A 226,806-nucleotide genomic window follows, 5' to 3' on the forward strand; every position below is an offset into this window, starting at 1 on the left:
TGCTTCCCCTCCAGCCTGGTGAGAAAAAAAAAAGATAAGCACAAGCCCCACTTCCCCACCAAAATGATTTCTATTGGGCCTTTTGGAAGATAAGTTGGCTGGCTAGACACAGCTGAGGTCTTAAATAGTGTTCTTTGCAGGCTTACCATGTTTAGGCCATTCACCCACAGGCACACAGTGAGCAGGTGGGGAGGAGCCTAACCCCAGCCAAAGATATTAGGTCTAGTGCTTGTGCCATGGGGCCAGGCTGCGTTATGTCTAAAGCTGTCCGCAATGCATTGTAGTTGCACAGCTTTGAGTCACAACTACTTTGATCCAGTTCTATCGCCCACCTAACTGAGTAGACCCCGCTCAGTCTTCTGTTTTCTTACTGTTCATATTTTTCCAATACAAAATAATAGAAAAAGTACTTTCCACTGGATTGAATAGCATTTCCTCAAAATTCATTTCCAATTATTTGGAAAAAGGGTCATTGTAGTCTTTGTAGATATAATAGTTAAGATGAGGTCATTCAGGATAGGCTGGGACCCCAGTCCAATAACTGATGCTGCTAAGATCTAATGTTGAATGTCGCCCAAATGCCCATGTGTTGAAGGCTGGGTCCCCCGGCTCTGTTGGGAGGGGGTGGAACTTTAGGAGGGGAGGCCATGTGTGTATGTGTACATCACTGGGCTGTGTGCTCAGAAGCCAGTTCTCCTCCCATGATGGTTATAAAGGCCGGAGTCTGGCCCCACCCAGTCTCTCTCTACTCCCTGGCTCACCTTGTGATCCACCTGCTCCAACATCTGCCGGGACCCTTTGCCAGAGCAAAGCTCACCCTGGGCCATGTGAGCTAAATAAACTTTTTCTCTATATAAGTTAGCTACTGTTATAACAGTAAAAAAAAAAAAAAAAAAAAAAAAAAAACCTGATACAGGTGTCCTTACAGGAAGGCCACATAAAGGCATATGGGAAGGAAGGCCATGTGAGCACAGAGGCACACTCGGGGCTGCGGAAGAATTCAGCTGCAGGCCACGCCACGCAGGATTCAGCCAGGAAGAGATGCTCCCCCAGAACCTGCAGAAGGAACCAGCCCTGCCCACACTTGGGCTTCAGACTTCTGGGCGCCTGAACTAAGAACTAAGTTTCTTCTTCTTCTTCTTCTTTTTAAATATTTATTTATTTATTTATTTGAAAGAGTTCCAGAGAGAGAGAGAGAGAGAGATCTTCCAGCCCTGGTTCACTCCCCAGCTGGCTGCAATGGCTGGAGCTAAGCTGATCAAAGCCAGGAGCCAGGAGCTTCTTCTGGGTCTCCTACGTGGGTGCAGGGGCCCAAGGACTTGGGCTATCCTCTGTTGCTTTCCCAGGCCATAGCAGAGCTGGATCGGAAGTGGAGCAGCCAGGACTCTAACCAGCACCCATATGGGATGTCGGCACTATAGGCCAACATCCTACACCACAGCCTTGGCCCTGAACTAAGTTTCTGTTGTTTCCAGCCACACAGGGTTTTGATACTTTGTTCCAGCAGTGCTCAGACATGAGCACACAGGTGAAAGGAAAATTGGAAATTAATAGTAAAAAACAAACCAAACCCACAGGTGATCCCCTTCTCAAGTGCAGCCACCGTTGACAGTTCTGATGTGCCTCCTTCCAGTGAATGCGAGGCAGAGAGAGAGAGAGGTCTTCCATCCGCTGGTTTACTCCCCAATTGGCTGCAAGGGCCGGAGCTGCGCTGATGGGAAGCCAGGAGCCAGGAGCCTCCTCTGGGTCTCCCACGTGGGTGCAGGGACCCAAGCACTTGGGCTGTCTTCTACTGCTTTCCCAGGCCACAACAGAGAGCTGGATCAGAAGTGGAGCAACCAGGACTCGAACCGGTGCCCACAGGGGATGCCTTGCCGCAGGCCAGGGCTTTAACCCGCTGCACCACAGCACCAACCCCGATTGACCTATTTTTTTAAGATTTTTTTTTTACTTTTGAGGTAGCATATTTTTAATTTACATTGCAGTAAAAGGCTTGATGCTGTCTTAAATAAAGAGTTCAACAAATAAAAAGTAAAAAAAAAAACATAGTTTAGCAGGAATATAGGCAAGGACTAGGAACAATAATCATATGAAAAAATGTCAATTTTACTCATACACTAAGTTTTAAAATAATCACAAATCATTAAAGCTGTAGTAGTATAGCATTTGGTTGGTAAAGATCTAAAGCAAAACTTGACTATGTTTTCAGCAAAACTGATACATGCATTCTTTTTTTATTTTTATATTTTTTAGTTTTTATTTTAGCTCCCACATATAAGAGAGAACATGTGGTATTTGTCTTTCCATATCTAGTTCATTTCATTCAACCTGATGTCCTCCAGTTGCAACCATTTTGATGCAAATGATAGAATTTTATTCTTTTGATGGGTGAATAATATTTCATTGCATATATTTTTCCCACATTTTCTTTACCCATTCATCTGACAATGAACACCTTGCTTGACTCCATATTTTGGCTATTGTCATCAGTGCTGCCATAAACATGGGTATAGATCCAGGAGTGGAATAGCTGAATCATATGGCAAGCTTATTTCTCATTTTTAAAGAAATCTACATACTGTGTTCCACAGTGGCTGCACTAATTTACATTCCCACTGACAGTATATGAGTTCCCCTTTCCCCACATCCTCACTGACATTTGTTACTCTGTCTTTTGGGTAACAGCCACTGTGACAGAGGTGAGATCATAGCTCGTGGTTTTGATTTGCATTTCCCTGGTGACTAGGAATGTCGGGCATTTTTTTCGTGTACTTGTTGACCATTTGTATTTCAACTGAGATCCATTGCCCAACGCTTAACTGGGTTGGTTGCTTTTGTCGTTGAGCTTGTTGAGTCGCTGCTATATTCGGGATATTAATACTTTGTCGGATAAGTAGCTTGCAAGTATTTTCTCCCATTCTGTCAGATGTCTCTACAGTCTACTGATTGTTTCCTCTGCAGAAGCTTCTGGGTTTGATATAATTCCATCTGCATAGTTTGGCTTTTGTTGCCTGTGCCTTGGGGGTCTTATCTAGGAAGTCATCACCTACACCAATGTCTTGAAGTATTTCCTCTACATTTTCTTCCAGCAACTTCATAGTCTTAGGTCTTAAATTTATGTCTTTGATCCGTCTTGAGTTGATTTTTGTATATGGTGAGAGGCCGGGATCTGGTATCATTCTTCTACATATATGCATTCCAGTTTTTCCAGCACCATTTATTAATGAGTTATCCTTTCTCCAAAGTATGGTCTGGGCACTTCCATCACTGATCATCTGAGGCGTGTATGTGGGTTATTTTCTGGGCTCTCTACTCCGTTTCATTGATTTAAGTGTCAACAACTGCATTGTTTCCTAATTTTTGTTTAGTGTTATAAGTATTTCTCTAGGGTAGGACATAATTTTTGAAAGCGTAATTTCAATTATATAATGAATCATCAAGAGAACGCAACATATTTTACGCAATGGTAATTCATGAATGTTTTCCTGTGTTTCCAATTATTTAATTGATGTGTAATGACACTGCACACTTACACTGGTGAGTGAAAGATTCCCACAATTGAACACAGTCATAAGAATGTGCCACAGAACAAAAAAATAAATAAATAAAGTCAAAAGGAGGATTTAGTAGTGCTGTGAACAATTTCAGCATTGCTGGACTAATGCTCAGAGAACAACTGTTCAGATAAATAACTACGTTTTTTGAAAGAAAGAAAACATGTATGTTCACTAGTCAGTGAAATAAAATAGTATTAAAAAACAAAACAAAACAAAAACCTGGCACGGTAGAAAAACAAAACAGAATTGTATGCTTTTAACAAGTTATTTTATTTTTAAATACTCATGTCTTTATTTGAAAGGCAGGTGACAGAGAAAGAGGAAGAGACAAGGAGAGAGACAGAGATTTACCATTCACTGGGTCACTCCTCAAATGACCACAAAAGCCACATCTGGGCCAGGCCAAAGCCAGGAACCAGGAATTGCATCCACATCTTCCACAGGGGTGGCAGGGGTCTAAGTTATCCTCCACTGCCTCCCAGGCACGTTAGCAAGAAGCTGGATTGGGAGCAGAGCAGCCAGAACCCAGAGCAGCACTCTGATATGGGGTGGTAGCATTGCAAGCAGTGGCCTAAACTGCTGTGCCACAATGCCAGCTCCGGTTATATTATTTTGAAAACACACCTCAAGTCAGATGCACTGGCAAACATGGAGCCTACAGCTAGGACAGGTTCCGGAATGACAGTTATGAAGGATAGGATTTCATCACCTCCAGCCTCGCCCCAAGGCAAGCTTACTCTGACCATGTGGACTCACGGAAGCAACACCCCTGGGCTGGCACTGTGGCTCACTAGGCTAATCCTCCGCTTGCAGCGCTAGCACTCTGGGTTCTAGTCCCAGTTGGGGAACCGATTCTGTCCTGGTTGCTCCTCTTCCAGGCCAGCTCTCTGCTGTGGCCCAGGAGTGCAGTGGAGGATGGCCCAAGTGCTTGGGCCCTGCACCCGCATGGGAGACCAGGAAGAAGCACCTGGCTCCTGGCTTCGGATCGGCGCAGCACACCGGCTACAGCGGCCATTTGTAGGGTGAACCAACGGAAGGAAGACCTTTCTCCCTGTCTCTCTCTTTCACTGTCTAACTCAGCCTGTCAAAAAAAAAAAAAAAAATGACACCCCTGTATGCTACAGCAAGATTTGCCTTGCGATGTTTATGAAAATAACCACAGTGATCAGACCCATCAATCCTGCTAGTGCTCTCTAGCAGAAATCTAGAAAATCATCAAACAGCCCATGACTATGAAACCAAAAAATGGCATAGTTAGCAGCAGAACACAGGAAACCAAATGACAGGACACATTCACATGTAGGTAGATTCACCAAAACAAATTAGGATTACATGCCAAATATTACTTCAATAATTTATCTATCCCGAGGTAGTCTGAAATTAAAAACTTGTACACTGTCAAAAAACAAAATCACAGCAAATTTAGTTGAAAGATCTTGGGTTCCTTTTGCAGTTCTAGAAATCAGCAACACTTTGTTCCATAAAACAGGAAAAGTGTTCCGATGCACAGAGCAGAAGAGACTCATTTCATAGACAGCAAAGGACTGAAGAAAGCAGAAATCAAGAACAAAATGCAGATTGGTCATTCAAAGTCACTTGCCTTGTAAGGTGGGAGCAGAGAGACCGAGTCATAGAAAAACAACTGTTGAGTCGGGGCTGGTATTTTGTGGTACAGCAAGTTAAACTGCTGCTTGTGATGCCGACATCCCATATCAGAGTTCCAGTTCAAGTCCCAGCTGCCCCCTTCCCATCTAGCTCCCTACTAATGCACCTGAGAAAGCAACCCAGGATGGTCCCAGTGCTTGGGCCCCTGCCACCCACCTGGGAGACCCATATGGAGTTCCTAGCTCCTGGCTTCAACCTGGCCCAGACCTGGCTGCTGTGGCCATTTGAGGAGTAAGCCAGCAGATGGACGATCTCTCCCTCTCTCTCCCTCTCTCTCCCTCTCCCTCCATCTCCCTCCCTCTCTCTCCCTCTCCCTCCCTCTCTCTCCCTCTCCCTCCCTCTCCCTCCCTGTCCCTCCCTCTCCCTCTCTCCCCCTCTTTCTCTCCCTCTCCCTCTCCTTCTCCCTGTCTTTCTCACTGTTACTCCACTTTCAAATAAATAGTAAATGAATAAATCTTTAAAAAGAAAAAGATTAACCTCTCCCAATTTTCTTTTTAAAGATTGATTTCTTTATTTGAAAGGCAGAGTTACAGAGAGAGAGAAAGAGAGAGAGAGAAAGAGATCTTGCATCAGCTGATTCACTCCCCAGATGGCTGCAAATGCCAGGGCTCGGTCATGCAGAAGCCAGGAACCAAGAGCTTCACCTAGGTCTCCCACATGGGTGGCAGAGCCCCAAACACTTGGGCCATCTTCTTCTGCTTTTTCCAGGCCATTAGCAGAGAGCTGGTTTGGAAGTGGAGTAGCCAGGACACAAACTGGTGCCCATATGGGATGCCAGCATCACAGGCTGTGGCCTTACCTGCCACCCCACAGCACACCACACCCTCTCCTGGTTTCTTGGAAAATCAGGCAACAACTTCATTTGAGTTTGGTAACGTGGAATCTTAGCACGAGTGACTTCACTTGGATTTTCCGTCTGCTCCACTGGCATCTGGGGCAGGAGCTTAGCCCCAAATGATGACTCCTGCAGTTTTTTAACTTTTTAATTTTGAACTAACAGTAAATCCACAAGAAGCTGGAGTAGGAGGGGCCTCTAGGGTGGTGCAGTGTATACACTACTCGGAGTAGCATCTTGAATGACTGTGGTACAACACCCAACCCAGGAACGTGACGCTGCTATACTCCTCAGAGTCAAGTCAGCTGCACTCACTTGGTAAGCACACGTCTGTGTGTGTGTGCACGTGTGTGCAGTTCTATACACTCTTATTACAGGTGTCGCTTTGTGTTCCACCAACACAACCAAGAGACGCGGCGTTCACTTGCAGCCTCCCAATCTCATCCATTCCCCTTAGCAATCTCTAATAGGTCATCTATATTTGTAATTTTGTTATTTCAAGAATGTTGTATAGATGGTGTTGGACAGCAGGCAACCTTTAAGATTGGCATATTTTTACTCGGAATGATTTCCTGGAATTCATCCTCGTTTTGTGTATCGTCGTCTCCTTGTTGTTGCACAGTGCAGTTCCATGAGAGACGTACCACACTGTTCACCAAGCCACTTATAGAAGGACATCTGGATTGCTTCCAGTTTGGGGCTATTACACATAAAGCTGCCGCATGAACCTTTGTGCACAGGTTTTGCACGAACTTACGTTTTTTATTTCTTGGAGTTAAATGCCAAAAGTTTTGTTACTGGGTCATATAGTAAGTATATTTTAAAGGAATGATTTTTTTTTTGACAGGCAGAGTTAGACAGTGAAAGAGAGAGACAGAGAGAAAGGTCTTCCTTCCATTGATTCACCCCCCAAATGGCCGCTACGGCTGGAGCTAAGCCAATCCGAAGGCAGGAGCCAGGTGCTTCCTCCTGGCCTCCCATGCGGGTGCAGGGCCCAAGCACTTGGGCCATCCTCCACTGCACTCCTGGGCCACAGCAGAGAACTAGACTGGAATAGGAGCAATCGGTACAGAATCCGGTGCCCCGACCGGGACTAGAACCTGGTGTGCCGGTGCCACAGGCAGAGGATTAGCCTGGTGAACCAAGGCACGGGCCTAAAGGAATGATTTTGAATTCAGAGTTAAATAACATGTCCATGGACGCAAAGACTGCTGTGAGTACTGACCACATCAAATCCCACACATGAAGAAACCAAGATGTAGGAAGGCCATTTCACCCACGTAAGTGGAAAAAGCCAGCATGCAAATCAAGGCATCTTTATAAAATTATTATTAGCATGGATAAAAACTCACAACACAGCACTTACCATCCTAGTCATTTTGAGTGCGTGGTTTAGTAGTGGTAAGTGCGTCTATTCTCACTAAATGGCAACTTCCCCTCTCCCACTTCCCCTGCCTCCTAGTAACCACCATTCAACTTTCTGCCTCTCTAAGCTGTCTGAGTCACTCATATGCATGGACTCACACAATGTCTGTCCTTGTGTGACGGGCTTATTTCACTTATTGCTGCACCCCCACAGTTCCTCCATGTTCCAACATATGGCAGAATTTCCTTCCTTTTCGAGGCTGGACAGCTGTCGTTTGTGTGGATATCCAAATCCAGGTGTCTCTGATCTCAGTGTTGACTATCATGGCACACCGTGCCTTCCAGCACCTTCTGCCCTGAGCATCTGTCCATCATAGACGTGTGATGTTGTGGCTAGAAAGGGCTTTCATACGCTGTCCTTTCAGTGCTAATAAAATACACTCTACAGTGGTCTTATACAAGGAGTCTTCAAAAAGTATATGGAAAAATGTATATTATGAAAAAGCTGTGCATGGATTCCCAAAGTTTTTGCACCAAAACAAACTTATCTTTTCATTCCATTTTCCATGAACTTTTAGAAGCACCCTCGTCTATCTAGCATTTCTCTAGAATTGTTGCTACAATTTTATAAAGTGGGAATTACTACTATCTTTTACATTTTAGAGATGACTTCAATATATGCTCCTACTCCATGCCAGGCCTTGTTCTAGAACAAACGGACAAATGTTATAGAACTTTTTAGAATGCAAATGATGGAGCTGACATTCAAGTTGGGGCATAGACTACAGATAGAGAAATTTTTAAATGGAATGAAGAGTGGTGATAATAACAGTCTTAGTCATATATATGTATGGGGGGGGGGTATTGTTACTATAGGAATTGGCCCACATAATCGTAGAGACGAGGAAGCTCCTCAACGTGCAGTGTGCAAGTGGGGGACAGCCAGGAGAGCCATGGCAGGAGAAGCTGAGTGCTTTGGCTGAACTCCTCCTGTCTCCCTCTTTCTGTTGCACTCAGGCTTTCTGCAGATCCTATGATGCCCCCAGCACTGGGAAGGGCCGGCTGCTTCCCTCCATGCACTGACTCAGATGCACTGACCAGATGCCTGCTTGGGGCCAGCACAGTGGTGTAGCAGGTGAAGCTGCCACCTCCAGTGCTGCCATCCCATATGCACACCAGTTCGAGTTCTGGCTGCTCCACTTCCGATACAGCTCTCTGCTATGGCCTGAGAAAGCTGTGGAAGATGGCAACAAGTCCTTGGGCCCCTGCACCTGCATGCGAGACCCGGAGGAAGCTCCTGGTTCCTGGCTTCAGATTAGCATAGCTTTCACCATTGCAGACAGTTGGGGAGTGAACCAGCGGATGGAAGACCTCTCTGTCTCTGCCTCTCCTTCTCTCTCTGTGTAACTCTGACTTTCAAGTAAAGAAATAAGTCTTTGAAAAAAAAAAAAAGAAATTAATCTGGGTCTCCCACTCAGGTGGCAGGCACTCAAGAACTTGAGCCCTCACCTGCTGTCTCCCGGGGTGCATGTTAGCAGGAAGGTGGACTGGAAGTGGAGCTGGAACTTGAACCAGGCACTGTGGTGTGCAATGTGGGAATCCCAAGCAGTTTCTTCACTTCGATGCCAAACCCCTTCCCACAGTCACGTTTTAAATGCCTAAGGAACACACACTCCTCCAGTAATGGATAAAGTGAGTCATTCTGTAAAACGAAGTGTTCTGATTTATGTGCTTAGTAGCGCCCGTGTTTTGTGTGTTGTGTTTCTCTGAAGGAAAATACAATTGCATTTAGCCAGAAGCTGCTTTCAGTCATCTTCCTGGTGGCGTGACCCTCCAGGGTTCCGTGTGTCCATCCTTCAGTCACGCCATCCATGACTCAGCAGCCACATCTGTCTCCAGTACACTGGAGAAGGCAGCAGAACACACCAAGCTTCCTGCCTGTGGTCACAGCACAGCACCACTTGAGGACTGGGAACAGAGAATCTGTTACTACTCACTGAGATGTTCCTTGAGAACAAACGTGGTGATGCCAGACATCAGAGTTGGTCTTCTAAGGGCTCGAACAAGGTATCTCTACTTTCCTACCGCCCTACACACACACACACACACACACACACACACGGCTGCTGGACTCAGAGGCGCCACATGACAACAGCACCCACCAGGCTGGAGAACAGGTGCACGCACACCAACCTCAGGCTGCTGTGGCTGGTGGGCCTTGAGTGGGGACAAGCCATCATCCTCTTCTCACTGGAGGTGGAGGAGGTCGGGGAGGGCCCTGGGTCTTACGATCATCCCAGGAGTCACCAGACAAAATCAGGTTCAACTGGAGATTCCGAAAGGAATTTCACTATGAGACACCTCTGTGCACGCTTCTGAGAGCAAAGGGCTGAACTGGGTGGAAGTGTAAGAGTGATCGTCTCCATTCACTCCCTTACTGGACGGATGTGTCCTGTGCACCTTGTCATGCCGTGGCTGCTCTGGGCGGTGGGTTTACCATGATAGGTTTGCAGACAGACTAGGCCCCAGATCACAGAAAGAACAGAGCTCATCACAGAAATGCGATATGAGCCACAGGTGTGAGACCCACAGGCGTTTTTATATTTTCTACCATCCATGTTTTAAAAAATAAAATGGGGGAAATTGACTGTAATAGTACAGGAAAATAATCTCTTGTATATATTGGGTAAAAATAAAATTAATGTACAGTTATGTACATTACAGACTGTAAAGATTGGTCCTGGGCTTCCCCTACAGAGAGCACGCTCTGTGACTGCTCAAGCCCCTCGTATAAAGTGGCTTAGTGTTCACATGTAACCCATGCACATGCTCCCTCCTATGCCAAGTCATCTCCAGATGACCTACCATGCCTAGTTCAATTTGTGAATCATTGGTGCACTGTATTGTTCAGGGAATAACACCAAGAAAATAAGTCAGTCCATATTCAATACAGATGTGGGTTTTTTTCCTAAGGGTTTTTGATGCTGAGCTGGTTGGATCCCTGGTGCAGAGCCCACAGACACAGGACCAGCTGTATATTGTATTTAACCCAATATACGCAAAGGATGGTCAATATAGGAATTATTGATGAGATATTTTGCTTTCCTCATCCTGCACTGAGTCTTCAGCATCTGGTTTGTATTTCACACTAACACTTCTCTGTTTGAGCTAGGTATGTCTCAGCGTTCTGTAGCCACATGTGGCTCATGGCTGTGACCTGAGACAGCAGAGCCCCCCAACACCCAGTTCTAGGTGTCACAATTTGCTCTGTATACAAGAGCTGGGCCACCTGCCACTCATGTGAGAGACTGGACAGAGTTCTGGGCTCCTGGCTTTGGCCTGGCCCAGCCCTGGCTCTTGTGGGCATTTAGGGAGTGAACCAGCACATGGAAGATCTCTCTCAGTCTGTCTCTCTCTCTCTCTCCCTTTCCCTCTACCTTTCAAGTGGATGAAAACAAATAAACATTGAAACCGATGGCACCTCCGAGCCGCAGCCCCACATGGAAGGGACAGTGTGTCCAGACATGGTGGAGCAGGCTGAAAGAAGCAGGCTCCCTCCAGCTCTCTGATAAGGGCACCAATCCCATCCACCTCCAAAAGGCCTCATCTCTCAATCCTCTCGCAGTGGGGATTAAATTGCAACCTGCGTTTTGGAGGGACACAAATATTCAAGCCATAGCAACATGTAGATGTTGAGTCCCATCTCCTATGGCCCCGTCCCTTCTTCATTGTGACAACCACACCGCTCTGCTGGCTGCTCTTTTTCTCCATGTTTCTGCCTCAGGAACTTGGCCCTGACTGATCCCTCTGTCTCTGCTATTCTTCCCCAGATGTATGGAAGACCGGCTGCCTCCCTTCTTCCAGCCTGCTCGAATGTCACCCCTTTCCAGAGCCAGTCCCTAATTTGTGGATTTAAAATGCTGCCATGCATGGGGACTGGCGCTGTGGTATGGTGGGTAAAGATGCTGGCTGCAGTGCCGGCATCTCATATGGGTACTGGTTCTAGTCCCGGCTGCTCCACGTCTGATCCAGCTCCCTGCTAATGCACCTGGGAAAGCAGTGGAGGATGGCCCAAGTACTTGGTCCCCTGCACCCACATGGAAGACCCAGAAGAAGCTCCTGGCTCTGCATTGGCCCAGCCTCAACCATTGCAGCTCCATTTGGGGAGTAAATCAGTGGGTGGGTGATATCTCTCTCTCTCTTCCTCTCTCTTTCTTTCTGTAACTCTTTCAAAATAATTAAATAAGTAAAAATGAGGCCACACAAAGTGGGGTGAAGAGTCTAGAGTTGGTCTGTGACTGGTTTGTTACCATTTTGCCATAAATTAAGCTCTGATTTTTTTTAATTTTCAAGTTTTTAACAAATTTACTTGAGGAGTAGGTATTGGGGTGCAGCAGGTTAAGCCGCTGATTGAGAGGCCAGCATCCCACGCTGGAGCATCTGAGAGAGTCCTGCCTCTGCTTCTGAGCCAACTTCCTGCCAACACAGACCCTGGGAGGTAGCAGGTGATGGCTCAAGGTCTGGGGCCCCTGCCACACACATGGGAGATGCAAACGGAGTTCTGGCTCCTGGCTTTGGCCTAGCTCAAGCCTAGCTGTTGTGGACATTTGGGGAGTGAACCAGTGCTTGGAAGATCTCTTTCTCTCTCTATCTCTCTTTCCATTTCTCTCTGTGTCACTCTTTCAGATAAAATAAAATAAATCTTTAAAAAATTTATTTGAGAGGCAGAGACTCAGATAGATATACAGAACTCCCATCTCCTGGTTCACCGCCTGCGATGGCTGAGGCTTGGTCAGGGTTGGAGCCAGGAGCCAGGAACTCAATCCTGGCCTTTGATGGGGGTAGAGGCAGGAACCCAACCACTTCAGCCGTCAGGGCTGCTCTCAGGGTCTGCATTAACAGAGGGCTGGAGTAAGGGGCCAGAGCCAGGGATTGAATGTAGACATCGCTTTGGGTCATGGGCACCTTAACTGCTAGGATAAACCCCCACTCGTGAGCACAGACATTTGGAGGGTACCATTTAGAATGGTGACATTGCGATGTCCAAAAGTATGGACAAGTTTGAGTGTTGGGGGTTCAGGGCATGAGTCACATGGAGCCTCAACATGTTTGAGTCATGCATGCTAGCACCATAACCAGATTGTTATAATTCACTACATTATCATCGTTTTAGGTCTCACTCAAGCCTGGTTTTGAATTTACAGGTTTGGCATCATTGGTTGTAAAGAAAATTTCAGATATCTTTCATTTGCTTGTGGTGAGACAAGCTTCACTGGATTATTTTTGTCAAAAACTATGTGTTTTCCAAGTAACAACAGAAGTTATCCCAAAGACAGCAGGAGCAAGACTGTCTACACCCATCACTGCGCTTGGGTGTGGTTTGTCCCTCAAGGGGTCACGTATTGGAAACTTGGGGAGCTGGACGTGACAGCAGAGCGTAGTGGGTTTCATTAAGTCCTTGAGGGCACTCTCCCTAGAAGGAATTAATGCCATTCTCAGTAGCAGATGGTTTTGGGCAAGATTGGTCCCTCCGTGCCTGACTTCCTTTCCCGCCATGTGCCGCCACTGTGTCACCTTTGGCCATGAGGCCCTCGCCAGAGGCCAGCAGGTGGGGCTGCCTGTTCTTGGCTGTTCAGCCTCCAAAACTGTGAGCTGGACAACCCCCTTTTCTTTATGGAGACATTTGGTTACAGCAACTGGAAACAGACCAAATACACTAATTTTGCTCAGAGATATGATCCCTCATGTATTAATAGTTTTTGTAGCCAACGTTGGTGACAAAAATGCCAAAACAACATATTATTTTCTTAAAGATTTATTTATTTATTGGAAAGGTTGAGTTAAAGAGAGGCAGAGGCAGGAAGAGGGAGAGGGAGGGAGAGAAGGAGAGGGGGAGGGGGAGGGGGAGGGAGAGAGAGACATCTTGCATCCTCTGGTTTACTCCCCAAATGGCTGCAATGGCTGGAGCTGTGCCAATCCGAAGCCAGGAGCCAGGAGCTTCCTCCTGGTCTCCCACCAGGGAGTGCAGGAGCCCAAGGGCTTTGGCCATCTTCCACTGCTTGCCCAGGTCATAGCAGAGAGCTGGATCAGAAGTGGAGCAGCCAGGACTTGAACCGAAACAGGGAGCTTTACCCACTATGCCACAGTGCTGGCCCCACAACATATTATTTAGAGAGCTATATTGCCTAATTAAGCAGCAAAACTTCCAAAACTTAAGCAGCATTTGTACAGAAAGCATGGAAAATTCTAAACTAAAATCATCCTTTCAATGAAAGAGTAACAGATTCGAAAAGTGACAGAAGTAGTTGCTGACTATTTGGTGAACACTGGGACTCTGGGTCACAGAATTAAGAGATTCAACTGCTGACACATTGCTTAGGACTAAATCATGTTTCGGGTGGGTGTTTGGCCCAGGGGTTAAGATGTCACTTGGGATGCCTGCATCCTGTATCAGAGTGCCTAGGTCGGAGGCCTGGCTCCACTCTTGATTCCAGCTTCCTGCTACTTGTGTTCCCTGGGGAGCCGCAGGTGATGGCTCAAGTACTTGGGCCACCTACCCAGAACACCTGGACTGAGTTCCTGATTCCTGGTGGTATGTGGGGAGTGCACAAGCAGAAGGAAGATCCCTCTCTCTCTATCTCTCTGCCTAGAAACCTTTAAAACAATTTTTGACATAAAAATGATGGGTTTTGGAGGGGAGGAGGGGAGAATGACAAGGAAACGAATCTTTGGCTTGGAAAATAACTCAGGTCCTACTTTGCTGTGATGTCCTATTTCAGTGCAGGAACTAATGATATGGAAATCAACAACAGAACAAAACCAGTATTTTCATTGCTATGTGATTCGTGTACTGCTATTACTAATGGCAGTGTTTAACGCAGCATATACTTGTGGTTTGAAGATCATGCTCTCAGTGGAAGAATGACATCTTTCAGCTTCATTGCCTACATAGACACAACTAGCTCTGAGCCCTGTGATGTCCTGAACAGCTACCCTGGCAATTAAGTGTATCTTGGTGTTGCAATTTTCTGTGGGAGTTAAGAGCTGCTAGTGTAGCTACAATGGCAGGAAAGCTTTCTGGAGTCCACACACAGGCTAAGGATTTTACATCAGAATGTCAATCAGCAGACTGCTTTCTTCATCAGGAACTCTTACTGGGGTTGGCGCTGTGGCTCAGCTGCTTAAAGCCCTGGCCTGCAGTGCTAGCATGTCGTGTGGGTGCTGGTTCGAGTACCGGCTGCTCCCCTTCTGATACAGCTCTCTGTTAGTGTGCCTGGGAAAGCAGTGAAGGATGGCCCAAGTGCTTGGGCCCCTGCATCCATGTGGGCAACCCAGAAGAGGCTCCTGGCTCCTGCCTTCAGCCTGGCTCAGTCATGGCTGTTGCCACCATTTGGGGAATGAACCACCATTTGGAAGATCTCTCTATGTGTATCTCTCTGTCTCTGTCTCTACTTTTCTCTCTCTCTAACTCTGCCTTTCAAATAAATAAATAAATCTTTAATAAAATAAATTTACAAAAATCTTACTATGAAAAAAAGTCAGTTGAATAAAACTGTGTGCCTAGTGTCATAGGAAAATGTACGAATATAATAGAAGCTGATGTGTTTAAATTGAGATGATTGTCTTAATGTAATGATAGGAGAGCTGCCCATATATAACTTGCTGCATGTTTATCTAGAGGAGGTGTTTCGTAGATGCTGGAATTATGAAACAAGCTCAGTGACTCCAAAAAGTTAAAAAACAAAGAAAGTCCCCCTATTTTTTTTTAAGTTTGGTTTATTTGTTTATTTGAAAGGCAAAGAGGCAGTGAGAGAGAGGTCTTCCATCTGCTGGTTCACTCCCCAAATGACCACAACAACCAGAGCTGGGCCGATCTGAAGCCAGGAGTTAGCAGCTTCTTCCGGGTATCCCACAGGTGCAGGGTCCCAAGGACTTGGGCCATCTTCTACTGCTTTCCCAGGCCATAGTGGAGAGCTGGATCGCAAGTGGAGCAGCCAGGACTCGAACTGGAGCCCATATGGGATGCCAGCACTGCAGGTAGTGACTTTACCTGCTATGCCACAGCACCGGGTTCCCCTACCTGTGTTTTAAGATGTGAATTTAGGCCAGGCATGTCACACAGCAGTTAAGCTGCTGCTTGGGCCATTCACATCTCATATTGGGGTGTCAGGTTCAACACCCAGCTGCTCCACTTCTGATCCAACTTCATGCTCATGCACACTCTGGGGGGCAGCCAGTGACAACTCGAGTAGTTGGGTCCTTGCCACCCTTTGGGAGATCCAGATGGAGTTCCTGGCTGCTGTCTTCATCCTGCTCCAGCCCCTCTTATTGCAGGCATGTGGGGAGTGAACCAGTGGATGGCCGATCTCTCTCTTTCTCTAAATGATCCTCTGCCTTTCAAATAAAATGAAAATAAATGAGTAGAGTTTTTTTTTTTAAATGTAAATCAAAAGAACAGTGTTTCCTATGTGTCTGTTACCTTCAGCATTTTAAAAATAATCTTAATACTTCCTTGAAAGGGAGAACTTCAACATAGTTTTCAGAAGAATTAGAAGGCAAGGCGGAAGTTAGACACTTGCTAGCAGAGATCCTGCAGACACGGTGATCGTGGGTGATCCCAGTGTGCTCCCCCACCCCCTACCTCTGCCTCTATGTAGCTCTGCCTTCAAATAGATAAAAACATCTTTATCAGGTGAGTCATCATCTTGATATAGCACAGCTGTCAGAGCTAATCTTCTCATTTTGACAAAATGTTTCGAGTTTTATTTTCGATCAAATACAAATAGGAATTTCTTAGATCTAGAATCCACTTCCTTCATCAAAAACCATTTAAATTGACCTAGTATCTTACAGGCTCAGGTGCTAGAAGTGCCCACTGATGAGTGATGAGAATACAGCATTACTGCTTCCTTTCACGTGAAAGTGGAACCCGAATATCCTGAGTGCAATAAAGTTGCTTGAAAACTTCTTCCTCTGTTCCTGTCGCCTGCGTGGGACTGGGCTCTCTCTCATGAATGTTCTTGAAACCAAACAGAAACAGTTTAGAAAGACGCTGTGCTCTGCATGAGTCCTGCTGCACCCCGTACCCCCCAGATTCCTCGTTCCTGCATGTGCAGTGCTGCGACATTGAGTGTACCCACATGGCCGCGCAACCATCACCACCTCCCATCTCCACAAGTCTTTTATCTTCCCAAACCGAATCTCTGCACTCCCTGAACAGTAACTCCTCATTCCCACTTCCCTGGCAACCACCATCCACCTTCCAACGATGAATCTGACCCCCAGGCCCCTCTTGTAAGTGGAATCATCACACAGTCTTTGTCCCTTTGTCACTGCTTTGTTGAACTTAGCGTGATATCCTCAAGGTTCACCTATGTGTTAGCATTTCCCACTTTTTAAAAATTATTTCCAGGCCGGCACCGTGGTTCACTAGGCTAATCCTCCGCCTGTGGCGCCGGCACTCCGGGTTCTAGTCCCAGTTGAGGCGCCAGATTCTGTCCCGGTTGCTCCTCTTCCAGTCCAGCTTCTGCTGTGGCCCGGGAGCGCAGTGGAGGATGGCCCAAGTGCTTGGGCCCTGCACCCACATGGGAGACCAGGAGAAGCACCTGGCTCCTGGCTTCAGATCAGCGCACTGCACCAGCTGCAGCAGCCACTTGGGGGGTGAACCAACGGAAAAAGGAAGACCTTTCTCTCTGTCTCTATCATTGATCTAACTCTGCCTGTCCAAAAAAACAACAACAACAAAAAAAAACAAAAACAACAACAACAACAAAAAACAAACCACTATTTCCATTGTATTTAAAATGGACAGAGAGACATCTTGCATCTGTTGGTTCACTCTCCAAAAGCCCACAAGAGCTGGAACTGGTCCAAGAGCCTAGAACTCAATCCAGATCTCCCAGGTGGGTGGCCGGGAACCAACTGCTTGAGCCATCACCTGCTGCCTCCCAGGTGCACATTAGCAGGAGGCTAGAATCAAAAGTGGAGCCAGGACTCTAACCAGGCACTCCTAAACGGTCGGCACGTGTTTCAAGTGGAGTCTTAACCACACTGCTTCAATCATTGCCCCAGAATTTCCCACTGAAGAGTGTTCCATTATATGCACACACACATTGATGTGGAGTAAAGTAAGGAAACAGACAGGGATCAATGGTTTTGATGACAGAATGACATAGCCAGAGTGCTTTAGGGACAAGAAATCTATTGAGTTGGACAAAGGTCAGTCCTAGTCGGAGCTGTGCTGTGTAACTCGAAGATGACCTACTGCTGGAGGCCCTGCTCAGCGCCCTCTTCCCATGTGACATCAGTTGGGAAATTCCTGGTTTGAAAGAGAATTATTAATGGCATAACTATGTTAGCAAGCTAGCCAGCCACTGTGTGGTCATGACAAAGAACCGAGGAGCTGGACTGGGACCAGAAGGCTGAGGTCACTGATGAGCCTGGCTCGTGTAGTCTCAGGTGACCTGGACGTGACAGAGACTTCAGGTAGAGTCGCCTCAGTGACAACCACGCAGAAACAGCCAAGCCTCTGGGGACAGCTCTGGTAACCTGTTTTTCTTGGTAGAGATACTGCTGCTTAAAAAAAAAAAAAAAAAGAAAAGAAAAGAAAAGAAAAGAAAAGAAAAGAAAAGAAAAGAAAAGAAAAGAAATCCCCCACCTCCTTCAAAGAAAATGAATGTTGAGTTCTTTGCTGGACTAAAATAAAAGGCTGACACCCAAGACTAAAACAATACAAGAAAATTCCAAGGGAAATAGGCTGTTTCCTGTCGGAAATGTGAGAACTTGCTCCAAGCAAGCCAAGAAGATCCCGGAATGACCAGCAGCCGGGAGGTGCTTTTATGAGGCTCAAGTATCGGGAAGCCTTCCCCAGGGGCCAGGCCTGATAGGATCTCCCCAGGATCCCACAGGCCTTGTTTCTTCTTTCCTTGGGGCAGCGACTTGTGTCCCCTTGCTCTTTCTCCCGTGTGAACAAGGGCTTATCTAGCAACTCCTGAATGGAAGAGATTTGTAGTCTGGATTTCAGAAACAGCCTGGTGTTCACAGACAGGTCTCAGAACTCGAATCCAGGGGCCATGTTGTGGTGAAGCCTCTGTGTGCAATGCAGCCTCCCTTACAAGGTCAGGGTCAAGTCCCTGCTGCTCTGCTTCCCACCCAGCTTCCTGCTAATGCACCTGGGAAAGCAGCTGAAGATGCGGCCCTAGTATCTGGGCCCCTGCCAGCCACGTGGGAGACCTGGATGGGGTTCTAGACTCCTGGCTTTGGCCTGGCCCAGACCCAGCATTGCAGCCATTTGGGAGTGAACCAGTGAGTAGAAGATCTCCCTGTCCCTCCCTCTTTCTCTGTAACTGTGCCTTTCAAATAAATCAAACACATTAAAAAAAAAAAAAAAAAAAGCACTGGAGTTTAGCAGCCTCAGAAAGGCTAAGGCAGCCTTGGGCAAGTTTTTAATTTATACCAGTTTCAGGGGTCTCATTGGCAAAAGGAAGCTCTTAATACCATTCGCACAGGGTTATCACAGTGAGGACTGAGATGGTGGTGTTTATAGAAGTGTGCGGTTGAAGGGGACACACTGTCAGGTGAGCATCTGCATCCTCTCTGTGTTTATGGTCCATGCACTCCTAGAAGGCAGAAGGCAAAGACCTGCCCTCCAGGAGCTTACAGCCTGGAGGGGAGGCAGATCTGAATCCAAGAGCCCCAAACGTCCAGAAGGGAACAGGCCACGGTGAGCCTCGGAGAAGAGTGGGTGTGATTTTGTTAGGGCAGCTTTCCTGCGGAAGGGGCTGGCCTGTGCCTTGCAGCGTGAGCAGGCAGGTGATGGGATGTAAGACAGCTGCTGGCAGAGGCTGCAGGATGGCAGCGAAGGTGGCTTGAGAGAGGACGAGGGCAACTGGAGCCGAAAGACGGAGACTGAGAGGGACCCCAGGGAGGGCGGCCACGCGGGCTGTTGCTAACCACGCCAGGTCTTTATTCGGAGACCACGGAAGTCATTTGAAAGGCTTCTTTTTGCAAACAGTGATGATGGCCTTCTTGGGATGGTGGTGATAGAAACAGAAAGACAGATAGGAAGCTTTGAGAGAGAACACCTTCCATGTCATACGACATTCACCCTGCATGCCTTTGTAGAACAAATAGATGAATCAGTGAGATTTTTAAAAATCAATTTTTAACACATGCACTTCAACTGATACATAGTAATTTTGCATATTTATGAGGCACAGTATTTGATATTTCTTTTTTTAAAGATTTATTTATTTATTTGAAAGTCAGAGTTGGAGAGAGAGAGAGAGAAAGAGAGAGAGAGAGAGAGAGATCTTCTATCTGCTAGTTCATATAGCCATAATGGCCATAATGGTCAGGGCTGGGCCAGGCTAAAGTCAGAAGCCAGGAGCTTCTTCTGGGGCTCCCACTTGGGTGGCAGGGGCCCAAACACTTGGGCTATTTTCCACTGCTTTTCCCAGGCCGTTATCAGGGAGCTGGATTGGAAGTGGAGCAGCTGGGACACAAAGAAGCACCCACCTGGTATCATGGGTGGCAGCTTTGGCCACCACACCACAAGGCTGGCCCCTTGATATTTCAATAAATAGACGCAATGTATAATGATCAAATGAGGGCAATTAGCATATCAGTCAGCTTAGACATTTATCACTTATTCATGTTGGGAACATTCAACGGGTAGAGGCTTTTTATAAAACTAGGCTGAGGGGGCCATTGTCATGGTACAGCAGGTGGTGCTGCTTGCAACACTGGCAATCCCATATTGGAGCACTGATTTGAGTCCTACCTGCTTCACTTCCGGTCCTGCTCCCTGCTGATGCACCTGGCGAGGGAGCGGATGATGCCCAAGTGCTCAGACCCCTGACATCCATGTGGGAGACTGGGATAGAGTTACAGGCTCCTGGCTTCACCTTGGTCCACCCTCAGCTGTTATGGCCATCTGGGGAGTGAACCAGTGGATGGGAGATCCTATACTGTTGCATTTCCCATGAACATTTTGAAGCACACTTACAGATGGAAGAAGGTGAGAAAAGGTGGCCATGGTCTTCTGCCCACTGCAAGAAGCATTGAATAGGTACCCCCATCCCTGGTGCCCACATGGGTGTTTCCTAACCTGGAGTCCCTGACCCTGACCCTGACCGCTGACCCTTCCTAGCAGCTGTTCCCGTAGCTTCCAGGACTTCCAGGAATAGAAAAGAGAGGGCATGTTGGCTCTCTACCCACCTCATCACTATCCTCTTCACTCCTGGGATGTTGGGGAGCAGTGACTGAGGGGAGAAGAGGGACTCCTCTCTGCCTCCAGCTCTCCAGTTAGGTGTCACCTTCTCCGAGAAACCTCCCAGGATTTCCAGGAATGAGTTGGGGCCCCTCCTCGGATGTCTGACCTGTCCTTCCCCTCAAGAGCACTTGCCTACCAGGCTGTGACGAATTGTTTCCTCATCGAGTTCTCACGGATCTGTCACTCCTTCAGGGCCGGCCCACAGCTGCCTCTGCAGGTGCATCCGCAGCAGCTCAAACAAAGAAAACAGAGCCGTGTGGGTGGGAGGCGCTGCGGAGTCAGCTACTGCAGGAGCAAGGGCAGATGACTCCGGGCGGCTCCCCTTGGTGTTGCTCAAGCTTTAGGCATCTCTTCTTTCCGAAACACCTCCACGCTCCGCGCGGAGGGGACTGTTCCAACTTCCCGTCTTCTAGCCCACGAGGGAGGAGCAGGAATCCACCCAGGCTGGCGTGAACGTCTTCTTAGTTTTGCTTTTTTCCTTTCCGCCCAGTACTTTCCTGGGGGTATGTTCCAAGACCCCCAGGGGATGCCTGAATCGCAGAAGTTGGTTGTCCTATGTTTGCACTCATACATACGTGCCCAGGACACAGTTTCATTTACAAACCAGGCATGGCTAAGGATGAAGAGCAGGGACTACTAGTACAATCGAATGACGACAATAGGACACTAATTCAAGTCCCGTGAATGCAGCCTCTCTCTCTCGCACTCTCAAGATCTTAATTCCTCATTGCACTCTAGTAACATTTCCCGTCAGCGGCTGGCTGTGGGCAAACCGGAGCTGCAGAGAGCCAACTGCCGACTAATAAGGAACCACTACATGTGGCCTGAATGCCTGGGAATCAGGATGTGCACAAATGTATCCTGGGTAGCTGCCCACCACCTGCCAAAAAAAAAAAATCTATAAAATCTCTGTGTGTGTGATGTATATAGCATGCTCTCTAGGAAAATGGATACTTACTAACCCACTTTCCTTAAGGTTTCACATGTTACAAATGCCCATCGTCTGCTACCAGGAGTCATTTTGCACTAGCAATAGCTAAAAAGCATTTATATTTTCTTAGAACAAATTGTACCTACCTCTACTTTTTTCCCCTCCATTTTTTATTTTAAGAAGTTTCAACAGACAGAGAAACCAGGCATATGTATCTGGTGTGGTGTGATGTTTTGTTACCTGTATACATTGTGGAATATCCAATCAGGGTAAATATATTTATCCTTCCAAGCATTTGGCATTTATTTATGATCAAAGCATCTAAGATCCTATCTCCTAGGTATCTCTACTAAAGGGCACGGTGGCAGCTCCAGGGCCATTGAAACCACCCAGTTTTCTTCCCTCTTCCAATCCTTCCCCTCTGTGCTTCAGTGGCCTTCCACGTAAAATGGGTGGATAGTTGACTTTGAAAAAAAAAAGTGTTTATTTGAAAGGCAAAGCAACAGAGAGAGAGAGAGAGAGAAAGAGAGAGAGAGAGAGAATATTCCATCTACGAGTTCACTCCCCAAAAGGTCACAACAGGCGGGGCCGTGCCAGGCAGAATCCAGGGGCTCCAGGAGATAGGAGCTCCATCCAGATCTCCCACGTGGGTGCGGGGGCCCAAGCACTGCTGCTGCTGCCTCCCAGGCGCACTAGCAGGGAGCTGGATGGGAAGTGGAGCGGCCGGGAACTGGCACGCTGATACAGGATGCCGGCATCACAGTGGTGTCCTAGCCCCTGCGCCACAATGCCAGCTCCTGATGTCCTTTCCCCCTGACAGGGAGAGAGGAGATCCTGGTCATGGTGGGGCGGGGAGCAGTCCCATGAGTCTCCAAGTCCTTGTCCTTGCGGAGGGTGGAAAGGGCAGAGCCTGAGCAGAGGCCTGGGATGTCAGAGGGTGAGGAAGGACAAGTGTGGGAAAAGAAGCTGTTGTAAGAGAAGACAGGATGTGGCCCCAGGGCACTGGGGTCAGAGGTCATCTATTTGCATACCCATCTCATAGAAGATTACACTGAGAAAGACCAGATGGCCCCACTGCCGCTCAGGCCCCAGGAACTCCACCACCTTTGAAGCTGTTTGCTGCGCACGGCTCTGGTTTCTGGGAGAGGGCTGAAGGGGACAGGTGGGAGGGTGTGAGCCTGCAGCCCCCAGCAGGCGTGGACCAGGTCTCCTGGGGCCTGGAGTTTATAGACTGGGGGAGAGGAGAGTTCTTTAAGGGGGAAAAAATTACACAATGAAGAATACAAAATTGGGCACAGGGTGTTGGAGGTCCCTGGCGTTTACCTGTGGTTAAGATCATGGTAAACCAGCCACCGAAGTTCACCATCGCTTTAACCTGGGTCAGCCTTTCCAACCTGTCCTACACACGACTCCCCAGCCTCAAGGTGCTATGGTTTTAAAAACTGAACAAAGCTGAATCCAAGGAAGCCTGCAAAGCACCATTTGCACGTGACTGCTACTCAGCACTGCTTGTGGCTGACACGATCGCCTGCCAACATTTAATTGTCCGCATTTTTTAGGAATTCAATGATTTTCCGTGAGTCATAAGAAATGCATTTGTATGGGGCTTAAGTGCTGAGGCTCAGGGATGCACAGCGACCTTTGACTCACAAGGTGGACGCTGAGTAATCCCTGATCACATGCCCATGGTCAGATGTTACAGAGGTTGACATCTGGAGACAAGTGCATTTTGAAGTTTTTCAGTGACGCACACCTTCAAAAGCCAAGATGTGCGTGTGCGTGTGTGTGTGTGCGTGTTAAATACTGGCATTGACTTCTGTTAGTAAATGCGGGAAGGAGACACAGCTGGAATTCCCAACAGAGGGGAATGTGAGGAACATCTGGGAATGTCTTCACCCCTAGGGAAGAAGGAGGTTGGAGCGACAAGCTTCATGCCTGATCAAACGCCCGATCAGCCACAGGATAAAGCCCATCTGAGTGCAGCTCAGCTCTGCCTGTTAGCTCTCTCATCTTTGAAGGCTGCTCTTGGGTTCTGAAACGGCTGTGCTGCAATTTGGATGTGGTTGGTCCCCAGCAAAACTCCTGTTGGAATGTAACTGCCCAGCAGTGAGGACACCAGTTAAGTCGCACACTCCAATACTGCGATATCCGGGTTGGGTACTTGGTTCAGCGATGGCTCAAATAGTTGGGTTCCTTCCACCCATGTGGGAGACCTGGACTGAGTTTCTGGTTTTGGGTTTCAGTCCAGCCGGGGCTGGGCCATTGTAGACATTTGGGTGGATGGGAATGCGCTCTCTCTCTCTCTCTCTCTCTCTCATAAACTTTTTAAAGAAAATAAATTTCATTGTGAATGTAATGGTACAGAGCGGTGACAGGTACAGAGAGGTATTTGTCATGGGGCTTCCACTGTCATGAAGGGGTTAACATAGTGCCCTTGACGGGATGTGAGTGACCTCCAGCAGGTTGTCACCAAGCCTCCTTCCCCTCTGTCCCCTGCTCCGCTTTGCCCGTGGCTGCTTGCCTTTCTGCTCTCTGCCGTGAGCTGAAACGGCACGAGGCTCTCCCTAGGTGGGGCTGCCCATTCTGGAACTTTCCAGCTTCCAAAACCATAGAGCAAAATAAAGCTTTTGGAATCACCTGCTCTCTGGCGCTCTGTTGGAGCCACAGAAGATGAACTGAGCCGTGCTGTAGGTTATTGGAGTGCACACATCCCTGCTCTGGCCCTGCTGCGGAGGGCAGGGGGCAAGACGGGAGAGAGGTGTTTGCTCTGCACTTCCATCTTCTAGAGCTCACCAAGGCACAGGTTGCCTCCCTCTGGATCTCATGGGAACCGGGGATGGCAGGGTCTGGTAGAAGACGGAGGTCCTTGCCAGAGTCAAGAAAGGGAGGATGCTCCTGGCACATCCGTGGACCTGTCAGTGACAGTCACCAGCTGGTCTCTGGGGACAGTCTGACTCCTCTGCCGAATGCTCAGGAACTCAGCCAGGGAAACACAGGATGGGTGACTTCCAGCCACATCAGATCCAGTTCTACAGGGCTAGCCAAATCCCGCTACAGAGGGCCGGCGCCGCGGCTCACTAGGCTAATCCTCCGCCTAGCGGCGCCGGCACACCGGGTTCTAGTCCCGGTTGGGGCGCCGGATTCTGTCCCGGTTGCCCCTCTTCCAGGCCAGCTCTCTGCTGTGGCCAGGGAGTGCAGTGGAGGATGGCCCAGGTGCTTGGGCCCTGCACCCCATGGGAGACCAGGAAAAGCACCTGGCTCCTGGCTCCTGGCTCCTGCCATCGGATCAGCGCGGTGCGCCGGCTGCAGCGCGCCAGCCGCGGCGGCCATTGAAGGGTGAACCAATGGCAAAAAGGAAGACCTTTCTCTCTGTCTCTCTCTCTCACTGTCCACTCTGCCTGTCAAAAAATAAAAAAAATAAATAAATAAATAAAAAATAAAAATAAAAAACAAATCCCGCTACAGAGACACTGCCAGGCAAAGTGAAGCCCTGTACAACGCAGAGGCAGCCCTGCCTGAGGCCCTTCGGTAGGCAGTTCCTGGTAGTGCTCAGTAGCTTGGGCAGCCCACAAGGTGAATGGGAGGCACCACAGTACCAGCACACGTTAACCAGGCAACAGGTTGCCTCCTGGCAATTGGTACAGCTGAATAAAAGATGGGGAGGTTTTCATTACTCCCATTTGTATTATCTTTAAGAAAAGCGTATAGAGGCCGGCGCCGTGGCTCAATAGGCTAATCCTCCGCCTTGCGGTGCCGGCACACCGGGTTCTAGTTCCGGTTGGGGTGCCGGATTCTGTCCCGGTTGCCCCTCTTCCAGGCCAGCTCTCTGCTATGGCCCGGGAGTGCAGTGGAGGATGGGCCAAGTGCTTGGGCCCTGCACCCCATGGGAGACCAGGAGAAGTACCTGGCTCCTGCCTTTGGATCAGCGCGGTGCACCGGCAGCAGTGGCCATTGGAGGGTGAACCAATGGCAAAAGGAAGACCTTTCTCTCTCTCTCTCTCTCTCACTGTCCACTCTGCCTGTCAAAAAAAAAAAAAAGCATATAGAATGGGGGTGGGCATTTGGCCTAGTGGTTAAGATGCTGGTTAAGGGGACCTCATACCACATCAGAGCACCTGGGTTAGATATCTGGCTCTGGTTTCTGACTCCAGCTTCCTGCTAACGCACACCCTAGGAGGCAGCAGTGATGGCTCGAGTGGTTGGAGCTCAGTCATGTACATGGGCGATCTGGATTGAGTTCCTGGCTCTCAGCTTTGGCCTTTGTGGGCATTCGGCGAGTAAAGCAGTGGATAGGAGTGCGATCTATCTATCTATCTATCTATCTACCTACCTATCTATCTATCTATCTATCTAACTATGATCTATCTCTGCCTCTGAGTAAATAAGTAAGCTTTTTAAAGTGAATACAATGTTTCAATCCTTTTTTATTTTCAAAAAATGTATTTTTATTTTATTCGAAAGGCAGGGAGAGACAGACAGACACCTTCCATCATCTGGTTCACTCCCCAGATGCCTCCAACAGCCAGGGCTGGGAATCTCCAGCAGGTTCTTGGCTCTAGGGCAAATACAGGTGCCTAGAACTCAGTCCAGGTCTTCCACTTGAACGGTAGAGACCCAAGTACTTGAGCCATCCCCATTGTCTCCCAAGGCGTGCTAAGTAGGAAGCTGGATTGGAAGCAAAGAAGCCAGAACTGAACCGCAGGCACTCATGGGATGTTGGTGGCCCGCATGGCATCTTCACTGTTGGGCCATGTGCTTGTACTTCAATTCTTGACACCTGTGACCTTGTCAGGAAAAGAGGGGTCCTGTCCCATGCTCAGTGGAAGGAATACTGCACAGAGAGACCAAGAAGAATCTAACAGGTCTTGCTGGGTTTTTAGTAGTATAAGATCACATTCTTTTTGTCCACTTTTCTTCATGGTTGTTCATGCTTCCATCATGCCTATGCCATGAAATCTCTATAAAACCCAAAAGGACAGGGTTTGGAGAGCATCTGGATGTCCTTGGAGGGGACAATGGAGGAGAGGCAATGGAAGCACTGCACCCCTCCCCCACACATCACACTGTGTAGCCCTTCAGCTGCATCTTCGTAGCATCCTTCATCATCAACCAGTAAACCCACGTGTTGCCCTGAGTTCTGTGGGCCACCTGAGCAAAGTAGTGGTGCCTGAGAACTGTGGGAACCCCCATTTCTCACCAGTCCATCAGAGGAACTGGGACTTGGGACTGGCATCTACAGTAGAGGCAGTCTTGAGGACTGAGCCCTGCTGTGGGACTGATGCTATCTCCAGGCAGATGGCATCAGAATTGTATTAGAGGACACCCAGCAGATGGCCCCTGCAGAACTGACAGCTTGTGTCAGAAGCAATCTGTGCTGTGTGTAGCAGGAGAACTTGAATCTGAGTTTGAGATGCTTTTTCCTTCCATATCTTTAGAGTATGTGACACCAAAGGTAAAGCGAAAAAGAAATCTTTGCCCATTTGATAAGTGAAATAAAAAAGAATTTTTTACTGTCTCACTTTGCATTTAATTTGGTTTTGTTTAATTGGGAGCAAGAACCATTCACACTGGCTGGAAGATTCAGAAAATAAGGAAGACAGTGTTCATATACAGCATCAGCTCCTTTATGGAAGAATTTGAATGTCATTCTTCTTATTGCTGAAATGAAAGTAATTAATCTACTCATGTCCTAGGACTAATAAAAGAAAAACTTTTCTTTTTACATTTTTATTTTCCATTTTTATTTGAAAGGCAGAGGGACAAATGGAGAGCGATCTTCCATCTGCTGGTTCACTCCCCAAACGCCTGCAACAGCCAGGGCTGGGCCAGGCTGAAGCCAAGAGTTTGGAACTCAATCTGGGTCTGAGTGGCAGGAACCAAAGTCCTTGAGCCATCGTCTGCTGTGTGTGGAGTGCACATTAGCAGGAAGCTGGACAGGAGGCCTAGGAGCCAGGATTCCAACCAGGCACTCTGATATGGAACGCAGGCATCCCAAGTAGCAACTTAATTGCTGCGCCAAACATTTCCCTCCAATTTTTTTGTATAGTAGTGGCACCCTGCTTCTAGCATAAAGAGCAGGAAATCACAACCTGCAGAATAATAGGAACCAAAGAGAAACCGGATCTTTAGAAGCCCTTAAAACAGGAATGGGCCATGATTAAAGAGATATTCCTGGAAATAATCTGCAAATGCATAAATATCCAATAAAACAGGTGACTAAAGGAACCACCAGCAAGAGAAAAATATGACTATGAAGAATAATGACTACGCAGACCACTCATTCACTCCACAAGAGTCAGTGAGCACCCCGGGTGCAGAGTAAGTGTGTAGAGGCCAAGAGAGACCAAGAAGAGGAAGACCCAGGGCTCACAGGACGGAGGGCAGTAGAAGCCGCCCTAGAAGTTGGGTGCCAAGTGCTGTGGGTCCTGCTGAGACGGGAGGGGTGGTGAGGTCAGAGATCATCCAGGCGGCGGCTGTGGCGGTCACGGGTGCTCCCCGAATCCCTGGATGGAGCTCAGTGTGCAGATCAGGAGGAGTGAGGGGTGAAGTGGGAAAGGCAGGCGTGTTTTCATGGCACCGTGCAGGTGTAGTGAGCAGAGCAAGGGGTCACACGTGTGGCTCCTGTGAAGACACCCAGAGCCCTGGCTCCTGACTTTAAATCCTCACCGATGCAGTCCCTGGGAAGCAGCAGTGATGGCTCAGGTAACTGGGTTCCTGCCACTCACCTGGGAGACCTGGAGTGCCTTCCCGGCTCCTGGCTTCCGCCCCGATCAGCACTGGCTATTTGGGGGCATTTGGGGAAGGAACTAACAGGTGGGAGCTCTGTCTCTTTCTCTACCCTCTCAATTAAATAAAAAATAATTTTAAAACGGCACCAGTGTTGTGGTCAGTAGCTTAAGCCACCATCTGTGAAACCAGTGAGCCCAAGCTCTACCACTTCCAATCCAGTGTCCCTGCTAATGCACCTAGGGAAGCATCAGAGGACGGCCCAAGTACCCGGGCCCCTGCCACCCTGTGGGAGACAGGATGGAGTTCTGAGCTCCCAGCTTCAGCCTGGCTCAGGCCTGGCTGTTGCGGCCATTTGGGGAATTAATCGGTAGCTGGAAGATCTTTCTTTTTTTGTCTCTCTCCGTCTCTCTGGTGTTCTCTTTTTCAAATAAATAAATACATACATCTTTTTAAAAATTAAAAAACCCAGAGCATGATACAAACTTACAACTACATGAAAACACAGCAATACATACTAACAATGACCACAAGATAATTCGGAAAATTGAGTATTAAATGTATAAACTAATTATACTAATTAAGTTTAACTGGTTTTTACCAGCAACCCAGCCATGTGTTGTTCATTATATTTCCATCTAGATAATAAACAGTTTATTGAAATCTCTTCCTTGTAGGGAAGTAGCACTGTAGACAAACCCCACACTTTTACATACTCACTAGTGTGGGGGAAAGGAAGTAACTTGCAACGGTCCATCCAGGAATAACACCTCCTCTGACGTCTGAAGCACCTGCTACTGGGCGGTGGCCAAAATAACCAAGACACACTTGGTCACATGGTGCTTAATGTTTCTTTTGCATTCCAATCTTTATTCGGTTCTTTATTATTAAAATTGGTCAGAAAAAAAGAAGCCATGCAGTGGTAAGGGAGGCGGAAGCCTGGTAACCTGGGAGGAATTCTGGGGCGGGCATTCGGGGCAGTGGTTGAGACGCTGCTTGGGATGTCCTCCTCCTGTATGGGGGCCTCAGCTCCTCCACTTCAGACCCAGCTCTTGCCTACCCTGGGAGGCAGGGGTGATGGTCCAGGCACTTGGGTCTCTGCCAACAACATGGCAGATTGAGTTCTGAGCACCTGGCTTTGGCCTGGCCAGCCCCAGCTGTTGTGCATTTGGGGAGTGAAACAGTAGATGAAAGATTCTCTCTCAAATCAAATTAAAATGATTACTTTTTAGAAAGTTTAAAAAAAAGAGAGAAATTTGGAAAACTATTTATGCCAGAGGGAACAGAATATAGTTTTAATTTGTTGCTTTAAATACCAATTAAAAGAAAGTGGGGGGCTGCCGCTGTGGCATAATGGGTAAAGCCACTGCCTGTAGTGCCGGCAACCCATATGGACGCTGGTTCGAGTCCCGGCTGCTCCACTTTTGATCCAGCTCTCTGCTATGGCCTGGGAAAGCAGTGGAGGATGGCCCAAGCCCTTGGGCCCCTGCACCCACGTGGGAGACCCGGAGGAGGCTCCTGGCTTTGGATTGGCACAGCTCTGGCCATTGCGGCCATTGGGGAGTGAACCAGCAGATGGAAGACACCCCCCCCCCCGCACCGCCTCTCCTTCTCTCTCTGTGTAACTCTGACTTTCAAGTAAAATAAATCAATCTTTTATAAAAAAGAAAGTGGGTAGATACTTGAAGATTTTGGTGTTAGTTACTACAAACACAGGTTCACATAACAGGTATCTTCTTATCAGGTTTAAAATTCTGGAGCTGGTATAGACAATGGCAATGAAGAATTATCTTCTGGGTTCATCTTGACCAGCAACTTAGGGTTACGACAGTACCTAGAGAGACACAAATACCTTTCCACTGGCATTAAATGACTCCTGGGCTTAGCAAAGAACTGAATACAGGTAGTATCACCTCCCTTGAAATGTATCATTTATCCCTTAGCTTGTAGGAAAAACAGTTCTAGGAAATGAATTCTCAGTAAAAGTGGGCTTGCTTTCCTGACAGTTTTCCCAGCCTTTCTGCCCACATCATGTGAATGTGCAAGGAAAGGCAAAACAAGAAAGAGCTGCAGTGAAGAAAGAACTAGAAAGGCTGAGAAGCCCTCTTGGCTTCTTTTAGAGACAGCTGCTCCGGTGTGATCTCATCGTTCCCCCAGCAGCTTGCGAGGGAAGGTGCAGGTTACTGGGTGGGAGTGGCTTCTCGTGTGTTTATTCACTCCCATCTGGGGAGGCTGAGAAGGAATTGCCCAGGCTGGTGGGATCAGGGCACAGGTGCCATCTCTTAGTGACTCATGCGAGACACATTTCAGTGCCAGTCCTCACTGCACGCAGAGACGCTTTGAATGGTTGGCCTGGGGCACCCTGAGTGTGGTGTGGTTCTTTCAGAGAAGACAAGAGTCAGGACTTCATCAGCAACATCTGCTGACGTGCCCCGAGAGTCCACTTCCAGAGAAGGCTTACGCGTGGGAACCCACTAGGATCAGGTTTGAACACGTAGGGGGACTTCCAGGCAACACAGGTCTCCAAAGGATTGTCTGTGTAGATGAAACACCACCTTCCTGGGCGTCTTTTCCAAATGCAGCTCTTCAAGGAACCTACCCTGGCCACTATTTAACACTGCAACTCACCTTCCTATTCCTAAGCGCTAAGCCCTGCTTGATTTTCATTATTTTTTTAACTATTATTTCAGGATAGCTTTAAATAATTTTTTTGATGTACACACATTAAGTATACAGGTTGATGAAATCTTTTTTTAAAGATTTAATTTATTTATTTGAAAGGGTTACACAGAGAGAGGAGAGGGGGAGAGAGAGAGAGAGAGAGAGAGAGAGAGAGGTCTTCCATCTGATGGTTCACTCCCCAGATGGCCACAACAGCTGGAGCTGTACCTATCCGATGCCAGGAGCCAGGAGCTTCTTCCTGGTCTCCCATGTGGGTGCAGGGGCCCACTTGGGCCATCCTCTACTGCTTTCCCGGGCCATAGCCGAGAGCTGGACAGGAAGTGGAGCAGCCAGGTCTCAAACCGGTGCCCATATGGGATGCTGGCGCTTCAGGCCAGGGCGTTAACCCACTGCGTCACAGCGCAGGCCCCCAGGTTGATGAAATCTTACCTATACATGCACTCTGAGAACCACCACCCAGATCAACATGTAGAACATTCATAGACCTCCCCCGCCCCATGCCACCCCAGAAGCTTCCTTCAGCCCCTATCCTACCCCACAGGAGTCTTTTCTGCTTTCTCCAAGCCTGTGTCACCTTGGAGGACACAATTTGCTTCCTTGGTTCACTGATGCACACAACCAACTAGAACAGTGCCTGATACACAGTGGGTACTCCCTGAATATTTACTGAGTGAATACATCTTTGAATCAATACTCATTGTGCCCAGTGTCCACTCTGCCCCTTCCAAGTGGCCTGCAATAGAAGAAGAGAAACTTTGGTGTCTGCATAGGGTTGTTGAATGCAGCCATTGGAACAGTATTCATCAGATCTGGGTACGGTGTGCCCTGGTGCCATCTTTTCTATGCAGCATTTCCTTGTACAGATTGATCCTTTGGGATCTGCAAGAAGCGGGGGATCCCTCCTGGACCCTGGAGTCCTCTCTAGATCACTAGGTTTGCTACCATTTCTCCTGATAGGGGCTGAGCCCTCCTAACTGATTTTTCTCCTTTCGACTCTGCAATCCCGATCAAGCTGTCACCCTCAGGACCTTGGCTGGTCCTGCATGCTTCTCTCTGCAAATGAGCTGCAGGTTCTGGTCCCTCTGTGCTCTGACCGCTTTTCTCCAAGATGTCCTTTGAATCTCGACCATTTCTGGCGACCTCTTCTGTTGTGGTACTTGCCTCCCAGGCCAGACCTCTGTCTTCTCTCTTCTCTTCTTCCAACCATCCTAATACCTTCCCCAAAACACATCCTTGATCATGTCACTGCTGTGTTCAGAAACGTTCAGTGGTTTGCAAGAACTACCAAGAGAAGTCCAAACTCCCAAGCCTTGCATTCGAGGGCTCTAGCCTCTTAATGCCCTGCGGGAGGCTGGTTTACTGACCACGTTGTCACTAAGCAGGCCCTAGGTTTCCGTGTCTCAGAGGCTTTGCTCTGTCACTAGTTCAGAAGATAACGCTAGAGGGAACCATTGGCGACCATCTAGTCCGCTCTCATGTTTACAGAGGAGGCAACTGAGGCCCGTGCAGATTAAATGCCTGGTCTGCACCACGAAGGTGCCTAAAGAATTGGAAATCCGGGGTACCTGGGATTGGCAGTATCAGTGGGGTTTTTGATAGGCTTGAAGATCGAATCACAAGGCCCCTCTTTGAATTTCTCCTCGAGACAACTCCGATCCTGTAGATGGGGCATCATCCGTCCTCAGCCCCTGCGCAGACTCCTGCATGATGACTCTGCTCTGATCTGCAGGTCGTCGGGCACTTGTCCAGGAGTTCTATGTCCCCTGTTGCATTGTTAGCAAACATGTAGGCCTTTGACTTTGCTCCATTCCGATCCCTGTGACTTGTCCACAACAGGTGAGCCAGAAACGCGCAAAATGTTCAACAGCAGCGCATAGTTCACATGTGGCCCTGGAAGTCCTTTTCTCCCTAAAGCTATAAACACGCACGAGTTTGGGCTCCGCAGAGGATAAAAGTTTCTCGAAGTCTCTGGGTGCTGTTTTTCTCCCTACCCCCCGCGCGGGCAACCACGGCTCGCCTTCTGTGACTGGTCCCGAAACGTGACTTGGCACCGAGAGCGCACAGCTCTCCTTACCAAGGGAGCTCAGGTCCCGGGCGCGCCACGACCCCGCCAGCTTTCCGGCCAGGAGCTGTCTCCGACCCCAGGCTGCGGCCAACCCGGCAGAGGGCGGTGGGAAAGTGACGCCGGGCTGGTGGGGCGGGGTGAAGAGGCAGAGCCGCCGCAGCTGCCTGGTCGCCGGCTGGGCGAGGAGAGACCAGCGCTCGGGACACAGCGCGGGGTGCGCACCTGCCGCCGGGGCGCACCGAGGGCGGGAGGCCGGTCCCGGACCACAGAGGCGGGCCCGCCCTGGGGCTCGCCGTCCAGCCCTTCTCCGCCCCGGGGAGGGACCGGGGGAGGGCAGACGTCCGGGCCCGCCCCCAGCCCCAACCCCTGCCCCATCCACAGCCCCAGCCGCGCTTGGCGGCCGCGGCTGCCGGAGGGAGATGAGAGGCACCTCCCTGTAGCTGAGAAACCAGTTTGGCCGGTCCCGCGGAGCGGAGGGAAAAGGGCGGCCGCAGAGGAAGGGCGCGCGGACGCGAGGCGGGGAAGGCGGGGAGCCATTGGCGTACCGCGGGAGCCGGAGGAGCGGCCGCCAACTGGACACGCTGCCCGGGGCCCCCGGCCAGCCCCCGTGCGCCATGAGGCGCTAGCGCCGCGGCCAACGCTGGGGCCCGGCGGCAGGGAGGCGGCGGAGACGACCAGGTGCACAGCGAGCGCTCGGAGCAGGGCGCACCCGGCAGATGCCCCAGCCGGGGCCCAGCGAACGCCAGGTAAGGAGAGACGCGGCGTCGCGACCCCCAGAAACCTCCACCCCGATAGTCGGGCAGGGTCCAGTGGCCCCCGGACCAGTGGACTCCGGGGATCCGGAGGCAGCAGCTATCCGCGCGCTCCGCCTGCGGAGCCCCCACGGGTGGGATTGGAGTGGGGGTGCCCGGAACCTGCGCCGCTTCGGGGTCGGGAAGTCTCGGATGGCCGGGGCAGCGCTGTTGTGAGTTCGGTGGGAGTATCACCTGCCGGGAGGCGGGACCTCGCGGGAGGTGTTTGCGTGCTTGGTTGGTCTGCTACACGCTTGGCCGGGGTTAAGCCCGGAGGGGCCAAGCTGGGCTGGCGGTTCCCCTGGTCGGGGGGCGGGAGTGCTGCTGGCTTCCTTGCGGCGGCCACTGCCCCTCTGGAAGTCCTCTATGGCCGGGCTCTGCTGGGCCCCCCATTGGCAGCCTGTGCCAACGTGCCGGTAAAAGTCCTTACAGCCGCAGCACCTGACCACGGCCGCACCTGCGAGTAGGGATGGGGTGGGATCGGCCGTCCCCACCGCAGAGCCAGGCGCCGCCAGACACCCGGGCGCTTTAACCCAGGATGCGTGCGGGGAAGCTGGACTGTAGCTCCTGGCCGTCGCTCCCAACGCAGGCCGTCTCCCTCCCTGCCCGGGTTGATGTCCGTCGCTGTCACCTCGCCGTGAGCCTGCTGAGGACAATTTGCTGGGAGGAGGAAGGCTTTAACCCCCACTTCCCCACTTTGCTTCCTTCCCTAAAGCGAAAGGAAAGCCTGGAGCGTCCGCCCAGCTTCTCCGCGGGGGCCCCAGGGCCAGCACCGCTGTCAGTGGGGAGGACGGAGAGCAGCACGCGGCGGCTGGGGCTGGCTCGCAAAAGGACAGGGGACCGAGTCACATATGCTCCTGGGGAGCCCCCCACTCCCCAGCGGTGGTTTCCCTCGGCCTGCGTTCGCCGGCCGAGTCGGGGTCCAAGCGTTTGCTCCCACCTTCCTGGTTGCCTTGCCTTCGAAATTCTACACCCTGCTCACCACCCCCCACCCCCCACCCCAATCTCTGGCGAAGCGAGCCTGGCCACGCTAGTGAAATGCGTGAAGACCACCGGACACAGCATAGGTCCCTGACCAAGGGTCTCGCTTTGGGGAAGGAAACTAAAAATGATGCGTCCTCATAGTAGCTAATCCCAAGGCGGAGGGTTCTGATTCTGCATGGGTTAGGGAGTACTTGTGTGTGTGCCCATTGTGGCAGGCCTGATGAAGCGCTGCTTAAACACACAGACCGGGCGGAGATGAGGACCGCGTCCCAGGTGTTTGCTTTCCGGGGAGAAGTCTCGCCTGCCTGCAGCCTCTGACAGCTTTCTCCCCTGGTGGAGCTCCTTTAGTTTTAATTTTGAGTAGGAAAGCTTTCTCCTGCCTCGTTCATTTGTCGTTTTCCCCAAAGCACTTGGCCACGCTTCAGGAATTCTGAGGGATTCCTGGTATCAGTGATTAAGATACAAACCAGACTCAGGCGGCTCCTTCCTACCTGGTTCCCAGATGCCACCTGCGGGCATCCACCTGCGGCTCCTTTCCAGCTTGCCGTGTGGGTTTGGAGGATGGGAAAAGACGCACGCTGTGTGCCCTTCCCATGACTGCGGCAGGGGGAGCGGTGTGTGTTTTAAATCAGGGTTTTGAAATCATGACTTGGAGAAGCAAGTGGCTTTACAGAAAGAAGTGGTCCAGGGCAAGGCATGTTCAGGCCAGGTTGGGTGGATGTGGGACGTGGTTCTCAGTGTGGGTGTCAGCCCTGATGGAGCCCACCACCTGGCCTGCACGCTGTGTGGGGGGTTTCTTTGCTTTCTTCCATCCCTCCAGCCATTCTGCCTGCTCTTTCTCCTCCTCTTGAAGCCAGGAATAGTGAGAAACATTGGGGCGTGATTCCCACCATTTTCAGTTCTTTTTCTTACTGATTGAATCACCCTAGATGAATTCTCTTTTTTTTTTTTTTGTATGATTTATTCATTTATTTGAAAGGCAGAGTTACAGAGCGGCAGAGACAGAGAGAGAGAGGTCTTCTATCTGCTGGTTCACTTCCCAAATGGCGGCAACAGCCAGAGCTGGGCCGATCTGAAGCCAGGAGCTTCTTCCAGGTCTCCCACGTAAGTGTGGGGGCCCAAGCACTTGGGCCATCTTCCACTGCTGTTCCAGGCCGTAGCAGAGAGCTGGATGGGAAGTGGCACAGCTGAGTCTTGAACCTGTGCCCATATTGGATGCTGGCACAGCAGGCGGCAGCTTTACCTACTACGCCACAGCGCCTGCCCCACCCTGGATGAATTTTTAAAATGTCTGAGGAAGTCTCAGTTTGCTCGTTTGGGGGGACAGAAAGCTATCCTCAACCTCTTTGGATTGTTGAGAGAATTAAGTAAGAACGTCTATGTGTCCCTTCTCTGTAGTAGGTGTTTGAGTGTTGATTTCCTATTTTCTTTCCTAGGCTATTTTTGAAAGTAGTGCGATGTCCAGGTGTCTGGTATAATTTTCATATTCCATTGCCTCCCGAGTCTGAATTCTGCCTGAGTTTGTTGTAAGCCGCACTGGACAGGTTTTAATTTACCTGCTTTCCTTGGCTCCCTAGTTTCAACCATTGCCGATGAAAGCTGTGTGCTTGTGAATGGACAGCGACTTGCTTTTCAAGTACCAGAGCTAGTTTTATTGGGTCCATTCGTGTCCTGTTTCTCCAGAGAGAGGCACCTTTACAGTTAGTTTCTCAAGCACTTCGTTTTGGCATTTACTTCTAGATTGGTCTCCCGTGAAGTTTTTCTTTGTGGTGTTTTTGGGTGACTTGTGACTTTGCAGATCTGTTTGAGTGTTACCACCCAGTTGGATTACTTGTGTTCATGCCTGTAGGCCTTGTGTTACTTATTAAATGGAAATTAATTTGCTGCCAGAAGGGTTTTAATAACACAAAAAAGATGATAACTTATCTTCTTCACTCTGTTAAACAAGTTACTCCTGAATCCCCACTTCTGTGCGCAGATAAAAATAATACCCAATGTAAGACCTTTTGAGATCTCGTGAACCTGAAGAACTGGCGTGATGAAGACGCTAGAAAGCATATACTCATGTGTAGACACACACAAGGGCAGTGCAAAGGCGGGTTTATCTTAGTGCAAAGAATCTTGAACTCCATGTGTAGTTTCTTCGTCATGTGCACTTTCCATGAACTTTGGAAGTACCCCATGCCTATATACTCCCGTGTGTGCATCAGTCTTTGTTTTTCATTTCCATTCTTTGAAAACAGAGAGCTTCAGTCATCTGATCATTTATGAACAGATAAATGTTTTTCCTGATACTACCGAATGCATTGCACTTTTAAGTGTTTCAACTTTTAAGTCTCAGCAGTGGGAACTAGCTTTGGTAGCTGCTTCCATCGGGCAGAGCGGTGAAGTAGAGACTGTTGGCCTTGGAGCAGCTTCCGGCAGAGTTACTTAATCTCTCTGCACCTCAGCTGCAGCTTCCTCTTTTGCAAAGGGGATCCGGATGGCCCCAGCTGCCGAGGCTGTGCGATGGGCACCACAGGAGACAATTGAGACAAGGCCTCCTTAATGTCCTTGATCAGCCCCTCATTGCCCTTCTCCCAGGCTAGTGGAAAGAAGAAACCTCTCTGCATGTGAGTATTCAGCAAACATTGGTGCTCATTTGCAAAAAAAAAAGGGTTCCGCAGAGGTGGGTGAAGTACTCAAACTCCAGGTCCACGTGGGAACCTTGGGGTGTTGGGCGACCTCTGACTTTGCAGGGGGCTGTGCTGGCCCGGCCACAGCCCAGAGGGACCTGGCTGGGCTCCCACCTGGCGGCTACCTCCTCCTCCTCCATGGTGGAGGCCCTTGGGCCTTCCCTTGGGCTTTCCCCTCTCCCCATGCACCTGCTTTTCTGTTTGTTTGTTTTTAAATCACTATCCCATGTTCACAGCTCTGTGGTTTCTGAACCTTGAGGCTTCGTGAAAGTGTCAGTGCCCCCTGTGTGGGTTCCAGGCGGGGAGCCTGGACCAGAGTTGCTAACACAGAGCCTTGCTCCCCTGCGGGGTGTTTGTCTTCTTTGGGAGGAAAGTGGATTGGGTATTGTCCCTCTTCCTGCTGTGGATGCTGTCCCTCTGTGCCTGGCGGGCCACTTGCACCTCTGAAGGTTCCTGCACGTGGTCACTCTCTCCCTGCAGTGAACTTGCCTTGCAGGTGTGAGATGAGTCCGGAAGCTGTGGAGGGTCTGTGTTGGGAGGGCAGGGGAGTCCACTCTCAGGGTAGGGAAGGGAGCTGGCTGCAGGGGTGGGTGCCTCTGATTGCAGGGTCAGCCGGCAGTGGCAGAGACCATGACCAGCCCCACGGGAATGAGCAGCCTGGCACTTCTGTGCTGTGGGGAGCCGACCTTTGCCTGGAGGCTCAGCCCTTTATTTGCAGGGCTCTGTTTTATGGCTTGCTTTCTTTGCCCAGTGGCTTTTGTTCCACCAGAGTCTTGGTTTGTTGACTTAGGACAGGTAGTGTTTGAAATCGGTTTTCCAACCTTTACCCACACGGAGCTGAGCTGGGCAGTCCTGGCTGGACCTCTGCAGGCTCCCCTGGGGGCGGCCTTGCTGCCAGGGGGACCACCCCCACCCCGAGGCTGGCATGGGGCACTGGCTGAGATGCTTCTCCCAGCTCTTTGGGTACAATCTGTGGGTGCGGGAGAAAACTTCACGTTCTCTGCAAGAAAATTGATAACCATTAGGCTCGAGTGGCTTACATATTGAATTGCATGAGGAGATTTGCCAGGTTTCTTTGTTGTTGTTGTTGTTAAGATTTATTTATTTATTTGCAAGGCAGAGGGATAGAGGATCGATGTTCAATTCAGTGGTTCACTTGCCAATGGCTGCAGCAGCCAGGCCTTAGCTAGACCAAAGCCAGGAGCCAAGAACCCCATCTGGGCCACCCACGTGGGTGGCAGGAACACAGTTGTTTAGAGTGTCGTCTGCTACCTTCCAGGCACCTTAGCAGGAAGCAGGATCGGAAGCAGAGTGCCGGGACTTGAACCAGGCAATCTGATGTGGGATGTGGGCATCCCAAGGGACACCTCAACTTGCTGTACCACACCTCTGGCATGGGTCAGGTTTTGTGCACTTTTCCCGGCAAATATCAGCACTGTTTATATGGAAAATAAATGTGCACAACCTTAGGTAAGGCACTAACAGTTGCTGTGTCAACTTCCAGAGCTTTCGTTATGACAGGCAAACCAAGTGTGTGAGGCCAAGTCAGACTGAGAATTAAGTGAAAACCTGGCACCAGAACAACTTTGGGAGGTGGGGAGTTCCTCACAGTCTGTCTTTTTTTAAAAAAGACATCTTGATTTATTTGAAAAACAGAGTTAGAGAGGGAGAGAGAGAGAGAGATGGTCCATCCGCTGGTTCATTCCCCAAATGACAACAATGGGCAGGACTGGACTAGCCCTGTCTGGAGCTCCACCTGGGTCTCCCACATGGGTGCAGGGACCCAGGTTCTTGGGCCATCCTCTTCTGCTTTCCCAGGCACATTAGTAGGAGCTGGCTTGGAAGTGGAGCAGCCAGGACACGGACTGGTGCCCGTATGGGATGCCAGCATTGCAGGCAGCACAACACTAGCCCCATAATCTCACCTTAATGCAGTACATTTTGTGAGAGTTTTTTTTTTTTTTTTCTGGGAACTGTGGTAAAATATATCTAACACAAGCCTACCACTGTAACCCTTTTCAAGCGTGGAGTTGAGTGGCATCCACTTCCACACCTGCAACTCCCTGCCTGCAGCCCTTTCTCATTGATCCACGTGGCACCTCTGGCCCACTGAAACAGCAACCCCATTTCTCCCCATTCCTCCCCATTCCCAGCCCCTGATGAGCTCTGTGGTTTTTTTTTTTTTTTTTTTGACAGATAGAGTTAGACAGTGAGAGAGACAGAGAGAAAGGTCTTCCTTCCATTGGTTCACCCCCTCTCCCCCAAATGGCCACTACAGCAGGAGCGACGCTGATCCAAAGCCAGGAGCCAGGTGCTTCCTCCTGGTCTCCCATATGAGTGCAGAGCCCAAGCACTTGGGCCATCCTCCACTGCCTTCCCGGGCCACAGCAGAGAGCTGGACTGGAAGAGGAGCAACCGGGACTAGAACCAGCACCCATATGGGATGCCGGCGCCACAGGCAGAGGATTAACCAAGTGAGCCACGGCGCTGTTCTGTCTTCATTCTCTATGGATTTGACCTTTCTAAGGTTCCTCGTCCTATGAAGTGGAATCAGATGGTGTTTGTCCTCTTGTGACTTAGCATGATGCCCGCAAGGTGTAGCAGGTGTCACAGATTCACCCGTGTGTAGCATGCAACAGAAGTTCCTTTGAAGGCTGAATAATATTCCATCCCATGCATCCTGCATTTTGTTTGCCTACCCACCTGCTCTGTGGTTGTGTCTGTCTTTGGCTGCCGCTGTGAGCCGAGCCGGGGCTATGAGTATCGGTTCCTGTGAGGTTTTGAGCTGTGTGGCAAAATGTATCTTTGATGAAGGACATGGGTAGGGAGCAGGACTGTTTACTCCTGCGCTCTGTGCAGAATCACTTGGAGATCAGCGCACAGAGCCCTGCCCGGAGGGCAGTCAGTTGGGGGCACTTGGGCAGCAGCACCTGCTTCGTCTCTTCACCTGTACCCTCTCTAAGGAAGCTGGCAGCCATTTGTCATTTCATCACCCAGCTGGCCCAAGGTGTAGTTGACACCCTGCTCTGGGCAGGAGAAGGGTGTCACAGCTCAGAGCCGCGGCCGCACAGTCTGGCAATCTGGTGATCGCAAGCTGGTGCCAGAGGTGACACCGTGGAGAAACGATCCTCACCTTCCTTCCAGCATGACTACGATTGCAGTTTTTTCTTAAATTTGTATTTATTTGAAAGTCACAGAGAGCTTCCTTTTACTGGTTCATGTCCTCAAATTCCTACAACAACCAAAGCCAAAGCCAGGGAACCGGGAACTCAGTCTTGCACATGGGTGGCAGGGACCCGGCTGCATGAGCCACTGTTAACTGCCTCCCAGACTGCACATTAGCAGGAAGTTGGAACTCAAGCCCAGGCCAGTGTGGGATGTGGGCTTCCCAAGTGACAACTTAACTGCTGCAACTAATGTCCACCCTGAAAGATTTTTAAATTGAACGCTTAAATGTCAGAATATTGTACAACTTAGAGTAAAATCCGTAGCTCTTACAATAACTAAGGCAGGGCCTGCATTGTGGCATTGCAGGAAAGCCACTGTCTGTGATGCTGGCATCCCATATGTACTCTGGATCAAGTCCCAGCTGCTCCACTTCCTATCCAGCTCCCTGTCAGTGGCCTGGGAAGGCAGCAAAAGATGGCCTACACGCTTGGACCCCGGCACTCACATGAGAGACCTGGATGCTGCTCCTGGCTTCTAACTTCAGCCTGGTCCAGCCCTGCCCTTTGTGGCTATCTGGGAATAAACTGGTGGATGGAATATATCCATTCATTCTCTCTCTCTCTCTCTTTCAAATAAAATAAATATTAAAAAAAAAATTAAGCTAAGGCAAAAGGTTGGCTGCAGCCCAGCAGAGTCCCCAGTTCTGTGTCGCCCTAAGAATGGCTTACATCTGTAGCAGTGTGAAAGGCAGGAGGGTTTAGTAATGATCAGACATCAGTCAGGTTAAAGACATTTTTCTTCTGTTTGCCAGCAAACAGTAAACTCCATGCAGTGCCCTGAAAGTAAGCCAGATGAGGATTTGCACACATAAAAAGCAGGATTTTCTTTTAAAGTAAAAATCAAAACCAAACCAACAAGCAAAAAATAAGAAATCACATTTCAGCTCTGAATGCCTCCATCCTTGGTGTCCTTCCTCTTCTCTGTCACAAGATGCCAGTCCCAGCCACAGGAGGATTTGGGGGATAACGTGGCCGATCTCAGAGATCTGATAAATGTTCAGCTCAACTGGACTCAGGTTGTTTAGAATTGTTTCATCAGTCGTAGGCGTCCCACCTTCCATAGAGAAAGGCAGTGAATATTTGCATATTTTCCAAGGTCAACTTGAGAACCTCAGGCAGTGCAGGTGATGACATCAGCAGCATCTGACGTGCGAATCCCTGAACCCCAGGCCATTGAGGGGTGACAGCAGCATCTGACCTGCCCTTGATCGTTGGCATCACTTGGGCAGAGACCCCTTCAAGTGGAAGAAACTTTGTTGGGCCTCATAGTCCTAAGTAGGTACTGGCTTCATTTTCTGAGTTCCAGCTCAAATGGCAGGTGGCTTCGCTCTCCTCTCACAGGGAGGAGCCCTCACCAATCTGAACCTCTGACCAAGCCCTCGGTTATGCAGCCGGCTGGCCAGACGTCCAGTGGCTGCTGAGGGAGCACTCCCTCTGTGCCAGATACGTGGCAGGGAATGGAGCCTGTCCTGAGAGAGCCTGCATTCTCAGGAGTGCACACGGGCGGGAGATAGTAATAAATAGGTCCATTGCATCTATGCGCCAGGACAAGGGCTACGAAGGTGGATAGAGGACGGGAGGGCAAGGGAGCACATGACAGTCATAGAGCGGCCACTGGCACCTCCTTGAGAAGGTGCCGTTGGAGCAGGGAGGGTGGCTCGGGCAATCTGGGGAATGAGCGCCCAGGTGCAGGGACAGGTGATCAAGAGCAAGGTCTCTAGGTGCTCGGTTTGATGAGCTGTTTTCAAAGGAATGAGTAGGGGATGGGGAAGGAGGTGGTGAGAGCAGAGACCCTGTAGGGCTCCCCAGGCCACATAGGGATTTTGGCTTTGACCTTGAGGGATTTTGGCTTTGACCTTGTGCGAGGTGGAGTCAGCGTAGGATGTCGCCCCTTGGAGCTGTGCACTCTGACTTGGGTCATTGCAGATGCTGTGTGAAGAGTGGGCCGGGGGAAGGGCCCTTAGTGGAGAGACCAGGTGGGAGGCCGAGCCAGTTTCCTGCAGAGCGGTGGCTGTGTGTGGTGAGGTGTCAGGTTCTGCGTTGAGAGACGGAGGATGGGACTAGACAACAGAGGCTCCGAGGGAACTAAATAAATATTTAAAATATACAATACTTTGGTTGTGAAAGCACGGGATTCCCCAACAGATTAGATGTGGTGTGTGTGTGTCTGTGTCTGTGTGTGTCTGTGTGTGCGAGAGAGAGAGAGAAGCCAAAGATAACTTTCTTGGCAGGACCTGGATTGCAGAAGGAAATCTGAGTTTGAGGATGCTGTAAATTTAATGAGCTGTGTTGAGATCACTTGTAAGATTGTGGAGAGGCTCTTCAAACAGCACACACGGGTCTTGGTTCAGAGAGCTTGGTGTGTGTCCTTGGTGTGCCTTGGTGGGGAAGAGAAAGGAGATGGTGTGAACGAAGCACACACCTTGGCTCCTCCCAGCAGGAAGCTGCCCCATGCTGTCCTTTGCCGAAGTGGGAGGGTGAGCTGTTCCCACCCCCAGACACAGGCAGCCCCAAGTGGCCCCTGTCTACACACACACACACACACACACACACTCTTTCATAGCAAGCAGCTTTATCAAGATACAATTCATGTACCTCGTAATCTGTCCTTTTAAAGAGCGCAGTTCAGTGGTTTCTAAAGAATTTTACAGACTTGTGCAACCATCACCATAATCTATTCTAGAACCTTCCCATCTCACAAGAAAGACATCCTGTGCTCGTTAGCGGGCCCTCTCCCCACAGCCCTGGCAACATCTGCCCTACTTCTGTCTTGATGGGTTCGTCTCTCCTGGACATTTTGTGTATGTGGAATTACACAGCGTGTGGTCTTCTGTATTGACTTTTTGCATTTAGCAAAAAGGGTCTTCCTTTTTTTTTTCCAAGGGTCTTCCGTGTCATAACACTCATCATGGTTAATTTTTTTATATTGATGAATACTCTCATTGCTTTTGCAATGTGTTGCATTCTTAAAAACACACAGCCTATAGAAATGTGTGCTGGTCGCAAACTGATGGGCCTCCCTGTGAAAAAGGGCATTGTTTTTGCCCAGAGAACTAAACACATATATGCACGTGTGCGTTGATCTGTTACCTTCACAATTGTGTACAAAGTCCATAGAGTATGTGGGTCAAAGACTGGTAGCCTAAGGATTGTTTTTTTTTTTTTTTTTCCATTCAATGGTGCAACAATTACTTATTATATAGCTGCTGGATTCCAGGCTGTGTGTCAGATGGTGGTACATACAGTGCTGAACAAAGTAGACACGGTCCTCTCCCTGTGGACTTTGTGGGGTTACTGAGGTGCAGTGAGAGGGGCAGAGATAAAGCAAAACACCAAATGAGATGGAATAAAACAAATTGATATTAGACTTATACTCTGATATGTACCTTAAAGGAAAATAAGATATCACTAAGAGAATAATAAGGGCCTACTATAAACCACAGTGAGGAAAACCCAAATGTCCATTGGCAGATGAATGGGTAGATAAAATGTGGGACCCCCATACAATGGAATACTATTCAGTCCTGAAAAGGAAAGGAAATAATAATACGTGCCATATAGATCGACCTTGAAGACTTTATACTACGTAAAATAAAGCGGACACAAAACTGCGTGATCCCACTTCTATAGCGTTCCCAGAACAGTTCCATTGCGAGACATAAAGCTTAACAGTGTTGACCAGGGGGTGGGAGGGCATGGAGTGGGCCTGTTAGTGGACACAGAGCTTCAGGTTGGGATGAAAAACTTGTAGACATGCATGGCAGTAGTAGTGGTGAGCAGTGTGGATGGACTCACTGTCCCTGAACTGTGCACCTGAGCATGGTTCAAGTGGCAAATGGGGTCTCTGGGGGAGGCTGCGCTTCAGCTGAGCCCTGAGGCATGGGAAGGTAGTGTTAGCCTGGGGGGGAGTGATCGTTCTCTGAGAACGGCAGGTGAAGCCCCTGAGCGGCTGAGAGCTCTGGACTGTGTTCTAAGCACTGGCAGAAGACCTGGAGGGCTGGGGCGAGGGGCTGGGGCTGAGGAGCAGGGCTGAGCTGCCAAGAACCTGACGGAAGCCAGGGCATATCTGTGGGCAGTGGGTGACATGATTTGGTGACTGCAGGGCAGAGAATGGGCTGGGGTTAAGACTGGTGAGGAGGCAGCAGTTGCCTGGACCTGCAGTGTCAGCTAAGGAGGGTTCCACCCCAGGATTCCTGACTCCACAGATGTGCGGGTGGGACCCAGTAGTCGGTGTCTGCTAAACCATCCAGGTGATCCTGAAGCCAACCCTAGGCTGAGGGCCCCTTGGCCTAGAGCTTAGTTTTTCTTTTTTAAACCTGACTCAAACTGGGTTCCTATAGCTTTTAAAAGTTTTTTATTTAAATTTTTCAAAATGTATTTGAAAGGCAGAGAAAGAGAGACAGAAAAAGATCTTCCATCCACGGGTTCACTCCCCAAATGCCTGAGCCAGTTGACTCAGTCTGAGTCTCCCAGGCACTCGAGTCATTACCTGCTGCCTCCCAGGGTCTGCATTAGTAGGAAACTAGAGTTAGGAGTGGAACCAGGACTCGAACCCAGGCCCTCAACTGTGGGCTTTGGTCATCCACATGACGTCTTAACCACTGTGCCAAATGCCTGGCTCCTGGAGCTGTTTGATGAGTGGGGTTCTGAGCTCGCATCTGGCCAAGGCAGGAAGGGGCGGGGCATGTTAGACTCCTGCCGAACCGTGAACTAGCACAGGTGAGAAGCAGCGTGGGTGTGGGCACCCCAATGACATGGTCATTGCTGATCTCCTTGCCTGTGTTTGCACAGGGCTGCCATGCCACCTGGGCAGAAGGACACCGCCCCAAGGGCCCTCACGCCGCAGTGCAGAGCCCGGCCCAGTGTTTCACTTGTAGTAGCTGTGCTATGCTTTTATACGGCACAGTGAAGTCAGAATCACGCCTTTTCCACACTGGCTGTCATGGGCATTAGCTGCCATTGTTACAGGCATGTTTTATGAGCGAGAAGGCATTGGGCAACAACAGTTGTTGGCTGTTTTTGTGGTGATCCTGCAATACCAAAACCCACAGGGGCCTTCTTCAATGCATTTGATGGTTTTGTTCCTTTAATCAGCCGCCAGAGGAGAGTGACTGAGCTGTTAGACCTTACAGCTTAGTAGACAGCTACAAACAAACAAAAATATATTGCGCATCAACTTTGCCAGACTTATGCAAATACCTGGAGATACCAGGGATTTGTTTTTGTTTGTCAGTTAGTACTTACTCCAGAAAAAAGGCAATCTTGTGACATCTTGGTCTGGGTTAGAGGTCTTTTTTGCAAAGGATACTTGGGAACTCTTAGACTGTTCTAGAACTCTGAGCTAAGAAATACTTGCATGCAAGGGAAAAACAGCTACATTCTCACTGTTCTATTTGGGGTTTATATTGCTGAGACAAAGGATACAGAGTTTTCAAGATCTTAACAAGTGTCTAGTTGGTATAATTCCAATTATTTCCTGCTGGATGGAGCAAAGTTGAGCTTATTACTAGGTCAAGTTTTATTGCATCAATTTGTGGTGCTTATCAACAAAGCCAGAACCTGAGCACGTTAAAATGATTTGTAGAACCCTTACTGTGGTTTCGCTGTGAACCGCTGGAGACAGAAGACTGCTTTGTTAATGACTGTTAATGAATCAGCCCCAGATGCTTTTGCCTTCAGGGAATACTTTGGGTTGTCACAATTCAAGGTGGGCCATGGGCATCCAGTGACAGAGGCCAGGGGTGCTGCTAACATCCTTCCGTGGACAGGACAGCCTCACAGCAAAGACTTCAATACCGTTGGACTTGAGAAATTCTGCCCTCCACAGTGGGTAGAAACCCTCTTTAAGAGCTGGGATTCAGTAGGACTCTATCCGAGAGACATTTCTTACTCTATGCATGGGGTCTCCCAGCACCCGGCACCCATCCTGCCAAACGCTCAAATCCCTCCATGGGTTCAGTATATGATTCCTCTCTATCTGGTGCCCAAGCCAGAGACCTGGCCTTGAACCTTGACCCCTTTTTCTTTCAAACTCTACCCAACTTCCATTTCCAATCCATCTCTGGGATCTGCTGCTTCTACCTTGACTCCATCCAGTCACTTCCATCTGCATTGCCACCTGATTTGTTAAAGCCACCATCCTCCCTCTCCCTGGGTACTGCAGTGGCCTGCTAACAATTATACTTCTACCTTGCCCTGCTGCAACCCAGAGCAGCCAACCAGATCCTGGATCTCGTTCACACCCAGCAGCAAATCCCTTTAGTAGCTCACCCTTGCAGTGATAAATCACATCTGTTTCCTTTCTACAGCTCATTGGGCCCAGCCAGCTCTGACCCCGGCCTCCTTCCATGAATTCCATTCTTGTCCTGCTTTACCTTCAGGTTTCTGGAGCGTGACGAGGCCGTTCCTGTCCCAGGACCTTTCCATCTGTTGCTTTCTCAGCCGAAAACTTTTCCTCTGAGAGGCTCCTCCTCTTTTTTTAGCTCAAGTGTCACCTTCTAAGGGTATTCTCTGGCCACTCCACTTGGCTGTTGGAATAAAGGCAGTGCAATTTAGCAGGAGTAGTTGCTGGGTGGGTGGGTGGGTGGGTGAGTGAAATGGAGATGAGCTGACCCGACCTGGGGAGGGAGGGCAGCGTGTTATGCCAGGTTGTAGGGTGTAGAGAAGGGAGCCGCTGACTCAGGTTAGGGCTATTCTGGAAGATTCCCAAGAAGGTTTTGCAGTGGAGGACTATCTTGCAGAATGATTTGTGCGTCCCCAGGCTTGGAAAATAATAAAAAGTTCCAGTTGCAATGGCTGGGCTGAATGCTTGAGGTTATGAATCCTCAGAAAATTCTGCTTATTGACCCCGGTCCACATGTGCATGAGAAGGGGCCACTCAGAAAGCATCAACTCCCCCAGTGTCGACCAGTGGCTTTTAAACACCAAAATGCATGGGAATCTCTTGGGGATCTTGTCAAGATGTGGGTGCTGGATTTGGCTGGTGGTGAAATTCTCCATGTTTAACAAGCAACGTACCTTGCAGGGCCCAGAGCCCTCTTTGAGAAGCAAAGATGCAGAGACCCGGGGAAGACAAGCTCCGTTGTCTCGTAGAGATGGCTTCTGTTGTCTTCCATTCTTATTTTTTTTTTTTAGACGTCTTCATATGGCTTCATTCAAGATAGCATCTTACCAGGCATATTATATATATATATATATATATATATATTTTTTTTTTTTTTTTTTTTACAGGCAGAGTGGACAGTGAGAGAGAGAGACAGAGAGAAAGCTCTTCCTTTTGCCGTTGGTTCACCCTCCAATGGCCGCCACGGCTGGTGTGCTGCGGCCAGCGCACCACGCCGATCCAAAGGCAGGAGCCAGGTGCTTCTCCTGGTCTCCCATGGGGTGCAGGGCCCAAGCACTTGGGCCATCCTCCACTGCACTCCTGGGCCACAGCAGAGAGCTGGCCTGGAAGAGGGGCAACCGGGACAGAATCCGGTGCCCTGACCGGGACTAGAACCTGGTGTGCCGGCGCCGCTAGGCAGAGGATTAGCCTATTGAGCCGCGGCGCCGGCCCATATTTGATATCTTTGAAGTTCTCATTTTCCTTGGGCCTTGTATTATTCAATGAAATGCAGTTAGGAAATAACTCATTTGTTAAGCCATTTGTGTCAACTCTGATGTGTGGGTCACGGCAAGTACACCCGTGTTTCTACTAAACATCAAACCACCTGAATACTATCTTACCCATGATCGCACTCTACCATCCCCCGTATCTGCACGATACATATCTTAGAGTTTCTGGTAGAGCATTTTCATTTATTTGAAAAAGAGACAGACCTTCCATCCGCTGGTTCAATCCCCCAATGCTTGCAACAGCCAGGGCCGGACCAGGCTGAGGTTAGAAGACTGCATTCCCAGTCTCCCATGTGAGTGGCAGGGACCCAGGTATTGAGCTGCTGCTCCCCCTGGGTGCACATTTACAGGAAGCTGGATCAGAAGTGGAGAACTAGAACTTGAACTAGGCACGCTGATACGGGGTGTGGATAACCTAAGCGGTATCTTAACCACGGCACCACAACATCTGCCCTCTTGTAGAGAATTTTAGCCTGAGCGATCATCTCAGTCACCTGTCTTAGTTCTAAGACCCTCTCTGTATGCCACCAGCCGCTGTGTCTTCAGAAAAGAAGAATGACCCCAAGCCAGTTGTCATTTAGAGGGTAAATCAGTTTTCTAAGAGAACCACCACTAAATATAGACTTTACATTATTTGGAGCCTTCTTAAAGGCTCATAAAACCAGAGATGACAGGAGTTTCAGGGGAGGGTGCCATTTGTTGTTGGTCTTTCAATAAATGAGGTTCTCAAGTGTGCACAATCAAACTTATTAACCAACTTGGGGTACCCCTGGGGTGATCCTGCTGCGGAGACAAGACAGAGAAGTGCTTGGAAGGCAGACAGTGTGGGAGTAGACCTTCCATAGGATAGGATGTCTTCCAGTGTATCAAAAATTTCTTGAGTCTGTGGAAACATCTATAATAAACCTATGGGGAAAGTGACGGAATGAGCGAGTGCTGGAACTTAGACGCTGAGTGGGATTCTGTAATGTAGCAGCTCTGGTGGCTGGATGAAGTCATTTGGTAACCCATGTCCATGCGGTGATTTGCTGATGGCAAAACACTACCTCATTTTCTCTAAGAGTACAGGGTACCTTAGCCCCTGCTACCCTTTTGCTCTGTTTTTCATTGTGTAAGATCCTGCTGCAGCATGCTTTGGCCTGATAGGGTGAGCTGCCGTCTGCTGGTTCATTCCCCAGAGGCCTGCAACATCTGGGGCTGGGCCAGGAAGAAGCCAGGAACCAGGAGCCCCATCCAGGTGTCCCACAAGGATGGCAGAGACACCCAGGTACTTGAGCCAACACCTGCTGCCTCATTCACAGGAAGCCGGATCGGAAGTGAAGGAGCTGAAACTTGAACCAGACATTCTGATACTGATATAAACATCCCATGTGGCATCTTAACCACATCAAATGCCTGCTCCACCATGTCTGACCACCTGTCAAAGGTTCTCTTCCTCTGAGATACAGTGGGGGGACCACCACGTCTGCTTTATCTCTAAGGTCCATAGTGTAGTAGGGATTCAATGACGAATTCGTTCACTCAGTCGTTTCCGCCTCGCAGCCAGGAACACAGAGGCCCAGGACACTAGGTAGAGCAGCACCAGTCACTGCTCCTAACTCTTCTGAGCTCTCTCGAGCCTTCTCGTGAAAATAAAGACTTTGCAGATTTTTCTCCAAGAGCCCTGATAGCTCCACACTAGGTGGTTTTGTTTCTATGACTTTAACCACTTTGTCGTGCCGTGACCACTCCACAAAACTCCACAGCGGGGAGATGAAGCAGCCTCAGAATAAGATAGGGCCAGAGCGAGCACCTGTTGGCAAGAGCAGACGTTCACAGCACGCCTTAGCCCAGAGCTGCTGCTGCTCACCCAAATCACAACGAGAGTCGTGGCAAAAGTCAAGCTTCCCAGGTCCTGCCCTGCTCTGTCCAAAGTTCTGAGTGATTCTGAAGCAGACGTGTCGGCATGGAAGGCCTGCTTTTGGGTGCTCTGTCTGATGGGTGTGCGCTCTCAGGTCTGTTTGGATGAACCGTAAGCAGCAGCTGGCCCGTGAGAGCAGCCAGGCACATGTTGCCAAGATGCGGATGGTGACCACATGGTGACAGGCCCGGGGACGTGGCTATGGGGACCGGACTCCTGAGCACTCAGAGGTGGTTTGCCAACTGGTGAGTGGAAGAAGGGCTGTGTGTGCCAGAAGAAGAGAGAAAGAAAGGCCAGGTGCAAAACGCTGTCTTCTGTTAGTCACAGTCGGCAGGGGAAGCTAAGCTTTTTACACACACCATTCTCGATCTTGGGTCCACTGGGCAGCCACTCTTGCTATAGACAAGTAAGCTAAGAGATTCTGTCTGCAAAAACGGAAGGCTGAACCAGCTGCATGTGTTGGCCTTTAAAGGAAATCCCTGTGGCCCTGAGTGGACCTGCCAGGCTCTCGGCATCCTGATGGCCACAGCACTGGGACCCCCTTTCCCCACAGCTTGCTTTTCTCCCCGGTCCCTCCACGGCCTGCGCTGAAGGAGTTGGCAGCCAGCCTTGGAGTTTCAATTGTGAAATTCCCGAAGCTGTTCCCATATGGAACACACGACAGGATGTGACTCACAGCTGTGCCGAAGGACTTGGGAGCCAAGCCCAATGCCTCTTTGTTCAAACTGAACAAATCCTGTAAAATTTTCGGCTATGTTTAGAGTAACCATGAATTTCCGCATTTCCATGTTTAAAGGATTTTAAAAGATGTCATGGTGCGCGGATGTATTCCAGCGAAGGAGAGATGACAGTAACTTTTCCAACTTCAGGTCTGAAAAACTTCCCTCTCTTCTTGATCTCTCCCAAATAACTTTGCATATACAGACAAACTTGTGAATTTTGAAGTTCAAAATAATCAAATACGTCATGACGATTGGGAACCCGGCCTTTAAGGCCAGGAGATTCCCCCAACTTCTGCACTCCAGCATTGATCTGCTGGGTTAATTTATCCCAGGTTTCCCAGAAGGAGAAACACTGTTCCTCTTCCTTCTTTTATTAGGCAAGTTGATATTCATTAATCACACAGGATAAGATAGATGCGCTAGTGCTGTTAACATAAAAACTGAACATCAGATCACAGCCGATGCCAACTTTGGATTGTAAAAGTTCATTTTGCGTTTGGTTTTTGCCACTTCTGGCAGCTTCCCTGTGCTGTCCACGTGCACTTAGGATTCTGTGCTGCGCTTCTGGTTTCCACGTGTACCACTGGACTTCTTACGTTTGTTCCATCGGAGTCTCTTACGTTTGTCCCATCGGAGTCTGTTCACGCTACTTTTGACCAAACTTGGGCTCCAGCTGAAGTGTCTCCGGATTCTTAGTCAAGTGTACTTTGTGGCTGCTTCTATTTCTGGGTGGCTCTGTCCCCTTAAGGGAGAGCTAGGCCTCGGAGGGCCTTCCTGGTGGCTAGAATATGGCCGCAGTGACAGGAGGTCACTTCCGGGGTGGGGGACAGAAGACCCTACTCCTGCCTGCTTGAGCTCTCTCTCTGGCTCTTGTGTGCTCCAAAAGAAGCCAGCTGCGAGGCTCTGAGCTGTCCCGTGGGAAGACGCAGAAGGCAGGAAAATACTGGTGGCCTCCAGCCAGCAGCCTGGAAGTAGGTCCTCCCCAGGCAAGCCTGCAGGTGGCTGCAGCCTGTCTGAGAGGGTCCCTGAGCCATGCCCAGCGTCCTGGGCTCCCAAAACCAATAAATCCTTGTGTCTTTAAACTGCTACTTTCTGGAGTGTTTTGTCAGGCAGAAGTAGATCACTCATGTGAGGACGAAGATTTAGGGGACAACAAAGAAGTGTCCCCTGCCTTTGGGGGGGCTCCTTGGCCTAGTGAGCTCTTCAGTTCTCCAGCATCGCTGGTGCTCCCAGGGGGAGACCCTTAGTGTCGTCATTTCCCCATGAAGGGCTCCAACAAAATGACTTCCCGAGCTTCAGTGCTGGCCCCACATGGGATCGTGGTTTTGAGTCTGTTTGAGTAGGTAGTCCATGCGAACGGTACCGTCTTCCAAAGGCACCAAGGGTATCAAGTGTAAGATGGCACTTCCTGCCTCGTTTTACCCCGGTCCTCTCCCCGGAGGCACCAGCCACTACTTGTTCATGGCTTTGCTTTCTAGAGAAAGTCTTCGCATTTGCAAATGCCTGTGTGCACATTTCTTTTTTCTCCTCAAACCCAGTAACAGTGGAATACTGTCTGTATAGGAGTATGATGGGCACACAACACAACAGACTGAACTTTTTCAAGGTTTTCCTCCATTGGATTCTGCTCCCAGCTTCAGAAATTAATTTGAGGAACCTTCAAGGAGGAGTAAGTTCTAGCATGTTCTAGCGCAGTAGAGTGACTGCCATCCACAACAACGTGGTAGACGCCTCAGGGTAACCACAAGGAGCTGGAGGGTTCCCAGCTCAAATCAATGTTTGCTGCCCTGACTTGATCGCTTGTACCCGTATTGGTAACCACTTTGTATCCCATAAATGGGTACAATTATGTCACATAAAGTCAACAAAACTTACAAATAAAGAAAGGAACTTGAGGAGACAGCTGGAAAACCTTGGAAAGAAACGCCGCGTGGTGAGAGGGCTGGAGCAGGGCTCAGAGCTGCGCTTTGTGTCCTTGTCCCTGGGCGACGGGACTGGAAACCTCCCCAGGCACCGCCCTTCACCTGCTTCCGTGAGGAGGGGGCTGTGGACCTCTGAGAAAGGAGACGTCTGTCTTACAAAAGAGGCCCGGACAGTCGTGCCAGCCTCGTCTTCCAGTCATTTCTAGCCAGTCACTCCCCAAGAACCCCATGCATCGTGAACATGGCTTTGTTTTATTGTGACTGGCTTCCCCTGGTCACTGTTAAGGATCCACAGTGACTCTGGGTTCACCAGGAAAGTAATGTGGAGAGCAAAGCAAAGAGCTTGTGGTTCCCTCCACTTCTCCCACTGTCCAGTGGAGCAGACCCGGACAACTGGCTTGCGGTGTAGGTGGCACCCCAGCTACCAGCAAAAGAGCAGACTCCTTGCCAGGCAGGCCCTGAAGCCTGTGCCACACATCCTAAACCTGTCTCGGTTTTCTTTCTGCAAGTTGAAGGTGATCCTTCCTCCCCCAGTATCGAAAATACCTTTCAAGACTGGAGGATGCCTCATGCGTAGGAGACGCTGAAAAGAATAGACGGCTAGAAGAAAGGTGACTTGGGAGCTGAGGTGCTGTCGTCATTACAATCATTACCTTTAGAATGGCAGGCGTTGTGCCAAGCGAGTCACAATGGAGGTGAAAGAGTAGCCGGGCAGAGCTCCACCAAGCACACATGAGGTTTTGTTTCCTTAGCGCGCAGGATGGGCTCTGCGTGGCGTTGAATCATCAAGTCTGCTCCCCGGTTGGTTGTGCCAGGTAACGAGCTTGGCCGATCCCTGTTATTTATTGTTCCACCTGTAGGGAAAGCGATCTACGGATCATGATGGCGCCTGTTGTGCCAGGACCTACGCTTCCTTCAGTTGGAGGCCAATGCACGCTGTTCACCCTGAGACGGTCTTTTCCACGTTGACTGCGCCAGTGCAGGGATGCATAGGTTACAAGTGAATGTTCCATCGTTTCACTGTTCCCTGGCCGGATCTCTGGTTCTAGGTAGAAAAGCCTCTTAGGGCCAACTCACCTGTGACCCTGCACTTAGGGGGTGAGAGGCCATCCATCCATCATTCTCTCTTTCTGTCTGTCCTTCCTCCCTCCCCATTCTTCCTGCCTTTCTCTCTCTCTCTCTCTCTCTCAACCTCACCCTCACCCCCCTTCCTTCTTTCTCGCTCCCTCTTTCTTTCCTCCCCATTCCCCGCCGCCCGCCCCGTCTATATTTGAGTACTCACTGAGAGCCAGGCACTGACCTAGCTGTTCTGGATACAGCACAGAAGGCGAGACCAAGTCCCCTGCATTGACAGAGCTTGCACGGTCACGTGCAGAGAGAATGAACACGCTCACACAGGGGCTTGTCGTTTGTCATGCATTGGCAATAAATGCTGTAGGGCAGACAACTCAGCAGGAGCTGTAGCAGAGGTGAGGGGCCTATTTAATATGGCGACCTTTCACTCAGCAGATGTCTATGGGATCCTGGGTGCTGGGCTCCGTCTCAAGTGTCGGGGATAAATCTGAGCAGGGGAAACCCATGTTGCTTCCCCCAGGGAGTGTGGTCCTCTAGGAAGAGACACAGTCAACATACCACAGGCTGTTGGGAGATGGGAAGTGCTCGGGAGACACTGGGGAAGAGTGTGGCAGAATCCACAAGGCTGGGGCTGTAGGATTGTAATGTAGGGGTGATGGGGCTGAGCCCTAGGGTTGCTGGGAGAGACTTCCAGGCCCGGGACCTGATGTTGTGTGGCCCCAGGGAGGGGCTGAGGTGGGTGAGGACACAGGACATAAGAGCAGGCAGATTGGGGCTGCCCCATTGAGGGTGCATTGTAAGCTGGGAGCCGAGGAGTCCCGTGAGCTTCATTCACCGCTCAGAGAACCCGGCTGCTTCCCTTCTGGGCTGAATTGGGGAGGGGGGGGGGTGGAGGGGTGAGAGCAGGTGCCAGCTGGTGGGCAGCAGCCGGGTGGGCGGCAGGGGTGGAGATTCTGGGGACGTCAGCAGGTAGAGCTGATCAGGCACGCAGATGGCTGGGGTGCGGGCGAGAGGAAAGAGGACTTCGGAGGGGACTCCAGGTGAGGAAGCCCTGGGTGAATGGGCAGGAGAGGGCAAAGTGAGAGGTTCTGTTTGGGTTGAGTTTGAGTAGCGCCTGAAGTTTGATGTCTCTCCTCAGGGGAGCCACCCACCTCTCCGACAAAATGCTAAGTAAGCACAGAGAATGCTGGGGCCAAAAAGGCAGGGACTGGGGACACCTTTGGTATTCAGCAAGAGCCCCGGTCACTCGAGCTGGACGCCAGGTATCCTCCTCATCTTCTGTCCTGGGGCCCCTGCCCGGGTGAACGGCCATGGAATTCTGTTGCCTGTGCCTCTGGAATGGCTGCCGTCACCCCCTCCTCTCTGCTTGCCCTGCCTGTGAGCTCTGTCTTGACCCTCGCTTGGCCAGGGGAGAGTAAGAACCTTCCGCAGTCCTGTCTGGGCTGTAGCTCGGCACCCTCTCTTCCTGGAGTCAAGGTTCTCAGTTCAGAAGTGCAGATCTGATCGAGACAGCTCCTGCTTGGGTGGCCCCAGGCTCTTTGCACAGACAGTTGCTAGCCCGTTGCTCTCCAAGTCCATCACCTCTGCTGGTGCTCCTGACCTCGTGCACAGCCCATCTGTTCTGTGGCACCTCCCCAGCCTCTCGGCCCTGCTCTGTGTCCTCAGTCTCTTACTTCTGCCTCTTGGTATAAATACTCCAGCGGGCTGGACTCCTGTCTGCCTCCCCCACCAGACTCAAGCTTCAGGGAGCAGGAGCCTTGTTGTTTGTGGGCTGCTAAGGACGTGTCACATTCAGAAGACATTTGTCCCACGCGTAAGAGACAGCGTGCACACCCCAGTGCTCCTAACATGCGTGACCTTCCCAGCCTTGCCCAAGTCCTCTTTCCAGCCTCTCGCAACCATCTTCTTCCTCACCCCTCATCTGCCTGCCCCGGGGTAACTTGGAACTAGTCCTGTGGACTTCGGAGCTACTGAGAATTTTACCAATGGGGTGCCTCTCTTGAAAAGCCTGTCTCGTCTCACTTCCGGTCTCCCAACCAACTGTGTCCTGGCTGAACTCACCACCCCTTCCCCCCGTGCTTCCCTGGCCGTCACAGGCAGGTGACTGCTGTCCTGGACCCTCCAGCCAGCAGCAGGCGTGATGAATTGGACAGCCCCCGTCACAGTGCTGCACAGACTGCAGGCATATGAGGATGGGGCCCCTAGTTCATTTATGCTTGATGCCTGCTGTATACCTTATCTCTTTCTATACTTTGTATCACGCATCGTTTGTTTCTTGCATCAGCTTCTTGGGGGGTAGAAGAGCAAGCAGGAGAATTTCATATTCTCAGAGGCTCGTCCCTTGTGATCCTTCTTAGCTCTTTCAGAAAGCGGTGATGTCATAGAATTACAGATGCCACCTCGGAAAGCTGGAGAGGGTTCTTGTGATTAGCTGTTTTGTCTTTTCTTAGCCTAACTTAAAGGAAGCTAGAAAGCATTGTGTAGGTTAGGGTGAGCCAGTATAAAACACTTTTTCGGAATACAGGTTGAGTACCCTTTATGGGAAATGTGGAATCAGAAATGTTTCAGATTCGGGGTTGTTTTGGACTTTGGAATATTTGTCAAGAACCTGCCAGTTGAGCATTTGCTCAAAAAGTGTTGCACCGATGTTGTGGTGCAGCGGGTCGTGTGGCTGCCTGTGATAGCAGCATCCCACATGAGCACTGGTTCGAGTCTCGGCTGCTCTACTTCTGATCCAGCTCCCTGCTAATGCACCTGGGAAAGCAATGGAAAAGGATTCAAGTGCCTGGACCCCTGCCACCCACATGGGAGACCCTGATGAAGTTCTGGGCTCCTGGCTTCAGCCTGGCCCAGCTCTGCCCACTGTGGTAATTTGGGGAATGAACCAGGGGATAGAAGATCTGTCTCTAACTCTGTCTTTCAAATAAACAAATCTTTTCAAATACGAACGCTCAGATTGAATCAGCGTTGTAGACCTGCTTGCCGAATGAGCCATCTGTTGGTTATTGCTTTCTCTCAGAGCAGTTCTGGTGGGAACTGCCTTGTCTCCCAGCTAAAGGCAGAGCCAGCGAGCTTCCTGCCAGGTGTTTATCATCTGGGCTGCACTCCCTCCTGAATGTGGCATTTCTGGTTTTGCCAACCTCACTGCTGTGCGCGCCCCTTGACGTTACTGGAAAACTAATTTATCTTGTTCGATAGGACTCATATCTTCAGAGACTGATCAGCTCACTGGTTTCCAAGGTCAGGGATTACAGGGATTACAGCGAGGTTCTGAGCGGGACACGGCCGCTGAGCAGAGCCCCTGCCACCCGTGTGACCAAAGTGAGTCACCGGGCGCTGCTCCCTGCTCGCCGCTTATCAGAAGCAAACTCTGCAGTTGGCTCTGGAAGTGAAGATGCCTAAAAATAACTCCCAGGCCTGAAGTTTGAAAGCTTGAGTAAGGGAAAGTTGGCCAACTCGGCTCATGGGGGAATTACCAAGAAGGCGGACTGTGGGATGAGGGAGGACAGGATTGTCTCCTAATAAGGGAGGTGCCACGCCAGTGCACAGAGCGGGAGCCGTGTCATGCTTTATGAAATCAGCCAGATGTGGGAGGGAATCCTCATGGGGAGCTTGTCTCCTCAGGAAATAGCACTGTTCTGGTTTTTGGAAGGAATGGTGGGAAAGAGTTCCATCGTGGTCCTCCGACACGAGTAACCAGCGCTAAGTTCAGGCTTCCTCCTTTTGACGTCCAAGGCGCTCTCCGTAGAAGGGAGCAGTGCCTCAGGGACTCGGGTCAGACTGTCACCGCCTCCTCTTCCCTCCCTCCCGTCAGGGGCAGGTCCAGCGTCTTCAGCTGGAGAAACTGGACTCTTGGTGGGCTGGCTGCAGGGAAGAAAGGAAGCCTGCATCTCACGTTGTGATGTAGCTGAGACGAAGCATGGTGACATCCCATGACTGAGTTTCTGAGGCCATTTAACAAAAACTCATCAGAGAGACAGAGATAAGAGGAGACAGAGAGATCACCCCCCTAGTTCACTCCCCGGATGCCCACAACTGCCAGGGCTAAGACTGGCAGCCGGGAAATTCAACCCACGTGTCTCATAAGGGTGGCTCAATGACTTGAGCCATCACCACTGCCTCCTGGAGTCAGCAGTAGCAGGAAGCCGGAGTCAGGAGCCAGGGCTGAAAATCAAACCCAGGCACTCTGACGTGGGACCAGTGTCTCCACTGTTGGCCCAAACACACCCCCGTGCCTTTGCGCTTAAAATACATTTGTATTTGTCAAGTGTAGTACAAGCTCAATAAATGCTAACTAACTGGTATTATCAGTAATTCACTATTAAATCAGAATTACAGCTAAGTTCTTGGATCATAGATGCTGTTTGCTGGTGTGTCTGCAATGCGTCTGATGAGGTTTTCTTCTCCCTTGCCAGCTCCACTGTCTACTCCAGGGTCCTCTGTGGCTGTCTCCTGTCCTTTGAGATTATCCCCAAGCATTTGAGATAATTAAAATCAATTTAGAGTGGTGCATGTGTGGTTGTGAGTGAGGGCCCAAGCCGGTTGCTTCCTGGATTGGTGCAGTCTGGCTGTTTCCTGCTGTGCCCCAGGTGAGGTGCTCCCAAGGGGCCTTTCACTGCGTTCCTTGCCGGTTGGTCCTGATTCTGACTGAAGCAGGAACTGGTGAATATGTGGTCTCCCATCCCTGGTGGTTTGAGGTGGCTCAGGGCAGACCTGAGAAGGCTCTTGTATTGTAACCCGAGGAAAGTTGATTTCTATCTACAAGGAAGAGAAGGGAGGAGTGAGGAGTGGAGGCGGCCGAGGGTTAAACCTTTCTCCAGGGTGTGTTTCGGGTTACAGCATCACTCACTTCCTCCTTGCATCAGTTTCCATTCCTGTCCTCGGCGTGGGGTTTGGCAAGCCACCACTTTCTGCCTTTTGTAGTCAGAGTAAGGATTAGCAATGCAATATTTTGAATCCTGCATCCTGACTTGGAGGTGAAATACACAATAGAGAAAGCTTTAAAAGCTTGGCTTTTTTGGACACATAAGCAGGAAAAATGGCCTTTCAGTATTTTAATCTGTGGTGTATTTTTCCCTCCCTCAGTTCCCTTGGCCAGGGATTTTTAGGGTTGGAGATGACTTTGGAGAATAAGTATGATTCTGGGATTCTTAGTGGCTTAAAAATGTATTCCTTAGATCCCCTTAGGAAAGTGATATCTAGCACAGTTGTAGCTTGAGTATTTATTGTGAGGAATTCTTAGTTATTTTTCTTTTTTTTAAAAGAATTATTTATTTATTTGAAAGAGTTACACAGAGAAAGAAGAAGAGGCAGAGAGAGAGAGAGAGAGAGAGAGGGAGGGAGGGAGGGAGAGGGGTCTTCTATCCACTGGTTCACTGCCCAATTGGCTGCATTGGCTGGAGCTGTGCTGATCCAAAACCAGGAGCCAGGAGCTTCCTCCGGGTCTCCCATGAGGGTACAGGGGCCCGGGGACTTGGGCCATCTTCCACTGCTTTCCCAGGCCATAGCAGAGAGCTGGATCGGAAGTGGAGCAACAGGGACTTGAACTGGCGCCCAAATGGGATGCTGCCACTGCAGGCAGCAGTCTTACCCGCTATGCCACAGCGCCGGCCATAGTTATGTTTCTACTCTAGATTTTAAAAAATCAATTTAGAGGGACTAGACCAGGCTGCAGCCAGGAGCCAAAAACTCTATCCAGGTTTCCCACATGCATGGCAGGGACTGTACCGATTGCCTCCCAGGGTGCACATTAGCAGGAAGCTGGATTGCAAGTGGAGACTAGACTTGATCCCAGAGACTTACATAAGGGATGCCAGCATCCCAAGCAGAGATTAACCACTGTGCTATAGCACCCACCCCTGCTTGCTGGCTGAAGACAATAAAGTCAAGATTCCTAGCAAGTCTTAGATCCAACCTACCTGCTTCTCTTTCCTGGTCCAGACCTGTCTAGTAGAACTTTCTGTGATGAGGAAAGCAACCTTAAAATTTTTTTCTTTTATTTATTTGGAAGAGCTACATAGAAGGAGAGACAGAGAGGTCTTCTATCTGTTGATTCCCTCCTCAGTGACTGCAATGGCCAGGGCTGAGCCAGGCTGAAGCTAGGAGCCAGGAGTTTCCTCCAGGTCTCCCATGTGGGTGTCAGAGACCCAAGTATCCGGGCTATTCTCTGCTGCTTTTCGCAGGTGCATTAACAGGAAGCTGAATCAGAAGTGGAGCAACTAGTACGTGAACCAGCACCCATATGAGATATCAGCATTGCAGGCAGCAGCTCCACCTGCTACGCCACAGAGCTGATCCCAAAAGCTTCCTGTTTCTAGGTGCTAGCCACACATAGCCATAGAACACTTGAAACGTGGGAAGTGTAACCGAGGTACTGGCTTTTAAGTAAATTTTAGTTAATCACTTTTTTAAAAAAGATTTATTTATTTGAAAGGCAGAGTTACAGAGAGAGGGAGAAACATATATATATAGAGAGATCAATCATCCATCTGCTGGTTTACTCCTCAAATGGCTGCAATGGCTGGGGCTGGGGCAGGAAAAGCCAGGAGCCAGGGGATTTATCAAGGTCCCTCATGTGGGTGCCGGGGCCCAAGTATTTGGGCCATTTTCCACTACTTTGCCAGGTGCATTAGCAGGGAGCTGGATTGGAAGTGGAGCAGCTGGGACACGAACCAGTGCCTATGTGGGATGCTGGCATCACAGGCCACAGATTTGCCCGTTACCCCACAGCGCCAGCCCCAATTCCTTTTAAAATGGCCTCCCAGGCTACTGTATTGACAGCACTGTGGACCTGCACGACTCTGACCTCTGGCTCCTTGGGCAGCAAAAAGCTTTCCAGGGAGCTTGAGCTTTGGTCTGATTGGGTGATCCTAGAATCAGAGGGGCCTCAGCCAGTGCCGCTTTCCCTAACCCCTCGGGCGTGACCCTGCTGGAGCTCAGCCCTCCATGAAGATGGTGGGCTCACCATAGTTCTTGGAGCTTTGATCCTCTAATGCTGCAATGGTGGCTGAGGCTGGCTCCCTGCTCCCTAAGCGTGAACTCTAGGCTTCTTTATGCCTTCCACGATGTACTGTACCTCTCACTCCCTCACTCCCCATCCTCGCCATCATCCTTTGACCTCCTATGATGCAGGACGACTTGCAATGCGAAGAGCAGCTGTGTGCATTCTCGCCTCCAGACCTTTGCAGATACTGCACGCCCCACCTGGAAAGGACCATTCCTGACTCACTCCCCCATGTCCCGGGGGTCTAAGTTTAGATTTCAGTTCCTATTCCACTGCCTGGGAAAGGCTGGGGTTGACCTCTCGCAGCACAGACCAGCGCTCTGGCATATGTCCTAGGTGGATGCTCATGATGGCACCTGCTGCGCTTCATTGAAGTGGCTCCTATTCCTGCACTTCCCGTCTCTGCACTAGGGCTGCTCAAAGAGTTGCCCTGGAATAGCATTACTGGTGTCTCCCACGAGCTTGCCAGGAAGGCAGCTTCCCGGGCCCCAGTCCAGACTTCCAGTCCAGACACCCTGAGGGTGGGGTCAGGCAATTTGTGTTTAGTAAGACCTACAGGAGGTTTCTCTGATGTATTTAATTTCATCTTTATTTGAAATGCAGTAAGACAGAGATAGATCTTCATTGCGCTGGATTTAGTCTCCAAATGCCTGCAACAGTCAGGGCAGGGCCAGGCTGAAGCCAGGAAGAGGAATTCAGTCTGAGTCTCTCCTCTGGGTGGCAGGGACACAAGCCCTTGAGCCATCTTGTGCTATCTCCCAGGAACATGAGCAGGAAGCTGGATTGGAAGCGGAGCAGCCAGGACTCAAACCAGGCCTGTGCTATGGGTTGTGGGCATCCCAAGACCAGCGTCTCCAAGCTGCACCAAGCACCCACCCCCTCCAGAGGGTGCCAATGCCCGCCAAAGTTGGAGAACCATTGGGCTGGACCCTGAGCCTCTTAAGGGTAGGGCCTGTGACTTCCTGTTTGCCAGTGTGTTTCTAGCTCTGAGCACACTGCCTGACCCAGGGGAGGAAACTCTATCATTGGGCAGCTTGTCCAGCCAGGAAACTTTTTAGCTGAAATCAACTTAAATTTCTTCTCCTTTCTCCAGAAAAGATAAACCATGGAGTACGTCTTTTATTATTGTGGTAAATGATAAGTGACATAGAATCTACCACTTTATTGTGGAGTGTAGGGCTCAGTGCCCTTAAGTTCCTTCCCATTGTGGTACAACTGCAAACTTTCTTCAATGTATTCTTTGCTCGGTTAGAACCTATACATGAACTATCTGTTATACGATAAATCATATCAAAATGTGGTACAACTGTCATCGTTCATCCCTGAACAACCTTGTTTTTCTCAAATTGGAAATATACTCATCAACAAACACCTAGTGTTCCCCCTTCTCCCAGCCCCTGGCACCCACCATCCTCATTTCTGTCTAGAAATTTGCCTATTCTAAGTCCTTCCTATTTGTTCTTTTAGGGCTGGCTTATTTCACTTAGCAACATAGTCTCAGCTTTCATCCCTGTTGTAGCGTGCACCAGAATTTCCTTTTTAAGGCTGGGTAATATTGCATTGAATTGAATACCACATTCTATTCAGCAGGACATCAGATAGATGTTTGGGGTATTTCTCCTTTCTGTCTTGAACAGTGAGGCCGTGCACCTTGGTGGACAAGTGCTCACATCGCTGCTTTCAGTGCTATGTGCCTGGAAGTTGAGTTGCTGGATCATAAAGTAACTGCTCAATCCTTTGAGAGACAAACATACTGGTTTCCGCAAAGGCGGACCCACTGTGTCTTTCCAGCAGCAATGCACAAGACTTCTGCATTTTTTATATCCACAACAACCCTTTTTTCCTCTGTTTTGACTACTAGGAAGGGAAAAGGTGGTTCAAGGATAATGCCAGAGAAAGAGAAAAGTCTGCAAACTTTCTTCAATGTATTCTTTGCTCAGTTAGAACCTATACATGAACTGTCTGTTATATGATAAATCATATCAAAATCAATAAAATGTATTTTAATTGGTCCTGTTTGGTTCTAAAAATATTAGAATTTGAAAAAAAAAAAAGGTGTGCGAAAACTTAAATGTTGAAATGGTACTGTTTGCTTCTAATGGAATTTGGGGAAGCAGAACCCTGACTTTGGAGAATAAGTTTTTGACAGTCATTCAGCTCTTAGCATCTGTCCTAAGGAAATCACAGGAAGACTATGTGAGAATGAATGTTCCAAGTGCTTCACCTGCCCCCCCTCTAAGTTTCTCAGTATTTAAATCTCTGACTTTCATAGGGCTTCAGCATCCATTACCTGTGGGTCAGGAGAACATCCAGTAGCCACCTCTTAGATTTAAAACACACACACACACACACACATGCGCGCGCGCGCGTGCGCAAAATTGTTGAAGACTACCAAGTCACAGAACCTGGGACTTTTCCTATTTGGAAAGCACATTACCAGGGAATAGCTGTGGGTTTTGTACTTGAAGTAACAGAGATACACTCCATAAGAAAGATCGCTCAAGTACCAAAAAGCAAAAATATAGATTCACGAGTTTATGACATTTGGCCACAGGCACCATTGTCCCACTGTGTCCTTCGTTTGTCCCAACTTGGTGTTGGTGGATTTAAGTCGGTTTCTACCCACTACCCCACTCCTGAGAGCAAGGCGTGGCCCATGTGTCTTCTTGAACCTAGAAAATGTTTGTGAAACCCTACAGAATGTACCACACAGAGTGAGCCATGGGCTCTGCACAATCATGACTTAGTATCGCCTCATCCATTGTCACAGATGCCCTACTCTAACGCAGTGAGTTGATAATGGGAGACACCAAGGGAGGGAGCCAAGGGAGTGGGTGGGAATTCTCTGTACTTTCTGCCTGAGTTTCTGCCAGTCAAAACAACTCAAGAATAGTCTGCTAATTTGAAAAACAGGAAAGGGAAAAGAAAGTAAAAGTCTCATAGAATTAGGAAGTTGAGTGCCAGAAGGGACCCCAGACATCTGGAGAAGTACAGAACAGGGTACATGGGGCTGGGACTGGGCTCAGCAATCTGATGTTTAAAAAAATAATCCCAGGGGATCCTGATGTGGTCACTTTCCAGAACCACTGGTCTGGTCAGGAACCGTCACTGACAGATGACAGCCTCATCCAGGCGGGGACATGACCTGGGTAAGGCCACCCAGCTAGTGGTGGCCACACCAGGCTCAAGTGAGTCTCTCCCCTCTGCAGAGCGGCCATCGGACTTCAACGTGCAAATCCCTTGAGGCTCTGGTGGCACAGGTCCCCTGGTGTCTTAAAAAAAAAATCCACAGACAATTTAGCCTGCCCTTAAGCTGTACTTGCCCTCTCGCTTCTCTTGTTTTGAGAAAACCCTTTTTAGCAAGCTGCCCATCCGTGAAGGTGAAGATATTTTTATGACTTCTTCCACTTTTAGTAACAAAGGTGCCCAGTGATTACTGGGTCTAGAACACATTGTTCCTGGAATCCGTGCTGAGACAGGCTGATGTCCAGGTGGACCCAGTGCTGTCTCCAGAGCAAGTCCACTAAGCGCAGATGGTGTGTTTGCGGATGGTACCTGATTCTGTTGGGTTTATTTCTGGTTTTAGGAAGTGTTTTGGTCATTTTAAATTTCAATTTTGGGGCCGATGCTGTGGCATAGGGGGTAAAGCCGTTACCTGCGGTGCCGGCATCCCATATGGGCACTCGTGCAAGTCCCAGCTGCTCCCCTTCTGATCCAGCTCTCTACTATGGCCTGGGAAAGTAGTGGAAGATGGCCCAAGTCCTTGGGCCCCTGCACCCATGTGGGAGACCCAGAGGAGGCTTCTGGCTTCAGATTGGCTCGGCTCTGGCTGTTGCGGCCATCTGGAGAGTGAACCGGCTGATGGAAGACCTTTCTCTCACCATCTCTGCCTCTGCATCTCTGTAACTCTGACTTTCAAATAAATAAATAAATCTTTTGAAAAAAAACCTTTAAGTTTCAGTTTCACAACCTAGGACACCTTGCTGAGCAGGGGGAGGAGACAGTGCAGCTATGCCTCCCTGAGAAACCTCATGCAAAGGGCGAGATGTGGTAGGGTTGGAGTTCCGATCTGGGATGGCTATCACTCTTGGTCTCTGAAGCTGCTGGCTTCAGACTCCCTCTAGGAGAGCAGGGATTAGCTTGAGGGAAAGCAGAAGAGAAGTAGAGAAGATGGGGGTAGGCCGGCCTTGGGAAGGAGCCCTCAGACCCCTCTCGGGCTGACATGCCCATCCCAGCTGGTGAGGTCTTAGGATTAGGGCTCTCCCTTGGCCTGTCCTGGGGTGACTCCAAGGACGTCATCCTCCAGGCATTATCCCAGAGTGACTGTTTAGGAAAACTTAGTCCCCTGAGACATTGTTAATTATTCTATTACTGCACTGAAATCATCCGTGGCTTTATTCCATTTCCGTTTCTGGTACTAATTGAAACCACTGTTGAGGCTGATCGTTTTTAGTCATTTTTTTCCCACCGACCTTCACCTATTGGACAGATTGGCCAACTTGGAAAAGTCAGGTAAAGAAGCACCAAACCCCTCCTTGTGGTGCCTTTGAACTTGGGTGCTGGTGACGAAGTGGGAGGATCCCCCAGTAGTTCTCTCTCGTGGTGGGAAGGGTTGGGACAAGGGGCCGTGCCAGTCTGAGACGGTGAGTCTGGAGCTGTGGTTGCCTTGTGAAAGCAGGACGGGGAGTGCTTTTCCCACCGGCGCTGGTGGGTTGTCGTGAGTCATCCCAGTGCCTTCTTTCCCTCTGGCTCCTTTTCTCACCCGCTGGACCTGAGTTGCCAGCTACCCGTCAGGGATGGTGGGTTCTCAGACTGGTCCTTCTGTCTAATTCCTTGTGTGTGAGTATTTACCTACTTGCTGCTGGTGAGACCACCATGTCCGACCGAAATGTTGCCTGGGGAAGGTCCCTGGTAAGTCCTAAGTATCTCACCTGGATGTCAAGAAATTCCTGGTCGTAATATACTGGCCCTGGTTGCGTCCTTAGAGAGAAACTGGACTTTAAGAGCATGGAGGACTAAATGGAAAGGGGGGTGGCACAAAATGGGAAGCAAAATGCATTTGTATTTGTATTTCAAATGAATGTCATAACCACAGCGAAGAGGGCAAAGAAGAAAGAGACCCAGGGATGCAGGTTTCTCTTTGCACGCTCAGACTTCTGCAAGGACAGGTGATGGTGGAGAATTGCGAGAGGAAATTCTAAGCCGTTTTAGTGTGCTTTATGCAGTGACATTAGCAGAGCAATTCTGCAACAGGCTAAGAAGTGTTTTAGCCTTGAGTGAATGGAGATTGTCCGGGGCAGGGGGGCAGGGTTTGCAGTGAGGTGGAAGGAATAGGCATCAAGTGGGAGAGGAGAAGCAAAAACCCCGGGGCTCAAGTGGAATGGGAGGTGGAGGTGGAGCTCCTTTCTGAAATGTGCGCATGCGTGGCACTCCCAGGAGCCTCCGTGTGCTGTGTTTCTACAGCTAGGAGAGACTTCACACGCGTGGCACTCCCGGGAGCCTCCGGGTGCTGTGTTTCTACAGTTAGGAGAGACTTCAGAGGTCCATGGGAAAAATGAATGTTCATTTTGGTGTAAAAATTTTTTGAAATCCTTGCATGATTTTTTTCATAATTCATGCATTTTCCATGATCTTTTAGAAGACCCTCCCAATCCATGTAAGGAAGAATGAGCTAAGGCTAAAGCAAAAGGGATAAAATGCTAGCATCAGGTGACTCTAGGTAAATGGTACACTTAAATATATATATTATATGCATACTATATACATGTGTATATTGCCTCCTAATGCAGAAATGTGGTTGTCCAAATGCCATTTCTTTCCCTCTCATCTTTCTTAGAAGTTACGGCAGTTTGTATTTATGAATGTTGTAATTCAGGACACTATTGATGCACTTCACAAGGTGCCCTCCCTTGTGCAGGTAGAGGTGTGGAAATTGCCCTCCCCTTCCTTCCATGGCTTGTTCCCTTGCCGCAAGGGGACAAAGGATCAGCAGTGTGGTGTGGTTAAGAACACCGATCTTGGAGCCTTGTTGAAATTCCAGCTTGCTGTTTAGTGGTTGGATGACACAGAGGAAGTTACTTAAGCTGCTCTAGGCCTCTGTTTCCTTATCTTTAAAATGGGAATAATAATGGTATTTGCTTGAAGAATCCCAAATTCAAATTCCTGCAAGAGCTGGGGACAGTGACAGCCTGGCTGGGTGGGGATTTTGGCAACTGGGGAGCTCATCACCACCCAAAATGTGTGTGTGTGTGGGGTCTCTACCCAGCACTCCCCAGGGGTACCTGATTTCTCAATTTAAGAAAACTTGGAAATCTGGGTGCTTTTTCTTTGCAAAAACAGATCTTTCTAAAGATTTACTTATTTATTTGAAAGAGTGACAGAAAAGGAGAGACAGAAAGAAAGATCTCTCATCCACTGGTTCACTCCCCAAAGGGTTGCAGTGACCAGGGCTGGGCCTGGCCACAACCAGGAGCCTTGAACTCGATATGGGTCTCTCGTGTGTGTGGCAGGGGCCCAAGTACTTGAGTCATTTTCTGCAGCCTTTTCTGGTGCATTAGCAGGGGGCTGGATTGGAAGTGGAGCAGCCAGGACTGGCTCTCTGATACTGTATTATGGTGTCACAAGCAGTCGTTTAACCAGCTATGCCACAAGGCTAGCCCCAAGAACAGATTTTTTTTTTTTAAATGCAGCGAATTAAAACTTAAACAACAAACTCAATGACCTTTCTTGTCACCAAGATAGACTGTCCTTGATAAAATGTCCTCTGTCTTTGACAATTTCATATCAACTGCCTAATCAGGCTGATTCTTGATTATTCGCTGTTGAAGGCACAGTTGCAGGTTGTGTTCAGCCCCAGGGGCTGACTGCTGCTCCAGCCACAAACAGGTTGGGGAGATAGCTCACATGAGGCAGTGCAGGCGAGGCAGAGCCCCAGGCCTGGGCATGTGGCGATGGGATAGAGTTGAGGTCTCTGCGGAGAATATGAGAAACTGCAGGATTCTCTGTTGTTAAGGTCTGGAAGTGACTAGAACATTGGCCACCTCTGATCGTCTTCCTCTTAAAAAAAAAAAAAAGGATTGATCAATTAATTCATTAATTAGAAAGGCAAAGTGGCAGAGAGAGAGGGAGAGATAGTGACAGAGAGAGAGGGAGAGATAGACACAGACAGAACAAGAGAGGGAGGTGGAGGGGGAGAGATTGATCTCCCATCCACTAGTTAACTCCCCAGAAGCAACAGCCGGGTCTGGGCCAGGCAGAATTCAGGAGCCAGGAGCTCCCTCCTGGTCTCCCTCATCGTTGTCTGCCCACTCGTTAAGCAGCTAAGAGTTAAAACCTCCCTTTGGGAGCTTGCCTGTGTAAACAGGTGAGGCTGAACAGCTGACCAGGGATGGAGGCCGGCCCAGGAGCCACAGATAGTGAATAAATCAATCATTAAACATGCAGCTAATCAAGAATTAGCTTGATTAAGAAGGCAATGTGGAGTTTGTTGAAGCCAGAGAACATTTTATCAGGGATTTTTTATTTTGTTAGGAACAAAATTTGCAGATTCCATCTCTGTTGTTATCTTTTTCTCCCCAAGTGTTGACCTGGTTATGTAATGAGAGAATTTTAGTAGTGGAGTAGTGGGCTGGCATGAAAACAGCTTCCTAAAGCAATTCCCATGGGAGTGCGGTTTGTGAACATACAAATACTTGCTCTGGGTCTCCACTGTACAATCACACATAGTTGATAAACACCCGGAGACTATTTCTGGCTGCCCAGGATAGTATGTCTCTGGTTGGCAAGATTGACGGCGTATATTGTGGCAGAGGTGTCAGATGCAAAGCCACTTTCTCTTTCTGAGAAACCCCACGTTTATTTATTGCACAAGGATCCCCAGCTCTCGGTGGCTGCACGTATATTGTACTTTGCACGCCAGAGTTTAGGGACAGGTTTGAGGAGACCTGGAAAAGGTGGTAATGGATATGCCCCGGGCTCCTTTGTTGTGAGCAGCTGTGAGAGTAAAATATTGAATGTCCCTCTCACGACTAGGGTGACATTCTCCTGCAGGCTAAGCGCAGTGGTTCCGAGCGAGGTATTCCCCTGCCTATCAATGATTCAACAAAGGAAGGTAAATTTGACCCGTAGGCACTTCTCGGCTGATCCTGAAGTGGCGACTCGGTGACGTGCTACTTCTGTTTAATCTTCTTAGGTAAGAATATCAACAGCTAATATTTATTGTGCCTGTTTGGGGTCATGCCCTGTTCCAGGAGCTTTCTGTGTGAGATATCTTCATCCTCACAGGCAACTGTAAAAAGGCAGTCACTATTATTTTACCCATTTTACAGATGGTGAACTGAGGAATAGTCGGTACTTAATAGCCTCATCTGCGGTCACCTGGCTTTCTGGATCCTGCATTCTTTGCCACAGCCCTAGAATGCATGCTGCAGGATGCTGTGTCACAGAACAGTGGAATGACCTTGGCAACTGCAGAATCTGAACTTGGTTCCCATTTCAGCCCTTAGACAAATAGCTGTGTGACCTAGAGCAGTCAATCCCATCGAAGCCTCTGTTTGCTAATCTTTGCAATGGGAGTAATGGCAATATGTTACCTTTTGGAGAGAATTATGTGTACTACAGATTGGGAACAATAGTTGAGCTGAAGCTGTTTTTTTTTTTTTTTAATGTTTATCAGCAGGTGCATGATAGCTACTACAACACAATTCTCATCAACCCTCATGTTAATGTGATATTAATACAAAGAGAACAGACTTGTAGTTTGTAAGATACAATTCTAAGAAAATAGTATTTCTCTCTGTGTCTCTTTTCTTCCTTCCTTTCTTTTTCAGTTTTTGAGATAGTATTTTTATTTATATTATATTCAAAGGCTTAGTACTCCACTAAATGAAGAGTTCAACAAGTAAAAAGACCATAGGTCAGTGGGAATGTAGGCAACAGCTTGAGGATGATCCCTCCCTCTTTAAAAATATTTATGTATTTATTTTAAAGGCAGAGTTACAGAGAGGCAGAGGAAGAGAGAGAGAGAAGTCTTTCATCCACTGGTTCACTCCCCACATGGCCGCAACAGCCAGAGCTGAACCGATCCGAAGCCAGGAGCCAGAAGCTTCTTCCGGGTCTCCCTTGTGGGTGCAGGAGCCCAAGCCCCATCTTGTACTGCTTTCCCAGGCCACAGCAGAGAGCTGGATTGGAAGTGCAGTAGCCAGGACTTGAACTGGCACCTGTATGGGATGCCAGCATGGCAGGTAGTGGCTTTACTTGTTACGCCAAGTGCTGGCCCCGAGGATGATTTTTTTTTTTTTTTTTAATTTTTGACAGGCAGAGTTAGAGGAGTGAGAGAAAGTGAAAGAGAGAAAGGTCTTCCTTCTGTTGGTTCACCTCCCAAATGGCCGCTGCAGCTGGTGCGCTGCGCTGATCCAAAGCCAGGAGCCAGGTGCTTCTTCCTGGTCTCCCCTGCCAGTGCAGGGCCCAAGCACTTGGGCCATCCTCCACTGCCTTCCCGGGCCACAGCAGAGAGCTGGCCTGGAAGAGGAGCAACCGGAACAGAACTGGCGCCCTGACCGGGACTAGAACCCAGTGTGCTGGCGCCGCAGGCGGAGGATTAGCCAAGTGAGCTGTGGCGCCGGCCAAGAATGATTCTTAAAAGAGAAAACTGAGGAGCAGACTTTGTGGTACAGGTGGCTACCAGTGCTGCTTAGGATGCCTGCATCTCACATTAGAGAGATTGGGTTCAAGTCCTGTCTCTGCTTCCCATGCAGTTTCCTGTTAACAAGCACCCTGGGAGGCAGCAGGTGATGGCTGATGTACTTAGCTTCCTGACACCTACGTGGGAGACCCAGATGGAGCTGCAGCCTTGGTTGTTGCAGGCATTTGGGGGAGTGAACCACTGGTGAAGATGTCTCTCTCTCTATCTCTGCCTTTCAAATGAATAAAAAAACCTAAAAAACTGTAGTGCATAAAAAGAAAAAGTAGATGCTAAAAGTTCTTGCTAATCCAAAGTGCAAATCCATTTGTCTCTTCAGATACCATCCGGATCAAGCAGCTCTAACCTCCAGTACTTTCGGTACCATCGCTAATTTGTGAGTGGTCAGGTGTATTTCAGGTTTTAAAAGAATTTCCTTTTAACTGTCCATGAAAAGCTCTATTGGATAGCTGACTTAGTTAATATGCGAGTTCTCACAGTGGTCCCTGGCAGACAAAGCATGGAGTCCTGTCTGGCAGACCTGTGTTAGGGCTTAGTGCATGTGCTGCATAGGTTGGTGACCTCATGTTAACACTGGTTTATTTGAAGGATAGCTTTTGGTTTCCTTCTTTTTTGTAAAAGTATGTTTATTTTTGCAGCCACTTGGATGTGACAGAGCAAGAGTGACAGCAAGAAAGAGGGAGAGAAAGAGTGAGCTTCCATTTGGTGGCTCACTCCCCAGATTCTTGCAACGGACAGGCCTGTGCCAAGCTAGGAGCCAGGAGCTCCATCTGGGTCTCCCATGTGGGTGGTAGGGGCCCAAGCACTTGAGCTATCATCTACCTGGGCGTATTCACAGGAAGCTGGATTGGAAGCAGAGCAGTGGGACTTAAAGCAGCGCTCTAATATGGGATGCCAGCATCCAAGGCATGGCTTAACTAGCTGCTCACAATGTCTGCCCCAGTTGTTGTAATTAAAAAAAAATCACAAACATATATAAAAGGAGAAGCAATAGTATAATGAACCTCCCTTGTTCATGGTCACAACCAATCTTTCCTACTTCTGTTTCCTACCTTCCTCTCCCCTTTATTTCAGAACAAACTCAGCCAATGCATCCTTCCATTTAACTTAGTTTTTAAAAATTTATTTTGTTTCCCTTGTCTATACCATAATAAAGGTTATTTGCTAAGCAGGCATCAAGGAAAGCAAGACTTTGCATTTCAGTAGCTAAGGTTTTGGCTGTGACACAAGCGTTACTTCATGACACTGGAAGGATACTTATTTTTTGATAGTTTTAATGTGGTCTTATTTATTTTTAACATGTTCATTTGGAAGGTACAGGCACAGGAACAGAGATGGAGATATATATATATATATATATATATATATATATATATCAATCTTCCATCTAGTGGTTCACTCCCCAGATACCTGCCAGAGCCAGGAGCTGGGAATTCGGCCTGGGTCTCCCACATGGACGGCAGGGACCCAGCCACTGGAGCCATCACTGCTGCCTCCCGGGGTGTGCATTAACAGGGAGTTGGAATGGGAAGAGGAGCCAGGACTCAAACCCAAACCCAAACCCAGGCACTCTTAATGTCCATATGGGATGCAGGTGTCGCAAGTCAGGTCTTGACTGCTACACCAAATGCCTGACTCTTAATTGAGGTCTTTCAAGTGCTCCGCCCTCCTGTGGTTTTGAAGTCATTTTCATCCAGGAAATAGAGTTCTCAGAAAGAAACCCTGGAGGCGGGAGGCCGTGTGATCAAGGGAAGGGGATTCAGGTGTGAAGATCTGGCTCTGGTTCCTGGACTTACGAGCTCTGCGAACCAGGAGATCCCATTGAATTCTGAGCTTGAGTCTTCATTTGGCGTTCTTTGTTAAAAGGTGTGTTGACTGGAATCTTCACTGTTAGAACAAATATCCACCTCAGTCGGCCGTTTTTGAAGACAACCTGAGCTCCAACAGCCACAGCTGACCGATGGCAGTCTTTTCTTGTGAATCATTGATTCATTTCAGAGTATGTGAAGTGGCATTGAATTCCCTATGTGATTCAAACTTCTTTTCTAATCCCTAGCCTGTTACTAATGTTGAAGACGTAACAAGTATTTGTAACCTTTACATCCTTGTGATACACATAAACTTGGGCAGTTAGCTACAACAGCATTAGAGCAATACTGTTTCTATGTGTAAGGTTTAGACTCCGGAAAATTAAGGTACAAATTCACCTTGGATAGATCTCTAAGATAGAGGAGGAACAGTAGCTACTTGGAGCAGGTGCTTAGCATAGCGGTTAAGACACCAAAGTGCCTGGATTCCGTACCTGGCTCCCCTCCAGATCCCAGCTACCTGCTGACATAGACTCTGGAGGAGCAGTGGGGGCTTAAGTATCTGGGGCTTTGCCACTCACATAGGAGACTGGATTGAGTTCCCGGCTTCACTTCCAGTCCAGCCCAAGATGCTACAGGTATTTGGGGGTGTGAACCCCCTGAATAGGAAGTCTGTCCATCTGTCTTTCTGTCTTCCTGCTTTTCAGGTAAAGAAACGAGTAAATTTGGACTCTGAGTGTGGATTGGTGTGGCAGCCAGCGCTGGGCAGTGCTGCGAGGTGGCCTGGCTGAAACACCAACTCTGAGACTTGAGGGTAGCTCAGCTTTTTGTTGACGGGGAGGCCAAGCGAGCACAGGTGTCTGGAAGCTGAAGCATTTGAAGAGGTGGCATTATGGAAATCCAGAACACAGTCTGCTTGGAATGCTTTTAAAGTGTGTTTGAAAAGATGAGCTGCAAACAGCTAAAGTCAAGTTCAGATCCACGTGTCATGTGAAGGCTTCTTTTTGTTGTTTAACTTGAGCCCGGTGCAGGCATTCTGGATTTATTCTTAACTTTGGTGCTGAGTTGTGGATTACTTAGACACCTCATTTACTCTCAACACTTTTATTGCTATACTAATTCTATTTTTTCTTTCTTTTTAAGAAGACCCCCCACCCCAGGAAGTCAAGAGGATTAATGCACTGAAATATCAAGTTCAGGCCAGTTAGATTCGTTCCTTGTTGGGAATGTATCCCTGGCATTGATTCATTGATGGACAGTTGAGGGTTTACTCAGGAGGGTGGGGTGGAGTGGAAGGTACAGAGCTGCTTCCACCCCAGACCTCCAGGGGACAAACCAGTGAGCCTTGTTTTCTAAGCGAAGGACTGATCTTCCTTACACAACTCGGTTCTATGACATGACTTGACCTCATAACACCTTTATTTGGGCTATGTTTTTTTTTTGCTTCAGTCACTTGTTAACTATTATGAATTTATAATACTGTTAAAAGATAAAAATTATAAATAATAAAGATAATAGGATTAATGGAGTGTTATTTCTTTGATATTTGAGCCCAGTCACATTCAGGAAAATCATTTTCATTGTGTAGGAAATGGATGTCTAGGGAATAAAAAAGAGCAAAAATAGTCAACTATTTTAGTTGATTGCTTTACATTTTATTTCACTTTGGAGCTTAAAATTATTCTCACAGTACTACATATCTTTCTGCAGGGTGGGGGGTGGGGAGGTGGGATGAGTATTGCTACATCAAACTTAAGCCCTCATCACCATATGCTACTTTTCCCAAAAGAAGGTACAATGAGGACACAAATATTGATTGAAAACAGAAAATATCATAGCAGAAAAAAAGTTCTGGAATGAATTGACATTTTTCCTAGGCCATGGTTTTTCAGAGGTGGAGTAGAAAGTTTATTGAATTGGCACTTCTTTAAAAGCACACAACATTTTGAAGGTCTTTTAGTAAATGTTGGGTGCATGTTTATGGGTGTCTGTATTCTCCTAAAATGCAAAGGAGAGGAAATGTTTGTACAAGGCTTGCATTACTCATCCCTGTTGGAGCGCCCTGCCCTTATCTGAATTAAATACCAAGTTGTTGCTTCAGATTATTCCCTACAAATAACTCTTGAAACCGGGTAAACTGCAAAATAACAACATGTTTTACCTTCAGACAATTGAAAGGGAAAACACACTCAGTTAGGTTTTAATTACATCATTGGTTACAACAGCTAGCCACAGCTTTTCCTTTGTTTACACAAAGGCGGGGACTGGGATTAAAGACACAGAGTAACAAGTTTGCAGGATCTGAATGTAGCATCCTCTGTTTGCAGGAAGTAAGGGATTTCAAAGGCCCCTCCAACTGTACAGCCAGGCTGGAAATCCAAGAACAAGGTGTTGGCTGGACAGGGCTCTCTGAAGGTTGCTAGAGAAGGGTCACCTCCAGACATGTCTCCCAGCTTCTGGGGATGCTTGGCCTGGGCAGTTTCACTCCTGTCTTCACGTGATTGCCTCCCTGTGTGTCTGTGACCAAATTTCCACTCTTTATAAGGACATCAGTCATATTGGATTAGGTCCCATGCTAATGATTTCATCTTAACTAACTACGTCTGCAGTGACCCTGTTTCCAAATAAGGTCACACTCTGAGGATGTGAGGCTTGGGACTTCACCGGAGGAATGTGGAGGGATGTAAATCAACCCCTAGCTCGCCTGTGACACGGGGGACGGAGCTAAAGTCTGTGCATTGGAGACCGGCCCATGTGGCGTATCCTGAGTGTCCGACACTCAGTGGATGGCAGCAGTGGTGGGGTGGGTGGGCATAAGGCAAAATTGTTTTCAGTTACCAATCACAAGACGAATGAATAATAATGATCAGAAAAGAAACCCAGGCAGGATTTACAGACCTTGCATTTGTTTGAATTACTTGGAGATATGTAAGAAGTCTCTATATATTTCACTTTTTAAAACTTTGATACCAAAAAAAAAAAAAAAAAAAGAAAAATCTTCAGTGTAGTCATGGGAGGGTGAAAGATTTCAAGTAAACATCCTTTATTTTTTTCAACTGGGTTTTATTTCCCCCTTCTGATTTTCATCTTTATCATTGTTTATTTTGAATCAAGTGTGTAAAATGAAAGCCTATATAATGCTAGGGGCTTGGAGACCCCAGCCACTGGAAGCGGGAGCCCGTGAATCCCGCACTGGCAGGAGCATGTGCCCCAGAACCCATGCTGGGTGCTCTGTGGACCAGCGGTTCTCAGAATCCGCTTCCCAGAGTCCTCTGTGTGTGAAAGATGAGTTTAAGAGTGCATATTTGAAATATGATTTACTAGGGCTGGACAGCAACTGTAGCCAAAGGAGTCTTAGGTGAGTATTTTGTCATGACAGTGCCAATTCCTGTGAGGCTGGCTAATAAAGAGCAGATGGTTTTTATGGCTTTGTTATTGTTTGAATTTTCTACAGACAGTATATTCATTTACTGTCTGCAAATTGCTGACACCCCCCACAACACACACACACCCTGTCCTCTGTAGGACCCTGCCCCCAGTGGCAGCCTGGTCCCTGACTGGTGTGGGGGCTTGGGGGCGTCCCATGACCTCTCATCCTTGGTTCCCTGGGAGGGTGGGCTGGGCCAGCTTCTATCTGCACATGGTACCTCTTCCAGGAGAGATCCTGTGGGTCTCTGCAGTCAGATTTCAGAGTGATGGCACCCAGCCCTCTGGGTCCTCTTGCTCCAGGGGTTCTGCTGAGGAGCATTGCCCGGGGACACTGGGAAACTGCACAGTGGGTGTGGGGCATGGCCAGGGGGGCGCGGGAGGTCTGGTCACTAGAAACTGCAGCAGAAGGCAGGCAGCTGGAGGGTCTCTGCCTCCTATGTACAGAGAGAGGGCAGAGGACGGTTCCTGTTGGCTGGAGACTGGCCTGGGGAAACACGGCGTGCTGCCACTGACCTCTGTTTTGTTTCCTTTCCTCCATCTTCCCTGGAGGTCAACCCAAGTGGAGAGAGGAGAGGAAGTCAGGGTGGAGGGCACCCCATCTGACCCCACTGTGAACTGGACTGTGTGTCTCCTCAGTTGCTCATCGGATAAATTTTATCTTCTCCACTTACCCCCACAGTGAGCTAATTAGGTACAATTAAGGCAGGGAGTGTAGTGATTAAGAGCAGGGACTTTCAAGTGCGAATTTTCTTCCAGTCACTGCCTACATGTCCTTGGGCAACGTACCCAACCTCTCTTCATGTCCGTTGCCACCTCTGTGAAGTGACCCTGGACTGCAATGCATGTCCTGTGCTTAGCTCAGAGTCTGATGTGTGGGAGGTGCCGTGAGCACTCAGAGAACGTTCACCACCCCCATCCCAGGATAACACAGGGAGTCAGAGCCCTATCTTCAAAATGCGAGTTTGCTTCCAAAAGTTCCTGAAAAATGAAATTGAAAGAAGTGTGTCTTGGGGCAATCTTTTTTTTTTTATCTATGCATTGTTTCTTCATAATACATTTCCCGTGAACTTCTAAAAATACTCCCCTCATTATCTAAGTCCTTAAACCTCCGAGATCTGTTGGAGAAGCTTCGACATCCTCCCCTTCGTTGTTCGGAACTTGAAAACAGCCCGTTGTCAGAACTGCTGACTGTCGGTAGGAAGCTAGACTTTTCACGCTGCATGCAGGCATTTCCAAGTGATACATAAATTATTAACTGTGGGGAGCAATCCGGACTGGACTAAGTTACTGAAATTAAGACTTATTCTATGCATCTGCTCTCCCACAATATGGCGCTGGGAGAGGAGAAAACAGCTTCTACACAGCTGCCTCCAGTTCAGCCAATAAACTGTAGGACTTGCTCCTGATTGGAGGAGAGCAGCGTACTCGGCGTGTGGGCAGCCGAGTTGGGATTGGCGGAGGAGGACTATAAAGGAGGAGAGAGACGGCATGCACCAGGAACATCTAAGGGGAACATCTAAGGGGAACACCTGTGCAGCCCCCGAGAGAGCCGGCCGGCGGTGTGCCGCTCCCCTGCGGAAGTGGGGAATGTGGCAGGGGGAACCGCCCTCCCACGGAGGTGGAGGGGATGGTAGCCAACCCGGGAAGGGACAGTAGCCAACCCGGGAAGAACCAGCAGCAAACCTGGGGAGGGCCGAGCAGACGAAAGAACAGCGCAGGGTCCTGTGTCGTTCCTCCACGAAGAGGGGGAGCGACAATTAACCACATGTTTGCAGTGTGATCTGGGGCCAAAACTGAGGGGTGTCTTGGAAGAGTTTGTGACCTGAGGTCTCTAAGCCAACTTTAAACACAGCAGAAGAACAGGGGTTAAAAATCTGGACGTGGCCCATTCAACTGCTGGGATGTGGGATCTGTGAAGGTGTTAACTCTTGGGTGGAAAGAGAGCAAAGCCGTGGCTACTTCTCAGACATGGAGCCCGGCCGTGTGCAACAAGGATGGCAAGTAGGCGATTTAATCAGACTTGATGTGCCAATCATACGTAGCATCCACTTAAACTTTGTATTTGTGTATAAACACTTGAGAAAATCTTTGCAAATGAAAAGGTGTCTGGGGGGATTTTTAGAGGATTTGTTTGTATTTCCGTTGGACCCACAGCTCTGGGTGTGGATCACTAAGGAAGACTACTAACTCATCAAAGTTGCCTTTGTCCTTGGAGTTCCACGCAGGGAACTTAATTCCCATTTCCTTAATGCAGCAAGCCCCATGGTTTAATGCGGGTCCATGGTTTGGAATCTTCACTGGAGCAGGGTATAGACCAGTGGGTGCCCTTGGGGAAAAATGCACTCAAATGAAATTCTATGCAGCTCATGATCTTTGGAGAAAGTCGGCATCCAGTGTTTGCTGATGCACTCACTGCCAGGTACAATGCAAAGGACAAAATGTGGCCGCTTTCATCCGGGCTGCCCTGACATGCATGCCCTGAACCCAGGACGAAAGGAACTCACTTCGTGCTGTCGTCTGGTTCTTGTAGTCATTTGCCAAGAGAGAGCATGACATGAAAGACAGGGTGGTAGGTAAGGGGGTCTCAAAACACATGATGAAAATGTGTGTTAAAAAACAAACTGTGCATGGATCTCAACATTTTTTGTACATCAATTTGACAATTATTGAAATTATCCTTAATTTTTTTAGAAACGATTTATTTATTTGGAAGGCAGAGTTACAGACAGAATAGCAGATATAGATATAGATATAGATATAGATATAGATATAGATATAGATATAGATATAGAGAGAGATTTTCTATCCACCAGTTCATTCCCCAAATGGTTGCAATGGCCAGAGCTTAGCCCATCTGAAGCCAGGAGCTAGGAACTTCTTCCAGGTCTCCCACGCAGGTGCGAGAGCCCAAGCACTTGGCTATCTTCCCAGGGCCTTAGCAGGCCTAGGATCAGAAGTGGAACAGCTGGAACTCCAACCGGTGCCCTTATGGGATGCCGGAGCTGCAGGCCATGGCTTCACCCACTGTGCCACAGTGTTGGCCCTGAAATTATTCTGACTGGAATAGGGTTTTTGTTGACTAAAATACACAAATCTTTTAATTTCATGTTTCCATGAACTTTTCAAATTCCCCTCCAACCACTTTTCTCCCTCTCACAACAGCGATGTGACAAATCTTAAGAGATTTGGGGCATACACACACCTGATTGGATCCTGACCGTCCAGCCCTGGAGAACCCTAACCCACCCCAGCCTGCAAACGTGAGGACAGTCCCTTCCTTTGGGGCGTATTGGGAGGATTTTATGAGCTGTGCCCAGCACAGAAGGGACTGCTCAGCAGTCTGGATAGATAAGTGAGCAGGGATTGTCAATTGCTGGCTGCTTTGGAAAGAAAAACACACAGAGCATCTCAGTGCACATATTCCTTTCCAAAATACACAAACGTACCATTTACAGAGCTGCAGTAATAGGACACACTTCTGGCTTCTGCCTCCTCCCTCTCCCCACCACGCACGCACGCACGCACTTCATGCTAGGCAACATTTCCCACATTTCTCCAGCTGTCATTTTTAATGGCAGCACCAAGATCACAATTCATACAACTGCTACCTTGTTGCTTTTTAGGTAGGTTCCATTTCTGCTTTTCCTTGCTAACAATAATGACAATTGTATAGAGTTTATTTGGTTAAATTATTTCTTTTGGGAAATAAATTCTGGGAATGAAATTATTGGGTCAAATGTACTTAATATCTGTAGTGCTCTTGGTCCATGAAATGTTGCTCTATTGCTTTCCATAAAGAATGGGTTGATTTCACTGCTAACAGCAGACAGAAGCAGAGTAAGAGGGGAGAGGGAAAATGCTTTAGCACAGTCGGCATTAGATGCAGTCATTGAATATTGTTAACTTAGGCATGAAACAGTGTGGTGTTTTCATCAATTTGCCTTTCTCTGATGATTGGTGAGAGTAAGCTCCCCTCTCTGTGTTTCTCATTCTTATTTACTTAGAAAATCTGCACTTTTTACTACTGTTTTGATGATACCAGCTGTTCCTACTAAGTCCAGATGGGGCATATAAACAGACTCTTTGCACATTTCAAGTTGTAGGGCTTGTGTTGAATTCTGGGCGGCTGTGTCAGTGTTCAGGTCTTCCTGGGGTGTCCTCTCTATTTCAACAGCTTGCTGACTCCTGTAACATTAAAACAAGTCAACTCAACAGGCTTATTTTGACCGGGAGCGTTTCCTCCCAGGTGGCTATCAGTTTCAAAGCCCCGATGATTTCATTGTCCCTGAAAATATAATATAATGTAAAACCTAATTATAGCAGCAATGATAATAGAGTAAAACAGAGCCACTGTCCCTAATGAGTCAGGATGAAGCTCGAGTGTAAAGATGACCATGCTTTTCTCCTGATAACTTTCGTTATTTCCTACAAAAGTATGTTGTGGCTGGAAGCTGAACCTCCAAAATAAACCTGTGGGAAACTCTGATATTATTCCCCCATGGGAACAAGTCCCAGCCTTTTGTTTCCTTTCTCTCCTAGTTTTCCAGACAAAGGAATGGTGGCTCCACCCTGTCTTAATTTTAAACACATTTTTCGAGCTACCTCCACCCGCACTCCAGCCTGCGTTCTGTTCCTGCCGCAGCCGCGCCCACGCCCACCCGTAGTTGTGCAGTGTGGCTGCCGCAGACACCACTGGCACAGAGTCACTTGATTTTACAGTGACCCGGAGATGCGGAGCATCCCATGCGCTTCTGAACGGCTGCCCTGCCCGGCTGGCACCTCCCGGCCACCCACAGTGGCGCCTCCATCAGAGGAGGGCCGTGCAGATCACATTTCTGCCCTGGGCAGATGTGTTCCGTGGTTGCTCTCGCTCCGTGGAATGAAGCCTCGTCGGGCTTTGTGGGCTGGGGGGGGGGGGGGGGCAGCTCCAGCCAGCCTTTCCATTTCATCTGGGCGGGTGCCTGGGCTCTCCAGGGCGCTGTCCTGCCTCTGAGTCTGCCTTCTGGCTGCTGGTCACTCCCGAAACTCTCTCTCCATCCACCCTGAGTTCTGTGGCTCCCCCAGCGCCCAGCTCAGAAATACCTAGGAAATAATGGTTGATGGAAGTGGTATAGATTGAGAGGCACTTCACATTGTATAACCCCTTGCTGTATGATGGGTCTCCCTGTGGTCCCCAAGCTTTGATCTGTGTTGCTGGTCAAGTTCATTGCTTGCTTAAGTTTCTCTGGAGACTGCAGTTGTCCCAAGCAAGTATGTGCAAGGAGGGAGACAGCTGCTGTCGGGAGCTGGCTCTGATGCTTCCTGGTCAGAGCTTAAATTCTGGTCTAACTCCAGGTGCACGCACTACACACACCCGTGTAACACAGAGCCCAGGGTGTGGGAGAAGGCCTGAGTTCAACCTGATAGTCCCGGTCTAGCAATGCCCCCCCAGAACTCATGTTGAAACTTAATCCCCAGAGTCATGTGGTGTTTGGAGGAGGGGACGTTGGATTAGAAGAGGCCCTGAGAGAAGCCCCCCCCCCCGCCCCGCCCCACCATTGCATCAGCGGCTTTGTAAGAGCAAGACAGGTGCTCCAGGGAACAAGCTCACTGTGTCTCGCCCTGTGATGTTCTACACTTCCAGGGGACTCTGCAGAGCGTGCCCCCAAAAAGAAGCCTCTCATTGGCTGCAGCCCCTCGACCTTGGCCTTCCCAGCCTCCTGAACTTGTAGGAAGTATGTTTGCTGGTTTTATACATGACCCAGCCTGTGCCGTTCGGTTCTGGCCACAGAAGGCAGACTAAGACGCGCAGTTACAACCTCGGCCAAGCAGCAGCGGGCAGGCTCCTCACCACCTCCGCTTTCTCGTCGGCAGGGCCGGTGCCTGACAGCTCTCAGGAGAGTTCCGTGGCAATTGGTGTGATGATGTCACCAGCGAAGGTCCTGGCTGCCCTGCCCTGTGGCAGGGACATTAGCAACCCCTTTGCTTTTGCTTGATAAGCGTTGATTGGGGAGGAAATAAAAAAAATGTGACCCTGCGTGTGCTAGAGACAGTAATTATGTTTCCATAACGGTATAAAACTTGAATCTCATCTAGATCTAAGGTGTGCATTATTCCTCTTGCTTAATGAGATTCTTCATCTAATTACAAGTGTCATCGGGCTCGTCACAGTACTTTCAAGGATATTGGGCCGGTTCCAAACAGGGTGTGGCGTGCGTCTGGACTAACCGGATAATGGAGATCTCTGCGGCCTGTTAGGAGTGGGGAAAAAGCTTTGTGTGGAACGACCTGGGAATGACGGTGGCTGCTCGCGGTAACTCACCCTGGCAGTACTGTCGTTAATGGCATGTGTGTCAGTTATCTGTTGCCGTGTAACAAATTACCCCGGCACACTCGTGTTATCTCGTGGCTGCCATGGGCCAGGTGTCTGAGCACAGCTCAGCTGGGCCCTGTGCACAGGGGGTCCCATGAGGCTGCAGTGGATCGGTCAGCCGGGGCTGGGGTCTCATCTGAAGGTGTGGCTGAGGAGGGATCTGCTTCTGAGTGACTGTGGTTGGCAGAATCCATCTCCTCAAGGGTATTGGACAGAGGCCCCCGTCCTCACCGGCTGTTGGACAGAGGCCCCCGTCCTTGCTGGCTGTTGGACAGAGGCCCGTGTCCTCGCTGGCTGTTATACAGAGGCCCCCGTCCTTGCTGGCTGTTGGACAGAGGCCCCTTTGATCTCCTCTGTCTGAGCCTCTCTCCCTGGCCGCTGCTCTATCACAGCCAGGAAGGGGAGAGGAGCAGTGGGAGAGAGGGAGGGCGTGGTTTTTGCAACCTAATTTAGGAAGTGGCATCCATTGCCCGTGCCATGTTCTGTTGTTGGAAGCAAGGTTCCATGTCCACCCCACACTCACCAGAAGAGCCTTTTACAGGGGCGTGAAGACCAGGGCTGGGGCTGCTGGCTAGGTTCTACCTGCCGTAGTTCTAGTTGATTCTATTTAGTATGGAACAGATCATTAAAAAACATAGAACATACAGAAATCAGCTCATGCAACTGCATGATGAAAAAAACTATGGATTAAAATTTTTTTTTCTATAAAAATTAAAAAAAACTTATTTATTTGAAAGGCAGAGTTAGAGGAAAAGACAGAGACAGAGACCATCCAGGTGTTAGTTCACTCCCAAAATGGCCACAATGGCTGGGACTGAGCCAGGCCAAAGCCAGGAGCCAAGAACTCCGTGTGGGTCTCTCACTTGGGTACAGAGGCCCAAGCACTTGGGGCCATCTTCCGCTGCTTTCCCAGGTGCATTAGCAGGGAGCTGGAGCAGAGGTGAAGCAGCCAGCACTCAAACCAGTACCCATATGGGATGCTGGCACTGCAGGGAGCTGCTTAACCCAGTATGCCACAACGCCAGCACCAAAATAAGCTTTCTTAATTCTGTTTTTCCAGTAACTTTTTCAAGCCCCCCCCCATGTGGGGATGCATGTTATGTTAAATATTTTACAACATTATCCTTAATAATATTAATAAGCAAATGAAATGAGAAAGCAGATTTTAGAAATAGTCTTTCTTTTTGGGAACTCTAAAAGCCAGTTTAAAAAAAAAAAAAAAAACCAGGGGCAAAGAATGAGCAAATATTGTATCAGAAATCTTCTAAACTGGGCTCTCCCTGGACACAAATCACAAATCATGAATTCTGGCAGAGATGTCACTGATCCCCTGGTCACACCCCACAGGCCACGGGGTCCTCTACCCCACCCTGTAACTGTGCATACAGACGGTGTTCCAGGAGTGGCAAATGCAACTTCTTTTGCTTCATCTGGAAGCTTTGTGACAGCAACAAAAGTATGTGTTGTCCCGGCTTCTGAGTTCAGCCTCTATATTTGCACGGGCGGAAGCATGGCGCTGTGTTTCCTGGGTTCCTTTTTGCTCTCTCCTTGCAACAACTGCTCCCCCACAAAGGGAACAAAAGATCCCACCCATCTTTCCTTCGTGGCTGTTCAGTGGCTGCATTTCCAGAGCTGCCAAGCAATGGGCGTTAGAGGTTCAAGTTTGGAAATCCAGATGCAAAAATCCCAGTGTGGAGCTCTGGTAGAAATGGCACCCCGTGGCTCCTACTCTTTCCGATCCCTACTCTCTTGAGGCTTGGCTCCACTAAGCAGATGGCTCCCTAGTCCTGCGTGTTACAGTAGCATGGCTGGTTCTGGGACCAGAAATAAGGGCTGGAGGGCAGGGCCCTGAGTTCCCTCCCTCGCTTTATGGTAAATTTCGGCTTTTGAGTCCTTGTCTTGAAAATCTTTCTTTTTTTCTATTTTTAAAAAAGATTTATTTGAAAGGCAGAGAGTGTGAGTGTGTGTGTGAGCTCAGGCATCCATCTACTGGTTCACTCTCTAAATAGCTGCAATGGCCAGGGCTAGGTCAGGCCCAAGCCAGGAGCCCAGAACTCCATCCAGGTCTCCCATGTGGATACAAGAGCCCAAGCACTTATCCTCTGCTGCTTTCCTGGGCCCATTAGCAGGGAGCCGGATGGGAAGCGGAGCATCTGGAATTCCAACCAGCGCTCTGATACGGGATGCTGGCATGGCAGGCGGCAGCTTAATCCACATTACCACTGCTCCAGCCCGAGAGTCTTTATCTTAGAAGCAGAGGGAGAAGGTGCTGGAATTTAACACTTCTGTCAATCCACTCTCCAGCAGGAACTGCTAGGGGCTTTCACAACAGTTATGCAAATTAACCCTTAGAACGTTGGAAAAGGAAGCATCCTTCCCTCTTATTTTTTAGCAGATGGGAAAAGTAAGCCATCAAATGTTAAATTATACAGCCATGTGCTAAACTCCTGAAAGCAGAGCCCAGACCAGTAAGTCCTGCTGCCTCTCCACCGGGGCAGGAGGCCACTCTCCCTTGGTGATGGCCAGCGAGGAGCCTGGGCCTGAAGAGGAGCGGAGCTGGCACGGGAGCCCCCCTCGTACTGGTCGCTGGAGCAGGCCGCCCTCAGCTGCGTTTCCCGGTGGCCTTTTGCACATCCAGCCACCTTGAACTGACCCTTCCCGTCTCTGTCTCCTGCTGTCCTATTCTTATTGCATAAAAAACGCATGTCCACCCCCTTCCTAACCATGACTTCGTCCACCCTGTGGTTGACCTTGTGCCTGAGCTATTTTAAGTGCCAGTCCGATAAAGTGACGAATTCTTGCCGTCTCTTCTGGGGTAATAGGGGATGAGGGTGGCTGTGTGTTTCATTGTAATTAAGCTCATTTTTTTGTATTACTTGTCAGGGCGATTGTTTACTTCTTTCAATGTAGAATTAACACATTTGCTTGATAAACTCATAATATTTATTACAACACTGAAGTTAATGTTTCATTTTCAAAAACCAGAGTGTACCTTTTAAGCATGATATGTTTACATGACAATTTGGATCTTACCCCCCAAAAAATGAAACCACTTAGTTGTTCTGGATGTCCAGGCTAATAAGAATAATTTCTAAAGATTATGTGGCTGGGGCCGGTGCTGTGGTGCAGTAGGTTAGGCCCCCGCCTGCAGCACTAGCATATCAAATGGGTGCCAGTTGGTGTCCCGGCTGCTCTGCTTCTAATCCAGCTCCTTGCTGATAGCCTGTGAAAGCAGTGGAAGATGACCCAAGTGCTTGGGCCCCTGCACCCACATGGGAGATCCAGAAGAAGCTCCTGGCTCCTGGCTTCAGAATGGCCCAGCTCCAATTGCAGCCATTTGGGGAGTGAACCAGCAGATGGAAAACCTTTCTCTCCGTCTTTCCACTTCTCTCTCTCTCTCTCTCTCTCTCTCTCTCTCTCTCTCTGACTTTGCTTATCAAATAAAAAAATAAATCTTGGAAAAAAATTTATGTAACCAGAAAATACTTGAATGCTAAGTCACATTGATGATTTTCTTAAAAAAAGATTTATTTATTTACTTGAGAAGGATAGTTACAGACACAGGGAGGGAGAGACAGAGAGAGAGGTCTTCCATCCACTGGTTCATTCCCTACATGGCCACAATGGCTGGAGCTGTGCCGATCTGAAGCCAGGAGCTTCTTCCAGGTCTCCCACATGGGTGCAGGGGCCCAAGCACTTGGGTCATCTTCCACTGCTTTCACAGGCCACAGCAGGGAGCTGGATCAGAAGTGGAACAGCTGCAACTTGAACCTGTGCCCATATGGGATGCCAGTGCTGCAGGCAGATGCTTAACCTACTACACCTCAGTGCCGGCCCCACCTTGATGAACTTTTTACAGAATACTGATCCATCTGTTGCTCACTTGCTATAATGTTTATTCATTTATTTTCAATGCTTTGAGATAAACATGCAGATTGTAGGTATGACGTCATCTTGAAACTGGGCACAGGTGTGTGCTACAAGGTGTATGACCACAGTGTCCTTGTTTGAAGGGGAGGTGCTGGCATGCTGCCCCTTAGGCATTTGGAGCTGTGTGTCTTCCCTAGGAAAGAAGCTATAGGACCGATGGAGGGGCACCACGCCCTAATGAATAGTGCACTTGTCTTCTTGAGGAATATTTCCTCACTACACCTTGTAGCTTATTTCCCATCCCCAGGTCATTTCCAACTCTGTCTGGCTATGTTGACCATTCGTTTTGTTGCTGTCTCTTATTAGCTTTCATTTTAATCCAGAGGTCACGAGGCGTTTTCTGTGAAAGGCCAGACAGTAAATATTTTATGCTTTGCGGCCCCGTGGTTTCTATGGTAATGACTGTATCCAGCCCTGATGTCGAAGCTCAAAAGCACCATAGACAATACAGTAAGAAATGGGCAAGAACGTGTTCCCAATAAAACTTTATTTACAAAAACGTGCCGCGGGCTCAAACTTCACCTCCCGTGTGGCAGACGGAGGCAGGTCCTCACCTTCGGGGCCTTCCCCTAGACTGGTACAGTTTCAACGTGCGTGGTAAACCTTTTTGATGGTTTGGAACGAGTCTGGCTCCCGAAAGGCCCACTTTGATTGACTAAGGATCCCAGTGGTTTCGGTTTTTGCGCTTCTTGCCCGGTAGCTTCTATCCGGTGTGCTGCAGCCGACTCTGCTCCTGGGTGGTGGGCATGAACGGTGCAGAGAGGACAAAGAACCTGGATGTTAGGCAACCCTCCAGGCCCGCGAGCATTTTGCTGAATGTTTGCTTGTTGTCCAGATCTTCAGATGTCAGCCCTGTGTTATGTACCAAGTGTACACAGACCGGCCTGTGCTCCGAAGATCTTGTGGTCTAGTGGGAGGTGGGATGAGCACTTAGTAAATGTGTATTTACAAATCATGCTGAGTGCTGGGAACAAAACAAAAATAGGAGGTCAGTAGTGGTGGAGGAAGAGGAGGGCAGGGGCCTGCTCCACGCCATCCGTGGAAGGGATCATTAAGGCTGAGATCTAAGGAATGAAAAACAGCAATCACGTAAGGAACTGGGAGGAGAGCGTTTCAGGCAGCAGGAAGAGAGCATGTGCAAAGGCCCTGAGGCAGGGAAGGCTTCCCTTGCTTAAGAAACTAACAGCAGGGCCGTGGGGGCACTGAGGAGTGCTGAGCGAGGAGGAGGCTGCAGAGCTGAGTGCTGGGGGAAGACGTGGGGTTCCCTTTATGTTGGGAAGCCATAGCTGCTGGGACAAAGCACCGTGGTTTGGAGACAGCACATCCCCGACTGAGGCGCCAGCAGGGTTGGTTTCTGCTGAGTCCTCTGTCTGGTTCGTGGGCAGCTCCGCCCTCGTCTGTGCTCGCCCACGGCTTTCCCTCTGCATGCACAGAAAGGAAGAGTGAGCCCTTTGCCACTTCCTGTTCTGGAAGGACACCAGGCCGAGGGGTTACGGCCCCTTCCTGATGACCCCATTTAACCTCCATTACCTCCCCAAAGGCCCTGTCTCCAAACACCATCAGGGTGGCAGGCCAGGGCTGCAATGGACAAATGGTGGTGGTGGTGGGGGCGCTGGATAGCCATTCCCTCCCCAGGTCACAGAGAGGGCCCAGGCAGGAGGAGGACCTGACTCCGGTGGTCCTGAGGAAGTGGGTGGCAGGGAGTGGAGGGAGGTCCCTGGAAGGAAGGAACCCACCAGGAGGGGAGGGGCTGGGGGCAGGCAAGACTGGCCTTGCTGTGGCCCCAGGCTGTCTTTTCCTTTGTTTGTTTTAGAGAAAAAAATAAAATCTCTCATCTATTTGTTCATTCGCTAAAGGCCCACGCCACCTGGAGCAGGGCTCAGGCCACAGCGGGGAGCCAGGAACTCAGACAGGTCTCCCGCGTCGGGGCCTGGGACCTGTTTTCTTGAGTCTTCATTGGGACTGCCTTAGCTAAGATCAGGACCCAGAACCCGGCATTGAACTTGGGTACTCCACCATGGCCTCTCAGGGTCTTAACAGGTGGGCTAAACAGCTGCTGCTCCGGGCTGTCCTTGAGAGCTTGCTAATCTGCAGCCCTCCGGAACCTGCAGGTCTCTAAGTGATGGTGCTCTCAGGGCCTGGTGGAGGACGTTGCACCTCCCAGGTGCTTCATGGATGCTGGGTAAATGCACACCTGTCTGCCAGGCATGGGCTGGAGCTCCGCGGGGTCCTGCTGCCCGGGTGGTTACCGTATCTGCCTGCCACTAGGGCCCACGGTTTACACCTGCAAAGCTTCCGGTTCTCAGGGCTACAAATACGTGATTGCTTCCCTTTTGTCTTCGAGTAGTCTAGAATGACAGAGAACTTACTCCTGTGCGTATCTGGATCTCCCTCTCTCTGTCTCTCTCTGTCTCTGTCTCTCTCTCACACACACAAACACACACACACACACACACACACAGCCACCCTAGAAAATCTGGGGCCATTGTCGCTGCTTCCCAACCCAGCTGGGGCAGGCCTGCTGGGTGGTGGGGCCACAGAGCCTTGAAGACCTTGGGTCACATCCATGTAGGCTGTCAGGTCTGTTCCCTTGTGTGTGTTTACCTCTCCTCTCGACCGTGAAAGACTGGATACAGGCTTAGCCTGGGAAACCAACAATATCCAGCCACTTGGCGTTTTGGAAGCAGTGATGAACACGTTTCTAAGGAATGTACTTACTGCCAATGATCCCAACAGGTAACAGTGGTTAAAAGGGTGAAGTTCATGTTAGGTGTATTTTATTGCCATAAGAGCTGTCTCTGTGTGGTGCTTTCAGATTTTTTTTTGTGTGCCCTGTAGTGGAGAGATTGGATCTTTACTGTGCCACTCACAGCTGACCCTGTAAGATGGGATGATAGTGTCTACTTCAGAAGATTGCCCTGTTCAGTACACAGTAGGTGCACAATACATGATTAAAAAAAAAAAAAACAATTATTTTAGTTCTCAAAGTTTTGTCTTTAAGGGTTTGGGAATTTTTTAAGAGAATATACAGGGGCACTTCAAAAAGTTGGTAAAAAGTGGTATAAATGATGTTTATTTTGTTGCAAAAGGTTTTAAAGTTCATCCATATGAGGGGTGTGAGAAAGTGCGTGAGAAAAGCATATTATGAAGTTGTGCGTTTTACTGTCGTAAGTAAAACTGGTCCCAGATCTTCATATAAGTCCTTGGAAGTTTCCCAAGTGGCCATTTGTGGGAATAAAGATTATTTTAGTTGTGCAAGGAGCTAGATTTGGTTCAAAACATGCCATCAGCTAAGTAGGTCCAGTCAGGGAAATTTATGCTCAGTCAAGATAAATAACACAGAGCAGAACCAGAAGATCCCTCCTTAGAAAGCCACTGCTTTTGCTGGAAAATTTTAATTATTGTTGCGCAAGTGACGTCATGTCCTCAAGTTCTGGGCAGATAACAGAGATGGCCCTCGTCAAAGGGGGCAGGGAGACATCAGGGAGCCTTTATGCAGGACTGAATGGGGCCTGGCGTGCAGCTCACACAAAATCAACGTGCCCAGCTGTTACCGATGGTGCCGAGTGTGTGGCCATGCGATGCTGGCGTGAATTACACCAGGCTGTATACCTCTCCTCTCCTAACCCAAAGGTTTGTGTAAATATTTTCCCAATAGAAACAACGAAGGCTGTTCTCATCCCTTGTGTGGAGTCACTTGGTACACCTGGAGCCACACAAGGAAACTCTAGATAGAGAGAGTTGGCAGTGGCAAGAAGACGGACAGTCCAGGGAGTGTTGCCAGGAAGTCATTAGTAACATTGGAGCATCTGAGAGTTTATTTACGATGTCACAGAATAAAGGCTCAGAATATTAGCCTGACCATAAACCAGATTTCCTTAAAAAAATTTTGTTTGTTTGTTTAGAAGGCAGAGTGGCAGAGACAGAGAAATTTTCCATCTACTGGTTTACTCCTCAAATGGCCACAAGGGCCAGGAGCCGGGAGCTCCATCAGGCTTCCCATGTAGGACAGGGGTCTGAGTCGCTGGGGCATCTCCCACTGCCTTGCCAGGCACATTGGCAGGGATCTGGATCAGAAGCAAGGCAGCTGGTGCTTGAACTGGAGCTCCAATCTGGGATGCTGGCATTGCAAGCGGTGGCTAAACTTGCCGCTCCCCAAACTGGCCCCGGAAACCGGATATCTTAAAACACTGCGTTCCAACTTCAGGCCACTTCCAGCTGCAGGCCACAGTTAAGAAAGTCGGTTCTAGTACAACGTACAAGGCAAATAAATGTGTATGGTCAATCTGTTTCGCCAAACAGGACTTAATCTCATGGCGTGTGCCATAATTGGTGGATATTTTATAGTCTCGTTTCATTCCATTTTAATAAGTATCGTTTGTGACTGTCTAAAAGATTCCCCTTGAAATGAAACTCACACTTTGAAATATTACTGTAGTTTGTATACCCTTCCTTTAAAAAAAAAAAAAAAACAGGCCTGGAGCTACATATTTTTTTCCTTACCCAAGCATTAAGTCAGCCGTGAATGTTTTATTCTAGTTTGCATGCTGCATTCAACTTCGGGGTCGTTATTCAGAAACACGGACACGTCGGTCCGATGACGCCGGCCCGCGGCAGGAGCTGTAATGCCCCCTTTCTCGTCCGCCAGGTGCGTGCGCTCCACCGGCAGGATGAGCACAGAAAGGGATTCGGAGACGACATTCGAGGAGGACTCGCAGCCCAACGATGAAGTGGTTCCCTACAGCGACGACGAAACAGAGGATGAGCTGGAGGACCAGGGCCCTGCCCTCGAACCAGAACAGAACCGAGCCAGCAGAGACGCCGAGGAAACCCGGGAGACGCTCAAAAAAGGTAAGGTGTGGGGGCCTGGGGCGGGGGCCGTCTGGTGGGGGCAGGTGCTGGGGGCGTAGTCTAGGAGGGCGGTGGCCTTCTGAGCTTGGAGCTGAGAGAGCAGAGGAAGGGTGGCTGAGATCTGTGGTCATGGTTCGTGTGCATGGAAGAACTGGCTTTTGACTGCACCCGGAAGTTGACAAACCTGTCAATCCATCTTTGCATGTAAATTACTTATGTTATTAGATTGTTGATATGAGTGATAGAAGTGAACACCAGCTTATCTATATATGTGTATGTATTTTACCTACTTCGGAGCCGTGCAGGCTGACTTACTAGTACCCTGACGACACCCGGGGCTCGGTGAGCTCAGTCTGGGTGACTTCTCAGTGGCCCTTTGACGAGTGGTGCTGGACCCGGCCCTGCCAGGACCACACAGTTTGGGGGGACCAGGACACAGCTCCGGGACCCTGAGCCTCTTCACCTTGTTTCCCCTAGCACTCACCTCACTTTGGAGGAGCCCTGGGGCCGTGCTGACTTTGCTCGGTCACTTGTGAGTGCAGAATGGTGTTGGCTGTCCAGCATGTATGGCTTACGTCTCTGCTCACCATGGGGGGGGGCACTGTTCTGTGTCCACCTGTCCCCACCACCACCACTGCACCCCACCCCCAGTTTTCGAGGGAAGGGTCTGGACCAGGGATCTGCAAACCTTTTCCCTGGAGGGCTGGCAGTAAATATATGTGGCTGGGGGCTATTGGGCCTCTGTTGCAAGGACTCCACCCTGCCCTGCACAGTCCTCACTCAGCTGACTTTAACCAGTGTGCTTCCCCCCACCGTGGAGTTTTTCTTCTCATGTCCTGCGGGGTTGCCCATCCTGGTGGCCTGGGAGACAACTGTGGCCCTCTCTTGTAGCTCTTCTGCCCCAGGCAGAAGCTGAGCCTTTTCCGTTCGCACTAGATTTCAGGTTGGAAAGATTTCCTGCATGGTCCCCAGGACCAGTGGAGTGACTGGTGTTTCCCGTTCTCCGCCATCACCGCCAAGCGTTCTGTCTCCTGCTTGTTCCTGTGCCTCCTGGCCGCCTCCATCAGGAGAACCCCAGGTGTTAGCAGGTTTGCCCAGAGTCTCTGCCAGGGACGTTCTAGAAGCCTCTGCTACCCCACGTGCCTCTTCCTGCCCCTTGTTTTTCCTTCTGGGGTTCCGCCTCCTGGTTAAGCTGTTCTGTTGTTTCGTACCTGTGGAAGAGGCAAGAAGCCACAAAGCCCCTTTTTATAGTGAGTCCTCCTGTTGTGGTCAGACTGTGTTCCTCTGACGTTCCTGTGTGGGAGGACCTCGGTCACAGGAGCCCTGGACCTGTGGGCTCCAGGCCTCTGCAGGCTCTAGAACCCAGGGAGGCCATGGACTCTGTGTCCTGGGCCCTCTGGCTTCCCACAGCCAAGGGAGGGGGGTCGCATCAGATCTGAGTATGGGTTGCTGGGTGTGCTTAAGCGACCGAGTATCCTGCCCCAAAGGAGAAAGTATTAAATCAGCATCACTGAGCAAAATTAAAATGGAATCGCAGAGTAGGCATTTAGCCTCGTGGTTAAGACACCTGCATGCCATGTTGGTTGGGTTCAATTCCTGGCTGTGGCTTCTGACCCCAGCCAAGATGGACCCTGGGAGGCGGCAGTGATGGCTCAAGCATTGGTGTCCCTGCTACCTACATGGGAGACCTGGATTGTGTTTTTGGCTCCTAGCTTTGGCCCCAGCCATTGTGGGCATTTGAGAAGTGAACTAGCATATGGAAGCAAGCGCGAACACACGCGCATGCGCGCGCACACACACACACACACTCTTTCTGTCTCTCATATAATAATTTTAAAATGTATTTAAATGACAACTAAAACAGAATCACTGCTGACTGGAACAGGAAGGTGGCCTGTGTCTCAACAAGGTCCAGGTTGGACCTTGGTGGGGTGGGGACAGAGCTAGAGGCACCTGTTGAATCGGTGAGGGAGTTCCAGTCGACTGCCCAGAAAGCGAACCAAGCAGACTTCTTCCTCATTCCTCCCTCGTGGCATGGCTGGGCTCCTAGCGCAATCTCGGAATCTCTGCTTGTGTGTTGATATCTGATGAGTTGGCAGGAGGACTGGCTGTGCGGGGTGCAGGGTGAACTTTGCTGCTGCTGCCTGGGGTCGCATGATCGGGTGCGGTGCAGGCTGCCCAGGTATCTGCGGAAATGCCAGCGAAGCGCGACGTGGCGGTGGAAACTCTCACCTCTGCCGCTCACCCCTGTGTTTTTCCAGGCTCCGCCGGCGCCTTCTGGCATCCAGAGCCTTTTCCTGGTCCTTCGATTTGCAAGCCACCTTGTCTGTGGATTTCTTCCCTCCCATTTGGGCATTGAGAAAGTTCTGTCGTGATCTTGATCTGGGCTCTTCCTGGTCTTTTTTTTTTTTTTTTTTCCCAAGGGTGTTTTATATCCCTAGGGAATTTGGATGGTTATGGTTTCTCTGAACTCATGTCCAATGACCTTGCCTGTGACTTTGTGCAGAAATTGTTATTCTAGCTCTGCTCTCTGCCCTTGCCAAGCACATACAAGGACACCCGGGAACTGCGGGAGCTCTCATCCATTTCACTCCCCTGTGTCCCCTACAACCAATCCACTCCTCCCCCGCCCTTCTCCTTCCCTCTTGCCTCCCTCTTCTCTGTCCCTCTTTCCTTCTCTGATTTGTTTTCCCTGTTCCAACTTGGTCATTTCCCCAAGGAAGGTCAGTATCACCCTCACTTTTCTTTAACGCCATCATCCGCCTCTCTTGACGTTGGACCTCACGGAAAATTTCCTGCAAAGAATTCCGAGGACAGCGGTGTGAGTCACTGTGAAGTGCCGGCGGGAGCAGCTCCCAAAAGCGCGTGCACCACAGTGGGCGCTCGAGCCGCATCCGCCTAGCTTGCAGACGCTGGTTTCCTTCCGTAAAGAAAGGCAGCTGCCCTGGCCCGGCTGCGCTTTCTTGTCGAACAAGTGTTTGCAGAGCCCCATTGAAGGTGCTTCTCAGCTGAAGGATCTTTGTCACGGGCTGTGAGAAGGAAGAACAAGCGCAAACATGCTGTTAGAATGTGGCATGGAGGCAGAGATAAGCACGCACGCACGCAGCCTTCGCCGGAGTTAACCTTCCCCTTTGCTGACCTTGATCGAGGATTGGCGGACACCTGCAGGAACCTACTCCACGTGCTCCTGCCTGAAGAACGCGTGAGAGCTGCATTTCCCAGAGTGCATTCTGGGAAGTACAGGCTTTGCCCGGTGCTTCAGGATGCAAAGGTCCTGTGGCCGCTGAGACCAGAAACTAGGAATTCATTATTCCCCCTCTGGAGCTTATGACCTTGTGCCTTAGCGTGAAAGGTGTCAGGAGGCTTTGGCTTTGAAGAAATGGCTGCAGTTTGTTTGGCCAGAGCTTGCTGAAGTCCCTGCCCTCTGGAAGGCCTCTTCGTAGCTTGCCGTGATCCTGGTGCCCCCAGTTCAGTCGCTTGGATAACTCTGTGACGCTCAGGGGAGCTGAGAGAGCAGGTCCGGGGGTAGGTTCTGGATTGGTGCACACCGCTCGCTCTCACGAGCCTGGGGGTGAGGGAGAGGTTTCCTGCTTCCTCTCAATGTTGCCTTCACTATGAACGTTCATATCTTCCAGCCCCAGCTCAAAGGTCAACTCCCAGCTTCCCTGTCCTGTGCCACGTCTCGCCTCTTCTATCTGTTGTCACAGCCAAGCTCCTGGAAACCCTTTCTTGGCCGTCACACCTCCCGTTCCTCTGGGCTCCTCCCTGTTGAGGGCTGCTGGCCCACACTGGCCCTACAGATGATGCTTCCTTAAAGGTCATCAAGAACCCAGGGCCTAGGGCCAGGACTGTGGCATAGCAAGTTAAGCTGCCAACATCCCATAGAAGCACCTGTTCAAGTCCCAGCTGCTCCGCTTCCAATCCAGTTCCCTATTAATGTGCCTGGGAAAGCAGCAGCAGATGGCCCAAGTGCTTAGGCTCCTGCACCCACACGGGAGACCCAGGTGAAGCTCCTGGCTTCAGCCTGGTCCCTCCAGCCTTTCTGGCCACCTGGGGAGTGAATTAGCAAGTGGAAGATCTCTCTCTCTCTGTCTGTCCCTCTCTCTTTGTTACTCGGCCTTTTATATAAATAAATCTTAAAAAAAAAAAAAAAGCCTACTGCCAATCATGATAACGATAGATATTGTTTGAAATAAAAGAAGAATCCAAGTGCCAGTGCAGGGGACATTTTATCACCCACGGTCTCCCTTCCTATTTGCTGGGAGGTGTCTGATTTTAAACAGTCCTTCCATTGGCAGTCTCTGTGTGGCTCCTGTTTCTCCTTGCCCTGGGTCTTCTTCCTCCTCCCCCACTCCGCATCCTGCCGTTCCATTTCCTGCCCTGACCTGTGTCCAGAGACTCTCCTGTGACCAGCCCATCCCCTCCAGCCTGGGTCACTGAGCCAGCTTGCGTGGCAGTGAAGCAGACAGACCCCAGATTCACGCTCTGTGGGTTTATGTTCTCATGTCACCGTCTTCCAGCTCTGTGACCTTGAGGAAAAGCCTCCCTCCCTCTGGGCCTCAATGCCCTCTTCTGCATAGTACTGGTACCTACTTCATAGGCAGCTGTAAGGTGGAATCAGAAAACAAAAGTGAAGATTTGACTAGTCTGGGGCATGCAGTTTGCACTCAACAGATCGCAGCCGTTACTGTCTCCCCCGTGCTAGTCCTCCCTTACGTCTTTCACATCAAACCAAGGCTCGTCCCCATCTTCTGTCAATAGGTCGTCTTGGCTTTGGGTATTGGAATTCTCCTAGTGCCCCAGGCAGAAGCTGTGGAATCATTCTTTTCAACAGATGCTTCCACCCCCAAGTTCAAGTGCAATGAATGGATGGATGGTTTGCCTACAAATTGAGGGACTTCTGGTCATTTGGTATCAACCCTGCTTGTGTTGTCTGTAAGGCTTTCCTTTAACACCTTTCCACATCTCTCTCTCTCTCTCTCTCTCTCTCTCTCTCTCTCTCTCTCTCGCCTGAACACATCTGGGCTAAGCTCTACCTCATGTTTTCCAGTGCCTTGGTGGCTCTTGGACAAAACCTTGGGCTGGGTTGCAGACAGTTCAGCACACCTGCCTCGGGTCAAGGCCCGAGGTACTCCACGTATAGACAGCAGAAACCAGTGCGGCAGGGTCTAACCAGGCAGACAGAGAACAAAGCTAAATCTCGACATAAAACCCAAAGGCCTCATTAGCGCCTTGCCTTGGTCTTAGCTTGTAAGGAGGAATCGCCTGGGCCGGGGGCTGGGAGCCTTCCTTATGGAAAAGGCCTGCCTGAGTGATGAGGTGCAGAGCGAAGGTGCAGGGCCACATCCAAAGGCCCCGTGGCAGGAGGAAGGCAGGTGGAAGAGCCGGGGGAGGAGGGGGCGCTGAGACAAGAGAGATCAGCACTGCGGGTGCCCAGTTCCTTATCCTTCTGCGCATGTCACGGTGTACTTAAAGACAGAGTGTCAGGTTGTAGAGCGTCCATCTTCCTGCTGATTGCACTGGGGTGTGGCCTGAGCCCCAGCTCTGTGCCCAGCAGTCTATGGACACCCAGTGGCCACTTGTGAGTGCACTGGGGTATATGGAGGGAGCCAGGTGAACCCCTCCCTCGGAGGTCTCTGGTCAGTGAAGGCTTCCTGGGGGTGAGGACCCCATGCAGGGTCCTGAGTGTGTATGAGAGGTAAAAGGCCCCCAGTGGGCTCCAAGCTGGGGCAGCTGTGAGAACTGAAGCATGAAGAGTGGCTCAAAGGAGCTGGGGCTCATGGAACTGCAAGTCACTCTGGGGGCCCAGATGTGCGTAGGGCTAGCTGTGCCGTCCCCAAGGCTTTAGGGAACGTTGTGGGCTGAAAATCATCTGAGAGCCCTGTAGGAGCCTCCTCCCATTGCAGCCTATCTGGTGCTGTCAGTCCCCTGGCAATCCAGTATGCAACATAGAAGATTTCTTTGCACTTAGAATCTGGCTCCTTCCCTTGGCCCAAAGGCAAGTGTGATTTGGTCCTGCCTTCTTCCCTGGACTGCTCTGGCTCCCCCATGTCCCTGTCTTGTCCTCAGTACCTGGGTCACACCAGCCTTTCCCAGCCCCAAGACTCTACACTTGTTCTCCCCTGTGTCTAGAGCAGCCCTGGCCCTGTGGCTGGCTCTCTCTTTCTTTGTTTTTTAAATATTTATTTATTTATTTATTTAAAAGGAAGCGTTACAGAGAGTCAGAGACAGAAAGGTTTTCCACCTGCTGGTTCACTCCCCAAATGGCCACAGTAGCCAGAGCTGAGCCCATCTGAAGCCAGGAGCCAGGAGCTTTTAACAGGTCCCCCACGTGGATGCTGGGGCCCAAGGACTTGGGCCATCTTCTACTGCTTTCCCAGGCCACAGCAGAGAGCTGGATTGGAAGTGAAGCATCAAGGACTCAAACTGGTGCCGCTATGGGATGCTGGCACTGCAGGTAATGGTTTTACTTGCTACACCACAGCGCAGGCCACATGGCTGGCTCTTTCTCATACTTCTGGTCTCAACGTGTGTGTCACCTCCTTCTAGGAGGCCTTTCTGACCTGACCTGCTTCCCCAGGCTAGACCATATCCACTTGTTGTGTGATTGCAAGCCCCTGGTTCTTCCCTTTATGCCCAAGATGGCATAATAATTGTGCCCTGACATGACTACCATTACCAAAGCTCTCCCTGTCTGGATGGTTGAGTTCATGGTGTTGGCGCCATGTCTGTTCCATGCAGAACACACAGTATTTCAGAAGGCAATCACGTATTTTGGACATATGTGAATTTATTTCAGAATAAACTTTGGCAGCTGTGGGAAGGAAAGACTAGACAATCATCCAAGTTAGAAAAATGGCATGAACCCAAACCTAAATGTCCAGGAGAGAGAGAGAAACAGACAGATGATGCTATATAAGGGGTCTCCAAGAAGTTCATGGAGAGTGTAAATTATGAAAAATCATTGCATGGGTGTCAATATATTTTGTATCAAAATAAGCTTATCTTTTGACTCCATTTCCCGTGCATCTTTGACGCCCTTTGGTCTACTAAGGATGGGACATCCGTATGTGTCATTAGATGCAAGCTGAGGGCACGTGAGATCCAGGGAGTAACAGTGGCTCAGGTGCCTGAGAAGAGTCTAGTTACACACTGCAGCTCACAAAGAAACCATTACCAGGCTTTTGGCTTAAAAGCTGTTTTGTGATGCTCCCAGAGCCTGTGTGTCAGGCACGTGGGACACACGGATGATGCCTTGTCTTTGCTCCATAACGGCTGGAGCCTGGGACCCTCTGGAAGCTTATTCATTCCCGTGTCTGGCACCTGAGCTGGATAAACGATCCTTTGGTTGGGAGCATTTCTCCTTGACTTGGGCCACTCCCAGCCTGGCCAGGGCTCCCATGGGAATGTGCCCAGAGAGGCCACCTCGAGAGCTAGCAGCCAAGAGAGAGCAAAGCGGAAGCCGCCTGGCTGCGGAAGTCACGCCGCGGCGCTCCGGCGCTGCCCTCTGTGTCCCTGACTCAGCCTTGACTCCAGGGAAGGGCAATCCGATGCTGCTGCTTGATGAGGGGGAGACAAGATCACATCTCTGGAGAGCAGGTGGAAATGGAGGTACTTTTGAGTCCACCTGTGGAAGGTACCCTCTGCCTCTGTAGCTGATAGAACCATTCAAGAGGCTGAGTGATAGAAGGGAGAGCCCCTTAGGAGATGAGGGCAAAGGGCTATTGTTTGGAACATAATCGGGTTAGGATATCTTTGAGACATCTATCTGCTTATGTCACCGTCTAGCTGGCAATTAGAAATACAAGTTGAAAGGTTGAAATGATTACAGATGTCTGAGACTGGCACAGCCTTGTCCCTGAAAAGTGACAGAATTTTAAATTCATAACTTGAGATAAAATTCAGCACTGAGCTTCCATTCCCAGACCACAGTCCTCAGTGAGAGCAGGGCCTTGGGTCTTGTTTTTTTTCTTTTTTTTTTCTTTTTTTTTTTTTTTTTTCCGGAACTCCTCTAAGTGGCATATTCTTAGGGAGAGTTTAAGGAATGGCTTTTTCCTTTGTGTATTTGAGAGGCAGACGGACAGAGAATGAGCTCACACCCCAAATGTCAGAAGCCTGGAACTCAATCCAGATCTCCCATAAGGCTGGCAGGGACCCGGATACTTAAGCCTTCAGTACTACCTCCCAGGGTACCTGTTAGCAGGAAGCTCGAATCAGGAACAAAGCTGGGATTCGAACCCAGGCACTATGAAATGGGCTGTGGGCATCCCAAGTGGTGTCTTATACACACACGCACGCACACGCACACGCACTCTCCCCTCCCTCCCCTCCCTCACCCGCTTCCCTGGCGTACACTTGCTTAACTTTCATGCTCTACCTTCTGTGCTTATGAGGTTAGCAAAGATGTGTGACAACTGTGTATTGAAACGGAATAAATGTGTTTGCACCACTTGGAATTGGAGATGATTCAGACAGAGGCTTCAGCGGCACTTATCTTTGTTTTAAAACCTGCGATAGACAGTGCCACGAGCAAGGTCACGCAGGGAACGTTCAGCCACTCACGCAGCAGCTTCCGAGGGCCTGGGACGCCAGTACGAGAGCAGCTGACAGACGGAGCATTAACCTCTGCGTCGCGTTCGAAGAGATGCTGGAGACCTTCTTGACTGACTCACCAGCAGTCAGAAACCAGCATTTCTTTAAACGGCTGATCTAATACAGAACTATTCAGGACAAAATGACCGCTGGCTGACAGGATTGAAGATGGACTGTTTAATCCTTGGGGTTCTACAGGATCACCCCAAGAACATGGGATGGTGGTGACGCCCTTCCCCTCTCTGGGCAGAATTTCAGAGTGGACGTGGAGCCACGAAACCACGGTAGCTGGGCGCTTGATCAAAGTGGCATCTCCATGGAGGAATCCAGAATGAACGGTGTAGGTTTCCAGAGCATCTTGGCACCAGCTTTTACTTGGAGCAAATAAGATAGAGCTGGCCCGCTGAGGCCTGGAGGCCCTCGGAGATCTATGGAGCGTGCTGAGCAGCTGTGCCAGTAATTCAGCGTGTTTTCAATGTGCGGCTCATCCCACGTGTGGAGGTTCCACTCTGGCTATTTATTTTCTTTCTCCTATCAGCCTTAAGGACAGCAGAGTGGGAGCTTGTCAAACAGGAGGGTGGGCTTGATCGCGTGGTTGGTAGTGGGTGGGGGCTGCTGATGAAACTGACATTTCATTTTCTAGAACTTGTTTTTGAGGAAAGCAATCTCTGGCCAAACCTTGAGTGAGAAGTTCTCCCTCATGGAGACCTAACACAGCTGCTCATTCTTCTTGCTTCTTTGGAGATGAGACTTTTTTTTTTTTTTTTTTTTTTTTTTGGACAGGCAGAGTGGACAGTGAGAGAGAGAAACAGAGAGAAAGGTCTTCCTTTGCCGTTGGTTCACCCTCCAATGGCCGCTGCGGCCGGCGCGCTGCGGCCGGTGCACCGTGCTGATCCGATGGCAGGAGCCAGGAGCCAGGTGCTTTTCCTGGTCTCCCATGGGGTGCAGGGCCCAAGCACTTGGGCCATCCTCCACTGCACTCCCTGGCCACAGCAGAGAGCTGGCCTGGAAGAGGGGCAGCCGGGACAGAATCCGGCGCCCCGACCGGGACTAGAACCCGGTGTGCCGGCGCCGCTAGGTGGAGGATTAGCCTAGTGAGCCGCGGCGCCGGCCTGGAGATGAGACCTTAAATTTTTTCCTTTTAATTTTTTTTTTTTTGATAGGTAGAGTTATAGACAGAGACAGAGAGAAAGGTCTTCCTTCCGTTGGTTCACTCCCCAAATGGCCTTCATGGCCGGCGCTGTGCCGATCCGAAGCCAGGAGCTGGGCACTTCCTCCTGGTCTCCCATGCGGCTGCAGGGCCCAAGCACTTGGGCCATCCTCCACTGCCATCGTGGGCCACAGCAGAGAGCTGGACTGGAAGAGGAGCAACGGTAACTAGAACCTGGTGCCCATATGGGATGCTGGCGCCGCAGGCGGAGGATTAACCAAGTGAGCCATGGCGCCAGCCCTCCTTTTAATTTTTTTAAAATTACTTTTTATGTATGTGAGAGTCAAAGAGGGAGAGTGTGAGAGAAAGAGAAAACATTCCTATCAACTGGTTCTCTTCCTAAATGCCTGCAAGTTTGGTCTAGACCTGGCTAATGCCAGGATGCAAGAACTCAATCTAGATCTTCCATGTGGGTGGCAGGGACCCGATATTCAAATCGTCACAGCTGCCTCCCAAAGTGTGCCTCTGTAGGAAGCTGGAGTCAGGAGCCAAAACTGGGTTGCAAACTCAGGCACTTTGCTGTGGAGTGCAGGCTTCCAAATGCTAAGCCAAACACCCTCTCCTGCAGTAGATTTAAGATGTAGAAGGCACCGTGGGAAGGCACTCGCCCTCGCTCTAACCAGGGTTCTCAATCCTGCCTGTGCATCAGAATCACTCGTGGGGCTTCTAAAACTGCAGGTGCCTAGGCCCAGCCCCTAGAGATGCAAGACAGTGGGTCTGGGAGGCAGGCAGAGAATCTGTCATTTTAAGTGAGTTCAGCCAGGTTCCACCATGCATCAGCAGGAGCCCGCTGCATCCTGTAGCAGGCCCCCTGCTCTGATTAGCAATGCACAGAGAGCCTCAGGCTGCTCCCAGTCACAGAGCCCCAGGGGGCTGGTGTGTGTGTGGTCCACCAGGGGGTGTGGCCCCTCTTCCAGTGTGGTGGAAGCAGGAGCAAGGTGGAGAAGCGATGTTTTCACTCAAGGCTTGGCCAGAGGTTGCTTTCCTCAAAAGCAAGTTCTAGAAAATGAAATGCCAGTTTCATCAGCAGCCCCCACCCACTACCAACCACGCGATCAAGCCCACCCTCCTGTTTGACAAGCTCCCACTCTGCTGTCCTAAGGCTGATCGGAGAAAGAAAATAAATAGCCAGAGTAGAACCTCCACACGTGGGATGAGCCGAACATTGATAACACACCTTGCCTGCAAAACGAGCTAACCTGGGACACTTGCAGAACCCACCCCAGGCCGGGTCCGGGATGTGATCCAAGCGCCCTTGGAGATCTCAGAGGGCCCAGCACAGTGCCTTTCAGAGACACTGACAAAGGAAGTCATCTGGGGATGTGCCACCTGTGGCACTGGCATCCCATATGGGCGCCGGTTCATGACCGGCTGCTGCTCTTCCAATCCGGCTCTCTGTTAATGGCCTGGGAAAGCAGTAGAAGATGACCCAAGTGCTTGGGCCCCTGCACCCACGTGGGAGACCCAGAAGACACTCCTGGCTTCGAATAGGCCCAGCCCCACCATTGCAGTCATCTGGGGAGTGAACCAATGGATTGAAGACCTCTCTCTGTCTTTAACTCTTATCTTTAAAACAAATAAATAAAATCTTTTTTTAAAAAAAAAGGAAATTAAAAAAAATTTGGTGTTTTTCTTGGCTTTTTTTCCCCATGGGCTAAAAGCAGCATTTGGTCTTTTGATTTGCTTTCAATCTGTCCATTATGGAGGTTTTGTGTTGTTGGGTTTGGGGGGAGGGATTTTTAGTTTGGTTTGGTTTGGTTTTTTTAAGACAGAGCTGAATGCTCCAAACAGCCCACAGTCAGGCAGAGACACAACACATTCTTGACCCAGCTCCTCCTCCCACTTCCTGTCCACACAGCATTCTCCTCCAGTGCCCCAAGCCACTTCCTGCTTGGGAAGTTAGGAAACTGGAGACCGTTCAGACCCTCACTCAGCCTTCCTCCCCTCTGTGCCCAAATGGCAGGATCCCCCAGTTTGCCTGTCTCCCCCACCCAGAAGCACCTTCTGTTAACCTGCTCTTCGTTTGTTTCTTACCCAGAAAAAACTTACCCGGTGACGGTCACCAGTGCGGTTGTTCTGATCCCTGAGTGTCTCCTGTCCTTACTGGGCTCAGCCACACTGGCTTCCAGTACTTGTGCCCTCGCGCTTCCAGAAAATCGGTTCTTCGGATCGCTCCCTGAGCCTTGTACACTCTTTGTGGGGTTCTCTTCCTCCCCTACTTGCCACTCAAACACAGTGGTCCACTCTGGGCTCGCCCTTCTCCCATGGTGCACTTGCCACATCACCCATCCATGTTCATGGGTCCCATCAACACTGTAGGCAGAGGACTTCCAAATCCGGCCTCCAGCCTAAAACTCTGCGTGGACTTCTGGATTTGCTTTTCTACCCCTTGGAAAGGTGTTGCCACTCGACTCCTGTAGGCATTCTCAGTTCAGCATACCTAGAATGCAGCGCTCCTCCAGCTAGATCTACCCCCACCCTGTATTTTCTCAGTCATCTGCGCTCCTCCATCTGTCACCCAAAGTTGGGTCCTGGGGTCACTTGTTCCTCATTTTTCTTGCTATTTTTTTCTTGTCCTCTGTCCAGTAGGCCAGCTGTGTATCATTCTTGCATCTGTCTTCTTTTCTTGTTTCTCATACCATAGTTCTTAGCGCTGAGTGTAGATATGGTTCATTTATATGACTGCCTGGACTCTCATCTTTTCTAGTAATTGCCACTCTTATATTCCTGCCATCCCACTGCCTTTAGAATTATTTATATATTATACATGCATAAATATATTTAAAAAGCCACAGTGGTGTAGTGTCCATAAGAAAATCAGACAACTTACATATTTGCCTTATAGATAAACTGATAGAGGGAAGCAATAGAATCCCATCTCTTGAAAAAGCACTACATGCAAATGAATCTGATTGTTAAGGGATTCCAAGTAATAATGGAGTCTCTTTCCCTGCCTCTCCCATTCTGTGGCCACACAGTTCCCTTTGCCAGGAAAAAAGCTGTTAGCAGTTTCCCATGTGTCCTTCCAGACATGTGCACACACTCCTGTGTGGAAAGGCTGTTCAGACAACGTGTACGCAAACACACATGTGCCTTCATGTTGTGCATTGACTCAGTGCATCACACAGCTAGCCCTCTTCCTGCTTTTGTCATGTAACAATGTAGCTTGGCAAGCTTCCCTGGAGTCCATTTAAAACCATCTCCTTCATTTTTTTGCACACCCCACGCTTTTCATTGTGTGGCTGTTTAACCAGCTGCTCCTGGTAGGCATTTGTGTGCTTTCCAATCTCTCTGATTGACAGGGCTGCAGTAAATCACCCTGTGTGAGTGGTGTATGCATGGGGTGTGTATGTAGGGAAGAATCCTTGAGGTGGGATTTTGCAACGCATGTGGGTGTTAAATTTTGAGAGATGGCCAAAAGTCCCTCACGGAGCCTGCCTCTGGGAGCCGGTCTCCCTATTCTCATTTCAACCCAAATGTCATCAAATTCCTCACTCTTTGCCGGTATTTTGCTAGGAGAGGTTAAGAATTGGAACCTCGATGAAGAATTGCTTTTCTCTTTGATGAAGTTGAATATCTTTGCAGCTACTTAGGAACTCGTTGAATTTACTTTGTATGAATCATCTGTCTCTGTATGAATCGTCTGTCCGCATCATCCACTCATTTCTCCCTGTGGTTGGTTGTTTGCTTTCTGGTGTAATTCGATGGATCTTTCCAAGTCTGTGGCACTTTGTAACCAGCCCGTGCAGGTTTTTGATTGTTGGTGGATCTCTAAGAACTCAGAGCCACAGCGAGAAGATGAGGACAAGGGTAAGCTGACTTCCTTCTCCAGATGGCAATGATCAAGGGACTTGGTGACCATGAGAACCCCTGACACATCACAGTGGTTTTTAGACCTTATCATGACACAAACGTATAGCCGACATGGGGCATGATTTTTTAACTCGCCTGTGACTAGTGTGGAATGCATCTGGACACCTGCACTGACTGTTTGCTAATAGTTCTCTCTGTAGTTTTTAAGTACAGGGCCTTCTGTTGAAGGTGCATTTGTGCTGATACATTTATTTCTGCTCATTTCTTTTTCTTTTCAATGTTTTTACTTATTTCTTTTCATTTCCTTGAAAGGCAGAGAGAGAAAGACTTTTCATCCACTGGTTCACTCCCCAAATGCCCACAGTAGCCAGGGCAGGGCTAGCCCAAAGTCCAGAGCTGCAAACTCCATCTGGGTCTCCCATGTTGGTGACAAGGGCCCCAGCACATCGGCCCTCATCTGCTGCCTCCCAGGATGCAGTAGCAGGAAGCTGGATCAGAAGCTGAGTAGGTGAGACTCGAACCGGCACTTAGATCCTGGACGGAGGCAACTTACCCTGATGCACCACAACGCCTGCCCCTCTTCTCTTTGCTGATATTTCCAGTCTAGAAAATGGAGCAAGATGCCTGCTTTTTCTGTAAATTGGCCTTGTGGTCCAAGTGTCCAGAGAGGTTCTCTGTTCCAAGCCGGCACTCAGTAAGAGTCTGATCTGGAAGGCAGACGGCCCTGAGTGCTGTTTTGTTGCCCTTCCTCACAGCGTGTGCTTTAGCACAGGATTTCTCAAAGCCTGATCATAGATGTTCTGAGATCCTTTTAAAAATGCCTGTGATCGGGGCCGGCGTTGTAGTGCAGTGGGTTAACGCCCTGGCCTAAAGTGCCAGCATCCCATATGGGCACTGGTTCTAGTCCCGGCTGCTCCTCTTCCGATCCAGCTCTCTGTTTTGACCTGGGAAAGCAGTATAAGATGACCCAAGTCCTTGGGCCCCTGCACCCATGTGGGAGACCTGGAGGAAGCTCCTGGCTTTGGATTGGTGCAGCTCTGGCCATTGCGGCCATCTGGGGAGTGAACCAGCGGAAGGAAGACCTCTCTCTCTGTCTCTACCTCTCTCTGTAACTCTGTCTTTCAAATAAATAAAAAATAAATCTTAAAAAAAAAAAAGCCTGTGGTCACATCAGCTTTGAAGGAAGTGGGCTGAACAAGATAAGACCCTGTACTGCAGAACATCTCAGAGCCTCCGTGTGTGCCGTGAGCTCACTGACTAGCCGAGACAGGGAGGCAGGATGTGTGCTGTCTCTTGCAAATGTATTTCACCACAGAATAGCCTGTTCGCATTTTCGTAGTCTAGTTAAAACACTGCTCACACAATTAGCTCACAGCTCAGGGAAGAATCAAGAGAAAATGCCAACATCTTGGCTGCTGATTTATCTGACTTGGGCCACACGAGGGGCCCAGGCTGGAAATAGGGTTATTGATGACTTGATTGCAATCTGCTTTCTGAAATCAAGTAGAAACGCCTCTGGGGTTAAATCGCACAGGAAGACACATGGTTGTTTTTCTCAGCTACTCAAGGTGTTATCAAAAGTGTAAAACTAAGAGAGGTCATTTCTGAGAACCCGTTGGAGGTCACGTGCTACGCTTTGAGACATTGAGATAAGAGTGGGCTGGAGGGGCTGGCCCTGTGGCATAGCAGGTAAAGTTACCACCTGTGACACCAGCATCCTATGTGGGGATTGGTTTGAATCACAGCTGCTCCACTTCCAATCTAGTTCCCTGCTAATGGCCTGGAAAAAGCAGTAGAAAATGGCCCAAGTGGTTGGATACCTGCCACTCATGTGGGAGTTCAGGTTGACGCTCCTGGCTCTGGGCTTTGGCCTGGTCCAGCCCAGGCTGTTGCAGCCATCTGGGGAATGAACCAGCAGATGGAAGGCCTCCCTCTCTCTGTGTAACTCAAAAATAAGTAAACCCTTAAAAGGGTTGGCGGGGGAGGCTGGAGATGAGGGTGCAGTGTAGGACCAGACCGAGCTGCCGCTGGCTGGGGCTTAACTAAGAAGCAAATTTTAAAAGCCAGAGGGTAAGGACCCGAGGCAGGCTGGAAAAGTGTGCTATCTTTAGCTCACTAATAGGCTGACTTACTCCCTCCTCTCCAGCGTTTCTAAGGTGGATTTTTATCCCTTGGCAGTGGCTCTTTCTCTCTTCCTGGAATCTCATCTGCTTTTCTCATCAGCCTTCCTGAAAGGGAGGCTCTCATTCTCAGTGGTTCCTAAAACACTGGAGGCTGCGAGTCATCTGCAGGCTCAAGGAAAACCAATAGACGCACCCGCATTTGCAAATGACCAGAAAGCAGAATGGGTTGCAGAAGACCATATAAGATGCCATTTGTACCAACCTTCCTTTAATGTCCCTTCTGAATGGGAGAGAAATTTCCCGATTGTGTGATCGTCACGGTGTCTGTGAGTGGTTTATTGTTCCATTTTCATTTTTCTTTTCTGGTAAAATTGTACTTGAGCTAGAAAGGTGCTAGGGACATTTCCACTTGGAATAATTTAGCAGTTATGATTGCCAGATGAATGGTAGCCAAGTGATCCAGGAAAAACGTTTGGTACTGGTATTATGGTTTCCAAACGGTGATCGTCCAGGGGTGGGCATTTAGCACAGTGGCTAAGACGCTGCCTGGACACCTGCATCCCATGTCAGTGTGCCTGGGCTCAAGTCCAAGCTACACTCCTCATTCCAGCTTCTCGCTAATGCATTCCCCAGGAGGCAGTAGAGGAGGGCTCAAGTACCTGGGTTCCTGCCACAAATGTGGGACTGAGTTTCTGCTTCCTGGCTTTGGCCTGGCCCAGCCCTGGCTATTGTGTGTATTTGTAGAGTGAACCAGTGGATGGACATTCCTATTCATTCATTCCCTCCCTCCCTCCCTCCCTCCCTCTCTCTCTCTTTCTATACTTGAATGAATGAATTTTGAAAAATAATCATGCTTTTCGTTTGCCTTCTTCAGTGGTCTGTACTTGTTCTCGTGACATTCCCTAGGAAGTAGGAGACTAGAAAATGAGTCACTTAGAAAAAAGTTTCCAACTGTATGCACTCTTGATCTTTATACTGATCAGAGATGGGCCATTTTAGAACTCTTTATTTGTAAATGTTTTTTCATACATTCCCTTCTCCAATGTGGTGGTCCCACCCTAGTTGTTAATTTCCTATCCCTGCCAGTTTGGGAAGTGGAATTCATGAGAACCTGGTTCACCCCTCTGTGAACACCCAAGGAGAGTTCATCCAACATCCTTGTTGGCAGAGAACTTAATGTCAAGAGATGCTGGCTCGGGGTTTCCTCTGAGTTTGTAGCATCCTTGACCTGAAAGCTCACTTGTGCCTTCCTCTTAGGAGACCAAGTACAGCCAAACACTGAGGCGACAGTGGCAACATGGATCCTATTTTTATAGCCAGCTTGCTAGCCACTGAGCTCTCTCCAAAGAGAGCCTTGTCTGTGTGGCAGAGTGGGCAGAGAGGCTGCTGGACTTGGAGCTCCAGTTGCCTGGTCTGAATTCTGATTCTCCTACACTGGCCAAGTTGCTAATCCTCTCCATGCCTCTCTTTACTCAGCTATGCAAAGACAGCCTGGCCAGTAGGCGTGGCTCTTGGAAAGAGCCCTGAACACACGTTAACTGTAGAGCCACATCAGTCACGAGTGGGTAGGCGAGGGCACCTCGGAGCAGGGGAAGTCGTCTCCCTGTGACTGCTGTGCTGCAAGGTCCATTGGCCTGCATTTCCAGGAGGAGCTGGCCGCCACCCATACGTCACCCACTGAGGGAGGAAGAAATGGCACCAGAGATAAACCACACGTGACCAATTATTATGAATTTTACTTTTCCTGTTCTTTCCAAAGGCATTTGGGGGATGCCACTGCATGCAGAACACTGACACAGCCTGGGAGGGATGTGAGGGCAAGCCCCGCTCGCGCCCTGTCTTCCTGAAGAGCCACTCTGGGGAGGGGCAGAGGACCTGGGGGTCTGTGGCCCCCACGCAGAGCAGTACAGAGCATTGGCTGGCATGGTGGGAATGTGGAGTAGCTCTGGGGCAGGGAAGAGCTGGTGGCCGTCTGCCCTGGAGAATCTACTCGTTTAGATAAATCTCAGAGTGCTAGTGTACTTGATCCCACTGTCAGGGTCAGCCTCATCCACGGGGGTAGAGGGTGGGGGCCCGTGGAGAGCCCCTGTCCAGAGGGACAATCATAGAGGAGAAAGTAAGATGGAGGGTGGGGCGGTGGACAGACCACAGTTGACTACAGATCATCGAAGCTGTCCTGGAGTGGGGCTCGGCCAAGGCCAAGACCACTGTCTTGGAAGGAGAGGAGAGCTGCAGCTGCTCGCTCTCTGGGCCTGACCTGGATGCAGAGCGAGTGGCAAGGCTGCCTTGAAAACGGGCATCTGGGAGCTCGGTGCAGTGCCGTATCACTCAGCACATGGTCACTGTGATGAAATACCTGAGGTCACCAACGTGCAAGAGAGAAGGGTTCCAAGTCCAAGAGCAGGTGGGGAGGGTGGAGAGGGGCGGAGTTATTTGGCTTGTGGTGAGGTGGCAGATGGTGACCTGTCATGGCAAGAGGGCGTGTGTGTGTGTGTGTAAGGGGGGTGAGGGTGGAGAGAAGAGGTTCTGTCACCAAACAGGAAATCAGAGTGCTAGGCTGGTGTCCCACAAGCCTGTCCAATGGCAGCGCCTCCAGTGACCTAAGGAACAACCCTCCCCCTGCACTAGGCTCCACCTCCTAAAGGTTCTACCTCCTCCAAGTAATGTCATGCTGGAGACCAGGCCTTTAATCACTGACCTTAGGGGACACCAGGCCACTGTCCCAGCCAGAGCAAGTGATGTGTTCAGCACCTTCCGGGGGGCCAGCTTCTGGGGAGAGCGTGCTGCAGTGACGTGGGCGCCAGTGGCTGAGCAACCCCAGATGAGCAAGAGAGCAGACGTGATGAACAAGCACTCAGTGGGGAGCCTCCGGGCCTGGCTGGGTCACCATGGCCAGCTGTCACCGGTCTACAACAGCCTCAGAGCTAACCAGGCTCTCTCTCTGGAAGCTTGTAAAGATCTCTGGTCGTGACCAGGACAAACAGCTACACTTGACACTTGCCATTGGCCGTACGTTCTGCCCATAGCTCTGTCTCCCCCTGAACACACAGGAAGATAGCTTCGGCTGTGGGATAGATACGCGTTTCTCAAAAGGCCACTAGTGGAGGACCTGAGCAGATCCCAGGCCGTCCTAGCTGGGGAGGTACCCCAGGACATGCTGGGCTTTGTGACAGAGGCAGCAAGGGGCCAGCACGGGGCTGCCGGGAGAGCTCCAGGTTGCAGTCAGCACCCAGAGCCGTCACTTGGGTGATGAGCACAGAAGTGACAAGGTGGTTGGCTGTGGGGAGCTGTCGTCAGGAAGACACTGGTGAGAGGCAGCTACAGCAGGTGACATCTTCTGATGCCTGGAGAAAGCCACCCCGAGGAAAACGAGAAGAGTGGTGGGTGGGAAGCGGTGGGAAGACATGTTCTGTGAGACACCTGTTGCATAGGAATCGTTCCCCAGCGGCAGGGAAGCTGTGGACCCTGCTAAGTTCCCTGGGGCTTACACTTGGCAGCTGACTGGGCTGAGTCCACACAGTGAGTGTGTGGGTGTGAGGTCAAGTTCGTGAAGTGGACTCAAGTCAGACACCTTGGTCCTCAGGGCACAGGGGGACGAGTAAGGAAGTCATCAGGATGACCTGTGATGTTACATGGATTCGCTGGGGCCCTGCTACTTTGATTTCGGTCATTCACTAAATGTTTCCTATGATACAAATTTTACTGTCAGTTAGACTGAAAAGATCATTTGACTTAATTCAGCTGTGACCTTCAGAGGGTTTTTGTTTGGATTTGCTTAGGTGAGGATTACTCTACCAGAATTCTCATGTTCTATGCACAGCTGGTCAAGTCCCAGCATGTTCATTAGTTTGCTAGCACCACTGAAACAAAATAACACACTGGATGGCTTAGCAGAAGGAAGCTTAGGGTATCAGATCTGGAGGCTGGAAGTCTGGGCGGACACCTCCCCAGGGCTGTGAGGGCAGGATCTTTGCCCCAGCACTCTTCTTAGCCTGTAGGTGGGCATGACTCCCCATGACTTCACATCGTCATCCCCCTGTCTCTGCCCGCATCCCCCGTTTGTGTAGGACATCAGTCAGGATGGATTAGGATCCACTCTGACGCCCGCCCTTTAACTTGAGTGCATCTGCCGTGACCATGTCTCCGAGGGTACACCCTGAGGTTTGAGGGGTTGGGACTTAAGCATATGCAACTGGAAAGGACAGAATTCAGCTCATAACAATGTACTTATTATTCTACTCACCGACTTTCTTCTCTTCCTTCTTCAAAAGATTGCACGTGGCAAGTCAAAGCAAATGATCGACAGTTCCACGAGCAACCTCATTTTATGACCACGAAGTTCTTTTGTATCAAGGAGAGCAAATATGCAGTAAGTGGACTCCCAGATTATTTTTATTAAAACCGAGTGTTTTCCAGCCGCCATCGGGTTCACCACCTTCGTGCTTTTTTGCCTGCCTTGCAAGGTGCTCACTAGCCTGGGGCTGTTGGCAATCGTTAGTTCTGCAAAATGAAATTTTTATTGAAGTTTAACTACACTGAAGGTGGGCAGGAGTGATTTAAAGCAGGATTTTGTACATTAAAATTTTCCCTGTGTGTGTGCAAAGCTCTCCAAAATGCTCATGTAAGAATGAACAGTGTGATACAGAAGCCTTATGCTTGAAAGTAATAAATTACAAAGAATCCCTCGTAAGTGTGGGCTTCAGCGTTAATTCCCTTGAGCTACTGAAACAAGGCATGACATAAAACAACAGACATCTACTCCTTCACAGTTCAGGGGCCTGGAAATCTGAAACCAAGGTGGCAGCAGGGTTGGCTCCTCCTGGGGTCATGCCTCTCCTCCAGCCCCTTGGTGGCCAGCAGTCTTTGGCTTGAACACACGTCACTCCCATTTCTTCACATGGCCTCCTCCCTGTGTGTGTCTGGGTCCACCTTCCCCTTCTGCAAGGACACTAACCACTAGGTTAGGATTCACTGGAATCCAGCACGACTTCACCTTGATTATATCTCAAAGGCCCTATTTCCAAACAAGGTCCCATGCGCAGGTCAACTGACCCTGTCTTTGGGAGGACACAGTTGGACTCACAGCAATGTCTTACTGTTTCTTACATGGTAGCACTCATCCTTCCTTAAGTAAAAGTGCCCCTGTCCCTGCTTTGCTCATAGTGACAGCTACCTTTGCCCTGTTTTCCAAGAGATTCTGATGGATTGAGGCACCGACAGCAGTGGCCACGTAGTCACGGCCTCATGCCTGTATCCTGTTACTGTCTGACGTGAGACTCTCCAGCAGTCACTTTGAAGACTGGATGGGATGAAGAGCTTAGAAGAAACCTCAGCATCTTTCTGACGGACAGATTAGGTCCCTGTGCTGTGGGCCATGGGGTGTAGTGATTTTTGCAGAAGTGTGGACGTTGGCATAACCGGGTGACATTGATGCGTGATGTTTTTGCTTTTTCCAACAGAATAATGCAATTAAAACATACAAGTACAACGCACTGACCTTCCTACCAATGAATTTGTTTGAACAGTTTAAGCGAGCAGCCAATTTCTATTTCCTGATCCTTCTTATCTTACAGGTAATGCCCTTTGCTATCTTAAATCTGTCGTGAATTATGATGGCTCCCTAACAGGGGAGTTGTGGGCATAAGGAAGATGCATGACCTTGGAAGTGTTTCTGTGGACAGCAGGGTCTGTAGGTGTGCAGGACCAGCTCAGCCAGTGTTAGATGAACAGGGAAAGGGGGGGAATGGAAATAAATTCTGAGTCTATATATTTTCAACTCAATTTCATACTTGTACTGGTGTGAGTATTAAAACTGGTATTTTTGAACTGAATAAAATTGAAATCTTCAATTATATTTGTAAAATACGTGCATCATAAATTAAACCTGACTTTGGTGATTTCCTTCACATTTGTACTTAGATGCCTAATTTCTGCAAGAATATTGTTCATTTTTCTTGATGTTTTGGTGAGCTGTTTTACATTGGAAAAGGCCTACTTTTCCTGAGTGTTTTTCTTATTGTGGTAAAGGATTTACTTATCTGGAGAGTATGGCTTTCATCTGCATAGGAAACATTGCCCTAATTAGTGCTCAGGGTCCACACTTTGTACTGATATGCAGATCAGATATGTACTGATCCACTTTGCTCCATCAGATTCTTTTTTTTTTTTTTTTTTGACAGGCAGAGTTAGACAGAGAGAGAAATAGAGAAAGGTCTTCCTTTTTCCACTGGTTCACCCCCCCAAGTGGCCGCTACGGCCGGCATGTTGCAGCTGGCGTGCTGCGCTGATCCAAAGCCAGGAGCCAGGTGCTTCTCCTGGTCTCCCATGTGGGTGCAGGGCCCAAGGACCTGGGCCATCCTCCACTGCACTCCCAGGCCACAGCAGAAAGCTGGACTGGAAGAGGAACAACCGGGACAGAATCTGGTGCCCTGACCGGGACTAGAATCCGGTGTGCCGGCGCTGCAGGCGGAGGATTAGCCTAGTGAGCCGCGGCGCCAGCCCCATCAGATTCTTTACATCAAGCATAGGATTTGGAAGATAGACCCACCTGCAGGTATAACCTTAATGCTTATGAAAATGGTACCGTGTGTGTCTGGGTGGGGATGGAGGATATCTGGAGTGGTGGAGGGAAGTGGGAGAGAAGACACTGGACAGTAGACACCTAACGGCCTTGGTAGCGTTCAAGACCTGCAGTTCCAACACCTGCATCCCGCATCAGAGTACCTGGCTTTGATTCCCGTCTCTGACTCCCGACTCCAGCGTGCTGCTAATGTAGACTAGGAGGTAGCAGTGATGGCCCCCGTGTTGGGTTCCTCCCACCCATATAGGAAAACTGGCCCAATCCCGACCATTGTGGGCATTTTGGGAGTGAGCCAACAGATCGGGGAGCGTTCTCTCTCTCTCTCTCTCTCTCTCTCTCTCTCTCTCTCTCTCTCCATCTCTCTCTCTCTCTTGCTCTGTCAAATTTTTTTTTTTTTTTTTTAGAAAAAAACTCCCTGCTGACTTGACAGTAGAGAGGATAGTCCTGTCACCAGCAGGGGCATTTTGACGGGCATGTGAGGATTATGAGGTACTGCTGAGAGGTGTGTGGGCTCCTTGTCCCTTACTTCCACACAGTCACAGTGTTGTGGGCAGTGAGCTGTCTGTCCCCTAACAGCATCGCACTTCTCTTCTCGTAAGGTGCGGCAATCCAAATCAGGGTCATAGTGATGACCCCAGGCAGTCCTTGACCTGAATTATCATTTCACTTAATTCTTGAACCCTACAAGGTAGGTAGTAGGTAGCACTGCATACCTTCCATTCTGCAGAGGAGAACTGAGGCCCAGTGAGGGGCCATGCCTTGGGTAAAGTCACAGCACCTGTAGGTGGCAGAGCTAGGCAAGACTTGCATCCAGGAGTTTGATTCCAAAACCTATCATTTAGCCACTACATTATGTGACGAGGTGATCCGTCAGAATGGTTACATGAAATCTTTATTAAGCTTTTCAATTTCCCATTCAAATCAGGAGGCTGTCTTGATGGAGCTGAGGCTTCCCGTAGGGCCAGCCCCTTTCTTGGCTGTGCCAATAGCAATGCCCCGAAAGGAAGCACCTTCTTCCAGTGCCCCCAAGATGCCCTACCTGGTTGCTAGCTTTCAGAGGCAGTCACTGCCTACTGCCGGCCTTGCCTCCATCGTGGGTCCCCCAGAAACCACTGGCTGAGCCACCCACAGTGTAGATGCACTGCATAGAAGTTAAAGGATTAATCCCCCCTCAGGCATTCTTAGCTAATGATGATTGTCATAAAGAGCTTAGAACAGAGGTTGTAATGAGACAGTTTCAGGAGCCACCGTCCTCTGGGCTGTGTTCCAGGTGGCCGGGAGCTAGACAGAGACACCAGAAGGAGGTCGATTGTGTGCTTAAATGCCTTTTCCTTCAGGACCTGTGGGCTGTAGACTTGGTGGGTTAGACTTAGAATGAACGAGTTTAAGTAAACAGCTGTGGATGTGTGTATATATATATATATATATATATATGCCTTTTTCTTTCTCTTAGGCAATTCCTCAAATCTCTACCCTGGCATGGTACACTACACTCGTGCCCCTGCTTCTGGTGCTGGGCATCACGGCAATCAAAGACCTGGTGGACGATGTGGTAAGGATTTCGCATGCCACTTCCTACGCACTACTTGGAGCTTGCTTTAGGTTGGCATCAATATCTTACACAGCAAGATGAGTAAACACCATCTCCTCATCTCCTTTCTAAAGGCTCGCCATAAAATGGATAAGGAGATCAACAATCGGACGTGTGAAGTCATTAAGGATGGCAGGTACTGTGCCTTTAATCTGTAACTCAAGTACAGGGAAATAGGTATATTGCAGAAATGTCTAGAAACATACTGAGAGACAACTGTTAGAAGTCTACCAGTACATAACTTTTTCATTACAAAGGGTTTCCGTGCAGAGACAGTGCCTCCCCTTGGTGGTTCTGATGCCCTACCCACATTGGATGCTAGCTGGTTGCCTGATTGCACTCTGTGTTATCAGCACATCTGACGTCTACACAATGCCCATCACCCTCTAATGTGTCGCTCTTATCTTTGCCATTCCCAAACTTAGCCGCCTCAGAGCTTTGCTTTGGTCTTATCTGCAGTTTTGCCTTCTATGGTTTCAGTTACTCATGGTCAAGTCTGGTCCAAAAATATTCAAGGGAATATTCCAGAATTCATTCATAATTTTAATCTGGGTGCCATTGTCAGTAGCGTGATGAACTCTCGCTCTGTCCCTCTCCACCCCATGAGCAAAGTGACTCATCCCTTTTTTCATGTATCCACTGTATACACTACCCACCCATTAGTCATTCTGTGACTACCTTGGTTATCAGGTGAACCTTCCTGGAATCAGAGTTTTTGTGCTCCAGTCGCCCTAACTTTGCTCATCATGGCCCCAAGGCACGAGAGTAGTGATAAGGCAACTCCTGTATGAGAAAGAAAACCTGTGGAGGGCTTCCACGGGAGGTTATCTCCCATCAACCCAAGAGCGGTGAAGACAGTACAAAAAGATATTTTCAGAGAGAGACCATATTCACGTAACTTGTGTTAGAGTGTATTGTTAAAATTGTTCTATTATCATTAGTTATTAGTAGTCTGTACTGTGCCAAATTTATAAATTAAGCTTTTTTATAGATATGTATGTGTAGGACAGACCCAAAACTACAGGTTTAGTACTGTGTTTCCAGGCATCCACAGGGGGGCCTTGGGGTGTCTCCCCATGGATTGGGGGGCTACTCTATGTTTAGACACCTCCCCAGTGCTCCAGCTATTCCCTGCATTTTCAGAGGAATTTTCTCTCTCTCTCTTTTTTTTTAAGATTTATTTATTTGAAAGTCAGAGTTACACAGAGAGAGGAGAGGCAGAGAGAGACAGAGGTCTTCCATCTGCTGGTTCACTCCCCAATTGGCCACAACAGCCAGAGCTGTGCCAATCTGAAGCCAGGAGCCAGGAGCTTCCTCTGGGTCTTCCCATGCAGGTGCAAGGGCCCAAGCACTTGGGCCATCTTTTGCTGCTTTCCCAGGCCATAGCAGAGAGCTGGATCAGAAGAGGAGCAGCCAGGACTTGAACTGGAGCCCATACGGGATGCTGGCACTGTAGGTGGCAGCTTTACCCGCTATGCCACAGCACTGGCCCCTCTCGTCTTTTTTATTTTGATGTGCATTTTATTAGAATCATCTGTGTGGGTGTCTCACGGGCACTATTCTGCATTCCTCGTGCAGAAAATGCTTAATGAATGTGTGAAATTAATGTCAATTGTGAGCAAAGTACCAGCTCAGTCATCAGTAATGAGTGCATTTTTGAGCAAAAGCTTCAAGGTCAAACTGCAAACTCAGGTGCTGAAAATGACTAAAACCCAATTCAAACACTTTTGAAATGTCAACACAAAGGAAAATAACCTGATTTACTGTCACACTTCCCCCAGTGTCTAATGCATAAATAAATGGCACCAACCTATAAATATCTATTTGCAAGGCTTTTTCCCTTGCAGGTGAATGGCTTCTATTCCAGAGGCCACTTTCCTCTCATTTACTCAACACTGTGACTGGTGGTGGGAGGCTCGGTTTAGCCTCCAAGTGGCTGACCTAGCCAAAGAAGACTGGTTTGAGTTGCCTTGGATTTGGGAGTTGGGGTCCATGTCCCGCAGGGCTGTGGCCCCAGCAACCCTATGGTGGATCAGACCATTTAGAGCTTGGCCATCAGTGGGGCAGGACACAGAGGACCTTCTCAGGGACGTTGGAATGTCACAGTACCCCCAAAAAGCTATGACGAGAAAGGGTTGACTCATCCATTTGCAATGTGAAACTCACGCACAAATTCCTAATTGACAATTTTAGAGGTACTGAAATGCAAAACAGCTACAATGTCTTTTATTGAAAAAATAAGCCAATTTTTTTTAATCCTGGGGTTCAGAATTGTGTGCTAAATTCTTATAGGAGAAACTGGAGCACAAGCAGATATTTTAAATCTATTTTGTTCATAAATGAATGGGAGACAAATGGAATTAAGATAACATTAATTTTGGTACAACAAAATTTGAAATCCAAACATAGTTTTTTTCATAACATGCATTTTTCTATGAACTTTTTGAGAACACTACAATGCATGCATTTCAAATTTTTTGCACTAAAATAAACCTGTATTTTTGCTTAGATTTTATTTATTTATTTGAAAGTCAGAGCTAGAGATAGGAGAAGAGACACAGAGAGAGGTCTTCCATCTGCTGGTTCACTCCCCAGATGGTTGCAATGGCCAGAGCTGGGCCAGGCTGAAGCCAGGAGCCTGTCAGAACAGAACAGTGAACTTGAACCACAGGCCAACTCCCCAGTTCATGGGACTTCCCGAGTGGGTGTTTGTGGGGCCTGTCAAAGGCCGTCCTTGGGAGAGTGTGTCCCTGCCTGCCCCTGCATGCCCAGCACAGTGGCTGAGCCATGCCACATACCAGGGCTGAGGCTGCCACTTCCTTCCCGAATAAAATTAATTTATTTATTTGGAATTTAAAGAGAAAGGCAGATCTTCCATCTGCTGATTCACTCCCCAAATGGCCAGAGCTGTGTCTATCCAAAGGCAAGAGCCAGGAGCTTCTTCCAGGTCTCTTACACGGGTGCAGGGGCCCTAGCTCTTGGGCCATCTTCCACTGCTTTCTCAGGCACATTAGCAGGGAGCTGGACCCGAAGTGGAGCAACTGAGACACGAACCAGCGCCCTTATGGGGGGAGGGGGGGTGCTTGCGCAGCAGGAGGCAGCTTTACTCGGTAAATCACAGCACTGGTCCCAGTAAACATCTTTTAATTCTGTTTTCCGTAAAGTTTTTGAAGTTTTCTCATATTGTGTGTCAATTGAAAAAAAAAAACACACCTTTTTTTTTAATTTTTTTTTATTTTTTTTTTTATTTTTGACAGGCAGAGTGGACAGTGAGAGAGAGAGACAGAGAGAAAGGTCTTCCTTTGCCGTTGGTTCACCCTCCAATGGCCGCCGCGGCCGGTGCGCTGCGGCCGGCGCACCGCGCTGATCCGATGGCAGGAGCCAGGAGCCTGGTGCTTTTCCTGGTCTCCCATGGGGTGCAGGGCCCAAGCACCTGGGCCATCCTCCACTGCACTCCCTGGCCACAGCAGAGAGCTGGCCTGGAAGAGGGGCAACCGGGACAGAATCCGGCGCCCCGACCGGGACTAGAACCCGGTGTGCCGGCGCCGCTAGGCGGAGGATTAGCCTAGTGAGCCGCGGCGCCGGCCCAAAAAAACACCTTTTTAAATATCATTGCTGTCATTGTTGCTAAGGAATCATGATTCTTTTTTGTAAAATATTATTTATTTGAAAGTCAGAATTACAAAGAGAGGAGAGGCAGAGAGAGAGAGAGGTCTTCCATCTGCTAGTTCACTCCCCGGTTTGCTGTAATAGCTGGAGCTGTGTTGATTCAAAACCAGGAGCCAGGAGCTTCTTCTGGGTCTCTCACATAGGTGCAGGGGTCCAAGGACTTGGGCCATCTTCTACTGATTTCCCAGGCCGTAGGAGAGAGCTGGATAGGAAGTGGAGCAGCTGGGACTCCAATCGGTGCCCATGTGAGATGCTGGCACTGCAGGCAGCAGCTTTACCCACTATGCCACAGTGCTGGCCCCAGAAATTATGATTATTATAACCACTTAATAAAGTTCCATTATTAAAAGGAAAAACAGTGAACTTAGAGCAAATTTTTCCCTGTGACTTACACATTTTCCAGAATCTTTGACAACCATAAAGAACAATCATTCTCTGACCTGTAACTTAGAAAAACATTCAAGGGGTGGGCATTGTAGGTTAAGGCATAGCTTAACCTACTCCCATATTGGAGTGCCCGGTTTGAGTCCCGGCTACTCCACTTCCAATTCAACTTCCTACTAATGCAGATTATGGCTCAAGCGTTCGATCTTCTGCCACCCACATGGGAGACCTGGATGGAGTTCCGGGCTCCTGGTTTCAGCTTGGCCCAGCCTTGGCTGCTGCAGACATTTGGGGAGTGAGCCAGAAAAGTGAACCAATCAATCTGTGTGTGTGTGTGTGTGTGTGTGACTCTACCTTTCAAGTAGATGAAAATAAATAAATGCTTTTAAAAACCAAACAACTATTATTACTTGTAATACTTAGGTTCAAAGTTGCCAAGTGGAAAGATATTCAAGTTGGAGACGTCATCCGCCTGAAAAAGAATGATTTTGTTCCCGTAAGTGCACAAGCGCCACCTCTTCCACTCCTCGTCCTCCCCCTGGCCCAGTGCCCGGCTGGCCCCGTGCCCGGCTGGCCCCAGGGGTCTCTGTGTTACTGGTGTGTTCTGTCTTGCACAGGCTGACATTCTGCTGCTGTCCAGCTCTGAGCCCAACAGCCTCTGCTACGTGGAAACAGCGGAACTGGACGGGTGAGTGTGTCTCTGAAAGCCCGTTTGAAAGCCGGCCTTTGTAGGAGCATTCATGATGTTGAAATCTGCTCACTCCAGACAAGAAGCCCTGAGATCCACCCTTGCCTCTGCCCCCTGGCGGCTGCCCAGTGGTGTCTGGGTGACTGACTTCCCCTTCCATCACAGGGAGTGCTTAAGCTTGCCTTTCTGCGCCTCTCTGGGAAGGTGCAAGATCAATCAGGAGGGTGTAGGCTGGAGCCTGCTCCAAACCACTTGGAATAACTACAAAGCAGCAAGAATGACTGACGATCCTATTGTCTGCTTCACAGAACAGAGCAGATTTTCAGGTCTTTGCCAGTAGGCAATTTTACATTGTTTCTTTGTTGGTTTTGGTTATTATGCTACCGGCAAAGCAAGGATAAGATTCTGGTTTTGACCAGTTCTCAACACATCGATTGAGTGCTTCTGAAATGGTAGACCCTTTACGTGTTAGTTTATTTAAATCTTCTGAAAATATCATGCAGCAAGTGTTGTTTCTACCTCAACATGGCCCAGGAGGAGAGGGCGCCCTGCAGGTGCAGCTGCCTGCCCACGATCCCCAGTAAGAGGCGGGCAGGACCCTGCTCCCTGTTCTGCTTCCTGCACGCCACACTTGCACCTGCTGCTGGGCAGACAGCTGAAACCATGTAGGTGAAAGCAAGGTCTTGCCTGCCTAGGGAGCCACCTGCTGATGACTCGATCTCAAGTATAAGACAGCTATCATTGCCATCAGTGAGACAGTCTGTGGCTTCACAAAGATAGGAAATCCTCACATGCCTGTCAGAACTCCTCAGATCATGGGACTTCCCGAGTGGGTGTTTGTGGAGCCTGTCAAAGGCTGTCCTTGGGAGAGTGTGTCCCTGCCTGCCCCTGCATGCCCAGCACAGGTGGCTGAGCCATGCCACATACCAGGGCTGAAGCTGCCACTTCCTTCCCAAATAGAATCATCTTTAAAAAAAAAAAAAAAGATTATTTATAAGACAGAGTTGCAGTGAGAGAGACAGATCTTCCATCTGCTGATTCACTCCCCAAACGGCCACAATGGCCAGAGCTGGGCCAACCCAAAGCCAGGAACCAAGAGCTTCTTCCAGTTCTCCCACATGGGTGCAGGGGCCCAAGGACTTGGGCCGTCTTCTGCTGCTTTCTCAGGTGCATTAGCAAGGAGCTAGATTGGAAGTGGAACAACTGGGACACAACTGGCACCTGTATTGGATGCCGGTACTGCGGGCTGCACCTTTTCCTGCTACACCACAGTGCCAGTCCCATAAAATTGTCTTTCAGACCTGAGATCCTGTTGTTTGCACTGGAAAATAATAAGTTGACAATAGGCAAAACAGAATGCCTGTATTAAATATGTCTTATAGAATCATTTTAGTGATTAAACATTAGAAGGTGTATTTCTGGCTGGTGCCGCAAATCAATAGACTAATCCTCTGCCTGCGGCACCGGCACCCCGGGTTCTAGTTCCGGTCGGGGCGCCGGATTCTGTCCCGGTTGCCCCTCTTCCAGGCCAGCTCTCTGCTGTGGCCCAGGAGGGCAGTGGAGGATGGCCCAAGTGCTTGGGCCATGTACCCGCATGGGAGACCAGGAGAAGCACCTGGCTCCTGGCTTCGGATCAGCACGGTGTGCCAGCCATTGGAGGGTGAACCAACGGAAAAAAGGAAGACCTTTCTCTCTGTCTTTCTCTCTCACTGTCCACTCTGCCTGTCAAAAATAAAATAAAAAAAATTTTAAAAAGGTGTATTTCCAAATATTGGCTTGGTAGCTCCAGTTGGGGTAGGGTGCCAGTGGGGAGGAGGCCCGTGGGTGGCCCGTCCCTACTGTCACAGTAGTCAACAGCAGAGGGCACTGACATCTCCCATTCAGGGATTTTTTTCCTAGTTCAGGAGATAAATTCATCCAAACCTATAGTTCCAAGGTGAACGGAGTTTGAAAATAGAAAAAGCTAATTTTTAAAGACTTGAATTTCAGATATACCTAATGTTACTTTGTGTGAGTTCCTTTATACTCCTTTTATTTAAAAGTTTTATTTATTTATTAGTAAGACACACACACACACACACGCACGCGCACACGTGCAGAGAGAGATTTCCCATCTGCTGGTTCACTCCCTAAATGCCCACAATACCAGGGCTGAAGCCAGGAACCCAGAAGCCCATGCAGGTCTCTTCCATGGCTATCAGGAACCCGAGTATGTAGGCCATCCCTGCTGCCTTCCGGGCACATTAGCAGGACGTTGGATCAGAAGTGGAGTCCAGACTCCATCCCAGGCACCCTTGTGGGTGTCCCAAGTGGTTGATCAGCCCACTGTGCTACAGTGCCTACTCCTGTGTTCCAACTTAAACTCCAAAATTTGCTCATTTAATTTTTGTTTCCTCTTCCTTTAGGGAAACCAATTTAAAGTTCAAAATGGCACTTGAAATCACAGACCAGTACCTCCAAAGAGAAGATACATTGGCAACATTTGATGGTTTGTATAAAACACCCCTAGTTTGATCTTGTCCCTATTTGATTAAAGCCAGAAAGATTCCATCCAATTGATTATGTGGATTGCATTTTTTTTTTCAAAGGTTTTATTGAATGTGAAGAACCCAATAACCGGCTGGATAAGTTCACAGGCACGCTGTTCTGGAGAAAAACCAGTTTTCCTTTGGATGCGGATAAAATTTTGCTACGTGGCTGTGTCATCAGGAACACGGACGTTGCCCACGGATTGGTCATTTTTGCAGGTACTTTCCGATCTTCTTGGGAAATGGCTCTGCCATCAGCATTTAAGCAGATGTAAGGGAGGGGATTGCTTTTCTGAATTTTCTCCACTGAAACCAAAGAAAGAGTAGCTTTACTGACCTGCTGGCGAACTGACTTCCCAACTGTTATCACACTGAATTTTCCATTTTTAGGTGCTGACACCAAGATAATGAAGAATAGTGGGAAGACCAGATTTAAAAGGACTAAAATTGATTACTTGATGAACTACATGGTTTACACGGTATTTGTTTATTTTCCCTTTTTAAGAGGCTAGACTGCTGTCGCTCTAATTTTGTTGTATGTTTTCATAATGCAAAGAGATCTTCCCTCTAAGATGGGATAGAAAAGTACTGCTCTTCGGAGAAGGAAAATTTCATTTGTAGGCTGTGGCCCTAGGTACTTTTGATGGCTGGAGAGAGTGACCTGGTAATAGTGGGGCTGGACTCTTGATTTGATTGATGTTAGTTTCTCATAGGGGTAGTTGTCTTAAAAGCAATTATTTTTGCCCAACATACACTGTATAAACCAAATATACAGCAAGGCTAAGCATAAGGTATAGCGGGGGTCCCCGAGACCATCCCTGGGGTTCAATGATTGAGCAGGAAAACTCATTGTACTCAGCATGTGATCGTACACACAGCTATGACTTATTCAGCCAGAGGATAAAAGCAGAATCAGCAGAAGACATGACGGGCAAGGTCCACAAGCTTTCAGTTCTCTCCTGGTGGAGTCGCACCCAAGTTTCCCCAGCCCGTGTGAAATACCATCAGCCAAGGATGCTCAGAAGGGACTCGACCCCTGGGAGCTTTCAGTGGGGGCTGGTCACACAGGCACCATCTGCCTGGCAGGCACCACAATTCCAGACCCCCCAAAGGAGTGCAGGTGGTCTCCGTAAGCCATGTTGTTTGCACCAAGTGAGGCACAGTGAGCCACTCTTAGCAGAGAATAAGAAATAAGGAACCAGAAACTCTCCCCAAATCTGGGTTTCCAGGAACCGGCCAAGGACGGGCCTCCCAAGCAGGTCCTGTAAGGACAGTGCTGTCAGGCCCGCTGCTTTTGCTCCCACACACAGGTGGCCCCGATTGTCTGCGGTCTCTCCACTTCCTAATGAAAACTGCATTTTCTAAATATTTAATTCCATTTGCATGCATTGAACCTTAGGGAATTGTGGCAGTTCCAACTCCTTAGTTGTGTGTATGTATTTGGAATCATATATAAGCAAGCGATTCATTTCAGAAACATCTTTTTATCCATCTGCTTTCACATTTCATAAGAATTTTATTGAACTTTGCACATTCATCTGTGGTGTCATCGTCATGGTCGTGACTGGAGTCCTCGCAAACAGCCCCTTGTCCCTATTCTGTGCCAAATATGCACTTTTGGAATCTGTGTCCAGAAACTTAAATTTGTCGCTGGAATTTTATTTCCAAATAACAAATACCACTAGGACAGCTGACTTTTTTTATTCCTTCTATAAATATTTATTCCTAATTTCCATAACATAATATTTACCTTACTGCTTCTTTAAGCATCTTGTACCTTCAGGAATAATTACCCAAATACAAGTGAAATTTCCCTGCCTTCTTTTTGGAAAGCTATTTGCATTAAACATCTTCTGTAAGCATCCCAATTTAGCATCACTAGGAATTGTTTCCTGGGATGGTAAGGTATCCTTCCCAATAGTGTGTTAGTGTGCAAAGTAAAACCAGTAGAGAAAATACCCTATTGTGTGCTAGTCCATAAGAATTTGAATGTAAGACACCACTTTCTCTTTTGAAAGATAATTTCGGGGATAAAACCTTATGTTGTGTGTGTGATGTAGGATAAATCAGTCAATCATAGGAACTTGCAAAGCATTTTGAAGGCATTGTTTTTATGTTAAGTATAATATTTTTACAGACCACTAAATTATAACATGTAAAATATTGAGTGAGGATATTAGCATCTATGAAATGCATAGCTCTGAGTGTTTTATGTCTTCTAGATCTTTGTTGTTCTCATCCTGCTTTCTGCTGGTCTGGCTATCGGCCATGCCTATTGGGAAGCCCAAGTCGGCAATTATTCATGGTACCTCTATGATGGGGAAAATGCTACACCCTCCTACCGCGGGTTCCTGAATTTCTGGGGCTACATCATCGTGCTTAACACCATGGTGCCCATCTCCCTGTATGTCAGGTAAGGCTGCCCTTTCTCTGACCTTTTGCCTTCAGGGAAGAATGTAGTCCATTTTACCAACTTAGCCCCTTTGTTTCTAGCAGCGACATTTCAAGAGTCATCAGGAACAAGTTAGAAGGTGATTTTCACTTCAGAGTGGAGGGTAATAGAGGCACACGAGGGGAACATTGAGTAACTACCCCGTGCCAGGCACCATCCGTCCTAGTGTCTGCATAGATAAGGCTGCCAAGGTTCAGAGGTCAAAGGTCAGGTGAAGATGTAGACTGTCGGGAAAGAACTTACTTTTCCTGTTCAGGAGCCTGCCTGCCACGCCCAGGCGGCTTGTAACTACTGCAGGGCTTCCTGGCCTCCGACTCAGTCACAGCAGGAGAGCAAGGGTCGGGTGCCCTTGTTTGCGATTCTTCTTCCTTTCAGATCCAAGTTCACTGTCACTGATCACTTGGATTGCAGGCTGCCTGCTAGGAGAGGGATATTCCCCTGGGTTCACCTCAGCAGCCACAGGCAGTTCTGAGCGCCCATAAGAGTAGCCCAGAGACATGGGATCTCACACGCACACACCTGCAATTAGCAGCAGTTACTGCATTTAATTTTATTATGTGTGCGTTTGTTTAATTTTTAATTTTATTACAGGTAGTTACTGTTGTTGTTTAGACGGGAAGGGAAGCCTGGGCAGACATCTGAGGCCAGCACTACCTTTGCCCAAGGAGCCATTTACCACACTGCTTATTTTGTTAAAAACTATCGATGTGTGTTGTAGAATAAATTGTGTGTACAGTTTGGAGTCTTAAAAACAGACAAAGGACTAATGCAATTCTCTTATTTCTCCTGGAAATGCCCTTTTATTTTGTGTTCTTTGAAAATGTTATAAATTTACTTAGGGTTTTTTTCCCTAGGTTTAAAAAAATAATGTTATTTATTCTCATTTGATTTGAAAGGCAGAGACATAAACAGATCTTCTGTCTACTGGTTCACTCTCCAAATGCCTCCAACAGCCAGGGCTGAGCCAGACTGGAGCCAGGAGCCAGGAGCCAGAAACTGCAGCCCGGTCTCCATGTGGGTTGCTGGAGCCCAAGCATTTGAGCCCTCACCTCCTGCCTCCTTAAGTGTGCATTAGCAGGAAGCTAGATGGGAAGCGGAGTAGCCAGGACTGGAACCAGGCACTCCAGGATGGGATGTGGGCCTCCGAAGCTGTGATTCAACTCTGCACCAAGTGCCTACCCCTAAAGATCCTTGTAAAGCCTGGGTCAGATCAAGTCATTCCAGATACTACTTCTGCTTTGTCAGAAACCCCATAGTGACTTCTCTGTCCCATTCAGAGAAAACTCCTGGAGACCATACAGCCAGGCCCAGGATGTGGTGTGCAGCCTTCTACCCTGAGCCCAGCTCCCACACGCCCACCCCTGTCCAGGTCTCCTGCCACTGCATGCCCCTCATCCCGCCCCGCCCCAGGGCCTTTAGACCGGCTCTTGTCTCTGCCCGGCACATTCTTCCCTAAGCACCCACGCGCTGCTCAGATATCACTGTATTCCCCTGGCCGCTTCTGGCTCGCTCTACCTGTGTCTGAACCGTCACTGTTCCTCCTGCTGGTCTCCATCCCCCTACCCTGCTTTGATCTTCCATGAGACCTTCCCCCATCTGAGGTGGTACCTATTTACTGGGTTTTCTGTTCCTGCTTCCACTCGCAAGGCAGCCTCCTTCCGTGCAGAGAGTCTGTCTTGTTCAGTGACGTCTGCTACATTGTAGGCACTTGGGAAATCTCTTTGGAAGGCAGAAAGGACAAGAGTAATTTTTCCATCAGTTTAACTTGTGATAAAGACATCCCTGGGCCACTTAACAGTGGCTAGTTGTGTAAATAGCTTCCTCACAGCCGAAATATATTTAAATCCCTATAGTTATAAAGCCAAGACTATCCTTTAGGCTGTCTCCTTTTGGATAATTTATAAGATGATAAAGATTCGAGGGAAAAAATGCTTTCTCACAGTGTGGGGGACCACGAGGCATGACTTCATTGCCCAAAGCCCCTTTGCCTTATCTGACAGCTCACGGGGTCTGTAGCCCCTGGGTACTGCAACTGGGGCAAAGGTAGACTCGACCATGCTGGGGGTCTCTGGACATGATAGGGAGTAGGGAGGACGTGATAGGGAGTAGGGAGCACCACGTGCTGCTGTTTTGAATGGGAGCTCCCTGAGGAACCCAGCACTGAGCGTAAAAATTAATTGCACAGGGTGCTTTCAGGCTGCTGGGACACCGCACCTTACGCTGCATAACGTATGGGCAGCTCAGATCTGTGGCTCATGGTTCCAGAGGCTGGAAGTCCCATGTAGAAGCAGCAGCAGGTGCAGTGTGTGGTGAGGGCTTGCTTGCTGCACTGGCCACTGCAGCAGCGCTGGGCGAGCTCTCTGGCGCCTGCGCTCAAAAGGCACACATCCCACCAGGCTTTAGGACCTGGTCACTTCCACAGGGCCCCACCTCAGTCTTGCTACCTGGGCGATCAGGTTTCAACTTGAACTTGGGGGAGACACTGGTGCTCAGACCATGGCAGAGGACAGCAGCTTGTCCCTGTAGGCAGAGGTGAGGCTAAGACCCACTTCCAGCCACTCACATCTGAGCACTGTTTGGAAAGGAACCCTTTCTCTTCCTAGCGTGGAAATCATTCGCCTTGGCCAGAGTCACTTCATCAACTGGGACCTGCAGATGTACTATGCTGAGAAGGACACCCCCGCCAAGGCCAGAACCACCACACTGAACGAGCAGCTCGGGCAGATCCACTACGTCTTCTCAGACAAAACCGGCACCCTCACGCAGAACATCATGACCTTCAAGAAGTGCTGCATCAACGGGCAGATCTACGGTGAGTGAACGCTGTCCCTCGCTCCCTGGGTGCCCGTGGGCGGCTGGCTGTGTGCAGGCAGCCATCGGTGTCCTCCTTCCGTGCCGAGTCCTGCTGCGGGCGGCCATTCCCCGGCGAATGCCGAAGCAGCACTGTGCGCAGCCTCATGCATACGTGCATAAGAGAGGCCCAGCCTCAGAAACAAGCACACAGCCCTCCAAATATTAAAAAGCAAATTGCCATTTGATCTAGTAACTCCCCACTTCTGGATATGCACTCTAAACAGTTAGAAACAGGGACGCGGGTATTTGTGCACCCATATTGATAGCAGCATTATTCACAAAAGCCAACAAGGTGGAAACAAGGGGCCGGTGCTGTGGCACAGCGGGTTAAAGCCATACCTACAGTGCCGGCATCCCATATGGGTGCTGGTTCAAGACCCAGCTGCTCCGCTTCTGATCCAGCTCTCTGCTGTGGCCTGGGAAAGCAGTGGAAGATGGCCCAAGTCCTTGGGCCCCTGCATCAGCGTGGCAGACCCAGAAGAAGCTCCTGGCTCCTGGTTTCGTATCAGCTCAGCTTTGGCTGTTGCCATCATTTGGGGAGTAAACCAGCAGATGGAAGACACCTCTCTCTCTCTCTCTCTCTCTCTCTCTCTCTGGCTCTCTCTCTGGCTCTACCTCTCACTGGCTCTACCTCTCTCTGTAACTCTCTTTCAAATAAGTAAAATAAATCTTTAAAAAAAAAAGAAAAAAAGGTGGAAGCAACCCAGGTGTCCCTCAGTAGTTGAATGGATAAACATTCCTGGGTAAGCGCGGTCTGCAGACCGTGGAGTGTGCATGCACTTCCTTTAAAGGCAGAAATGGACATACGCTGCAACCCAGGTGAACCCTGAGGCAGGGGGTTCGGGCAGGAAGCCAGGAACACAGACAAATGTTTGGTGAATCCACTGATACAAAGTACTTAGTGTCATCACATCCACAGAGGCAAAGTAGGATGGCGCTGGCTGGGGCTGAGGGGTAGAGGGAGGAGGAAGTTCTTATTTCCTAGGCACAGAGTTTCACTTGTGCCAGATACAATCAATTCTGGCGCTGGATGGTGGAGATGGCGCACAGCTGCGTGAGCGCACTCACTGACACCACGGCTGTGATGGTGGTGACTTATGTTATGGGCGTTTCTCCACAGTTTTTGAAAAAGATGATTTCCATCCAAATTTTCTGAAATGTGCTTTTGTAAACAGTATTGCAGCGGATGCTGTATTCAAGTACCCTAACTTTTAAATAAAGACAATCCAATGTTTGAAAAAAAAAAGGCAGTCATGCACTTGTTGTTTCCACTTGGAGAAAACTGTAGGCTATGGGTTCATCTGTGCGTCAGTGAGGACGCTGATGGGTGGGAGGAGGTGGCTCCCACCGGTGCTGGCCGTCCCTTCTGGTTAGGAGGATAAAGGCAGCATTTCAAAGGGCATGACTCAGGCCCCAGAGGGACAAGGACCAGTGTTTGAATGTCAGCAAACTTTAACAAGCCCAGAGTCAATATTTTAGCCTCTGCAATGCACGCTCTGTCAAACATTCTTACTTCCTCCCTTTCATTTACAACTCCTGAAAAATGTAAAAATGATTCTTAACTCCAGGACCATCCAAACAAGGGTCGTGACCCCCCCGGGAAGTTGAGGAGGGGGGTTCAGGACACACGGCGAGACTCAGTTTGTGTTCTGTTTCCTCCCCAGGAGACCATCGAGATGCTTCTCAGCACAGCCACAGCAAAATCGAGGTAAGTCCTTCAAGTTCAAGAATTCCTGGCTGGCGCTGCCATAGCTCACTAGGCTAATCCTCTGCCTGCGGCGCCGGCACACCGGGTTCTAGTCCCAGTCGGGGCGCTGGATTCTGTCCCGGTTGCCCCTCTTCCAGGCCAGCTCTCTGCTGTGGCCCGGGAGTGCAGTGGAGGATGGCCCAAGTGCTTGGGCCCTGTACCCCATGGGAGACCAGGATAAGCACCTGGCTCCTGCCTTCGGATCAGCGTGGTGCGCTGGCCATAGTGGCCATTGAGGGGTGAACCAACGGAAAAAAAGGAAGACCTTTCTCTCTGTCTCTCTCTCTCACTGCCCACTCTGCCTGTCAAAAAAATAAATTAAAAAAATTGCTGGGGATGCTGGGGAAGTCGAGGTCTCTGCAGGCCCATGCTCCTGAGATTTCTTGGCTTCAGAAAGACCCTTGTGTCTTATAGATGGACAGACACAGTCCCTGCCCTGCTGCTGTCACACGGCCTGCTCCCTGTGTGTATCCGTGACCACATTTCACTCTCTTTATAAGGACACCAGTCATTGGATTAGGATCCAGTCCAGCCCAGTTTGTCCTCAGTTTACCTTGATTATATCTCCAAAGTCCCTATTTGCAAATAAGGTCATACTTGCAGGTACCAGAGGTTAGGACTTCAACAGATCTCTTGGGGACACACAATTCAATGAACCAAATGGCACCTTTTGTGTTTAAGACAGAAGAAAGCTGTTTTACTGTTAAATCAAGAAGGTCCTAAAATCCTAGGGTGACTTTCCATAATTGGCTTTAAAGAAAAGTTCACAGCAATTGCTGTGCTGGAATTATCCATTGAAAACTCACACTTTCTTTCCCTTCTCCCTTTCTTTCAGCAAGTTGATTTTAGCTGGAATACATTTGCTGATGGGAAGTTTGTGTTTCACGACCATTATCTTATTGAGCAAATCCAGTCAGGCAAAGAACCAGAAGTGCGGCAGTTCTTCTTCTTGCTTGCGGTGTGCCACACGGTCATGGTGGAGAGAACCGACGGTGAGTATCTCCCTGGTGTCTCAGCTGCCGGAGACCAGCTTTTCGCTTCCAGGTGACGCGTGCTGGGACTCCCATGGGTTATCAGTCATGCACATGACAGACCTTTCTCGCATTAACTCCAGCAGAGACTGGTCAGTCCCTACCACCAGACGGTTTAGCAAGGCATGATACAAGAGCTCTGGTGATAGCTCCGATGTGTTGATCCCCTTGTAAATAAAATTTTATCATCAAAAGAAATGGCTAGCTCTTGAATTATGATGGAGGAGTCAAAATCCTTCCACCACCTTAGTATTTAACGTTTGTTGTGAGTGAAAAGTCAAATCCTGTCTATGTCCTAAGTGGACTTGAAGCTTGTCTGCAAACTCATTTAAGACGTCGGCTTTTATTTGCTAGATTTGGGTATGTGCTGGGTTTGAAGTGATGTCAGCCAACACCTGCCCTTGTCATTTGAGGAAGCATAATTAATGTGCATCTGCGTGGGGATGGGCGAGGCTGACCTTTAGGTGCCTTTGCAGAAGTCAATGCAGTTTGTGCTGGCTTTGTATTGCAGGTTCATCCAGTAGCAGTGAAAGCTAGTTCCTTTATCACATATGAACACCATGACAATTCATAAAGATGCACAGGGACTTTATAGAAAGAGCAATCCCAGTCTGTCTGCACTGCATTCATCCATTCATTCCGTCCATGCCATTCTCCACTTTTTATTTAAATCAACGCAGCATAAAAAGTCCTTTCTCCCTCCACCCTTGACGTTTCCTGTGGAGCAGGGAGGAAGTCTCCAGAGAAGGAAGAGGCCTGTAAACTGGACGTGCAGGAGCTGCTCATGATCTCTTTCAGCAAGTCGCAGTGAAACTCAGTCTCTAGAGAAGACTCTAATAGGGCCATGAAGTGAGATAGTGGGGTTCCGCCTGGGGTAGATCCAGGGAAGGATCTATCTGCAGCCAAGTGGACAAGGATAGGAAAGGGATGATACCAGGTCTTGAAGCACCCAGAGGTCAAAGTCTGTGTGCCTAATCAAGCAAATTTTACTTGTACAATGAGGATAACGTGCAGTTCTTTTAAGCAACCTAGTTTCCTTAAGTTTTGACTCATTAGCCTTTGAGTATGGTACTGTTGTGAGAGCTAACTGGTCAACCTAGGTAAATGTCCATTAGTCGTATGGTCTCTATTTTCTTTTTCCTACTGGAATATCATGGGAAGAGCCCTGGACTTCGTGCTGGAGGTGAGCCAGCCCAATTGTCTGAGTGTTGCAGGCAGGAGAGTGGACGTTCTGTCTCTTCCAGCCTCTGTCCTACCGTCAGCTGAGGCAGAGAGAGATGCATCCTGGGAATCATCCTGGGATAAGTCATTTGCTGTAGTCGCTAAGAATGGAAGCAAGTTGGGGCTGGTGCTGTGGCGTAGCAGGTAAAGCCGCTGCCCACAGTGCCCGCATCCCATATCGGCGCCGGTTCAATTCCCAGCTGCTCCTCTTCTGGTCCATCTCTCTGCCATGGCCTGGGAAAGCAGTAGAAGATGGCCCAGGTGTTTAGGCCCCTGCACCTGCATGGGAGACCTGGAAGAAGCCCCTGGCTCTTGGCTTCGGATCAGCCCAGCTCTGGTCGATGTGGCCAGCGGATGGAAGATTTGTCTCTCTCCCTCTGACTCTGCCTCTCTGTAACTCTACCTTTCAAATAAATAAATATTAAAAAAAAAAAAAATAGAATGGAAGCAAGCTGGGTTTCTAGGTGCAGAAGGCTAGAGGAGAAAGCGGTTCTGGCATTAATCCAAAAAGGACTTTGAAATGGTCCCTTGGAAATGACCTGGGGGCCCACACCGCTGCATTTTATGGATAGGGAAATTGAGACCTAGAAGGCACCTGTGCAGGCTCAGCCAGCAGTGTCAGTCTTCCCCCATGCTGCTGCCCCTTTGCTCTTGTTTTCCCTCTGGTATAAGACAATGGGGATTGGCTAGTGTTCATTAAGCATAGGGAAGGGAGCCCCCTCACATAGGTTGGCATGAACATCTGAGTTCTCAGCACTCTGTGTGGCGGAGTGTTGAGGACGTCTAGAGGCCACGTGTGGAGAGGCTGCAGGAGCTTTCTGTTACTCCGTAAAGAATAGGTGAGGTTCAGCAGCTTGCAACACCTGCTTATGAGCTCCTAGTTGCCTAGATCCGAGTCTGAGCATGGTGTGGCTCCTCCCTACTCAGCATCTCCCCAAAATCAAGGTTGGGCCACGTTCTCATCTGGGGCTCACTGCCCTCTTCTGAGTTTGTGGGGTTGTGGGACTGAGTCCCCCAATTCCTTATTCGCTGTCAGTGTGACTTGCTGTCCACTCTCGGTGGCCACCCTCAATCCTTGCCAATTGGTGTCTTCCATCTTCAAAACCAGCAGTGGAGAATCTTACTTAAATTGAAAGCCTTTCTGAGAATACTACCATCTCTTTTAAGGGCTCACCTAGTTAGGTCAGGCCCACCTGGATCATCTGATCGTCAGGTCAACTGGCTAGGACTTGAATTGCATCTGCAAAATCCCATTGTAGTAGCACCTAGTGCTTGGTGGAGTACCTGGGACATGAGAGTACACAATGGGCAGGAACCTTGGGACCATGTAGGCTTGTGCTCTTGAGGCCATGGAGCAGAGTGGAGAGGCTTAGAAGCCTTTGTTACTGGGGCTGTTACTCACTGATCGGAGAGCCTGTTTCAGGAGGTGTGAGCATCACCCTGTGTGCAAAAGCCCAAAGCTGGACCCATGCAAGGGCTCAGGGCATGGATTGGGGTGGGGCGGGGAGGTGTCTTTGGCAAGGATGAGAAAGCCACAGGTATGGGAGACATTTGGTAAAGGACTTGAAGGGCTGGGACAAGTGCGAAGTCTAAAATTGACTTCTTGAGTCAAGACTTGTGCCTGGAAGAGGTGGGGAGCCCTCGTCAGACAGAGGAAGCCAGGGAGGAAGAATGCGAAGTGGTATTTGCGGTCTGAGCACCTTCTTGTTTCATGCCAGTTCCATGAGCCACAGGTTGGTCTGTAAAAGAGAAAAACTCCTTCTGGTCATGGGAAGTAAAGCATTTTTTTCTTTTCCTTTCCTTTATTTTTTTTAAGATATTATTTGAGAGGCAGAGTTACAGAGAGAGGGAAAGTCAGAGAGGTCTTCCATTTGCTGGTTCACTCCCCAGATGGCTGCAACAGCTGGAGCTGGGCCGATCCAAAGCTGGGAGCCAGGAGCATCTTCCAGGTCTCCCACGTGGGTGCAGGGACCCAAGCACTTGGGTTATCTTCTACTGCTTTCCCAGGCCATGGCAAGAGCTGGATGGGAAGAGGAGGAGCTGGGACAGGAACTGGCACCTATATGGGATGCCGGCATCGCAGGCAGAAGCTCACCCTCTATGCCACAGTGCCAGTCCCAGTAAAGCATTTTCTAAAGGGCAGCGTGCCCTGGTTCGCAGCTTGGACTACGTTTCTGGAGGCCTTCATGTCTCTTAACCTGCGAGTCAGTGCTTCCATCACCAGAAGTATCAGAAGGGTTTTCTTCCTCTTTTGAAGATAAAAATACCAAGGTGTGAGCCGCAGCTCTGATTGTCTTACTTGTGGGAACTCTAGCACCTTGTGTGAACTTGCTTTTGTCTCTGTGGCAAGTCAGTTTGCGGTCAGTGTTATGCCAGGGATCACTGTGTCAGCTACAGTGGAAAGGGAAGCCCTGTGTTCTCTCTGCTGCTTGTTCAGTGCAGGTGAGTCTGGTGCCCTCTGGCATCTGCGTCTGCAAGGACGTTTGCAAAGCTGGCATGTGACCTTCTGGGTGGGTGATTAGAGAGAGGACCCACCATGTCAAGTTAAATTGCTAATTGGGAAGTAATTAATACTTAGAGGGAATCATCCAGAGCCGGCCTGAGGGCGGGAAAGGGCATGAGCTCCCCCCCCCCCCCCCCCCCCGAGCATCCTGCCCTTCCAAGGAGTCGGGGGTAGAATGCTGCACAGCACCGCTGGCCTGGGTCCTGGTTAAACTCCGTCAGAAAATGAAATCCCCTCTGTCGCTCCCCCTCTTCGTGGAGGAACGACACTGAACCCTGCCTAGGCTTCATATCCGAGTCACGGCACCATTATGTCGCTCCCCGTCTTCGTGGAGGAACGACACAGGACCCTGCGCTGTTCTTCTGTCTGCTCGGCCCTTCCCGGGTTTGCTGCTGGTTCTTCCCGGGTTGGCTGCCGTCCCTTCCACCTCCGTGGAAGGGCGGTTCCCCCTGCCACATTCCCCACTTCCGCGGGGGAGCGGCACACCGCCGGCCGGCTCTTTCCGGGGCTGCACAGGTGTTCCCCTTAGATGTTCCTGGTGCATGCCGTCTCTCTCCTCCTTTATAGTCCTCTTCCACCAATCCCAACTCTGCTACCCACACGCCGAGTACGCTGCTCTCCTCCAATCAGGAGCAGGTCCCACAGTTTATTGGTTGAACTGGAGGCAGCTGTGTAGAAGCTGTTTCCCTTCTCAGCGCCATATTGTGGGAAAGCAGATGCATAGAATAAGTCTTAATTCCAGTAACTTAGTCTAGTCCGAGTTGCTCCCAGTTGCTCCCCACACCCCTCAGCTATAAAAATTCATCTGGCCGTGGCAATGCTTCTTGTTCTATTTTGAGGCAGAATAACTGGAGTAGGAAAACAAACTCTTGGGTAGGTAGGCAGAGTATTTTTATAACTTTTTATGGACACAAAACATGTGTACAGAGGCACGGCCATCCTGTAGGGGGACAGCTAGATGAATATATCTTTGCCATGAGTGCTCAGATTTAAAAAAAAAAAAAAAAAGAACCTAATCTCTTAGAAGTCCCTTTTCTGTCCTCTTCTGGTCATTGTCCCTCCAGGAAAATGACCTCCTGACTTGGGGTAGCATGGGTTAGCTCTGTCATTGTTGTGAGTGCACAGGTGCAGGCCTGTGGTGTGTGTGCCGGCTCCTCTCAGCACTGCCAGGTGGGTTCTCTTTCTGAAGGGAACTTGTGACTAAAAGGCCGTTTTCCATTATTTAACTTTCAAACATCAAGACATTGCTCAGACTGACCAAGTTTTGTTTCGTTCTGATGAACAAGCTATATGCTCAAGTCATTACAAGGGAACCTCAGAAAGTTCATGGAAAATGAAATTAAAGGAATTTATTTTGGCGCAAAAAGGTTTGAAATCCATCTGAAGCTTTTTCATAACAGGCATTTTCCGTGAACTTTCTGAAGACCCCTCACATACTCTTACAGAGGTGAAACTGGTACAGCCCTTTGAGGAAATATTAGTGATCCATATCAATGTCCTCAAAAATGTCCTCTAGCTCAGCATTTTCACTACTACAAATCTATCCTGAGAAATTAGAGGTAGAAAAAAATTCTATGCCCAAAAGGTTATTATTTTAAAATTTTCTTTTTCTTTTATTTGAAAGACAGGAAGTTCCCATCCTTGATTCACTTCCCAAATTCCACAACATCCAGGGCTGGGCCAGGCTAACGTCAGGAGCCTGGAACTCAATATAGGTGTCCACATGAGGGGCAGGGACCCAAGTACTCAAACCATCATCTACATCTTCCCAGGTGTTCATTAGCAAGAAACTGAACCAGAAGCAGACCCGGGACTCAAACCAAGCACTGGCCTGTGATGCAGGCATCCCAAGCAGCATCTTAGCTGCAGAGCCAAACACTGGCTCCAGAAGTAAACCAAGTGCCTGCAAGGAGAAAATGGTGACATGTTTCCATTCAGTAAAATAATGTTTATGAGGAATTTTTAAATCTATAGCAGCGTGCTCAAAATATACTGTTAGCATAATGAGGGGGCAGGTGTTTGGCCTGGTGGTTAACCATATTAGAGTACTCGAGTTGGAATCCTGGCTCCACTCCCAGTTCTAGTTTTCTGCTAATGCAAACCATGAGAGGCAGTAGGCGATGGCTCAAGTAGTTGTGTCCCTGTTACTCACTTGGGAAACCGGGATTGAATTTCCAACTCCTGGCTTTAGCTTGGCCTCTCTATCCCCTGCCATTGTGGGTATTTAGGGAGTGAACCAATGGATGGGCATGCTCTCTTTCTGTTTTTGTCTCTGCCTCTCAAATGAGTAAATCATTTTTAAAAAGTATCAGTATATAAATGTATATTCAACATGACAAACAATTTCAGAACTAGGCATTTTTAAAAGATTTATTTTATTTGAAAGGCACAGTTACAGAGAGAGAGGGTGAAACAGAGAGAGGTCTTCCATCATCTGGTTCACTCCTCAATTGGCCGTAACAGCTGAAGACTGGCCCAGGCTGAAGCCAGGAGCCTGGAACTCCATCCAGGTCTCCCACATGGGTGGCAGAGGCCCAAGTACGTAGGCTATTTGCACTGCTTTCCCAGGTGCATTAGCAGGGAGTTGCATCACAAGTAGAGCACCCAGGACTCAAACTGGGATTCTGGTTTGCACTCATATGGGATGCTGACATCTCAAGCAGTGGTTTAACCTACTGAGCTACACTGCTAACCCCAGAACAAGGCATTTTACAAATGACCAGAGGAAATGATAACAAAACATCAATTTTGTTGTCTTTCCTCTGGATGGTGGGGTTATGGGAAAATGTTTTTCTCTTCTTGGCCAACTGTTCTCTAGTTTATATCAATGTTTGCAATTTAATGTGCAATTTAAAGCTTACGGTGTTTGCATTGTGCCATGCTCCTGGAGAGCCGGTGTCCTGTCTTCCTGGGGCAGCTGCGGGCTTTGCTGTGCATGCTCACCCTCCTGGAGACCTCAGGGCATAGCACAGGGATGAGCAGTGCATTTGGTTTTACAGCTCTTCTGCTTCCCTTGCCAGGTCAGCTCAACTACCAGGCGGCCTCTCCGGACGAAGGTGCCCTGGTCAATGCCGCTAGGAACTTTGGCTTCACCTTCCTGGCCAGGACACAGAACACCATCACCATCAGCGAGCTGGGCACCGAAAGGACCTACAATGTCCTTGCCATTTTGGACTTCAACAGTGACCGGAAGCGGATGTCTATAATTGGTAGGTCTTTCTCAGAGTCTGCCTAGGAATCACTTATCTGAGTGTTGTGTTTGGATCATTTTATTTAATGATGTCAGGATAAAGCAGGCAACAAGTGGACCAGTTGGGCCCTGGAAGGTTCCATAGACACACTGACACTGGTAGGTTTTTTTTCTTCTTCATTCCTCACCCTGTCCACTACTCAAAGGGACAGCAGCAGGTGCCTGAATCTTGCAAATGTGTTGAGGTGCTTTCACCATAGGGACCGTCAGCCACTGAATTTAGAGTAGCAAGCGCCACATGGCCGGAGCCCCCTGTGGACAGCTTGGAGTGCTGCCTGTGATGTGGGTGACTTTTAGAGCCCCTCCAAGCTCTCCTCTTCTACCCTGGACATTACAGAAGGGAGGATTCAGTAGGAGAGTTCTGAGAACAGTGAGCCTGAGCCTAACAATCCAAGTCAACCTACAGTCCAGGCACTCAACCAGGTGGCGATGGTGATCACGTCCTAATTGTGAATCTGTTTCAGCTCATAATTTTTTTTTTAATTTTTTTTTTTTTGACAGGCAGAGTGGACAGTGAGAGAGAGAGACAGAGAGAAAGGTCTTCCTTTGCCGTTGGTTCACCCTCCAATGGCCGCCGTGGCCGGCGCGCTGCGGCCAGCGCACCGCGCTGATCCGATGGCAGGAGCCAGGAGCCAGGTGCTTTTCCTGGTCTCCCATGGGGTGCAGGGCCCAAGCACCTGGGCCATCCTCCACTGCACTCCCTGGCCACAGCAGAGAACTGGCCTGGGAGAGGGGCAACCGGGACAGAATCCGGCGCCCCAACCGGGACTAGAACCCGGTGTGCCGGCGCCGCTAGGCGGAGGATTAGCCTAGTGAGCCGCAGCGCCGGCTTCAGCTCATAATTTGAAATCATTTCACGCCTATAGAAATGTTGCACGAATGGTTTAAAGAACCATACGCACCAATTATGAGCATTTGCCCTGTTTTCTTTGTCAATTCCATTACACAAGTGTACTTGAAAAATTAATAGAGCATGAAATTAAGAGATAACTTTAGGGAGTGGGTGTTTAACCTAGTGGTTAAAATTCTTGCATCCCACATCAGCGGGCCTGGATTTGATTCCCAGCTCTGGCTCCTGGCTGCAGCTTCCTGTCCATGCAGGCCCCAGGAGGCAACAGTGATGGCCCAAGTAATTGAGGTCCTGCCACCCATGTGGAGGACCTGGTTTGCATTTTCGTTTTCCAGCTTTGGACCCAGCTCAGCTCAAGTTGTTGCAGGCATTTGTTGGAGAGTGAACCAGCAGATAGCTTTCTGTCTCTCAAAAAAAATTATCTTTTTATTTATTTATTTAGTTAAAATTTTTTTTAAATCCATGCATAGTTTTTTTATAATATATGTTTTCCATAAACTTTCTGAAGTCCTCTCATACACACAGGTTATTATTTTCTGACCACTTGAGATTAAGTCACATACGGAATTAATGCCTCTTTCCCCATAAATACTTAAGTAGGTATTTCCTAAGAACAAGAACATTCTATTATACATGCTGATCAGCACCAGGAAGTTTAAGACGATATAATATTACTATCTAATCTACACAATGTTTCAGATTTTCCCAGGAAATTTCTTTCCTTTCTTATGTTTTTCTATTCTAGGAGCCAATTCAAGATTGAATATTTCATTAGGTGATCATGACTCTGAATCAAGATTAGTTCTTCAGCATGTTTTTAAAAACCTGTTTATTGGAGAAGGAGAAGGGGGAAGAGAGGGAGCGAGAGATCCTACCCAATGGTTCACTCAACCAAATGCCCTTAACATAGAGGACAGAGTCGGGCTGAAGCCAAAGCCAGGGGCTGGGTCTCAATCCAGGTTTCCCATACAAGTAGAGGGACTCCAATACCCAGAGTTCTCATTAGCAGGAAGCTACAGTCAGGAGCTGGGGCTGGGGCTTGAACTTTGATGGTAGATTTAGGCATCTTAACTGGCATCTTAACCACTGTGCCAAATGCCCATCCCTTTCATCCTTTTTTAATCTTTCATATACTGACGTTTGTGGATAACACAGACAGTTATCCTGTAGAGGGTCCCTCAGTGTGGGTCTGCCTGCTGTGCCCTCATGATTTAGGTTCAGGTCACATATTGTTGGCAGAAAAAGAGCCCATAAGCGATGTCATACCCTTCCCCAAGTATCACAGCAGAAGGCACGTGGTGTGGGTTTGCCTCATTGTGGTGATGTGAACTTTGATTACCTGAGTAATGTGTCTGCCAGCCTCCTCTGTGTATCACTCCTGGTATTTACCAAACCCAGCAAAATTTAAAATCTAGTAGCCATGAAGCTCACACTATGATGAAATTATCGCACAGCTCAGAAAACGAGCAAATGGTTCCAAAGAGTAGTGTGGTCTGAGTATTAAAGAAGCAAGTGTTGTGAGTTCCTGCGTAAGAACGATTCCTGTTGCTTGGCCTGGACAAAGCAAACACAATGGAATAAAGTAGCTAGCCTAGGGTATAGCTCACAGTAGAGAGTCAGCAAACATTTGTTAGAAGAAAAAGAACGATACAGAATACTGGGCTGACTGTGGACGAATTTTTTCAGATTTATTTCACTATTACAGTCAATGTAGACAGCAGCTCACCAGCTCTGAGGGCGGTGTTTTCCTAGCTGCATTGATGATTTTAAATTAATAATGGATTGTGAGCTCAGCTAATGCTTCTAATTAATTATACGAATGTAGTTTCCTATTAAGAAGCAAACTTAACTCTGTGTGCTTTTCTTTCCCTTGCTACCAGTAAGAACCCCAGAAGGCAACATCAGGCTTTATTGCAAAGGTGCTGACACTGTGATTTACGAACGGTTACACCGCATGAACCCCACCAAGCAGGAGACGCAGGATGCCTTGGATGTAAGCCTCACCTCCCCTCTGTCTGCCACAGCGCTGTCTGTCTGTCTGATGCTCTCTCCTTATCTCAAGTGAAAGCTGTGTGTTAACTGTTGACCCTCCACCTGCTCTGAGACAGCTGGGTAGAAAAAGCACCTCGGCACGAATACAGCCAGCTATAGGCTCCCGTTCTGACCCTGCCGCTGAAATCCTGGGAAATGGCCTTGGTTCCCTTTCCCAGCCCCTAGGTCTCCAGGATCTGCAGGGCAGATATTGGGGTGGGGCTTATCTTTCTCCTTGAGCCAGCCACAGGTCTACACTAAGCCATGGTCTTAATATCTGTGTGGCCCTCAAGAATTCCACCAACTGCTAGGTGTAGAACGAAGGAAAGCAAATGTTCCTGTATGACTGGGAGTGACCAAGCACTGTGTTGATCGTAGGGTTGTGATGTCTTTGTCACTAGAACAGTTTGGTCTTGATTGCTTCGGAGTCCTTATCTTAGAAAGCTACACACTTGGTGCACGGATACTGCAGCTATTCAGAATGTTTCTGGAACTAGCACTTTGGGGATGGCCAGCCAGTCCCCATGTAGTTTGGCTTTTGTATGACAGCAGCGAGGTACAAAGGAGATTGGTCAGAACTGGTGTCCCTTTTCTGCCTCTTAAAAAAAAATTATGTATTTGAAAGGCAGAGCAACACAGAGGGAGAGATGGCCGGCATCTTTTGGTTCACTTCCCAAGTGACCACAACAGCCAGATCTTAATGAGGCCAAATCCAGGGACTCCATCCTTGTCGCCCATGTGGTTGGCAGATGTCCAACTACTTGGGCTATCTTCTGTGTCCTTTCCAGGTGTGTTAGCAGGGAGCTGGATTAGAAGTGTGAGGTAGCTGAGAAAAATGTTTATATATAACATGAGTCATTAGCTGCCCATACTAAAGAGGGAGAGGGCACGGGTATGTGACCTAGTGATTAAGATGCTATATCCTATACGGGAGTGCCCAGGTTCAAGTCCCAGCTCCACCTCCCGTTCTAGCTTCCAGCTATCGTGCATCCTGGAAGGAGTAGTGAGAGCCTGGGTCATTGCAACCAATGGAGAGGACCTGGGTTGAGTTCCTGGCTCCTACCTTTGATCTGGCCCAGCCCTGGCTGTTGCAGACATTTGGGGCATGGACCAGTGGACAGGTGTCCTCTCCATATCCGTCTCTCCCTGTGTCTCAAATGAATAAGTGTTTTTAAAAAACAGAGAGTGCGGGTGATTGCTGCCAGGGAGGTTTGTTAGAAAAAGCATCTTCAGCTTTCAGCTCTTAGTCTGTAAGGATTTCCCTTAAGGATTAACTGAGTTTTAGAGGCAGCCAAGAGCTCTACAGGGAGAAGCCGGATGAATATGTTGTTTACTAAGTGGGGGTCACTGTTTAAGTACTTACCGACACTGGTAAGTGTTCTTACCAGTTCGACACTGGACGAATTCTCATGAAGATGTGAACAGTGACAATGTAATCAAATAAATGCGAAAACTTCCAAAGAATCTCTCAAAGGAAATGCTGATTTGGGTGAGCCGTTTCAGCCTTCTTGGCTAGACCAGAGGTGACCGTGAAGGAATGGAAGATTTTTATATTGAAATATTGGTATTTAAAACAGTTTACCCCAGAAGAAAATGCCTAGATGCTGTTTTTCACTAAAATGTCTGATCTCAGCTTTAACAGTGGCTCGCATATTTTAGGACTGGCTTGAGAGAATGCTGCTTGGTTGCCAATCTGCAGGAGATAGTCCTGGGGCACATTGTGAGGGCAACAGTGCTGGAGACACCATTTACCCCAAGGAAGCTCCTTCAGTCTATTGTCATTAACAGGAGGAGGCTTCCTTTGCTCTGACAACATGAGTGAGAAAGGTAGAGCTTTTCCTTTAATCCGGGATCTGACACAGTCCCGGGACCCACCAAATGCTTAGAAAAACCAAGCCCATTCTAAAGGGAGGTTTAATCCCTTTTGTGGCATGCGTTTGCACACAGTCCATCATCTTTCATCATGTCCTTTGACATTCTCTTAGTCTGTTACTTAAATGTGATTTCAAACTTGATCTTGAAATACATGAAATTCACTATTCTTTGTATACATGGATTGTCTCTTATATGAAACAGATCTTTGCAAGTGAGACTCTTAGAACTCTGTGCCTTTGCTACAAGGAAATCGAAGAAAAAGAATTCGCAGAATGGAATAAAAAGTTTACGGCTGCCAGCGTGGCCTCGGTCAACCGAGACGAAGCTCTGGATAAAGTATACGAGGAGATTGAAAAAGACTTAATAGTGAGTTTCAGCCTTGATGTTCTAAACAGAAAACTGAAAATCTTATGAAGTATTACTACTTGTTTTAATTTCATGTTTCAAAGATAATTCTAGAAATCCCTTGTGTTTGAAGTTGGTACAAGGGAACTAGATCATTTGAATTCTTTTTGCTTGGCAAGGAGATTTGAAGTTGGCCTTATGAGACAAAATTAGGAGAGGTATTCATCTAATTCTGTTTTTACATCACATATAAAATTTCTCTGTGATTTTTACACAAAAACTAGTATTTACTCATTTCACTATGGAATTACTGAAACAATTTATATTCTGACAAATCTCGTTTTTGAAGATTTATTTAAAAGGCAGAGTTACAGAGAGCGAGGGAAAGACAGAGACCTTCAATCTGCCTGTTTATTCCCATATGGGCACAATGGCCAGGGCTGAGCCAGGCTGAAGCCAGGAACTCCAGCCAGGTCTCCCCGATGTGTGGCAGGGACCCAAGCAATTGGGCCACCTTCTGCTGCTTTCCCAGGTGCATTATCAGGGAGCTGGATTGGAAGTGGAGCAGCTGTATACCCCAGTTGGTATCAATACCTGCCGTTGGCCCAAGAGAGTACCAAATGGGGTATACACTGAACCCCTCATTTTACAGGGTAGCAAATTGTTAAAATATTTTGGGGGGTTACCTTTTTTTATAGATTTGTTTGAGAGGCAGAGTTAGGGAGAGACAGAGAGATCTTCCATCAGCTGCTTCATTCCCCTAAATGGCTGCAACAGCTGGACTTGGGCAGATCTGAAGCCAGGAGCTTCTTCATGGTCTCCCACGTGGGTGCAGGGGCCCACTTGGGCTGTCTTCCACTGCCTCTCCAGGCCACAGGCAGAGAGCTGGATTGGAAGAGGAGCAGCGGGCACAGGAACTGGCGGCCCTACGGGATGCCAGCGCCGCAGGCAGAAGCCCAGCCAGCCACGCCCCAGCGCTGACCCCTGGGGGTTGTTTTCTGACTCCATTTCTTCAAATGTGCATTGCAGCTCTTGGGAGCCACAGCAATTGAAGACAAGCTGCAGGATGGAGTTCCAGAAACCATTTCAAAACTTGCAAAGGCCGACATTAAGATCTGGGTGCTTACCGGAGACAAAAAGGGTAATTCGCTGCCTTGAGAACAGCGTCTGTTCACGCATAAATATTTACAGCTGCCATTTCCCTTGTACAAATCCAGACTTTCCATCCTGTAAAACCTCATCTAGGTCTTTGGGAGGGAGAAACTTTCCTTGAGAAACCCTCCTACGACTTTCCAGCCCCCTCGGACCACATCCTTGTCCATCTTCCCTCCAGGAGCAGGGTTCATCCTGTACGGTTTGGCTCCTGGTCACATCTTGCTGATTGTGATGAGCAGGCAGACATGGCCTCCTGCCTGAAAAGACCACGCCCCTGTCCCTCCGTCCTTCCAAAGTTCTGCCATTTGCTGGAACAGTACAAAAAGGGTTGTGAATAACAGCTTTTGTTTTCTTGCCCAGTTTTATTGCTTGCAAATCATAATAATTTGATACCCAAGGAAAGATTTTCATTTTTAGGTTTTGAGCTCAACAGTCATCTACTCCACAAGCCTCCCACAGGAAATTAGATAATGTCTCTTGTTTTGACATTGTCATTGGGGGCTGCGCTCTGTGAGGTTAAGGGAAGCACAGCCGTGACCTTTAATAAATACCAAATGGATGGTAATGGAAAAAGGGAAAAAATATCTTTAGTCAAAGGCCCTTGTGAGCATTGAGGGGAGTGGCTGCCCTCTCTCTTTAACAGTGATTACAGCCTAGGAACTGAGTGTGTGTAGGACTCATTTATTAAATAACTAGTTTATGTTTCTCAATATAGCATGTTTTATTGTTGAAAACACCTCAAACAGGCCTTTGATCGTCACTTATTACAAAGAAAGGAATTTGTTTTCTTTGTATGATTACTATACATTGCTACTGAAAAATGGCATATTTGGTTGAATCTGGATATGTTCATGAACTGACAAAAATAATATCATTATTACAGTCTGAATATCCCTTATCTGAAATTCCTGGGACCAGAGTGGTTCAAATTTTGGGTTTTTTGAGGGAGGGATTATTAGAATATGTGTGTATAAAATATCTTGGAGGTGGGATCCACATCTAAACATGAAATTCAATTATGATTCATTTACACCCCAGACACATTGCCCAAAGATAATTTGATACAATGTTTTACGTGCACCTGCATTTGGCCTACAACCCAACACATCACGTCAGAACTCAGTTTCAGATTTTGGATTTTTGGATTAAGAATGTTCAACCTGTATTGGATAAAACCAATTATTGAGCTTAGTAGTAGGAATGACATTTGACATGACTTTATTCTGCTGTAGAAACTGCTGAAAATATAGGATTCGCTTGTGAACTGCTGACTGAGGAGACCACCATCTGCTACGGGGAAGACATAAGGTAAGTATGAGCCTGGGGTATGAGACCCTCCAACAGCTCAGACTACACGGGCAGACAAGAGAAACAAGGCGAGAACGTGTTACTTCAGTGACCTCGTGTTTAAGTGGAGCAGGAGACTAGCAGGCAGTTCCAAGGTAATGCACTGTGGCCTATTGTTTGAGTAGAGTTTAGTTTTAGGGAAACTTGGGGTCTTTCAGGGGCCATTTTTCCTCCATTCTTTGCAAGCCCTCAGTGCTTACTCACCTGCTAAAGCAGAAACTGAGCCTGTGACAGCCTCATAAATTAATTATGAATTAATATGAATTTCATGTCTTGCCTTTTCTAGAAATTACACCTTTTTTAAAGATTTTATTTATTTTATTTGAGAATTAGAGTTACAGACAGTGAGAGGGAGAGACAGAGAGGTCTTCCTTCCGTTGGTTCACTCCCCAAATGACCATAATGGCCATAGCTGTGCCGATCCGAAGCCAGGAGCCAGGAGCTTCTTCTGGGTCTCCCACATGGGTACAGGGGCCCAAAGACTTGGGCCATCTTCTACTGCTTTCCCAGGCCATAGCAGAGAGCTGGACTGGAAGTGGAGCAGCTGGGACTAGAACTGGCGCCCATATGGGATGCCAGGGCCGCAGGCAAAGGATTAACCTACTGCGCCATGGCACTGCCTGAAATTACACCTTTTAAAAGAGAAACAGGAGAAGAAAAACATCCATCCTTGGCCCCATTACGCAATGGATTGGACGGGTTACTTCCCATAGGCCGTCTGTGGTCTCATGTAGGGGACAGGCATGAGTTGAAACCTGGGCTAATGCAGAAACTGCCTTAGTCCTGAAATGCATCGTGAGACAGCCCTGCCTGGCTGGGATGCTACACACGCCACACGCAGTCAGCACGACGGGTTGGAGGTGGCTGGACACTTCATGTATTCCTCAAGCTTTTCCTGTACAACAACCCTCCGAGGCTGTCGCTGGGCCGGTTACGCTGTTAAGGAGCACACTTACCAGGCCTCCTAAGGTGCTAAGGAATTTGCTCGTCATTCTTGTTTCTTTTTTTCTTTTAATTTTATTTAAGTTATACAAGTTTCATGTACTTCACATATACCGATTTAGGAACATAGTGATACTTCCCAGCATACCTCCCTCCCACCCACGCTCCAACCTTTCTTCCTTCTCCCTCTCCCATTCCCGCTCTTAACTTTTACAAAGATCTTCTTTCAGTTTACTTAATGAGTGTAAAGTTAACTCTACACTAAGTAAAAGAGTGCAACAAATAGTGTGAAGAAAAAAAAATGACAAGTTTTCATGAATCATCCTAGTGTATTGGTACTCCGCTAAATTCAACAAGCAAACCCAGCAGGCTTACCAGCTAGATGGGTTCTGTTTGAATAGAAGCACATAGAACAGGCTGCTTTGAGCTTCTGAGATTCTAAACAGTAGCAATAGATAAATAAATGCTTAATATGTTTGACTAGTTTTGCGTCTCAAGTAATTTGGCTAATTATTATACAGTTTCATTTTTTGTAGTTGGATGCCTTGATACACTTCTGTTTTCTCAATCCTGTCTTTTGCAACAAAATGGATGCAGCTGGAGACAGTTACACTTAATGGAATAAGCCAGTCTCAAAAAGACAAACATCATTTTCTCTGATATGTGGTAGTTAATACAGAATACAAAAAAAAAAACCCATATATATATAAGAATGAAACTGACATCTTCCAATTTGATTGTTTATGGCCCTTGTCTATATTCCTGTGGAACAGTGGTCTACTTTTTACATGTTGAACATTATGATTAGTGATGCATTAAGCAAAAACTAGTAGACTTACTATGATGATTATAAATTAAATTTAAAGTATGTTATTGTAAAAATTTAAAAAGGAAGGATGGAGAGGGAGATGAAGAAAGGGTGTTGAGGGGGAAGTATGGTTATCTTCTTAGAACTGTATCTATGAATACATGACATCTGTTCTCTTTATAATAAAGAGCAAATATTCTAAAATAAAGTGTGAACTACATTAAAAGAGAAAATTCATGTAAGTAGCAAATTTCATGATCATGCTTTTAGCCAAGTTTACCTATATACAATTACACAGTTTACCTATATACAACAGCAAGTCATCGTTCTAGGTGATTCCTGAAAGGACAGTGTCTATCAAATGGTTTAATAGGTAACACCATCTTCTTTTCCAATCCTCCAGCCTTTCAATGCTTTATCTTGGACTTTTGGGTGAGGGATGCTCAACCTGTATTGGATAAAATCAATTATTCCATAGTAGGAATGACATTCGATGTAACCTTCAGTGTGAAAATGAGTATTAAATTAATGCAGAAAGGGACAGTAAACACCCAGTTCTCTAGTGCAGTGGTTCTCAAGGGAGACAACTTCCAAGGAGTATTCAGCGATGTCTAAAAACATCTTCTGTTGTCACAAAAAGGGGAAGAGGATGCTGCTGGCTCGGAGAAGCCAGGGATTCAGTTACACATCCCCCAGTGCTGCACATCTGACAGTGGCCAACCTCAGTACAGAGCTATCAGGAGGGCCAAGGTTCAGAAACCTTCTGAAGGTGAAAGAATATGGCTGTGTGAATGTGGAATGGGATAGCCCATTGCTGCAAGCATGGAGACTTGAGTCCTCATCCCAGTCTTCCCACCAGCTTGCTACAAGCTGATCATATCCCGCCTTGGGGACTTAGTGCCTTACTGTTAACGTGGAGATTGGAAATGGGGCGTCACTGTTGAAATGCGTACAGAAGTTCAGTTTTGCAAGATGAAGTTCTGGAAATTGGTTGCACATACACTGTGAATATATATAATGCTACTGAACTATACAATTGAAAAATGGTTCATGGGACAAGCATTTAGCCTAGTAATTAGACATTGGTTAAGATGCCCATGTCACACATCAGAGTAGCTGGGTTCAATATCTGACTCCAGCTTCTTGCTAATGTGGACCCTGGGAGGCAGCAGGTGTTGGCTCAAGTCACTGGGATCCTGCCACCCATGTGGGACCCCTGGACTGAGTACCTCCACCCCTGCTCAGCTCCCACCATTGCAGACATTTAGGGAGTGAACCAGTGGATGGGAGCTTACTGTCTGTCTCTCAAAATACTAATAATAAGGCTAAGCTAGTACATTCTATGTTATGTGTATTTTACCACAATCTGTAGAAAGTATACGTCAAAACTCAGACTCAGGGGCCTATTTATGGTCTTGTACTTTAAACACTTAAATTTATTTCCCTGCAGTTCTCTTCTTCATACAAGGATGGAAAACCAGAGGAATAGAGGTGGAGTCTATGCAAAATTTGCACCTCCTGTGCAGGAACCTTTTTTCCCATCTGGTGGAAACAGGGCCTTAATAATCACCGGTTCTTGGTTGGTATGTACCGTGAGTGTATCTGAGCCTTGGGTGCAAATGAAGAAGTAAAAGTGCCTTTTGGACCAGTTTTGGGTGGTTTAGCATATTCACTGCCAATCTAAAAATCCCATATCCTACAAGTGAAAGTGTGATTATCCAAAGTTGGGGCTTAATAGAATGAGATATGAAAGGAATTATACCAGATTGGGGAAAGTCATTATTCTGGTTTATTAACTAATAGATAATTTTCATTTTTTTCCATGTAGAATTTTGCATTTTCTAATTTTTCTATAAATGTATTATATAATCAGAACATTACAATCCATGATAGAACCCAAGAATTCTCCTTGATATAATTTAATTCTTGGGAATGACACTCTTGGTGTACGAATGAAAGGGATGTACTCTGGTCTCTCTCCAATTTCTCAGAATGAAATTCTTCTGGAGAAAAAGACCAAGAAAAGTAACATCCTGAAGCTGAAGTTCCCGAGGACAGAAGAAGAGAGACGCATGCGGACGCAGAGTAAGAGACGGCTCGAGGCTAAGAAAGAGCAGCGGCAGAAGAATTTCGTGGACCTGGCCTGTGAGTGCAGCGCCGTCATCTGCTGCCGCGTCACCCCCAAGCAAAAGGCCATGGTAGTGGACCTGGTGAAGAGGTACAAGAAGGCCATCACGCTGGCCATCGGAGACGGGGCCAACGACGTGAACATGATCAAGAGTGAGTCCCCTGCAGCCCAACTTGCTAGGGAGGAGAAACAACGGCAGGGACGTTCGGGGGCTCATTTCTCACTGAGGTTTCCCTAAATCCAACCTCTACTAAAGACACGTGACCGTGATCATGCCCGAGACCCACCCCCAGGAAGCCTACCCAGAAAAACAGAGCAGTCTGCACAGAATGCCAAGTAGGAGATGCCGTCCGTGGGATGGAACTTGGTCTCCTTTTTTTACATCTGCTTAGTGTGATTTTTCTCCTCTTGCTGGTTCTCCTTCCTATTCCTATTAAGGGCCAATTAAAAGCTCTGATATTTAAAGTTTTGTAGAACATCCTGCTGAGCTGGGCATAAATGCTAATGTTGGCTTTGAGAATGTCATTGTCCCCCAGCTAAGCACCTCATTCTGGAGCTTCCTTCAGACCTGTGATCCATTTAATGTGGTAAACCTTCACCGTGGGGCCACCTGGTGTGAGTTGTCTGGCATTGGAGGGAAGTGTCCCGGTGGCCTCCCCATCCTCCTGACCTCCCTAGGAGACTGTGAGGTTCATTTTGCTGGTTGAGGTGCCTACTATTAAAGACTGAGTGCTATCACACAGAATGCAGTTGGGCTGTTATAAAAACATGCAGAACCCAAACGGTGGCCCTCACCTACACATCAGAGTCCTGGCCCTTTCTCCTCTCTCTGTTGTTGGAAGGCAGTACAGGTTGTGCAACCTTTATCCAAAATGCCGGGGGCCAGAAGTGTTTCCAATGTTGGAGTTTTTCAGATTCTGGAATGTAGCATGTATGTTACCCATGCAGCATCCCTAACATGAAAATTTAGCTCTAAAATCTAAAACTTTGAACAGCAGATTTTGGAGAACGTGGGATTTGGGGTCTTTAGATTAGGGGGTAACCAATCTGCATCTTGCAGTGAAAGTACTCAAACGACTGAGGCCTGAACACTTGTGCTCATCCTACTGGCAGCATCGTGTATCACTCTGGACTGGTGTGCAGTCCTCAGGGTTTTCATCTGAAAACAAAATTATTACCAATGTCACCTCCAGTTCTATGATATTAGTCATGGTTGATAGAAAACATTACATGACATATGCATGTCCTGCTCTGCTGGTTAGCTTAAATACATTATGTATGACTGACTAGACTTTAAATTTAGCCTGTTCTGTGACTCATGAGTCCATCTCTTTCTTTTCTTAGAGTCTCCTCCTCTTCCTCCTTGGTATATACTAAGAATATTCCAACTTTGCTGCCTCAGCAGGAGTCAGCTGTATGACGTATGTCTTCTTGCTTTTTTATCAATGTGTATATCTGTCACTGCTCCTGATTTAATTCCTCTCCAACTGGTTTTTGCACATTCTTGTTCTACCCTACGAATGGCATTTCCTGCCCTGAATTAAATGTTTCTTTCCTCTGTAGGCAGCTCTCATTTATTTTCCATTGCTTTCCTTAACAAGCTGTGCCCAAAAGGCAAGGAACTCAAATATTTTTAAGCAGTTATAACATAGACTTGTAGATACGGGGGAGGGGAAGAGCAGGGATGGTCTCCCTTGCAAATTCGCAATCTGATCATGTCTTTTAGGCTTGAAAGTTTTTGTTCCTCTGAGTTTTCCAGTTGATAGAGGGATACCAGACCTTAGCAGGGGTGGGGAAACTCTTTTCTGCCAAGGGCCATTTGGATATTTATGACAGTATTCACAGGCCATACAACATTATCACCTTAAAATTAGCATCCTATAGATTTATTGAATTCAGAGTCCCACCTGTGGTTGCCTTGGCAAAGCCAGACCACGTAATTTCACACAGGTCTGTGAACGGAAGGTGTCCTACCCATGCTACAAAGCTTGTTAATCTGAAGCTAAAAAAAAAAAAAAAAAAAAATTCTGTTCTATGCCAAGTGCTCTTATACATTGGGTGAAAATGGAGGCGGCATCTCTGAGGTCCTTGGAAGTTATCCAAGTATTGTTAATACCTTTTTGTGCTTTGTAAAAGCAGCATCCAGAACATACAGAAATTCTTGCTGGTCAAAAAGGAGTAGGGGGAAATTCCAGTGGCAAAAACAAGATGACTGTCGACTAGTAGGTCTTACGTTTCACTGTATAGTCTGGTAGGTGCAGAAATCTCAAGCCATCACATTTTGGTCCCTCGTAAGGATTCAAGGACTCTCACTGGCTGCCCTCTCCCCTCCTTGTACCTAAAGATAGCTCATACCAGCTGGGTGGGTGGATGTTGTCTCTTCTTGGTCTTAGCTTTGGAGAATGTACATGAAGCATGAGAGAGATGAGATAAAGGCAGAAAGAACTGTTGTTGGTGAAGTCATCAGTCTGTTGAGAGAATATAAAAGTCCACCTATCAGTGAGGCATTTGACTAGAGACAAATCTAGGTTCCTATGGTTAGAATCTAGAAAAAAAAAAAAAAAGTGTTGCCTTGGAGTGCATCTGTTCAGTTGTCTCCGATTATCCTCTGCACTGTGACAAAGCCCATTTCTCATATTATCCTTGAATGGATACCAGGGACTGGGCCAGTGACGCCTCCTCTTAACTCCAACAGCCACAGAAAAATCTCGACATTTCCCTCTGTGGCTTATTCAGGAAAGAACTAGAGGCCACAGTTTGGCAACCACAACTTGTCATAAGAACTATTTGTATGTTTTGAAAGGGAACATAAATATTGAATGGGATGCAATTCACTGTATGGTTTTACAACTACAAAGTGCTATTGAAAACATAGGTCAGAACAAGTCACTACAGTTATGCTTTGAGTTTTCTGGCCCTTATATCCTACAACAGGGCGAGATTTTGTGAAGTTTTCTGGTTGGAAACCCTGCCGAGCTGGCAGTGACTTCTGAGTAATAATAAGTTGTGTTTCCAACGCATTTTCTCTAAGTGATCTCATTATGTTTATGTTCATGAATTTTGTGACCTAGATAAAATTTGTAATTTTTTTTGACAGGCAGAGTGGACAGTGAGAGAGAGAGAGAGAGAGAGAGAGAGAGAGAGAGAGAGAAAGGTCCTCCCCCAAAGGGGTAGCCTTTGGTTCACCCCTCAGTGGCTGCTGCAGCCGGCGCGTTGCGCTGATCCGAAGCCAGGAGCCAGGAGCTTCTCCTGGTCTCCCATGGGGTGCAGGGCCCAAGCACTTGGGCCATCCTCCACTGCACTCCCTGGCCACAGCAGAGAGCTGGCCTGGAAGAGGGGCAACCGGGACAGAATCCGGCACCCCGACGGGGACTAGAACCCTGTGTGCCGGCGCCGCAGGCAGAGGATTAGCCTAGTGAGCCGTGGCTTCGGCCTGTAATGTTCTAATGTGAAAATGTTAATGACTACTGGAAGGATGAATGAAATTGTGACTATTTTTAAAGTTTTTATTAATGTATTTCATAGATACAATTTTAAGATATTTTCCAATATAAAATGTTATGTTTTAAGGTTAAATAGTATTTTAGTTTGTATCCTTTTCCTCTTTAAAAGAGTTCTGAGATTTCTCATGCAGTCCAAGAAGTCAGGCCTTGGGAAGATGCTGGAAGCAAGACCTAGCATCGAGTCAGGAACTCTGTCTCTCACTCTTGCTTTTTACTCTCTCCTACTTTATCTCTCTGCCCCTCAGAAAGAAATATATTCTACACCTTAGGAGTTTTTAAGTTAAAATTCTAGACACAAACACACCTGAATTCTAATTCCAGAAGCTCTAGCAGACGAATTGCCCTGGCTTAAGGTTTCCATCAGTTAGGGCTTTGTATAGGAACCAGTAGGTTTTTGTTTTTTTAAGCAGGAACTGGTTGCTTACAAGAGACCAGACACTTTCAAACGCTCTAAGTGCACTGAAGAAGCAGGTTCTGGGACAAGGGGTCCCTTGAGGTCCCTCTGTCGAGCTTCTCGGCTGAGAAGCCTTTGCAGTTGCCTATCAACATCTGGGCAGCTGGAGAATGGGTACAAACCCTGAAGAAATGCCGAAAGAGGAGGAGGGCTGGGCTCACTACTACATTCAAGTCACGAGTGAGTGAACAACGGAACCCAGCTGCAAAGGAGTCTGGGAAATGTAACTTTTATTTGCTTTCCCCCCTCTGCAATTAGAAGCAGCATGGAATGAAGTTTGAAAGAGTCAATTCATAGTATCTCCCACAGATCACGTGCCTGCCATGGCTGATTCAGCTGTGGCCAACGAGGCAGGGACACACCGGGTACACACGGGTGCCTGAGGCTCTCACCCTGAGTGTGGGCGGGACGGCTTCTGGGCTGGACTGATCATCTCCGTGGAATTCACCACCCACCCGAGATCCTTTTACAATCATGTATGGAAGCCCTACCAGGTGCTTTGCTTAGTGCCTTGTCCTTGGAATTGATTTCAAGTGCAGGGGGTGAGGGATGGTGAGCAAGAGCTTTTATATTTATTGTTCCATGATTGTATGTCTGTGTTTTGCTTGGGGAAACATTGGTGTCATCTTAAAAGCAGCCTAGAATCCAGTGTCTTTTCCCTCTGCCCCACAGCTGCCCACATTGGTGTTGGAATAAGCGGACAAGAAGGAATGCAAGCGGTCATGTCGAGCGACTACTCCTTTGCTCAGTTCAGATACCTGCAGAGGCTGCTGCTGGTGCATGGCCGCTGGTCCTACATCAGGATGTGCAAGTTCCTCCGATACTTCTTCTACAAAAACTTTGCCTTTACTTTGGTTCATTTCTGGTACTCCTTCTTCAACGGCTACTCCGCACAGGTAATGGAACTTATTTTGGGGGTAGCATTCTTTTAAATAAAAACTAGTTCTAAGAGACCAAATTTGTCTCTTTCCTCTATCTTTGCAAGTATCTTATAGTTGGGATCATAATAAGCCAGCCCTTGGGTGACTTTTCTCAATGTTCCTGGTGCTTTAAAAATATTCTGCTTGGCCCTGGCCATTGTGTCCATTTAGGGGAGGGAACCAGTGGATAGAAGATCTCAAATAAGTCTTAGAAAAAAGTGAACCTGCGAGAAAAAAAAATCGCCTGTAGCTGTCAAACCTCCTTGGATGCTGAGGCCAGGAAATGCTGAGCAGGGTCAAGGGTCAGGGTCTTCTTGCTAGTTCTGGACTGTGCGTGACTCTTGGTCCTGCGTAAGCCCTGACCCTCTGTCCCAGCCTAAAGGATGGTGTATTCAGCGGTGTTTATCCTGTTCAGAAGTGTATTTTTCATATTCAAACTGGTCTACAAAGTGTTTTCATGGGTTCTGGCCTTGCAAAATAAAGGATAAAAGTTAGTTTTCCCTTACTGCAGGGTCTTAGGTGCTTCCGAACTAGTGTAGTTTCGTGCATTTGGACTCATTAATAAAAGGGTATGAAATGAGCATCATTCGAATCAGTTTTCCCCAAAACCACTTACCTGGGGTTGAAGGGTCATTGTGAGGTGGGCCAGTTCACAGAAACTAACCTCTATCTTTTTAAGATTTATTTATTTGAGAGGGAGGAGAGACAGGGCTGCCATCTACTGGTCCACTCCCCAAACTCCCCAAACAGCTTCAGCAGCTGGAGTTGAGCCAATCCAAAGCCAGCTGCTTTTAGACCTCCCACCTGGGTGCAGCGGCCCAAGGACTTGGGCCATCGACTGCTTTCCCAGACCACAAGCAGAGAGCTGGATCAGAAGAGGAGCAGCTAGGACTCGAACCGGTGTCCAAAGGGGATGCCAGACCCATAGGCGGAGGGAACTTCTCTCTCTCAAGATGTATTTCTCTGGGCTGGAGAGGTCCCCACTCCGCTAGGGACGTCCCTGCTCTGAGAAAGTGGAGGAAGGTATGCCAGCTCCACTGGCGATCTGCCCATGCGGTGACCCAAGCCCTGTCGTCTCCTCGCAGACTGCGTACGAGGACTGGTTCATCACCCTGTACAACGTGCTCTACTCCAGCTTGCCCGTGCTCCTCATGGGGCTGCTCGACCAGGTAGGAGCAGTGCGCTGGCCCAGAGGCTCTGCACACACTGCTGCCCTGGGTGGGTGGGAAGGGACAAGCAGCCATTTCTGGGTGTTCCGAGTAAAATCCTGCTGTTATTCTTTTATCAGGCAACCAGGGTGTAAGTGCTGTGTTGCTTGTTTTGTAAGAAGAGGATTTCTGTGACTGGGCTGAGTGCATTGACAAGTGTTTTTTATTCTCCTTTTGGACAAGGGGCAATGTTAAGATATACAGTCTAACACTGTACTTCAGCAGTTTCTATAGAAAGGCCTAATGGAAAGGAATGATTTAGAATTAATTCATCAACTTATACTCATCGGTGAACATTCTTCCCACAGAGTTTTGAAACAATATGAAAATTGATTTTTTTAAAAGCCTCCTTACCTTTATGTTGCTACTTCTCACAAGAAAACAAGTTATTAAACTTCCCTAGCTCCTCCCTGAATTAAAATAATATCAAATGGTAGTGGCAGGAGCTATGAGACTGATCTCTGTACGCTGAAAATGTTGCAGGATTTATCATCTGGTTCAGTTTTTGCCTGGCAGCATGTCTGACTTCTTTGGCCTCCTGGCGGACAACACGTCACTCTAATGTTGTGTCCCCCTTAAGGACGTGAGTGACAAACTGAGCCTCCGATTCCCTGGGCTGTACGTCGTGGGACAGAGAGACTTGCTCTTCAACTATAAGCGGTTCTTCGTAAGCTTGCTGCATGGGATCCTCACGTCCATGGTGCTCTTCTTCATACCCCTGGGAGCTTACCTGCAGACCGTGGGACAGGACGGAGAGGCGCCATCCGACTACCAGTCTTTTGCCGTCACAGTTGCCACTGCTCTCGTCATAACAGTCAATTTCCAGGTGCACAGATCTCCTCCCCCAAGCTGGTATCTGTTGGGACCCAGGCAGGCATGCATCTCCCACTCTCCCTCCAGCTGAGCTCTGCTGCTTTACCAAATGCTATTCTCATCCCTTCGCCCAACACATTTCCTATGTCTTACCTTGAGTCAAGGATGGTTAGGTTTTCGATTGTTCTGTATTCAAGCCAAATCATGCTGAAGTTGCTGAATTCTGTTTTCAGGATTCTTAGCTCCTGTAGGTCTTGCTAACTCCCCAAAATGAGTGCTGTGTTTGTCTCTGGTTTCCCAACAGATCGGCCTGGACACTTCTTACTGGACCTTTGTGAATGCCTTTTCCATTTTTGGAAGTATTGCTCTTTATTTTGGCATCATGTTTGACTTTCATAGTGCGGGAATACATGTTCTCTTTCCATCTGCATTTCAATTTACAGGTTGGTATTTTCTCAGCTCCAAAAATAAATGTGTAATTGTCAGTAGGTTAGAGTCTGACATAATCCCAGAGTAAATAAAAAATATCAGGACACAACTGTGCAACTATAAAGTTAGGTAACAAGACTTAAAAAGACTAAATAAGAGTTTTTCCCCTATCATAAAACCCAATTGGTAGATTATTGGAAAATTGAATATACTTGTACAAGGGCTCTTCAAAAGTTCATAGAAAATGTAGAGTATTATTTTTTTTTCTATTTTTTATTTTTATTTTTCATTTGTGCCAAAATAAGTTCCATTTTTCATGAACTTTTGGAAGTGCCTTCACAGTACTGGCAGCACTGTCAAATCATCTTTTCAAAACACTATCTGAAGGTGCACACAATCTATAAAATTTTTCATCTACTTGAGCGAAACAAACTGAATTTTGGCAAGGCCGTTGACACAAAGGCTATACCCCTCTGGACAAAACTTAATGACCTACAAGGATTAAATTAGCTAGCCAAGCCACAAAACACCTTGATGAGGGAATTTTAGAACTCAAAAGCACCCTGCATCATTGGAAATATGTAGAGAACAATTGGTCATGTGCCCACTGAGTGCAACTAGTAAAATATTTGACAAATCCTGGAATGAATTTGAACTGAAATCTGTATTTTATAACATGTGGAATATATCATGAACTGTAAAGTTCTCAACTTAAATTGTTTGGATTCACAATGAAAAATGAATTCATGTCCCCTGGTTTCCCTGTAGTGGTGACCAGCAGTTGGGTTGTAAAAGATGGGTGCTGGGGTCACCCTTCTCTTCTTGGGGTTGTTTTTGTTTTGTGATTGTGTGTTTCCTAACTGTATTTTAAAAACCTCAGTACTCAAGAACTTAGAATATTCCCATAAGGACTTTTTTTTTTAAATATTTATTTTGAAAGTCAAAGTTAGCTACACAGTGAGAGGAGCACTGGTTCACTCCCCCGAGGGCTGCGGTGGCCAATGCTTGCCCAGGCCCAAGCCAGGAGGTAGGAGCTTCTTCCAGGTTTCCCACATTGGAAAGTGCTTTTTTTTAAATTTCTAGGGGAAAAAAAATCCAAAAGCTTTCTTACCTAATTTCATATATTTAATCAGTGTTGTGTCAACAAAGGCACTTCTTAACTCTTGTTTCCCTGGTGTGCATTTGCCATGTTTAGAGAACTGACCTTCCTAATTGTGCTCTGCTCACTCTGACTTGCAAATGCCCCTCCCTCCAGTAGCGATGATGGGTGTGGGAAGGCAGCTAGTCTGGTTGTCGGATTCACCCCAGCTAACCCGCGGACTCCTGCCCCTGCTCTTCACAGGCACCGCTTCCAACGCCCTGAGACAGCCGTACATCTGGCTCACCATCATCCTGACCGTCGCCGTGTGCTTGCTGCCTGTCGTTGCCATCCGCTTCTTGTCCATGACCATTTGGCCATCAGAAAGTGACAAGGTAGGAGCGAGACCCTCATGGAAAGCAGAATGTCTCCCAATTGCACCGCTCCTGGGAGTCTAGGTTCAAGGGGAGTTTGCTAAGAATGTCTGTTAATGTCTGCTCTTTCTTTAGCTGCATCTTGCAAATAAGTCCTTTTGGGATTGGGATGAAAGGAGAATGGAATTACGAACGTTCTGTCATTCCCTTTCAATTTAACAATTACAATGTTAACATTCTGCCAAGCAAAGGAGTGCATTTTGGTATTCTTTTAAAGAAAAGTGTTACTTGTGGTCCAAAGGATCCTGCTCTGTGAGGGAGGGGAGGGCTGTCACTCAGTATCAACAACACTGTAGCATCTCTCTCAGCGTGCGAGGTAACCAGCAGGCTGAGGGCGCAGGGGACTCGGCTCTGTCCTCTCCGCCTACTCGCTCCTGTGGAAGCTGGACAGGGTGACTGCAGTTGGCACCTCCGCCACGTCAACACGTCCAGGCCTAACGGTCTGACAACTGGAAACCTGGGAACTCTTCACCCAAGGGCCCCAGGGAGGGGAATCCATCAGGGGATGGGGGAACTGGGAGACGGGGCGGCTAGGTGGCCCCCAGACCCTGCATGCAGTGACAAGACAGTGCTGGAGCCACCAGGGCCAGAGGCCAGAGTTTTCCCTCAGCCCGGTGCCAGGCACAAGGTCAGCTTGCCCTTACAGAGGGTGCGCACCGGGTGCGCCGCGGCTTGGGACAGGTGCGCAGTCGCCATCTGCCGTCAGTCCTGTCCTGGCGACCTCCTAGCCAAGACCTTTCTTCCCATCCCCCGCTCTTACAGATCCAGAAGCACCGCAAGCGGTTGAAGGCCGAGGAGCAGTGGAAACGGCGGCAGAACGTGTTCCGCCGGGGCGCGTCGTCGCGGCGCTCGGCCTACGCCTTCTCGCACCAGCGCGGCTACGCGGACCTCATCTCCTCCGGGCGCAGCATCCGCAAGAAGCGCGCGCCCCTGGACGCCATCATTGCCGACGGAACGGCCGAGTACCGGCGCACCGTGGAGAGCTGAGGTGCCCCATGTCTGTTTCTTCATGAAAGACTCTGAGAACGTTTTATAAAAACGTCACATGGAACCCAAGACAGCAGGCACTTAGCTTGGTGGTGAAGATGCCCGGCGCCATATCTGAGTTCTCAGGTTGGAGACCCAGCAGGTGACAACTCAAGTACTGGGCAGCCCTGCCACCCACGTGGGAGACGTGCATGGAGTCCCCGGCCCAGCCCAGGGCCTTTGGGGAGTGACCCAGCAGATGGAACCTCTGGCTGCCTCTCAAAATTCTGAGTCAAAAAAAAAAAAAAAAAAAAAGATACAAACTACTTGGGTTGGGCTATTCATAATCAATAGCAAAGCCAACACTATATTTTTGAAAGCCCTAAATTATTCAACTTGTGTTCATTGTGATTCAAAGGGAACATTTAAATCCAGTCTCAATCCAGGACAATAGTTAGACAACTGCATTGTAAAATTACAGTTAAGTTTTCCTGTCATCTTTTGTAACAATTTGCCAGAACTTTCCTCTTTTCCCACCTGTAGACCACCTTATTTAATTTATAATCACGAAGACAGGAAGTGGTCCAGTGACTTTTTGAATACTGGTAACAGAGGGTATGGTTGCAGGTTTTCACACTGGTTTTCTAGCTCAGTTCAATCAAGGGAAATTCAAAATTTTCTAAGTATAAGGTTTCCACGTGTTTTGGGTTTATAACCAGTTAAATAGCATATTACAACATTTTAGTGTTGGGTATTATTTTAGCACCTTCCTATAGTACCAAGTAGTCTGATTCCTTAGTGTCATTTTTTTGAAAGTATCTGCATATTCACATATTTTATAAAAGCAATTTTTAAAAACTGGGCATATTACCGATGGGTACTAATTTCCAGTTAGAAGGAGAGCTATTGATAATTTATGCTATACTCATAGTTTAAAAAAAAAAAAAAAGCTGTAAGGAATTTTGAAGAGAGAGACCCGTTTGCCTATGATTTAAATATCATCCAATGTGCACATGGATGTATACATTGGATGATATGGTACCTGATAAGTTATTTTTAGTTGTCAAACAACTGTACATAATGGAACTTGGAAGGCAACACTTAGGTCTTGGAGCTCTAGAGAGGAGAAAGCTGCTTTGAGGCAGGGTGACTGGTCTTGATCAAGTGAAAGGGTGTTGCCACTCATAACAGCTCAGAGGGATACGAGGATACTTCAAACTCTTCATGGAAAAAAAAATGGGACTAAACAATCAGTTTGGGGCCAGCGTTGTGGCACAGTGGGTTAAGCCATTCCCTGTGACACCAGCATCGCATACGGGTGACAGTTCGAGTCCCAGCACCTCCACTTCCAATCCAGTTCCCTACTAATGCACCTGGGAGGTCCACAGAAGATGGCCCAAGTGTTTGGGTCCCTGCAGACAACTGGAAGACCCAGAAGAAGCTTCTGGCTCTGGGCTTTGGCCTGGCCCAGCAATTTGGGGAGTGAACCAATGAATGGAAGATCTCTGTCACTCTGCCTTTCAAATAAATACATCTTTTAAAAAAAATCAGTTTATTTGGATGCAAAAAAATGCAATCTCTAAGTTTATCCTAATATACATTTCAGTGACCTTTTCTGGAGGATCCCTGTGCATCTACATCCAGGTGATCTCCAAGTCCTGCCTAGTGCTCCCTGGGAGTAAGGAAGTTGAACAAAATCACTAACAAGATAGCAGCAATACATTGCAGAAGGCTTCACAAAGCTTTCTTTTGAGCTTGCTCACATGTAAAGTATTTTATGAGGCTGGATCAGAATCCTAATGCTGTTCCTTGTCTACGTCTTGAGGGAGAAGACTTTGAGAGCCACATTCATTAGACTGAATGTGTAGGCAGTTGTGAAAATATCCTCACAAGGGTGACTCAGCTTTCCAGGGCTTTTTCCATATTCTTGTGCTTTCAGCAGATCTGCCCTCCACCACGAGGCTGTGAATGTTCACAACGTCACCCCTTGGAATCCCTCTGAGGAAATCACCACGTGTAGATAGCTCATTTTTTATATCCACAGGACAGGGAAATTTAATTAGAATTTTATAATGCATTTTCTAAGTATGATAAAAGAATGTATGCTTTTTTATGGAAGTAAATTTCTGAAAGTTTACAATTTTATCTTGTAAATAAGCAGAATTGTACAATTCTTTAAAAATCCAGGAACGTTAGCTTCTATAATTCTGTTAGTTTCATAGTTCTCTCCCGTATTGCAAATTGTGGGAAAGGTTGACAATGCAAATGTGTCAAAGACATATACTGTTGGGTGCAATATTAATTTTAAAATGAAAATTGCTTTGGATAAATTATTTCTATTCCTGTAAATCAGATTGAATGTATATTTTTGTTTAAAAATAAATGCTTTAGTAAAATTTTTAGAAAGTGTAATCTTTTACATATTTGAGTTCCATCTTTTTCATTTTTAATTGACAGATACAAATGTACATGCTTTGAAGTACATCTACATTGTGAAATGGTTAGATTTAGCTACGTCACAAAATACATATTACCACAGCTATCATTTGTAACATCCAGTCTCCTAGTGTTCCTCAGGAATATAATGTCATCGTTGGCTATAGTCACCATGCTGACCAAGTGATCTCTAGACATTATTTCTACTATCTCTCTATCATTTTGTTTTCTTTGACCAACAGGTCCCTAACCCACCTACCCTCTAACTTCTGCAGCCCCTGGTAACCACTATTCTACTCTCTACTTCTGAGATCAAATTTGGATTCCATATGCACCATTAGACAGTGTCTGTTTTTCTGTGCCTGGCTCATTTCAACCAGTATCATGTCCCCCAAGTTTGCCCATATTTTTAAAATGACAGGATTTCTTTCTCATGGCCAAATAATATTCCATTGTGTATATGTGCCACATTTTTATCCAGTCTTTTTTTTTTTTTTTTTTTGACAGGCAGAGTGGACAGTGACAGAGAGAGAAAGGTCTTCCTTTGCCGTTGGTTCACCCTCCAATGGCCGCGGCGCGCTGCAGCCGGCGCACTGCGCTGATCCGATGGCAGGAGCCAGGAGCCAGGTGCTTTTCCTGGTCTCCCATGGGGTGCAGGGCCCAAGCACCTGGGCCATCCTCCACTGCACTCCTGGGCCACAGCAGAGGGCTGGCCTGGAAGAGGGGCAACCGGGACAGAATCCGGCGCCCCAACCGGGACTAGAACCTGGTGTGCCGGCGCCGCTAGGCGGAGGATTAGCCTAGTGAGCCGCGGCGCCGGCCTTATCCAGTCATTCTTTAATGGACAGTTGGGTTGCATCCATGTTTTGGCTATTTTGAATAATGCTGACATGAACACTGCAGATACAGATCTCTCTTTGCAGATCTCTCATTTCCTCTGGAGATTACACACACACCCAATAGTGGGATTGCCTTAAGAGGGTCATTGAAAAGTGCAATTATGTTTATTTTTGTGTAAAAAAGTTACTTCACAATGCACAGTTTTTCATAGTATGCATTTCCATGAAGTTTTTATGACCCCTCATATGCATGGATTTCAAAATTATTTTGCAACAAAATAAGCATCTTTTAATTCCATTTTCCCCAAACTTTCTGAAGTCCCCTTGTATGACAGAAGAATCTAACATTTCAAGATTCCTAAAGGGCTTTAGGGGTCCTGTGATGGTGATAGATAATGTTAGGGACAGCACACTGAGGGATGGAGAATTGCCAAGGAAAAGTACTCAAACTCTCGAGAACAAAGATGTGGATTTACAGCTGGTAAGATGGAGCCTGCTCCCTCGGATTTGCTTGGACAAGTTTTCCAAATGCCCCTACTCTTTGGAAGCAGGAAAGATAACCTTCCACAAGTTGGGGCTGGGAAACAAGCAGCTGGTCTGGACAGACAGTACGAAAAGTTAGCCTGGGGTGGGGGGAGGAGGAGTTTTTCAAGATGGCGGCATAGGGAGGACGCTTGCTCTGGTCTAGTGGAAGACAGTAAAAAAAGTGGAGAGAGCACAGTCTCGAGGAAAAGTTAGGGAGAAAACAGCAGAGCAAACTCCACACAAATCAGTGGGACACTGTGGACCTACATGAAGGGTGTGGATTGCACAGCTCAGGACCCCAGCGGGCAAGAGCCTCAGCACAAGCTTTACAGTGAGGTGAGACCAGACTGCAGCAGCCTAAGCCACTGGCGACAAAGCTGTGGGAAGAGCCTGGCATGGGCCAGGCTCAGAGCCCTGTTGGGGACAGTGTACCTGCTAACCTATAGGGGAAAAAAAGAGGGGGCACATTTCTCTCTCCCCAACCACCCAGCACTAGCACCCCATAACTAGCCAAGAGGACAGGCACCATTTTCGACATACATAACAGCTGCACCAGCTCATGTCTGTGCGCCCAGAAAACAGCCAAGAGGAGACACTTAAGTCTGGCTGGGAGAACTTATGGTAGCTGGGTGCTTGTGAGTGCGGAAGCCTTGTGTGCTGGGACTGAAAACACTGTGGCTGCGTGGGAGGGCACAGGGTGCGGCTGAGTCTTTGCACAGTCACTGTGCGCAGCTCCACATGATCGAGGTCCCTGATTCCCTGGTGAGGGTCACTGCTGCAGGATCCCCAATCACACCAAGGACTGCACCAATCCTTTGTGTTATTCTTGTGGCAGCACGGATGAGAATTGTACCCACTGGGGCTAGTGCCCAAGCATTGGTCTTTTGAGGAAGGGAGGTGAGCATGAGGATATGCCAAGAAGCAGAACAAACCACCCCACTGATTTAAAAAAAAAAATTACCACATACAACTTGGGTGTCACTTTGGACACTCTTCACCCTGGACACTGAACAGAGCTCCCTGAGCACACCCAGCACATGCCTCTGGGTATTCACTGAAAGAGCAGATACTCCACTAAGCTACAGAAGCATAGTCCAAAGATAAAAGCCATCACCGGTGGGAGAAAAAGCCAAGAAGTATCTCCACAAATGCCCAATAGTAAACACAGCAATTCAAGTAACAAGAATAAGGAAGACTTCAACAAACTGTTGAAATCTTTACTTAATATATACTAAATTGATCTTCTGTATATAAAGATAATTGAAAATGAATCTTGATGTGAATGGAATGGGAGAGGGAGTGGGAAATAGGAGGGTTGCGGGTAGAAGGAAAGTTATGGGGTGGAGGGAAAGCCCTATAATCCATAAGCTGTATTTTGAAAATTTATATTAAATAAGTTTTAAAAAAAAAGAATAAGACAACATGACAACCCAAAAGAACACAACACTTCAATACTAGAATGTGAAGAGATTGATGAAGTGCCAGAAACAGAATTCAAAAACTGATTGTAGGATTACATAGAAGTAATCAGATAGAAATTTATGAATTAAAGAAATCCAACCTGACATAAATTTTCCCATGCAGTTGAGATTTTAAAGAGAAATCAGAATGAAATATTGCGAATGAAGAATTCAATAGAACAAATAAAATATAGTGGAAAGCCTTAACAGTAAACTCGTTGAGGCAGAAAAAAGAATAAGCAAGTTAGAAGACAAGTCTCTGGAAATTTTACAGTCAGACAAAAAAAGAAAGAATGAAGAAAACTAAAAACACACTGTTAGAGATCTATGGGATAGTATCAAAAGACCAACATACAGGTCTTAAAGGAGTTTCAGAAAGCAAGGAAAGACAGAATGAATCAGAAGTAAAATAATTACAGAAAACTTCCCTAATTTGAAGAAAGGAATGTCCAAGTACAGGAAGCACATAACAGATATGATCAGAAAAGATCTTTACCATGACACATTTCAGTCAAACTCTCCATAGTAAAACAAAGAAAAGATTCTAAAATTTACACAAAAGAAACACCATATTACTTTCAGAAGATCTCAAATTAAACTCTCAGCTGACTTATCAGAAACCCCACAGGCTGGGAGAGAATGACAAGATATATTCCAAATCTTGAGAAAAAAACTGTCAACCAAGAATACTGTATTCTAGAAAGCTCTCATTTATGAATGAAAGTGAAATAAAGACCTTTCATGCCAAACAGAAATTGAAATAATCTGTCACCACCTTACAAAAGATACTTAAGGCTGTGCTACACAGAGAAACATGGTCATCACTATGAAAGAAAGTAAAGGCAAAAAATCTCCCAAAGTACAAAGGAAATCCAAAGCAAACTATAGGGATATTTATGGGAAAATAGCAGGTTCAAGTCATGACTTGTCAATAATCACTTTGAATGTAAATGGCCTCAACTCTCCAGTTAAAAGGTATAGACTGATGGGGCCGGCGCTGTGGGTTAAAGCCCTGGCTTGAAGCGCCAGCATCCCATATGGGTGCTAGTTCTAGTCCAGGCTGCTCCTCTTCCAATCCAGCTCTCTGCTATGGCCTGGGAATGCAGTAGAAGATGGCCCAAGTCCTTGGGCCCCTGCATCCATGTGGGAGACCCAGAAGAAGCTCCTAGCTCCTAGCTTCGGATCGGCACAGCTCCAGCCATGTGGCCATCTGGGGAGTGAACCAGTGGATGGAAGACCTCTCTCTCTGTCTCGACCTCTCTCTTTAACTCTTTCAAATAAATAAAAAATAAATCTTTTTAAAAAATAACAGGTACAGACTGCCTGAATGATTAAAAAACAAAGCTCATCTATTTGCTGCCTACAAAAACACATCTCATCAACAAACACATAGAATGAAAGTAAAAGATTTGAAAAAGATATGCAATGCTAACAGAAACCAAAAAAGAACTAATGCAGCCATCCTAATGTCAGACAAAACACTTTAATACAAAAACTGTTAAAAGAGACAAAGAGGGGCACTATATAATGATTAAGGTATCAATTCAACAGGAAGATGTGGCTATTATAAACGTATATGCACCCAATTACAGGGCACCTGGCTATTTAAAACATTAATGGATCTAAAGGGAGACAGACTCCCATACAATAGTAATGGGGGGAAGCCGAGCTGCAGAGTCTGCGTGCCAGCGCTGGAAGGGGAGGTGAGACAAAAACCTTGGTAACCCGAGACATTGGCGAGGAAAGGCAGAAAGAGCCTAGAGGGAACGAGGCTTGAAGCCCCACTGGGGAAAGTTCACCAGGCTGACTGGAGGAGAGAAAAAAAATGAATAAATAAGGGGAACTGGCACAGACACTAGCCTCTCTCCACTCACTTTACAAAGCCGAGCAAGACAAAGAGCACGTGCCATTTTACGTATGTAAAGCGGTGCCCATCATCAGCCAAGCAGAAAAATCTGACTCTGGTGGGGAGAAATAACAGGAGGTTAGGACCTAGTGGAAATGTGGAGCTAACAAACTGAGACTGTGAAAATCTGAGGCGGGGTGAGAGAACTCACCGAGTACACAAACTTGGTAACCTTGGCAATCCGGTGAGAGACCGCGGAGAAATTTGAGACCGCACTAAGGGCTGCATAAACTCTTTGTGTGGTCCCAGGGGTAAGCAGACGAATACCCACAGGGGCCAGATTTCATACATCAACTACCCTCAATTCCACTCAGCTGTGTGGAATTATTTCCCAACTAGTCAAAAAAAAAAAAAAAAAAAAAAACAGAGAGAGAGAGAGAGCGAGAGCGCGAGCGAGAGAACAATCTGGGTGAGTCACCTTTGGCACACCCTTAACCCTGAAGAACCAAACAGAGCTCTCTGGCCACACCCATCACAGCCTCTAAGGATCCATCAAAAGCAGACAGTCCACTTAATCTAGAGTCATAGTATAACGAGAAAAAGCACCACAGCGAAGAAACGAAAGAATATCTCCAAAATGCCAAACAAATGCAGAAACCAAGGTAACAAGAACAAGGAAGACACTATGATGCCCCCAAATGAAAAAGACACCCCAATTCAAGATTATGAAGATGATGCGATAGAAGAAATGCAAGAAGCGGATCTCAAAAAATTGATAAGAACATTAAGAAGTTCTCAAAAACAAATTCTTGAACTACAGAAATCCTTAATGGACAGGATAGAAAATCTCCTCGCGAAAATGAAATATTAAGAAGGAATCAAAATGAAATGAAACAACTAGTAGTACATGAAACTGTGAAATTGATGAGAAATCATAATGAAATTAAGAATTCAATAGATCAAATGACAAACACATTAGAGAGCCTTAAAAACAGAATGGGTGAAGCAGAAGAGAGAATATTGGACTTAGAAGACAGAGAACAGGAAAGTATACAGTCAAACCAAAGAAAAGAAGAGGAAATTAGAAATCTAAAAAATATTGTCAGGAATCTACAGGATACTATTAAAAAACCCAACATTCAGGTTCTAGGAGTTCCTGAAGGCATGGAGAGGGAGAAAGGATTAGAAAGCCTTTTTAGTAGGAAACCTGTTAGAGTGAAATGAACACTATGAGAAACGGTGACTTGACTTAATCAGCCCTTGCTCTGACTGTTGATGAACAACTTAATACATTATCCCTCTTAGTATTTTTTTGTTTGTTCTACTTGATACTTTTGGTTGAATACTGTAATCAATACACAGTTATTCTTAAGTGTTGAAACTTAACTGAAAAGTGATCCCTGTTAAATATCAGAGTGGGAATAAGAGAGGGAAGAGATGTACAATTTGGGACATGCTCAAGCTGACTTACCCTAAATGGTAGAGTTAGAAACATACCAGGGGATTCCAATTCAATCCCATCAAGGTGGCATGTACCAATGTCATCTCACTAGTCCCAGTGATCAATTTCTGTTCACAATTGATCATAATGATAGGACTAAGAGTCAAAGGGATCACATAAACAAGACTAGTGTCTGCAAATACTAACCAATAGAATAAAAAAGGGAGAGAACGATCCAACATGGGAAGCGAGATACACAGCAGACCCATAGAATGGCAGATGTCCTAAACAGCACTCTGGCCTCAGAATCAGCCCTTAAGGCATGTGGATCTGGATGAAAATCCCATGAGAGTATTTCAGGCATGGAAAGACAAGATACTCTGGCAAAACAAACAAACAAACAAGCAAAAAAACACAAACCCTAAATGAAAGATCTCTGCGAGTGAGATCCCAGTGGAAAGAACAGGTCATCAAAGAAGGAGGTACCTTTCTCTGAAGGGAGGAGAGAACTTCCACTTTGACTACGACCTTGTCTAAATATGATCAGAGTTGGTGAACTCAAAAGGCTTCCATAGCCTTGGCAGCTCAAGACAAGAGCCTAGGGTGATTACTGACGCCATAAACAAGAGTGCCAATTTGTTAAGTCAACAACAGGAGTCACTGTGCACTTACTCCTCATGTAGGATTTCTGTCCTTAATGTGCTGTACATTGAGATTTAATGCTATAACTAGTACTCAAACAGTATTTTTCACTTTGTGTTTCTATGTGGGTGCAAACTGTTGAAATCTTTACTTAATATATGCTAAACTGATCTTCTGTATATAAAGAGAATTGAAAATGAATCTTGACGTGAATGGAAGGGGAGAGGGAGCGGGAAATGGGAGGGTTGTGGGTGGGAGGGAAGTTATGGGGGGGAAGCCATTGTAATCCATAAGCTGTACTTCGGAAATTTATATTCATTAAATAAAAGTTAAAAAAAAATAGTAATGGGGAACTTCAATACTCCACTTTCAGCAATGGACAGATCAACCAGACAGAAATTTAGCAGGGAAACAACAGAGTTAACCGACACTACAGACCAAATGGACCTAATGGATCTCTACAGAACTTTTCATGCTACAGATGCAAAATACACATTCTTCTTACCAGTGCATGGAACATTTTCTAGGATAGACCACATGCTAGGCCATAAAGCAAGTTCCAGCAAACTAAAAAAAAAATTAAAATCATACCATGCATCTTCTCTGACCACAATGGAATGAAGCTGGAAATCACAACTCAATCTCTGGAACACACGCAAACACACAGAGCCTGAACAACATGCTCCTGAAAGAACAGTGGGTCATTGAAGAAATCAAAAGAGAAATCAAAAAATTTCTGGAAACAAATGAAGAGGACAATACAACATATCAAAACTTATGGGGTACAGCAAAAGAAGTGTTAAGAGGAAAGTTTATAGCAATGGTGCCTACCAGGTTCTAGTCCCTGTCGGGGCTCCAGATTCTGTCCCGGTTGCCCTTCTTCCAGGCCAGCTCTCTGCTGTGGCCCGGGAAGGCAGTGGAGGATGGCCCAAGTGCTTGGGCTCTGCACCCGCATCGCATGGGAGACCAGGAGAAGCACCTGGCTCCTGCCTTCGGATCAGCACGGTGCGCCAGCTGCAGTGCGCTGGCCGCAGCGGCCATTGGAGGGTGAACCAACAGCAAAGGAAGACCTTTCTCTCTGTCTCTCTCTCACTGTTCACTCTGCCTGTCAAAAAAAAAAAAAAGAAAGAAAGAAATTGGAAAAAAACCATATAAATGAGCTATCAATGCATCAAGGACCTAGAAAAATAGCAAACCAAACACAAAACTAGTAGGAGAAAAGAAATAATTAAACAGGGAAAACATAAACAAAATTAAACAAAAAAATACAAAAAGTCAGCTAAATGAAAAGTTGGTTTTTTGATAAAATAAACAAAATTGACACACCATCGACCCAATTAACCAAAAAAAGAAGACCCAAATTAATAAAATTAGAGTTGAAAAAGGAAATGTAACAACAGGTACCACAAAAATGAAAAGAATCATTGGAAATTACTATAAAGAGCTGTATACGAACAAATCAGGAAACCTGGAAGAAATTGACAGATTCCTGGACACATACAACCTACATAAGTTGAGCCACGAAGACACAGAAAACCTAAACAGATCAAAACCAAGGCAGAAAGTGAATCAATAATAAAGATCCTTCCAAGAAAGAAAAGCCGGGGTTTGATGGCTTCACTGCTGAATTCTCCCAGTCATTTAAAGAACTAATTTAATTAATCTCAAGCTATTCAAAACAATTGAAAGAGAGGGTATTCTCCCAAACTCCTTCCACAAAGCCAGTATCACCTTAAATCCTAAACCTGAAAAAGATATAACAGAGTAAGAGAACTATAGACCAATTTTCCTGGTGAACATAAATGCAAAAGCATCAACAAAATACTAGCCAACTGAATCCACTCAACAGAATGTTTTCCAAATTCCTAACAGGGATCACTTTTCAGTTAAAATTTAAACATCTAAGAATAATTGTGTGTTAATTACAGAGTCCAACCAATGGTACTAGAACAAAAAAAAATACTAAAATGGATAAAGTATTACATTGTACATCAACCGTCAGGACAAGAGCTGATCAAGTCACTGTTTCTCATAGTGTCCCTTTCACTTCAACAACACATCAGAAAGATCACTCATCCAGACCAAGTGAGATTTATCCCTGGTATGCAGGGATGGTTCAACATTCCCAAATCAATCAATGTGATACATGACATTAACAAACTGAAGAACAAAAATCTTATGTTTATTTCAATAGACGCAGAGAAAGCACTTCATAAAATACAACATACTTTCATGATGAAAACCATAAGCAAACTGGGTATAGAAGGAACATTCCTCAACACAGTCAAGGCAATCTATGACAAACCCATGGCCAGCATCCTATTAAATGGGGAAAAGTTAGAAGTATTCCCAATGAAATCCAGACCAGACAAGGATGCCCACTTTCACCACTGCTATTCAATATAGTCCTGGAAGTTTTAGCCAGAGCTATTACACAAGTTAAAGAAATTAAAGGGATAAAAATTGGGAAGGAAGAAGTCAAACTTTCCCTATTTGCAAATGACATGATTCTATATATAGGGTTCCAAAAGACTCCACTAAGAGACTACTAGAACTCATAGAAGAGTTTGGTAAAGTGGCAGGATATAAAATGAACACACAAAAATCAATAGTGTCTGTATACACAAAGCCATGGCTGAGAAAGAACTTCTTAGATCGATCCCATTTACAATAGGTACAAAAAAATAAAATACTTTGAAATAAATTTAACCAAGGGTGTCAAAGATCTTTATGATTAGAAATATAAAACATTAAAGAAATAAAAGATGACACAAAAAAATGAAAACGTCTTTCGAGTTGATGGACTAGAAGAATCAATATCATGAAAATATCCATACTACCAAAAGCAATTTACAGATTCAGTGCGATACCAATCCAAATGCCAAGGACATTCTTCTCAGATATAGAAAAAAATTATGCTGAAATTCCATGGGAACACAGGAGACTCTGAATAACTAAAGCAATCTTATACAACAAAAACAAAGCCAGAGACATCACAATACCAGATTTCAAGACATGCTACAGGGCAGTTTTATCACCAAAACAGCCTGGTACTGGTACTAAAACAGATGGATAGACCAACGAAACAGAATAGAAATGCTAGAAATCAATTCACACATCTACAACCAACTTATCTTTGATGAAGGAGCTAATATCAATCCCTTGAGCAAGGACAGTCTCTTCAACAAATGGTGCTGGGAAAACTGGATCTCCACAGGCAGATGTATGAAGCAAGAACCCTATCTTACTACTAACACAAAAATCCAATCAAAATGGATTAAAGACCTAAATCTAAGACCCGATATCAAATTATTAGAGAACATTGGCAAAACCCTGCAAGTCATTGGCATAGGCAAAGAATTCTTGGAAAGACCCCAGAGGCACAGGCAATCAAAGCCAAAATAGACCAATCAGATTACATCAAATTGAGAAGCTTCTGCACTGCAAAAGAAACAATCAGGAAAATGAAGAGACAACCAACAGAATGGGAGAAATTATTTGCAAACTATGCAACTGAAAAAGGATGAATAACCAAAATATATATAAAGAGCTCGAGGAACTCAACAACAAAACAAACATCATTGTTAAGAAATAGCCAAAGGACTTAAACAGGCATTTTCAAAAGCGGAAATCCAAATGGCCAACAGACACATGAAAACAGGCTCAAGATCACTGGCCATCAAGGAAATGCAAATCAAAACCACAGTGAGGTTTCACCTAACCCCTGTCAGAATGGTTTCATACAGAAATCAACAAACAACAAATTCTGGTGAAGATATGGGGGAAAGGTACCCTAACCCACTGTTGGTATGAATGTGAACTGGTACAGCTAATGTGGAAGCATTATGGAGATGCCTCAGAAAGCTGAATATAGACCTACTGTATGACCCAACCATTCCACTCCTGGGAATTTACCCAAGGGAAATGCAATCAGCATATGAAAGAGTTATCTATACCCCCATGTTTATTGCAGCTCAACAATAGCCAAGATATGGAATCAACCCAAATGCCTGTCAACAGAAGACTAGATTAAGAAATTATGGGATATATAATGAAATACTACACAGCAGTTAAAAAAAAGAAATCTTGTCATTTGCAACAAAATGGATGAAGCTGGACATCATACTTAGTGAAATAAGCCAATACCAAAAGGACAAATATCATATGTTCTCCCTGATCTGTGATAATAGAGCACCTAAAAGGTAATCTATAGAAGTGAAATTAACACTTCGAGATGCAATTACTTTGAAAAGCCTTTGTCTCGACTGTTGAACAGGTTTTTTTCATACAATTTGCAGAACTCTTTACTTAGTATAATCGTGTGAGTATAAAGTTAATTGAAAGTAGATTTTAGTAAAAAGAAAGAATGGAATTAGGAGAGGGAGGAGGAAGAGAGGCAGAAGTGCAGGTATGGTGGTAAGAATCACTACATTCCTAAATTTGAATTTACAAGAAGTATGTGTATATATACACACACACACACACACACACACACACATTCAAAAACATTAGCAGGAAAATGAGCAAAGAGGAAGGAGATGGAAGTTCAGGGGAAAGAGCAGGTGAGGAGACAGGGATTCTGAGATGTGAGGCTGGGGGTCCTCGCTTGAGTCTGTGGACTTGACTGTGGACAGGTAGTCAGCACTTGCATACAGGGAAGCTATGACCCCACAAGATAAGTGTGGCTACACCACAGAGCAGGAAGTACTTAGGGAAGGTACTTGGTGCAGTCGTCTAGACTCCACTTGGAATACCTGTATCCCATATGGGAGTGCCTAGTTCAAGTTCCAGTCCTGCTTCTGATCCAGCTTCCCAGTAATTCACACCAGGGAGACAGCAGTGATAGCTAAAATACTTGGATCTCTGCAAACCATGTGGGAGACCCAAATGAGCTCCGGATCCACACCTGGCAGTCATTTGAGAAGTAAACCAGGAGATGGAAGATCTCTATAGTCTCTGTCCCTCTGCCTTTCAAATACAACGAAAATTTTAAAATATATTTGTACAGAAAAAATGGACATTCTCTGGGAGACAGATGGGGGGCATAACTACAGCAGGTGGTAAGCAAGCATCGGTTAGGGATGCCTGGAGTGGCAGGAGCCAGGCAGATCATCACCCGCCACAACAGAAACGCTATGAGAAAAATTCCCAGCAGGCCGGAGGTCAGCCATACAAAACTGAAGGGCCACTTGCTCCTGCACTCTGCCACCACGCTGCATGCATTGAGGGACAGCATTTTTAGCCAGAGAGCACCGCCCCAAGGTCCTCAGGCTCTCAGCAATGACAGCTGAGGGGACACAACAGCTCTTGATGGACTTCAGTGTGGCAGCACAAGGAACCCTCAAGGAATCCAAACCCACATCCCCAGTCGCTGCCTTGCTGAGATCTGAATGAAGCTTCGAGAAGTTGCAAGGCAGCTTCTGTCTGATCTACTAGGAGAGGGTGGCTGCTCCTCTTCCAATCCAGCTCTCTGCTATGGCCTGGGAAAGCAGTGGAAGGTGGCCCAAGTCCTTGGGCCCCTGCACCCACGTGGGAGACCCAGAAGAAGCTCCTGGCTCGTGGCTTCAGATAGGCCCAGCTCCTGCCATTGAGGCCATTTTGGGAGCAAACCAGTGGATGGAAGATCTCTCTCTCGGCTTCTGCCTCTCTATAACTCTGCTTTTCAAATAAATTAAATAAATCTTTAAAAGAAAAAAAGTAGTTTCAACAGTGTGATTCTGATGCATGATTATACCACCAGTCTTTGAGAATAAAAAATACAGAAACACATGCAAGTACTTGTGAATATTTATTATATATAGAGGAACCACCAAAGATCAGTGAAAGATGGACTTTTTAATAAATGGTGTTGGGACAAGAGGAAGACAAATTAGTTGCCGCACACTTTCTGTTACAAAGAACTAAAAGACTCGATTGTAAAACAAAACAAAAGTCTCCTAAAAAATACAAGAAAAACCATAAGAAAATTCAAGTAGAATATTGGAATAGGGAAAAAAGGTGAATGAGTTCAAACACATAACTATAAAACCTTTCTCATAGCAAAATAATAAAGTATAAACAGAGGCAAATGGTACAGTGAGAAGAAATTTGCAATTCACATCAGATAAAAGGCCATCTCTTTAATATGTAAGGAACTGACCTTCGAACTGAAAAGGTCTGACACAATATAACAGGAAAAATTGAGCAAATACCTTTGTTCAGACTGACTGTAACCAAGTACCATGAATTGGATGGCTTATGAAATACATGAATTTTGGGGGTTGGTGTTGTGGCATAGTAGGCTAAGCTTCCACCTGTAGCGCCAGCTCCCACATGGGCACCGGTTTGAGTTTCAGCTGCCCCACTTCTGATACAGCTCTCTGCTGTGGCCTAGAAAAGCAGTGGAAGATGGCACAAGTGCTTGGGTCCCTGTATCCACATGAGAGACCCAGAAGAAGCTCCTGGCTCTTGGATTCAGATCCACACAGCTCCAGCTGTTGTGGCCATTTGGGGACTGAACCAGCAGATGGAAGATCTCTTTCTAACTCTGCCTCTCAAATCAACCAACCAACCAAGGAAGGAAGGAAGGAAGGGAGGCAGGGAGGCAGGGAGGCAGGAAGGGAGGGAGGCAGACAGACAGACACAGACACAGGAATTTATTTCTCACAGTTCTGTAGGATGGGAAATCCAAGATCAAGGTGCTGACAGATTTGGTATCTGGGGAAAACAAGCTCCCTTAGGCCTGTTTTATAAGGATGCTCACACTACATGATGTAGGTCCCTCACCTGGGGTGGGGTAGGGTTAAGATTTTAACATCTGAATTTTGTTCAGGAATGGGGGGTGAGGTGGGTATGGAATGCCATCATTCAGACCATAGCAGCCAAGGACAGGAACAAAAAAAAGTCCCAGAAAAAAATGCAAATGGTTCTTAAACATATGAAAATATATTTAAACCTAGCAGTAGTCAAGAAATGCAAATAACAATGATTCTGATAGGCCATCTTCATGTATTATTAATTGGCAAAAAAAAAAAAAAAAAAACTTTGGTAGCACACTGTTGAGTCTGTGGCAAAACAGGATATTTTATTATTGCTAGGAATGTAAGTTGATGAAGCTCCAGGGAGGGCAATTTAACAATATCCATTAAAATTTCAAATGTATATACTCTCTGACCCAGCAATCACACTTCTCAAATTTATCCCACAAACGTATTTGCCCATAAGGCAAATGACATGCACCATGATTGTACACAACACCATTCGTAGCAGCAAAACAACACGTCCATCCCAGGGAATGAAGTAAGGCACATCCTGACAACAGAAGACAATAACACTACAGTGGGGACGACAGCAGGAGAAGAGCGAGCTCCATAATTCATTGTGAAGTGAGAAAAGCCAGGTGCAGAGCTGTGTGGATGGTGGCTGCCATTTAAAAATTTTTTATTTTAAAATTTAATGTAGGGAATCAATGCAGTCTCGGTCAAAATCCCATAGGTTTTCTTTGTAAAAAATTGACAAGCATATTCTGAAATTCACCTCCAAGACAGGGAGCAAAAGGGAGGCTGAATGAGATGCTGCAGCAGTCATCTGCACCCAGAGGCACCGATTTGAACAGCTATTCATGCACCAAGCCACAGGCACACTCACGGACCAAGCCACACTCAGGCACAAAGCCACACACACACTCATGCACCAAGCCACAGGCACAGGAGCTAAGGAAGCCGGGTAGGGGCTCACAACCCCTGGTTTTAGTATAATTATTTAAAAAGAAAAAATTGGGGCTGGTGCTGTGGCTCAGTAGGTTAATCCTCCACCTGCTGCAACAGCATCACATATGGTTGCCAGTAAGAGTCCCAGCTGCTCCTCTTCCAATCTAGCTCTCTGGTTGGCCTGGGAAAGCAGTAGAAGATGGCCCAAGTCCTTGGGCCCCTGCACCCACATGGGAGACCCAGAGGAAGCTCCTGGCTCCTGGCTTCAGATTGGCTCAGTTCCGGCCGTTGCGGCCATTTGGGGGAGTGAACCAATGGAAGGAAGACCTCTCTCTCTCTCCCTCTCATTGTCTGTAACTCTACCTCTCAAATAAATAAAATACATATTTAAAATAATAAAGAAGGCAGGAAGAAAAGTTACCCACATCACCCCTCCCTCAGCTCCAAACAGTGTGAAAAGAGTTATCTCCCACGTAGAGAAGGGAGAGGGCATTAAGGCCAGACTTTGGATTTGAACCCTAGGGCCAGGCCTGCTACAGGGAAACCCAGAGCTGCACAAGGCCTCATTGTTCCTACCCCCAGGGCAGTACCTGCAAAATGAGTCTTTGGACCCTCTTAAATCAAGCAGCAAAGGGACCACTTCCATCACCCTACCCCACCCCACCCTCCAGGAGGCAGGGGAGCAAAACTACAACTGTTGGGAAGGAGGGCAGCACAGTGAGTTTAGTGTTGTTCAGCGAGAGGTCTGCCCCTGTGAGACCCAGCCCCACAAAGAGCCCAAAGGCCACTGACTCTCAGGCCAGTGTTGCAGAAGGAGGCCCTAGATCTGCCCTAGCATTCAACAGAGACCCGTGCAGAGACCGTGCAGTAGGAAAGGTTTGTTTTGGCACATGTGGGCCTGGTGTGTACTCCCAAGACTGCACAGGGCCTGGGGACCGTGAGACCAAAACATGACCCAGTTTAGTGTCATGTTGGGCCACCAAGAGACTGCCTACACAACCCATTCCCAAACCTCAGGCTGGAGCAACAGGAAGTCTCCAGCCTGAAGAGTTGGGCAGGAAAGTGAACTCAAGGCTTTGGCTTGGAGCTCCATGCCAGTTCCTCTGTGGTGAGACCCAGCACCAGATAGAACACAGACACCCTAACCTCCAGGCCAGTACTCACAGACAAGGCTATACTCCTACTCGTGCATTAAGTAGAAACCTGAGCCCAGCTAGGGCAGGTTTGTATTTCGGCCTGCACCACCCCCAGCCTTGTACAAGCCTGGTACACATCCATAAGAGAGCACAGGATCCTGTGGTTTTGAGACTCAGGTGAAATCTGGGCAGCCAAGGGACTGCCATAACCACACCTCCCCCAACCTTGGCAGACCATAAGGAGCAAGACTCTAGCCACTGGAGAACAGAGCACCGAAGTGAGCACATGGCTATGTCTTAGAACCCTGTGCTGGGCTAATTTAAACCAAATACTGGGCAGATATGAATAGTCCTTGTCCCCAGGGCAGTACCTACAAACAGGGTTTCTGGACCTGCCCCAGTGTCAAGCAGATAACTGAAGGTCCAGTCAAATGGACTTATATCCTATGTAGCATCACCTGTGGCTGGTTCTATTGGCCTTAGGCAGCAAGTCCACACCAGCAACAGATAGCCCATAGCAACATGCGTCTTGGTAGTACTCATGGGCTGCACTACTTTGGGCAAATTGTAATGCCTGGGTATAATCTAGCATTGTGGTGTTGGTGGCCACAGGACTGCTCACTCCAGTCCTCTCCCAAACCCAGGCAGCAAAATGGGGTCATTGTCTGCTTGGCAGACAAAAAGGCCAGTGTGGGCCAAGCCATAGCATAGAAACCTGGGGCTGTCACCATGGGCACCTAGGAACCCCACCAGGCTTCATACTGGTGCTGCTGTGGCCCTAGCCATGCCCTTTTGACTGTGAGGACCCAACAATCCCTCCAGGACACTGAGATAATGCTTCTATGACCTCAGTTGCTGAGACCAATGGCCAATGCCCCTGCAAACCCAGCTTCATTTGACAGCCCACCACCCACACTCACTGGGAATGAGGGGGAGCCTCATACCCACCTAGAGTTGCTGCCATCAATTACAGTGGACGATATAAGGAGACCACTTCACAGCATCCAACCAAAACTAAAGCCAAATTTAGTCTACCAAACTGACCTCTGAAGACACATCTTCAGGAGAAAGGCTTTTCTCATGAGAACCATTCTTTAAAAGTATAAGGACAACTGACCCAGCAGATGCACATCAACACAGGAAGTATGAAAAATCAAAGCAATGGACAGAGTAACAGACTCCCAAGAAAAGAAGCTTCACAAAGAATTCATAAAGAATTCAAAATAATGATTACAGAATGCTCAACAGATTCACCAGAATATAGATAATTCAATGAAATTAGGAAAATTGTACACAATATGAGAAAGTCAGCAAAGAGAATTTTTGGAAGTGAAGAACTTAGTAAGTAAACTTAAAAATGCCAGTGAAATTCTCAACAATTGAGTAGATAAAGAATACTGAAGGTAAAGACAGGTCTTTTGAGAGACCCTGATTAGACAAAAGAAAAAAGGAAAAAAGTGAAGACGGCAACTAAAACCTTTGTGACACCATTAAATGAATAAATATTCTAATTTTGGGGATCTCTGAAGGAGATGAGAGGAATAAACATATAGAAAACCTATTAAAAGAAATGACAACTTAAAAATTTCCAACTTTTTTTTTTAGATTGATTGATTCGAAAGAGTTACAGGGAGAGACCGAGAGAGCAAGATCTTCCTTCCACTGCTTCACTCCCCAAATGGCCAGAAGGGCCGGGCCGAAGCTGGGAGCCAGAAGCTTCTTCTAGCTCACCCACGTGGGTACAGGGGCTCAAGTACTTGGGTTATCTTCTGCTGTTTTCCCAGGTGCATTAACAGGGAGCTGAATCAGAAGCGGAGCAGCTGGGACTCAAACCAGCACCCATATGGCATTATAGGTGGTGGCTTAACCCATTAAGCCACAGAACAGCCCCCAAATCACCAAGTGTTGATAAAGATATGGATACTCAAGTTCAAGAGATCCAAAGGACCCAAATAGACAAAACTTTCCAGACCAGGAGGGAATACGATATTCGTTATTTTTTTGGCACTATAACAAATATGTGAGAGATGCCACTTGTGAAGGGAAGAGGTCTGTTTTGGCTCATGGTTTTGGAGGTTCACAGTCCAAGATCAGAAGGGCCCCATTGACCTGATCATGCAGAGAAGCCTGAGGATGAGGATAATGTTGCATGGCGAAGCAGAGAGAGGGGCTGGGCCAAAGTTAGCTCTCATAACCAACCCTCTTACAAGAACCATCTTTGCCCAAACTTCTAAGGACCCCTCATGAGTTCTAGTTCCTAAATACCATAACTGGATCGAGCCTCAGCCATCCTTGTACCACCAACCCACAACTTTGGGACTTAGATGTCTGCACCAGTTCAGGAATCAAATCTTTTTCTCATCAAAGCAGAATAGAATAATATATAATGCTGGGGCCGGTGCTGTTGCTCACTTGGTTAATCCTCCACCTGTGGCACCCGCATCCCATATGGGCACTGGGTTCTAGTCCTGGTTGCTCCTCTTCCAGTCCAGCTCTCTGCTGTAGCCCAGGAAGGCAGTGGAGGATGGCCCAGGTCCTTGGGCGCCTGCACCTGCATTGAAGACCAGGAAGAAGTACCTGGCTCCTGGCTTCAGATCGGCATAGCTCCGGTCATGGCAGCCATTTGGGGGGTGAACCAACGGAAGGAAGACCTTTCTCTCTCTCTGTCTCTCACTAACTCTGTCAAATAAATTTTAAAAATAAATATATAATGCCAAGCTCTCAAATTAAAAATCTGCCACCCAAGAACACTATGCTCAGGATACCCATCCTTCATAAATGGAGAGAAATAAAGACTTCCTAAGAAAAAAATGAAGGAATTCATCACTACCAGGCTGGACTCACAAAAAATGCTTACTGGAGTCAGTTGTAAACAGAAAAACAGGTACCATCATGAAAACATGTGAAAGAATAAACTCACTAGAAAAGCAGACACACAAAAGGCAGAGTTATAGAGAGGCAGAGTCAGAGAGAGAGGTCTTCCATCCATTGGTTCACTCCCCAAATGACTGCAACAGCTGAAAATGTACCAATCCGAAGCTAAGAGCTAGGAGCTTCTTCTGGGTCTCCCATGCAGATACAGAGGCCCAAGGACTTGGGCCATCTTCTACTACTTTCCTAGGCCATAGCAGAGAGCTGGATCAGAAATGGAGCAGATGGGACTTGAACCGGTGCCAATATGGGATGCTGGCACTGCAAGCGGCAGTTTTACCTGCTATATCACAGTGCCGGCCCAAGAATCAAACCTTATCGACACAGCAAACTAAATCATGAAGATGAACAAAAGAAGAAAAGAGCAAAGGACATTTGAAGTAAACAGAAGAATTATATTTAAATGTCAGGACTAAGTCATTACTTATCAATAATTACCTAGAATGTAAAGGGACTAAATTTCCCAATTAAAAGATAACATCTGATTAACTGGATTAAAAAACAAAACAAGACCCAATGATGTGCTACCTAAAAAAACCTCATGTCAGTCAAAACAGACTGAACATAAAAGGATGAAAAAAATTTTTCCATGCAAACAGAAACCGAAAGTGAGTAGAAGTAGACTTTAAGACAAAAACCATAAAAGACAAAGAAGTCATAAAATAATGATCAAGGGGCCATTCCACAAGCAGATATAATGATTAAAAACGTATACACACCAAATGCTCAAGCAGTTTCATGAAACAAATATTGTTAGCTGTAAATGTAGATAACACAACAGTATTAGTGGACTTCAAAACCCACTTTCATCAATGGACCGATAATCCGGAACAAAAAGTCAACAAAGACAGTTCAGAATTAAACTGTACTATAGACTAAATGATCCTAACAGACATTTCAGAACATTTCATGTAACAACTGTATAATACATATTCTTTCCATCAGAACATGAAGCATGTTCTCACATAGACCATACAGTGGGCCGCAAAACAAGGCTCAGCAAATGAAGAAATTTGAAATCATGTATCTTCTCTGAGCACAATAGAATAAAGCTAGAAATCAACCACAGAAGAAACTTTAGAAATTGCGCAAATTCATAGAGACTGAACAGTGCCTCGGAATGAACAATGGATTTTTTAATCAAAAAGATTTTCAAAATTTCTTGAAACACACAAAAAATGGAAACACAACAGACCAAATGAATGATATACAGCAATAATACCAGTAAGAGGGAATTTTATAGTAAAAAGATCCTACACTAAAGAAAGAAATATAAAGATATCAAATGAACAACCTAACAATGCATCTCAAAGGCACAGGAGAGCAAGAACAAACCAAATCCAAAAATCACTAGAAGGAAAAAAACTAGAAAATAAGCAAGCAAAATAGAAAAAAAAATCAATACAAAAGATCAATGAAATTGAATTGGTATTTTGAAAGATACAGAACATTGATAAAACATTAGCAGCTAGACTAATCAAGAAAAAAAGAGGATGCAAATAAATAAAATTGGACAAAAATATATACTAATACCACAGAAAAACAAAGCATCCTTAGGGATTAATAAAAAAAACTACCTGCCAACAAATTAGAAAACCTGGAAAAAGCAGATAAATTTCTGGTTGCCATAATCTACCAAAACTGAATCAAAGAAATAAAGAAAACCCGAGAATGAGAATGAGAAAGGAGAGAGAATCAGTGGGAAAATGTCTCCCAACAAAGAAAAGCAAGCACAGAAGGTCCAGATGGCTTTAGTGTTAAATTCTATCAAACTTTTAAGTAAGAATAAACAGCAATTATTTTCAAACTATTGCAAAAAATTAAAAAGGAGAGAACCCATAAAGGAGATAACCCTTTTAAACTCTTCAAATGAGGTAAGCATTACCTTGATTCCAAAACCAGGCAAGGACATACAAAAAAGAAAACTAGACACCATTATAAACATGAGATACAAACTTGAGACCATGATAAACATAGATGCAAAGATTCAACAAAATACTAGCAATAGACTCCAACAGCATATCAACAAGATCATTCACCATGAGCAAATGGGGTTTATCCCAGAGATGCAGGGATGGTGCAACATACATAAATCAACACGTATAATACATCACATCAAAAGAATAAAAATCATATGATCATCTCAATAGATGCAGAAAAATTCAGTAAACCCATTCATTATAAAATCCTGAATAAGTTAGGTATAGAAGAAACATATCAACATAAGAAAGACTTTATATGATAAGCCCATAGTCAACATCATACTGAATGGGGAAAAGTAAAAGCATTTTCTCTAAGATTTGGAATCAGAAAAAGATGTCCACTCCTACTCAAATAGAAGCGTTAGCGAGAGCAATTACTCAAGGAAGGAAATAAGAGGTATACAAATAGGAAATGAGGAAGTCAAATTAACCTGCTGGCAAGTGACATTATTCTATATATAGAAAAACCCAAAGACTCTACAGGAAGACTAATAAAGCTGATCAAATTCTGTAAGGTTGCAGCATACAAGAAAAATCAACCACACTATGAAATTATACTAGCAATCCCATTCACAATAGCTTTAAAAAATACTTTGGAATAAATGTAACCAAGATATGAAATATCTACACAATAACTACAGAATGTTATTAAAGGAAATTGAAGATGACACATAAAGAAATTAAAAGCTCTCCCATGTTCATGGATTGGAAGATTATTGAAATGTCCACAGCTGTCAAGTAATTTACTTAGTCCCCATCAAAATAACTTGAAATTCTTCAAAGAACTAGAAAATCCAATCTAAAAATTCACTTGGAAGTACAAAAGACCCTGAATAGTCAAAGAAATCTCGTACAAAATGAACAAAGCTGGCTGGCGCCGCGGCTCACTAGGCTAATCCTGCGCCTTGTGGTGCCGGCACACCGGGTTCTAGTCCCAGTCTGGGCGCCGGATTCTGTTCCGGATGCCCCTCTTCCAGGCCAGCTCTCTGCTGTGGCCAGGGAGTGCAGTGGAGGATGGCCCGAGTGCTTGGGCCCTGCACCCCATGGGATTCCAGGATAAGTACCTGGCTCCTGCCATCGGATCAGCGCGGTGCGCCGGCCGCGGCGGCCATTGGAGGGTGAACCAACGGCAAAGGAAGACCTTTCTCTCTGTCTCTCTCTCTCACTGTCCACTCTGCCTGTAAAAAAAAAAAAAAAAAAAAAAAAAAAAAAGACAAAATGAACAAAGCTGGGAGCATCATAATACCTGATTTCAAGACATACTGCATACATACAGTGGTAACAAAAACAGCAATGATGCTGGCATAAAAACAGACATCAATGGAATGGACTGTGATTCAAAAAGGAATTCAATACACCTACAGCAACCGATTCTCCACAAAAGTGTCAAAAACATACATGGAAGAAAGGACAATCTCTTCAATAATTGGTGCCAGGATAACAGGATACCCATATGCAGAAGGCTGAAATATGACCCCCTACCTCTCATCTGATACAGCAGACATCAACTCAAAATGGATCAAAATTATAAATGTAAGATCCAAGACTACGAAACTACTAGAAGAAAACATAGAGGAAAGAAGATATCAGTGTAAGTTATAATTTTTTTGGATCTGATGTCCAAAGCATTGGCATTGAAAGCAAAACTAGACAAATGAGATTTCTTTCAAAACTAATAAGCTTGTGCATAACAGGGATAATCAACAGTGTGAACAGACAACCAACAGAATGGGAGAAACATCCGCCAACTTTACATCTGTTAAAAAATCAACATTCAGAATATATGAAAATTCAAAAGCTTCAATAAAAAAAATCCAGTTAATAAATGACCAAAGGATTTGAATTAGACATCTCTCAAAAAAAACAAAAAACAAAAAAACAAAAAACAAAAAAAAATATAAATAGCCAAAAAATATATGGAAAGAAAAACACTCAATATCACTAGCAATCAGGGAAATGTAAATCAAAACTTCAATGACGTATCATCTCTCTCTAGTTAGAATAGTGATTAGCTGTGGATTCCAAGATGGCTGAAAAGGGAGAGGTGTGCCGATTCTGATGGGGGCGGGGGGAAGACAGCAGAGAAAAGTGGAGGAAGTGTATTCCCAGGGAAGAGTTGGAGAAAGAAGAGGAATGCCATGGAGCAGCATGGAAAGCGCTGATACGCAGCAGTGAGAGGGGACACCATGCACAAACCCTACAGTCAGGGGCTGTAGGAGTTGCCAGGTTCTGAGAGTAGGGTGACAGCAGACTGCAGCAGCCCACGCCACTGGTGATACTGCAGGAGGGAGAACCTTGCAGACCACAAGGACTTTGAGTTCAGCCTGGAACCCAAGCAGGGGGCAAAGTACCCACCTAATTCAGTGAATAAAAAGTACATTTCTTTCTTCCCACCTCCCAACAAGGGTATCCAGCATCCAGCAGGAAGAAAGGTACCATCTTGACACCAGTACAGGCTGCGATGGTTCTCGCATGTGACCCGAGGATTTTACCAGAAGGAAAAAATCCACCTTTCCCACTGATTTCGAGTCTGGCAGAGAGGGTAGACAGGGGGCTGGGTACCTAATCAGAATTGTGAGGTGCCCCCATCCTCTCAACCTATCACAGGATCCAGGGTTCAAATTCCCAAGGCAGAGCACTAGAGGCACCTGACTCTGGAAATAACTCTGCTCTCTCCATGGATGGAGCAGGCTCACAGGGTAGAGGGGAGCCTTGCATGTTGTGACTCTGGGAATCCTGCAACTGCACATTATGGTATGGGGTGTAGCTGAGCCTCTGGGAAATCCCTGTGTCTGGAGTCAGCTCACAGCTCCCTGATTACTTGGGGTGGGTCATTGCTGAGGGTTCCCTGCTCACACTGAAGATTGTACAAATTCTTTGTGTACTTCATGCTCCAGGGTGGGTGAAGATTGTACCCACCATGGGCTAACCCTGGGCATTGATCACATTGGAAGAAAGGAGGTGAGGTTGTGATTATGTCAACAGGCATAATACCCTCTCCCCCGCTGACAACAGAGGAGATTTACTATGCCCAACTTGGGTGTCACCCTGGATTCTCACTCTACCCTTGAGCATTGACCAGAGATCCTGGCCCCACCCAGAATACATCTCTGGGTATTCACTGAAGGGGCAGACACTCCATTAAGCCACAGAGGAATAGTACAAAGATAAAAGACATCAGTGGAGAAAGCCAACAAGTGTTTACATAAGTGCCTAAAAATAAGCACATAAATACAAGAGACAAGAACAAGGAAGACAATGATTCCCCAAAGAAACATAATGCTTCAATATTAGAATATGAAGATGAAGAGGTTGAAGAAATGCCTGAAAAGGAATTCAAAAGAATGAACATAGGATTACTCAGAAGCAAAGAGAAGCAAATTTATGAGTTAAGGAATCAGTATATGAAATGGATGAAAAATTTTCCCATGAAATAGATTCTGAAGAGAAATCAGGCTGAAATATTAAAAATGAAGAATATGTCAAAAAATACAGTGGAAAGCCTTAAAAACAGACTTAGTGAGGCAGAAGAAAGAATATCTGAGCCAGAAGACACATCTTTGGAAATTTTACAGTCAGACCAAAAAAAAAAAAAAAAAAAAAAAAAAAAAGAAGAAGAAGAAGAAGAAATTAGAAAAATTAAAAAGTGTTAGAGATTTATGGAATACTATCAAATGACCCAACATACAGGTTTTTGGAGTTCCTGAGGTATGGGAAGAGAGAACGGATTAGAAGTCCTATTCAGTAAAATAATAACAGAAAACTTTCTTAATTTTGAGAAAGGGACATGCAAGTACAGGAAGCACACAAAACAGCTAATAGGTGTGACCAGAAAAGACTTTCATCATGACAAACTGTAGCTAAACATTCAAGAATAAAACATTAATATTCTAAAATGTGCATGAGAGAAATATCAGATTACTTTCAGAGGATCTCCAATTAGACAGCTGATTACTCATCAGAAACCCTAGGCTAGGAGAAAATGGAGAGACACAGTCTAAGTCTTAAAAGAAAAAAACTGTCAATCCAAATACTGTACACTGTAAACCATTCATTTATGAATGAGGGTGAAACAAAGACTTCCCATAACAAACAGAAATGAAAAGTATTTCCCACTACTCATCCAGTCTTAGAAATGATGCTTAAGGATCTGTTACACACACAAACACTGACAGTCATCATTATGAAAGAATGTGAAGGCAGAAAATCTAGTAAAAGTACAAAGGTGAGGTTTTCCACGATGGTATACTAGAGACAGAGCTTACTGCTCTAGTCTAGGGGAGGATATTTAATAAAATAAAACTGGAGAGGGTGCAATTGCAGGGAAGTGTTAGGGAGATAATGACAGAGGACTCTATGCAAATTGAAAAGACAATGTGGACCTACATGGAGGGTGTGGATGCCCATAGCCTGGGACCCCAGCAGCTGAGAGTCTCAGTACCAGACTGCAGCAGCCCATGCCACTGGCAATACAGCTGCAGGAAGAGCCTGGCACAGGCCTGGTTTGGAGCACTGTGGGGGATAGTGTACCTGCCAACCGAGAAAGAAAAAAGAGGGCACATTAACTCTACCCCCAACCACCTGGCACCAATATCCTGTAACTAGCAGAGAGAGGGCAGGCACCATATAGGAGATAAGTAACAGCTGTACCAGCAACTGTCAGCAAGCCTAGCAACTAGTGAAGAAGAGATGCCTGAGTCTGGCTGGGAGAACTGACAGGAGGCTGGATGCCCATGACTTTCATAGCTTTGTGTTCCAGGACAGTGAAAACACTGTGGCTATGTGGGAAGGCACAGGGTATGGCTAGAATGTTATGCAGTCACTATGGCCAGCTCCATATGCTCAGGGCTTCCCGATTCCCTGGTAAGGGTCATTACTGCAGGATCTGTGTTCACACTGAGGACTGCACAGATTCTTTTTTAGGTTCTTGTGGCAGTGCAGATGAAAACTACCCACTGGGGACCCAAAATCTCATTAAGCTGAGTGGTAAAGTGTCATCTTAAGTGTAGAGTGATCATAGTAAGTGTTAAAGTGATCACATAGATAGGATTAAGTGTTAAAGGGATCATATAAATAAAATCAAATGTCTGATAATAACAATAGACAGAATTAAAAAAGAGAGAATGCTCCAACATGGGAAGCAGGCCACACAGCTTACTCATAGAATGATAATCACTTTAAATAGCACTCTGACCTCAGAATCAGCCCTTAAGGAATTCTGGTCTGGCTGAAAAGCTCATGAGAGCATTTCAGGCATGGAAAGCCAAGACACTATGGCAAAAATGGCCTACATGAAGGACTTCTGTGAGTGAGACCTAGTGGAAACAAGTGGTCATCAAAGAAGGATGTACTTTTCTCTGAAGGGAGGAGAGGACTTCCACTTTGCTTATGGCCTTGTTTAAATACTAATGGAGACTATGGATTCAAAAGCCTTCCATAGCCTTGTAAGTTTATATCAAGAGCCTCAGGTGATCATTAACATCATATGTAAGAGTGCCAATTGTTAAATTAACAACAGGAGTCACTATGCAGTTACTTCCCATGCAGGACCTTGGAACTCAATAAGTTGTATTATGAGTATTAACTGTAAAACATGGTCTCAGTTTGTGTATGTGTGTCTGTGTGTGTGCACATGCACAAACTGTTGAAAATTTTACTTAGTATAGAGTTGGTCTTCTCTGTATAAAGTTAATTGAAAGTGAATCTTAATGAAGAATGGAACTAGAAATGGAAGGAGGAGGAGGAGGTGGGATAGGAGTGGGAGTGGGAGGGCGGTATGTGGGAAGAATTAGCATATTCCTAAAGTTGTACTTATGAAATTTGTACTCTGTAAATGAAAGTTTTCTTTGCGAAAAAAAAATGCTCACTGGGACTAGTGCCCAGGCATTGGTCTCCTTTGAGGAGAGGAGGTGAGCATGAGAATATACCAACAGAGAGAGATGGGAGGGTTGCAGGTGGGAGGGAAGTTACAGGGAGGAAAAAGCCATTGTAATCCATAAACTGTACTTTGGAAATTTATATTTATTAAATAAAAGTTAAAAACAAAACAAAACAAAAGAATATACCAACAGAGAAAAACCTCCTATCTGCTCTAAAAAAAAAAAAAAAAAAAAAAAAAACCCGGGAGATATACCATGTCCAACTTGGGTATCACCTTGAACACTCTCCTCACCCTAGAGCACTGAACAGAGCTCCCCACCACAGCCAGCATACACCTCCAGATATTCACTGAAAGAGCAGACACTCCACTAAGCCCACTAAGCCACAAAGACATAGTCAAAAGATAAAAGCCATTAAAGGGGAAAAAAATCAACAAGTATCACCATAAATGCAGCAATTCAAGAAACAATAAGGAAGACAACATGACAACCCCAAAAGAACACAACACTTTAATATTAGAATGTGAATAAAAAGAGACTGAAAGAAGTACCAGAAACAGAACACAAAAAAAATTTTTCAATGTTTATTTAATAAATAAATTTCCAAAGTACAACTTTTGGATGATAGTGGCTTTCCCTCCCATAACCTCCCTCCCATCCACAACCATCCCAACTCCCACTCCCTCTCCCATCCCATTCTTCATCAAGATTCATTTTCAATTATCTTTATATAGAGAAGATTAACTTAGTATATACTAAGTAAAGGTTTCAACAGATGGCACCCACACAAAGTATAGAGTATTATTTGAGTAGTAGTTTCACCGTTAATTTGCATAGTACAACACATTAAGGACAGAGATCCTACATGGGGAGTAGGTGCACAGTGTCATGAGCTGCCAAGGATATGGAGGCCTTTGTTTTTTTTTTTTTTTTTTTTGACAGAGTTAGAGAGAAAGGTCTTCCTTCCATTGGTTCACCCCCCAAATGGCTGCTACCACTGGAGCTACCCCGATCTGGAACCAGGTGCTTCTTCCTGGTCTCCCACGCACTACCTTCCCAGGCCACAGAAGAGAGCTGGACTGGAAGAGGAGCAACCAGTACCAGAACCCAGTGCCCATATGGGATGCCACCGCTGCAAGCAGAAGATTAACCAAGTGAGCCATGGCGCCAGCCCCAGAAGCCTCTCGAGTTCACAAACTCCAATATTATTTAGACAAGGCCATAGTCAAAGTGGAAGTTCTCTCCTCCCTTCAGAGAAAGGTACCTCTTTATTTGATGGCCCGTTCTTTCCGCTGGGATCTCACTCACAGAGATCTTTCATTTAGGTCATTTTTCTTGCCACAGTGTCTTGGCTTTCCATGTCTGAGAAACTCTCATGGGCTTTTTAGCCAGAACTGAATGCCTTAAGGGCTGAGAATACAAAAAATTGATTGTAGGATTACTTAAAATTGATTGTAGGATTACTTACAAGTCATCAGAAGAAGATTCACGAACTAAAGAAATAGATACATGACATGAATGAAAATTTTCCCACAAAATTGTTATCTTAAAAATAAAACAAAATATTAGAAATGAAGAATTTAATAGAACAAATAAAAACACAATGGAAAGCCTTAAGAACAGATTCAATGGGCATAAGAAAAAAAAATCTAAGTTAGCAGATAAATCTCTGGAAATTTTACAGACCAAAAAAAAAAAAAAAAGATATTAGAAAACTAAAAAACAGTGTCAGAGATCTATGGGTTACTATCAAATGACTCAACATACCAGTCTTAGGAGTTCCTGAAGGCATGGAAAGAGAAAATGGATTAGGAGGCATTTTTAGTGAAATAATTACAGATAGCTTCCCTAATCTGGAGAAAGAAAAGTATGCCCAAGGACAGGAAGCACATAGAACTCCTAACAGACATGACCAGAAAAGATCTTCACCATGACACATTGTCGTCACTCTCCACAGTAAAACATAAAGAGAAGATTCTAAAATGTGCACAAGAGAAATGCCAGATTACTTTCAGAGGATCTCCAATTAGAAGCTCAGCTAACTTCTCATCAGAAATCCTAAAGAGTAGGAAAGAATGGAAATATATATTCCAACCTAGATGTCACTTTGGGTACGCCCTTCACCCTGGAGCACTGAACAGGACTCATTGGCCACACCTACCACAAGTTTCTGGGTATTCACTGAAAAAGAGGACACTCCACTAAGCCATAGAGACACATTCCAAAGATAATAGCCACCACAGGGGGAAAAAAAAAGAAACCAGCAGGTATCTTCACAAATGCTGAATAATAAATACAGCAATTCAAGAAACAAGAATAAGGAAGACAACATGATGCCTGTAGAAGAACCCAACACTTCAATACTAGAATGTGAAGAAGAGACTGAAGAAATGCCAGCAGTGGAATACAAAAAACTGATGATTGTAGGATTACTTAGAAGTAATCAGAAGCAAATTCATGAACTAATGAAATCCATGCATGACATGAAAGAAAATTTCTCCCGTGAAATTGAGATATTAAAGAGAAATCAAAATGAAACTTTGGATATGAAGAATTCAATAGAACAAGTAAAAAATGCGGTGAAAAGCCTTAACAACAGACTTGGTGAGGCAGAAAAATTATCCAAAGTAGGAGACAAATTGCTGGAAATTTTGCAGTCAGACAAAAAAAAAAAAAAAAAAAAGACTAAATTAGAAAACTGAAAAACAGTGTTGGAGATCTATGGGATACTATCAAACGGCCCAACATACAGGTCCTAGGAGTTCCTGAAGGCATGGAAATACAGAATGCATTAGAAGGCCTTTTTAGTGATAAAATTACAAAACACTTCCCTAATTTGGAGAAAGAAAGGGAAGTCAAAGAACAGGAAGCACATAAAACTTCTAATAGACATGACCAGAAAAGATCTTAATCACAACATGTTGTAGTCAAACTCTCCACAGTAAAAAAAAAAAAAAAAAAAAAAAAAAAAAAGATTCTAAAATATGCACGAGAGAAACTCCCTGACCTGTGATAATTAAAGAGTACCTAAAAGGCAGTCTACAGAAGTGAAATTGACACTTTGAGAAACAATGACTTTGGCAAGCCCTTTTCTAGACTGTTGAGGAACAGGTTTTTTTTTTTTTTTTTCCTGTCTTTGTTGAACTATTTACATAAGTTAATCATATGTATATAAAGCTAACTGAAAACAGGTCTTAGTAAAAAATAAGAATGGGAATAGGAGAGTGAGGAGGAAGAGGGGTGGGAGGGCAGGTGTGATGGGAAGAATCATCATGTTCCTAAAGTTTTAATTATGAAATGTATGAAGTTTAGATTCCTTAAATAAAAGGTTCCTGAGGGAAAAAAAGAAGGCTATGAGGGCAGGATCCCCCTCCTCAAAATGTTATACTGCAACTCATCAAAATGTAAGTATCATATAATAAGAAAATGTTAAACTTTGCAAAAGAAAATAAAAGTTAGGCAGCTAACAGGATCTTTAAAATTGTTCTCAAGCTATAGTAATCAAAACAGCATAGCACTGGCATAAAGAAAGCAAACAGATCAATGGAATAGAGTCCAGACATAAATCCAGATATATGGACAGCAGCAGTTTAGAAAGGATAGCTTTTTCAACAACTGGTGCTGGAACATTTGGATATTGATATGCAAAAAATGAACTTGGATTCATACTTCAAACCATATCTTGCACCCACAAAAGAACTGAACAGACATTTCAACAAAGAAGATCACACAGCAAAATGCACATGACATGATGACTAACGTCATTAGTCATTAATGAAATGCATGAGAGAGGGATTCCTAAGAGACATGAGAAAACTGTGGGAGTGATGGCTGCATTTGCTTAGTCATGGTGATGGTTTTACAGATAAATGTAATGTTAAAATATGTCAAATGAAACATATGCAATTTGTTATATATTATTTGTGCCTTTAGAAGGCTATTTTAAATAAAGAAACAAAGGAAAGAAAGCAGGTAGGTTGGTTCACAGAAGATAGCTTAGGATACAGTCATTTTTTATTAAAATACCTAGAGGGGCCGGTGCCGTGGCTTAGCTGGTAAAGCCTCCGCCTGCATTGCCAGTATCTCATATGGGCGCTGGTTCGAGTCCTGGCTGTTCGACTTCTGATCCAGCTCTCTGCTGTGGCCTGGGAAAGCAGAAGATGGCCCAAGCCCTTGGGCCCCTGCACCCACGTGTGAGACCCAGAAGAAGCTCCTGGCTCCAGATCCGTGCAGCTCCAGCTATTGCGGCCAACTGGGGAGTGAGCCAGCAGATGGAAGACCTCTCTCTCTCCCTCTCCTTCTCTGTGTAACTCTGACTTTCAAATAAATAAATAAATCTTTAAAAAAGAAGCTAGTGGGAACAGTTATGGAGAGTGAGATTTTTTAAAAAAACAGAATTATCTGGGGCCAGCACCGTGGCATAGAGGGTAAAGCTACTGCCTGCAGCACTGGCATTCATATGGGCACTAGTTCGAGTCCCAGCTGCTCTACTTCTGATCCAGCTCCCTGCTAACACACCTGGGAAAGCAGCAGCAGATGGTCCAAGTACTTGGGCCCTGCACCCACATGGGAGACATGATAGACGCTCCTGGCTCCTAGCTCCAGATCAGCCTAGCTCCAGCCATTGCAGCCATTTGGGGACTCTTTAAATTAAAAAATATATATATTTCTTTAAAAATTGGAATTATCTTTTCATGCTTCTAATATCTGATTTTGTTAAAGATTCATTTTATTATTTGAAATGCAGAGTTAGAGAAAGAGAAAGAGGGGAAGAGGTCTTCTATCCACTAGTTCACTCCCCAGATGACCACAACAACTTGGGCTGGTCCATGACAAAGTAAGGAGCTGCTTCTGCTGTCTCCCTTGTGGATGCAGGAGCCCAAGCGCTTGGGCCATCTTCTGCTGCTTTCCCAGGCCACAGCAGGGATCTGGATTGGACTTGAACTGGCACCCACATGGAATGCCAGTATCGCAGGTAGCAGCTTAACAAATTACGCTACAATGCTGGACCCTCGTGCTTTAAAAAAAGGAAAATCAAATCATATGAGTATATTATCTGTTGCAGAAGTATTATAAAATAGAAGAGATTTAAGCTAAAATAAAAGGGGGATTAATTGAATATTTTTCCTGCTCAAGTCACAAATCCTCCCAAACTGGGATTCAATCCCTCTAGCCCACACATTTCACAAAAAAGCAGCAATTCCCAGCTCTTTATTTTGCCCATGAGGGTGAACTGGAAACCCTGAGAGACAGGGACTTCCTGTCCACGGTTACAGAGAGTAGGATGTTTTCTTAGGCCATTCATATGGGTACATGCTTTGGAGTCAAAAACCTTCAAAAATTTATCAGCTAAGAGGATCTGAGTACTAAGATGCAGAGAAAGAAATACAGAGCGCGCGCGCGCGCGTGTGTGTGTGTGTTTTGCTTCAAAACCTTAATAAAATTATCCTGTGATTATTTAAATAAATAAAAAGGAAAATTCTAACAGAGAGCAAAATCCAAACCTCTGGCCAGGCAGGAACACCAGATTTAGATTCAGGTTACCTCACTCCAGATAAACTGCTTACGGTCTCAGGCTGGAAAGATTATCAATGTTTCTTTGGCCCTCCATGCTTTTAAATAACAGCACTCCATCCCAAAGGCTGCCATAAACCCTGGGATGTCCATTTGTTTCTTTTCCACCCGAGGATTAAAGATATTGGATCTGGCTTGTGAAGTCAACGTGGGAGGGTTTTTCAGTCTAGCATTTCTCATCAGGAATCAATTCTCCCAGGTGATAAGAATCAACCTTTAGAATAGAGGTCGATTTGCCCACTGGGAGTCATCTTGCAGTTTCATTACAAAGCAGTTCCACAGAGCCAAGCTACATAATGAATAAACCAGTCTATGGAAATCCTATAGGAGGTTTCTGGTTACCATTTGGGGATTCCCACCTACCCTCAGCTACTTATTTACATCTTGTGTAACTGATACAAAAACTTTATGCTCTTTCAAGAGTTTAACAAAAACACAAAGGGCTAGTTCTAGAAGGAGAGCTCTGGTTCCAAGTTTTCCGGAAACTTCCATCAAGACCTTGGGTAACCTTGAATAAGCATGGACCCAGAAGGGCTCTTCTACATTTACTAGATTCATCCAAGTTTGGGTTAATTTTTTTTTTTTTTTGGATTCTGTGGCTTGAGGTGAGAACATTTTCATGTCCTGCCTAAAGCAGAAATTAAGGAATCAGCTGGGCTTCTAAGGCTCCCAGAGACAGACAGACACATTCACACACACACACCTGCCCAGGGGCCTTAACTGCTGCCAAACTGGTTGCTCTGCAAACTAACCCAGAGGCCACCTTCACTGCTTTTCAAGGACACAAGTAATTCTGCTTTGAAAGTTTCCCACCTCTATAGAGACATTTTCCTTATCTATTCAACTCTGTCTTCATCTCATTAAAAGGCTATTCCAAATCCTACATCACACCTGGGTCAATTCAATGAAGGAACCAGTCTGAGTTGAAGTTCATTGTGCCTTTAAAAGGCAATGATATAGTCTAACCGTTTTAAGAACGTGTTTCCTAGTTTTTGTTCCAGGCTCTTGCCCCTACATGAGATAAGAATTCAAAGCACAGTAAAGAGAGGATTTATTTAAAATGAGAAGGTGAGTATATACATTCAGGCATGAGTACAGACAACAGCATAGGGAGAGAAGCTCCCCAAGAGAGGCCCACAAGGAGAGAGGCCATGAAAGACCAAAAAGAGAAGCTCACACGTCCAACGGTCCCCTTCATGGTATGGGAATGTCTGGCCCGGCCAAGACAACCACAGGTGGAACCTGAAATTCAATAAATCTACAGCAGGCTAATTTCTACCTTGATAATTCTGTACGGCCCATAAATTATGTCATAAGTAGCCACATGGCCCTTAGCAGCAAAAAGATTACCCACGCCTGGTGAGGGGTGGTGCCCTAACTGAACATACAAATAGGGTAGTTTGGGTGAGGTCTAGTGTATGTGAGGTCCTCTAGGAAAATGTTGTAGCTACTCCACATGTGCGCACTCATCCTGGCTCCCTTCTTTCCTGGTGCTGGATTGACATGTAAGGGGGTGGAGTTAAGGTGCAGGGCTAGAGACTTGACAGAACTGTAGAGAATTTTCATTTATTCCTTAACTCTCTGTCCTTTCTGGGCCCCTATATCACAGTAAGCCCACAAAGGTATTGGGAGGGGGTCCTGGGAGCAACAGGAAGCCGTGGAAGCTTCCCAAGTGCAGAAGGGAATTATTTTTGTTCTTCAGTGTGTCCCCTGGCTGGAGTGTGGAAATTGGATGGGAGAGGTGTGGGGAATCCAGAAGATTTCTCCCCGTTTGGTGAGGATGGCAGGAGGGAGGATGCTACTTGCAAAGGATGAGGAGTTGTTAAAGCAGGAAAGTGGTTTCTAGGGAAGGCTTCAGGGAGCTCCCACTTCATAGCATGAAGCAAGAGTCGGTCCTGCGCTGAGTTAGGGGCGTGGGAAGGAGCTACTGAAGGGCCCAGTGCTCTGAAATACGGTGTAGGGAGCTCACTCACGGAGGGGAAGCAGAGTGCATTCAGCATGAGGGACCGGGAGTGCTGGTCCACCCGCACTCCACAGCAGGCTGTTTAAAAGTCTGAGGGGCTGGCGCAGTGGCATAGCAGGTAAAGCCGCCGCCTGCAGGGCCAGCATCCCATATGGGCAATGGTTCCAGTCCTGGCTGCTCCACTTCTGATCCAGCTCCCTGCTATGGCCTGGGAAAGCAGTACAAGATGGTCCAAGTCCTCGGGTCCTTGCACCAGCGTAGGAGACTGAGAAGCAGCTCCTGGTTCTAGATCGGCCCAGCTCCAGCTGTTAGGGCCATTTGGGGATTGAACCAGCGGATGGAAGACCTCTGTCTTTCCCTCTCTCTGTAACGCTGCCTTTCAAATATTTTTTTTAAAAAAGTTTGAAGGTTTGATTCACATGATCACAAAACAAAACAAAACAAATGATTAGCTATTAACGCCACATATATGCTAACCCGGGCAGGCACACACTAGGCATTTGGGTACACACGATCTCCTCACTTTCAGAGAAGGGCTGTGATCTCTTTCCAGCTCCAACATCGGTGGCTCGGAGCGCCTAAGGATCGTGCCCAGGGTCACTGCGCCGGAGTTCCGTGTTCTGTGGCCAGGCATCTGGCCTCAGAGCCTTGTCATTCACTCTCGGTAAAGAGTAAGCGCACGGCAGGGCTCTGAAATGGCTGCATTTTACCTTCGTCTCCTTGGAGTGCTTACAAGGAAACACAAACACTAAGAAGCCTGGAAATCAAAGGCGGGAGTAAACACTTGCTTGAGCCCCTATCTGGTTCCTGGTCCTGGCTCCGGGGAATTCAGAGCACTAGAGGCACTCGTAGATTGACTGATAATTGATTGATTTATCTCTCCTCTCTGCAGAGTTTGAGGAGTAACAAGACAAACGCGCACGAAAGCTCTTTGAGGAGGTCCACGGGTTTGCTCGGAGACAGCGCTGGACAGGCAACACCCTGCTCGAGATCTGGGAGGGAGATCTAGGCACCTACCACTCCACACCAGAGGCTGCCGGCGTTGGGAGACAGAAACCGGCAGGGACTGATCAAAGGAAGGAAGCACGGAAGTGGCCCGAAAAAAAGATGGCGTCCGAAGCCTCACGCACCCTGAACCCAGACCGGATACCGGCTACGGTGGCTCATAGGGGCCGCTATAGTGTAAGGCGGAGACGAACTACAGCGCTGGGCGGAGCAAAGGAGGAGCCAGTGGGAGGGCGGGGAGGCCGAGAGGAGGGTTCCCCTAACTGGCCGGAGTCGGATTGAGACAGACTATGACGCTGTTCATTCATTCAGTGAAGAGCACTGACAAACTTCAGCCTGTTCCTGGAAGTGAGCTTTGCTTCCGGAGCTCTGGGAAGACCCCGGCACGGCATTTACCTACAATCTAGTGGTGAGACGCCAGGGCCATCTGTGTGACGCAGCCCCTACAGTTGTCGCTCAGTTTTGTGCATCTGTCGTCCCAACACCCCCTACGATAGCAGTCAGCGGATGCTCAGGTCCCTTGTATAAACGGTGCAGGTTTTGCATCAAACATACGCACGTCCTCCCATGTACTTTTTTAACCTTGCATACTTTAAATCATCTGTCCATTCCTTAGAATACTTAGTACAATGTGTTATATAGAGTGGTTATACTGTATCGATTAGGAAATTTACAAAATAAATAAACAAAGCCTAAACACGTTCAGTGTGGATGCAAGGTTTTCTTCCAAACAATTCTGATTCACAGTCGGTGGAATCCGGCCGACTGTGCAGACGAGAGAAAGGGACGCTTCCCCACCACCGTGTGTTATTACCAGGGCGTAGCGCCAGTAAAGGCGGGGGTGGGGGTGGGGGTGGGGGTGGGGGGGTAGGGGGTGGTCTTCAGCTGCCCTGGGTGCTCCTCCTCCCACGTCCTGCTTCCTGTGGTACTACTGGAATTAGGAGAGGCTGCTTTTCCTTTGCAAAAAGGACACTAGGGATTCTGACCTGCTGGCCTCAGGACCTCACACACCTCAGTCATTACATAGAAATGCAGATACCTGGAGAGTACTTTAAAACCAAGGATTAGACTTGGAAAAGAGAATGTATTCTGCTACAGAGGAGACTGCACTCGGTCCTGGCTACAGGCTTAGGTGTGCTCACAGGTGTCATAACCAACTCCCTGTAGGCCATTCCTCTTAAGCCAGATGCTTCGGGGTAATAAGGAATTTTCCAGTCTATTGCCACAAGGTTTTATAACAAATGCCCTCCGAAGCTCAGAAGCCTAATATCACTTATTCTCATGTATCTAGGGGCGAGCCCCTGTCTGAGCTGAGTTTGGCTGGGTTCATCTCCAACCTGCAGATTGGGTCCATGTCTCTCTCACCTTCAGACCTGTGAGCCAGTCAGGGCATTTACTTCTCATGGTGACAGAAGGAAACGAAGCACACTTTCAAGCTTTGCTTATATCACATCTAATATCCTAGGATCAAAGAAGAGCCACATGGCTAAGCTCAACCTAATGACGAAGGGACGTAGATTCCTCCAGCTTAAGAAAGGAGAGCATGTGTGCATACTTGAAATAATCTACACAGAGAACATGGTTACACCACTGAATGTCCTCACTGCCACACTTTCTTCACTGAAAACGTGTCCCCTGGTTAGAGGCGTTGCATGCTTTGGAGATGGATATAACATTCCGTAAGTCCACAGGTGTTGGTGCTGTAGGCAGGGTGGGCAAACTGCTAGGTGGCTTGTGGCCTACACTTTGGAGTCATAGTGTTGCCTCCTCTAGCTTTACAATGTAATTATCTGCCCCCATGTGGTCAGCTGGTGCCCCCAAATAAACAGTGTTCTTATCGGGTTCTCCTAGTTGGCTTCTGCTGATGGCAGACTGGGTACTCAGGGGTGGCAGCAGCCAGCCAAATCAGCCATGATAAAGGGCAGTCCACAAGTCTGGACTTGTGCCTAGCCTCATCTTGCTACACCTTGCGTATGTGTGTGTGTGTGTGTGTTTGTTTGTTTTTTAAATATTTAACAGCACTCTGACCTCAGAATCTGCCCTTAAGGCATTCTGGTCTGGCTGAAAAGCTCATGAGAGCATTTCAGACATGGAAAGCCAAGACACGGTGGCCAAAAAAAAAAAAAAAAATCCACATGAAGGATCTCTGTGAATGAGACCCCAGTGGATACAAGCGGCCATCAAAGAAGGATGTACTTTTCTCTGAAGGGAGGAGAGAACTTCCACTTTGCTTATGGCCTTGTCTAAATACTGATGGAGATTCTGGATTCAAAAGGCTTCCACAGCCATGGCAGCTCATGTCAGGAGCCTCGGGTGATCACTAATGTCATACATAAGAGTGTTAATTGTTAAATTAACAACAGGAGTCACTGGGCTCTTACTTCCCATGCAGGACCCTTGCCCTCAAGGAGTTGTATTATGAGAATTAACTGTAAAACTTGTTCTGTGTGTGTGTGTGTGTGTGCAAATTGTTGAGATCTGTACTTAGTATAGAGTTGGTCTTCTGTGTGTAAAGTTAATTGAAAATGAATCTTAATGGAGAATGGGATTGGGAATGGGAGAGGGAGGAGGGGGTTGGGGAGTATGGTGGGAAGAATTAGCATATTCCTAAAGTTGTACTTAAATTTGTACTCATTAAATAAAAGGTTTCTCTGGGGAGAAAAAGATTTATTTATCTGAAAGAGTTATTGGGGGGGGGGAAGGGAGGGAGGGAAGGAAGGAGAGAGGGAGGGGTGGAGGAGACAGAGAGGGAGATCATTCCCCAGATGGCCACAACAGCCAGGACTGAACCAGACTGAAGCCAGGAGCTTTATCTGGGTCTCCCACATTGCCCAAACACTTGGCCCATCTTCCACCACTTTCCTAGGCCATTAGCGGGGAGCTGGATCAGAAGTGGAGCAGCTGGGACACAAACTGGTGCCTATGTAAGATGCCAGCATCACAGGCAGTGATCTTACCAGCTACACAAGGCTAGCCCCTGCCTATGTGCTTTTTGACTATTTTTGGGAAAAGACCAACAATGACAGATTACAGAGGCTTCTTCCATACAGAATGCCTTCAGATGGACATCTACAAAGGAGAAGAAATCTTCACAATCTATGCCTGTTCTAAAAGGTCCATCCACCAGACCTCTTGTACCTAGTCTCCAATCTTGTTCTTTTCAAGTCCCAATCAACTGACCAGTCTGTTAGCCAGTGTCTCTCAGTCTTTCAGGCCATAGCTACAGTAAAAAAGGTTTAGACAACACCATCATGATCAGCCAGCATTTATGGGAAAAGAGAAGGGAGGCACAAAAACACAAATAGGCTACAGCCTAGTCACTCAGTTTTGGCTTAAGTAGTCATTTACATCTTAGTTGTGTACAATTATTTGGTTGGCTCTAGGGCCTCCTGCAACCAACCAAAACTCAGTTATTGTGGTTAAATTCTATATTGGTCTGTTCTGCCCAGTGCAGTCTCCCCATACAAAACCATGACTCCCCACAACTTTTAATTAAAGCTACCCCCTTTAGTTCATGCTTCCACTGAGCGAAATTGTGATGAGAACATAGGCCATCAGTGTCCCTCTCAGTTACCACGATCCTGGGTGTCCAGTCTTGATACATGTGTAGGGGACAGTGTCCTCATGATCATGAATTTAAGTTCCTATTATACATGGCTTCATACGGACACTTCAGACTTTGAGAATATATTCCAGTGGGGAGAGTACTATTATAACTATTAGGAGAACACCAAGAATTGAGTATGTTTGTTAGCCAGGGTCCATACACACCAGACCAACTAAAAATGGAAGATTAAAGAATGAGCTACAAGAAGAGTCTATCCATTTTTATCAAGTAGCCTGTTAATTTTGAGCCACTGTATAATACCCAATGCACTTATCCATATGGGACAAAAATATTAGCAACTGCCCAGACTCTTTCCTGTTCAGCTACTAGGTAAGGTAACACTCCATAATCAGGTTACATTAAAACATAGAGGGAGAACCAGGGTTGGTTACAGTATCATTGCACCAAGTAAAAGAGGTAGGCATAAACAAGGAAAAATTAAGATGGGTGAGAGTCTCATTATATTAGTCTTGTTCTGTTATCTCAGGAACAGTTTCCACATCTGAGATACTGTCTACTTCTCTCATCAACTTTATCTTAAAGTCTCCAATGGGTGTATAGTTCCTGGAGTGTGGAGGGGCCCTTTTAAAATATAGCTAAGATAGGACCCAAGATTGAGGCTCTGATGCTTTACTGCAGTGTGGGTGGTCAGAAGAACCTAGAATAGTGCCTTCCAGCAGAGTCTAAAAGGAGTGTCTCCATTGAACAGGTTGCTGCCATGGGAATCTGATTTGGATCTACTTAAGGAATTCATTCAGATTGCACATCTTAACAATTTCAGCACTGGTGATCCCAGCACGGAAATCTACCAAAGCATTTCCCTGTTTTTTCAATCAATTCTTGTTCTCCCTGATGCTGGATTAACAGTTTAAGTGGGGGAGGGGGTGGAGACACCCTCTCCATTAGAATTCAAAGAATTCTTACCCAGTCCAATGATATGATCTCAAAATGATTAAAGGTCTATACTTATCAGAGTCCTTTCTGAACCTTCTTGAAGACAGAAATACCTTTTAGAATGTAGCATTCATACCAAAATCTGATGACAGTTCATTGTAACCAGGAATTGATATGAAAACTTGGTTATCTCAATTGCATGCAACATTGTAAGACAGTAACTAGAACTGTAACCAAAAGTGTTACACCAGGAGTATGACATTTCTCTGAATTTCATAATTTCTAGAACTCACATTAACACATTCATAGTCAAAGACACCACCACTCACTTGCCAATGCTTCCTATAAATAAGCCTGATTAGTTTGCCATGTCCCTTCTAGATATTCCAAAGGGCCCTTCTGGAATGTCCCCAAGTTAGTTTGAGGTCAAAAGATGCAATTCAGGACTTGATTTTAGGAACTCTGTCAGAAAACATAAAACGCTTAAAACTCTATTAAAGTAAAATCTCTGGTTTTGGCAGTATGGTGTAGTAGGCTAAGCCTCCACCTGCAGTGCCAGCATCTTATATGGGTGCCTCTTGGTGTCCTGGCTGCTCCTCTCCTGATCCAGCTCTCTGCTATGGCGTGGAAAAGCAGTAGAAGATGGCCCAAGTGCTTTGGCCCCTGTACCCACATGGGAGACCTGGAAGAAGCTCCTGGCTTCAGATCAGCCCAGCTCTGGCTCTTGCAGCCATGTGGGGAATGGATCAGCAGATGGCAGACCTTTCTCTCTGTCTCTCCCTCTCTCTGTAACTACCTCTGACACAAACAAGTAGATCTAAAAGAAAAAAAGTAAAATCACAGATCACTGAAAAATAGTCATTTACCCATCCAAGATGACAAAGGATTTCAAAAACAATTACAGAAAGTCATTTAGCTTTAAGAGTAAATCCTAACTATTCACTAGAGGACTCAGCTATTCCAAGTAATCAAAAAAAAAAAAAAAAAAAACCAATAAAGTTCTATTTTCTGGTAAGAATGGATTAATTTCCCAAGAAAACCTTGTTGTTTGGTGGGAAGTATCCACACCTGTATACTGAAGAGATGGACCCAGAAAGTGCAGTGAAAGCAAGACTTTATTATTGGTCTTCCAAGATTACGTGTCTGATGAGCAGGCATGCCAGGAGCAGTGACAGCAAGCAATTTATATCCTAGCACACGGGTCCCTCCCCTGGCTCCTCATTGGCTGAGTACTATGGGGTGTACGGTCTTCCCAGACATCACCTAAGTTACAAAGTTACCTTCCTCCTTCCTCAGTACTTTCATTTCCTCTCATTTTCCTCCCGAATTGGCTACTCCATAACTTCCTGTTTGTCTAGTGAGTTTCGCTACATTTCCAAGTCAGCTAACAGTAATTTCCCATTCTGTGTTGAAAATGGACCACCATTTTCTTACATATTTTAGTAAAGGAGAATGAAATCCTAATTTTGCATAATTATAATTTGTTATTAAATTCTTAGAACTTATAAGTAATTCCATTGTTGTATTTATTTTTAAAGACTTATTTATTCATTTGAAAGGCAGAGTGACAGAGAGATTCTCCCATCTGTAGGTTTACTTGCCAAATATCTACAATAGCCTGGGTTGGGTCAAGCTGAAGCCAGGAGCCCAGAATTCAAACAGGGTCTCCCAAGACAGAAACCCAAGTGCCTGGGCCATCAAGTGCTGCCTCTCTGGATACGCATCAGAAGGAATCTAGAATTGGAAGTACAAACAGGAATTGATCCCAGTCACTCCAATATGGGGTTCAGGCATTCTAAGCAGCATCTTAACTTCTTTGCCAAACACCTATCCCCTCTTCTTATTTTAGGTAGCTTGGTTACATAAAATTCCTCTCTCAAGATAGAGCTTTCACAAACCTTCTAGAACCTTATGCAGTTTTAGCTACCATTCCTTCCTTCACTCTAACCCAAATACATCTAGCCTCTCTATACTACATAAAAATAAGTTCCACGAGAATTTACTCAGTATCATACACTGAACTGTGAGACCAACATTATTTGCTATTAAGCAAATGACAAAAAGAATGAACATGGGATGTTCAACTCAACCATTCTGCTATTTGCAGACACTAACACATGAATGGTGAATGGAAAATCCCTTTATTCATAGTGCTCAACAATTACTCGCTTTCTGTATTTTCTTACTTGTACTGTGTGTATACACCTGTTTCTACTATGTCATTCCCTAAAGAAAGAAAAAAAACAGTCCCTTTACCTGTCAATCAAAATGCCCTCTTTCTCGGATACACCTGTTTCATCCAGGACCTAGAAGGGGGATGGGCACCATGAAAATTTGTATATTAAACTCCATGTGGAATTTATGGGGGCACAGAATGCCCCGGTGGCTCCACGCAGGTAGAGGCACACCCTCCTTCTCTCCCTGTGGACCATGGCTGAGGTGCTATTCAGGTGCTCCCTCTCTCCCTTCTCCCTTTGGGCAGTCCTCTGACCCACTCATGATGGGTATTTCTCATCAGCCCACACTTGTGTGAGAATGTATGTTTTCTCTGTTATATAAATCCTGTTCCCATCTGTGTACCTTATAAATTTCTGCACTTAAGAATTCTTAACTTGGGGCCAGCATTGTGGTATAGCAGATGAGGCCACTGCCTGCAGCACTGGCATTCCATGTGGGCACCGGTCCAAATGCTGGCCACTCCACTTCCCATTCAGCTCTCTACTGATGTGCCTGGGAAAGTAGCAGAGGTTGGCTCAGGTCCTCGGGCACCTCCACTTACCATCCATGTGGGAGACTTAGAAGAAGCTCCTGTCTTCAGAGCAGCCTAGCTCTGGTTGTAGTGGCCAACTGGGGAGTGAACCAGCCAGTGGAAGATCTCTCTCCTTTTCTCGGTAACTTTTTTTTAAGATTTATTTATTTATTTGAAAGAGTTATATAGAGAAGGGAGGCAGAGAGAGAGAAAGATCTCCCATCTGCTGGTTCACTCCCCAATTGGCCGCATGGCCAGAGCTGCGATGATCTGAAACCAGGAGATGGGAGCTTCTTCCAGGTTTCCCACACAGGACTTGGGCCATCTTCTACTGCTTTCCCAGGCCATAGCAGAGAGCTGGATCAGAAGTGGAGCAGCAAGGACTCAAACCAGCACCCATATGGAATGCTGGCACTGCAGGCAGCGGCCTTACCCACTAAGCTACAGTGCTGGCCCCAACTCTGCCTTTCTGATAAATCTTTCTTTTTGTTTCTTTTATTTCATTTATTTCTTTTTTTTCTAATGATTTATTTATTTTAATGAGAGTTACAATGAGCAAGAGACAGAGAGATAGATCTTCCAACCACTGGTTCACTCCTCAAATGGCTGCAACTGCCAGGGCTGGGCCAGACCAAAGCCAGGAGCTTCTTCCAGGTCTCCCACATGGGTGTAGCAGCCCAAGCACTTGGGCCATCTTCTGCTGCTTTCCCAGTGCATTAGCAAGGAGCTGGATTGTAAGTGGAGCAGCGAGGACTTGTACCGGGTGCCCAAATGAGATGGCTGCATTGCAGGCAGTGGCTTTACCTGCTACACCACAATGCTAGCAGCCAATAAATAAATACTTTAAAAGAAAATCTTGGTGTGAGATAAGAACCTGGAAAAAGATTAGAATATATCTATGCCCCAACAACCAGATGTCTTCCATTAGTGAAGATCACATTGGTTCTATTTTTATTAGACTTTCCTCCTCTATTACACAACAAAATCACAATAGTTGCCTCAAGCAAGTTTCCACATTTTCACTTAAAAATGACTGACATTTCATAATTCAGCACATCATAACTATGCAACTATGACAGTGCATCCACAAACTCATTTATATTCACTGAATTTATTTTAACATTTATACCTGAATTCCTCATTAAACAAAACGAGCCACTGAAGAGGTTCAGGAAATACCACCCCAAAATATAATGGCTTTAGAATATTAAGTTGAAGGCACTGGAAAACAAAACCAACATGCAAGTCTAAGTTTCCATCCACTTACTGAAAGATGGAGCCTCCCAAGGAATGTATTATCTGGCTGGCTGAGAAGTAACGCTTCTCCAGCCATTACAGGTAGAAAGAACCAACCTTTGCTGCGACAGGTCAGCCCTTGTTACAAGCCAGCTTCTAGTCTCGGGATCCTGCATCTTCCTTAGAACCAGAGGACATTTCCTTCACCCTCTGACCGTCTTCGTTCAGCGAGGGGGCCGAGTCAAAGGGCGCTCCCCTTTTCTTGATTAACCCGCCTTATTGTTGCCCAAAGCAACTGTTGGCTGGGTCGCTCATTACAATCAGATCTCAGGCTTAAGCACCCTGCCAGGGGGAGGAAAACAGGAAGCGCAGCTGAGAGAAAACAGGCGAGGCCATCACTTCCCAAAAAACTCACGGAAGTGCGTATTATAGAAAAACTATGCACAGACTTCAATTTTTCAAACCTTTTAATCAAAATATAATTCCAGTTTCCATTAACTTTTGTTAAAGACTGAGTAAACCCAAACTTTTTGCCTTCTCCATTTTAAAGGTACTCATGGCTCAGTCCCTCACTTTCAAATATACCCCCAAATCCAACGATTCTATGCAAACCAAAACTGCCTTATGTGGACACCATAATTCCAAGTTATTTCTGGTAAGATCCATTCATTTCTTAAAAAAAAAAAAAAGGTTCTGGGACACGGGCTGGAGTTCAGACCATGCATTCAGCCTGGTTTCCATCCGCTCAGGAAGCCACCACAAACCCCCACAAATGATCACACCTTCTTACTGCACAAACCACCCCTTAAGGTGAACTCACCCAAATGAGTGCAGACTCCCTGCACCCGAGTAAACACACAGTTCCCTATCTTCTAGTTATGTACACACTGAACCCAGTAAGGCACCCGAGGCCTCTTTTAGATTTTATTTTAAAGGCCCAGAGGGTGAGTGAGTGAGAGAGGGGTGGGGGTTGGGCAGACACTGGCTCACCCAGCCAGACACCTTAGACTTCTCTACAATACCTAGTCCAGAGCAAAAAACTGCTCTAACTCAGCCCCAAACACACAGTCATGAAGATTCAGAACCCACAAGAGAACTTACCCAGGCTTCCCAAGACACAGCAAGAGAACAGGGAGCCTGAGGGGCTCAGCAGGTGCGCCGTCTCATTTTCTGGTGCCCCGTCTCATTTTCTGGTGCCCTGAAGGCGGATGGAGCTCTGCTTTGGATTTGGATCCGGCTGACTGCGTCAGAACTGTTCAACGTTCAAGTGTTCAAAGGGCAAATGCTCAAGACCAGTCATCTCCAGTGGAGTAAATTTGAGCAAAGACCACCAAACCAAACCATTCACAAATTACACAGCTGCCGGTATCAGGGCCAGTTCTGACAACCTACAACATCATCAGGCAGCATCTGTAGGACAGAAGTAATGGCAATCAATTTAATGGGTTATAGCTTAGTCAGTCAACTCCACTGGTTGCAGCTTAGCTAGGTATTTTTACAGTTTATTCATTAGCTACAACCAAGGCAGTCAGTCAAAGCAGAGTTACTGTGATTAAACTCTATATTGGTTTGTTCTGTTGGGCCCAGCACAGGTGTCCTGTCCAGACCTAGAGCCTCCTACAATTTTTATTTAACACCACTTCCATGACAAGTGAAAACCAGTCACAGCACTCAGAGTATGACCCCTGAGACATTTCCCTTTGTCCACTGTCTTGTCCCACACCCAGGTGAGGCAGGAATACAAAGCTGTGCACATTGCCGGCTGACTGCTGTGTGTCTGGCAGGCCTAAGCCCAGTTTCACCGCCCTCCACTAACTGCTTAGAGAAGCTGGTGGAATCTGCAGGTGCAGACTGCATAGAGGCAGCAATCTATATCACTGTCTAGTGTAGCTTCTAGCCTGGGCTCGGTCCTATTTACACACTTTTTTATTTCACAACAAAGTGTTGCTGTGCACAACCGATGGGAAGGAGCAAGTAAAACCAAACTCATGCAGGGCAGTTCAGGTGAAGGCTCTTGGTACCACCAGGCAGGAATTGGGGCCATCAGGGAAGGTTGCAGCCCTCCCTGTCCTCGCTCTGCACGCCTGAAGGTGTTCCCTGTTGGCAGCACCCGATCCGGAGTCAGAGAAATTCCCATATGTCAGCCTCTAGGGCTCAGAGCAGGGTGAAGCAAAGTCCATCTGCAGGCCCGCTGTGGGCAACCACTAAGCGCCCACGAGCTCTGCCTCCTGGGTTCACCCTCTTGTGTGGTGCCCTCCCTTGCTGTACCAGGGTTGGTCTGTGTGACCAGATTGTGGCAGCGCTGATGAAATGTCACTTAGCAAAAGGCACCAAAGCTTCGGTTTTGGTGGCTTGTGGCAGGTAACTTCCTAAGAGGGCCCCCGTAATTCCCACCTCTAAGTATCCTACAGGCAGGACCTAGTAGCCCAATTCTACTTAAGCCAGTAGGGCAAAAGTGACAGGATGTCACCTCTGAGGCAGAACCACTAGGAACAGGACTCATATCTTTCTTGTCCTCTGCTCGCTCACTCCGGAGAGAACCCGCGTAGCAAGTGAGGTCTTGGCCATCTCAGGCGTGAGTGCAGGTGGAAGAGCAGCCACGCCAGGTGAGACTTAGGAACATTAATTTATCCTAAGATGGCCGCAGTCTCAGCCGATACCTTGAAGGTGGCCTCTGCAGACTCGGGCAGAGGCTGAGAGCTAAGCTACGTCTAGTGTCTGGGCCCAGAGAAGCGTGAGACGATAAATGTTGTCTGAAGTGTGGAGTAATTTATTATATTTATTATACAGCAATAGCTAACGACTGCACTCTCTTTCATCACAGGCTGCTCTTGGTTGATGTCAGTAGCAGTTTAGGGGGAGCCCACTTGGTAAACAGCAGCCATGAGTGAGTGAGGTTGGAGGCAGATCCTCACCCAGGTGAGCCCCAATTGATGGTAGCCCCCACCCAGAGCGTGATTCATGAAGGGCCCTGCACCAGAGCCCCCAGCTAAGCTTCCAAATTCCTTGATCTAGGCTGCTCCGGTGTGGGTAATTTGTTTTGCAGCAATGGAGAGTTCGTGAGCAAACGGAAAACATTCAGCAAAGAGGGAAAAGCCATGTTCATGAAACCAAGAGAAATATTCTTTATGAGAAGTATTTGGTTCATGTTCTGGTTAGGCCCTGAATGTAGGTATGCAGTTATTTTTGTTTTCTTTTTTTAAAGATTTATTTGAAAGGCAGAGTTACAGAGAAAGAAGGAAACAGAGATATCTTCCATCAGAGGTTCGCTCCCCCAGTGGCTGCAACAGCCAGGACTGGGCCAAGCTGAAGCCAGGAGAATGGAACCCCATCCAGGTCTCCCACATGGGTGGCAGCTGCCCAAGACCTTGGGCCATCTTCTGCTGCTTTCCCAGGTGCATTAGCCGCGAGCTGGATCAGAAGTGGAACAGCCGGGACCGGAATTGCGCCCATATGAGAGAATTTTCCTGCTTTTGAAGTTGCTGTTAGGAAGGCCATAACCATGTAGTGGACAGGACTAGGGCTTCGGAACAAAGACGTGGTGTGGGATTCTGAATCTCCCTTCTGTGTGTCTTGAGATAAATCGCCTGCCCCGAGCTTCAGTTTCCCTAATAGGCACTAAACAAAAGGGTGTTCCCCACTTAGTGGAATCCCAGAGTTTGTCCTTAAGGCAAAGGATAGTTTTTTTTGATATGAAAGAAACTCTAAAAAACAACTCCATACCTGGGGCTGGCCTTGCAGCGCAGTGGGTTAAGCCACCTCTCCACCATCTCTCGCCCCTTCTCGGGGGTGGGGGTGGGTGCTCAATACATTTGCTGCTGCCATTAATTCAACCAGTATTCCAGCAACTGGGTGCCTAGAACGACACCCCTGGGCTGGTTTCCCAGGGGCTCAGGCGCACCTATTGCTAGGGGCGGAACTGGATTTCCAGGAAAAAGTCTGAGGCTTGGGTACCGAACGCGACGGTTTGGGGACGTAAGTGTCCTGGCTGGATGGCGTCCTCAGAACTCGCAAACGTTCGGGGAGGGGCATTTCACCTCTTGACCGGAAGTTGCCTCTGCCCTGACAAAACATGGCGTCCTCAGCGCCACCCGCCCATCTCCGGTAACCAATGGCGCCGCGACGCTGGGCTGACTCACGCGTGCGACCTCGGCACTACGCTGTATGATGCAACGCTCCAGTCGGGGAGCCTCCGGAGCACGTTGGGGTGATTAGGCGGCGGTAGCGTCGAGGCCGATGTCCTTGGAGGTGACCAGGGCGACCGCAGGGATGGTGCTAGGTGAGTGATGCTCTGCGGGCGGCGCGGCGCTCTCTGCAGCCGAGTCCTGGCGCTTCCCTGCGAGCCCGGAGCAGGGAGGGCGCGCCTCGGACACGGATGTGCGGGACTAAGGCCAGGAGGGAGGCAGCCAGGGGCCTGGCCTCTCCCGCGACCTGGTGGGCCAGGCCGGGCGCTGCTCGGGCGCTGCTCGGGCCCTGGGAGCCCGGGGCTGCGATGGCGGCCGCCTTGGGCCCCTCCCTAGGCAAGAAATGCCGGGTCGCCGCCGTGATGCAGGCGCTGGGACGGGTCAGACTTAGCCCCCCGACACGCAGGTCTTCACGGGGATCGTCCGGCGAGCGACTCCAGCGTTTTAACGCGCTTCCGCAGAGCCTCGCTTTGTGTAGAGATTTCCAGGGAGACCATACGGGGCAGTGGGCAAAAGCAGAGCCGGAAGAGGCTTGCGTGGATGTCACGGTTGGGGATTACGGTTGTGTGCAGCCCTCTGCAATGTGTGAAACTCAGATGTCCCGTTGGCTTTAAAGACCAGGGGCGACTGGCTTTTTTTTTTTTTTTTTTTTAAATTTGCCACCTGTGCCCCGGCCTGCGCTGTGTATTTATTTCAGCCTACAGATGGTGGTGATTTTCTTTAGTCTGTAGATGGAGAAACACCCCCCCCACGCCCTCCAGCAGGGTCACCCTGGCTTTTAAGGTACAACACTCAATATTCCCATCTAGGTCGGGCTGCCTTGCAAGCCCTCGTTGTACCTAATCAAGTAGATGGAAACAGTAGCACCCATTAAAAATCGTCCAAGTTCTTTTTGGAAAGCTTAGTCTATAGCCAGTGTGTCTTTAGGAGAGGAGTGTCCCTGGAATAGGGCAGTGGGAACACGGGGGTGATGCCGGTTTGTTTTGAACTCTGGTGATTTTTTTTTTTTAATGCACGTTCTGTTTACCAAGGTTAAAAAATGGGCCAAGTAGTTGTATATAAGGTGACTGACGAGTAACTTATTCTCGTTTTGTGAAACAGCAGAGCTGTATGTCTCCGACCGAGAGGGCAACGATGCCACAGGAGATGGAACCAAGGAGAAACCGTTTAAAACAGGCCTAAAGGTAGTGTCTCTTCTGAGCAAACAGACCCTCTGCTTACTAATGGCTCGCGTCAGTCCTCTGTAGCCGGTCAGAATTTTATTTCAAGCACAAGGCTTTGAAGAGCACTTTTCGGAAAAGGGGAAGTTAGGAACGAATGCAGATTTGTAGCCTTAAGGTTGCCATGAGCTGACCAAAGTCTGCTCTGTGTGAACATTTAAACGAGGTGCGGAATCTTGGGATGTCTTGCTCTGGTACATCAATTTGCCAGTTTTTCAGTTTCTGTAAGAACACAAATCACCTTTTCAGTCGCACGGAGCTGATGGCCCGGTGACTCCTACCAGGCCTACTGGTGACTTGACCGCAGCCCACAGTGTGGTCCTGAGCCTGGAGCCTCAGGGGTCTGATGAGTATCGGCACACCGAAGCGTGCCTGTGGGCCCGAGCAGGCACGTGACCCCGGAGCGTGCAGCTGATGAGTAGGCCGCGTTTCTCAGGGCCTGGAGTTCGCACGTGAGTTCAGCACAATGCCGGGAAGCACACTGGTGTGGAAAGCCAAGTAGAGTTGCAAAGGGGTTGGTTCTTCGAGCACAGGGCCTCACCGTAGAGGTGCTGCATGGCTAACTGCGTCAGGTTAAGGTGTGGCCCAGGCATCCTTAAGTAGCCGTGGACTCGCCAATTAAACCAGAATGGCTACAGCGGCCACATGGGAAGATGATTGGAAGTTCTCTCCTTGGACAATTCTAGGGAAAGCAGGGCACTGACACTGCTGTTTCTACACATCCAGGCCTGGCCTGCCCACCTGTTGTGACATTAATTTAGCTCTTGTCAGTCTTTCTAACCTGGCACACTCACTCCTCTATTGGGTCATACCATATGAATAAAAAGAATTATTTATTTGAAAGGCAGAGTTAGAGGAGAGATGGAGAGATCTTCCAATCACTGGTTTGCTCCCCAAATGGTCACAAGGACTGGGGCGGGGCCAGGCTGGAGCCAGGAGCCAGGAGCTTCACACAGGATGTCTCCAGTGTGGGTGGCAGGGGCCCAGGGACTTGGGCTGTCTTCCGCTGCTTTCTCAGGCGCATTGGTGGGGAGCTGGTTGGACAGTGGAGCAGTCAGGGACTCAAACAGGTGCCCATATGGGATGCCAGTGCTGCAGGTGGTGGTTTTACCCATTTTGCCACAGCTTTGGCCCTGGGCCTTGCTTTCTTTTTTAGTATTTTAAAACCAGAACATACATTGTGTGATTTATTGTTGAAATTCTCAGGATGTGTGAACTGGGTGCCACAAGAGCTGTCATCCTGGGTCAGGTGCTGTTCCTTCGTGGAATCTGTGCCTGAGTCTGCAGCGTGCGGCGTCCAGGTGCCTCACCGAGCAGTCCTGGTAGTCTTCAGTCTCTTAGCCGTGGCACCCCGTCATGCTTTGCATGCACTTGGCAGGGGAGCCCCATTTGCCGCAGGCCGACTGCTGAAGGTGGTAGGCCTTAAAGCCCCAGTGGCTGTGTAATGTGTGCGTCTTATTGCGTCACTTTCCAAACAAGGACATTCCCTTTGTCATCTCCTACACCCAAGACCAAAAAGACCTGAAGGAAAGGCACTTCCGCTGCATTGCTCCCTGGCCTTGCTTTCTGATTCTTAAAAAGGAACTCTCTTTCATTTCTGTGGTGTTGGGCCCAGGTGAATGTGGTTGTGGGTGGAAGTATGTCATTCTGATTTGGGCAGTGACAGTTTGGTTCTTTCAGTTCCAGCAATAGAAAAGGAGGGATCAGTACAGGCTGTTGCATAGTAAATGAATTTTGAATGCAAATACAAATACAGGCATGCGTCACTTAACAGTAGGGTTGTGATCTGAAAAGTGTGTCATTGACGATCTTGTTACTGTGTGAACGTGGTTGTGCACTCACCAATGAAGACAGCTACGCGTCACTAGGCAGTATAATCTTAGGGGACTGCTGTTGTACACATTGTCCTCTGGTGGCCAACATGTTGTTAGGCAGTGCGTGACGCTTTGTGCTGTTGAATTGTTGAAACAGTGAATTCGCTTAGGTGTTTGCAGACGAGCCAGTCTCCCTCCTCTGTAGCACTCATAGACTTAGGACTAATGGCCCTTTTGAAAAGGTCCCTTTTTTTAGGTTTTGGATCCTGGGGCCAGGATAATAATTCATTTGCATTTCTTGTTTGAATTAATAATTTCATGGAAATTTTGCAAGAATATTGGAGGCAATTAATGAAACACTCATCTTTTATGCACTCTCAACTAACTTTGTAAAAAAGGAACACAAGCTTTAAATTAAGAAATGATATGATATAGAAATAATGCTGGAAGTGTCCCAGAATTGGTGAAAAGAAATATTTGCATGTGAGAATTTTACAAGTTAAATGAAGCCTAGGCTTTTATGCACTTGACCACTATTTTGTTGAAAGAGGATCACAAGTATTTTAGACACTTCCCTGATTTAGGTGTTGTCTCCGGACAGTGAGCATTTGCCGTTAGCCGTCTCTTCTGTTGTCAGTGTGGGTATGCTGTGGGTTGGAACTTGCTGGAAACACTGGAAGGGTTCTAGCAGGGGTGGGAAACGTTCGGCCCACGAGGCCCTGGAAACTGATTTGTGTGTTCCTGTTGAGGCAACCTGCAGGCGGGACTCCAGATTCAATAAATCTGTAGCAGGCCAACTTTTAAGTTGGTGGTTTTGTATGGCCCGTGAATGTTATTATAAATATTGAAATGGCCCTTGGTGGAAAAAAGGTTCCCCACGCACTCTTGACAGAGCAAAGCGTTTCTTGGTAGGTTCAGCCACTCTTTCAACATTGACTTTGGCTGTTAGGGCCTCTATTGTTTTCTTCTTGGCTCTTGACTGTGTTCTAGATTGTTGAAGGTGCCTCATAATTGATTTTTCATTTTTAAGTATTGTGCAAAGTTAAATTTCTCTTTTCTCTCTCCCTCCCCCCTACCCAAGGCTTTGCTGACAGTAGGGAAAGAACCTTTTCCTACCATTTATGTGGATTCGCAGAAAGAAAATGAGGTAGGGTGAACCAGAAATTTGACTGAATTTTATTTTGTTAACAAATTTTCATCAAGGCATAGAGATCTTGAAAAAGTTTGATGTCTCTGTCTCTCTAGAGGTGGGATGTTATCTCCAAAACACAGATGAAGAACATTAAGAAAATGTGGCATCGAGAACAAATGAAGAGTGAATCCCGGGAAAAGAAAGAGGTGAGCTGTGAATGTGCCCCTGCGAACCGTTTTGGAGGTGGAACACTGGACACCGTGCTAATGCATTGCTGTATCCTGAAAACTAGGCAGAAGACAATCTGAGAAGAGAAAAGAACCTAGAAGAAGCAAAGAAGATTACCATTAAGAACGATCCAAGTCTTCCAGAGCCGACATGTGTACGTGCGGAAATCGTCTCTCGTGTCCTGGGCTTGGCTCCGTCAGTCTTTTTTTCTGAGTATGGAGGCCGTGCCCCGTGGTTTGTTCCTTTACATTGGCTGCCTTTGCTTTCCTTGCAGAAGGGATAGGAATGAGGCTTTACCAAGCCTGGGGGCCAGGCCTGGCGGTGCTTGTGGGTGCTCAGGGAGTTTTCTCCTCTCTCGGATCCATTTCCTTCCCGTACAGTAAAGGGGGGGAGATCTGTGATTTTCACCAGTGTTTAAATAGATGAAAAGCACTTAGAACTTCTGAAATTGGCTTTCCTTTTCCTCCTCCTATTCTTTCTGGAACCCAGACAGATTGCCGTGTTGTGAATGGATGTCATCTGATGAGTTGTCATTCTTTCCCACTTGCCTAGTGAGGGAACCGGGTTTTTGAGTGCCCTAACCATCGCTGTCTCTAAGCACCTTTCCCATTCGCTCCCCAGACGAAGCGCTGATCTTTGTTCCTGTCCAAGTCCTAGAGTGTATGGAGGAACTGTGGGTCATCAGAGGCTCGGTGTAGACTTGGATTGTCACTTCTGGGGGAAGCAGGTGCCCTACTAGTGACCCATTGAATTCATTTATAAATTGATTTTATATAGTGGTATATGAGATTCTTCTGGGTTTTTCTCATTGCCAGTTTTGCTCTAAGAAAAGAAGACTTGTATTTGTTTTTTTGTTTGTTTGTTTGTTTTAATTTTTTTGAAAGAGAGAGAGATGTCTTCTATCCACTGGTTCACTTCCTAAATGGCCGTGCTGGCTGGAGCTGGGTCTGTTTGAAGCCAGGGGCCTGGAGCTCTTCAGGTTTCTCACGCTGGTGCAGGGGCCCAAGGATTTGGACCGTCTTCCACTGCTTTCCCAGGCCACAGCAGAGAGCTGGATCAGAAGTGGAGCAGCTGTGACTCAGTGGCGCCCACATGCGATGCCAGCACTACAGACCGTAGCTTTACCCACCATGCCTCAGCGCAGGCCCTGACTTGGATTTTGTTAAACCGTTCGAATATGGTGAAATGTATTTGATTCCGACCCACAGTAGAGTGATTGCTTCTAATTTTGCATCCTTTGTAATTTTTAACACTTTACTGCAGTCTACCTAGTGTTTGTGAAAATGCTGGTGAATGATATAGGACATAATTAATTGGTCAAATATTACTTATTTTGACAGGTGAAGATTGATGCATTAGAAGGCTATAGAGGTCAAAGAGTGAAGGTGTTTGGTTGGGTCCATCGGCTGCGGAGGCAAGGTGAATGGTATAGCTTTTCTTTTAATTTTAAATATTCCTGGTGTTAGATGAAGAAAACATTTTAAAAAATCACTTAAGGGTAGTGTGTGTGTGTGTGTGTGTGTGTGTGTATGCGTATGCTGGCTTTTTAAAGGATACAGTGATATATATATATATACTAAATTTGTCCTTAAATGAGAACACAACTATTGAAAGGTTAATAAGGCCATTGGAAGGAAGAGGGTCACGTGGGAGTTTTGAATGTTTAACGTTTAACCTTGGAGTTTCCTCTGTCTACAATTAAATCATGAAAAGTACTCTGTAAGTCCCTTGAACACTCTGGCGAAATTTCTGTTCCCATTTTTAGGAAAGAATCTAATGTTTCTGGTGTTACGGGATGGTACAGGTTATCTTCAGTGTGTCTTGTCGGATGAGTTGGTAAGTATTTTGTTTCACTTACAACTGAAAGTTTTTCACTAGGTTCTCTTATTGTTAGTTTTGAGAATTTTAAGCTCTATATAAACTTTTTAAACCTTTATTATGAAAATGTCATGCATTGTAGGTATGTGTAATTTTTAATTGTGAATTATACAATAATAAAGCTGGGAGGAGAAACTTTTATTGTGGAAAATTTTCCAACACATAAAAAATAGAGCATAATGGAATCCTCATGTGCCCATCACCAGGCTTCAGTAATCAGCACCAGCATACAGCTTAGTAGTCCTGGTGTACTGGTCCCTCCCTCTGCTCCCCTCCTTACATTACTGTATTCTTATACTTGCATATGCACGTCTGGGATGGTGAACTACCATCATCACTCCCACCCCAGATTAGCCCAACACCTAAGTGTTGTCCAATAGCCAGTCAGATTCCCCCGGTTAATTCTCAGTGCCTTTTTACAGCGGATTGGTTTGAATGAGGAGCCAGATAAAATCCTGCTACCTTAGTTGCCATTGCTCTCAAGTTTTTTATCTGTTACATTGCTTCTTCCTCCCTTACCCTTGGTGTTCATTTGTTGGGGGAAAAAAAATGGCCATTCTGGATTTGATTGATTGCATGCTTGTGGTGTCATTTAACATGTTCTTTTCTGTATTTTCTTTTGAACTGGGATTAGATCTGGTTTGGGGTTTTTAAAATCTTTTTAAGGATTTATTTAAAGTCAAGAGTTAAGCGGAGAGAGAAGGAGAGGCAGAGAGAGAGGTCTTCCATCCTCTGGTTCATTCCCCAAATGGCTGCAACAGCCAGAGCTGTGTGGATCCGAAGCCAGGAGCCAAGAGCTTCCTCAGGGTCCCCCATAGCGGGTGCAGAGGCCCAAGGATTTAGGCCATCTTCCTTTTTTTTTTTTTTTTTTTTGGACAGGCAGAGTGGATAGTGAGAGAGAGAGAGACAGAGATAAAGGACTTCCTTTTTGCCTGTGGTTCACCCTCCAATGGCCGCCGTGGCCGGCACGCTGCGGCCGGCCCACCGCGCTGATCCGAAGACAGGAGCCAGGTGCTTATTCTGGTCTCCCATGGGGTGCAGGGCCCAAGGACTTGGGCCATCCTCCACTGCACTCCCGGGCCACAGCAGAGAGCTGGGATTTAGGCCATCTTCTACTGCTTTCCCAGGCCATAGCAGAGAGCTGGATCGGAAGTGGAGCAGCCGGGTCTCTCTACCTGCCATACCACAGTGCTGGCCCCTTTTTTGGGTTTTGAAAGCAACAGCTTCATAGGCAAAGCTGTGTTCTTCTGACTGCATCACATCCAGAGCCATGTGGTTGTCTTACTGTAGGATTAGCGGGGCCCAGTGTTGACAGCCTTATCCCTCCATTGTCGAGTTCCCCCAGCACTTTTCTTCTGATAACTTCTGTGCGTATTGAACACTGTAGTGTAGAAAGGATCTGTATTAAAAAAAATTGAACTGTCCGTATTTTTAGGTGACATGGGCTCTCATCATTTATGCATGCATATGTATATAAAGTGTGTAAATGTTTATATATCTGCTGTGGAGAAATATATCACTCACAGGGACGATTCTTAACATTAAACATCAACAGCAGACTTGGTTTTTCTTTAGCTAGTATGACCAGGTAACTTATTTGTGGAAATGCCCTTAGATTTTTGTGTGTAAGAATCATTTAACGTCAATGTGAATAGCTGAATTTGAATTGTGATCTTTTCATAGTGTCAGTGTTACAACGGAGTGGTCTTGTCCACCGAGAGCAGTGTTGTGGTGTATGGGATGCTAAATCTGACACCCAAAGGCAAGCAGGTGAGTGGACTGGGTTCCTTGCTGGCCAGTGAAGAATGGGTCTTTCTTTCTTTCTTCCTTTCTTCCTTTCTTCCTTTCTTTCTTTCTTTTTTGACAGGCAGAATTAGACAGTGAGAGAGAGAGAGAAAGGTCTTCCTTCCGTTGGTTCATCCCCCCCCCCCCCCAAATGGCCGCCACAGCCGGCGCATTGTGCCGATTTGAAGCCAGGAGCCAGGTGCTTCTCCTGGTCTCCCATGGGGTGCAGGGCCCAAGCACTTGGGCCATCCTCCACTGCTTTCCCGGGCCACAGCAGAGAGCTGGACTGGAAGAGGAGCAACCGGGACTAGAACCTGGGGTACCGGCACCGCAGGCAGAGGATTAGCCTAGTGAGCTGTGGCGCTGGCTTTTTTTTTTTTTTTTTTTTTTTTTGACAAGGGCATTTCTTTATTTGCTTATTTTCCTGTGTCTGCTTTTATACTTTGGGTGTTTGGGAATGAACCACTTGCTAGATTTAGTTTGCCTTTAACTTCTCTAGTGAAATACATAACACTCTACAACTTGTCTGTGTTCCTTTTCTGGGGCTATAACAGAATACCATGGATTGGGTAATGTATAAAGAAAAAAAAGTTAATTTCTTGAAACCGAGAAGTCCAAAATCAAGAGCCATGTCTGACGAGGGCCTTGTTTGCTCCTGCCAAGGTGGGAGGCATGACATGGTGAGAGGCAGACAGTGACAGATCCTGAAGGCTCCATGCTCACACTCCTGAGACAGTGGCATTAATCCAGTCATGGGGGCAGATGACCTAGACACTTCCCATGAGGCTGCACCTCCCAGCATGCATTTTGGAGGGAACAGACATTCAAACCATAGCACACTCATAAAAAGAACTCAAGGAATTGATTTTACAGAATTCCTGAATAGTCCTCATGGGCTCTACTACAGCTACTTTGCTTTGAGTCTGTGAATCACTTTTCAGCAAGGTGGGAATAAAAGCCACCACCAATTTCAGCACAGTAATCTCAACCTCAGCTTTCTGAATGGGATTTGAGGGTCTCTTTTAAACATAATTAAATGGGGCAGGGATTGTGGCGCAGCAGGTCAGGCCACCCCTGACACGCCAGCAGCCCACTTTGGGGTGCCTGGGAGGGAGTCCTGCCTCTACTTCCTATCCAGCTTCCTGCTAGTGTGCCTGGAGGCAGCAGATGATGGCCCGAGTCCCTGCCACCCACGTGGGAGATCCTGATGGAGTTCCTGCCTCCTGGTCTTGGCCTGAGCCAGACCCAGCTGTTGTGGGCATGTGGAGAGTGAACCAGCAGCTCTCTGTCACTCTGTCAAATAAATAGTAATTTTTTAAAATATATATTTATTTTACTTGAAAGGCAGAGTAACAGAGGGAATGGTAGAGGCAGAGAGAGAGAGAGATCTTCCATCCATTGGTTTATACCCCAAGTGGCCATGATGGCTAGAGCTGGGCCAGTCCAAAACCAGGAGCTTCCTTGGGGTCCCCCACATGGATGCAGGGGCCCAAGCACTTGGGCCATCTTCCTCTGCTTTCCCAGGCACATCAGCAGGGAGCTGGATTGGAAGCGGAGTAGCCGGAGCTTGAACTGGAACACGTATGGGATGCTGGCACTTTAGGTGACCACTTAGCCATCTTTGCCTCAGTGTGGTCACCATAAGATACATTTTTAAAAAAACAAACCAAAACATGTATTTATTTGAAAGGCAGAGTTACAGAGAGAGAGGGAGAGACAGAGATACCTTCCACCTCTGGTTCACTCCCCAGATGGCCAGAACTGGGCCAGGGCTGGGCCAGCCTGAAGCCAGGAGCCAGAAACTCCACCCGAGTCTCCCAGACAGGTGCAGGGGCTCAAGCACTTAGGCCATCTTTGCTGCTTTGCCATGTGCATTAGCAGGGAGCTGGATTGGAAGTGGAGCAGCTGGTACATGAGCTGGCGCCCATACAGGATTCCAATGTTTTAGTCGCTGGCTTTACCCTCTGTGCCACAACACCTGCCCCTGGAGCTGTTTATGCTTTAGCCAGCAGGCATGTAACCTACCAGTTGCAGTTAATCGTTCATAATTGTAGTTCAGATAACTGCTGTGATTATAATTACTAAGAAAGCAAACAAAGAAATGTACCACATAGCCACAAGAGGGAGGAAATTAGAGTGGTAATCGACTTGAAATCTTCCTGAAAGGGAATAAAAGCTGTATTAAAAATGAATGTCTCAGTCAAGTTCACTGAGTTTGGCTTTGATGTAATATGATTGCAAAATGGAGGAATTGTCATCATATTACTTGGTATCTAGTGTTTGGCACAAGGATAATTATATATTCCATGATATGTTGCTTTTAAAATAAGTTACTTTCAAGGATTATTATGGTAGCTTGTGAATATTTACTCCATACATATATGTGTATGTATCTCCCAAAGATAAATAGTTTTCAGTAAAACTTTTCTAAATTAAGTTTTTTAGTGTAGGTAAATATGTTAAATTATTGGGCAAAAGCTGGAAATAATATGTGACAATGTTAAGTAGTTAGTAGTTAACTCCATTTGTGGGATTAACAGTTGATTTTATTTTCTATATTAAAAATATATGTGTGTTTGAAAGAAAAATGTAAAAATATCAATACAACACTGAGTTTTTGGGTAAAAATAGCAACATAACATTGTTGGGTAAAAATGTAAAGACATCAATGTTATATTGAATTGTTGGGTCTCTGTTTTTAGTAGGGCAGTACTAATAGTGATGAGATTCTCGAAATAAATTTTTACCAAACATTTTGACTCAAAATCTTCAGTAGTGTTCAAGGTTTTTTTCCTTTTCTCTCCCAATCTTTCTCCCCAACCCACCTGAAAAATTTAGGCTCCAGGGGGCCATGAACTGAGCTGTGACTTCTGGGAACTGATCGGGCTGGCCCCTGCGGGAGGAGCTGACAACTTGATCAATGAAGAGTCTGACGTCGACGTGCAGCTGAACAACAGACACATGATGATCCGGGGAGAAAACATGTCCAAAATCCTGAAAGCTCGTTCAGTGGTCACCAGGTGCTTCAGGGACCACTTCTTCGATAGGGGGTATTATGAGGTAAGTGCGTGCTCGCCATCCTTTGCAAACTCTGCCTTGTTTGCTGTTTTGGAACTTGAATAGCAGCAATTTACTCCTCCTCCTCCATGTGAACAGGTGACCCCTCCAACGTTAGTGCAGACGCAGGTTGAAGGCGGGGCGACGCTCTTCAAGCTTGACTATTTTGGGGAAGAAGCGTTTTTGACCCAGTCCTCTCAGTTGTACCTGGAGACCTGCATTCCGGCCCTGGGAGATGTTTTTTGTATCGCGCAGTCATACAGGGCAGAACAATCCAGGACACGAAGGCATCTGGCTGAGTATGAAACTGTCTTATTTATTTCTTTATTTTAAATATCTTTTCTGTAAAGAATCTTTATGTAGTTAAATGATGTCTGTACACAGAATTAGATACACTGAAGATATTGGGAGACTATGACTATGTTAAGTTTTGCCTCTTAACGTCACCCCTAAGTTTTTCACTTTGCTTTAATCATTTACGTGTTAAAGAAAAAATAAGAAATCACACTTAAAGGGGAGTCCAAAACTAAGGGAAGAGTTGGAAATTGATTTCAGGGTTGGAATTTTGTCTTTCTGGACAGTTTTCCAATGTTAAAAACGTTGTGAAAAGCTTAACGTAAGGAGAAGAGCAGCTCTGAGCTGGTGTCCTATTCTTCAGATACACTCACGTGGAAGCCGAGTGCCCCTTCCTGACCTTTGAGGACCTCCTGAACCGGTTGGAGGACTTGGTTTGTGATGTGGTAGACAGAGTCTTGAAGTCTCCCGCCGCAAGCATAGTGTATGACCTCAACCCGGTAGGTGGAGTGTGTTGCAAATTAAAAATGATAATCCATTTCTAGGAGACAGTGAAGTCTTCACCTTCATTTTTTTTTGTAGATTTGATAGCTTTTTAATTGAAATAAGTAAATTTCGAAGACTACGATTTTATATTATTATTAATAATTTTGGAATATTTGAACTTACCTAAGAAGTTTTCCGTCTTAAGAATGTAGTCATCTGGTTTTCTAGCTGAAATGATATTTAATAATAGTGGTAAATAGCTTTTTTCTCTCATGAAAGTGTTAGTGTGAGTGGTTTCTTTATATATGCTGTATTTTTCCTTTCTGTTGTAGAGCTTTAAGCCCCCGAAACGCCCTTTCAAGCGGATGAACTATTCAGACGCTATCGTGTGGCTGAAAGAACACAATATAAAGAAGGAAGATGGAACTTTCTACGAGTTTGGAGAAGTACGTGTTCCCTTCTGATCAGTGTTTCAAAGGTGGCGTTGCACTTGATGCGGTGCGGCCTGCGGCTCGAGGGCGAGGAACGCGGGCGTCGTCTGCAGATCCTCAGATGCGAGCTAGTCCCAGCACCTGCGGCCTCCTTGACCTAGCATGTGTAGATAAGCCTGGGAGGGGTGGCTCTCCGCCAGTGCTCAGTGAACGACCGGGAGCTTCCGCTTCCTTCCCTCTCACCTTGGCCGTCTCATTCGTTGACGTTGACTTCCGAGGTCCGTTAGCCTGGCAGGGGTGCTGCAGAAGATGGTGAAGCCTTTGGAATTACTTGCAGAGTGCTGGTGTCTGCATTTGTTTCTTTATTCTGGAGAAAGGATCAGGTGACTACCACCCTCACAGCAGTGATCTAGAACTCCCTCGTGTGGAAGGAGAGTCAGAGACGATACACTTGGTTTCAAGGCAAAACCAAGAGCGGAGGCCTTGGGGAATGCCTGCCAGTACCGCTGATAAACTCAGCTTATTGTCTGAGCCTGGAAGCCACCCTCCCAGTGTGCACTGGGGTGGAGATTGTGGACACGTTCAGGGCCTGCTTTCCTGTGTGTCTTGTCCTTTGTCCCAGAGCAGATCCCTGTTTTTCAGACTTCAGTGGGGTGTACAGAAAGATCCCTCTGCCCCTAATTATAGCTTAGGCTGAGCCCCAGTGTGTGCCGAGATCCCAGTATGAGCTAAGAGATCACGCTCTCCCACTCATTCCTGTTTCCTCTCCATATCTCTGGGAGCCTAGGCTCCTGGGACCAGAGTTTGAAAACAAATGGCTCAGCTCTGTGTTAGTTTTTTTTTTTTTTTTTTTTTTTTTTAAGATTTATTTATTTATTTGAAAGGCAGAGTAGAGAGAGAGGGAGAGTCAGAGAGAGAGAGATCTCCCACCCACTGGTTCATTTCCCAAATGGCCTCAACGGCTAGAGCTGGGCCAGGCCAAAGCCAGGAGCTTCATCTGGGTCTCCCACATGGGTGCAAGGGCTCAACCACTGGAGCCATCTTCCACTGCTTTCCCAGGTGCATTAGCAGAGAGCTGGATCGAAGTGGAGCAGCCGGGACTAGACCCAGCACCCATAAGGGATGCCAGCGCTGTAGGTGGCCACTTTGCCCACTGTGCCACAGTGCCAGCCCCTCTGTGTCAGTACCGAGTCTTGTCCAGTTCTTGCCATCAGTTTTACTGAGACAGGAGTTCAGTTTTAGCTTGAATTTATTTGTAGTTTACTGAAAGATGTCTTTAAGAAAGAAGTTGATTTATCATCACCCAGCATGCCTTGGCTAACTAATCCAGGGTGGATGTACATAGGAGTGTGACATGGGTTGCTGGTTTTACAACTGTGTCTTAGCAGCACCGAAGGCGTAATCATTTCAGTATGAGAAAGTGCAGGGAACAGGAGACTTTAAAGGTTAGTGCTCAGTACCATATTCTGTGCAGGTCAGCGATATTCTGGAGCATTCCACAGTGACCTTATGCTTTAGGACCTAGAGAGTGGACTCTATCGAACGGGCCACTGGACACGGCTGCTTGGGGTCTCACAGCTGAGGTGTCGGGGTTTTCTTTTGTCATTCCTCAAACAGCATGGTGCTTGAGTTATTCTGGAGAAGAGAAGATCTTCTCACACTTCATTTTATAATCGTGGGGTTTTTTGTTTGTTTTTAAGGTTTATTTATGTCTTTGAAAGGCAGAGAGAAAGAGGTCTTTCATTGCTGGTTCACTCCCCAAATGGCCGGAGCTGTACTGATCTGAAGCCAGGAGCCTGAAGCTTCTTTCAGGTCTCCCACGCAGGTGCAGGGGCCCAAAGACTTGGGCCACCTTCTACTGCTTTCTCAGGCTGTAGCAGAGAATGTGAATTGGAAGTGGAGCAGCTGGGACTTGAACTGGTGTCCCTATGGGATGTCGGCAGTGCACCTGCTATACCACAGCACCGGCCACTATAACTGTGTGTGTGTGTGTGTGTGTGTGTTTTAATGTCTTGATTTCTTTCGTGAAGATATGGCTCCTAATGCAAATGTGGGTTCATGTTTCGGGTCGTGGCATGTTGGTATGGGGTGAAACGGCTACTTCTGCCTGGTTGGATTTGGAGTTGTGGATGTTAACGAAGTCTTGTCTGACCTCAGGATATCCCAGAAGCTCCTGAGAGGCTGATGACAGACACCATTAATGAACCCATCCTGCTGTGTCGATTTCCTGTGGAGATCAAGTCCTTCTATATGCAGCGATGCCCTGAGGACTCCCGCCTCACTGAATCTGTCAGTGGTGGTAGAATATTAGCGATTTTACTCTTTAAAGGGGTGGGCGCTATCATTTGGAATAAGATACGGCTCTTGGCAAATAGTTCACCATAAATGTAAATTTCAAGAAGTGGGTTTTTTTCCTCTCCTGAGTGGGGTTGGAATGCTTTGTTAAATTAGACTAGTGTTTGAATTTTGCATTAATCCCAGTCTTCGTTTCGCTCTAGGAGTTTAATTGTGATTTTCATTTCCCCTGTAGAGCACTGCTGTTGGTAACTGTGCACTTTACTCTGGACTTGTGTTTAAAGGTGGACGTGTTGATGCCCAACGTTGGTGAGATTGTGGGAGGCTCGATGCGTATCTGGGATAGTGAAGAAATGCTGGCAGGTTATAAGAGAGAAGGGATTGACCCCGCTCCCTACTACTGGTACACAGATCAGGTAAAAACGTTTTTCAACATTCTCTAAAATTTATTCATTGTACTACTTCTGTGTCATTGAGAGTTTTTAAAGGGAGGAGTTGGGGGTAGTACTTTGGTGTTTGAACCATATTCAGTTTTGTGGTTATAGTTGTGGCACATGTGTATTGCCAATTTTGTCTTGGCTAAGTTCTGTGTTAAATTCCTGTGAAAACCTTAACTGGGGCCCTTGCTCCTTGCTTTGATTTTTAAAAATGTCGCTAGAGCCTACCAGTATCTGGTACTGTGTTTCGCTTTCTTCTGGAAAACAGATACTTCTTCCCTGCGGGGCACTTAATCCCCCATTTACTTTTCATACTGAATTATTTCTTTCTGTTGGTTCTTGAAGTCACACAGAGTCAAAGTTGGATTCTTAACCATCGTGAGCTAGCTCCTGTAACTTAGATGAAATTTTACACTAAGCCTTTATTGCTCCCCTGTCCCCTTCTTATTTTGACATAGAGAAAATACGGGACATGTCCTCATGGAGGCTATGGCTTGGGCTTGGAGCGGTTCTTAACCTGGATCCTGAACCGGTACCACATCCGGGACGTGTGCCTGTACCCTCGGTTTGTGCAGCGCTGCAGGCCCTGACCGAGTCCTCCTGCAGCATAAACGAAGGAACTCCGTTCGTGCAAGGAGCAGACTGCCTCTTTCCAAAAGGAAAAAACAGAAAGCCAAATCGTCCCTCTTCTGTCCCATTGGCCTGTAACTATTTGTTTTTCTCTGTTTTTGATTCCTCTTACCATGAAAAGTCGTCCATATTGCTTGAACATCAAGCAGCGTTGCTGTCATTTGAAGAAAAAGAGTATTCATTGCAAAGTTTGGAAGAAACGAGTGGCATGGAGTTCTGTAGTTATGGATCCGTTTCAGCATTTTATCCAATTACAGGCTCTAGTCATTGTGTTCTATGTACCGGATATATAATTAAACAGTTCTTAATTATGGCTTAAGACATTCCAGTAACTTAACCTTTCCATCCTCTTAGCAGTAACTGGAATTTGGTTTCTATCATTTTCTGGTGTCAGTGAGTTATAAGAAACATCTTGGTGGGGGGAGAATTTGGCAATAGGGCATAAAAATCTAGTATCAGAACAGGGTATAACCAAGCACTAGAAGTTGGAATCAAATGGAGATAGTCTTGACATCAGTCATTACTCTTCTAAGTCCATATAGCTGCTTAGAATTCCAAGGCCTGTGAATTGACATGGAAGAAATAGTAAAAGATGGACTTGCTGGAAGAACATGAAGTAAGAGCATAACTGGTTGCGGGGGAGGGGGGGGTGTGCTTTAAGTCACAGCCTCCCACGTCACTACAGAGGCAAGTGCTCTCCTCTCCTTCCTGATCATCCCCGAGTAGTTAGGGTTCAGTGAGTTCCGGAGGAGTTCGCAGCCGAGCGTGGCCGCGTCTTCCCCACCGTGCCCTCGTGTGCGCTCTGTGCTACCTTATTAACTCACAGCAGGCTTGTTGAGTGACTTCGCTTCAGATTTGGTTAATTTCCCCCCCAGATGCATGCCGTGTATTCTCAATAGGCTGTATTCCCAGCAATCAATAAATGGACACATGCCAAAACTCTCTGCTGGCTTAATTTTCCTAAAGTGGAAGTGTTTTTGTCTCATTAGTTCAGACCTCTTGCATTTGTTAATCGTCGTCTTTTTCGTGAAGTAAATATTTAAATGTAGATTTATAAATGCAATAAGACACCGCAGGCGGAGGCTTAACCTTGTGCGCCACAGCACGGGCCCTGCGATGGTTCATCTTCATAACCGACTTCCTGACGGTGCAGAAGCTTACCCATGCGTCATTCTGCCTTTCAGAATAATATCCAATAAATTACCCATGATGTCAACACTTCATTAAAAAGTGAGCTTTCTTAGATGATTTGCTCAACTGTGAAAAATGGACATGCTCTGGGCATGTTTAAGCTAAGCTAGGCCAAACTATGGTTGATGGGATAGGTGTATGACATGCACACTTGTCTTAATGATATTTTCAGTGTATGGTGGGTTGATTGGGACAGAACCCCATTGTTGATAGAGCATCTGCCCTTAAATATCAACTTCCCCTTTAAAAATCCTTCAGCCATTTCTGGCAACTCAGTTTCTACCTTGTTTGATTGCTCCTCCTTTGGGAGGGGTTCTCACAGCCTCCCCCTGAGGGCTTTTGTTTCTATAGCTCTCTCTGCACATAAGCTTCCTGGGGTGGGCGTGGTGGGGGGCTTTATTTCCATCCTGGACCTGACAGTGCCAGCACTGAGACAACTGCAGGGTTGTTTTCCATCATTTCTCCATAGGTGAGCACCAAACCCATTGGACACAGCCACGTGCTTGTCCTTTTTTTTTCTTTTTGACAGGCAGAGCTAGACAGAGAGAAAGGTCTTCCTTCCGTTGGTTCACCCCACAAATGGCGCTGCGCCGATCCGAAGGCAGGAGCCAGGTGCTTCTCCTGGTCTCCCATGCGGGTGCAGGGCCCAAGCACTTGGGCCATCCTCCACTGCACTCCTGGGCCACAGCAGAGAGCTGTCCTGGAAGAGGAGCAACCGGGACAGAATCCGGCGCCCCAACTGGGACTAGAACCCGGTGTGCCAGCGCTGCAGGCAGAGGATTAGCCAAGAGAGCTGCGGCGCCGGCCATGTCCTTCCTACAACGTAAGGCGTGCTCAGTTAGAGACAAAACAGGATGAGGTCCGCAGCACTACAGCTGCACGTTCAGCTCTGTCTCAAGCCAGCTCTTGGGCTGATGAATGTGCTTCTGACTCCCCCGAGGCTCGAAGTCTTAGAGTTGCCGATTCTAATTCCACCTCCCCCTGATCTCCTGGCTGCCAATTACCTGTCCCCTCCTGTCCTCCTGCTTGCCACTGTCTGTCTCTGTGCTGTCTTCATTTCCACTGCCCTCCCCTCCACACCCCTCACATGGACCTGTGGCCTCTCCCCCGCACATTCCCTGGCTGCCCTCTCTAACAGCCTTCTAACAGCTGCCTTCCCCAGAGCTTGGCCCTGGACAGGCTGCTGTTCTCACTGACTGTTGACTCCTGTGGCCTTTAGGGGTCCATGTCCTTAACAGAGTGTAGGTCTCAGGCTCTTCTGGGGCCACATGGCCGTCGTTCTGCTTCTCATTAGCTGGTCTGTCGCCCC

General features: G+C 47.2%; 2 protein-coding genes across 3 annotated transcripts; both read left to right on the forward strand.

Moving 5' to 3' along the window:
* Positions 1–33,549: 33,549 nt before the first annotated feature.
* ATP8B1 (ATPase phospholipid transporting 8B1) lies at positions 33,550–161,008 on the forward strand. Its single transcript, XM_002713627.5, has 28 exons — positions 33,550–33,845; positions 90,879–91,081; positions 111,091–111,188; positions 112,279–112,392; positions 114,853–114,951; positions 115,065–115,126; positions 119,467–119,539; positions 119,661–119,731; positions 122,137–122,219; positions 122,320–122,478; positions 122,650–122,738; positions 124,482–124,672; positions 127,315–127,523; positions 129,229–129,272; positions 130,147–130,303; positions 137,087–137,275; positions 140,047–140,159; positions 142,274–142,438; positions 143,447–143,558; positions 144,805–144,880; positions 148,120–148,252; positions 148,661–148,949; positions 153,427–153,650; positions 154,760–154,843; positions 155,463–155,708; positions 156,000–156,138; positions 157,467–157,597; positions 158,399–161,008. The coding sequence occupies exons 2-28, from the start codon at positions 90,901–90,903 to the stop codon at positions 158,621–158,623; spliced, it is 3,756 nt and encodes a 1,251-aa protein (XP_002713673.1). The 5' UTR covers positions 33,550–33,845; positions 90,879–90,900; the 3' UTR covers positions 158,624–161,008.
* A 47,486-nt stretch (positions 161,009–208,494) lies between these two features.
* On the forward strand, positions 208,495–225,245 carry NARS1 (asparaginyl-tRNA synthetase 1). Of its 2 annotated transcripts, none has more exons than XM_051851183.2 (15): positions 208,495–208,714; positions 209,721–209,803; positions 212,735–212,800; positions 212,899–212,991; positions 213,078–213,167; positions 214,354–214,432; positions 214,779–214,849; positions 216,575–216,661; positions 219,515–219,736; positions 219,833–220,032; positions 220,392–220,527; positions 220,846–220,959; positions 223,102–223,233; positions 223,524–223,655; positions 224,135–225,245. In XM_051851183.2, the coding sequence occupies exons 1-15, from the start codon at positions 208,672–208,674 to the stop codon at positions 224,264–224,266; spliced, it is 1,680 nt and encodes a 559-aa protein (XP_051707143.2). In that variant the 5' UTR covers positions 208,495–208,671; the 3' UTR covers positions 224,267–225,245. The 2 variants fall into 2 exon arrangements, with proteins under 2 accessions (XP_051707143.2, XP_051707144.2); XM_051851184.2 differs by having other exon boundaries at positions 209,724–209,803.
* The last annotated feature ends 1,561 nt before the right edge of the window (positions 225,246–226,806 follow it).

Source organism: Oryctolagus cuniculus, chromosome 10, assembly GCF_964237555.1.
Source record: "Oryctolagus cuniculus chromosome 10, mOryCun1.1, whole genome shotgun sequence".
Lineage (NCBI taxonomy): Eukaryota > Metazoa > Chordata > Mammalia > Lagomorpha > Leporidae > Oryctolagus > Oryctolagus cuniculus.

Excerpts from the sequence above, each read along its gene's own strand:
- ATP8B1 (XM_002713627.5), top strand. The coding sequence starts at position 90,901 with ATGAGCACAGAAAGGGATTCGGAGACGACATTCGAGGAGGACTCGCAG. Across the intron at positions 111,189-112,278 it reads TCAAGGAGAGCAAATATGCA|AATAATGCAATTAAAACATA; the intron begins GTAAGTGGACTC and ends TTTTTCCAACAG. Across the intron at positions 144,881-148,119 it reads TGCTACGGGGAAGACATAAG|TTCTCTTCTTCATACAAGGA; the intron begins GTAAGTATGAGC and ends ATTTCCCTGCAG.
- NARS1 (XM_051851183.2), top strand. The coding sequence starts at position 208,672 with ATGTCCTTGGAGGTGACCAGGGCGACCGCAGGGATGGTGCTAG. Across the intron at positions 208,715-209,720 it reads GACCGCAGGGATGGTGCTAG|CAGAGCTGTATGTCTCCGAC; the intron begins GTGAGTGATGCT and ends TTTGTGAAACAG. Across the intron at positions 219,737-219,832 it reads TCGATAGGGGGTATTATGAG|GTGACCCCTCCAACGTTAGT; the intron begins GTAAGTGCGTGC and ends CCATGTGAACAG.